The sequence below is a fragment of the Sminthopsis crassicaudata genome, chromosome 3 (assembly GCF_048593235.1).
Source record: "Sminthopsis crassicaudata isolate SCR6 chromosome 3, ASM4859323v1, whole genome shotgun sequence".
Taxonomy (NCBI): domain Eukaryota; kingdom Metazoa; phylum Chordata; class Mammalia; order Dasyuromorphia; family Dasyuridae; genus Sminthopsis; species Sminthopsis crassicaudata.
In genome coordinates this window covers 5,210,692-5,436,443 of record NC_133619.1, presented here as the reverse complement: position 1 = coordinate 5,436,443, position 225,752 = coordinate 5,210,692, and the positions used below count along the sequence as shown (strand labels likewise).

The following is a 225,752-nucleotide window of genomic DNA, read 5'->3' as shown; positions in this document are numbered from 1 at the left end:
AAGCAAACATCAACAAAAAGAGTAAGAATGCTATATTGTTATCCACACTCAATTCCCACAGTCCTCTCTCTGGGTGTAGACGGCTCTTTCCATCATAAAACAATTGGAACTGGCCTCAATCACCTTACTTTGAAAAGAGCCACGTCCATCAGAATTGATCATCATATAATATTGATGTTGCCATGTACAGTGATTTCCTGGTTATGCTCATTTCACTCAGCATCAGTTCCTGTCAGTCTCTCCAGGCTTTTATGAAATCATCCTGCTGGTCGTTTCTTACAGAACAATAATATTCCATAACATTCATGTACCATAATTTATTCATCCATTCTCCAATTGATGGGCACTCATTCAGTTTCCAGTTTCTAGCCACTACAAAAAGGGCTGCCACAAACATTTTTTGCACATGTGGGTCCCTTTCCCTCCTAAAAAACCTCTTTAGTATATAAGTCTAATAGAGATACTGCTGGATCAAAGGGTATACACAGTTTGACAGTCCTTTGGGCATAGGTCCAAATTGCCCTCCAGAATGGTTGAATCAGTTCACAAACTCCACCAACAATGTATTAGTGTCCCAGTTTTCCCACATCCCCTCCAATATTCGTCATTATCTTTTCCATCATTTTAGCCAATTTGAGAGGTGTGTAGTAGTACCTCAGAGTTGTCTTAATTTACATTTTGGAAGACTTTTCTAAACCCTCTTGATTCTCATGCCTTCTTACTTTCATGTCCTATTTCCTCTGCATGTATTTTGCTTCAGTATATTGCTTGTATGCTGTATCCCTCATTAGATGGGAAGCTCTTTGAAGGTAGAATTTGTTTTTGCCTCTTTTTATATCCCTGGCATCTTAAGAAGTACTTAACAAATATTGATTGATAGATTGATAGTGCCATCCAAAAAGTAGTTGTGATCAACAACAGAGGAAATATCTACATCTAGAGGTAGATAGTCTCTAACCTCTTGTGACAAAAATACTGCTCTCTTTAAATTCTAAAAAAAAAATATCATTTCTTATAGCCCTGCAATGTCTTAGGGAAATCTTATTGGGGTTTAATACTAATAATACTAATAATGCTGATAATGATATTCCAGAGACCAGGAATCATAAGATGTTCCTTTGTTTTCTGTTCTTTAGAAATCTTTTTATTTCTTTTGAGCCCAGTCTCCTCAAGGTTCTTTTGCTTCCAAGAAAAAGTGTGGCCTTGGCCGAGGAAGCCAATGGGATGTTTGTGGTTGTTTTGTAACCACCATTATTGCTATAACTTCTCCATAGACTTTTCTAACATTTAATAGAATCCAACTGATTGATAAAAGGGAGAAAACTGGTCAGATCTCAGGCCCTGTAATGTTAGGAACTTCATAACCCTTCTGATTTATGATTAGAATGCTGAGGAGAGTTAATAAGTGTCATCCTTTGGTGCCCACAACTGGTGAGTATGTATGCCTATTTGGGTAAGTGGTCCCAGAGATGGCAAGCTAGCTATCTACCCTCCTTTTTCCTTTCAAACTTCTCCTTCCCCTATCTTCTTTCTCTTTTCTCTTCCCTTTTCATGTCTCTTTCTCCTTCCCATTCTTCTTTCCCTTATCTTGTTCCCTCCTATTTCCCCCTCTCCCTTTTCCCTTTTTCCTTCCCCTTTTTACCCTTCCTTTACCTCTGCTTCTCTTAGAGGGTTAGGGAGGCAATATTCCACAGAAGCTGCCATCTTTGCCTCTTTATAATGTCCAATTTACCAGGAATTCGCGAGAGCTAGGGTCAAAGCTAGAGCCAGCATTTAGATCCAGATGAAATACAAGTCTTCAGGCTCTTGCTCATTTTTCTAAGAATCCAAGAAGGATACTAGGTAACTCTTCAAACTCAAAAGGACAGAATATGTCCTTAGTCCACAGCTTGGTTTTCAGTTCTTATGAACTAGAGAAGAAAAAAAGCCAGTCTACCCATAATTCTCAGTGACCTCCCTCCCTTCCTTCCTTCCTTCCTTCCTTCCTTCCTTCCTTCCTTCCTTCCTTCCTTCCTTCCTTCCTTCCTTCCTTCCTTCCTTCCTTCCTTCCTTCCTTCCTTCCTTCCTCCCTCCCTCCCTCCCTCCCTTCTTTCCTTCCTTCCTTCCTTCCTTCCTTCCTTCCTTCCTTCCTTCCTTCCTTCCTTCCTTCCTTCCTTCCTTCCTTCCTTCCTTCCTTCCTTCCTTCCTTCCTTCCTTCCTTCCTTCCTTCCTTCCTTCCTTCTCTCTCTCTTTCTCTCTCTCTCCATCCATCCATCCATCCATCCATCCATCCATCCATCTATCCATCCATTCATTTCTTCACTCAGTTACCTCAGTCATGCATTATCTCGAACATACAACAAACATGCTTTACTATCTCATTAATTCCTCACACATTTATCCAGGTATCCAGGTACCTAATTACTTTACTCATCTCCTTCACTCACACACTCAGTTAAACAAGCCCCACACCCTTCTCACTTCCTTATGGCTCCACAGTTCCTGGCCTTTATTTTTATTTTCCATAGTTTGATAGTTTGATCATTCTAGTTCTTTAATTTACTCACCAAATCACTGGCTCACACTTATCTCACTTGAATGCCCTGTGACATATTTAGTTAATTCAATTTGGTCGTCACAGTCTTGGAGCCATCCTCAACTCATCTGCAGAACTCATCTCACATATTTCATCTGCAGTCCTGCCCTGTCACTTTCACCTTCCCAACTTACCTTGCAATCAGCCCTTTCTCTCCATTTTCACTGCTACCACCCTGAGCAGAACATCATCCAGTAACATCTAGATTTATTTATAGGGGTCCTCAAACTTTTTAAATAGGGGCCAGTTCACTGTCCTTCAGACTGTGGGAGGGCCAGACTATAGTGAAAACAAAAGCTCACACTCTGCCTCCGCCCCTCAGCCCATTTGCCATAACTGGCAGGCAGCGCATCTGGCCCACAGGCCGTAGTTTGAGAACCCCTGATCTCTAGAATATTGAGAAAGTCTTACCTTTTCCATTCCTTCTTCAATCAGCTGCCCAAATACTCTTTCTACAGCTCAGATAGAACCTAACCATGTCACAGCTCTCTAGAAAGGATCCTTTTTGACTTTTCCAGTCTTCTTATACTTTCCTCTCTTCATATATTTTATGATATAACACTGTGAAACTTCTTCTGGTTCCTTACATACTTCCTTAGTTTGCCAGCTCCCTGTTTTGTTTTTCCCATGTTGCTGTTCTGGATGCCAGAAACCCTCTTTCTACTTACCCACTTGTACCCAGGGGCTCCCTTCAAATTCAAATCCCAATTTTTGCAATGCTCCCCCTCACCCCTGGCAAATTTGCTTAGAGCTAATCCTCCATCTGCATGGTATAGATTTTGTGTACACATAGTATTTTTATGTATCCCTTAGCAGACTGTGAGCTTGTTATGGGAAAGGGCTGTGTTTCTTTGTATCTTTAGTACTTAGTTCAGGGCCTAACAGTCAATTAATAAAGATTGGTTAAAAATACCATTTTATGCCAATCACTACGCTAAGTAATGAGGATTCAAAGAAAGGCAAAGGAAGGAAGGTAGGAAGAAATAGAGAGAGAAAGAGAGAAATAAGGAAAGATAGAGAGAAAAGGAAAGAAAGAGAGAGGAGAGAAAGAAAGAAAGAAAGAAAGAAAGAAAGAAAGAAAGAAAGAGAAAGAAAGAAAGAAAGAAAGAAAGAAAGAAAGAAAGAAAGAAAGAAAGAAAGAAAGAAAGAAAGAAAGGAAGGAAGGAATAAAAAAGAAAGGAAGGAAGGAAGAAGAGAAGGAAGGAGAGAAGGAAGGAGGGAGGAAGGAAGGAAGAAGGAAGGAGGGAGGAAGGAAGGAAGAAGGAAAGAGGGAAGGAAGGAAGAAGGGAGGAAGGAAGGAAGGAAGGAAGAAAGGGAAGGAGGTAGGGAGGAAGGGAGGAAGGAAGGAAGAAGGAAAGAGGGAAGGAAGGAAGAAGGAAGGAAGGAGGGAGGGAGGGAGGAAGGGAAGGAGGGAGGGAAAGAGGAAGGAAGGAAGGGAGGGAGGGAGGGAGGGAGGAATGGAGTAAAGAAGGAAGGAAGGAAAAAAGCAAGGAGGGAGGGAGGAAGGGAGGAAGGAAGGAAGGAAAGGAAGGAAGGAAAAATACTATTCCCTGGACGAATTCATCATCTGATGGAGGAGACAGCAAGTAAACCAGCATTTACAAATGAATTGTATACAGGAAAGACAGGCAATAATTCAAAGAGAGGAGGCAGTGAAGAGAGGGATTGGGAGAGACTTCTTGTGGTGTGGGATTTTCACTTGGATCTGAAAGGAGCCAGGGAAGTTAGGAGTGGAGGCCACGAGAGGAAGGAGTCTAGGTATGGGGGCATAAAGCTGGTGCTTAATAGTAAATGCTTGTTGACTGACTCTCCATCTAGTCACCTTTGGAATCTGGAGGTTCCTACCACCTTGCCCTCCTCTTCATTAAAATAAGAGCCTCCTAACATCTCCTTCTGCCTTCCATCATCTCTGCTCTCCAATCCTTGGCAGACAAATTCCCAAATAATCTTTCCAAGACCCCCATCTGACCGTGTCACTATCCCCTGCTCTAACTTTCAGTGGCTCCCACTGCTTCTAGATACCAAATCCCAGTAGACTGTGCCTGGCCCAGTGCCTGGGACGTTGTGCCTTAGGTCCGCAGCTCCTCTGTTGAGTACTTGAGGACCTCTGAAGTTTTCACCGGCCCTCCCTTGCCAGCCTCCTTTCCCATTAGTGTTCTCCCCCTCCCCCCCCAGACCGGATTGTTGTCTGCTCCCCCAGAGGCCTGCTCCTTCCAGAGGCTCAGGCCATTCTCCCTCCCCGCTGGGCTCTGCCAGGAGGTCGCTGCCCACCCAGGGGCTTCTCTCCCACGCCCAAGGTTTCTCTGCCCGGGCCTCTCCCTCGCCGTCTCCCAGGCGGCCTCGATCCCCCCCTCCCAGGCTCTGGCCATGAGCAAGCACTCCTGCCCCCCCCCCCATTTTTGGCATCCCCTTTTATTTGGCATTTCCGGCTTTGTCTCCGCGGTGCCTAGGCCAGTGCTTTGCACAGTCACCGTGGATCCGTTTAAGCCCACTGCCGGCCGAGCGCTCGTCCTGTGCAGGAAGGGCAGAGGGAGACCTCCCGGGCGGCTGCTGTGGCTGCGCGGGTGGGGGCGGCCGGGGGAGCCACGGGGATGCGGGCGGGTCCGTCCCGGGGGAGCCGGGGCCGGGAGAAGCGGCCGCCCCCGGGAGGGGGACGCGGTGCCCGCCCCCGTGCGCGGCCGGGGAGAGGAGGAGCCGTCCGGCCGCGCCGCGAGGCCAGACGCCGCTCCAGATGTTCCCCGGGGAGGCTGGGCGAAGCGGGGAGGGGCGGGGCCGAGGGGCGGAGACTGGCGAGCCGGGCGGGGCCGGGGGAGGGCAGGGGCGGGCCCGGACTGGCAGCCAGAGCTCCCACTCTCCCGGCGGGCATTCGCTGCCAGCTCCGCTTCCTCGGGCACGATCCCGGTCTCGGGCGGTCCCGGGCTGCCGCCAGGCGAGGTCCGCCCTGCCCCGCGTCCCGCTCCCGCTCCCCGCCCGGGCGGCGCGCGCCGGGAACTGGCCCACGCTTTCGGGGAGGGCCCTCCCCGGGAAATCCTCTCCGGCTGCGCCCGCTCGCGCCCGCCCGGCCGCCCGGGCTCGGGGTGGAGCAGCTGGGGCCAATCGGGCAGCGCCGGGGAGGAGCCCCGTCCCTGCGGACAGCGACAGGGAAAGTAGGGGGGAAAGTAAGTGGAAGCTCGGCGGACTGGCCGCAGCCCGGCTCCGGCACCGCGGGAGGAGGCAGCGCGGCGCAGGGGGCAGCGCCCGAGGAGGCAGCGCGGCGCAGGGGGCAGCGCAGGGGGCAGCGCCGGACGCAGCGCCGGGCAGAGCCGCCCGCAGCCCGCTCCCAGCCCGGCTCCGCCTCCCCGGCTTAAGGTGAGTGTGGGAGCTGGGAGGAAGGGGTGCAGATGCGGGCTGGAACTCTTCCTCCCCTGCAGCCCCAAAGCCCGCTCCGCGCCTGGCTGCGGCCGGGGCCACAGAGGCTCGTGGCGCGTTCCCTCGCGAGGAGCTGTCCTGCGCTGCCTGCCGGGACTGAGGGGACAGCCCGGGGGTGGGGGCACCGAGCTAGGGCTGGGGGGGAACCGCCGGCGGCGCGCGGAGCCCTCGGGAAGGCCGCTGCTCTCGGGGCTCCCGCCTCGCAAGCGCTTTTCCGCAGGGGGTACCCGTGAGGCAGGGGCTTGGCACGGCGCCCTGCGGGCGCCAGACTCGGCCGCACGAGGGATCCCGAGCGGGCTGAGGCGAACGGGCGGAGCGTGGCGCTGTGGGCACCTCGGGCTCTCCGACTGCCTGGTGGGGCCCAGGGCTCTGCCTCTCCGTGCGGGCTAGAAGGCTCGTTTGCCGGGAGCGGCTCTGACGTTCCAGCTGTGTCCTTTCCAGCCGAACTTCCGAGACTCCCACAGAAGCTGGGGATTAGAGCGCAAACAAACGCACACAAAGCCAAACTTTAGATGCCTCCCGAGCCCCGGCTCCTCTTCCACCCGACTTTTATTTTGAAAGGGTGATCCGGAGCGGGATCTTTCACCTGGGCTCGCAGCTCGGGAGTTCTAAAACGGAGCAGCCGGACTATATTTGGCCAGCAATCCGCTGCTATTTGCGCATGCTACCGGATTTAGGGGACTGTCCTCGGGCGTTGGGGGAGAGCGTTTGGGAAGGTGGCTTGGTCCCGGCACAGGCTCCAGATTCCCAGGGCTTGGGTTGCCATTGTGCCTCGCACGCCCTGAGCTGCTTAATCTCCCGGATCTCAGGTGCCTCAAGTGTAAAATAAAGGGGGGAGGTCTCGAGGGGCTCCCGGCCCCCTTTCAGCCTGAGATCTGTGATCCCATGAAAAATGGTGCGGCCTGGGAAGGCTCAGGAGAGGAGTCCAAGCCCCTGCTCTTGACATTGGCTGTGGCACAGGAGGCAGGGAACAGTGTCTCTGAACCTCGCAGTCTGCAACCGGGGAATAGGTATAAGGATATGTCCACTGCCTGCCTCCCAGCGTCCGTGAGTCTAGAACTAGAAGTGACTCCAGAGGACCTGCAACCCAGCCCCCTCATTACCCGCAGGAGGGAACGGAGGCTCCGGAACCATAAATGCATTCACTAAATGTGTCAGAGTGGGGAGCGGCAACGATGCTGTTCCCCCCCCCCCCAATCGTGTGCTCGGTGAAGAGACATGCAGGGGGAACTTCTTCTTCCCACTCAAATGAAGAGACTGGACCCACCCCTCTGCACCCTTCCGGGGGCAGCAGTGGTGACATTGGACCCGTTGTCCCTCATTTTCTGTATGTTTCATGGCCACCTGTGTGACTCGACTTGGGGGGGGGGCGGGCAAGTAATCTGGCTCAGGTCTGTTAGCTGGACCAGTTTCTCTGGATCCAATCTTGAGGAAGCAGAACAACCAGGGGAGGGAGGGAGGGAAGGAAGGAAGGAAAGAGGGAGAGAGGGAGGGAAGGGAAGGAGGGGAAGGAAGGAAAGAGGGAGGGGGAGGGAAGGAGGGAAGGAAGGAAAGAGGGAGAGAGGGAGGGAGGGAAGGAGGGAAGGAAGGAAAGAGGGAGAGAGGGAGGGAGGGAAGGAGGGAAGGAGGGAAGGAAGGAAAGAGGGAGGGGGAGGGAAGGAGGGAAGGAAGGAAAGAGGGAGAGAGGGAGGGAGGGAAGGAGGGAAGGAAGGAAAGAGGGAGGGAGGGAGGGAGGGAGGGAAAGAGAGAGAGAGAGAGAGAGAGAGAGAGAGAGAGAGAGAGAGAGAGAGAGAGAGAGAGAGAGAGAGAGAGAGAAGGGGGGGAGGAAGGAGGGTAAGGAAGGAAAAAAAAAGAAGGGAAAAAAGCCCCATTTGCTTCCTGATTGTGGGTATCCAATCCTTTAATTAAATGTTGTTGTTTGTCGAGCTCTGACAATTGATTTTATTCCCGATGACTTGCTTGCAATTATTTACTGCTGCCCCTGTAGTCAGCAGACTCCCTTAATTGAGTGAGCACCGTTTGGAGCAGCCCTGCCACATCTTTACCGCTTAGAGCATGGGTGGATTGTATTGATGGGGATCTGTGTGTGTTTGGGGCTGAGGTGGGCAGGGGAGTGAGAGGATGCAGCTGGATGGTGGGGCTGAACTCCCAGCCAGGACACGCTTGCTTTTGTGTTCAGTGGCAAAAGGCCGTCTTTGAACCTAAGATCAGGCCAAGGGCAAGGAGAGAGGTTTGAAATGTGGTTCTTGTTTTTCCTTTCCATTCCGGGAGGAATGAGCTCAAAATGGGCAGGAGAATTATGGCAAAGTACTCCTCGTGAAACTCCCAAGTGACCTCTGGTCCTGTTCGCGAGGCAGCACATTTCCCCACATTTTAGAGTGTGTCCTGGACATCCCAAGGGACAGGGAAGTGAGCTACCTGTCATCCCTTGCCCTGGTCAGACCTCACTGGCACACTGGCTTCGAGCGGTTAGGCTACATTTTGTCAAGTCCATTGAGCAGCTGGAGAGCCCTGAGAGGTCTGCCAATGGCGAAGGGACTGGAGATGTGGCATCCAGAGATTGCATGGCAGGTCTTTGCAGCTGAAAAAAGGGCAGATGTTTAGCCTGAAGAAGGAAAGACTTGAGTTTGGAGAAGAGGCTACAGCATCTGGCTTGAAGGATTTGAAGTACTATCCAGGAGAGGGGGCTGAACTCCATCCGTTTGATTCCAGAGGGCAGACATGTGGCAGTGGAGACTGACTTCATCTCAGTTTCCCACTCTGAAAAATAAGACCATTAGTGTGAATCTACTTTAAGCTTCCTTCCAGGTCCATAACGATGACCCTGTGATATCTACATTCCCACCATCTGCCATGGTGACTAGTGCATGGTGGGGCATGAACAAAGGTTTCTGAAACGACTGAGTCACATTTGTGGAACTGGGAGAATGTCTGGTTACCAGATTCCATACAATGACATGCAATTTAGAATAATTCTCAGAAGGTTGAATATTTTATTTTCTGGAGCAAATGGGGCAAGGCAGCCCAGTGAAAAAGGAGTCAGGACCCCTACATATTGAACCCCACTTCTGGCACCATTTAGTCTTTGATCCATGGGCAAATCACTTGACTTTCCTTATCTTTACCTGCGTCATCTATAAAACTGGCTGACTAACACATCAACAGGAATCTTTCTTTGATTTTAAGGGGATAAGAGCACTGAGTATCACTAAATTCTGATACTTTTAGTCCTTGTGAAGGATATTGGCCCAAATGCCCAGTGTATTGTGCCCAAATCTGGCTGGGGGCTAACAAAAGTGAAATTCTATCCAAACTGGTGAGAAAATCAAGGTTCAAGTCCATGCTTCTTAGTTGAATCTGTCTATTTTGTTCTCCCTGAGCTTCCTTGCCTTTTCTCAGATGGTGCGAAGCTACCATGGGAGTATAGGATTATGCATTTGGAACTTGAAAGACTTATGGAGATCATTTAGTCCAAGTCTCTTATTCTACAGAGAAACTGAGGCTCAGATATGCTCAGGGACTTTCTCTGCTTCTATGAAGATAGCTATTTTGAGCTAGCACTGGAAGAGCTCCCACTTTTTTTCAGAAGTGGAAATAGAATTTCATTATCAGTCTATCTACTTGTCTGCCCATCCATCCAGAAGTCTGTTGGTCGATTTATCTACCTATATATCTATCTATCCATGTATCTATCTGTCTATCTATCTATGTATCTATCTGTCTGTCTATGTATCTATCTATCCATGTATCTATCTGTCTATCCATGTATCTGTCTATCTATGTATCTATCTATCCATGTATCTGTCTATCTATGTGTCTATGTATCTATCTATCCATGTATCTATCTGTCTATCCATGTATCTGTCTATCTATGTATCTATCTATCCATGTATCTGTCTATCTATGTGTCTATGTATCTATCTATCCATGTATCTATCTGTCTATCTATGTATCTCTCTATCCATGTATCTATCTATCTATCTATGTATCTATCTGTCTGTCTATGTATCTATCTATCCATGTATCTATCTGTCTATCCATGTATCTGTCTATGTATCTATCTATCCATGTATCTATCTATCTATGTATCTATCTGTCTACCCATGTATCTATATATCTCTCTATCCATGTATCTATCTGTCTATCTATGTATCTATCCATCTATCTATCTATCTATCTATCTATCTATCTATCTATCTATGTATCTTTCTGTCTGTCTATGTATCTATCTATCCATGTATCTATCTATCTATGTATCTATCTATCCATGTATCTGTCTATCTATGTATCTATCTATCCATGTATCTGTCTATCTATGTGTCTATGTATCTATCTATCCATGTATCTATCTGTTTATCCATGTATCTGTCTATCTATGTATCTATCCATGTATCTATCTGTCTACCCATGTATTTATCTATCTATGTATCTATCCACGTACCTATCTGTCTATCTATGTATCTCTCTATCCATGTATCTATCTATCTATCTATGTATCTATCTATCTACCCACACAATCCCCTCTGGCCTCACCCTCCTAGTGACTTACCAACAGCCCACATTTGCTGGATTTGAAGATCAATGCCATGACTCTGAAACAGAGCCAAGCCATCTGACCTCCTGGCGATCAGATTCACATAGGTATGTTCCTTTTATGTGACACTGATCTCCTCTCTGCTCCATCTCTTGACTCCCAGCATTTTCTTTGGCTGTCTCCCATGGCTGGAGCCTTCCCCCTCCTCATCTCTGTCTCCTGGCTTCCTGGCTTCCTTCAAGGTCTGGCTAAAACTCCACTTTTTTTAGAAAGCTCTATCCTAACCCTCTTTTCAGGGCTATCCCTTCCTCCCTCTCTCCCCCTACACACACACACACACACACACAGTGGCTTCATGAGCTGCTCTTCTTTCCTAAGCTCTCTCTGTCTGCACAGATGTAGGAGCTGGTGAGTCATGTCTGCAGTGACCGAGCTGGGTTAAATTGCTATTAAAGAAGGCCTCCTCCTGTGCTCTCTTCTTGCTGGGAAATGATAGAAGAAGAATGGCAAACTCAGAACATTTTCTTTCTGCTCTCTTGAGATAAATCCAGGTTATAGTTTGGGGATTGTTCAAGTGCCTTTTGAGTTTCTCCCCCTCCTCCAAGCACACCAGACCAATTGCCCCCACTTTGCCAAAGAGTGGGATTTGGGGTGGGAGGAGAAGGAAGAAGCAGGGTTTGGACGAGAGTAGACCTATAGTGTTGGTCAGGAGAATGGGTTCTCTTCATTTAAGAAAAATGAAAAAGATTGGAGGCCTTAGGGATTTGCATCTGCCCTTGCCAAAGTGGGGCCAATTTAATTCACTTCAATGTCATAGACACTGACCAAATACCTCCTATGCTCCAAGCACTGTGCATGGAGTTAGAAATGGGAAAACATCAATGACCTTGTATTGTAGTGAGTCTCTGCCCTCAAGGAGCTTACATTTTATTGGCAATTCTCTTGTGATATATACTTTCCAGGAGGCTGGGAGATTTTGTGGAAAGGGGGTGCAGATCACTGCTGGAAGTCTTTCCTATATTAAAAACAAAAACTCATTGTTTGGGAGCAATGGAATAGGGATGGGAGTGACAGTTAAAGAATATATACTTGGAAAAGATTGGCTCAATGAAAAAACAAGCAAACAAACAAAAATTGTTCTTAAGGACTCAAAGGACCCGAGTTCTTTTTTTCTGACATCTACTAGCTGTATAACATTGCCTTTATCTTTTGGGAAACTCAGTCTGCTCATGTGTAAAACAGAGATAATAATAGTATCTTTCCTATATGGTCACTGTAAAGATTACAATGATAAAAGGGGGAAGGCACTTTTCAAAAATGGAAGATCAGTATATCTAGGATTATGTGGAAGGAAGGACCATGTTACTGTATGCCCCTTGGTTTCCTGCACATCACACTTCAGAAGGAGATGGGAGGAATCATTGAATCCTTTATCTTTGACATGTTTAGGCTATTCCCTTACAGATCTAAAATATCTTTGGGGAAGGGCACTAGAGATTAGGTGCAAGGGCCCCAGCAAACTCCCATCTTAACTGGATGTGGGGTGAAGAAAGGGAAGACAAAGAAATGTCTTGTGCGAGGGACTCCTAGTCACCCTTCTCAGAGCACTGAGCCTCTATGCTCTTGACTAATAACCCCTTCTCAACAAGTCAGCAATTATTATCTCTAGGAGGTTATAAAAGTTCATATTTTCCCCAAGCAGAATTAATTTTGATCCTGTTTAATTTAAAATAATAAAAATGCCAGAGAGCTTTTTTAAAGGAAGGAGTCATAAAATGAGGCCAATGGAAAATTGGATGTCAAAAGTCCTCAAGGTTGGGGAATCAGCCACAGAATGATGGGAAAATACATTTCCATCCCCATGATAAACTAGAGAGGACTAGAAATGCTTCCTGTCTCTGACTGTGGCCAACGCAAAGTGGCATTAATATTTATTGGTTGTTAAGAAGGTCTAAAGGAAAATGGAAAATGGGCAAGTGAATTACACTGGTATCTTTGGTGGCTCTGATTCTCAACAGCTCAACTTATGTCTGATTCTATAATTATTCTCCCTCTCCCCCCATAAACAGTGATTAAGAGTAATTGAGAAAAATCCTTAGGAATAAGAGGAGCTAACCTTGGACGTTTATGGTGTAGCCATGAAAAAATCGGGTCATCTGACTGAAAGCTATATGGTGTATTGTAGTGAGACAGTCTAGCTTCTGATATTTACTCCCTGTGTAACCTCAGTGAAGTTACAACCTCTCTAGGCCTCCATTTCCTCACCAATAAGTAATTTTGAAAAAGCGAACTTGATGATCTTAGAGGGCTAATCTGGTTCTAAATTTTTGTGATTCTAAGATTGATAACCTTTTGGATAAGCAGTAAAGCTTCCAGGAAATTGATGCCTTCATCTTATAACCCACATTTCTTATAAAGACATTTTCATCTGGGAGGAGAATGATCTGTTTAGATCAGACAAAAGTGGAGGGGGAAGGAACTATCTGCAAGTACTGAAATGATTGTCCTGTGGAGGGGGACTCCATTTGTTCTGTTTGGTCCCAGGGGATAGAACAAGAAGAAAACAGAGGAGAAAATTGAAAGGAAATAGGCAAAACCTACATAACTATGAGTCTGAGGAAAACATCTCAAGAAAAAAGTAACCTTAGAATCCAAATGCATAAATCTATAAGGTTGTGGAAATAAAGCTACTCAGTCTGCCAAGAACTAGATGAGCCTGATAAATTTCTGAGTTGAAGGCGGCCTCTACTATCTGATGCCCTATAAGCATATTCTGATAAGATGAACTAAAGAGAAAACATCAGGAACAAAATGGATCATTGACAACTCCTGACACCCTGAAGCTAATTCATTTTCTTGAAATTATCTAACATTCTGAGTCTCCCTAATGAGGAAAGTGGCTGCTCCAGTTTTGCCAGTTGGGCTCTTGTTGTCTCTGGTAGTGTCCCATTTAGGTAGTGCAAAACCCTACCTAAATTCAGTCTCCTTTTGTTTAGGACATTGCTATCCACTTACCACCTGTCCATTATCTGATACTAATTAAAGTTTTTGCTCTTCTGACCTTGCCTCTTGATTTATTGATGTCCAGTGAAAAGAACTAGGTGGGAGCAATTACTCTGCAAAAGGATCTATCTCAGGACTTCTGGTTGAAGAATTCCCTCGATAAATATTTAGACTTGATGTCGGGGGGAAAAAAATCCTAATAGAGATGTCCAAAAAGGAGAATGTGATGTCTAGAGAGGTGAAAGTCTTTTCAAAGGGTCGTCAAGTAAAGACAATGACTTCTTATTGATTAGAGAGGATTCTTATTCAGTTTAGGGTCAATCTGCTTTGGTCACTCCATGTGATTCCACATGGGACTATCTGAACTCACCTTCCCCCTTTAGCCAAATTTACTTACTTGATTGTTTCCTCTAAGTGATATTCCACCTTCTTTTTCCAGCTTTTGAATGGACTATCCCATTTCTACAACTCTTTCCTTCCCTTCTTTGAACCTTGAACCCCTTCAATGTTCTGTTTTTATCTACAGCTACATGAAGTCTTTTCTGATTCCCTCGCTTCTTAGATCTCTTCATGATATTAGATATAGGTATTTGAATGTGTACATGTTGTGTATGTAATGGGAAAAGAAGCTTCTCAGGGGCAGAGGTTTTTCATTTTTGTCTTTATTTACCTAACACAACGATTAGTAAATGCTTGTTGAAATTAATCAAATCAACCTAAAGTCTAGCCAAAGTTTCCAGGTTTGATTTGAGCATAGGAGTTTTAGTAGGGATCCCTCCTTTTGGAGTATGGGAGAGTAAAAGTGATGAGTGTTTTTGCAATATGATTGAAGTGCCTAACCCCCACCCCGTATCACTGAGAGTTACATAAAGTACACAGAAATCTGGGCTTGTTGATTTGGTGCTTGTTGAAGGCAGGTGTCCAACTCTTTTTTTGGGGGGAAAGATCATTGTGTGCTCATGAAAGATACCAGTTTGTTTGACCTAAATATGGGATTGTACTCTTGAAACAGCTGATAAAAACTCCTAACCAATTTCTGGAGATGATTTCTCTTTTATTTTATCAATGCAGGGTTTTTTGTTTTTGTTTTTGTTTGTTTAAGTGCCCTGGCTATAGCTGGGTGCAAAGCATGGTGAAGAGCTCTGAATTGGAATTCCAATAAAACAGGCTGAGGGTCTGGCTTATTTTCTTACTATTTACCAATGTGACTTTGGCCAAGTGGTTCAACTACTTTGATTCTGAACAACTAACTATAGGACCTATGGAGACCTATTTAAGAGTTTTGTTTGCTTGTTTGTTTGTTTTTTTATGGTTGTCTGCTCCAGAAATCATCAATGCTTTGTCCAGAGGTAGGAGGATGTAGGAATGTACAAGAACAAAATAAGACCCTCACAGTCTGCTTTGAAAAGATGCTCCATGGAAAGTGGGCTTATAGTGCTCTGTTTCCCTGCTTGAGAACATCCTAAAGGTCCCAGAATGAGTGTTACTCAAGGCCAGAGTCAATCAATCAACAGGCAATTGGTCAGCGTCATCTGTGCCGGAAGTCTGTGTTTAAATCCTGAGGCAATACAAAGACAATAATGGACTAGACCTAGGCCACAAAGACCTGACATTCTTTTGACCACATCTGCATATGGATTTATGGACCGAGGGTGGGAGATGAGCATAAAGGTCCTTTCCAGGTCTAATTTATGTTTCCCAGAAGCCATTTGGTCTAGCTTCCTTAATTTACAGATTTGTCTAAACTCATACAAGTATTTAATAGAAGAGCTAGGGTTTGAAATCTGTTTCTGTGGCTCAGAACTCAGTATACTTTGCAGTTTTACCCAGTGGGAAACTCCCATAGACTCCCCATGCTGTGGGAGATGTTGGAAGTATCCTAATTTTAATTCAAGCTGACCTTGATTAGTGGGCATATTTCAGACCACCACCACTATTGGAAAGAGACCAATATTGACCGATCCAAGAAACAAAGGATCTTTTGTGAGATAGAGCTTTTTTTTTTTTCTCCAAAATTAAGATGGGATTATATAAAACCAGACATCTTCCCTTTCCTCCTCCAAAACCATTTTATTTTAGTTGCAACTGAATTCTATAGTGAATGGAAATATATTTGTCTTTTCTCAACATGCAGCGAGTAACATTGTGCTTCTTGTATGAATGTTTAGGACCACATTGCACTAGGCAAAGTCCATTTTTTCCAGAATCGAATAGGACATTCAGGCAGTGAGAATTCAACTCTTTCTAATCACCAGAGTTCTTAACTGAAGGTGAACCCTGTCAGAAGATCTTAGCATGAATCCCCCCACGTATCTTTCTCTGAAAGGTCTGGGAATGGGCTGGATTTTGCCCTTCAGTGGAAATTCATGACTTTATATATATATGTATATATATATATATATATATATATATATATATATATATATATATATATATATATATATATAGTGTGTATATATATACATATGGATGTGTATATATATATACATATGGATGTGTATATATACATATATGTGTGTGTATATATATGTATATATATAATGTATATGAAATTATTCTTACCATGTTTATCAGAGGGGCAGCATGGTACAGCAGGCAGAGTAGTGGATTTGGATTTAAAAAGAGTCTAGTTCAGCTTCTGACTGATACTTGCTCACCGTGTGGCAAGGGGAATCAATGATCCCCTTTTGAGGTTTATTTTCTCATCTTTAAAATACCTCAGAAAAGTATTGCTTGGTTGGAATGGGAGGAAACTTTTTGCCAAGCACTGTGGAACCCTTTTTTTTGTTCTTAATCGGGGGTTTCAGTTTTATCTGCTTCTTTGGGGTTTTCTTGGCAGAGATATTGAAGTGGTTGGCCATTTCCATCTCCAGCTCATTTTACAGATGGGGAAACTGAGGCTAGCAGGGGAGTGACTTCCTTAAGGTCACTAGGAGGCTGGATTTGAACTCAGGAAGAGGAGTCTTACTGATTACAGGTCTAGTACACTGGACACCACAGTGCCACCTAGTGGTTCTTTCAAGCTTGGTTTGTTCTTTTAATTCTGTTAAAGTGACTGCAGCATGTGGGACAGAGCGTGTTTATTTTCATTTGTATGTATTTCTTGTCCAGCTCCCTGCCTCCTCCACAGCAGTTGCTTACCAAAAGCTCATTGACCTATTAATGGAAGTCCATTTCTGTGAGCATGCTCGTCCCTCTCCGGTGCAGATCAGATTTCATCCACATTCTTTCTTTCATCCTACAGGATTCTTCTTGTGGACCTCCCACAGATCATAGAGTATTCAGGCAGTATAGACCCAACTTGGTGGAGAATACCTCTGGGGCTTTTAATGGATTATGGATTTCAGATGTATTTCCAGCCTGTTTTCAGCTTATCTGTTCTCCCCCTGTTTCCTTACATTTTTCTTCCAGTTCTATTTAACTTCTTATACTGCTTCTCACACTGAAATAACAACAACAATAATAATTGTTAACAATTGTTGTATAATGCTGCATGGTATGCCAGGGACTTCAAAAAATAATAAATAGCTTGTAGATGCCATTTAAACATTTTCACAGCACTTCTTGAATGATTTCTCTTCATAATGCTACAAAAGCCTTATTTTTTTTTTTTAACTTAGAGAATATGCAATGACTGATTTAATGTATCAGATGAAAAAAAATTACTTTGGGGAATATAATGGTTAAAGTGACACCAGATGGTATCTGTTGCATTTGAACACAGGTCTTCACTTCTTAGGTTTCTTACACCAACTGATAAGAGATAGGTGCTATTATTTCCATTCCACAAATGAGGAAACTGAGGCAAACATAAATTAACTGACTTGTTCAGAGTGACACAGATTCAGGTCTGATTCAGATTCAGAATAAGAGCAACAGAAGTCAGAAAGATCCCATCTCAGAAATTTATTAGCTGTGTGACCCTGGATGAGTTTTTCTTTTAGCTATGTTCAGCCTTGATCTCCCTCCTTAGCCACCCAAAAATGAAGATGATCCCCCCAGTATTCACTTGCTGAAAAGAAATAATCAATGTAAAGTTCTACGTAAACCTTCAAATTTACAAATCCTTAAAAAAGGCTAATGATTATCGACTCACGTCTATTGCAAAAGAAACTGTAGCATGTGATCTCCTTAGATTTTTTCACTAGGTAACAATCCCAGAAAACAGGAACAGCTTGGCGACAAGGTAAAATTGATGAAGGGAAGCAGGTTCAAGACAAAGGAGTTTCTTCAAAGACTGGAAAATTCAAAGACAAACTGGGACAATTCCAGAACAACCTTTATAGTCAGAGTCATTGATAAAAAATTGGGGGAGTAACAGTTGCCAGCTGTTGATTTTTTAAATTGCAGGCAAATCTGTGGAGAACAAGAAACCGAGCCTTTCTCAGGTACTAGATGGATTAGGAAATCCATTTTTTATTTCATAAGAACTAGAGAAGTGTATACAGGTTTGAAATTCAGATTGTTTTTCCAAACTCATCTTTTGAAGGAGGATGGGTAACCTAGTTCACAGAAATATTTGAATATTGAATATTGAATACATGCTCTCATAAATATGTATATAGATATTAAAATTTTAAAAACTATATGATAAGTAATTTTATCAAGTGAAAAAGATATTCATGCATATTTTTATCTTACAAAATGTCATATATTGTTCATTTGACAAAATTATCATATAACTATAGTCATCATATAACTATATATAATAGTCATTATATAACTATAATAGTCATTAGATAACTTTAAAATTTAAATATATATTCATTTATGTGTGTATACATAAATATGTATGTATATAATACACATGTATATAAACATATATGTCTCTGTATAAATATATGTGTTTATAATTTTCATATATGTGTGTGTTTATACATATAAATATACACACAAATACACACCTCCATAGAAAAATTATGAAGACTTAAATAGGTTGGAACAGAATGTCATGGTGATAAAATAAGATTCAAAGCATCATATTACATTGTAAGGTCAATGACTTTTCTAATAAACTTGTTAAAGTAAGAATAACCCATGACTGTTTGTTGGTTTGTGGTTTTGGAAGTACCTCCTTTCCATTTTCTCTATTGAGCCTCCCAATAGCTCTGATAGAGAGGGAGCCCAAGTTTGAAACGAGGTGTCTGACCTTGATCATCACTGAGATTCTTTTAGCTATAACTTTTCCCTTCCTATGGGTCCTTCTTGTACACACTTTCAGCATCTTCCTAATATATTAGACAAAAGTCCGTTTTATGTTGCCCCCCAACATTATTATACCCTGGGGAATAGGCAGCCAGGTCCAATGGTGACCTCTACTTTCTTTATAAATTTTATAGTCCTCATCTGTCCTACCCCATCTCTACTGTATCCTATCTCCACTTATTTCTTTTCACATCTACTAATGAAGCCGCTTCAGGTCTCCCAAAGTCACCATCCATCTGGCAGCCACCAGAGCAGAAAACAGCCCTCCTTACCTCCATCTTCTTTGGGAGCCGAGAGGATGATAAGCAGTCTCTGAAAAGCCTCGCCACCTTGGTAGTTGTGGATTTCCTTGTTACTTGCAATCAAGCCAAGCCTGGATATGGCACTCAGTGAATGTTTTGAAAAAGCTTCGACAGAACTGTTGAAGAAGATTTGCTAATGCTGGCAGAAGAGCTCAAATTTGTGGATTTTAAATATGAAAAGTAGAATTTACTTGGTGAGATGTGGGAGGGTTCCATAAAGAAAGACGGGAACGATCAGATCTCAAGACAGTGATGTCTTCAGATGAGTGTCCTGGCCAAGAATGGTGAAAGATTTCCTCAATATTGTGGTTGTAATCATTTATTCATTCATTCATTTACCAGCCTTTATTTAGTTTCTAATATATATATGTATATATATAGATACACACACATATATATGTATATATATAGATACACACATATATAAGTATATGTATATATATACATATACATACATACATATATATATGAGAGAGAGAGAGAGAGAGAGACAGAGACAGAGACAGAGACAGACAGACGGAGAGAGACAGAGACAGACAGACGGAGAGAGAGAGAGAGAGAGAGAGAGAGAGAGAGAGAGAGAGAGAGAGAGAGAGAGAGAGAGAGCGCTCTATTCTAGGCTAAGCTGGAGCAGAAGCAAACTCAGAAAAAAACAAACAAACCAACAAACAAAAAAACAAAACATGAAAGCTTTGTTTGGCCAGTGGTAGAGGAAATCCTTGCCTTTAAGATCTCAGCTCTTCTATGGAAGCATTTTGGGAGAAACAACCATTACATGACTTAAAATGAAAAAAAAAAAGGCAATCTAATTTTATTGTCTGTATTTTCTATAACTCTCAATAATTTTATGAGTATTATTGACAGTAAATTTATGTAGTGGAGGTGAGGTGCCTCACCTGAACCTCAGACATGAGGTATCCCTTGGAGAGAGGCTTGGAGGCTGGAAATTAGATTTCTTGAATAAGGAGGTGAGTTTGATTGGAATAGTAATTGAGAGAAAGGGAATAATATCAAATAATGGGGAAGATAGGTGGGAGAACAGTCTGTGAAGGTCTTGAAAGGTGAGATGATGATTTTTGGGCTTTATCCTAAAAATATGTGACCATTCTCATGGTAACTAAAGAGGAATACTGCTTAGTAGTTATTAACATTCCCTTCACTAATGGCTCAGTATCATTTCTCTTTGCCACTGTAAGAGTCTCCCCTAAATTGTCTTTCTGGTCTGGATGGGATTGTCCAGATTATCTAATAATGGGGTATTTAGCTTTAAAATGGGATAATTAAATGGGGGAATTCTGAAATTCTTGTGATTATCATTCATAAACTAAAAAAAGAAATCCTATATTATAATAGCTTAGACATTGATCAGGAAGGGGTCATTTATTTCTTGGTAAAGTTTATATGCCAGAATCATATTATTTGCTAGTTCTTTGATAAGTATGCATTATAAGAGAACATAGAAAAACAAATGGGCAAAAATCCAGAGTTTTGAAGCCTTTAGGTAACTTTCTACATTTGAGAAATTAGGAACCGGAGTATAAGAAGAAAAATCACATTGGCCTAATGGGAAATCATGGATAGAGACCTGGATCTGAAGTCATTTAGCCAGGATTCTAATCCTTCTTCTAAGACCAACGAGCTGCTAATTAAGGTAGTCATTTTACCCTTCCAGGTGTGCTATCAAAGGAAAGGGTTAAGACCCATGATTCTTTGCTCTCTTCCTGTTCTCTAATTCTCTCATGCTTTGACATACAACTTTCTCATTTTCCTCGGGGACCTCAGATGGTAGGGAACATTTTATATCTCTTTTGAAATGGAGAATTGGATCCTGGCTATTCCAGATAGAAGGCTTCAGCCTGAATGTGCTCCTTTGTTTCCCCATGTGGGAATCAGGTTGCACAGTGGATAGAGTGTTGGGCTTGGAAGGAGGAAGGACTGGGTTCAAATTTGGCCACAGACACTTCTGAGTTAGGTGAGCCCAGGTAAGTCACTTCACCCTGTTTTCCTCAGTTTCCTTATTTGTAAAATTATCTGGAAAAATAAATGGCAAGTCCTCTACTATCTTAGCCAAGAAAATCCCAAGCAAGGTCACAGAGTTAGGCACCAATAATAGGCACAATTGCAACATTAAAACTGAAAGAGGACAAGCGCCAGAAGATCTGGCTTTGTTCATTTCTTTGTGGTCTCCCGTAAGACAAAATAAGTGGGAACAGCTCTGGTTCTCACAGTAACTCCCCCTGACCTTTGTGGTGTTTGGGGGCTTGCTTTGCTCAGGCTACCCTGGCTTTAGGGCCTTCCCCAGGCCTGGCTAAGCATCCATCAGCTACTCCAATGTATGAGTTTTAAGGGGATCCCTTCCTTCTCATCCTGTCTGGATTCTTAGGGAATATAAATGTATTTTAATTTTAGCCCCACACAAACTTAAGCAGGAAAGCAGATGAGGTACCAGAACCTGGGCTTTGTGGCCAGCCGGGTTACGAGGGCCAGCGGTTTTGTGGAGAGGCACGATGGGAGTGTGGAAAGAGTCAGGAGGGACCAGGAGTCTGACCGCAGCTCCAATACTTCTCTGCTTACGCGAGGCTGGCCAACTTCTATCGGTTTTCAGATTTCCTCATGCGTAAAACACTGAGGAGGCTTATTACTCTTACCTTCCCATGAGCACTGGCTAGGACTGGGATGACAAAGGCCATCCAGCCCTGCCCCCTCATTTTGTAAGTGAGAAAATTAAGGCTGGAGGTGTGTGACTGGTCCAAGATGATGCAGGAACAGTCTTAGAAACAAGGACAGATTAGAGAACCAGTACACCACACCCCCCCGGCCCCCCGCCATCGTGCTTTGTTCTCAGGTTTCTGTGGGAAAATACTTGGGAAACTTTAAAGGTCCTCTATTTCTGTTAGTATGATTGGTGGGTTTTTTGGTGGGGGGGGGGAGAGCATATAATGATTACTTAAATAACAAAGAATAAGAGCTTGAAGATTTAGAATAAAACTGATAATATCAGTAGCCTGGGCTCCTGGGAAATAAAGTGTATTAAGCTCTGTAAATTTCCTTGGGCTTTAGCCACATCAATTATGATTGTTAACTCATCTTCTCATAGTTTTTTGATGGTGATAGTCTCAAAACTAGCCCTTAGTCTACTATTATTCAATGTTTTACAGGCAGAAGGAAAAAGTGCCTTTTATTGATATTATTGTTATTGTTTTAAGAAGTACTGGGGGAGCTCTGCCTTCCCTTGGATGCACAGGCCAGAGGGTGTAGACTTTAGGTGACTTTAGGAGGCTGAGGGCTTTCCCCTGGATGCTGCTGTCTTAATTAAGAGTCCTTTGGATCAGCTGAGGAAAAGCTATGGGAGTTTAACATCAGAGCTGAAGGTGGGTGGGTGAGCTCTGGGCTTGTCTGTAAGGAGCATTCTCAGGAAGGAACTTTCCCACAAGTGGTTGGGGCAGCAAGGCTCAGTTTTCAGCAGGTGGTTGTGGTCCCCGTGGAGGGGGCCTGAGCAACAGTGAACGGGATGGCATCTTCCGAGCAAGATGGCAGAGGGGATTTAGTTGGAGAAGAAGGGCAAGGCCATGAAAGGGGCTTTGGGGACCAACCCCAAATCCATGTGGACGAACGGAACAAAAGTTGGTCCTGGTTTTTCAGACATCGTTCCTTCCCTCAGTGACCTGAGATTCTCTGTGTGTGTTTGTGTGTGATTATGTGTGAGTGGTTGTGTGTGTGTGTGTGTGTGTGTGTGTGTGTGTGTGTGGTGTGTGTGTGTGTTTGGGGGGTTGTTGGAGGAAGGGTATGTGTAGTTTTACATCTGAGGGCCCCTGATTCCATTTCTTGGTTTTTCCCTTGAACTTTCTTTTGCTTTTCTTCCTCATTCACGTACTTTAATATAGACCATATATATTTAATATAAAATCACGGTTGTTGCCCCATAATGCATGAAATGGAGCCATGAACTGGATATGCCCCTCATCTCTGACTGAAGGGAGCAGTTCACAGGTCCAGAGCCGAAGGTCATGTCGTCACGTCCTCCATCTCCGGCCTGCTCCCTCTCCCCGGGCACACGATCGGTAGCTTGCAGGGGGCTCCCTGTTGAACTGCAGAGCAGTCCTCTGCAGATCCAGCTTGGAATGGTGGACATGTACAGACGGGCATCTGACAACGTGAAATGATGGGTCCGGAAAGGACACCAGGTGCCCTCTGGGACCGAAAGCTAATGCCCTCATCTCCCAGAGGAGGCCACACAGGCGGGGGGAGAAGTGCCTTGTTTCCGCCCAACTGGCCCCCCCAGAAGGATGACTTCCTCTTTCTCTCACTGTATCTCTTTGTCGAATGTCCTTCTGTGCCCTTGTGGCCCAGGGGTGCTTCCGTGTGGCCAGCACTTCCCGTTTCCTCGCCGAACCTCCCTTTCTCGAGGGCAGAGGCAGGCCCAAGCTCCATTCTGCTGTCTGGATCTCCAAGTTCACTTAGGAACTCTGTCTGTGAAATAAAGGTTTCCCCTTGTGCCGCCAGCACAGCCAGGCTTTCCTCCCACTCCCACTCTCTGAAGACAAACAACTGTGGGATTTAAGGCTTGGGCTTGGGGTGAGGAAGGATGTCCCCCCTCCTCTGCTGGCAGGACTCTGTGTCCAAATGAAAGGCCTGTGTCCGTGCTTGGCATCTTGCCTTCAGGCCCTGCTCCCAGCTCCATTGTGTCTGTGCCCGGTGCCCGAGGAGGGCATTTACACATCCGCATCGTGTCCGGATCATTAGGTTGAGCTCCTTAGCTTTGTCAATGACGGTAATGTTACTGCCTCTGAACAGATCTCTGAGAAAAATGGCCCACCCAGGCCCCAGCCGGGAGCCGGAGCACGGAGCCTCCCAGCCAGACAGCCCTCCGCCATCGCCGCCCATGGGTGCCACGACCACTCTGATGGCTACAACCTCATCCCCATCTAAAGAAGAGCTGCTTGTGATCCCAGAGATCAAGATGACAAAGCTTCTCTCTTGTCTTTTCTTTAAAAATTGGCTTTCTCCTAATCAGAAAGCTCTGATGTTCCCAAGCAAGAATCATTTCATGTCAGGATTAAGATGGCTCCTCCGTTTGTGAAGTCGGGGAGCTCAGAAATGGTCAGAGAAGGGCCGGGCACTGACTCCTGCTGTGATGCTATAGTCTCAGAAAACAAATTAAAATCTGATAAGAGTGCCAACAATGCTGCTGCCCACTATGGGAAAATACCCTTCCTGGGGGGAAATACGATCGCCTTCTTCCCTGGGCCCCCGAGAGACTTTATCTTTCATCCCGTAAGCAACCAAGCACGATTTCATATTGTACACAGGGAGCCCTGAGCTCAGAGGTGAGAAGAGCCAGATTCAAGTCCTGCCTTTGATATACACTGACCAGCATGGTCTTGGGCAAGTCCTTTAAAATCTCCAGGTCCCAGAGATTCTCTGTAGGGAGAGAAGCTGCAAAACACATGCTGTCCTGCAGATGGAGGGGATTTCCACACTGGGAGATTCTTACACTATTGAAACCACAAGCCTGGAGTCCCTAAAAAGAAAACCCTTCTATAGGAGGCTGCATGGAATAGGAGAAAGAGAAGTGGATTTTGAGTGAAAGGTCATGAGTTCAAATTCAGAGTCTTATTATCTCTGTAGCCTCAGAGAAGTGCTTCATGCCTCCAGGCTTCCCTCCTCTTTAGGATGAGTGAGTAGAATCCATCTCTAAGATTTCCTCCAGGCTCAGAGCCCCTGATTTTCTTGGTACCCAAGGACAACTTTGCCTGTTTTGGCTGCTGGTCACGCTGGGCTAATAATCTTTAACAAGCAGGGTAGAAATTCTAGGAAAAGAGGAAATGTTCCTCCTTGATGTTCTCTCTTGACCAAATTGATTTCATTTCCCCAGTGGTTATGAAAGAATAAGATTTGTGCATCAAGCTGTTCATCCACCAGACAATTCTTCCTTAGGGTTCTGAAGCACAACTTTACCTCCATCTTCAGCTACTACCTTAGCCACCCTGACCATGCATCCATCTATCTATCCATTCATCTATCTAAATGCCTGTTTGTCTATCTATCTGTCTGTCCATCAGTTTATCTTTCTTTCTTTCTATCTATCTATCTATCTATCTATCTATCTATCTATCTATCTATCTATCTATCCATCCGTCCATATATCTAGCCATATATTCATTATTTCATCTTTCTATCATCCATCCAATAATCAATCTATCCATACATACATATATGCATATATCTATCCAGTTATCTATCTATCTATCTATCTATCTATCCATCCATCCATCCATCCATATATCTATTAATCTATTTATTCTTTCATCTTTCTATCCATCCATTCAGTAATCAATCTATCTATCCATACATACATACATGCATATATCTATCCAGTTATCTATCTGTCCATCTATCTATCCATCCATCCATCCATCCATATATCTATCCATCTATTCATTCTTTCATCTTTCTATCCATCCATTCAATAATCAATCTATCTATCCATACATACATACATGCATATATCTATCCAGTTATCTATCTGTCCATCTATCTATCCATCCATCCATCCATCCATATATATATTCATCTATTTATTCTTTCATCTTTCTATCCATCCATTCAGTAATCAATCTATCTATCCATCCATACATACATGCGTATATCTATCCAGTTATCTATTTATCCATCTATTCATTCTTCCATCCATCCACATAGCTATCCAGTTATCTATCTGTCTATCTATCCATCCATCCATCCATCCATCCATCCATATATCTATCCATCTATTCATTCTTTCATCTTTCTATCTATCCATTCAGTAATCAATCTATCTATCCATACATACATACATGCATATATCTATCCAGTTATCTATCTGTCCATCTATTCATTCTTCCATCCATCCACATATCTATCCAGTTATCTATCTATCTATCTATCTATCTATCTATCTATCTAATCTATCCATCCATCCATCCATCCATCCATCCATCCATCCATATATCTATCCATCTATTCATTCTTTCATCTTTCTATCCATCCATTCAGTAATCAATCTATCTATCCATACATACATACATATCTATCCAGTTATCTATCTGTCCATCCATCCATCCATCTATTTATCCAGTTATCTATTTATCCATCTATCCATTCTTCCATCCAACCATCCATCTATTGATTCATTGGAGAACAGAGTAGTTTGCTTGTAATGTGTTTTCCTCACATATTCTCCAGCATCAATCATCTCCTCTGAACACTGTTTAGGGAGTTATAATTTTGAATCTTCTGCTTCCTGCCTTTGCTATTCTAGGCAAGGCATTCCAGAACTTCCTGGACCTTGGTTTCCTCATCCATAAAAGGAGAGCGCTGGATTAGATAAGCTTTCATTTCTTTTCCAGCTCCAGACCTCTGAGCTGGAAGAGCTATAGATATTTCTCCATGTTTTATTCGCCCTAGATCCCTGAGGAGCCAGGAAGGGTGAGAGGATGATGCTCACAAAGGTAAAGGCAAGGCCTCACCCTTTGGGAAAGCCCAGACTGAGTCAGTAACTGTGTGCTTCTCATTGCCCATGAGGAAGAGCAGAAAGAGTTATTTTCCTGGACATGACATTCAGATTAAAGTAGCAAGAATGCAAATACCCACCGTGCAGTGAGGCAACTGGACCTGGCATGTGGGCAGAGCCAAGTTCAAAGGCAGATTGCCCAGGTGGGCAGTCAAAGGTCATTTGTGATCACTTGATTTCCTCATCGTTGAATCACGGACTGTGCAAAGTCCTCTGAGGGCGGCTAGTCCAGCCTATAACAGAACAAACATTCCCTTTCCAGTATCTACAACTAAGAGCGATTCACTGCTTGAAGCCCTCCAGTGAAAGAGACACTCGCTGCTTTCTTGGGAAGGTGCTTCTTACTTTGGGGTCACTCGAAATGGTCAGAAGTCTTCAAAACTGAAGCAACTTTTTTTTTTTGTATTTTCCACCCTTGGCTAAGAAGTGCTTAATTTATTTCCCACAGGGTACCGTGGACTCCAAATCAGAAGACCTCAGTTCAAATCCTGCCCCTGGTCTTAAAATCTTTTATGTCTTTGAAAAAAAGTCCCTTAAAGTTCCCTGGGTCTCAGTTTCTACTTCTGTAAAATAGAGGGTTGCTTTTGATGGCTAGGTCTAGAGCTTTCATATCATATCATAACAAAGATAGTCATGAGTCATTGTCCCACCTCCAGCCTTCTCTTCTCCAGGATGACTATTCCCACTTCCTTTCATGGAACCTTTTTAGACTTGATCTCCAGACTTCACCATTGGGCATTTGCTCCACTGGAGACGCTTTCAGAACTGGACCCAAGCCTCTGGTTCTGGTCAGAGCAGCACAGAACACAGAATACCCAGAGCCTCCCCTGTCCACTTCCTCATTTGTGGAGGCTCCATTCAGAGCAATGCTGGACATAGCTCTGTTTTTGTGCAATGGGCCAGGGCAGCGGTGGTGATGGGTTCCTAGGTTAGTAGCCCTGGGAAGAACTAGACCCCCAGTTCTGCCTTTGATGACTCAGTCCTGCATTCAATGAAAGGGGCTGAGGCTCAGGACAGCTGGGCCAGGCTGAAGGTCACAGGTCAGCGTGGAGCTGAGCATGGAGCCAATTCAGAGCTGTCTGCCTGTAGATCCCATGGATTTCTGCTCTCCATCAGGTGGCTGGGGTTCTTGGGTACTTCCCTTAAAAAGCATCTCTGTTTTTGTTGGACTAGAAGCGCCCCCATTAGAGACCATTTCCTTCCTGGCCAACACACCACACCCCTCACTCCTCCTCCTGTGCATTCTTTCCTACTTCCCCTCAATGAAGGTTTGTTCTGGGAAGCTCCAAGTTCCCTCTGAGGATTCATTCATTTCCAGCATCCACGTTTGCTTATGGAAAGGAAGCATGCCGAAGCACGCCAGGGAGGAGAGGAGGGGGTGGAATCATGGCAGAAGTCCCCACTCGGGGACCTGGGGTGACAAGATCCATCCATGAGAAAGCCTAGTGAGTTCAGGGCATTTGGCTTCAAGTGGAAGCAAATCCAGAAAACTGGATTTGGAATTTAAAAACTTTGGATCCTGCTACTTCTTGCTTTACTTTACCCCTCCTTAGGCTTCAGTTTCTTCATCTCTAAAATGGGCAGCATTTGTCAAATTGATCTGAATCTAGGAATTTGTGGAAGAGAAATTAAGATGATTCCTCTTGATCTTAGAAGACAGACCTGGAAACGATGGGGGTGAGGTGGGAGATGGGGAGGGATGTGTGGGAGAAAGGCAAGGGGAAGGGGGTCCAGAGAGGCAAATCTGGTCGGTCCAAAGTATAAGTTGGCTTCCTTAGGAGCTTCTGAATACCAAAGCTTCAGGACAGGACAAATAGAGGATCTTGTAGGTGAAGTCTGAATAACAAGGCCTCCAAAGCTCTGCCTAACGCTAAAAATCTTCTGGTCTGGCACCCAGCATTTGGAAAACTTTAATTGAAATCCAAATATCCATACATATATATTCATGTGTGTATGTGTATATAAAACATGTATATATAATATAGATATTATATATATAGATAGATAGATATAAATATCACACACATATATTTAAGTGTGTGTGTGTGTGTGTGTGTGTGTGTGTGTGTGTGTGTGTGTGTGTGTGTAGAGAGTCTCTGTCTCCTTGGAGAACAGCGCTTCAGCAGTTCCAGAACTGAATTCTGCCAGGCTGGTGGCCATTGCCTAGCTCGCTGTCTCCATATTGGTCCCGACATCTGGCTCCCTCCTTAGTCCTTTCAGGAGAGCTGGACAGTGAACATGGACTCCTAGAGCCGGCCATCTGGATTATGATCTAACAAGCTTCTCTCCACCTCTCCAACACCGTAGTCGGTCGTGAGAACGACCACAGCCAAATCCTTCCTTATTCCGGAGCAAACTGATGGATGATTAATCACATCATGGTCATTGATCATTAATTAATCACATCATGATCATTGCTTTGCTTGATCAGTCTGAGATGATCCCTTTTTTTTATAGATACGGTGATTTCAAGTAATCTTCCTTTTCTGGGCAATTTGTTTCATTCCTCTCTCCTTGTGTTACCTCACTCCATCAAAAGGGATTCTGGGCTCAGAGATGGCGAGCTGGAAGGGACCTTCGAGGCTATCTCATCTACTTCCCTAATATTTGAGCTCAGGAACACAAAGTGCCGCAGAGTGGGATCAGACGCCAGCACCCAGAGAAAAGCACAAAAATCATACTGGAAGTCTTTCGAGCTTGTGGTAGGATCAAGCAGCCCTTGAGCTACCCCCATTCAAGAACCTCGGGTCCCCCCATTCAAGAACCTCGGGTCCCCCCATTCTTGGATCAGCCTTTAAAGGAGAGTGGAGATCTCTCTGCACTCAAGAGGCCGGATGGCTTCTTCTCAGTCCAGTTGTTGAAGGGATTAGTGCTTTGTATAGTAGTCTGGACCCTGAACTTCAAGTCTGCGACGGCTCCATCCGTCCTGAATGACCTTAGGCAGGAATTCATCTCCTTGGGCCTCTATTTCATAATCTGCAAAATGGACAGCTTGTACTTGGTGATTTCTAATTGTTAGCTCTAAATCTAAGATTCGGTGGTTCTGGAATTTCATTCCGTAATATAATGGTGCAGTTAGAGGCTACTGAAGTGAGGAAAGCCGATGGTTCGTGTTCTAAATGTCTACGATATCAGGTTTTTTTTTTTTTTTTTTTTTTTTTTTTTTTTTTTTGAGTTCTTTCTCATTTGCTTTGTTCTGTTGCCTCTCTTGCTTTCACCTACAACTTCTTGGTTTTGCTAGTGTTGTTGACACCAAAAACCCTCCCCTTCCCTTCCTCTCTTATGAAATAAATATCCATCTTCTCATGTGCTTTGATGTGAGGAACTAGATAACGCACTGGTTAGCACAGTGCGTCACCCACCAGTAAGTGATCTCTGAAGAAATGAGAGATCAGTTTTGGAGGAGGGATCTCAAGAGTTTCCCAGCCAGAAAGCAGATGAGCTTCAGTCCAGGGCTTCTCAGCAGCCCACCTGCTCAATTTTCTGGCCCTGAGCTGCTTTCCTGTTCACTAATTTTCCAGGACGGGGGAATGTTATGGTTATTTTTCAGACCTAGGTTGTCATTGTCTTGTTTCCCTTGAGCACAGGGGAGTGTCCTCCTATTGCTGCATGAAGAAAAATGAAAGACAGACATGACTTTACTCTTTAAATGAATCATTCTTATGAATGGGAGCTCGTCCAGTTCTCTGACTCCTGGTGATAGCGTGAGGAAGGAGCGATACCGAGAATGAAGACAGACACCCTAGATCTGATCTGAACTCTGCTCTTTAGGAGCTGTGTGACATCAGGTGACTCAGCCAGCCTCCGTTTTCTCATCTGTGGGCACTGCTTCCTTATTCAGAATTTTGTGAGCAAAGGGTCTGGGGAGCCGGGGTGATCTCTGGACAGGAGCTCTTTCACATTACATTGTGACATCAGAGGTTATTGACCCGTTAGGGAAAACACCGATCTTACATTAGGCGAAGAGAAGAAACTTTTGGATTTGGGAGATTCCAGAATGACTGATGTCATCCAGAGGGACGCTGATGTTTGGCTCTCCTGCGTGAAGTTTCCTCTGCGGAAAGCCTTGCTGAGAGAGAGAGGCCTGGGAACGTGGAGCTTCACCTTCGCCGTCACACTCCGTGGATGTGTCTGTTAATTTTGCTGAGATACTTTTCCTCCCTCCATCTCTTTTACTACTCTTCTTTATTACAAGCGATGACTCTCTGGAGAGTGGAGAAAGCATGTATTTGAAAATAAAGGCATTGTACCACACACACACACACACACACACACACACACACACACACACAGACACACACACACGCATGCACACACACACACACGCACACACATGTACTTGTTTTGCCTTTGAAGACAAGAAGGAGTTCCTCAGTGAAAAGTGCGTAATGATTTTCACATTTCAAAACAAATGACTTTGGGTTATTCACTATTTAATACAGAACCATATGTCTTTGGGGAAAAAAAACAAAACTATTTTAGTCTTTGATCAACACTGTTAGTGAGCAGAAGCCCAGAGTGTCAGTGCAAGTGACTGTAGGTTTTCTTTTTTGGGGGTGTGCACAGATGACCCCTGACCATGACCTTTCAAGTAATAGTTGCCAGTCTATCTCACAAGCCTAGAAGACCTGCTCTTGACCCTCACTTTCCTGACAGGTGAATGCATCACAGGATCGACCCACTGTATTCATGGATGAAGGCAACTTCACATTCCACCCCCAGCTTCTTCTTGTTGACCACTTTTTGGACCTTCCTCCTTCCCCCTGAAATGCCATCAAATTAACCGCTGCTCCTGGGTGGGTCTAATTTACTTCCTTGTGACTCTCCTTGACTCCTTTCCCCAAAGTCACAGTCCGGCTCCCACTTCCCCATTTGTATTGCTTCCCCTTGTGAGAAAGTAAGCCCTGAAGGGGCAGGGGCAGGCTGGCGTTGGGATGCTGGGTACCGGTTGCCACCACGTTGAATTCTTCCAATTGTGTGTCAGGGAGGGAGATTTTCTGCCTTCACACTCATGGCACCATCTTTCTTTGAGACTTTTTATCCCTGTGTTTGAGGAAATAAATAGAGACCATGAATAATCTAGGGGAGGAGGGGAGCAGGAGGCACTGAAGGAAACTAGGGAGGTGGGAGACAGAGCATCCCAGCGTCATGAAATGTACAGGTGAGAAACACCTGAGGGGTACAAATGAGGAAAAACCAAACCAAACCAAAAACTAGTGTTAGTCGCTGCCTTTGAGGGGCAAGCCATAAATGAAGTTAACATGGGGATGAAGGTGACCATGCAGAGAAATGATGGCAAAGTCTGGGGGGTTAGAAGCCGAGCTGGGAGAAACAGGAAAGCTGGCTAGCCTGGGAGTTTGCCACCTTCACAGAGGAACTCAACAAGAGAAGCCCAAGGGCTGTGGGACACTCCAGGGTGAGAAAGCTGCTGGGCCAGGACGGCCAAACCAAAAGAGTCGAGGGATAGACGGTTATGGACGAGGGCTAGAAGGGAACCATTTGGTCAGGAGCACACAACATGTGAGCAGAAGTAATCGACAGGAAACACAGAGGATCTGGAGCCCGCTTGTGAAATATTGTGCCTCTTTTAGAGACGAGAGGGAATCACTGGAGCTTCCTCAGAGGCATGATGGGACCTCAGTGCAGAGCTATCTTTCTGCTGTTCCCACCCAAACCAGCTTTCCCCATCCTTTGGGATTCTTGCTTGGAGAGCTTTCACCCGGAGCTCTGGAGACATCTGTATTCTTTCTGTATTCAAGGGAACACATCCATATGTCATCCTGAAGGTTTACTCCATGGCCTCCAATCTCCTTTTCTGTTCCATCTTTTCTTGAGGAGGTTCCTTTTAGTCCTTATTCTCCTCCTACCACTTTCTACAGAACTTTCTTCTGGAATCCACAACTGATCTCAACCTGGCTCGCAGGATATTCTTTAAAATCCAGTCATTTTGAATTAGATTTGGAGATCCGAAGACACTTCCCAAAAAAGATTTCAGCTAATATTAATTAGGCTTTCCCATGGCCCTGCCTAGAAAATAGGGCCTTTTGTTCCTTGCTGCACTAATACCCCCTATTCCCTGCCACCCATTTACTTGATTTCTCTCGAAACCTGGGATGGATGTGGGAGCGTATTTTCCTCATTTCACAGTTTCGTTCTGTTTCAGGATCCCTCTTTCTCAGACTTCCCTTTGGAGTAATTTCTTGGTAACACTGTCTCTCTCTCTCTCCTTTCCCTTCATTACCTCCCATTCCTTTCTGTTCTCTGGATTCGCTCTTTGCATTTGACTTTAAGAAGAGTGGAGCCTGCAGACTTGCTTCCCAGCCCCTCACTTTCCCAGTGGGATCCAGGCAGATTGAATGATTGAAGCCTTTGGCTCCACATCAAGCAGAAATCCTAAATAAGACTCAACAGCCTCCTCAACTTTGCTTACAGGCATGTTGCGTGAGCTTTCTGGGATTCCTGACTGGGGATGGGGGAGAGGAAACGATTGCTGACCTCGAAGGGCTATTTTGATGAACTTCTCTCTTCCTTGATACAGATGCTTGCCATTCTTGGTGCTTTTGTTAACCATTTTTCATCAAAGCTCATTGGACGGTTTGCTCTCTCTTGTTTCCAGGCTGCTTATGAACATCTTTCTCTGCTCTTTTATTTTTTTTAAATTTTATTATTTTTTGCATTGTGTTTCTCCCAAGGTTATGGGCTGGGTTTCATAAGGAGGTTGGCTGTTTTTATAATACCAATTTTCATTTTATTTGATCTTATTTTTTTGCTAGCACATATTTGTAATTATAGCAGTAGCTCATCGATTTCCGCATTTATGATCCTTCAGATGAAGCCGAACTGAGACTTAGATCTCTATTCTTGGGTCACAAAGACCTCGCACCGTGCAAAAGAGGAGAGAATTGGTCTGGTAGAGTGGGTGGGAATGGCAAGTAGAGGAGGAGAACAAATGCCAGCATCACCAGCCTATGTGTGTGACTCTATTGTCCCTACCTCCTCCAGCAGGCTGAGGGCTCCATCCCACAAATCCAAGTTCAGACTCAGGCAGAAGTGTGAGACAAAGAGCTGATGGGACACTACTATGGTACATGTGTGTGTGTGAGTGTGTGTGTGTGTGTGTGTGCGTGTGTGTGTGTGTGTGTGTGTGTGTGTTAGTGGGGTGGACTGCTGTGGATTTGCAGACAGGAGACTCGGCTCTGGAGTTCATTCTCTGTGCAGATACAGAAAAGTTACCCAAGTTTTCTAGGCCATGTTTGTGTAGAAAAGGAAAGGAAGGGTCCAGCCATGTACCTTTCTCCAGCACTTGGGATAGTGCAGGCACACAGTAGGTACATAATAAATGCTTGGCGACTTGTGGACTTGCTCTCTCCTCCAGTGTAGAGACTTGGGACATGTTCTGCATGTAACTGTGCTCCTTTGAGATATAACTGACTAAAAGAGCTGCTCCTTTTAATATCGTTTTCCTGACAGGAGGGTAAGACTGAAGGCAACTAAAGGTCCAGCGGGGAGTGAATTCCCACCTTGGAACGCCAATGTCTCTTGCCCGGCCCTGGTATTGTGGAGCTGGCTTCATTATGCAGATTTGCCCGCTGGGGCTGGGAGGCTCTGGGCCTGCTGTAAATCATGGCGGGATAATTCCTAGGGCCAGTATAGTTCTATGATTATTAATCTACCAGGGTTCTATGTGCCCCCAATCAATCATTATAAATGAGGGTTTCATTGACTTATTTGAAATTCACCAGGGCACGTGGTCTTTGTGGGGGGTTGCTGTAGACAATGTGGGCCAAACCCCTGGATGCCCTTATCATTCTGGGGATTCACCCAGGCTCCCCTCTCCCCCAATGAGGGCTAAAGCTCCTGGGTGTTCTTTATCATTCACCCAGACTCCCCTCTTCTACCATGGGGAGGCCAAAGCCTCTGGGTGCTCATTATCATTCTGGGGGTTCACCCAAGCTCCCCTCTCCCCCAGTACTGAGGATCTCTTGAGTAGCAGAATGTAAAGACTTGCAAGGTACTCCCCTCTTGATTGATAGCTTCGTATGTAGACCAATGGACAGCACGACTTTCTGTCTGTCCCTCCTCTGTGACTGCCTGTTTTACCATGGAAGGCTGCCCCTAAAAGATCTGCTCCCCAACAAATCCTGTACTTGTTGCTGAGGCACTATCTCACCTTCCTCTGTTCTACCCTCTGGACTAACCTACCTTACAGTACACTTAGTGGCCCCCTCCCTCCTTCCCCTAGTGTCCCCATTTGTGTTGGGGATGGGGCAAAGAAAGGAAGTGGGAGGAAGTCAAGATAAATTGTAGTTGGCTGCATGCTGAAGATAAGGAGTAATTGGAGAAATTAAGGTCACGGGAGTCCTTAGAAGTTTATGACTAAGTTGATAATGGCTGTGTGAGATTGCTGCTCATTCTTATCTCCAGCCAGGGAGATTAAGTAGTCTTGTGTCTTTGCATTCTGTGCCAGCGGAGAAGTTCCCTGGATGGGAGATATCCCTGGGAGGCCCCTCTGTGCCATCCCGGAATTTTGCGCAGGGCACTGCCCAGAACTTGCGGCTGCCTGGTTGCTCCGACCGGGGCAGCCCAAGGATCTGGAGTGGCTAACTCCCTTGGGGTGGGACGGGGCTGCTTACATAAAGCTTTAGTCAGCAGCAGCAGCAACACAAAAGAAAGCTCTGTGGCAATAATTCATGGGGAAATTGCCCTCTTAAATACTGTGGGTGGACACAACTTTGCTTTTAACTCACATTTAACACATGAGGTCGGGCGGCCTCCTTTCTGGTAAGATGTTTCCAGTCCAGGATGGTTTGTAGGAGGGCAGCCCCTCTGGCAGTGCGCCGATTCCTATGGACCTCCTTGTGGAATTACAAGGCATAAAATACAGAGGTTATGATAGAGACTAATTATATCAAAAGCAGCTGATTTTCACTTTTTTTTCCCCTTCCTTGTGGTTTTCCCTTTTTATTCTTGAATCTTCTTTCATGACATGACTAATGTGGAAATATGTTAAACATGATTGTATGTGTGTAACCTCTCTGAGATGGCTTGCTGTCTGGGGATGGGGAGAGGGAAGGACAGGAAGGCGAGAGAAAAAACATGGAATTCAAAATCTTACAGAGATGAATCTTGAAAACTGTCTTTCCATATAACTGGAAAAAATACCATTAAGTTTAAAAAAAATCATTACAAACATATTTAAAAACTGAACAGAAGTCTCTAAATCTCCTAAAATCTATCCTGGAACCCTGGAACTCAGGCTAAGAAATTCTGCTTTAAAAGTCTGACAAAGGATGGGATTTTCATTTGGGGTATACATGGATAAAATTCATCTATGTTTTCTTCCTGTCTCTAAGCTAGCAAGGCTACTGTCCTCTGCTTTTACCTGTAAGATGAAATGAAGTTTCTTGGTGAAAGCACATCTGGAAGAAGAAGCATCAATCTTTTGAGTTGGAAGATTCCAGCTCTGACTCCTAGAGAGGGAAGGGACCTCCATGGTCACCTGATCCAAACCAGGATTTATATAGCTAGCGAGCTAGTTAGATATAGATATAAATCATTTACATCATCTCCAAGAAAAAGTCAACTGTGTTTTGTTTGAAAACTTTCAATGAGGGCTATTTTTAATGTATATCAAGCTCATATACACACACACACACACACACACACACACACACACACACACACACATACATAGAGAGAGAAAGAGACAAAGACAGAGACAGAGAAAGAAATATTTATATCAGTATCTCAAGCCTAATTTGATCTCTGTGTTTCTAGCTCTTACTTCTTAGACAAAACAAGACTTGGTTGATAAGCCCCCCTCTACAGGATATGGTCCACAGCTGTCACATACCTCCCCTCTTCTCTAGATGAAACATCCCTACTTCCTTCAACTGATTTTTTTTATGGCATGAAGTGAAATCCACGCTGCTGATCTCCTTCCCCTTGACATTACATCCTTTCTGAGCATGTTGCCCCTGATGTGGGCTGCATGGGATGAAGGGATGATCATCTTTAGAGCTAGGGACGTTCTCTCTCTCTCTCTCTCTCTCTCTCTCTCTCTCTCTCTCTCTCTCTCTCTCTCTCTCTCTCGCTGTCTCTCTCTCTCTCTCTCTCTCTCTCTCTGTCTGTCTGTCTCTCTCTCTCTGTCTCTCTCTCTCTCTGTCTCTGTCTCTGTCTCTTCATTGGCTTTCTTGGCTGCCATAGCATATGGGTGACTCCTTTTGAACTTGTTGGCCCGAAGCCCATGGATCATTTTTCAGAATAATCTATTATCTAACCATAGCCTCTCCCCCTTTATTCTTAGAAAGATGATTTTTGAAAAAAATACAATTATTCAAATGTAATAGGGATGAATATGATTTTATATTTGGCCCAATGCTTTTGGGCTCTGATGACTTTTTTGGATGCTGAATTTGTCATCTATCATGTTCATTATCCCTCCCAGATTTGAGTTATTTGCAAATTTGTTAAGTGTGTGTGTGTGTGTGTGTGTGTGTGTGTGTGTGTGTGTGTGCCCACTCCGGCATGCAAAGATTTCTGAGTCTTTCCAATAGAATAAAGCTCTTCTTGAATGCAAAGACTGTTAATGTTGTTTTACCAGTACCTAGAGCTCCTTAGGCAATGAGAATCACAACCAAGTAGATAAGAATCTCTCTTTGTAAAGTGCTTCTTATTATACACAAGCTTCTTTACTTACACATTTAATATTTATTAAAACAAAACAAAACAAAACAAAACACTTGAAGATAGGAACTGTAGCTGTTGTCCACTTAGGGGATTTAAATCCTTTTTGCAGATTACCCTCTGCAGCTGCTCTTGCTCCCTTTTATTAGAATATAAATTCCTTGAGGGCCTGTAGCTTTTGTATTTGTGTGCCTAGTTCTTGGCACACAGTAGGTCCTTCATAAATTATTTCTTTTCATGGAATCTACAGTCTTTGGGGCATTAAAACAGGCACTTGTGTAAGTTTGTTCTTTAGAAATTGAGTAGGAAGAGAGCATTAATAAACAGGGAGAACAACACTGAATCAACAAGATATTAGGTGTCTATTATGTGCCAGTCAGGGAAGATATCAAGAAAAAAATTGAAACCTTTCCCATTCTCAGGAGGGAGAAGAGGATGTAAGAGGTTTACTTTCTGTTGGGAAAGCCATCATCTAAGTGAAAAAGCACTAGATAGTAAATCTGAGGCCAATTGGTGGGAGAGGGGTTACCAGGGAAAGGAAATGGGAACCAGAAAGACTTCTTATAGGTGCCCCTCGCCCCCGAGTTAAAGCACACATGAAGCTTAAGATACTGAGAAGAGGAGCTGAGAGCTGACTTTGCAAAGGTACAGCCTGTGTTGGGATGAGGGGTGAGCTAGAAACTGGGCTTGGGAAACATTGTATAAACAAGTTTACCCGGAATGGTGACCCTGGAAAAGAGAGAAACACACTAGAGGCAGAATTTTACATCCAATAGAAGAGTTTGTCATTTATCCAAGAAAGAAGACTGACTCATTGGAGCTATTGACAGGATAGCAGCATGGTCAGGCAGGGATTTCAGGCAGAGGATATTGACATCTTGATGGAGGGGGAAATAGGAAGCAGGGGCTAGTAAAAAGGCTGCTGTTTCACTGCCAGTGAGAGATGAGAAGGACCTGAGCTTTGGTCTCCATGTGTTGAGGAAGCAGCGGATTTGACAGGAAGGAAGGGAAGATGACAGAGGTATTTTGAGGGTGGCTCTTGAATCTGGCAAGTTCTAAGTGGTGGATTCGTATGTCTGATGACTTTTAACTTCGCCCCTTGATTATTGGCTGAATTTTACTATCCTAAATTTCACAGGCATGAACTTTTTTTCTCCAAATAGATTTCAGCTCCTTGAGGGCAGAGTCAGCCTTACCTCATCATCCCTAAAGTTACTGACAGAGAGGAGATCCAAGTGGGGAGGTACTTCAGTGCCAGAGAAGGTGTAGGGCTGGGGTTCGGCAGACCTCGAGCCTCTGAGTGGCTGATGTGATTCCCGTACAACATCCCTGGAAGTCCAATTCTTGGAGGACAGAATGAAGAAATGGGATACATGATCCTAAAGGGCCCAGTCAGTCAGTTCCTTGATTCTGAGTCTAATAGACTTGCCAGTTACTTTCCCTCATGTAATTCCATCTGCAGTGATTTGTGGAGAAATCAATTAAGTCATCTTCTAGTCTGAGCACCCTGGAGAGCATCTTTCCAGGCTGGCCTAGTCCCTACCCTAGTTTTAACAAGCTCAAACTGTGAAGTGGTAACAGCTTATTCTTATAGGTGTGAAAACTGAGGCACAGAGACCTAGAGTGACTTACAGTGGAGAAGGAGGAGAGTTCCACTGAGGAGAAAAGTCTCCTCTTTTCTTCTCCTCCCCAACTGTTTTCAGGCCACTGGAGGTAGTGGGGCTTCTCTTAATTGGATATGATTTCACATCATTCTTGACTTGAAAGCTTGAAAGTGATAGCCTGTCTGTTCTGTATTAAATTCATGGATTCATTAAGCTCCAAGGGTTTTCTCCTATTTAGAATATATTTTTTTCTATCTCCCTTTATTCCCCTGGACAAACAAACCCTGTCACTATGCTCAAGCCAATCTCTTTTCTTTTTCCCTTTGTCCTATCTTCCTCCTCCTTTTGAGCCTCAAAAATTCCTATTGGTATTAAACAACAAGTATTTATTAAGCTTGGATTAGAGAATGATCATTTCACCCTTATTTTATAACTCAAATAGCTCCTTCCATCCTTTTAAGTTACTCCTCTTAGCATTCACAAATTTAATGTTCTGAAGAAAAATGGATGGGGAAAGAGATTCTATCGAATTAGAATCAATAAATATTGACAGCTCATTGGATGTGAGCAGTTAGGGAGAGAGAAGGGCTGAAGATAAATCATGATTATATGGTTGTGTTCTAAAGGGTACCATGATTTCCCCCCTCACCCTGATGATTTTATTAGAGATTCGAGGAGATGCGGCTCAGAAAGTTAAAGGTACTTGTCCAAGATTATACGCTAGGGAGGATAAATATATTTCAAATATATAATCTTCAAACAAGGGAAATTTAGATTTGGTATATAATATAAAAGGGGGGAACCTTCCCTAGAGATCAGCAGTGGATAGCTCCTGAGGAGGCAGTAGCTTCCCCTCTTTGAGATCTTGGATTAAAGCCAGCAAACTACTTCTTGGGACGGAGAGGAGAGGCCCTTGGGCTCTAAGTGATAAAAGCAGTGTCTCTGGAGTCAGAGGATGGGGGTTTCAATTTCACTTTTGCCTGCCTGCCACTTATCCTTGATAGGAATGGAATTTTCTCAACTGTGAAATAAGGAGATTACACTCAATGGCCCCAAAGATTCCTTCTAGCCCCAGAAGTTGGCTCCCTTGCTAATTCTGCTGCAGGCCAGACTGGATGGCCTTGGAGTTCCCTTTAAACTCTGAAAATCCACAAGGTACGTGAGATGGAATCCTCCAGCCTCATTTCCAATTCTGAATTCAATGGTCTTTGCTCTGCAAAAATCTGGGCCCTCCCATCATTCCTCACTCCATTTGCACACCAGCAAATTTAACCAGAATGTTCAACTGTCATCGTTGGTATTGTTATTATTATTACCACAAATATGATAACTGAGACATTCAAAGTACTTAAGGTTTCAGAATAAAATGAAGCGATGTTCTTGCTCTGGTGAGTTACTTCCTCCTGGCTTGAGGGACTAGTTCATAATGTATGTGTTCTCACTATAGCCGCTGGCAGCTTGTGGCTGTTTAAATAAATATGAAATAACTAATGGAAAATGTCTCTCAGGAAGGACAGGAGGAGGCTGTACAGAAGGAGGGTCTCAGCCTGGGTTTTGTCCAGTGATTCTACTCCAAATGGATACCTTGAAGCACAGGCAAACTGCTTGGCTGAGAATCTGGTGAGCTGTGTCCTAATTTAGCTGTTCAAGTTCAGAGAATCACAGAATCAGCAAGTTGGAAGGCACTTTAGGGAGGGGGGTTCAGCTACCCCATTTTGCAGATGAGAAAAGAGAGAATAATTGAGATGAGGCAGCATGGCTAAGTGGCCAGAACTTGGACAAAGACAAGAGACCTAGGTTCAGATTTGCTGTAGAATCATTTCATAATTGCATGATTTTGTTCACGTCATTTTCTTTCTCTTTGAGACTTAGTTTCTTTTTCTGAAAAATAGAAGTAAGTACCTCAAAGGATAACAGAATTTAAAAACTGGAAGGAACTTCAGTGCCCATCTTATCCTGAACAAGGATGTCTTTTACAGCATGATCATGATGATGATGATCATCATCATCATAATTATCATTTGTATAGTGCTTTAAGGCTTGCAGATCTTTTAGGAACATTAATTCCTATTTACTCCTATTTTGAACTCACAACAACCCTGGGAGATGGGTGCTCCGATAATCCCCATTTTCTAATTGAGGAAAATAAGACAGGTAAAGATTAAGGGGCTTGTCCAGGGTCCCTAGTAGCCCTTTGTCCAGGGTAGAGTAGGAGACTGGACTCGAACTCAGGTCATCTTGAATGCAGACTCAGTACTCTGTTGGCTGTACCACCCAGGTCCCATCTACACTTGGTTTCAAAACTGGGTAGCCCCATTCCACTATGACTAGAATGCTTCCCTTCCTCACCGGTACCTTCTAGAACCTCAGCTTCCTACCAGCTGAGGCTTTGCTACATCTTCCTCCTAAACCCTTCCATGGTTTCTAAGTTATAAGTCTTTTGTGCAGTTGTTCTGTATAGACATTTTGGATTCTTTTTGAATTGACATTTTTGTACTAAGTTAGAAAGGAAGCTCAGTTGAGGGCAGGGATGCTTTTATTTTTCGCCCCATGGGCAGTGCCTCTGTGGGGCACAGGAATGAGTAACAACAAGGCATTTCAATCTCTGCCAGGCTGATTCTGGAGAGCAATCTGGAATTATGCCCAAAAAGTTATCAAAATGTGCATACCCTTTGACCCAGCCATACTACTACTGGGCTTATACCCCAAGGAACTACTAGAGAAGGGAAAGGGTCCTGTATGTGCCAAAATGTTTGTGGCAGCCCTTTTCATAGTGGCTAGAAGCTGGAAGATGAATGGATGTCCATCAATTGGAGAATGGTTGGGTAAATTATGGTATATGAATGTTATGGAATATTATTGTTCTATAAGAAATGACCAACAGGAGAAATATAGAGAGGCTTGGAGAGACTTACATCAACTGATGCTGAGTGAAACGAGCAGAACCAGAAGATCATTATACACTTCAACAATGATACTGTACGAGGATGTATGCTGATGGAAGTGGATTTCTTCAACATAGAGAAGAGCTAATCCAATTCCAATTGATTAATGATGGAAAGAACCAGCTACATCCAGAAAAGGAACAATGGGAAATGAATGTAAACTGTTATTTTTACCTTCTGAATCCAATTCTTCCTGTGCAACAAAAAATTCGGTTCTACACACATATATTGTATCTAAATTATACTGTAATATATTTAACATATATAAGACTGCTTGCCATCTGGGGGAGGGGTTTGGGGGAGGAAGGGAAAAAATCTGAATAGAAGTAAGTGCAAGGGATAATGTTATAAAAAAATTACCCATGCATATGTATTGTCAAAAAATGTTATAATTATAAAATAAAATAAAAATAAATTAAAAAAATTAAAAAAAAAAAAAAAATCTCTGCCAGGCTGTCTATAGACTCCTTATGACACTCCTAATTCATTCTATCAGGTAGTCAGTTAATGGGCAATTATTAAACATTTAACATGTGCCCTTGTACAAAGATGTGCTTAGAGAAAATAAGTATGGCTTATAATTGTTTGAAAGAACATTGTCGGAACTTCTAGCAACATTTAGTTCCCCCACAGTAACTTGACCTCATTTGGCCTGTCCATGAAAGCCAAGACCCATCTGTTTTATCATAATTGATCCCCACAGAGGAAGTAACTGTATGTGCATGAGAGTATGTGTTTGTACATACATTACCGATCGAAAGGTTCTCCCTAGGTCCACTTTTGCTTTTTTCTTCTCCCCTCTGACATCAGTCAGTAACTCAGGAATAACAATTAAGGCTATCAATCACAGTAATGGAAATGTCTTCAGACTGTGTCCTTCAGAATTCAAAAGCACACAGTAGGTAAATTGGGAAAACGCGGAGGTGGGAGGAGCTGGCGCATGCATGCGTGTGGTCCTGTTTGCTGAGCCAAAAACAGTTTGAGGGACCAGTGTACTCTATCATGCCTCAGGCTTGGGGTTGAAAGTCAGCTGCCTGGAGTCCACAATGAAGCACAGTTATTCTGACATAAGCAGGAGATAGTGCGGCGCTTTATGAATGTGGGCAGGAGATTTCTGGGCTGCTGTGTCTCCTGAAGAGGGTTTGTGTCAATCTCAAAGCCCCCTGGGGATGCAAATTATTGCAATTATTTTTGTTTTTATCCATGACTTGGAAAGCTTTCTTTTGGACATTGAGTTATTGGGAAAACATCCAGTTGAGGGCAAAGACAAAGAAAGCCAGGATTGAATTCTGAATCTCTGTCTATGGTGCTGAACGTCCCTGGGAAGGACACCATGGGAGATAAGGATGATGAAGATGAGAACAACTTATACTCCTATTGTGGTTTAGAGTTTGCAAAACACCTCACTTTTACCATTCCATTTTTTCTTCACCATACCATGTGAAGCAGATATAATAGACATAATTACTCCCATTTAACTGACGAGGTGGGTAACTGTGGCTCAGCATGGTTAAATGGCCTCTAGAAAGGTGATACTTGAAATTCAAATGTATAATGATTATAGAGCAGAGGGATCTTTGTCTAGTTAGTAAAAAGCGGAAATACTTGGATCCTTCCAAGAACTTACCATGGTGCTGACCCTGTTTCATTATTGCATCAAATTAAAAAATAAATTTTCTCTTTATTAAGACGGGTATGTCCCTAATTCACCTTTGAAAATTAATCACCACAGAATTGCTCATTGGCTTATAGAGGCGTGATGAGGAAATTATTTTTATTCTTGCTCTTTTGTTTTGTTCTGTTTCTTTGTCTGTGATATTGGTCAATAATTTAATAGGAGGGAAACGAAAAAAGAAAGTCTTTGGAGAAAAGTGGAATTAAGAGTTGTGAGCATTTAAATATATAAAGAAAAGTAGGATCATTGCATACCTCTGATCACTAAGAGTTATTAAGTTAGTGAACATCAGGTGGTCATGTTTGCCCAGAACATCTAGGTTGTGATCTTGAAAAAAATAAAAACAAACAAGCAAACAAACAAACCCCACACAGTTGCTATAGCTGAATAACCTTAGAATAGATAAAGGAGAAGACAAGTGCAAACCCAGTCATATAAGGTATTTGTAATTTAGGCATTTATAACTTGAGGAAGACCAAACTCATTCCCCCATCCATCCCCAAAGCAATTGGGATTAAGTGACTTGCCCAGGGTCAACACAGTTAGGAAGTGCTAAGTATCTGAGGTCAGATTTGAACTCAGGTCCTCCTGACATCAGGACGGGTGCTCTATCCACTGCTCCACCTAGCTGCCCCAAAACTCATTCTTCATAAATAATCCACACTACACCTAGAAATATATCGATGAGAAAGGGAGAACAGAACAAAAAGGGTTGCAATTTTTAATTTCATTTGTTCGGTTTAGGCTTTAAGTAATGCCATTGTTCTGTATGTAATTTGAACCGAAGCATATCTAAGAGTCCATCGTATTATCTAGAGCCTTAGTAAATATACTTAAAAAGTCATCTTCCATATAAAAGAGGTGACATCTTTTTGTTCGTAATTGAATGAATTTATATTTGTTAAGAGCTTTGCTTTATAAGCAAAACACTATTCTAAGGACCAGTTTAGAAATACAAAATTATTGTAGTCATTGCTTTCATTGAGTTATATATTTTATTCTTTTTTACTTAATATTTTCTTTTTCCAATTACATGTAAAAATTAGTTTTCAATAATCATTTTTATAAGATTTTGAGAAACTTTTTTTCCTCCCCCCTTCCCAAGACAGCAAGCAATCTGATATATTATTCACATGCAATTATTTAAAATATATTTCCAGATTAGTCATGTTGAAAAAGAAAAATCAGAAAAAAAGGGGGAAACTCATCAAGGAAAAGTAACTAGAAAGGTAGTGATAATATGCTTCAATCTGCATTTGATCTCCATAGTTCTCTCTCTACAGGAAGGGGCATTTTCCATTCCAAATCCACTGAATTGTCTTGGGTAACTTCATTGCAGAGAAGGCTAAGTCTGCCTTGGTTGCCTTAGTTGTCTAAATCTGTCATAGTTGATCATCCCCTAATCTTGCTGTTTCTGTTCCAATGTTCTTCTGGTTCTGCTCCCTTCATATTGAGTTCTATTCTAATGGGGAATCCCACCCTATATGTGGAAGTGGTAGCCAGAAAAAGGAGTTAAGGTTTGGGAAATTGCATGGAATCTCTAGGAATTGCAGATTCTTTCTAGGGACAAGGACAATAGTGATTTGATTACAGTTCTCCATGAAAGAGTTGAAAAGGGTTTAAAACTGCTTTGATTTTAAGATGTCCAGATATCGACAGTTCCCCCATGATAATCAATGTGAAGGCCATATTCCTGTGAACTGTCAGTGAGCCAGGTCTGCTGTCCAGTGGTCCGTGTCCCAGATGGCCCTGGGATAGATAATATTCTGACAGGCTCCTCTAGTGACTGAGAGGCTAAAGAGAAATTAGATTCCTGTCTCACTGACATTCCTTTCTAGTGAGGAAGAAAAAAAAAAAGCCGTATTGAGCTAAAGGTTTACCCCTTCCTCCTTAATGTAAATGCTGAGTGCAGTTGGCTTCCAAAAATGTGAATTCAGGGTTTTTAGGCACTCCATTCATCACTGAAGAAAAGTCTCTGTCTCTGGACTATGGTGGCATGTGGAAAAAAGCCAGAACCAATGGAAAGAAGGGAAAAGTTCCGGTTTGGTGGTCTGAAATTGGAAGGCAAAGGGGAGGACCGATGCGGTTTAAGTAGTCGAGTTTAATGGATCTTCCTTCTCTGCTTATATTGACAGGATGGAACTGCTCTGGCTTCCTGTATTGTTCCTGCTCGTTGGCCTCCCCAAAAGCAGTGCCTCGGGTAAGTGCTTCACCTCTGTGCTTATTCACTAATGTGAGGAAGGCTAGCTGACCAGTATGAAGTCACACAGCAATGGATGGGCAGACCATCCATGACTGCAGCTTTGCTTCTTTTAGAGCATCTTGTTTTGTTGCCAATTCCATGTTAATCAGTCATTTATCAAGCCCTACTGTGTGCCAGGACTGTGTGGAACACTAATGAAACAAACTGTGATCTGGACCAGGGCCGAAGAAGAGACACAGCAAGCAGTTGCTTCTCCCTCTCAGTCCACCTTCGGTTAGTGCTCACCTGGAGCCCGGTAGGTGAACAGAGACCAGGGCAGTGCCAGATACTGAGGGCACACTAATTAATCCTCATGGTTCTCAATTGCATTTAGCACGTGTGAGTGGAATGCATGGAGCACAGATGTCTTCAGTTCTTGGTAATTCTGAAACCTCTCAGCTCCTGAGCAAGGTCTAGAATGGATCACAGCAGCCATTACTCAGTCTGCCATTGACAACTCTCCTGATGGCTACAAAGAGATCAAGACTATGTCTCAAAATAAGCATGGCCCAAATATTGGGGGTTCTCTCCTTTCCTGAGCTCTCTCCCCCACATTCTGTAGGAGAACTTGCCCATAGGCCAAAAGGCATTTGGCTTCTGGGTGAGCCGATGGGCCTAGTGTTATAATCTCCTTCCAATGGGAACAACTACCCTTGGGGCACAGCTAACACTTGTCTGGAATGCTATTAAGCTTTGTCTGAAATATGGAGTGTAGACACTAATTCACGCCTAGTCCCCTAATTAAGGTCCATAGCTCAGTCTCCTTACTCTGTATATGCATATGCCTTCTTAACCCAACCCAACCCAACCATCCTTTTTGTGATAGACCCTCTATTAATTGAAGCATATTTACTCATCTCCTCCTTACTCTTGTCTTTTATTTTTATTATCTAATCCATGACAGCCTGCTTCAGGACTCTTTGCTGATGACTCATTGGTATTCAGGCTAGCATATAAGACTATAAATTCGGCTAATTATACTTGGCTTGCCAATGACTATTAGAGTCCTTTGACCTTGCCCTCTGGGAATTTGTGAAATGATGTCGCTATTTCATTCACTCCCTTGTGATGGCCAAAACACAGATCTGAGTTGAGCATCCTTGAAGCGGATCCATCTGAGCCCATTCGCATTTGTTCTTTCTTCTACACAGAGTCTTAGGTCATCCTTTTACCCCACTTGAAACAATTTCCCAGAGGAGATTTCTTCCTTCCCTCCTACCTCATTCTCCCCATGCTCTCCAGATACATATTCTGTTGATGAAGAGCTAGTCTTTTGGCTACGGTGGATGCCCTAAGTAGCTGTACCATAAGGATGATTCCAGATTAAAAATTCCTTGGGATTCCTGGATTTTGAAAGCTTCATTATGTTGTTAGGCTGAACACTCTCTTCCCTGAATCAGGGCACAATACTTCTCCTAGTCCTCATTCTCTGCAGCCGTCGGCAATATTTTCTCATAAATCCTGTCAGGATTGCGTAGCGTGCCGAAGGCCTCCCTTCTCCTCTTGAGATCTCAGGGGTGTCATCGTAGCATTCAGGAGATGAGTTGCCTTCTGTTTTGTCTCATTTTCACTCTAGGAGAGACTCATAAAAACAACAACAACCAAAAAGTCCTCTTAATTCTATGCAGATGGAGTTTCTAGCTTTTAATGGAAGGCGAATTCATTTGATTTCCTGTCCTCCCCCCTAATTCCCTACTCCCTTTGTGAAGGTTCTTCTGTAACAGAGTTCACTGAGCCTCTGTGTCTCATATTTGGGGACCATTTATATTATTAGACACAAAAGCCATCTTGGGAATGTTTGACCCAAATATTGAGGAATTCCAAGGAGTCTACAACTGAGAATTTCAGATGTCAGTTCTTACATGTGGGAATTGGATAAATGAAGCATGAGTCTAAGTTGGGGAAGGAAACATGACTCAATAGGAAAAGCTCATGTTAATCAAAGTGAATCCAAAAGCATTAGTGAGCTTTTAGGCTATACCAAGCATGATATTAATTGCTAAGGATACAAAGAAAGGCATAAAATATATCTACTCTCACATGCTGACAGGGAAGTCAGCACATAAATAATTCCCTACATACAAAATATATACTGAGTTAGGTGGGAGGCCTAAGGGACTAGAAGTTGAGGGGTTTCCTGAAGGTGGGATTTAGATTGATTATTAAAAAATGGTAAGAAAACCAATTTAATGCAATTCAATAAACTTTGAGTATCTACAATGTGCCACGAACTGAGCTGAGCTCTGGAGATGCAAAGAAGAAGAAAATACAGTCCCTGCCCTCAAGGGGCTGACAACCTAATGGGTGAAGATGACAAACAAAGGAAGGAATACTGAAAAGGAAGTGATGGAACTGTGGGACACCCTCTTCCATGGACTAAAACCAGGAACACTTGCTTGGAAGTATGATGTTTGCCTTTTAAAAAGCAAGGCTTTGGGACTCTACTCTGTTCTGCTCCAATCAGAGGGAAGAGAAGGCTAATCAAAGTGGTATCCAGTCTTGAATTCGAAACACAGTAATGAGAATAGAAGTGAGAAATAGATTTTTTCTGTGAAAATGTAACCAAGGAGAATTGTTTATGTAAAATGGTGAAGAAGGAGGGAATTCTAGACCCATGGGACAGTCAATGGAAGGCACAGGAAAGGAGATGCTTTTCTGTGTGAGAAACAATTTGGCTGGATTGTAGAGGTAATAACGTGTAAGAATATATACAGCATGGAAAGGAAGAGAAGGATCAATAGCTTAATAAGTCAGAAAAAGGAAATTGTATATGAGTTTGGAGGTTACAGGGAGCAACTGGAGTATATGTGTGTTGGGGTGAGACCTTAACTATAGGCAAGGTGCTTTGGCAGTTGTCTGGACAATGGATTGGAGAAGGGAACCACTTGATTCAGGAGATCAATAAGGAAAATATTGTAATAGTCTAGATCAGGGGTTCTTAATCTGGTGGTCACTGACCCTTAAAGGGTTTGTGGATATATTTCATAGGGGTCTGTAAATTTAGAGAGGAAAAGTACATTTTTATTTCCATTAACCTTTAACTGAAATTTAGTATTTTGATCACTTATTTACAACCATTAGTCTGAGGAGTGTCCATAGGCTTCACCAGTTTGTCCAAGGAGGTCCATGAATATCAAACAAACAATAACCAAAAAACAAACAATAATAATAACAACAACAACAAACAGATAGTGGAGAGTTCCTGGTCTAGGAAACCTTGTGTTGAGTTCCCAGAGGCAGAGAGGTTACAGATACAGAGAAATGGTGCTTCTCTTTTACTTTGACATTTTTAAACCATACGTTTGAAATGTTATCTTCACCTGGTTGGGGCTGGGGGGGGGATAATGTATTGTGTATTACTGTAGGGATCTGGAGAGTTCAGAAGAACCTGAGCAATGCTTCAGGGACATTCCCTCTGAGCCCCAGAATGAGTTAATCTGGAAGAGATGCCATAAAGAAGATATGGTAGATGTCTTTGGTTATTTGCAACACTGTCATGTAGGGAAGGGATTTGTTTTGTTCTGCTTGGCCCTAAAGGGCAGAACTAACAACAGAGTGGAAATTGAAAAGTGACCAGTTTCAGGTCGATGGCTAAAACACATTCTCTACCATGTCCATCAGGCTAGGAGGGAGCGCTGGATTCCCCCCAGTAGATGCTTCTGTATGGAAGCTGGACAACTCCTTGCTGAATATATTATCAAAAAGAATCCTTTCTGGTATAGATTGTACTAGCTGGTCTCTGATAGCTCTTCAAATTCTGAGATCCTGTCGGTCTCTTCCTGATATCTCATGTAATTAAACTTTAACTGAGGAAATTCTGGCACCATAAAAAATAAGGTCATTTTTAGACTGCCTGGTAGAAAGGCCATCCCTTTTTGATTATTTTAATCATGAATTACGCCATGGAATAAACAGGCTTCCTCCCTAGCCACTGCATGGATTACCAGTTCTGTCACCCTCACTTGGCCCAAACCCTTTTCATGTCGCACCTCCCTCGTATCTCCAAGGCCCGAGGAGCAGGTGAGCACGACAGTTGGCCGGTGGGTGGTTATCTCCTCAGACAGCTATATTGCTGACTTAGCCTGCCCATGACATGTTTCTCCTCAGACTCTTGGCAAAGCTTAGTGAATGTGTCATGGAAATACTACGTGCTCACATCAGGAACCCACCTGTTCACTTTCTCATCACTCTCTTCTGATCCCCCTTTCTTCTCCATCTCCCCCAAAAGAAGCTCAGTGCCCTTATTCAGAGGTCAGTGAGGCTGCCAAGAAGTTGAGACAGCGGAGTCTCCCCGATGAATGCGATTACAGGGCAGTGCTGGAGAGTCGGTTTCTTAATGAACTTGCTTGTCGTTTGACTGAGGAGCCCCTCTTCCTGTTTAGCTCTGGAAAGGGCGCTTTCCACCCAAGAGCTGTGACTCATCTCTCCATCGTGGATCCTGAGCAGGGAACTTCTTGAATAAGATGAGCTCTCATACCATCCTCATTGAGTCACCCCACAAGCAGGAAATATGTGGTAATCCCCGCAGCCCATCTGGCAAGGATTCAGTTGCAATCGTTATGAAGAGGTGAATTGTGTCTGTGTCTGCACTTGGCTTCCCAACCGGGAGGAGGGGAAAAAGGGAAGCATTGTTGCTGAAAATAAAATGGAAAGGGGAACAGGGTGAATGGAGGGCTGGATTGTGGGAGACCATAACTGCCTGTCCCAGAGCATCACTAAATCTCTGTGCACAAAGGTACTTGATGTTGCTCATTACGTCGCCTTAGACAATCTTTGTGCTACTGATTCACCTCCTGAGGAAGGGACCGGCTATCAAAAGGCAAATTTCTCATAAAAGCAAAAGACCAACATAATTAGAGTTGAAAGAGATTTTACTTTGAGATCATCTAGTCAAAATCTTAGAAAACTTAGGAAATCTTAAGTTTTCTCTTACAGATGAGAAAACTGAGGCCCAGAGAAGAAAAGCACTTAACCCCAAAGTCTAGAGATGGTGAGCAGCAGCAACAGAGCTGGGAGGGGAGGGCAGGTCTTCCAACACCAAACAATGTGCTCTGTCCCATAACCAAATGACCAATAGTGATGACTGAACCTATGTAGGGGGAGTATGGAACCCAATACTTTATTTACTGTCAGTATCCAGCATTTTATCCACTCTCACAAAGTTCACAATGTTCTCAAAATGCTCATAAAAGAATAAGAGCAGGAGAATGACTTGTTTCGGACTTTTTTAGTTATCTGAACATCATTAACTTAGATGAGAAAAATGAAATAATAATGATCAGAATAAGAACAATAATGATAATCACAATATTCTTGTGGAGCTTTAAGGTCTACAGAGTGCTTTCTCTACCTTTCCCTATCACAAATCTAACCTGGCACGAACTTTGAAAGGGAGAATAATATGTCACCATCGGGTGAGTTGTTTTGTTAAAGGAATATGTCATCCAAGTGATGGGGTCTAGATCTAAAGCTGGAAGGGACTTTAGAAGCCATTTAGTGTAACCTCTCACTTTTTTTTAATCAAATAAAGAAACTGAGGAATTGAGAGATTAAGTGAATTGTCCATTGTAGTTCGTTATCAGGCAAGATTTGAACTCAAAACTAAAGCCCTCTGATTTTCCCCCTCTGTCCACTCTGCTTAATGGTTCACCCCCCCTTTAATTTATTCAGGCTGGAAAGGGTCCCGTTCTAATGTTAGAGTCCCCTGGGGGAACCTCTGGCTGGTTACAGTGAGAGTGTGCCACTGAGATGTTCTCAAGGGGGGGGGGGGATTCACCTTTTTTTTTTTTTTTTTTTTAAACACAGGAGATAGATTAGTTGAGTCTGTCTCCATTTTGCCTTCATGCCATGAGCTGGAGGTGGGATCTAACAGAGAGAAGTGGGCTGCCAGGCTTGACACAAACGGCTCCATTAAAACCAACGTTCCCAGACTCTAACACAGGGAGGATTTCATCTCCTGCAAAGACTTAGCCCCTTCTCCTTTCTTCCCTGACCTTTTCTTCTTCGGGGAAGATAGAACTATTTGCTACAACCGAAAATCGCTCTTTGCAATACCTTGCTGGACAGCAAGGGCTCTCTCTGTCTCTCTGTCTCTCTTTTACTTTCTCTCTCTCTCTGTCTCTGTGTCTTTGTATCTCTCTCTGTGTCTTGTGTGTGTGTGTGTCTCTCTCTCTCTGTCTCTCTGTGTGTGTCTCTCTCTGTCTCTGTCTCTTTCTCTGTGTGTCTTTCTATCTCTGTTTCTCTGTGTGTCTCTCTCTTTGTCTCTCTGTCTCTATCTCTGTCTTTCTCTGTCTCTGATACAACACACTCAATGGTGCAAAACATTTTTCTTCCCCTTCAGTAGGCATTTTTGTCTTCATATCTATTTTCCTTTGAGTCTGTTTCCCCAGCAGCATGTCAGGAAGTTGAAGGGTTGCTTATCAAAGTTGGTTTCCCAGCAGTGACAAATATGTGAGCTGGGCCTCTGCCATTCGAGGAGGAAACATCCCCCCCCCCCCCCGATGCGGCTCTCCTCTGGTTCTGATATAGCTCATATATCCACTGCCCGACCAGAAACACTTCCTAGAGAGCCCAACCTCCTCAGGGTGGGGGCCGCCCAGAGGGGTACCTAGGAATACTTGGGGCTGGGGCAAAGGCCATACACAAATGGAGCCCAGGCCCAGCCTCAGGAAACCTCTGTCTCAGCCCTGCTCCAACCCCTGCCTCCCACATTCCCTATTTCTTTCCTTTTTGATATTTGAGAAAAACACCAAGAAAACTGTTTTTGAGCTTTGTCTCCTGGTTCCGTGCGTCCCCAGTGTCCAGAATGGGCTCCTTCCCCCTCCCTCTCTGGCTCCCCCATTTCCTTCAAGGCTCGGCCCATTCCCTCCTATGTCTCATGCTCACCTCCCCGTATCTCATAATTATGTCATTCTAATCCTACATATTCATAATATAGTATATAGATGCATAATTATATACCCACTTAAACATGTAAATATACATATATGGACTGACTGATTTATATTTTGAAAGCACACACACACACACATATATATATATATATATATATATGAATATTCTTATGGGGCACATGGTTATATATAAACAAGCATATTACATATTTATGTACATGTATTCATATTCGTGCATGCTTATTTATTAGTGCCCATAATTAACTCCTACTATCTATCTACAGACAAGCAAGAATGGATGTACATTTACATATACATGTGCTCATGTATATATAACATACTATACAAACTATAGATTTACATATGTAATACATAAGCATATATCTACATATGTAGGTATATATAAACCTATGGTTTCTATAGTATGTATATAGCAAGCAAATGTTACATATACATATATATACATATATACATATATATATACATACATATATATATATATATATATATATATATATATATATATATATATAACTATATATGGACACACAGACCCAGGGATATGTAGACAAACCTAGAGAAATGCAATTTCTGTGTATAGTATACACATATATATTTATATTTATACGTGGTACATAAAGGATTTTGGGGGGCACATAAGAGCTGAACCTGGAAGAAAGTTAGGGAGTGTCAGAGGAAGGAAGGAGGAGAGCATACGGAACACCCCGGATGGCCCAGACAAGACAGAGGAAGACACGTTCCAAAACATTCTTTTTTTGTATTTCTCAAATATCAGAAAGGAAAGAAATAGCAAGTGTCAGAGGTGGGGGCGGGAGAGAGATTTCCTGAGATTTATCTTCTGCTCAAATTGTTCATAGCCCTTATCCCAAATGCAATAATTCTTTGTTATAGCTCTGGGCACCACCAGTGTTATGTGACTAAATTCATTTAGCAAATCAAGGTAGATAAAACAGAGACAGAAAGAGCTAGAGATAGATGTTATCTAACGTATCTGTCTATCATGAAATCATCTATCTCCATGCATCTCTGTATATTTATTTCTTTGTATTTCTCTTTCATTCTCTGTCTGTCTCTCTCTCTGTATTTGTCTGTCTGTCTTTCTCATACATACACACTCTCTCTTGTCTCTGTCTCTGTCTCTGTCTCTGTCTCTGTCTCTGTCTGTCTCTCTCCCTTTCTCTCTCCTTCCCTCCCTCACTTCCCCAACTAGATTTAGATTTTTCAGCTTTTTGAGAGTAGAGATAATTTTATTTTTTCTCTAACTTTGCAACCACCATGTCTAAGGCAGAGACTGGTGTATAATAGGGACTTAATAAATATAAGCTGATTACTTATGAAGGAATCATACAATGGAAGAGAGGTGGGAGGAGGGAACATAGCTAGCAAACTTGGAGATCCTGTGCAGAGTGCAAAGGCCTGTGATAGTTGTCAGTGGCTTGTTTTATGTTAGCCATGAATTTAGTGTTAGAAGATATGGATTCAAATCCAAGCTCTAATTATTTGTGTTCCTCATTTAATCTTTGCCTCAGTTTCCCCATCTATAAGTTAATGGATTGGACCGAGTGATCTCTAAAGTATCTTCCTTCTCAGTCTTTGACCCTAGGCCTTAGTGGTAAAAGGAAGGACAAATCTAGGTTGAAGACAGACCTGGATTTATGTCTCCCACATAAATTGGCTCTGTGACTATGGAAAAGTCATTGCTTCTTTCTGGGCCCACCATTTCCTTGCCTGAAAACATGAAGAAGCATCTCCTTGGAGATGATGTTGACAAAATTCTCCACAGATGTATTCCAGTTATTCTCCAGGGGCTAGCCTGGTGCCTTTGTCTTGTTCAGTCATTTCAGTCATGTCCCACTCTTCCTGATCCCACCTGAGCTTTTCTTGGCAGAGAACTGGACTGGTTGGCCGTTGCCTTCTCCAGCTCATTTTATAGAGGAGGAAACTGAGACTAACGGGTGACTTGCCCAGCTAGGAAGTGTGTGAGATGAGACTTGAAGTGAGAAGGGGATTTTCCAACTCCAGGCCCAGTGCTCTCTCTATTGCATGACCCGGAAGTCCACGAGCAAGGGCACACATGTGTATTGAGCCAATTCTTGCTGTTTGATTGACCTTTGCAAGGAGCTATTCTCTAAAACACCTTTCTGACTTCAGTTTCCCAATCTGTTGTTCACACGTTTCCCCCAGTCGTGGCCAGTATGCTTGTTTGTAAGGTGTCACATGCTTCAATCCGGAAGGGGCATTAACTGCCACACCTAGAGGTGCTGGTGGACCCTCTCCTAATACTTGAGTCTAATCGTTAGTGACCATCACTCTAACACTGATTGTGACCCTGCGACCATCATCATTATTTCACACACACAGATGAATGAGGAGCTCACTGCTATTGGTGATGTCTCACCCGGGAAGTATCGATAGGCTGGTTCCCACAATTCAATCCGCATTTATGATTGCCATTATGCACAAGGCACTGTGCTAGTCCCTTGGGGTAGAAAGAAAATAAGTAGTCTCTGCCAGTGTGGGATTTATTTCTTCTCGGGAGGAAACTATTTCCGAAAGGGGGAGAACCTGCTGGGAAGAGACAGGATAGGTCTGCTGCAGGATCTATCACCTGAGCTTTACTTGGAAGGGGCAGAGATAAGGGGGGAGAGCATCTCTTACATGGCTGATCACCCACATCAAAGAATAAGCTGGCAACCTATGATAACCCTCACCGGGAATCCTGAGCAGGACAGTTGGAGTGGAACGGACAGGGTATGAAAAGACCTACATTGAAGTTACACTCTACAGGGGATTTGGAAGTTTATTTTAAAGACAACTGGAGTCAAATGGAGATTTTTCGGTCAGGATGTGACAGGGTCAGAGCTGTCCTTTCAGAATATCCAATTGGCAGCTTATGGAGGAAACACTGGACAAGAGACAGAGTGAAATAGTCCAGTTCATTGTCCAAGTTAGGAAAGTAATGGTGAGATGGGAAAAGGCCGTGGTATAGCATCTGATTGAATGAGCCTTACTTCTCAAGTTAGAGAACCTGGGTTCAAATCCCACCTCAAGCTTTTGACCTGGGTCAACCCAGGCAGTCCTTCAGTTTCTTCACCTGTAAAATGAAAAGCTCAACTCCCTGGTTTCTGAGGTCCTGCCCATCCCTTGGCCCATGTTCCTTTGCTTTCTTGCTAAATAATTTTCCTTCTGGGTGACTGGTTCTCTCTTTTTTAGAATTCCTCCTTTGTTCAGCTTCTAAATGGAAATGTAATACATTTTATGGTTCATTTGGTTACTGTCTTCAGTTTTGGGGGGAGCAGGCCCATCTGGAAGCTTCCTGAGCTGCCTCAATTGATTTTAATGCTTCCTTGGGACAGCCATTCTCATCCCCTTTGCCCGTTTCTGGACATTCTGAGCACATCTACATGTTAATATAGTTTAGTCAAATGAGACTATACTGGGCACTTTGGGAAACTTGGGAGAGCACTGAGTCTTTTTCAGTCAAGGATATAAAGGGCACTGAAATGGCAGCATGCCCCATTGTCCTTTAAGTTCTGTTCTTGGTAAGGGGGAGGAAAATGACAATAACCATCTAAGCTTTTTTTGTCGCTTTTGCCCTTTTCTGGGACGCACGCTCAAGTGCCTCATGATGATGTAGATATGATCCTGTGTTTGGGAAGCTTATTCCACAATTCCCATGAGCTGGAATACCTCCACAGTGAGAGAAGGATGGACATTCTGGTGACTGGCTTTTGTCTGTCAAGCAGAATCGCTGGATGAGGAGAAAGAGGTCCATCAGCCAGAAGGCCCCATGGTGGTGACCTTTCTGGGCTCACAGACAATTTACCAGGGCATAGAAAAGTCAACATCGCTTTCACTGTTTCTAATTTTTTTTTTCTCTGTCTCTTTCTGTCTCTCTCTGCCTCTCTTTCTTTTTATCTTTCTGCGTAAGAGGAGATGGGAGGGAAGTGTCACTCACTCCAGCAGCAAGAACTCAGACACAGACTATTTCCTTCTTCTCTCTCAAATCAGTGACATTTCTTCCACTGCCAGATCCTATTGAGGTTTCTGTGGCCCAGGCCATTGAGATGGATTTCAAATGGGTAAAATCAAATCTTTTCATTCTCTTGGCTTTGAAAGTGTTGTTTTCTTTAATAATTTGTTCATATATTTGAAAAGTGTCATTAGCTCCTGGTGCCTGACTAATAGCTCTATTATAGGGGGAAAGAACTATATCTTGGTGAACATTGCTGTGTCTAATCAAACAAAACTGATGTCTTCCTGGGGAAAAAATTAGTGCATATGGTTGTGGGTGGAGAAATCTCAACTTGAGAATTTATTTTACCCTTAGTTTCACCTTCATTTCCACTTTCCCCTGAAATATTTGTTTCTTATATGATGAAGAACATTCCTAATCCCTATCTTTTGATTGGCTAGCAATCAGTGAGCCTCAGGTTCCCAGGCAGATTTTCAATCAATCTAAAGTTAATGCTTTAAAACACCATGCTTTCCCATGAGCTAAATAACTTAATAAATGAATGTGCTCCACTTCTATCCTAATGATCACAGTGCAATTCTTATTGTGATCATAAAACATAGATCTAGGTATTGCATTACAGGGGAAGAATAGGGAGAGAGGAAGCTCTCCAAAATGATTTAGAGATCCCCTTCAATACATAAATGTTCTTCCCAACTGAACCTTTACAAATACTTCCTTAAGCATTGGATTGGTCAGCATTTCCTCCCAGTCAACAGACATTTGTTTAGTAGCTGCTAAGATTCTAGTGAGAAGAAGGGAAGGGAGTTGTACAGAACCAGCCTGGGAGTCAGGAAAATGTGAATTCAGGTCCTGTCTCTAAACTTCTGGCTTTATGACTCTGGACAAGTCACTTAATCCTTGATCATCCCAAGAAATTATCTAAGATAATTGGTTACAGAGAATATTCCAACCTTTCAGAAGGATTGTCTTCATCGCAAGCTCTCTGTAAAATGTCATTACAAAAGCTATTTCCCTTCACCCTACAAAAGAAAAAAAGGGAAAAAAGAAAAGGACAGAAAAGAAAAAAACAAAAACAAAGAAACAAAGAAGAAAAATAGATTTAAAATAATGCTAGACACAAAAGATATAAGACCAAGATGGTGGTCTTTATTCTCATTGGAGCTTATATCATGCTATGCTTGTAAAAAAGGTCATTCCAATGTTAGAGGGGGTGTGACAAAATTGTGACATTAATACATTGTTGGTGGAGTTGTGAAATGATCCGGCCATTCTGGAGAGCAAATTGACCTATAAAACTATGCATGCCTTTTGATCCAACAGTGTCTCCCACTTTGTTTTGTATCCCAAAGAAATCATAAAAGAAGAAAAAGGACCCACGTGGGCAAACATGTTTATAGAAGGCTTCTTTGTAGTCACAGGGAACTGGAAATTGAGGAGATGCTCATCAGTTGAGGAATGACTGAATAAGTTGTGGTATATGAGGTAATAGAATGTTATTGTTCTATAAGAAATAAGGAGCAGGTTGATTTCAGAAAAGCCTGAAAAGACTAAATGAAGTGAGCAGAACCAAGAGAATATTGTTCATAGTAACAATAAGATTATATGATGATCAACTGCAATGGACTTAGCTCTTTTCAACAATGGGATGATTCCTGCCCGTTCCTATAGATTCGTGATGGAAAATGTCATCCACATCCAAAGGTAGAACTTGGAGACATTTGGAAAAACAAAATACAATTAACTAATACTAAAAATAAAACACCTAATAATAGTAATAATAATAATAATGATAAGGTCTCTCCAAACCTCAGTCAAAAAAAGATATCAGATAACCTTTAGAGGGAGAGGTACTAGCAGACAATAACAGGGAAGTGAGCCCACAAACAAGATAGTCCACATTAAAATTCTCTAATTGCACTCATCCCACGGAGACTTTCTTAGTTGGTATTATGAATTTGTTTGTATGCGGATGGGGCCAAGGGATTGACCTCTTTGGGAAAGGATGAGAAGAATGTAAATGTCTCTAATAGCTTTCAATTAATCTTGGATGTGTTTTCTAAAATATGTCCTATATTCAAAGGTTTGGTCAGCATTTCCTCCCAGTCAACAGGCATTTATTTAGTAGCTGCTAAGATTCTAGTGAGAAGAAGGGAAGGGAGTTGTACAGAACCAGCCTGGGAGTCAAGAAAATGTGAATTCAGGTCCTGTCTCTAAACTTCTGGCTTTACGACTCTGGACAAGTCATTTAATCCTTGATCATCCCAAGAAATTATCTAAGATAATTGGTTACAGAGAATATTCCAACCTTTCAGAAGGATTGTCTTCATCACAAGCTCTCTGTAAAATGTCATTAGAAAAACTATTTCCCTTCACCCTACAAAAGAAAAAAAGGGAAAAAAGAAAAGGACAGAAACTTGTGGATAAACCCTAAAAATGGGCCCACATCACATATTCAGAGAAAGGAAGAGGGAACAGGGAGAGAGAGACTGATTTTCTAAGTGATGGTATCTAACATCCCAATGTTATTAGCTTGAAGCTTTCCAAGATTGACTCTGTACCGCTGATAAGAAAGATGGATTCTAGGAAGTTACTAGACATGGGTTACTGGAGGAAGGCCAGCAATGAGGCTGAACTGTATCAGTCAATGTCCATCAACTGGCCCGTTCCCTAGAGGGGAGTTCCTATAATAGTGTGTCGTTCAGTAAGCCCTACTGCAGATGATCTCTAATGATTTAACAATTGGAATGAAACATTTAAGTTCTGGTTAGGTCTTGGACAACTAAAGAAAGGAAGATGGAAAAGGAGGAAATCCAAGGAGAATGAGTCTGACATGATCTTCCTCTTTATGTCCTGCTCTCACAACCAAAAGCCCCTTTTGCTGAAGCTCTCAGGGAAATCTTAAGTGGATTTATGTCCTGCTGCCAGGGCATGAGTGACCTGGCAGAAGCCTGGCGTGTTTGTTGAGCCAAGTGGATCTACAACCAGAGAAGGTTAAGAGTAATGCTTCTGAGCGAGCGAAGGGGCTCCAAGGAGGAGGGGGCATAGAGGGGCTGCCTTGGCATGGGTCATTCAAGAGAGAGCCCCCTGCACGGATTCAGCTTTCTTTAGTAGATGGTCATGTCACGCCAAGGAGTGAGCATTCTTTGCCCTTTGATATTCTTAGTCCTGGTGAAAATGGAACCATAACAGTTGTTTAGTAATGATTGACAAAGGAGACTATTGATGGATGTGCAAAGGGTTCAAATTCAGAAAAGGTGGGTGTCAGTCAGTCAGCATTCTTTATTGTTTAATAAAGAAAATAAGAACAATCAGAGGGGCCCAAACTCTTTGAGGCTCAATTTCCTAATCTTCATAATAAGAGAGTTAAATTAATGTTCTTGAAGACCCCTTTGGGTTCTCCTTCCATTCCCTTCTGATTCCATGATATTTGGTCGATGAAGCTCCTGCCTCAGACATTTAGCAGATTTGGAACTAAGGAACTAAGAAACACTTCGGAACCTCAGTTTCTTCATCAGTGAAATGGAGACATAGCTCTTCAAGATGCTTTATGGATTAAATTGGACAGCGTATGCAAATCAGCTATAATCATTATTAGTGTACCTCAGGGGATCCTTCCAGCTCAAAATTTCTGTCACTGATGAGACAAACTCTTTTTTATCCACATTCAGTAACAGAATTGCTCTATTAAATGGTACTCCACATCTATGACACAGTAATGATTATTTTTTTAATGAGGACCTCCAGGCCTTATAAAAACTGGGATTGTCTTCGGAATTATCCAAAGGAGATTAGTGTATCTCTAGCATGATTTTTGGTTTTAAATTCATTATATAGTGTTCTGCTTGTTTGGAACTTGATCATCCAAGTGAGTCCGGTCTTCATAACTCTCCATCAGCCAAGATATGGTATTCCCTGAATATGATATATCATAATAAGTTTGCTAGACATAATTAGTGATATAGACTATTAAACAATGGGAAATGCCAAATAGTGTGTTTTGTGTCATCCCTTTTCCCACAATGACTGTAGAAGTGCATTTGAAAAGAGGGCGATGAATCCGACTGTTTTCTTGGGCTCTCTGTGAAGATCTACTATTGTCACTATTGTCTGGTGACTAATGAGAGACTGGGCATACATTTTAAGTCAGTGATTTTAGTGAGGAAATGAACATAGGGAAGGATGATGAAAGATTTGTTGGGAAGAATTTAGGACTAAGAAAGTAAAGAAGACTTGGAGAAACTTAGAGCCTGCTTATTATCATTTTTGTTTGTTTGTTTGTTTTCTTTTTCTGAGGCTGGGGTTAAGTGACTTGCCCAGGGTCACACAGCTAGCAAGTGTTAAGTGTCTGAGACCAGATTTGAACTCAGGTCCTCCTGAACTTAAGGCTGGTGCTCTATCCACTGCGCCACTTAGCTGCCCCCTTATTATCATTTTTTTTTTAAATCAATTATTGGACATGGTATGAGCCAAGCTCTCAATTATATTTTAACAAATGGGAAATTATTAACCACCAATGTGGGAGTCATTCCCAAATCAGCTCTCTATGGATACTCAGATTACTTTTTTTGGTCAGAAACAAACTTGTCAGAGACAAAATTCAGGATCGATAGCAAGTTAGATATTATATTTATTACAAAACAAATTTTTGCACAATAAAGTCCAGTAAGACTTATTGAAAGAAACTCTTGACAGCTACAAATTGGAAAATGGATAAAAGAATAGACGGTAACCCAGATTTTTTTTTCTCTTTATATTTTATTTTTTAAAAATTTTAATAGGGTTTTATTTTTCAAAACCATTTTAAGCCAGTTTTCAACATTTTTGTAAAAGTGTTTTTCAGAGTCTTCTCCCTCCTTCCTTTACCTCCCCTCTCTCCAAGACAGCCAACAATCTGCTAGAGGTTAAATATGAGCAATTTTTAAACATATTTTGATATTTGTCATGTTGAGCACTTTTAAAAGGGAAATCTAATTAGTATAAATCAATCATCACAACAGGGAAGCCACCAGAGCCTAGACACCATTTGAATTTGTGGCCATTGATTTACTTGTTGACATCAAGAGAGATGGCAACCAAAGGCAACATTCATTTAGAATAGAAACTCACTATTAAAATGTGAGATTTTCATGAGTGAATGTGAATAGAATTGCTCATTAACAGTAAGAAATAACTAAGAGAGAAATCAGCTTATAGTAAGTATGGCAAGAGACTGAATTAAGACAACTGGAGGAAAGAAAAGAAACAGATGAAAATGGAAAAGACATGTAAAGTTTTATATAAACTACTATTTTTCTCCATCAGTGACAGCAGAGCCACTACATTTGGACTCAAACATCACAGTCCCTGATGTACTGCATAAGGAAATGGGAATGATACTAAATAAAACAGATGGGTAGAACAGCTGGTCTATACCAAATATGCACAGAGGACTTCTATTCTAGAAGTGACAAGATTCTGAGGTATTGGTGAACCAATGTTCAAGTTGTCTTGTTAGAAAGGAAAATACCAATATTTTTGGGGGGAAAGTTGAACTTATTATTAAATAAGACAACTAATAAAATTTGAACATTTATAAACCCAAATGCCCACATTTCACCTCTGCTTATCCTGCACAAGCATCCAGAGCATTATGGTCAAAGGGAGTAGACTGTAAGATTTTCAAAAACTGAAGTCAACAAAGGACAATTGTTTGTGGTCATTTAAACTTAACAAACATTCATTAAACCTCTACCACATGCTAAACCCTGGGGATATGCACACAGATTTAAAATTGTCCTTGTTCTCAAAGAGATTTTCTTCCAATTGAGGATAAATAATTCTAAAATTAATTAAATGTATTGCCATATGGGGAAGGAGAGATTAAGAACAAGAGGTGTCAGGGATTGCATATAGAATGAAGGAAAGTTGCCAGGAACTCTTCACAAAATGGTGTCATGGGAACAACTCACCAAGGAGAGATGGGAAGCAAATGAGAGGGGTGGTGATCTGATCCAGCAAGGGATGGAGACACCAGGTGCTGAGGAAAGTGCCAGGATGAGACAGCAGAAGAGGCAGGATTTTAAGGTTCAGAAGAGCAAGACAAGGAAGGTAATACAATAGAAAACATGTGGGGAAGGAGCATAAGGAAGAGGATGGGTTAGAAAAGGCTTCTTCTAGGAGGTCCCAAGTGAGCTATATTTTGAAGAAAGCTAGGGGTTTGTTGAGGCATTTGTGCATATATTCTTTGCTTTAAATTACATAAAAAGGTACCTTCAGTCATTCATTCATATGAGGAGAAACAAACAGTACAGAAGTTCAAGGGAAATAATTTTTAAAAGTAGGAACAAATGGAAATAGCACTTCTGGACATCGAGTTATGCTGTGGAGTGCTCGACATCAATGACTTGGGTACTCATTTAAAAAAAAAAAATTGCTGATCAACAGACCAAATGAGATAAGCAAGAGTCACTTACCAAGTGTTGGAGAAACCTCTGTATGTATATATGTGTGTATTTGTATGCATATTGTGTACACATATGTGTATGCATGTGTGTGTTGTATGCATATGCATGTGGGATGGTGAGTGTGTATGTGAGAGAGATGGAGAGAGAAAGACAGAAAAAGAGAGAGAGAGAGAAAAAGAGAAAAAGAAAGAGAGAAAGAGAAAAAGAGAGAGAGACAGAGAGAGAAAGACAGAAAAAGAGAGAGAGAAAAAGAGAAAAAGAGAGAGAGAAAGAGAGAAAAAGAGAGAGAGAAAGAGAGAAAGAGAAAAAGAGAAAAAGAGAGACACAGAGAAAGACAGAAAAAGAGAGAAAGAGAGAAAAAGAGACAGACACACACACAGATAAAGACAGACAGAAAGAGACAAAGAGAGAAAGAAAAAAAAGAGAGACAGACAGAGACAGAGACAGACAGAGACAGAGAGAAAGAAAGAAAAAGAGACAGACACACACACACACACACAGAGAAATCACTCTGAGAAGGGCTCATTATTCCATGAGATCTTCTGGGAATATTGGAAAGCAATTTGTTAGAGAAAAAAAAGTCCATGCTGATGTTTTCTGCCATACTCAATAGACTCAGCATTGTTATAAGCTGTGCATATAAAAAGATCATCCCACTAAAAATGGAAGAGAATAATATTAGCTCCTATCTAAAGAAATAGTAGAGATTACAAGCAATAAAACACATTACATTGATTACATGAAATAAAAAAGAATTATATAAAAATAAACGAGCCTAATATTAGAAACAGTCAATTGAGGGAGATAGCTTTGCATCAAATATCTCTAAAAGGGGGCATATCCAAAATTTATGCCAAAATAATGGAGATGTTTAAAATAATGACCCATTCCCCAATGGACAATCAGGCAAAAACTAAGAATGAATTGTTCTGCCAGGAAAAAATGGAAAACTCCTAAGAACCACATGAAACATTATTCTGAATTGCTAATAATATGAAAAATATAGGTCAATATAATGTCAAGGTTTTATACAAAATAACCAAAAAATGCATTTTTATATTGACCACATTTGGCCTGAATAACATATTAAAGGGATTTGCAAACTTTAAAGTGCCATAAAATGCTTACTATTATTGTTATTTTTGCTGTTATTATTTATATTATGAGCCTCAAAGAAGAATTCAGAAAATTCATTTTTCTCTCTTCATTGGAGAGGTGGCCCAAAATGAACACTTAGATTGTAATAGTGTCAATTATAAATTTACTAGAATCATTAAAGGATATGGTAATATAAATAATCATGGATACATAATGAATACTACGTAAAATAGAAATCGGGCTTTTCTCCCCATGTCCCAATGATTTTCCCCTCTCCTCCCCCCCCCAGGTACATCTTGAAAATAGGGGGGGAAAAGAAGATCTTGAGAATTTAGAAGAGCAGGAATCCCCTTCCTTCTTCTGGCTTCCCTCCTTTAAATGCCAGATGCCTCCATCAGGCTGGTGGTTCGGAGGGTGATTTCCCTAGACAAAATTTCCATTGCGTGGGGCCACTCGTCTATTTTACAACTTTTCTTCAACTACAAAATTAAATGTTTTATTTTTCACATAGTTAAATCTCCCCTAACTTTGGATGATTTCCTTGCTCTTGCTGGAGAGGGGAGTGGGGGTGGGTAATCCAAAGAACAGCCAGGATATTTCATGGCTCCTTGTGTAATACACTCATTTCTCCCCTTCTTTCACTGCATTCCTTATTCATTTGTTTTTTGGATCATTTGTGGCCCGAATGATGCTTTTCACCTTAACTTTTGCAGGTGATTGATTATCGGTAGCGCAGTGTAGCTTGGTTTAATCCATCATTCTCCTTCCATTGTCCTTTGGAACACCTGAAACTTTGATTCTTCTGCTACTATAGTGTTGTACGATTCACTATTGCCAGAGAATCACCGGAACACCTTTGCTATTGCCCAGATATACTTTAATTTCATGATATTGATTACTTTAAAAAGTTCAATATGCAAATATATTTAGAAATCAGAATTATTCTTTACTTTTTAAATGTTTTGTTGACTTTTTTTCAAATGAAACACTATTTACATATTCAAAGAAAAAATCAGTTTGTATATGTATATATTTACATATATATACATATACATATATATGTATATGTATACATATATGTGTGTATATATACACATATATGTGTGTATATACATATATATGTATATATACATATATACGTATATATATATATATATATATATATACATACATATTTCCCTTAAAGGCTTTCAGACAATGGAATGTACCCCCTTTTGTAAAATCTGAAAACCTCATCTTTGCTTCTTATTTGGACCTCACTTGTTTCCATTTCTACAGCTTTCTCTCTTCCCAATCCTTCTCATATTCTTCAAGAACCCTCTTCTCTCTCTGTTACCCCTCTCTCATTTGATTTCCAGAAAAGGATCTTGCCAACTTCCAGTTATTTAATAATTGACTCTCTCTTTCCCCCATCTACCTTTTCGCAGAGATATTGCTATCTGGACACTTTCATCTTCAGATTATAAACTCTTCCTGAGAGGAGGTTCTGGGATGTGTTTTTGTATCAGTAGCAGCAAATGCTCGACAAATATGTTCTCCCCAATCCCCCACTTTCCAATCTCCTGATAAAGGAGAGTTCGTGTGCTGAGGGATACCAGAACCTTCTCTGGAATTTAGTTTTTACTGAATTATACGGGGACATTGAGAGGTTAAGGGACTTGCCCAGATAAATGTCAGAGGAGACGAGACAATTACAAATTTCTGACCCAAATGCTGGTTCCCCCCATGATCAGATTGCATGACTTCAGATGGCATTTCTAGTTCTAGATCCATGAACTCGTGATCCACCATGCCATATCACACATATTCTTGTCCTGATCTATTCAACAATCATATACTATGCACCGACTGTGTGCCAGCCATTATGTGAAGAATTGGGATACAGGAATATAAAGATATCCTCCCTGCTCCAGGGTCTTATGTTCTATTGGGAGGTTATAGCATCTATACCCACGATTAAGTTATGAGGAGTTGCAGGGGAGGAAGCACTGAGTCCTAAGTCAAGGAGCCCAGAGTTCAAATCTGGCCTCATATTCTGGCCAAGTTTGTCTTCATTTCTTCATTTGTAAAATACAAATAAAATACAAATAATGATAGAATTGTTCTATGGATCAAATAAAAAAAATCAGTTGTTTAATGCTTAGCCTAGTGTCTGGCACATATCGAGTTTTATGCAAATATTAGCTATTATCATTAATGTCAAGAGGAAGAAAGTTCAGAAAATAGGGTGTGAAAATAGGGAGGTTCCAAGAAGGCTTCATGAAGCCAAGGTGAGCTGGGAGGGAGTCCGTCTCAGGCATGGGGAAAATGAGTAAATGAATTCTATATGTAAATAATGGAGGAAGGCAAGGATGGTGGAAGATTCAGGTCAGGTGTGTGTCCCTTCCCTGTCTCTGCCCTAATTGCTAGTCTCTCAGGGATTCTGTCATTTTTCTCTCCATTTGGCTAAGAAGCTCAAGTATGACCTCTGGAAAGAAGCAGAAAGCATGGGCCATTTGTTGGATTGCAATTGTCTAACCCTTTCCCATCCTCATCTAAATGTTGGAAGTTTTCTGCCCTGTCAGAAGCTCCCAAGTCACTCAGAGATCCGAGGTGCCCGGCCTTACAGGGCTGAAAAATATTATTAGCAGTCTCTACCCGTCTGAAAACGCAGTTATTTTTGCCCGACTTTGGCAGTGATTGGGTGTGAAAGATTTCTGAAATTTGAATGTGGTTTTACTCCAAGTTCCATTTTATTTTGGATGCTGCCAGAATGACTTCTCTCTTCCAAGGACTTTGCCACAGCTGGGGCTGTGGTGAGTTGGCTGCCTCCTCTCCCACCCCCAGAAGCCACCTGCTGGCCCAGGAGCCGGAACAGACTGAGCTGGACAAGGGTTCTTTTCCCAGGGCTCCGTGCTGAAACCTGAGCAGGGAGATGGGCTTTTATTGATTTTCACATGTGATCTTATTCCCTCAGGCAATTAACCAAGTGGAGAAAGCCCTGTAATCTGTGACTCTAGAGACCGTGGGCCAGATTCCATCTCGGCCACTTTTATTTCTGTGTGACCTGGGGTGACAATGTAACCTCAGTTTCTTCATCTGTAAAATGAGAATATTAGACGGGGGTCACTAAGGTCCCTCTGGGCTCTGACAGTTTATGATGTGGCGATCCAATTTCACAAAAAGCATTCCTCTCCTTACTCTGGGAAGCAGTGAATCAGGCGACAAGCCACAGAGAGTCCTTCGTTCGGAAAGATGAGTCTCCTGGGTGAGCCCCTCTGGGAACTCCTGTTCGTGCTGGAGAAACGGCAGACGCCAGTGCCGACCCTTACCCAGGGATCATTTTAAGGTTCATGAAATCAGGTGGCCACAGCCTCATATCAGCTCCAGGTGCCTTGGGAAGGTCGGAGGGGGAGAATGATAGAACGTCTCTGTGATAGGCTGCCTTCCAAACCTTATTCCTTTCCATCTGGGGCACTTGATTAGACTTAAAAAGGCTTTAAGAATGCCGACAAAAACCCTGGCAAAGCCTACTGAGGGAAAAGAACTTCAAGCCAGTGGCTGACACATCAGTTCAAGAAGTGGGAGGCAGAAGGCATCAGTGGGAAGCGCGCCGGAATGGCAATTTGGATCCCAAGCTTGAAAGCTCAGCTTGGCCTTTCCCCATTTGTTCCTTAAGACTTTTACCATCATGTCCCCAGGTCTAAAATGAGAGGATCGGACCAGGAGCCATCTGAGGACGAGGGCAAATGGCTGCCTTGCCTTCTCTCTAGGGAAAGAAGGTCACCAGTCCCATTTGTCACCTTTCATATTTAAGGGACTAACAGTGGAGCGGGTCGTAACATCCTGGGGAAACGATACATTTCCTAAGGACACTTGGTAAGAAGAAGCGTTGATCAGCCTATTAAGGAGACAGACCCATCCTTTTCCCTTTGGGAGGCCATATTCTTGCCTCACATTTGGAGCTAATAGTTTGCAGTGCGATGCATGTATATATTGAGGAAGACACCGAGAAAGGGAGAAATTTGGAGTTTGTTTAAAATGAATGAGTTTCCAGATGTAATCTATGAGTCTTAGGGACAGGAACTGGTTTTTTGTGTTTTTATTCTGTGTATATAGGAGGTTGATAGACTGGCTGATTGAAAGGAAGTGAGAACAGCTCCACAAACATTTCTGTCTCCTCAGCTGATAGACTTGAAACTAGAAGAATTCGGAACAGTCATCTCTTCAGTGTGTTGATAAAGGATGGCTGCTATTTGTGTTGTGCTTTAAGGTTTGCAAAGAACTGTCTACATTTGTTTGAATTTCAGCCTTTTAACAGTATAAGAAGGAGGTGCTATTTTTCTTCACATTTTATAGTTCAATCGATTGAAGCTGGGAGATGTTAAGTGACTTGCCCAATATCTCACCTCTCAAGGGACCGGGGTTAAATTGGAACTCATGCTTTCCTCCTTCCAGGTCCAGCACAATCCACTGTGTGATTTAGCTGCCTTTAGAAACCAAGAGACATGAGCTTGAGCAGAGGAATTAATCAGCACTTGAACCAGGGGCCGCCTCTAGATGTAATACTTTGTGCAGAGGTAACAAGGAGGCTTTGCTCATTCATGTGGCTTCCAATTAACTTGTTTTTTTCCCATTTCCCTAGCAATAGGAAGGAGACAGGTAACAGAATTTCCTCCTACATGGTTGCTGCTAGCAAATGGATCTGTGTTTACCAGAGTTGTTACCTTCAAATACATCTGGGTTTATGAGTTTTCTCTGGGAAAATCTCCAGAGAAAGTCTCCTTATTTGCATGGATTTCAGTCCTTCTCTGTAGGCAGACCCCTGTCAGGGCTTGCTTCCCAGATGTATTATACATTCAAGATGAAAAAGCAAAGAGAGAAATAGATTGTGTTCTGCTTTGATTTAAAGAAAACTCCCTTCCTTCTCTTTGTATTCATATGGGACCCTTTTCGCCATGTCTATCGGTGGTCATTTCTGAGTCTGTGTTCAGATTGCAGATTAGGAGCAAGGGCCAGAGTTGGGTGGGAGTATGGGAGAGCTGTGTCCTGTGGGAAGCGCGGCAGACCGGGCTTTGCCAGTCAGGGGGGCCTTTTCCATTGGATCAGTTGTTCCTTGAAGCTAATAGGTAAGATGGGTAAAATGGCTTTTCTAAAATGCAGATCTGACCCTCTTCTCCCTCCCCCCAACCACAACAATCCTCAGTGACTTCCTATGTTTCTAGGAGAAAATATCAACCCACTGCTTAGGATTTACAGTTCTTGAGACCAGTTTTTGCCCTACCCTTCCAGGTTGCTTGTCATCACCTAGCAGATATAGGGAAGCTTTTTCCTGCCAGGGGCCATTTGGATATTTATAACATCATTTATGGGTCGTACAAAACCATCACCCTAAAGAACTCAAGCAGCGGGAGCTTGGAGTCTCCCGAAGCTGCCTCAGCAAGGCCGGACCAAATGATTTCATGGGCTTTGTATGGCTCATGACCCCTGCCATAAACTGTGTCCTCCCCTCCTAATATCTCTCAGCCTCCATCTGTTTTATACATAGGTTGAATATAGGAAAAATAATCTTCCCTTTTTAGGGAAGGATGCTGACTTCTTTTCCAACTTTTTTCCTCTTTCCCTTCACCCCCTTCTCTGCATGGCAGGTAGTCCAATACATGTTAAATATATTAAAATATATGTTAAACCCAATATATGTAAACATATTTATACAATTTTCTTGCTGCACAAGAAAAGTTGGATCAAGGAGGGAAAAAAAAAAAACTAAGAAAGAAAACAAAATGCAAGCAAACAACAACAGAAAGGGTGAAAATGCTCTATTGTGGTATACACTCATTTCCCATAATCCTGTCTCTGAGTGTAACTGATTCTCTTCATGCCTGAACAATTGGAACTGGTTTGAATCATCTCATTGTTGAAGAGAGCCACAAGACATGGCCTTTTTAAGCTAAAGTCCTTAAGAGTCTTAGTTTGAGATAATCATCCATCCAATGATTTGGACTAGATAAGAAAGAAATGAGGAAACAAATGGCCTTTTTTACATATTATATTAATACATTATGATCAAAATCCACTAGAATGTGGTACCTTATTTATGCTTCAATATGATCATTAACACACCACCTATATTTAAACATCGTGCCCTTCCCTTCTTCCCAATAAAACAAACCATTATCCCTGTGGCCAAGTTCAGGGAACAACAGGCAGCCCAGTAGTGAGCACAAAAGTTGTGGAAGGGACTCACGTGGCAGCAGCTTGAAGAAGGAGACTAGAGTCCCCATGGATGGTCGTTAAATGGCAAGTCAAAGAGCTGTCATTTAACTCTAGAGTCAATAGGGAACCACTGGGATTTCTAGAGCAGCGGAGTGGATGTCAGATTTCTTTAAGGAGATTTGAGGGGGGGGGACTTTGTATGCAAGATGGAGCTAAGGCATGGAAGTCATAAACATGGAATTTGTTTTCTGTTTCTACTAAGCTCATCCTTCTTCCAAACTTTCTTGATTTTTTTTCTGGGTTAATAAATATGGTTTCTAGGTACTTCCCCATTTTGTGCTTCTGTGTAATTAAAAAGATTAGAGACTAAAAGAGAGAGAGAGCAGTTAGGATCTATTGTGATGGTCCAGATGAGAAGTGCTGAGGATCAGAGTTAAGGGTGTGGCCACAGTGTGAAGTGAGAGACAGAAATGTATAGATGCTCAAGAGCTGGGATTCTTAACCTGGTGTTTACCAACACTTTTTTTTTTTAACATTAATAATTGTCTTTCAATATAGCTGATTTATTTTGTAATATTTTTTAAGTATTTTAAAGCATGGTGAGAAAGAAAAACCAGTTTCCCCTGACTGTTAAAATGGTCTATAACACACACACACACACACACACACACACACACACTTACACACACTTACATTCACACACCGACACATACACACACAGACACATACACACATACACACTCACACACACACACACTTACATTCACACACAGACACATACACACTCACACACACACTTACATTCACACACCGACACATACACACACAGACACATACACACACACACTCACACACACACACACTTACATTCACACACAGACACATACACACACACACTCACACACACACTTACATTCACACATAGACACACACAAACACACACTTACATTCACATACAGACACATACACACACACACTTACATTCACACACAGACACATCCACACATCCACACACACACACACACACACATCCACAGTTAAGAAGTCTTTCAGTAGATGGTAACTTTTATTCTTCTGAATGGACACTGAGATAATCGAGAAAACACAAGTCCCTCCCTATGCCACATAAAGGTGGTTGTATTTTTTGGTTCTCTGACTCTGTGACTCTATTGGGGATTTTATTGGCAAAGATGCTGGAGCAGCTTGCCATTCTTCTGAATGGAAATTGAAGCTGCATGGGAGGAGTAGAGTCAAAAGCTAGGGAGAAGGAAAAATCAAGGATGATTCCAGGATTGATGACTTTGTGATTGGCAGGAACGCAGAAGGTGGAGATTAGGAGGGGCCTCAGAGACTGCCTTGCCCTGCGCAGGATTGTAAGTCCTCAGCAGAAATAAGAAAGTTGAGATGGGAGAATCAGTTTCTTTCTTTCTTTCTTTCTTTTTTTGGAGGAGGGTAGGTGTTAATAGTTCAATGTTAGCTTTCTCTAAAGAACATCTGGTATATGATGGAGGTTAGGATAATAATTTTTGATTATAAAGATTTAGGTGTCATCTACATGGAAAGAATGATTGATGGTGTGAAATATGCTGAGATAATCAAGAAAAAAATTAGAGGAGAGAAAAGCCCCCCCAAAATAGCCTTGGGGACACACTTCATGGTTGAAAGGAAGAAGATAGTCCAAATTGTTCAAATGAGTGGAAAGAGAATGAGGAGAGAGCTGAGTTGGATCCTGGGACTTGACATTTGTTTTTTTTTTTTATTAATAGAAGAAAGAACTTCTTCCAAACAGCTAGAACTATCTGAAAAAGGAATGTGACTGCAGGAGGAAATGGATTCCCCGTCTAGGAGGTCCTCAAGCAAAGGCTGCTGGACCCTTCATCTGGAATGTCATAGAGGAGATTTGTGTTCAGTTATGGCTTGCTCTGGTTGGCTCCTGGCCTTCTTTCTAAATCTGAGGCTGAGATTCTGAGATTTCTATGTTGCTAATAAATGCACTTGGCGTGGCTCCATAATGCAAATCCAGAAAGACAAGATTGATCTCAGAAATAAAATTATTATTGCTCTTATTAATTTGACAGACAGGGAAATGTAAAATTAATTCCAGAGTTGGAATCTCCATTCCGAACAAAGGAACAAATTTCATGCATGTCCCAAATGGTGTCAAGGAATCAGGGCCTGTAATACGCGTGGACAATGGGAGTGGCGATAAGAGAATTTCCTTTAGAAAAGTTCAATACACTTTTAAAAAATGTGTTTTGAAAGCCAGAGTGAAGCTGTGGTAGAAGAGTACTAACCTCAGAATCATAAAACTAGGATTTAAGAAAACAGTGGCTCCTATAGCCACTCAAAAAGCTAATGGAATCCTGGGCTGCAATGAGAGATAAGGGGTACCCAGGAGCAAGGAGATGAAAGGCCCACTGACTGCTATTAGAAAGAGTCTAAATCTGAGGGGAAGGGGAAGGCCATTGGCTGCCATGAGAAGGAGTCTAAATCTGAGGGGAGGGGGAAGGCCATTGGCTGCCATTAGAAAAAGTCTAAATCTGAGGGGAAAGGGAAGGCCATTGGCTGCCATTAGAAGGAGTCTAAATCTGAGGGGAGGAGGAAGGCCATTGGCTGCCATGAGAAGGAGTCTAAATCTGAGGGGAGGGGGAAGGCCATTGGCTGCCATTAGAAAAAGTCTAAATCTGAGGGGAAAGGGAAGGCCATTGGCTGCCACGAGAAGGAGTCTAAATCTGAGGGGAAGGGAAAGGCCCATTGGCTGCCATGAGAAGGAGTCTAAATCTGAGGGGAAGGGGAAGGCCATTGGCTGCCATGAGAAGGAGTCTAAATCTGAGGGGAAGGGGAAGGCCATTGGCTGCCATTAGAAAAAGTCTAAATCTGAGGGGAAGGGGAAGGCCATTGGCTGCCATGAGAAGGAGTTTAAATCTGAGGGGAAGGGGAAGGCCCATTGGTTACCATGAGAAGGAGTTTAAATCTGAGGGGAAGGGGAAGGCCCATTGCCTGCAATGTGAGAGAAGGGGTGTCTAAGGCAAAGAGGTAAAAATCCCATTGTACAAAGTCTGCCTTGTTCAGGCCCCCAAATAGTATGTTTGTGCTCGATACCACATTTCAGGAAAGGAGGGACCCAACCTATGATTTCATTAGGATCATTCATTCCTTGAGAGAAGACACCCTCTCTATCACTGTAGACAGATACCTCTTTGGCCAGCCTGGTCTGTCTAGACTTGCCTGCGATCACACGACGGCTATAGGTGAGAACATATAGAACAGAGTTCTCTTTGGCTCCAAGGTCAGCTCTCTATGTGTCATGCTGCTTCTTCACCATGTTCTAGGAAGGATTTTCATAAACTGGAGAGTATCAAGAGCATAGGAAGGTGAAGATCAAGAGCATTTCATTTTTTAAAAAGCTAGAAGGAAGTTGGGCTATTTAGTTTGTCAGAGGAGAAGAACTGAACTGATTCTGAGCCATCTACTACCCCGGTGACATTTCCCCATGCAGTGGGCACTAGGGGATACTAGTGGGTCAGAGTCCCAAAGGACAGAAGGAATAATCATTTATGAAGCACCTACTATGTGCTAAGCTCTGTAGTGCTTTAAAGGACTCCATTCGATCCTCACAACACCTTTGAGAGGTGGATGTTATTATACCATCACCATTTTGCAGATGAAGAAACAGACTCCCCAAATTCCATTGTTGTTCATGGAGCCAGTAAAGGTCTGAGGAAGGATTTGAATTCAGTTCTTTCTTCCTTATTTCAAGTACATGATTCTATCAATTATTTATTTAGCTGCCTACCTCAAATAATGTGGATAAGACAGAGTCATGGGACCAATACATGTCTCTGCTCCTTCCAAGAATCCTCTTTGTTGACTTCTGACCTAGTTACACTTCTTCGGTAACTTCTGTTCTGAGCAGTACTTCTGAGCAGTACTTGTCTCCCCCTCCCTTTTCTTTCTCATGTCGTCCCCTAGATAGAGCTTGTACCTCTTTTAGAGACTGCTTTGCCAGGTGAGAAGTTCCCCGGGTGTTGATGGAGCACGGATGCTGGGGAAGGCCTTGGAAAAGGACTCCAGACTTGATTTGGTAGAGATTTTTCTCCCTCTCTCTTTCTTAAAACTATTCTTCTCTTTTACCACTTGAAGAGTCCCTTTCCTCCCTTGCTTTTCAGATCTAGCTTTTCCATTTGGAGAGGCAATTCAAGACAAATAAATATAAGATGGTGGTTCTCAGTGGCCAGATTGCAGAGAGCGAAGGGGCTGGATGAAAATAAGCTTTGCAATCAAAGGCCCACCCTTGACTAAAGCAGAAAAACGAGATGAGGTGAGCATGGCGTGAACTCCCCCCAGAATGGACTTTTATGTGAAGAAGCCAAGTAATAATAGCTAACATTTATTTAGTCTTTACACTTGGCAGCCCTTTACACCTGCTTTCTCATTTGATCCTCGGCACAACCCTGCTGGGCAGCTGAGGCTTTTATGCCCCATTTAAAGATGAGGAGGGTGAGAAGGAGCCAAGTGCAGGGACAGGGCCAGAGTTGTGCAGAAAATATCTTTGTGTCCAGGAGGGGGTGGGGCGGCCTCAAACCCGGAGCTCCCGGCTCCTTCTCAGTTGCTCTTGCCCACTACGGCACGGACATCTCGTGTAGAATGAGGGAGGCTGAAGGGAGCATCCTTAAAAAGGAGGACAGAAACTTGATCTCGGCATTGGCCTTATTGGCTCTGTCCCCAGGTGGTTTTATTTTGGTTTTGCCCTGTTCTCATCTTCCTCTGTATCATCTCATCATCTCAGTTGGAGTGACTGCTCCCGGAAGCAGTGGTCCAGAGGCCTGTCAATCCCACTGATTCTCGCCACCCTCTCCCTCACCCCCAGGCTCTTCCCCTTCCTTGCCATCAGCATCAGTAGCATCTGTCAGAACCTTCACACACACACACACACACACACACACACACATGCACATACACACACACGCACATACACACACACACACACACACATGCACATACACACACACACACACATGCACATACACACACACGCACATACACACATACACACACACACACACACACACACACACACTTCACAATTTCCAGCTTCTCCATGAGCATCCCCACTGTAGCCCCAACCCCTTCCTTCCTTCTGAATCTCTCATTTTCTGTCTGTCACCACCAGCCTTCAAGAGCCGTCTGCAGTCCTGACAGATTATTAAAGTTAAATGAGCCTGCCTTAGCAATTCGCAGGAGAAGCCTCTGTTAAACCCCCTGGAAGGAAGGGCTGCGGCGGGGTTCTGGCGAGGATGCTCCCCGTCTGTCTTTCCCCAGTCCCCCCCTGCTGCCCTCTCCTTATGCTTCCCCTCACTCCCTCCTTTCCTCCAGGTCGGCTTCCCTTCCTCCCTCCCTTTTCATCTCTGTCCTTCCTTCCCTCTCCCTCTTCCTTCCTCCAAGGGGGAACCAGCCATTGCCTCCAGCTTCTCAAAATGTCCTGCCTTTGATTTTGAACTAGAATATACAATTCAGGCCAGAAACCCCACAGTCTCAAAGAGGAACTTTTGTTCAGCCCCCGGAGCCGTGCCAGTCATTAAACATTTATTAACCTAGAGCCGGGGGCCAAGCTCCGTGCTAGGCTTTGGGGGTGAAGGAAGGGGTGACCCTTATATTCTACTGTGGCGGGGAGGCAGGGAGGGCATGCAGCTCTCCCTCACCAAAAGGTGAATTCCAAGGTGGGTGGAAAGCACCCAAAGCCCTTTCATGGGAGAGAAAGCTCTCACCTCCTCCCCCGTGCGCTTTCTTTTCCTTGGGTTCTGTTTGGAAGGAAGCTAGTGACTCAAGGGGACCAAGATGGCTCAGGGAAGCATTCTAGACAGGGAGAAAACCTCTGCCCAGATGGAGAAGCTACAGATCGAAGTACCCTGAGTGAGCCAATTGGAGAGTCTAACAAGCCAGATGATTAGAAGGGCAGGTGGGAGCCAGGTAGTGGAAGACATTAATGGTAAGTTGAGTATCCTAGAGACAATAGTGAGCCATGGGAACTCAGGGGGTGGCTCTGGGCTGGGGGTTCTCAACCCTCAGGGATACCAATTTGGAAAGAAATCGGAGGTAAGGGGCCCCACAGGAGAATGGGGACCGCCTTCCTTGGCAGCCGGCCAACTGGCACTATAACCGAGAGCTGGGCTTTGAGGGAATGCTGGAGCTCCAGTGGGACGAGTTGAGTGTGAGATGCTTGGAGGACATCCAGTGAGGGCTGAAGGAAGTCCAGTATTTGGAGCTAGAGTGCGGGAGTGAGGTTCACGTGGGGAAAAAAGATCGAGAACATGGAAATGGAGATGTCTTTAAAGCCAGGGGAGCTGAAGGGCCATGAAGAAGGAATAGAAGTGGATCTGGGACAAAACCTCAAGGGAGGGAATAGGATACTGGAGGCAGAGAAGGAAGTCAGAGAGGTAACAGGAGAAGGAGGGAACAGGGCACGGAAGCCATGGGAAGGGAGTGTTGTTGCCATGTTCCATAAGACATGAACTTGGGTTAAGGCACTTTGAAATGCAGCTAGGTGGTATAATGGTTAGAGCATTAGCCCTAAAGTCAGGAGGACCTGAGTTCAAATGTGGTCTCCGACACTTAACACTTTCTGTCTGTGTGATCCTGGGCAAGTCACTTAACCCCAATTGCCTCAGAAAACAATGCAGGCCCCAAAGACTATTCCAGCCTGCTCTTGTTAACAGTGGCCACAAATGTGAGAATTACAGCTTGCTCCAGATTTGCAGAGGGGCTGATACCCGGCGCCCTGGAAGACAGGATGAGATATAGAGGGGAGGCTGGGCTTGAGGGTAAGAATCAGCTTTGCTAGGAATAGATCCATTGTTTAGAATATCCAATTGATCTCCCAGGACTTTGGGGGATTTGTTCTTGTTTTTAGTGTCAGAAAAATGAGTGTGGCCTGAATTTACTTTCCCTGGCAAGAAATACTTTCTCTCTGCTGCTGGGAGCATTCTGGGTTTCAGAAGTAAGTCTAATTTTGGATTTTCTTGAGGAAAGGCAGCCAGTAGCAGCAGCAAAACAAAACCCACAAAAACTCAGAAAACCCCGATATCCTTGGCTTGCATTTCACTCGGGGTGGATTCTGGGGTGTGAGGGAGTGGGGGAGTGAGCGTGGGAGCAGCTGGTGGAGGGAGGAGGAAGGCGAAGGTGTGGGGAGCACTTGCTTGGGAGTGAGGACTGCTCGGTCAGCTTGACCCCTGGCTGTTTCTGAGCATAAGATAAGGCACAAAGCAGCTTTCTCCTCCTGATAAACATGGAGATTTCTATCTCACTATGATCTAGCATCAACTACAGTCAATCACCAAGGCTGTTATTAAGGAGATAAACACACACTCCTAGCTTCCCCTGCCTTCAGCCCACTGAGCAGACCCTGCTCTGGAGAACTCTGGCAGCCTGGGGCCTGTTCCTGCCCTCCGCGTGCACAGACACATCTGGGCTTTGTACGTCGCATGCTCCTGTCTGGCCTGCTCCCTCCTAATGGGCTCTTGCTCCGGTTTCAGCGGCAACAACAACAAAATCAGAAGGCTGCCAGCCATCTATTACTGTCAGAAGCAATGCCATCAGCCAGAGCTACTCGTGCTGGGCTGGGGAAACCAGGGACAGAGAGAAATTGGAGAAGGGGCTTATGGAGAGGGGAAAAGAGCGGCCAGGACAGGGGAAGGAAATGCAGAGCCTCTGGCGTCGGAGTGGCCAGCTCGGCCTCCTCTTGCCCCATTCCCCAGAGGCCTTGGTCAATGAAACGTGGCACTACTGTGGTCAAGCTATTGCTAGTGTCCCTTCTATGTATCATGTATGGGGAGGGCATAATATTTATACAGCACCTACTATGTATCAGGCACTGTGCTTAGTGCTTTAACAAATGTCATCTCTTTGAACCTCACAACAACCTTCAGAGCCGCTGTTATTATCCCCATTTTATAGCTGAGGAAACTGAGGCAAAATGAGATTTGAACTCAGGACTTTCTGAATCCCAGTATGAAATTTCATCCTCTGTTGGGAAACTTGACCAAACCTGGTTTTGATTCAGGCTTCCTTGGTTATTATAATCTACTGCTTGCCAAGCTGACCAAATCCTGGTATTGAGGAGGTGGGGGGGAGGTACTGAAGCATCTCTCTCAGCCTCTTTACCTTCCTGCCCCATCTCACTTGTAGAATGGATCGAAATCCCCCCCCCCTTTTTTTTTTTTTTACAGTCAACCAAGTCTAAACTCCTTCCTTCCCCTCCTTTTCTTCTCTTGTAATAGGAAGATATTTTAGGGAAATGACTTTGGCACCTGTGTGAAAAGTGGATTCTGGTGGTAAAATTTGATATAGATTTCCCAAAATGAGATATTTGCAAAAGTCTAAGTTAATGGATCATTCAGACTTGGACTGGGTTGGTGAGTGGATAGATGTGGGGACATATTAAAAAAAAGTGGTGTAAAGATTTGGCAAAAAAAAATGGATATGTCAGGGGAGTGAAACTGAGGAGTCAAGGAGATATCTCCATTACATGGAGTGCTAGTGGTACTCATGAACTTAAAATGGAGAAGTCTGAAGTGATGTGGGTTTGGAGGGAAAGGTGATGAGTTCTGTTTCAGGACATGTAGAGTTTAAGATCCTTTGAAATATCCAGTGGAGAGCTGATGGTACAGAATAGAGAAATTGGATATTAGGAATGGATGCAGGGAGTCTCTTGTAGAGATGATCATTAAACCAGTGTGAGCTGGTGGAGTAACCTGGGAAGTGGTGAGAGAAAGAAGAGCCCATTAGGTTTGATGGTTAGAAAATTGGTGGTGACTTTGGAATTGAGTGATTTCCATTGGGTGATAAGGTCAGAAAGCAGACAGAAAGAGTTTAAAAAGATAGTGACAAGGCAATAAGAAGAGACGCTGAGAGAAGAGTATTTTTTTTCAATGAGTTTGGCTGGGAAAGAAAGAGAGGTAGAAAATGATAATCCACGGGGATTGTGGGACCTAGTGAGGGCCTTTTGATGATGGGGAATGTCTGTAGGAGATATGGAAGTATCTCATAAATAGAGAGTGAAGATGGAAGAAAAAGAGTAGGGATGGTAGTGGAGGCAATCTGGTACAGAAGATGGAATAGGAGAGGATCAAAGGTGTATGGAGGATGAGGCACTTTGCTGTAGAGAAAGGAGTAAAGTAGAAGAGAGTTGGTGATGGTTTCATGAAATGATTTCATAAGATACGATTGAGGAGATAAAAAGGAATTATTGAAAAAGAGCCTTGATAATTTTGGTAAAATATAAAGTGAAAGCTATAGTAGAAAACTATGTTGAGGATGAAAGTTGGGGGCTTCAGGAGAGAAGCAAAGTGCCTTTGAACCAGTTAAAGAGGAATTGATTGAATGATTGCCTGGCTGCAGTGAGGGCCCAGTTGAGTTCAAGTAGCATGCATTTGTAGTCGATCCCTTTGACCCAAATGCAGGACTTTGCCTAGTTCTATTCAAAATCACTGGGGTAGGATTAGAGGAAGTAACATACATTTGTAGTGGACCCAATTAGTTCAATTGCAGGATTTTTCCTAGTTCCATTCAAAATCACTGGGGTAGAATTAGAGGAAGTAACATGCATTTGTAGTGGACCCAATCAGTTCAATTGCAGGATTTTTCCTAGTTCCATTCAAAATCACTGGGGTAGAATTAGAGGAAGTAACATGCATTTGTAGTGGACCCAATTAGTTCAATTGCAGGATTTTTCCTAGTTCCATTCAAAATCACTGGGGTAGAATTAGAGGAAGTAACATGCATTTGTAGTGGACCCAATTAGTTCAATTGCAGGACATTTCCCAATACCATTCAAAACCATTGCAGTAGGATGAGAGGAAGGGGAATTTCAGTGCTAGAGTCAGAACATGAACTGAGAGGTGACTGAGGGATCAAGGATGATGGGTTGGCAAAATATCATAAAGTGAAAAGATTTCCAGTTAGATTGAAGACAAAGAGAAGTTTGTTTTAGAGATTGTGTAGAAGGCAATCGCAGCTCTTCATTCAAGAGATTGGCTCGATCAAGGGTGTGATTATCCCTATGTATGTTAAAGGAAAGATCAGAGATAGGTCACAAACTTTTTAATTAGTTGAGGAAACTAAGTAAACTGAGTACTAGGAAGAGTAGAATGTGTGAGGGAATATCAGTCTGCTTGTGGAAATCTCTCAGCATGAGAATAAAATTGGTTGGCCAGAGAAATTGTGAGCCAGGTAATGAACCCTGGCAGGAAAGTGCCGAGCCCTCTCTGGAGCCCTCTGTCTTTGTTGGAACCATCTCTCAGGGTTCCTGCTCCTTCTCTCACTTCCCTTGAAGATGCAGCCAGGAAGAGGCAGTGGTACATCCCTTGTTTCCTCATGGCCATTGTCAGAACCTCCCTCAACTACAATTAGTTAATAATCACCTCTCTTTCCTTGAACTTCGCTCCGTTTTAGCCATGTCCTTGTTGCTGTCCTCAGTAGGTGTCCAGTTCTCTCTTACTCACTATAGTTATTTCACAATCTGCTCTGTCTCCTCCATCCTACTCTCTGACTCCTTCAAATACCCTGACTGCCTTCTTTGTCCAATTCCCCAAGTTCCATGACCTCTGGCTCCGGTGTCTCAGCACTGGCCATACCTTCTGTCCTCTTCTCTCTCTTCCCCAACAACTGGAGTCCTCCCTGGTGTCAGGATGCCTACATATGGTTCATGTCTCCCTGCTGATTAAGTATGGCACCTGAAATGTGATTTCCTCTGCCTTCCTGCCCATTTTGGACGCCACATGTAGTGGTTTCGGAAAGCACCCTTCTAGTGCTAAGATGGTCCAGTTCCACGTGCTGGCTCAAAAGCCACTCTTCTTCATGAGCTTCTATGTCATTTCCTTGGAAGCCCAGCTGTTTTCACTCACCCAGTTATCCCTCCAGACTTGCCTCCACCAGGTCCTGAACCAGCATCTCCATTGATTTGAAATCAGGACCACGGTCAGAGGGAGGCTGGAGGGCTTGCTCAGCAGCATCTGATCTCTGAAGGGAAGCACCCAGGACCTCGAGGAGGGTTTTCCTGTGCCTTTCTTCCATTTCTCGAATGTCTGCCGAGAGGCTCCAATTTCGATTTCTCTGAACATTGGATTCAACCCTCACTCGTTTTGGGCTCTGAATAAATATTATGTAATAATGGACATAATGAGGGTGGAGGCTAGCTCATGATTGTGCAAGGCTAGCAATTAGATCTTTACATCTTAATCACCAGATAGACTTGACTGAATTCTTTAAACCAAAATAATCACTGCTTTCAGTTTTCCCAGCGGCCCCTCCTGCCCTTCCCAGAACCCAGTTTATTTACTGTCCCATTGACCCCATGAAGAAAATCATTACCCTCCGCAGCATGAGAACACTCATTACACGGCTTGGGGAGAAAATGATGGAGCATGGCATGGAGGAGCTCTCCCCCAATCCATTTCTGAGGCTGCTCTCCCCCACTGCCTCCTTGATTACAGACCCCAGACATCCTCTCAGTGACTAGTACTTTCTCTCTTAGGCAGGTTGGACGGCAGTCGACAACTGAGCCATCCTCGGCCATATGCTCGGATGCTTCCTGTCTTCCAGCTCCTCTGTGTCACGGGGACATCCCAGAGCAAAAACACTGATAGCAGCAACTCCATAAGTGTGACCAGTGGCTTACTACTTTGTGGAGGGACCTGAGACTCTTGTTTTCACTGAAAATAAGCCGAAAGTCCAGAGGTGGAGCTGGGTTTGCCCAAAGTTGCACAATAGGTAGATGGGGGTGCCCCGACACACACAGGTACATGGAAGTGGGAACATTCAGACGCTTTTGCTCTCCTGGGGTAGGTCAGTCATTATCCCTGAGGAGTCGGTCCATTCCAGGACGAGCAGTCTTTCCCCCGATGTGACTCCGGAAAGTTTTTTTTTTTTTTTTTTTTTTTTTTAATAGAAGCAGGGAATCAGAGTGGGAGAATTGGAGGGAACCTGCATGTTCATCAAGGCCAATGCTCTCATTTTGCCAGGGAGAAAGTAGAGGCTTGGTTGGGGCTCATAGGTATAGTGCCTGCAATCTAAGGTCTCTCCCCTGAGCTCCTGGGAACCATCACAAGCTTGAGCATGTGACACAAAGTGATGCTGTTGTAGAAAAGGGAACTCACATACGCAGTGCAGGGAAGGGCAGGGCTGGGTAGGGCTGGGCAGGGCAGGGCAGGGCTGGGCAGGGCTGTGAGGGAAGAGCAGGGCTGGGCAGGGCAGGGTAGGGCTGAATAGGGCTGAGCAGGGCAGGGCTGGGCAGGGCAGGGAAGGGCAGGGCTGGGCAGGGCAGGGTAGGGCTGAATAGGGCTGAGCAGGGCAGGCTGGGCAGGGCAGGGAAGGGCAGCAGCTGGGTAGGGAAGGGCAGGACTGGACAGGGCCCGGGATGGGCAGGGCTGGCAGGACAGGGCTAGATAGGGCTGGGCAGGGCAGGGAAGGGAAGCAGCTGAATAGAGCTGGGCAGGGCAGAGCTGGGCAGGGCAGGGAAGGGCAGGGCTGGATAGGGCTGGGCTGGATAGGGAAGAGCAGGACTGGACAGGGCAGGGCTGGGGAGGGCAGGGCAGGGAAGGGCAGGGGAGGGCAGGGAAGGGCTGAGCAGACCACACTGTCTACTTAAAGGTATTAGGGGATACTCTGGAAGGAGGAAGGGCTGAAGAATGGAGAATGGAAAAAGAATATGGAGAACTTCCAGCAGAAAGTTTTCACCACTTGCAGAGCCCTGGGTGCTGCTGTCCCAGTTGGGAAAGGTTTTTCTTAAAACTATTCTATTTTATCCAGTATATTCTACAATCTTCATTCAGCTTCCCATAATTTGCTATTTTGGACTATTTCCAAAAGCCACCGTGGTTTCTCACTTTCTTCCTTGTCCCTTCTCCAGTTCCTCTTTTACATGGCTGCCAAAATGTCTTAGAAGTCACAGCTCTAGTCATGGTGCCCCTCCTCCCCCAAATTAACAAAAAACCTGCCATAGCTCCCTATTCTCCCTACGCTAAATTTCTAATTCCTTATTCTAGTACTAAAATTCCTTTATAATGTGGTTCCCAACAATTTTTTGAGTCTCATTTCAGTTACTCCCCTTCTTATGCTCTACATTCCAGCTAAACTGTACTGCTGATTGTTCCCTAAATAGGACATCCCATTTTCCTCTGCTAGACATTCATACAAGTTGTCCCCAGTGCCTAGAATGCTCACCCTTCTCATCTCAGCTGCTCAGAATCTTCCTTCTGGGCTCAGTTCTGGGGCATATCCTCCTTCAAGATCTCTCTCTCTCTCTCTCTCTCTCTCTCTCTCTCTCTCTCTCTCTCTCTCTCTCTCTCTCTGTGTCTCTGTCTCTTTGACTCTCTCTCTCATTCTTTCTCAATCTCTCTCTCTGTCTCTCTCTGTCTCTGTCTCTGACTCTCTCTCTTTCTGTGTCTCTCTTTCTGTGTGTCTTATTCTCTGTCTCCATCTCATTCTGTCTCAGTCTCTCTCCCTCTCTTCTCTGTCTCTGTCTCTATCTCATTCTGTCTCGGTCTATCTCATTTTCTGTTTCTCACACATACATTTCTGTCTCTCTGCCTCATTCTGTCTCTCCCCCTTTTCTCTTTCTCTGTCTCTCTCTATATCTCTGTGTTTCATTCTCTGTCTCTCAGGCTCTTTTTCTTTGTCTCCTCAGTCTTTGTGTGTCTCTGATCTATATGTCCATCTATCTAAAATCTATTTCCATGTACATCATCCAAATGTATTTGAGCTACACACACACACACACATACAAACACACACACACGCAAACACACACACACACACACACACACACACACACACACAAATACTCGCTCTATGTTTCCATCCCCTTAGATTTTTCCTCTCCCTCCCTCCTATGTGCTCCCTTGGCTCTGGCTTCCTGGCTATTCCTCCCTTGGGACATTCTCTTTCCCCACTGGCCTTTCATTGTTTGACCCCATCCTGCAGTTTCCTTCCTCTTCTGCTCCACCCTCAGACTTCCCTTGACTACTTTAAGTTCTAGATGAACTCCCCTTTCTTTAAGAAACCTGTTCTGATCCTCAGAAATGCCGGGTCTCTCTTCTCTCAATTGTCTTCAGTTCATCCTATTTATGTCGTGACTTTCTATAGTTGTTTAGCTGCTGCCCCCCCTTTTTTAGCCAGTGAGCTCATTGAGAACAGGGCTCTCGCCTTTCTTGCTAGCCCCAGCCCTTCGTACAGTTTCTGACCCTGAGCAGGAGCTGCCTCTGCAGGCTACCTTCAGGTGCTTTCCTGTATTCCTCCTTCCTCTTCTCTCTCTACGTGCTTGGTGATCACATCCCCAGCCGCATGCTGAATTTCTTGGAGCAGCCTTCTCCTAAGTCTATATAACTACAAATCCCAATTCTGCCATCTAGGCCTGAATTATCAGCTGCTTACATCATCACCTGCATTTCTCCCCCTAGGAGAATTCTCAAATTCAACAAATCCAAAATCAGAACTTGCTAAATGTTCCTCAAACCATTCCCTTCTCCAGCTTTATCCCCATCTCCTGAGGGCAACGCCATCTTTCCCAGAGTATAAACCTCAAAGTTTACAGCTCTGGGATCATCATGGACTCTCCACTTTATCTCCCCTACTTTTTTATGTGTAATCAGTTCCCAAAACTTCCTGCTTCTGCCTCCACCACCCCACAACATTTCTGGCATTTGTCCCCTGCTGTCCCTCACGTGGCCATCACTCAAGTTCAGAGCTTCATCGTGTCTCGTAGTGACTTGCAATAGCTTTTGCATTGAGCTTTCTGTATTGGGTCTCTCCCAGTCTGTCCTCCAAGCTGCCAGAGAAATATCCCTCGAGAACATGACTAACTATGTCTTTCCTCATTTCAAAAACTCCCCTTTTCCTTATTTCTTCTGGAATAGCATTCAACCTTCGGGATTTGACTTTAAAATCCTTTCGCGATTTGCTTCCAATCTATTTCTCAGACGTATTTTGCCCTTCTCCATTCTGAATTCCAACCCCAGGGACCACCATGTTCTCTGTATGAGACATCGTGTCTCTGGGATCTGACTATGACTTCTCCTCTGCTCCCCCCTCCTGGATTTCCTCCCTTCTCATTTGCATCTTTTGGAATTCCCACTATCTTAATAGGATCAATGGATGGAAGATGCAAAGAAGCAAATTTCATTTGAATATTAGGAGGAACACAGACAAAACCCCTAACACTTCCTAAAATTTATGTCTTGTAAAAGTAGCACAGACTCCTTTGGGAGGTGGGCCTTTGCACCTCAGTGGGGCCGCCAAGAAGCACCTGGGTAACTTTGGTCAGATCTTTGACAGTAATGGAGGAGCAAATTGCCACTGAGGTTCCCTTCTATTGTCTAGAGTCTAAGTCTCTGGGGCACTGCCTTTTCCATGACCCTATGAATGATCTCTTTTTAATTATTTTATATTTTCATTTTATTTGATGGGCGGCTTGGTGAATAGAAGGGAAGAGGAGGGAATAAACATTTATATGGCACCTACTATATACCAGGAACAATTATCACCTAATTAAATCCTAATGACAGCCACGCAAGGTAGGTACGAGATTATTATCTCCATTTTATGGTTGAGGAAACTGAAGCAAACACATTAAATCCCTTGCTCCAGGTCAGCCAGCTAATAAGTGTGTGAACATGAATTTAGTTCTTCTTGACATCAGGCACAGCACTCACTATACTATACCACCGACTGTTCTTGGAGGGTTGCCCTTGGAATAAGGAAGTCGTAGATTCAATAGCAAGGTGGCTTCTGGCCAGTTACATATTCTTGAATGTGCTATGAGCAGCCCTCTAGGGTTCCATCCAGACCCTAGAGGGATTTTCCATAATTGAGATTTCTCTGCAAATACAAACAAATTGGGAGGGTCAAAAGCACTCTCTTCTTTCTTTTTCTTGTTCTTCTCTCTATCTCTCCCTGTACATTTCTGTCTCTCTTTATCTCTGCCTCTTTGAGGGTGTGTGTCTCTCTATGTTTCTTTGTCTCCTTCTGTCTCTCTTAGTCTTTCTGTCTTTGCCTGACTCTGTCCCTGTCTCTCTCTTCCCTAAACTTACTGTATTACTTCCTATCAACCACCTCACTCTCTTATATATGAGTATTTAATCTTCTATTATAATGTTCTTATGATGGTTTCCAGAGATCCTTGAGCGATCTACAAATAGGTTTTAGTGGATTTTTGAATCTGGATGACACAAAACAATCACAAGTTGATTTATACTAACCTGCAACTGAATTTGGATATTTTTCTCAATTATGAATATACACAACACCATGGTAGGCTGAAAAGAGATCCATAACCAGACTGCCAAAGAGTCTACAACACAAATACAGCTCCCGTCTACCCCAAGCCTTGTAGAATGGGTGCAGGAATGGGTTTGGTTTTGTCTTTGTGGCACCAAAGTCTGGCACATGGTAAGTACTTTAAAAAAAATACATGACCCATCTTTGTCCTCTGGGATCTTTTCTGGATTCATCATGATCTAGGACACTATCAGGGAATGCCCTAAGATGGAGACAGAATTCAATAATAAATATCTGCTAAGTCAGGGGGCAGCTTCTCCGTAGATTTTCTGCCACCATCAACAGTTTTATATGAGCAGTGACACTTAGCCTGAAACGTTGGCTAAAACCAAGAGCTAGCTCTTCCATAACAGGTTCAATCACACTAGAAAGAGAGTCTTGGGATAGTCCCAGAGCTTTAGCCTTTGACTATGTCTCTGGTTTAGAAAGGTTAGAAACAAAGATTCCCCTTGAGTCTTGGAGATACAGCTGTGGCTTACAAGCCACAGAATTAGAAGGTTGGAAAAGACCTGAGAGTCCTTCCAGCCCAATTTCACGTGTTTCCTCTTTAGGGCACTCTCACCATTCCTGCATGAGTTGGCAGATAGACAGCTTGGGCTCCAAGTCAGCTAGGAATACTTGGGTCTGAAATCTGCTGTATGCTGGCTTTGTGATCCCAGACAAGTTAATCTCTCTCTCTCTCTCTCTCTCTCTCTCTCTCTCTCTCTCTCTCTCTCTCTCTCTCTCTCTCTATTTCTCTCTCTCTCTCTCTCTCTCTCTCTCTCTCTCTCTCTCTCTCTCTCTCTCTCTCTCTCTCCTCTCCTCTCCTCTCCTCTCCTCTCCTCTCCTCTCCTCTTCCTCTTCTCTTCTCTTCTCTTCTCTTCTCTTCTCTTCTCTCTTCTCTTTTCTCTCTCTCTCTCTCTCTCTCTCTCTCTCTCTCTCTCTCTCTCTCTCTCTCTCTCTCTCTCTCTCTCCTCTCTCTCTTTCCAGTTTCAATTCCTTTATCTGTAAAATGACAAAGTTGGCTAAATATTCTCTGAGGTCCTGTTTAGTTCACATTCTTTTATCCATTAACCTTTCAAAACTCCCCAAAAGTCATTCATAGAAATGAAGCAAGGAATGGTAGAATCATTCCCTGAACCCTCCAACTAGTAATCAATTTTATTTTTGAGCTGAATACTTTTCCTCCCCTGGAGGATGTTTCTACCATTCATGTATGTCCCACTTGGCAATGTTTTAAAAACAAAGAAAACTCTCCATTTTGGTGACTGCAAGGTAAACCTCATTGTGCCATCCAGGGAAATTATGTTATTAGCCAATCACTATAGGCCACAAGAAGAAATGTGATCTAATTGGTCATGAAAGTGAATGAGCTAATCTTTAGCTCTTGCCCCTTTCCCTCTATGTTTTCTTCAACAAGTTGACAAATTGTGTTTGAAATATCCCTATTTAAAATCATTTCCATTTATTTATATTCATCTTTGAGTAAAATTAAAAATAAATTCAAATTCACATTTTAGACTTGGAATTTGAATTCAACTGTTTAAAGATGAATAAAGATATGCAAGATTTTGAGGGAGGGAAAAGAGACTCCAATATTAAAAAAAATTTTGTAAGGCAAACCTAACTCTGTCTTTTTCTGCATGTTTTGCAATCATCTAATGTTGAGTACATCCATTTCAATGCCAATGATAGTTTTTACAAGTGCCTGTCATATACAGTGCACTTTGCTGGGGAGGGAACAGGGACTGGATCCATGATTTAACTGGCATGATTTAAGAAAATATAAAATAATTTTTAAAAGATCATTCATAGGGTCACAAAGCTTCCTAAAGCAGCGGTAAGGGAACGCTAAAAAATCTCGCCTCCCATTTCAGGTGGTCACCTTCTTTGAAACAGATCCTATTCCCAAGTTGCCTAGATCAGCTCATTTTTTTTAGTCTCAGGACCCCTACAGACTGTGAAACAACATTGAGGACCATCACTGTCTAAGTAAATTTTGTTTACATGAGTTGTATCTATTGGGATTTAGGATATGAAAAATCAAAACAGCTTGGTATTATTGTGAAAATAGTTTAGACTTTATGTGCCACTTGAAAAGGTCTCAGGAACTCACAAGGGTCTCCAGACAATAATTTGAGAACCATTGACAAAGAGCTTCAAAAGTTTGAATCCCGAGTATATCTGTGTTAGTCAGGTAACAAGGTCCTCTTGCCTTGGAGACCATTTCTCTATCTGCCACCATGTGCTGGGGGAGAGGGAGACAAAATATGCAACAGCCTCTGTCTTCAGGGATGAGTGTGGTATAGACATATAAGTGAATATATACAAGCGGATTGGGTGAGGGAGGCAATAGCATCCCAGATAACAGAACACATCTCAAAGCTAACTGAGACAAGCAATTTTTGAGGTTTTGTCTCAGTTTGTATCCCTAACTGCTTAGCATTGATCCTGTCCCTTAGTAAGTCCTTGATAAATGATTGGTGATAGATCCAGCTGAACTTTGTGCAGAGATGAAGAGGGTTATGGGGACCAGCCTGTGGGAAGGCTCGCAGAGAGGTGCACAGAATTCCATGAGTGAGCAAAAGGATGTTCATTTGAATATTCATGATGTATCACATGAAATTCAGCATGTTTTTTTTTTAATTTAGAATTTTTTTCCACAGTATATATGCATGAGTAATTTTTTTAAATAACATTATCCCTTGTATTCATTTTTCCAAATTATCCCCCCCTCCCTCTACTCCCTCCCCCCGATGACAGACAATCCCATACATTCTATATGTGTTACAATATAACCTAGATACAATATATGTGTGTAAATACCATTTTCTTGTTGCACGGTAAGTATTAGATTCTGAAGGTATAAATAACCTGGGTAGATAGACAGTAGTGCTAACAGAAATTCAGCATGTTTATTGAGGCTATAGCTAAGATTGTTTTTTTCTTTCTTTCTTTCTTTCTGTCTCTTTTTTCCTTCCTTCCTTCCTCTCTCCTTCCTTCCCTCCTTCCTTCCTTCATCCCTTCCTTCATCCCTCCCTTCTTCCCTCCCTTTTCCCTCCCTCCCTTCCTTCCTTCCTTCCTTCCTTTCTTCCCTCCATTCTTCCCTTCCTTCCTTCCTCCCTCCCTTCTTCCCTTCCTTCCTTCCCTCCCTTCTTCCCTTCCTTCCTTCCTTCCTTCCTTCCTTCCTTCCTTCCTTCCTTCCTTCCTTCCTTCCTTCCTTCCTTCCTTCCTTCCTTCCTTCCTTCCTTCCTTCCTTTTTTCCCTTTCTTTTTCTTTGCCTTTGTATCTTCAATGAATTGTACACAATAAGAATTTAATAAATGGAGAGGAAGAGAGCCTCTGTGAGCAAGGAACTTGCATTGTGGGGGTGATGGCAGTTAACCTTGTATACAAGTACTTAAACATAAAGACAAAGTAAAACAATTCCATTGAGCCAGAGCTCTAAGAGAGAGGGGGATGCAGAAAGATTGAAACACCAGAAAGAGGCACCTGAGCTGGATGCCTCCAGTACAGAACCATCCTCTTTCTTTCTGTCTCCAAGCACTCAGTTGTCCCTCAGTTTCCCCAGTGTTGCCTTATATACTTGCTGAACCCAAATCATGGTGTGCCCTGGGAAGATGGACTCAGTGGCTGCTCCAGCCTCAGGTGTCCATGACATTGTCACCTGGATTAATTCCCCATCTTTTATCTCCTTCCTCTTCATTATCCTCCAGTGTAGTTATAGGATTTAGGACCCAAAGGCACTTTGTTCTGACAGATGTAGATGAGTGCTACCCGGATTATCGGTCCTAGAGCCAGAATTTGTATTCAGGGCCTCACTCTCACGCTCCTTTCCTTCCCCTCCCTATTTCTTTGTAATTTCCCTAAGTCACAAACTCCACAACATCGCACACACTTCTCAGAATGTTGCGGAGAGCTGTTTTGCCCTCAGTGGGAAGAGCTGACAAGTTCATTGTTGAAAAGGCCTGGCCTTGAATATCGGAGCAGCAGCACGATTGGAGGGAAAAGTCTTCCCTCTGAATTCTGCTTGCCTCTGTTGGCTTTGGGATCCGTTGCCGGGAGGGAGGGATTTTGTTCACCTCCCTGGCTCGGCTTCCATGAATGTCAAATGGCCACGGAACCCCAACAGGCTGCTGAGAGGTTCATTAGCTAAGATGTATACCATGTTATGTAAATGCTAATTGCCTTTGCCAGTGTGGGCTGGATTTATCAGGGACTTGGAGTTGAAAAGCTCTGAATGCCTCAATAAGTCTTTGTGCCAGTGAGCTTGAACTCGTGGAGCCCATTTGGCTGATGGAAACGATGGCTTCGGGTTCTTTTATGACTGGGGGCCATTTCAAGGCTGAAGCTGCCAGGCTGGTTCAGACGGGATTGGAGGAGCACATTACGGAAAACCGTGTTTCTCGGGGCCCACAAGCGAATCCGCCATGCTGTTATTATAGACAGGTCTATTTGCACAATAGCCGTCTCCCCTCCTGGCCTTCTGCTGGGCTCGGTGGTGAGTCACATCATTAATTCTGTGTTACATGACACTCCTGCCTCTTGTCATGCATCTTATTTTTATTTATTCATTGAATAATTTTAAAAGCCCTGACAGAAGAACTTCAGGTGGCTGCCGGAGAAGAAGTGCGACTCACAACACTGACTTCAAATAGACACAGGCAGCTGATGGGATGTCCACACAGTGCTCCGGCCCCTTCTTAGACTTTTGTGAATGGTAATTGGGGCTGATTTAGTCTTCTTCACTGAGAAATCTGATAGTGGTAACGAGACGGTTCCTCGTATAGGAAAAGGGGAATTATTTCACGAAGAGGCAAGAGCACTGAAGTTCGAATCAGCATCGTGTGGGCCGTGAACAAAAGCAGACATAGCCTGGGGTGTCCATAACAAACTCCATGGAGACATGGATGAAATTTGGGGCTGTTTCCTTCATGGGGAATTTGCTCTTCTTTCTGGCCACTAAGTCCCATCTGGCCACCTGAAGTCCTTGCTTAGGTGAAGCCTTCCTTGACAACTGCCACCTTTCTCCGCTGACCTCCCCCAGTCTTCAGAGGTCACTCCATTCAGTGCTCTTTTAGATGTGCTCTTGAATCCAGGTCCCCCGTCCTATAGATGCTCCTTTGGCTTCCCATTCTTCTGGCCTCCTGGCATTGCCGCTCACCTTGCTGTTGTGTGTCTTACCATCCATCTTGTAGTTGAACCCTCTATTCTTTTTGTTGTTCTTCCCATTAGGATGTGACGTCCGTAATGGGAAGAGCTGCTTGAGATTAGCAGAGCCATATTTTATATATAATATAATAATACATAATTATATAAATATAATAAATTATTTTATATATAATAATATATAATGTTATATAAAATATATAAGAATAAATATTATATTATAAATATATATAATATTATATAAATATTAAATATTTATATAATATATAATATATTTTATATATATTAAATAAATATTATAAATATTTAGAATATATTTCCATATTTCATTTTCTGTCCATCTTTCCAAATTAATTACAAGCAGCTTGAGGCAGGAATCACCCCCTCCCAAATCTAACAGAGGAACACATGAAAAATGTACCATGGTTGTGTACTGAAGAATCTTCCCGATGTACTGTCCCTAAGCACCAAAGAAAGGACAAGTCATGATTTCTCCGCCTGAGGAACTTAGGTTCTCTTGAAGACCTGTGAGTCTTGCAGGATAATCTAAGATTGTTCTGAGGTCAAGGGAGTTACTTGGACAAAGCAGTTAGAAAATATAGGAAGAAAATGGCATTCGGAGCTGGAAAGGGGAAGGGAGAGAAGGGAATGAGCATTTATTAAGCACCTGCTGTTTCCTAGGCACTGTGCTAAGCAGGTGGCAAATATTTCCTCATTTGATTCTCACAAAACCTGTGGGAGGTAAAAGATATTATTCTTAGAGTAAAAAAACTGAGGCAGACAGAGGTGCAGTCCCTTGCCCAGGGGTAGATAGATATGAAGTATCTGAGGCTCTATTTGAATTTAGGTCTTTCTGGCTGGAGAGCCAGCATTTTATCCATGGGCAGGCCTCCTACTTGCCAGATCAGTGAAGGTTTCAAGCAAGAGGATCCCTGGGGATGGGCCTCCATCACATCGCTCACAGGGTATAGCACCATGCTGGGCACACAGGCCTTCAGTAAATACTAATTGACAGATTGATTGACTCTTCTTCCTGATAGTCCAGTAGATCATTGAGAAAGCCTCCTCTCCCAGAGGGCCCTGCCAGAGAAGTCGCTGCTCCGGTCACGGGCTCCCCAGCCATAGTGATAACCACAATCGTGAGGTACATGTGGGCACAGATCTGGAGCTAGATGGTATATAGCTCTCTCTCTCTCTCTACACACACACACACACACACACACACACACACACACACACATACATTCACTATAGATTCATGTATTCACACAAATTATATGTACTTGCACACAACAACAAAAGAATATATATTAGTGTAGAGATCTGAATCTAGATAGAGATATAGCTCTCTCTATACACATATACTCACAGACACATATTCACTATACATACCAGTACATGTTCATACAAACTCTGCGCCCTTGTACATGTATGTGTATAAATAAAAATATATATATGTACATACACACTACACACAGAGACATGTCCATGCATGCATGTAGGGCAGCTGGCTGACACAGTGAATATAGAGCAGCCAGCCTGAAATCAGAAGGCTCATCCTGAGTGCAAATCTGGATGTAGACGCTGGCTTTGTGGCCCTGGGCAAGGTGCCTAATATAGTTTGCCTCAGTTTCTTCACCTGTAAAATTGTCTGGAAGAGGAGGAAGAGAAGAATGAGGAGGAAGAGGAAGAGGAGAAGGAGGAGAATGAAGAGGAGAAAAAGGAGGAGGAAAAAAAGGAGGAGAAGGAAATAAAGAAGGAGGAGGAGGAGGAGGACAGAAAGACCTCCATTTGACGGACTTTGACAGATGGTGGCTATGTCAGTCCATATCAGCATCTGTATCCTATAAGGGCAAAGTCAGTGTTAAAACCTGATCCCCAATGGACCACGGTGATGCCCATTTTTCCTAACTAGACTTTTAATTTTAGGAGCTTGGAGAGGGAAGCCAAAAAATTAGCTCACATTCTTAAAAGACATGGGTCTGGTTGCTCTGGCCACGCCGGGCCCAGAGAAGCCCTGAGCCTGTGGTCTCTTTCTGGAAACACGGCCTCTCTCCATAGCGGTCAAGCCCTCAAGCCATCAGGGAGGAGTTTTCTGCAACTGCCCAGCATGAAGAATCAACCAATGTATAAATAGACATGTTCATTAGAAAACAAATAGGAAGTTTCCCTTGCTCTTCCATGACAGAGAATGGCCTGCTCTCACCAAGCGCTACACTCTGAATTTATTTTTAAAGGTTATAGTTTGTGTCAGGAATACATTTCAGACTTTAATCTTCTGCAGACCTTATTTACTTTTTCATGAAAAATTATAGGACTCCTGCAGATTGATAGAAACGGTCTGCATGTTAGGGTTGTCTTAAAGCGGTGCCTTTCTCTTTTCAGAACGCTGTGATGACTGGGGGCTGGACACCATGCGGCAGACCCAGGTGTACGAGGGGGAGCCGGCCTACATCCAGTGCCCGCTCTTTGAGCACTTCTTGAAGTTTAACTACAGCACTGCCCACTCAGCGGGTCTGACCCTCATCTGGTATTGGATCGGGCAAGACCAGGACCTGGAAGAACCTATCAACTTCCGTCTCCCCGACAACCGGATCAGCAAGGAGAAGGACCTGGTTTGGTTCCGGCCGGCGCTGCTCAATGACACGGGCAACTACACCTGTATGCTAAGGTATGGATGCAGTGGGATGGTGCCCTCTCTGCATGAGACCCGTGGGGACCAGAGCCTTCGGGAGCCCAGGCTGTGGGGTTGGGGGCTTCTGCTGATGGCCTGCGGCTGAGAGGGGAGGAGAAGAATATCACTGCCTGCTCCCTTCCTTGTCCCCAGAGGCAGCACACACACACACACACACACACACACACACACACACACACACACACACAATGAAGATACATAATGAATAACTAAAACAACAGTACACAAAAGCCAAACTGCCCTCCCATCTTGAGAGATCATGGTCGAATTGCCTAGATGCCCATCTAAAATGGTATCTGACTCATTGCTTAGGCAAATGGTGGTTTATGCTAATAATGCAGGAAGCCAATTTTCATTTCCCTGCCTTCCTCTTCTATCCTTCCTTCCTTTTTTCCCTTATTTCTTCCCTCCCTCTCTCCCTCCCTCCTTCCTTTCTTCCTTCCTTCTTTCCTTCTTTCTTCCTTCCTTCCTTCCTTCCTTCCTTCCTTCCTTCCTTCCTTCCTTCCTTCCTTCCTTCCCTCCCTCCCTCCCTCCCTCCCTCCCTCTTTCCTTCTTCCTTCCCTCCCTCTTTCCTTCCTTCCTTCCTTCCCTCCCTCTTTCCTTCTTCCTTCTTTTTTCTTCCTTCCTTGCTTCCTTCCCAATTGCCTCCTTACCAGTGTTCCACCAAACATCAGGAGCAAATCAAGGCGCCTCATTGTAGGGAGAATACAGAACCCTAAAGGATACCCAGAGAAGCATCACTAAGTTGGTAAATGACTTGGCAGTCCAGCCACTGGAGGATCACTTGCCACAACAGCGGGTTTCATCACAGCCTCCAAAAGATGGTTTCTGTCTTTAATGACCTGAAGGACTGTCCAGTGAAATATAGAATTGATGTGTTCTGCTTGGTCCCTGAAGGTCAAACTAAGAGAAATCAGAGAGTGTTGTAAAGTGGTGGATTTATGGTTGATAGGGAAAACAACTTTCTAATAGTCTGAGCTGTCCAAATGTGCAGTGGGTTGGCCAAGGTTGGAAGGCTTCAACAAGGACTGGAGGCCCATTTTTCTTTGGGAATTGCTGTTTGTTTCCAGATTGGAGCTCTTCTGAGGGCCTTTATGTTTCAGACATTGAGTAAAGTATCTTAGTTCGGGATTCCCCTGCAGATTGCTGCTGTTTCATCTGCAAACTGACAGTATCCTTGGCCTTGGACTGAGCTCACGTTTGCTTCCTTTCTCTCTCTTTCTCTTCTTCAGAAATACCACCTACTGCAGCAAAGTCGCCTTCCCCTTGGAAGTCATTCAGAAGAACGACTGTTTCCAATCAGCAATGAAAATGCCCATGGAGTATTTGTACCTGGAGCATACCCTGCAGGTCGTAAAGTGCCCGAACATAGAGGGATTTTTCCCTGCCAGTGTGAAGCCAAAGGTCACCTGGTACATGGTAAGCAAACCGATGCTCTCTCTGCTCCTGCCTTTCCAAATAGCTCCAGAAGCTAGCAGTCTCTGGGCTAGCCTGGAAGTGTCAGACTCTAGATGCTGCCTTAGGGCCAGACCCAAGGGTTAAGTGTTTCTGGACAAGTTGAATGATGGATATAATACACTTTGCAAATTTAATGTAATCTTGATGTACATTATATATATCACAGAGGTAGTGGGAAGGGGCCAAAGTGGGAAGACCAGATTCAGTTACTGAACAGTTGTAGGACTTCTCTTTTCTCAATCTCATTTTACTCCTAGTCAAGCACCCATCTACTTCAGAGAATCGTGAGACTCAAATGAAATAAAAGCAAAATGCTTTAGTAATTTGCTAACTCTGATATGATAACATTACCAATAGTTTGTTATTGTTGTTTCCTATTGAGTGGGGAACAAAGTCAAAGTGCAATTATCATGGACAGGTGGACTCTTATCTTCTACTCAGGGAGCGCTGGGTTTATTTCATGCATTTGTGGCCACAGGAAAGTCCTTCAGCCTCTTAGAGTCTCAGGCAGTTCTCTTAATGCTATCACCTGAGCGGAGGGACATTATTAGTCTGTCTAATGTAGGGTGTTCCCAAATGACAATGCCCTAGGTTCTTGAGCAGTTGACATAAGAGATGAACCAAGATAAAACTAAAATTAAATATTGATACCTTTGTTTTCATATCACTTTCACTTATTGTAGAAAAGTTTTTTTTAACAGATAAAACTAACCATATTAAGGGAACCAAAATTAAATATTGATGCGGTTTTTTGTTTTTGTTTTTGTTTTTGTTTTTTTTGGTTTTTTTTGAGGCTGGGGTTGAGTGACTTGCCCAGGGTCACACAGCTAGGAAGTGTTAAGTGCCTGAGACCAGATTTGAACTCGGGTCCTCCTGAATTCAAGGCTGGTGCTCTCTCCACTGCACCACCTACCTGCCCTGATGCCTTTTGTTTTTATATCATTTTCACTTATTATAGAAAAGATTTTTAAAGGATAAAAGTTATTATATCAAGGAAACATTTATTAAGCACCTACTCAGTGCCAAGTATTGTGCTAAGAATTCCAACAATCATGTGTGACAGTATATACACTCTGCCATGTCACGATCATCCCATCTTCTAATAAAGAAGAAACTGATATTGCTTTTTCTTCACTCTTCTCTGGGGCAACTTGGACCATTATTTTAGTCAGGTTTCAGTTTAATGATTTAATTCTTCCTGTTTATGTTGTTGCCATTGTATATGTCTGTTTTCCTGGTTCTGCTTCCTTTAGGTTCCATCTTATCCATATGCCTTCCCAAGATTCTCTGAGTTGTTCTTATTTGGTGTTTTGTGTGTGAAACATTAATGTTCTTTTTTTGTGTGTGTCACATTTGTTAACTCTTTTGTTCTATATTTGAACAAATTGAAGGAAAGAAGGAAGGAGGAAAGGAAGAAGGGAGGGAAGGAAGAGAAAGAAAATATGCAATTATTAAATGTCTATTATGTTCCAAGAACAGTTCTAAGTGCTCGTTTGCCCCTCACAACAATCCAGGGAAAAGTGCTACTAGCGTCACTTTTTTACAGTTGTCCGAACTGAGGCAGGTTGCTTAAGACACTTGTTCAGTCAGCCACTAATAAGTATGGATAAGGCCACATTTGAACTCAGGTCTTCTTGACTTCGGGCCCAGCCCTCTTGCCAAGGTAGAGGTGGCTTCTGCACAAGCTCAGTTTACTGGAGCAGAGTGCTAGAATCATCCTCCCACAGAAGCAAGCAGATAGTTTATGTTCTTTCATTACGGCCTTCAACGTCTTCTGTTTTCAGCGTCCTCTCTGAAGTGACCCTTATATCCAATATGGTTCAGAAAAAAAAAAAAGTCAGATACTCAATAAAAATTCTTTTTATCCTCAGTGCAAACTATTTCCTGAACACACAGAGTGGGAGCCCTAAAATCCCAGTAGCTAAAAGAGTCTTTCTTTAATAGGTTTCCAATTAATGAGCGAAGCACTGCCAAATTGACCAAACTGACCAAAGCTCAGTAAAACTGAGCTCAGAATATGTCGTCTCTACTTCAGGGAATGGCGCCCAAACTCTGAGTAAGAGGGAATCTGTCATGTGTCCTGCAAGGGAAAACGAAAAAATAAAAAGAACAGAAACCCAAGGAGTTAAGGAGGATCACTTAGCTGCACAAGGAAAATTTCCACATTTGATAAGTGATCCTTTTCAAATGTGGAAATTTTCCTTGTGCCGTTGACATGGAACAATAGAGCGCCTGTTTGGAGGCTCACAATGACCTGCTATCATTCTTAGAACTGTTTCTCACTCACAAGTCCCCAAATCGGCAAATGCGATTAGGTAATTTTGCTATTTAGCAAAATCACTGGTAAAGGATCAGAAGGACTCAAGGGGAAAATGTCTTTCTATAGAGAAAAGTGCATGTATCTGGAATCAGAAGAAAAGCAGCAATAAATCAGGGCTCTGATACCTAATAATTGTAGCACCTGGGACAAGTTCCTTTTTTCCCAGCTTTAGTTTTGTCCATTGATAAAGGTGGCGATGACCTCGCTGATATACAAACTCCATTCTAGTGTAAAGTGTTCTGCTTTTATTAATTAGCCCATATAATATCCCCCTAAATTCTAATGTTCTTAAGGAAATAGAACCAAAGCAGACACACTAGGGAGAATCATGATGGATTCCCATTCTGACAAGGCATCTAACACATCTCATATCCAAAAATCTTCCTAGTTAAGGTCAGAGACCCACCTGGCCACAGGCTGAAGTAATTTTTAGACACTTTTGAGGGTAAGCTGTGTGGAAAGTGCTGGGTTTGATTTAGGAAGATCTGAGTTTGAGTTCTTAAAGACTCTTAAAACTGTAACTGCCTCAATTCCTCATCTGTAAAATGAGAATAATATTACCCACTTCCCAAGGCTATTATAGAGATGATATATGTAAAGGACTTTGGGGAAAAATTAAGCACTCTATAAATAATAAAGATTATGTTAGGTATTACTAAGGTTCATTTATTATGTTACAGAGGGATTTGTGGTCCATGTCTGTGGGGGGATTGTCCACACCGATATCATGGATCCTTGAAGGATCTACACCTATAAGTCCTATAGTGTAAGAAATGACTATTTTGAGGGGTAGCTAGGTGGTGCAGTGGATAGAGCACCAACCCTGAAGTCAGGAGGACCTGAGTTCAAATCTACTTCCTGACTGTGTGACCCTGGGCAAGTCACTTAACCCCAATTGCCTCAGGGGGAAAAAAGTCTATTTTGCTCAAAATGTCTTGGTTTTGCTTCTTGTAGCTGAGCATTTGAAATACGTAGCTGTAATCATAATTTTTGCCCCTTCCCACCCTGGTCAAAGCCTTTCTATTACCATTCAAAGAGCGACTTCTTTGGGTGACTTAAATGATATTGCAAGACCATGGCCGCTGCTGCAATGCTCTCCACAATCAATTAGAATGAAACAAAAAGCCCAATGGAAATCAATTTGCAGAAGGCAGGTCATCCTGTTGCCTGGTCTGACCATTAAAAATGGTATATTACCTCAGCCCGTAACTTGTACAGTGGAATTAATCTGCCTGGAGAGTGCAGTGTTCAGAATCTCCTCCTGGAAAATGGGGACAGCTTTGCCTTTTATGACAATCAGCAAGCCATCAGGATGGCACTTTGCTGAGAAGGCACTCGACTTTGACCCCTTTTATGGGCAGTGCATATGTTCTTGGGAAATTGGGACAATTTATTACAAGGTCTGTGGGATAGATTTTCTTTCTTTTTTAAAAAAAACTCATTTCAATTTTATTCTCTCAGCCTTGTCATTGAGATTCATTCTTTCTCTCTATATTCTCTCAATCTAGACCATTTATCCTATTCTCTGAAAGCCATGATAATAGACTTGTGAAAACCTCAGAATTCTTTTTTGGGGGGGGTCCAGTCGAGGATGAGGAAATCACTAATCAGATCAGTCAAAAGGAAGCCTGATGGGAACTTCGTGTCCTCCCTCCCTAGCTCCAGCCGGGCCCTCAGGAGGGTCAGTGTACAAGAACCTTCCTAGGGGCACAGCAGCACTTAGTGCCCGGCACTGCTGCTGAAGGAGAGGCCCTAACCTTGGACTTCATCTAAACCTGAGCATCCTCATCTTGCTTCTTCTCAGTGATGAGAAGATCGCAATCATGTGAATGAGTGTTTTTTTTTTTTGTTGTTGTTTTGTTTTTTTTTATTCTACTGACATTTAAAGAAGAAAAAACCCAGAAACACATACACAGAAATAACTGCATGGAAAGAATGTGGCTATGATAAGTAGCAATTGTGGGAATTCAGGACAAAACTGTGGATGACTTAAAGTGGTACCAAGGAGAGCAAACATATATTTATATTATATATATATATATATTAGAAATATATTTATATTATATATATTTATATTAGAAATATATTTATATAAATATAAACTATATGTTATATATATTTATATAATAAATATATTTATGTAAATAGAAAATATATTTGTTATAAATATATTTATATAAATAGAAGATATATTTATGTTATAAATATATTTATATAAATAGAAAATATATTTATATTATATATATCTATATATATAATATATATTTATATATATCTATATATACATACACACATTATATATATGTATATATGTACACATACACATACATACACACACACATATATATGTTAACTATAGAGTCATTTGTAAAGACCATAGGAAATGTGATGATGGTGGTGTTGGTGATGGTAGTGGGAATGATCATGAATTTAATAGTTAGGACATCCATAGTTAGAGAGCCCTAGAGTTGGAAGGGAAGCAGCTACGTGGTACAGGGGATGGAGCAGCAGTCCCAGAGTCAGGAAGGCTCATCTTCAAATCTAGACTCTAGACACTTGTCGGGAAGTCACCTAACACGGTGTGCCCCAGTTTTCTACCTTTAAAAGTGAGCTAGAGAAGGAAATGACTAACCACTTCAGAATCTTTGCCCCAAAAACCCCAAATGGGGTCACGGAGTTAGAAATGATTAAAAGGATTGAACAGTAGGAACACAAAGATTTGGAAGGACTTGAGCAAGAATTCCTTTCACAGGATTCCAACATGTATTCATGTATTCCCCGTCCAGCCCCATCTCCTGCAGTATTTCCACTTCTGGTCAGCTCTGATTGTCAGAAAATCTATCTTTACATTAATCCTAAACATGCCCCGATCTCTCAAATGTCACCCTTTGTTCTGCCTTTTGAAGCTAACCAGAGTGAGATTCCTCTTCCTTGTGCTACCACACTGTCAGTCTTATTTTCTCCAGGCCGAATATCCCCATTTTCTGGAATGCAACCTTTAAGGGAATGATCTTCCCTCGTCCTGACTATCATCCTTTGGACACTTTACCTTCTTAAGTTTTCCCATGAGGTGCTCCCCAAAGCCAGTCCCAAATCCCCACAATGCCCTGGTCTCCTTCCTAGCTCACTACTCAGTACCCATTATGCAGACTGTTTGCTTGCATTAGCCCTTCTGACCAACATATGATGCCCTGAATTCCCACTGAGCTTATTGTCCACTAAAACCCCCAGGTGTATTTTTTTCTGCCAAGTTGATGCATGGTCCCATTTCTGCCATCTGGTATGTGTCAAGTTGTTTTGTGGAAGCCCCGTATTTATAAGCGTTTTCCTTTATCCTTATTAAATTTCACCTTATCGCCTTCAGCCCCACAGACCAGTCTTATAAGATTATCCTTCCTTTTGGCTAACAAAGGATAAATTACAAAACTGGAGAGCCACGTAAGCTGTCAATAGCTTCGTTCTCTTAGGTAGTTTGCCTGATGTTTTCAGGGAAGGCACTTTGTAGAATGTTTGTTGGGAAGTCTGTTATGTCAGAAGAAAACATATCAAAAATTAAAAGAAAAGCTAGGTAGATCAGCAGGAAGGAAAACAGGCTTGGTCTCCAGGGGCCCGTGGCCATTCTGAGCAGCATTTGGGGGATGGTTATCATGAATCACCTTTTCCTTCCTCCTTCTTAGGGGCCGGCCCTTACTGATAAGCCGTGGCCCACTTTTCAACATCTCTCCTCAGCCCCTCTTCAGAGTCTGCTGTGTCTCATTCATTTTTTTTCCTCCTTCCATATTTCTTCTTTTTCTGAATTACAAAGTGAAGTTCTGCAATGTTTTTCCCCCTTTTCTTCTACTAGACACTGTGGTATGTTGCCATGGAAACTATTGTGCCCTAGAAAAATGAGCCGAACAACTTAAATTCCACATAGAATCTGACTTGTGGGATGAGGGGATGTCACCCCTCCTAGATCACCAGCAAACAGGTCATCTGGGTCTGGGGTGCCACATCCTTGGGCAAGTTAAAGGGCTAATGTTTGAATTATCTCTTTTGAAGCACCTTTTCATGTTTTGGCTCCCTAAGGATAATGATTTGGCTCTATTTGGAGCTTCTCGGGGATTTCAAAGTCAATAAAATATCATTTGAGAATGTGGATGAACTCTGACCATCTCTGAAGTTCTAATCAACGAATTAAAAAATGAATAACTAAAAAAATCATTTACTAAGCACTTAGAATAGTCCAAGCAGTATGCTTAGTGGTAGGGATACAAATACAAAACCAAAGTTAGTCCTTGTCCATATATTCTAATAAAGACACCGTGTTGAATATTTGGGTTCCACAGTATGAGAGGTACTATCCTGCCTATCAAGGTGCCTACATTCTAACAGGGAGACTAGTACCTATAGGAGTAAAGCTAGCTAGGTTCATATTAGTGTGAATAATGGAGCTCATGAAGGGGTGGGATGTGTGAAGGGTGCCCTATTTGCACATTTGCTCCAGCCCAGTGGAAAGATGTAGTGGGGATTCAGAGAAAGCCACTGTTTTATGGGAATCCTCATTCACACTAAGTAGGACATGGCAACCCAGGGCCTCAGCAGAGCGTGGAGTTTTGAGTGGACTCTTGAGGGATGTAGCTGCGGGCTACCCTAAGGTTTCACACACTGAGCTAGAAGGGACCTGGAAGGCCATCCATTCGAATGCCCTCCTTCCACAGATAAAGAAAGCAGTTTGAGATGGGCTGATGGCTTTGCCCCAAAATCCACAGGAGGTGGTTCTGGAGACAGATTGGAGTGGACAAGCCCTGTCCACTGCCGCGTGGCTGGGAGGGGGGGAAGTTTGCAGCCCCAGTAATGCATGAAGACGTAAATCATGGAGGAATTCCATCTGGCACTAACAGAGGCAGCTCCCGCTGTGATGAAATCACCAGTGCTTGAAGAATGGTGGCACTGGAGCTTGAAATCCACCTCATTTATTCGAAGGGATAAATTGTTGTCAGGGAGACCTTTCTTAAAAGAGAACATAGGAGCAGTGGTCACTTGCCTTCTGTGAGGTGACGGCACTGATGGCCGGCGCCTGGAGCCGAGAGCAGAGAACGAACATTGACGGGCCTGGCAGGGCCAAGGCCTCGGAGCAGAGGTGCCCACACCCCCATTATGCACTCCAATCCAACCTCCCGGCTGCCAGAGACACAAAGGGCTCAGCTACCTCCTGACTTCCTTCAGCTCCAAGCACTGAGACAGGGGCTTGGGGATACAGATGCTACTGGACCTGCCCTCAGAGGGCTCACACTCTATCGGGGTCGATAACCAAGTTAAAAGGGAAGCAAGCACAGAGACTTTGGGCACAGAGGAAGTGCGGGAACCCTTGGGGTGAGCGAATGTCCAAAGGACAGGAGTTCTCTGGGGGGAGTGTGAGATGGAGAAAGAGCCTGTGGTCATAAGGGTGCGATCTGGGCAAAGAGTGCACTCTGGGGGACGTGGAGCAATCAGGAGGCCCCTGTAGTTGGTACAGAGAGGCCAGGGAGTGTGACTGGAAAACAGGCTCCATCACAAGTCTCCCCTCCAAGCAGCATTCTAGATCCTGGGACTGAAGTCAGAGGACTTGAGTTCAAGGTCACGCTCAGGATCTTGCTGGCTTTGAGCTCCCAAACTCAGTTATCTCCTTTCTGAAGTGGGGATGATAAAAGCGCTGACTGCCAGACACTGTGAGATCCAGTGAGATCCTGTTTGTAAAGCTCCCTGCACGTTACCAGTGGGCAGCCCTTCTCCCCGGTGTCTCAGCCTCCACCTTGAGATCACCCTCTGATAGCCCTTGAGCTAGGACTTCAGCCTGGATGGAGACCAAATTTCCCATTTAACAGATGAGGAAACTGAGGTCTACAGTGATCTTGGTCTTAAAAGTGTAAATGAGAAGGGCAGGATTTGGACCACATTCCAGAGCCACATTTCTTTCATCATGCTCTCCTGGCTGCTTAGATGGGACCCTCATCAGCTCTAACCCAGACTGGTTGTCTCCTTCCATTTCTCCCCCAGGGAAACCAGAGGGAAGGTCCTCAAGCACCCAGTGAATCTCGGCCTTCTCCTTCCTTACCGACTCATTAGCCCTCAACCTCTGCTACGACTCAGAAAGAACTTCAGGGGCCTCATAGCCCGGCCCCACCTTGTCTTTCCACTGTCACCAGATGTTATCTCCTTCCTGCACTCAACAATCAAACCACATTGACCTTCCCTCTGCTCCTCACACACAGAAACTCCAGCTTCTGTTTTTGTGCCTTTCACAGGTCATCCTTCAAGACTGAGGGGTGCCCTCCCCCCCACTTCCTCCTCAGAGATTCCTTCACTTCCTTTAACACTCAGCTCCTGCCCCAACTTACTCCACACAGAGGCTTTTGTGGGTCCTGCCCAACCACTAGCCCAGTCCCTTAACTGCTCCTAAGCAATCACGTTGCTTTTTGGGGGGTACATGTGGAAACACATATGGGCGTACATATGCACACACGTGTATATCTGCACATACACACACACATATATATAGACACACAAAGGGGAGAGACAGAGACAGATACACATACAGAGACAGACAGACAAAAAAATTGTTTTTCAATAGTTGTAGGCTCTTTGAGAGTAGATTTTTTTTTCATTCCTTGTATTCTATCCCTAGCATTTAGTGGCTGGTTCTTATCAGTAGCTAAAGCATCTTTGTCCATTAATGAAATTATTCTTAATGTACCTGAAAAGGTAGGTTGCAGCTGAATTGTAAAGGGCTTTAAATGTCAAACAGAGAAGTTTGTATGCGAACGAGGTAATCGGGACCCACTGGAATCTGTTGGCTGGGAGCGACATGGTCAGATTCCTGCTTTAGAAAAGTCATGATGGCGGCTATGAGAAGGATGGGATGGAACATGGAGGGACACAGGGCTGAGAGAACGACAGATGGGTTGTTGTTCACAGGGTAGAAGATAAGGGACTGAGCTAATAATGGCCATGTGAGTGGAGAAAGGAGAATGAATACGAGGGGTATTTCAATGGTTATTAATACCATCAATGACCCCAATTTAGAGATAACATTACCCTAAGCTGGTTCTCCATCATCACCTACTACTAAGAGCTAAAGATTCAGACAGGACGAGAAGCACAATGGACAAAATTCCAGGTCTAAAGTCAGGGAGACCTGAGTTCAAATCACTTCCCAGCTTGTGACTCTGGACAGATCGCTTCACCTCACTTTGCCTCAGTTTCCTCATCTGTAAAATGAGCTAAAGAAGAAAATGACAAAGCACTCTAGTTTCTTGGCCAAGAAAACCCCAAGTGGGAGTCACAGAGAGTTGGATAGAACAAAATGACTGAAAAGAAGATAGAAAATACATTGAATCAGAATACAAATCTGGATTCCAGCTCTGGAATATGACTGGAAGAATACAAGTTCCTTAAGGGACAGGGACTGGCTCCCTTTGGTTCTTGCATCTCCTGCATTTTGTTTAGTGCTTGAAACAGGCATTTGTCGATTTAGGGACCAATTAGGTAGTGAGACCCCAGACTTTCTGATTTCTTTGAGCCTTTTTTCTGTTTAGAAAATGGGAATCACTCACGCCTTTTCTCCCTTTAGGACAGAGCTATGAGAACAAATTATGAATGTCTGAGAGGGCACCTGGAGCTCTGGGTGAGAAAGATTCTCTTTAAGTTCATTGTCCCATAGAATGTCCCAGAGAGAAGGCACCTGATAGATCTCTGAGCCTCACCCCTTCCCCTTACTAGAAAGGAAACTGAGGCTGTAAAGAAGCTTCCTGGAGTCACATGACTTGTAGCTGACAGAAGGAGATGGCCCGTGTGGGTGTAGGAGTGTATATAGTGAGGGTGTGTGTGTACGTGTTGATAGATATGCTATGGCTAGGATGTTAAACATTTTTTTGTTTTTTCCTCACTTCTAGTACTGCACAAGAGTGAACAACTTTGATAAAGTGGAAGTGAATGGCACCGAGCTCATTTTTGCCTATATCCTGACAGCCAATGCCGGAAACTACACGTGTGTTGTGACCTATCCAGAGAACGGGCGCATCTTTAACCTCACCCGAACTGTGGAGGTGAGGGTGGTAGGTAAGGAGAGGCCATAACCACTAGGACCTTGAACTCCTCTTCTCCTGTATCTTTTAGGCTTGAGTTAAGACTAAGGTAAGTGAGAAGCCACATGGGAAAGCGCTGGTTAGGAAGCCTGGGGACCAGCCTGTCCGATCTTGCTCCAGATGCTTAGAAGTGGAGACGTTCCACTGGAAAAGCCTCTGACATCACCTTGATTTTCAGAGAAGGAAACTGAAGCTCCCGAGGGGTTTCCCAGGAGCATTCAGGAAGTCCAGGGTTTGAAACTTGGGGTGTCTGACTCCAAATGCAGAGCTCTTCCTCTAAGGACCCCGAATGTCTTAGAGCTTCTGCTTCTTCAGCCACATGGTGGGGATGCTGCTGTCCATAGTACCCGACTCACAGGCGTAGAGAGGATGCTGCTGGGAAACACCAAAGCCTGCACCAACAGCCATTCTTGTGATACACTGACTGCTCGTGCACCAAACACGAGTAGACTTGGTTCTCTGGGGGCCCTCTCACTTTCTCTCTGAGGATAATGAGCGTCCTACGCCTGCCTCTCTAGATGGCACTACCGGCTCCCAATAGATGCCCACAATTAATAAAACATCAATGAGTTCTATGGAAGAAGGTTCTGTCGTATCCCCCTGGACCTTGACCCTTTCCTCAATATGATTTTGGTTAAAATCTCCATTGGAGCCCCTCCATGAAAATTTTCCCAGCATCCTCTGGAACTTTGGGAAAGGGGAATGGGCACATATGTAGGGAAAGAAAGGCAGTGAGTTAGTTCTGACTTGGGCTAGGGTGAGAAGACAATCCCAAGAAAACAAGTTAGTCTGAACAAAGCAGACAGCAACTAGGGAGAGTCCAAGTCTGGCCAGAATACCCTTCGTACCCACTGGGTCCATCTGCCTTTACTTTCAACTGGCTTTTGTATCTGAATCATTTGTAGGAGAAATTGGAATCCAGCCCTTTTGGATGGCCTTTGTTTGCCTAGCAGTGGGGTGACAGGATGCAGAGTTGGCTGATTTGATTGAATCTCAAACAGACCAAGAATAAAACCTCACTTGATTCTTTGTTTACTTTGGGGTGCATGCTCTGGCCCTCAGACTTCATTGTCATAAGGAGGAAACTCTGTCAGTAAAGGTTATAACCTTATCTCTGATATATGTATGAGCACACATAGGGATGTATATATGTGTGTATGTGTAGGTACGTATGGATATTAATAGTGTCTTAATGAGTTGCTTGGACACTGACAGATTGGCTTTACTAGTTAGTGGGTGTCACAGGCAAGATTTGAACCTGCAGCTTCCTGGCTCAGAGATTAGCGCTTCCTTTATTCCCAATTTATTCATGCTCCCAAGCCAAAATTGAAATTCTGAGTGAACCCTTCCCTTTCCTTTTACCTGAACCTGTGGTTTCAATAAATTTCAAAAGTTCATCCTGCAGATGTGGGCACTACAAATGGTGACTCTGATGTTATAGGGGTAGACTTAGGCAGTAAAAATAATTATAAATATAAATTTAATGTTTGCCAAAACATTAAAATTTTGCATATATAATTTTACTTAGTCCTTATAATAGCTTTGGACTAAGAGGAACTAGCTAAGGAAACCGAGGCCGACAGAGATTAAGTGGCTTGCTCAATGTCGCACAATTAGTAAATGTCTGAATTGGTGTGATACTCAGGATTTTCAGACTCCAAGACCAGAGCTCTAAGTCCCAGATCTGTGTCTCCCCATCCCAAAGTTTCAGGGGCAGGAGAGTGGGGAGAAGAGAGAGAGAGAGAGAGAGAGAGAGAGAGAGAGAGAGAGAGAGAGAGAGAGAGAGAGAGAGAGAGAGAGAGAGAGAGAGAGGGAGGGAGAGAGGGAGGGAGGGAGGGAGGGAGGGAGGGAGGGAGGGAGGGAGGGAGGGAGGAAGGAAGGAAGAAAGGAAGAAAGAAAGAAAGAAAGAAAGAAAGAAAGAAAGAAAGAAAGAAAGAAAGAAAGAAAGAAAGAAGGAAAGAAGGAAAGAAAGGAAAGAAAGGAAAGAAAGGAAAGAAAGAAAGGAAAGAAAAAGAGAAAAACAAACACAGAGAGAAAGAGATAGTAGGAAGAGGCAGGCAGGCAAGAAGGAAGGAGGAAAAGTATGAAACATTTCTTAAATGTCCACTCTGTGTTTGACCCTTGTGCTAGGTGTTGTGGATGCAAATTGAAAAAAAAAAAAAACTGACAAGACCTACCCTCAACAAGCTTATATTCTACAGTGGAATTCAGAATTGGACAGAACTTTAGTAAACACTTTCCTGCCCTTTTATTTGTCTGAGACCCTGGGAAGGGAAGTGATTAAATAAAGATTAATCCAGCAGAATATCAATCTGTATTTTATAGAATCACTGAAAACAAACAAACCAAAAAAGAAAAAACAAAACAAAACTGATCATCCCCTTCATCTTTGTTCTGTATAATTTTCATTTCCTCCCTTGAGTCTCTTTATTTTGGAAGCCCTCCATCCACTTACTGTGAAGATGGTGAAGAAGCAGGAAGATGACCTCATCAGAAATATATCTTAAATTGTTTTGACAATGTTACGCTCAGAGAATTTGAGGCAAAATGATGATGGTCATGGTGTTAATAAAACTTATTTTCTAAACACTCAAGAATATTTAAGGTTCCTTTTTGCAACACAAGAATTTATTTTCCATTAGATATTATCATTCTAGCTCCTAGCTGTATTTAATATTTGGTAGTTGCTTTTATTTATGTTTTTTGTCACCTCCAAGTATCTGTTGCTTAATATTAATGATCATCATCACCCATCATCAAGGTCGGCTGCAATATTGATTATATATTTGCATTATTTCTAGCAGTAACAAAAAGTGAGGAAGGCTGAGTGATCCTTACATTGTACTTGGGTAATTTAGTTACAAAATCTAATTGAATATCTCGGTTTCTCTTCTCTCCTGCAGCCTCTCCACTTCATGCAACACGTCCTGAAATTTTTTCTCCCAATGACAACATAATTTATGACAAGGAACCAGGTAATGATGCCATTCTCATTTTCTTCAGGTGATGGGGAGTTCTATTCTGAAGCTTAGTAAATGTAACCAATAGAATATTTTGGATGACCGTCTGTGACATATTCTATTTGTTCTGAGCTATTTTGTCCTCATCATGATCCCTAGAGTGGACCAAGAAGATGTTTTGTTGTTTCTTTTGTTTTATTTTTTGTGCTTTAAAATTTTCAATTTTAGAACTTAAATTTGAAGACACGGGATATATTATACCTTATTTTTTTTTCAAATAACTGAGTCTAATAATGTGTATCCTTCATGATTAAAAAACCACTCCTGCAGGCAAAAAAATGACCTTAATTATAATGTACCAGGCAAAGCAACGGCTGTGATTGGCATCATGAAAACCTTGAAAACATGATTTTGAAAACTTGTGGCTCATTCTGAGACATAGAGGGGATAAGTTCAGGGCTTTGACATTTCAGAAAAGATCCAGGTTTCTTTAAAGAGTGACTTTATCAGGAACTTTGAAATACCAAGGTTTGGGGATATCTTTCTGCTGTTCTCCTTGTTCATGGTTAAAATGCCTCTTGGTAGTGGGAGGAGGGCTTCGGCATGCTCACGTGACTCTCCCCTTCCTCTTAGTGGAATTCATGAAGGAGACAGCTAAACACAACGGACATCAGGCTAATCAAATCCAATGATAAATCAGGGATTCTTATCCTGATGTCCAGAGGGGATCCACTCAATAATTAAGATTGGAAAAAAACCATAACTTTATTTTCATTAGCTTCTCCTTGGAAGTTTAGCAGTTATGCTTCATATAGATATTTATTATGTATACATGCATGTATGTATTTATCACACCTATCTATTTATATATCTTTCTATTTACATATAATATACAGGTATATATGTATACACATGTGTAGATACACACATACATGTATGTATAAATATAGGTGGGACAGTGGATAGGAATGTTGTGTCTGGAGTCGGGAAGCCTTACCCTCCTGAGTTCCTTATACACTTATTAGCTATGTGACCCTGAGCAAATCACTTAGCCCTGTTTACCTTACTTTTCTCATCTACAAAATGGACTAGAGAGAGAAATGGTAAACCTCCCAGTATCTCTGCCAAGAAAACTCCAAATGGGGTCACAAAGGCTCTCTCATGACCGAAGAAAAACAACATATGTATATTCACAAACATATATGTGCATTCACATAAAAATCTATGTGTGTGTTCAGAGAAGGGATCCATAATTTTCCCAAGATTGTGAAAGTTTCATGCTGGTGAATGAAGAAAGACAGAAAAGGAAAGAAGGGAGGGAGGGAGGAAGAGAGAGAAAAAAGAGACAGACAGAGACAGAGAGAGAGCAATGAGAGAGTCTCCTTCTATTTCCAAGTCTTGAGACATATTCCATTATTATAATAAATTTTTATTGTAACCATGATTATCATTGCACTCTCTTCTTGTTCAGTGAAGGTCAAGTAGAAATAGTCTTTGGATAAATTACAATCATGCTTTTATTATCATTATTAGTAATTTGTAGAATATTAACAAATATGAAATATGTACTATTGATCCCATGAATATAATAACTCACTTTTGCAGATGAATAAAAGTGGTGAGCATGTAAGCTTATCTTCTGCCCTCTCCCTAACAGAACTCCAGTAGCAAAGAGGGTGTTGAGGATGACATGTGTACACTTTGTCCTCTTCCTACCCAGATTTTTCATTTCTTTGGCTAGTTGTCTGTGTTTTGGAAGATTTTTGTTTTATGGATCTTGGAGTTGTCACATTAATTATCATATGAATTGTTATCAACATCAGCATTATCATTCATTGTTTTTAATTTGAAGTGTTACCTTCTGAGAAGGATATTGATAAACTGGATCATTCAATGGCACTGATAAGGTACAAGAAAGAAATCATATATGTGTACATATACATTATATGCAATATAGATACTCTCCATATATATTTGTGTGTCTATAAATACATACACACACACACACATACACATACACCATGAATAGCAGTTGGAGACATTTATTTTGGGTAAAAATAGATAATGGGTCAAGAGTAAGGGGGAAAATATAAAAGTGGGTCCAAGAATCACAAGGGCTGTCTTATGGAGGAAGGCTCAGGTTTTGCTAAGAGACATATTGGGATGATTTCAGGGAGAACAAACCAAACCGACTTCCCAACAAATCAAACTGTTCAAAGGTTAAATGGGTCTTGTCCAGAGGTCAAATGAGCTATATCTGAGGTGGGGGCAAAAGCTGAATGGCTCCCTCTGGAGATGGCAGCTTCCTTCCTCACTGGAGATCCTCAAGCAATGCAGCATGGTCACTTGTCAGGGATGTTGTGCTGAGGATTCATTCTTTTTTTTTTTTGAGGCTGGGGTTAAGTGACTTGCCCAGGGTCACACAGCTAGGAAGTGTTAAATGTCTGAGACCAGATTTGAACTCAGGTAGGTCCTCCTGAATTCAGGGCTGGTGCTCTAGCCACTGTGCCACTTAGCTGCCCCCGGATTCATTCTTAAAAATGATGTTGACCCTAAAACACCTGAGCTCCCTTCCAGTTTCAAGACTCCATGTATCTAGAGTAGTTTTCCAATGTAGCTCTTTCTTAAAAAGTTAAGAACTTTGCCACCCCTCATCCATCATCAGTTTTTTAAGAACATAAGTAAGACTGCTGAATTGAGCTAAGAATCGTGCTCATTCTACTTATCTAATTACCCAAAGTAAAAATCCAAACATAATATGGGTTTAAAGTGTGCAAAATGGTACTTCAGCTTTACTCTATCCATTTCTTTTAGGTGAAGACCTTGACCTTCCCTGTAAAGTCAGTTTTTCCTTCTTGAAAGACTCAAAGAATGAGATTTGGTGGACCATTGATGGAAGGAAGCCTGATGATTCCATGAATATAACAATTAACCAAAGGTAACATAAGCCAGACCAGAACACCTATATGCATGAACGTCTCGCAGTCATAAAGAAGTTCTAGTCCACCTGCCATCTAGGGGAGGGGTGGGGGAAGGAGGGGAAAATTTGGAACAGAAGGTTTTATGAGGGTTAATGTTGAAAAAATTACCCATGTATATGTTTTATAAACACAAATCTATAATAAATAAAAAAAGAAGTTCAAGTCCTCATTACATTTGTATAGAATTAGGACAAATTCATAGCACTAATATTATCATGTGTGTCAATGGCTATGGCTTCACATGATTCCTAGAGTCTTTAGATGCAGTGCCTTAAAGAATATAAATGAGTGGGTCTAGATCCTATATAATGAAATCTAAAAGTTTTTAGCTCAATATGTTAATCCTTGAAAATGCTTCTCTCTTTCTGAGTATGATTCTTTTTGTTGATAGCCTTGGCTCAGTCCCTTGAATTTTTTCATATATACATAGCCTCTCTCTTAATCTGTATCATTGCCTATGTCAGTTAATCTGTTTCACCTATTCTTAAATCTTTATAATTTAATTATCAACATCTTTATCCTTCTTTTAGTCAATAAAAATGTCTTGAAGAACTAATATTCTTATTAAGCAGAGTTTGGGGTTTGAAAAGAACTTATGCATCCTATCCTTAATCTTAAAAGTTGATGAGTAGGACCAGAATAAATGATTAAACAAATAATGATAATAATAATAATAATAATAACACTAGGGTGACTTTTCCTACTCCTGTTCCATTATGATGTTACTCACCATGAGTCACCAGCTCTGAAGAGGGAAGGGGGGGAAAATTCTTAATCCAGCTCTAAATGATAGGCAATGGAGTTCAACTGTATATATTTTGAAACTAATAGTGAACTTAAATTCATTATTTGCGAAAGCTGAGCCCTTCCTCTGCCCCATGTGCCCATATTAATGATGTCAGGTAGTTCTTCAAATGTTTGCTGTAGTTGTTCAATCATTTTGGCCGTGTTTTACCTCCTCGTGATCCTATTTGAGTTTTTCTTTTGGCAAACATACTAAAGTGGTTTGTTATTTCTTTCTCAAACTGATCTTATAGATGGGAAAACTGATCACAGGGTTGAGTAATTTCCCAGGATCACACAGCTCACAAGTATCTAAAGTCATATTTGAAGTCAGGAAGATGAATCCCCCTGCCTTCAGGCCTGGCACTCTATGTGTGGACTGTGCCTTTCTTCAAATGGAATGGATTGTTTTCTGGTAGTTATGAAAAATATTGGGCAAGGTGTAGACATGGGATGCAGTAACTGTATTAACTTCTGGAGATTTGCTAATTTTCATTCATATATTTTTATGTCTATATACAAAATCCTTGCTCTAATTTAGAGTCTGAAAATTCTATTTCTCATTTTTGTCTCCAGTGAAAGAGACAAACCACGCTCTGTTTACGACAATTTGTTGTTCACAATTTTTAAAAAATTCAGAACAATTTCTTACTAATCATGCCTTCTCCATCCAATAACATGGATCATTTGTACCCAACTAAAAATGTTACATTTATCCTATTGAACTTTTGTTTGTTAGATAGAGTCCAATCTTCAAGCGGTCAAGATCTTGGGATCATAATTCAGCCATCCGCTCTTTAAGCTCTCCCTCTCAGCCTTGTGTCATCTAAAAATGTGAGAACACGGCCTTTCTGCTTTTATCCAAACCATTGACAAAACTTTTCAGCAGCATCTAACTTGAGCATTCCAACCCATTGACCTGGAACCATTATAAATAATTTCTCTTTAAGTTTGGCTACCCAACCAGCTGTGATTGTATCTCATTATCTCTTTATCTTCCCCAAAAGGATGCTTTGAGATTCTTTATCAAAAACTTTTTTCCAGCCAAGTAACTGTCTTTACAAAGAACATCTTCTCTCCTATAGCATGGGGAACATCCCCTACGACGCTGATATGAAGCTTGCCTATTACTGATTCCCTTTCTTTGATAAAGTGATCACTTCTAGAAGCTTGCACTTGTGCTTCTGTCTCTTTCCTTGGGAATCTTAATTATTGGTGAAGGTGACTTCCCCCAATGCCCCTCCCCACAAAGAAAGAATATAAATTTCTTTTGGAATTCATCTTTGTTGGATGTTTTATGAATAATAAACAATGTTGCTTCTAATCTCATGATTCACTTGAAACTGCTCTCTCCATAATTACCAAGAATTTCTTATTTGCCAGTTGCAGTAGTTTTTCTTAATTTTCCTCATTTTTAATGTCTCTGCAGCTTTTAAGTCTGCCAACCAGCTTATCCTTCGAGGCCTCATTCACTTATTTGGCTTTCATATGGCTGTCTCTTCATTTTCCTTCTACTTAACTATTCCTCAGTCTTTTTTGCTGCATCATCACAGCATTCCCAATGAATTATTGCTGTCCTCCATAGGTTTGCTTTTGAGTCTGTACCCTCTCATTTGGTAAACTTTTCAATTTCAGTGGGTTCAATTACAATTTTTAAGCAATTGCTCTCTATTCAGTCTCTTTCTTGGACACTTATTCTATATCACACCAACTGCTTGTACAACATTTTGAACAGGATATAGCATATCCATGTAAAATAGATATGTCTAAAATAGGGGTATACAATCAAAAATAAATCCCCCTCTTCTCAACTTTTCTATTACTTTTTAAAATATCATTATCTGTTCAAGCACTCAGGCCTACAACTTTGATGTTATTCTCAACTCTTCTCTTTTATTCATCCAAAATTTTCAGTTTCCAAATATTGGCATTTCTTTTTTTCTCCAACACATCTCTTAAATACATTAATATCTTTTCTTCCTAATTATAAAATTAATAAAAACATAGCTCTTCTTCCTCAACCATTACTTTTATTTTCCCATAATAAATACATTAATATCTCTTCTTCCTAATTATAAAATTAATAAAAAATATCTCTTCTTCCTCAACCATTACCTTTATTTTCCCATAATAAATACATTAATATCTCTTCTTCCTAATTATAAAATTAATAAAAAATATCTCTTCTTCCTCAGCCATTACTTTTATTTTCCCATAATTAGTATTTTATTTTTTTCCAAGTACACGTGAAATAATTTTCAACATTCAGTTTTGTAAACTTTTGAGTTCCAATTATTTCTACCTCCTTCCCTTCTATCCCTCCTGCCCAAAATACCAAGCAATCCGATATTGGTCATGCATATACAATCATGTATAATGATCTTCCCACATTAATCATGCTGTGAAAGAAGAATTAGAATAAAAAGTAAAAGCCACAAGAAAGGGAAAAAATGAAAAAATATGCTTTGATCTACATTCAGGCAACATAGTTCTTTCTCTGAATATGGATAGCATTTTCCATCATAATTCTTTTCAAATTGTTTCTGATCATTGTATTGCTGAAAGAAGCTAAGCCTATAATAGTTGATGATCACACAATATTTATGTTACTGTGTACAATGTTCTCTGTATGCTACTCACTCACTCAGCAAAATTTTATGCAGCCTTTCTAGGTTTCTCATAAATCCTCATGCTCATCATTTCTTATAGTAAAATAATATCTCATCACATTCATGTACCACAATTTCTTCAATCATTCTCCAATTGGTGGGCATCTCTTCAATTTCTAATTGTTTTCCATACACAAAGAGGGGCTACAAATATTTTTGGGCATGTTTGTACATTTTTATACTCTCTTTCAGATGTTGACATATAGTGGAATTGATGGTTTTGACTTTGGGCATAATTCCAAATTGTTCCTCAGTATGGTTGGATCAATTCACAATTTTATCAACAATACATTTGTGTCTCAATTTTCCCACGTCTCTAAAATATATTATTTTCATTTTCTAACATATCAGCCAATCTGATACATGTAAGGTGCTACCTCAGAATTGGTTTAATTTACATTTCTCTAATCAATAATGATTTTGATCATTTTTTATTATGACTACAGATAACTTTGATTTCTTTATCTTCTTATATTCTTTTAACATTTATAAATTGGAGAATGATCTGTATTCTTTCAATTTGTCTCAGTTCTCTACATATTTGAGAAATAAGGACTTCATCAAAAACACTGACTATAAAAATTGTTTTATAGCTTTCTGCTTTTCTTCTAATCTTGATTGGATTTATTTTGGTTTGCGCAAAAACTTTTAAATTTAATGTAATCAAAATTATCCATTTTGCATTTCATAATGTTCTCTATCTCTAGTTTGGTCCTAAATTATTTTCTTCTCCTTAGATCCAACAGGTAAACTATTCCTTCTTCTGCTAATTTGTATATGGTATCACCCTTTCTATTTAAAAAAAAGTACTCATTTTGACTATATATCATATACATTTTGATATATATCATTTGACTATATATCATATATTTTGACTATATATAATATATATATGTATGTATGAGATGTTCATTTCTAACATAATAGTTTCCATTTTTTCTAACAGTTTTTAATCAAATATTGACTCCTTAACTCCAAAGCTAAAGTCTTTGAGTCAAACAATAGATTACTCTAGTCATTGATGACTCTGTCTTGTGCACATAATTTATTCCACTGATCTACCATTCTATTTTATTCCAATGATCTACCATTCTATTTTTTAGCCAGTACTAAATAGTTTTGAAGATTGCTGCTTTATAATATAATTTTGGAGAGGTATGGTCAGGCCATTTTCCTTTGCTTTTTTTCCCAATTAATTCCTTTGATATTCTTGACTTTTTGTTCTTCCAGATGAAATGTTATTGTTTTTTCTAGCTCTAAATAATAATTTTTGTGATGGTTTGACTAGTGTGGCTCTGAATAGGAAAATTAATTTAGGTAGGCTTATTTTTATTATCTTTGTTAGGTCTACCCCTGAGCAATTGATATGTTTACGGTTGTTTAGATCTGATTTTATTTGTGTGAAAAACATTCTATAATTATGCTTATATAGTTCTTGGGTTTGTTCTTGGGCAGATGGATTCCCAAATACTTTATTTTGTCTTCAATTATTTTACATGGAATTTCTCTTTCTATCTCTTGCTGCTGGGGTTTATTAGAAACAGTGATAATTTATTTGAGTTTATTTTATATCCCTACAGTTCTTCTAAGGCTGCTAATTATTTCCAAGTTCCTTTGTGTAATTTTTTTTTGCATGTGATTCATTATATAGGATTTTCTAAATTTACCATCACATCATCTGCAAAGAATAATTATTTTATTCCTTCATTTCTTATCCTAATTCCTTTGATTTTTCTTCTCTTATTGTAAAGTTGATTTTTAGTGTAATATTGAATAATAGTGGTGATAATGAGCATCTTTTTTTCACCCTGATCTTATTACTAAAGTTTCTAGCTTATCTTCATTACATATATTGCTTGCCCATGATTTTAGATAGATAGAATAGAACTTATCATGTTAAGGGAAAATCATTTATATCTATGCACCCCACGGTTTTTAATAGGAATGAGTATTGCATTTTGACAAAAGCTATTTCTCATCTGTTGAGAGAATTATATAATTTCTGTTAGTTTTCTTATCAATATGGTCAGTTATGCTGATGTTTTTTCTCTAATATTGAACCAACCCTCCATTACAAATTCCATTAATGTATTATCTTCAGGATAAATCAGTGTAATCTCTTTGCTAATTTTTATTATTATTATTTTGCATCAAGATTCATTAGGGAAATTGATATGTACTTTTCTTTCTATGTTTTGGCTCTTCTTGGTTTGGGTACTAGCACCATATTTGTTTATGTCCTAATACATAATCATTTTTTTTTGTATACATACCATGTACCATTGACGAAAACAAATATTCATTTCTGGAATTCCCATTCAGTTTTCTCCATAAGTATATCATGTCTAACTTTTCTCAAATTCTTTTCACATCCTGAATTTCTTTGTTATTTATTTTGTCATTAGATTTCTCTAAATCTGAGAGAAGAAACACTGAGATCTCTCTTCAGTATAGTTTTGCTGTCTATGTCTTCCCATAATTCACTTAACTTCTCTAAGAAGCTATAGTCCAGCTTCTTAAATTGTGAGTCAAGACAGTATGTGGGGTCTCACACCTGAATGTAAGTGGGTCATAAAATTATTATTAAATGTTTGATTTGTATATCTATTTTATACACCTATATGCCTGAAGTCATGCAAAAATATCTTGGATGAAAAGAGTCATGAGTGGAAAAGGTTTATGCAACCCTGTATTACAAAATGACTAATATGTGCTACATCATTTGATGCATATGTGTTCAATATTGATGTTATTTCATTATCTAAGGTACCTTTTAGCAAAATATAGTTCCCCCCCCTTATTTCTCTTAATTAGATTTATTTATTTATTTTTTTGCTTTTGCTTTGTCTGAGATAAGAATTGGGTTACTCCTGGTTTGTTTTGTTTTGATTTTGTCTTGTTATTGATTATTTGTTTATATGATTTCATCTGCATCATGATATTTTCTGTTCCAGCTTTGTATCTTTACTCTCCATGTATCTCTTTGATTCAGATGTGTTTCTTGTAGACAACAATTCTCTTTTTTAATACACTCTGCCATCTGCTGCTTTATGGGAGAGTTCATCCCATTCACATTCACAATTATGATTATTAACTCTGTATTTCCCTCTATACTATTTGCCCCCTATTTATACATTTCTCTTTCTTTTCACTCTATACTTCCTCACTAGTGTTTTGCTTCTCACCACCACTTCCCTCAATCTTCCATCCCTTTTATGAGCCCCCCTTCTGTTTTCTTTCCTCTTTCCCCTTTTACATTTGTACCCCCCTCTGCCCTCCCTTCTATCACCCCTCCTCCTTTATCCTCTTAATTCACTATAGGTTAAAATAAATATCTATATCTAACAAAGTGTGTATGTTATTCCCTCTTGGAGCTAAATCCAATAAGAGCAAAGTTCTTTCCTTCTATTGTAATAGGTCTTTTGTGCCTTTCCTTGCAATATAATTTATGTTATTCTGCCTCCCCCATCCTCTTCTCCCATTACAATGTCTTTTTTTTTGTACCCTTTCTTTCTTATGCCATCAGATCAAAGTTAACTTATAATCACACTCTTTGTACCTCTTTTAAATCTCCTAATAGAGAAACAGATATCAAAAGTTAAAAGTACTTTCTTTTTATGTAGGGGTGTTTAAAAAAAGTTTAATCTTAGTGAATCATGTGTGTTTTTTTCTTTCCTTTTTATGTGCTTTTCTTGAATCTTAGTGAATCATGTGTGTTTTTTTCTTTCCTTTTTATGTGCTTTTCTTGAATCTTGTATTTGAAGGAGGAATTTTTCATTCTGTTGTGATCTTTTCATCAGGAAAGTTTAAAAGTACTCTATTTTATTGAATGTATATCTTTTCTTCTGAAAGATTGTTTTCACTTTTGCTGGATAGTTGATTCTTGATTGTAATTCAAACCCCTTTGCCTTACAAAATATCATAATCAAAGTCCTCCAATTCTTGAATGTAGCAGTTGATAGATCCTGTGTGATCCTCAATGTGGCTCCATGATATTTGAACTTGTTTCTTTCTTGGTGCTTATAGTACTTCCTTATTGATAAATCTGGAATCTGTTTGAAGTTTTAATTTTGGCATCTCTTTGGGGAATTCCTTCAGGTACTATTTTACTGTCTGGTTCTAGGATATCAGGTCAGTTTTCCTTGAAAAATTATTTGAAGGATAATGTCCAGGATCTTTTTTGGACATACTTTTCAGATGGTCCAATAATAATTATCATCCCCCCAGATTATATTCCAAGTCATGTTTTTTGTCCAATAAAGTATTTTACATTTTCTTCTATTTTTTCACCTGTTTGATTGTCTTTGACTTATTCTTTATGTCTCATAGGATCATCAGATTCTACTTGTCTAGTTTTTATTTTTAAGGAATTATTTTCCTTGATTACATTTTGTATCTGCTTTTTAAAAGCTTGTTTTCTTAAGTGGATTTCTTTTTCATATGGCCAATTGTGTTTTTAAGTATTTGTTTTCTTCATTTATTATTTTCTCCTTTCTTTTTAAAGCTGTTGATTCTGTCCTTTATAACTCTCATGTCTTTTCCCAATGTTTCTTTTCCCTTTCTTATTTGATTTTAAAAATAGTTTTAAAGCTTATTCAGGAAGGCTTGAGATTAATTTATATTTCCCTTTGAGGAATCACATGTGGTCATTTTGACATTGTTGTCCCCTTTTGAGTTTCTCAGTTCTTCTTCTGGAAAGAGATATCATCTTTCTTCATATGATCTTTATAGTTAATTTGTCTATTTATCATGGTCAAAATAACATATCTCTGTCATTATTAAAACATTTTTTTCTCTTACTGTAGACAATATTTTCTTGGTTCTACTTATTTTGCTCTTCATTATTTCATACGAGTCTTTCCATTTCCCCCTTTAAAATCATTGAGTTACTTATTTCTTACAGCATGGTAGTAGTGATGCCATTCTCCAGTTCATGGATATCCCTGAAATTTCTAGTTTTTTACCATCACAAAGAGAACCACTATTATATTGTAGAACTTATAGATTCTTTTTCTTTTTTCCCTCCTTAATTATCTTCAGAAATAGATCAAGCAGTGGTATTATTGGATCAAAAAGTATTGATAGTTTATTAACTCTTTGTGCATAACTCCGTATTGCTCCCCAAAATATTTAGATCAGTTCAAGTTCTCCCAATAATGAATTAGTGTCCCAAATCTCCACATCCCATGATACTTCATCTTTCATCTTTTGGCATTTCCATTGGCTATTCTTGATGCTTGGAATTATCTCTCTCCCAACTGTTAAATCTTAAAATCTGTGGCATCTTTTAAATATTCAGCTCAAATTGTATCTTTTGTAAAGGACCATTCTCATTCTCCTTCCCCTCTAAGAAAAAACAGATTGTGTTTTTTTCTCTATAAGAGTATCTATCATTTATTCTGTATATTCTAATTAATACAATTCCCATTAGAATGTAAGCTTTTGAAGGGCAGGGCCATTTTGACTTTTATTTTGTATTGCCCTTTATTAGTAAAAATCATTGTCACATAAGAGTTTAGTAGGTATTGGCTGATTTAATGAGTAAGTATTTATTGAATAAATGAATGACTGTAGGAAAGCAATGACATTTGTTTCCCAGATACATTCTGGACCAGCTGAGAGAAATGAAGCTCCATCAGTCATCACTTGTTTCCCTCTATCTTTCTTCCATATTGATTTTCAATTTGCATGTGGGCCTTTTCCCTTAGGATCACAATATCAGTCATCTGTTTTGCCTTTTCGTTTCTAGCGAGACTGTCTCAGTTATTGGAAACAAAATGATAACCAGGATATTGAGCATCAAAAAAGTGACCTCTGATGACCTGAAGCGCAACTACACTTGTCATGCAAGAAATGCCAAAGGAGAATCAGTAAAGCAAGCCATCGTCAAACAGATAGGTAAGCTCTCCTGTGGGGCCACAGAATGTGAGCTCTCCCACGGGGCCACAGAATGTGAGCTCTCCCACAGGAACAGCCTTCTTATGGTGGCTCAGAATTTGTTTGTTTTTTCCCATGTTTTTATAGTTTGTCCCTTTGAAAATATTATTGGGAGATGTCCATAGGCTTCACAAGACATGGCCAGAGGGGTCCAGGACACACACCACACACACACACAATCCTCAAACCAGAATGACCAATGACCCTAACCTATCCTACTGCAGTCATTTGTAGCTTTGAAGAAAAGGCTTAATGGGTGTTGGGTTACTGCTGTTCTCTTCACTTACAAAGAACAGGAAAGGGTAAAAGTTAAGAAGGGACGGATGTAGTTTCAGTGTCTGGAAAACCTTCCTAACACTTAAAATTGTCCCTAAATAGAATGGGATGAGTCTCTTTTTATTGTTCCATTTAATAAAGTCTCAATAGTCCCTTCTCATATATATATATGTGTGTGTATATATATATGTATATATATATATATATATATATATATATATATATATATATATATATATATATATATATATATATATATATATATATATATATATATCATAGTGGACTTCCTTTTGGGGGAAGGTTTGAAGTAAATGGTCTTCAATATCCCTTTCCAATCCTAAATTTCTGTGGTCCTTTAAACTTTCTGAGGGAAGGCAATTTACTATATTTGTCTTTCATTTTTTCCCAGTGGATAATATAGTTAGTTATATTACTAAGTAATGAATAATACATAGGAGGTCGCTAAAATGACTGTTAAATAGCTTATTTTAGTTCCCCGCCTATTACTCCCTGTCCTCTATCCAATGTCATTACCTTTCAGTACAATTTTATTTCAAGGCATCTTCCAGGATTCTGACATGTCACAGAGCGATTTCAAGCTGGAGTCAATTTGCCTCCAGGACCACATTAGCTAGTTTGTTTGGTACCACGCATAGGGCCGTGTTTGATCTGAATAATGGAGAAGTCTTTTCAGAAATAACTCTCTCTATGTTCAAAAAGTCCCAAGGATATACGGAAGCATCACAGAGGAACACTGATTTCTGATCATTAGGAAGTATCAGTGTTGATGTCACAATAACTAAGCCTTGGTGGGGAACAGCCAATGGTTTTCTTTTTCTTTCTTTCTTTCTTTTTTTTTTTTTTTAAATAAAATGACCACAGAGTACGAGCTTAAATAGGAAACCACTGAGCAAGTTGATGGGGAATTGCCCCCAGGATTCCAGGGAATGTCCACTGGTTTCTTTAATATCCTACCTTGCCTTCTCCAGTAAAACTTTCATATAATAACATAACAGATTTTAAAAGTCATGACACATCAACAGAGAACCAAAGAGAGGAGCCTTAGGAGCCCAACCACTCACTGGAAATGGGAAAGTTTGGCTTCTTAACCCCATGGCCTCCCAGTCTCAGAATGGCAACAGGATGCAGCTAGACGCAGTAATTAAAGCAAATGGCCCCTTGCCTCTGCTTCCCTTAGAACTACATGATTTGGTTCATGTGATTCATAGACAGAACCAAAACTTTGATTCTTCTTTGCTTTGAGGATAGACATTGGTGGGTGGGCATAAGGGAGGGCACATCTGAGAACGAGGGCATCTGCTTTGCCCAGTGGATGGTGTGCTGAATCTGGAGTCAGCCAGGCTCCTCTCTTCAGTTCAAAACTGATCTCGGGACCTTACTAGCTGTGTGACCTTGGGCAAGTCACCCTGTTTGCCTCAGTTTCCCCATATATAGAATGGTCTGAAGAAGGAAATGGCCAACCATTTTGGTATCTTTGCCAAGAAAATACCAAATAAAGTCATATAGAAGGAGACATGACTGAAAAATGAATGGACAACCACAGAAAAAAATCTAAGGATGACTGATGTAAAAACTGAAACAATCACTAAAAATCACTAAAAAATGAAAAGAAAATAGAAGAAAATTATATTGGCTGCTGCTTCTGTTAATGCTCTGTGTGGAGTATTGTCTGGTGTACATGTGTATACTTGTGTATATGTTGCATATGTGTTTAAGGGGATTTTTTTTCCTCAATAGTATTTTTTTCCAAATGCATGTAAAAAGTTTTTAACATTCATTTCTTTCAGAATTTATATTCCAAATTTTTTTCTCCCTCTCTCCCTCCCTTTCTCCCTTCTCCAAGACAGCAAACAATCTGACATAAGTTAAATGTACAGTCCTAAAGATATTGACACATTTGCCATGTTGTGCTAGAAAAATTAGGGAAAAAAAAGATGAGAAAGAAAAATCAACAAACAAAAAAGTGAAATTAGTATGCTTCAATCTACATTTAAAGTCTCCACAGTTCTCTCTCTGGATACAGATGACATTTTCCATCCCCACACCTATTGAAATTGTTCTAAATCATTGCATTGCTGAGAGCTGTTTACCATAATTTATCATCAATGATCTTGCTATTATTGTACGATGTTTTCTTGGTTCTGCTCACTTCACTCAGCATCACTTCATGCAAGTCTTTCCAGGCTTTTCTGAAATCAGTATGCTCATCATTTCTTATAGAAAAATAAAATTCATTGCATTCATATACCTTGTCATATACACATTACTATAATATAATATAATATCTATGTATTCATAACTTATTCAGCCATTCCCCAACAGATGGGCGTCCATTCAGTTCCAGTTCCTTGTCACCACATAAAAGGGATACTAAACATTTTTGCACACATGGGTCATTTTCCCTTTTATTATATTTTTATTATATAACAGATCTGTGTATTTTTTTTAATCTTTTTATCTGTGTACCCTTTTTTATGATCTCTTTGAGATACAGACCCAGTAGAGACACTGCTGGATCAAAAGGCAGGCACAATTTTATAGTTCTTTGGCCATAGTTTCCAATTGCTCTCCAGAATGGTTGAATCAGTTTATAACTCCAGCAACAGCATCTTATGGTCCCAGTTTTCCCATATCTCCTACAACATTTATCATTATTTTTTTCCTGTTATCTTAACCAATCTGAGATATAAAGTGATATGAGGAGGATTTTTATAAATGAAAGTTGGCAAAAGTGGAATGAGTGGCCTCTGGATTTTGTGGGCTCCTCATGTCTAGAGGTCTTCAAATAGAAGTTGGTTGATCAATTGCCAAGGTTTTTATATTGGGGATGGAGTGTGATATGGCCTGAGGTTCCTCCCAGTGCCATGCTTTTCAGATTCTGTGGTACAGCTTATGACTCATGCTTTGCTGCTTTAACCTCTGCCGATTTGGACTTTCTCTACTGATGACTGCACCTGCTGGGAATTTTTTTTGTTTTCATTTCATTTTTGACTATTTGTCGCTACCTCCCAGATTTGATCCATGACTCTATTTACTGATAAAGACAGATGGTCATAGATTTGATCCAACATCTTCATTGGACAAGTGAGAACAAACAAAATGTTTATATCCCAGTTTATGAGACATTGTTTAAATAATATGCAGACAGCGCAACTATAGGAGCCATTCCTGCTCCACTTTCATGCTGGTACCTTCTCTTTGTTGCTCTTCTCCAATTAATCCTGCTTTGTAATTTATTTGTTAGTTCTTTCCATGTTTTTTTTTTTCTCCATCAGATTATGAAGTCTTTGAGAGAAGGAACATTTTTGTGGGCTTTTTGGTTGTTGTTTGGTTTATTTGTTTGCCTTTTTTTGTATCTCTGACTCCTAGGATAGTGCCTGGCATATATTATACTTGATAAGTATGTAATGATTGAATGACTGTAGTGTCACCTGGGGCTCCAAGAAGCTGTAGCATGCCACACCTGGGTAAATTTTATTGACAGAAGCTAAACCGGTTTGAGGCTGACTGACAGGTCTCAAACCCATTGGTGAACTGGAGAGATTTCTACCCCAGGTACAGAAGAGCTTCCTCTTGAGGAGCTGGTAGATGAGAATAATTGATTGTGAGAGCCACAAAGGAGACTGAAGTAGGCACTGGGGAGTGCTTAGAGCCTGGTCACACATTGAAACATCAAATGCATTCACTGCATCCCAAACCATCCTCAGTCATCTTGAGTTTTATTTTGTCACTGAAATTCAATGACTTAGGAAAAGAGACTGACGACTTTGTGTAAGTCTACCTTATTTAAATCCAATTCAGATGCAAATCCAGACATCTCCCATCTTGCAGTTGTTCCTCTTTGAAAACGAAGGACAAACAACAGCAATAATAACAACCACAAAGCATCCCATCTCCCAACTGTGAGAATTTTCACTCTCTATCTCCCATGCTGATAATGTCTTCCCATTTAATCTCTTCCTTCTGGTTTTCAAACTTGAACTAAAATGTATGAGAATCTTTCCCAAGGCTCCTAATCTTACTTTTAGTTGTTCAGTTGTTTCTAACTTTTTTGTGACTATGGTTGGGATTTTCTTGGCAAGGAAACTGGAGAGATTTGCCACTTCCTTCTCCAGCTCATTTTATAGATGGGGAAACTGAGGCAAATAAGGTTAAGTGACTTGTCCAGGGTCCCACAGTTAGTAAGTGTCTGAGGCCGGATTTGAGTGGATGTTTCCTGACTAGTCCTGGCACTCTACCCATCAAACCGCCTAACTTCCAATAATCTTAGGGTCCTCCCTTCATTGAGAATCTCCACTTTATACTATAGAGTGCTTGTTTGTTCATGGCTGCTTTGAAATTTTCCCTCCTTAGATTATGAGCTCCTTGAGAGAGAACCAATTTTTTGAGCCTTTCTTTGTCTAACACCAAGTTGGCTCCAATCAATCTTTCCAGAATTAATCTGATCTGACAGTCAACTATGGGTCTGGGCTCCCTTCCAATTTTTTCCTCTTGATAGTCTTGATCTACAGGGCATTCCTTCTATCCCCTGCATGTAATTGTAAAGACTGCCCATCCCCATTCTTGGGAAATGAACTTTCCCTCTATGATTTTTAATTGTTTTCTAAGTTTATATGTAGGAAAGACTTATTCAGTGATTATTGAATTGAATGTAATGTGGTCTTCTAAGAAACATTGCTTTCAAAAACCTGTTTCCTTCTATTGCCTTCATCAAGGATGATCTTGATGCATTTGGAGATTATCTTCTTCACATTTATATAGAAATGAGAAAGTAACCTATGGGTCACTAATTATCGAAGGTTAGATACTTTTTTTGATGAGTAAGATCCAAGATTTCCCTCAATATTTTAGTATCCCTTGATTCTAAAACCTTAAGAATCTACTCATTCTACTATTAAAAAAAGGATTTATCAAGGACTTACTGGTTTGCTGAAGATACAGAGATTGGTAAATTTCCCAAGCTCCATCAAAATTAAAAAGAAAAACAATCTGTCCTTCACAATCTCCTATCCCAATGCTAATAAACATGTACATGACATCACATACCTATACAAATATACATATTTATGTATATAGATTCACATATGCATGTGTATAAGTGTGCCTATATACCACATAAGCATATTATATATACATATGCAGAGACTTATCCACATACAACATATATACATGTATGTATCCATAGATACAATCGATGAAATAATCTCATGGAGAATGTTTTAGCAGGAGGAGGAGATACCAGGAAAAAGCCTCTTGCAGATGAAAGGATTTAGCTGAGTCATACAGGAGGCCAGTATACTGCATAATAAAGCACGTTGAGGGTGGTGAGGAATAAGAATTCTGGAAAAGCTAGAGGGGGCCGGTCGTGAAAGCCTTTAAGAGCCAAATAAGAGAATTTATATTTGATCTTGCGAGGCATTGGGAGTCACTGATTTATTGACTAGCGAGGTAATGCGGACAGATCTGTGCTTTAGAAAAATTGCTTGGGTAGCTGAATGGATTGAAGTGGAGAGTAACTTGAGGGGAGTAGAATAATCAGAAAACTATTGCAAGAATCTCTCCCTTAACATCTTCAAAACCTTACATACTATGGATTATATTATTGGGTTATCTTATTGGGTCATTTTTCAATCATGGTTGATTCTTTGAGACCCTACTTGAGGTTTTCTTGGCAAAGATGGTGGAATGACTTGCAATTTCCTTCTTTAACTCATTTTACAGATGAGGAAACTGAGGAAAACAGGATTAAGTGATTTATTCAGGATGGCACAAATAAAAAGTATCTGAGACCAGATCAGATTTGAACTCCCTGAAATGACCCTTCCTTACCTTAGGCTGAGTGCTCTATCCACTGAGGCACTTAGCTATCTCTCTATTTGTTTTAATCCACTTTCTACTTGCAGCCCTGCCTGATTTCAACTCAGAATAAACTGCTTCTTACTGCAGAAGCATGCTACTTCTAATCTTATATCAGGATGTTACCTCAAGCCTTGATATCAACCCCCCCACCCAGTTTCTTGTCCCCTCTGATTAGAATATTAGGGAGTAGGGTCCTAAAGTCCTCCTTTTGTAGAAAACAGAGACTAGTGTCTCAGCTCATTCTCCTGTGCCTTGGTGCCATCTTAAAAACTGTCTCCCCACTGTGTATCCTCTGGGGTCCCATCCCCACCTCCCTTTTGTGACTTCTTTACTGGGTGGTCACCATCCATCAAATTGTAATCTCTTTGAAAACAGACTTTCTTTTTTTTTCTTATTTGTATTTCCAGCACTGAGCACAGAGCCTGGCACAAAGCAGACCCTTAATATTTATTGAATTGAATTGCTCTGGTCCAGCTTTCCCCCATCTTTCTTGCCTTCAACATCATTTCTACTTCCTCAAGAATCACAACTGGCATTTTGATGGCCATATTCAAACTCAGTAACTCTGTTGTCTTTGACAGAGAAGCAAGTTTTTTAATACCAATTTTGATCTAATTTTGGCCTTTTTCAGCATTATCCTTAAGTGCCCACAAGAAAATTTCCATAGTTGGCTTTCTCAGTAAATATACTTTAACTATTTTCCCCTCCAATTTTTGCTGTCTTGTGAAGAAATACATTATTATTATTATTTATGGTTATTGTGATTACTGAGCTTCCCAATGTTGTTCCAAATAAAATTGCAGTGGTCACTGATGGGTCTGATCTCATGTTGATCAACGGGGGAACATTGACATGCTCTATGTCTGACCTGGATTAGTTCACCCCTTTAGCTATCCTTGTACCTCCACATTTTGACTTACACCAATGGGGCCAGACTCAGTATGGCTGCTTGGTCAAATTAGCCCATTTCAGCTCAGAACTCCTGAGGAGATGCGATCCACTATCCTCAGCCTTCCCCAGCAGCAGATTTCACAGGAACAGGTCACCACACACACCTAAACAACCTTCTCCCACTCTTCCATTTTCTCTTCCCTAAAATTTTACAATCAAGTGTTTGTTTGTTTGTTATAATTTCTAACTAATATTGCCTTTATCAATCAAAAGACACCCTAATTTCTACATAGTTTACCAAGGACTTAATCGAAGTTTGGATGAGTTCAGTACTTTTCTCTTGTGACTTAAGATTCAGCTTTTTTAGTCCTTATCCTGCACTTAGATATCCTGCACATGGTTTCCAACCATGGGAAAACCAATCAATGACTTAGCCTCAGTTTTCTCATTTGTAAAATGAAGATATCAATTCCTACTCTGTTTTTCTCCCACTTTTATTGGGTGATTCAAATAAGGCAATGGCTTGAAAGGCCTTTGAGAATTGCTGAGGTGGAACAAACAGCCAAAAGTCATCACTCCAGCTTTTCTACCGTTCTGTCCTTGACTTTTAGTTGTACCTCCAAGATACACCGTGGAACTGGCCTGCGGATTTGCAGTGACAATTGTGCTCATCATCATTCTGATTGTGGTCTACCACGTCTACTGGCTTGAGATGGTCTTGTTCTACCGGGCTCACTTTGGGACAGATGAAACCATTTTGGGTAAGCAATTCTATAAATAGCTTTTCTTACTGTATTTAGACCATTTCAAAGAATGTTCATAAAATCGTAGAATCTTAGATTCAAACCTAGGGATGGTCGTAGAGATCATATGTTCCACTGAGCCTTTTAGGTTTTTCTCTTTTGATGACTGAATAACTTATGGATACCTTTAGATAATCATTATTCTCATGAAGCTCCTTATATTGGATCATACCAAAAACAAAGCTCCAAAGTCATTATGAGAGCGAGAATGACACAAGAATGATCTCTGACCAGCATTTGTTAAAGGGATCCTTGATAGCATAAAAATTCTTTTTTGAAATTTTTTTTTGTTTTTTGGCGATTTACTCATTTTTTTCCTCTAACTCAGTGTGAGCACAGAAACCGTGTTCCTGTTAATAGAACTTCACTCAATTCTCTTTTATATGTATATTCATTGGTTCTCTAGTATGATTAGTTTCCCTTAAATCTAGATAGAAGAAAAATATTGCAACAGCTTCTTGATGAAATGATAATAATGCTGTCAGATATATAGGTGAATCAAGTTTTGCAGAGGACAGATTTCTTGTAAATTGGAAAAATCCTGTGGGAAGTCTGGAAAAATCAGTTTCTATAGACCTTTTTCCAATTGAATTCTGAAATCCCCAAGTTTTAATGGCTTTCATCCCATAACCCCATACTAGACACAATGGAAGTTTTAATTCATTTGGAGAAAAGATACTGGGTCTAGTTTGTCCATCCTTTAATCCATAAGAATTTCTGGATTGTGGTGGAATGTTAATATATTTGGCCCTTTTCAGTGACGTCTAATATGCAAAATATATGTTGGTGTGAAATGGTAAATCCAAATATATGTTGGTGTGAAGTGGTAAATCTGGGGAACTCTCCTCAACTTCACTTTTTGTACATCACACATGCAACAGGCAATGATGGCAAATTTAGTTAGTTTCATCGATTCCTAATCACCATATGGCAGGTTCATGAATGTATAGATTTGTATATAATGTATTTCATATGTAGTAGTAACCATTTTTAGAATTAATACTGAGAAATCGGGGCAGCTAGGTGGCGCAGTGGATAGAGCACCATCCTTGAATTCAGGAGGACCTGAGTTCAAATCTGGTCTCAGACACTTAACACCTCCTAGCTGTGTGACCGTGGGCAAGTCACTTAACCTCAGCCTCAGAAAAACAAACAAACAAACACATTAAACAAATACTGAGAAATCAACCAATAAACATTTATTAAAGTACATGATATGTGCTAAGTGTTAGGGGATACAAAGAATGTCAAAAATATAGTCCCTGCTCTCCAATAGCTCTACTTTTTACAGATCAAAGGAACCTTCAAGACTGTCTAGTGCAATTCAGACCTCCAAAAAGTCACATTTTACAGTGTGTCTCATAATGGGTCCGTCTCTTTAATCTTGTCCCCATTGTGCACATTTTCACAGCCCCAACCTACTCACATTGTTTGCTATGAAATCTGGATTTCTAAGATTCACATAAAATTAAATTTTATTAGATCTATTTCTCAAACTCGCTACTTATCTTGGAGAATTGTTGCTAATTGCTTACCAGAATATGATCTGCCAAATCATGTCCAGCTCACAGAATCAAAGGCAATTCCTTTCAGATCGATGAGAGAGTTTAGTGACCACTGAGCCCGGTCCTTCATTTGACTGGTGAGAAAATTGAGGCACATAAAAGTTAGTCACAAGTGGGGACCTTGCACAGGGACACAGTGCTAAATAGCAAACAAGGAAGTGTTTCATGTAAAGGCACAAAAGGTTCCCCAAAGAGAGGAGTTTTCCTAACAGGTAATGAATATGTCTGTGTTTTTATTATTAATATTATTATTATTTTCATTATTATTATTTTTGGCTAGATGGGAAGGAGTATGATATTTATGTTTCATATGCACGGAATGCTGAAGAAGAGGAATTTGTTCTTCTGACCCTTCGTGGAGTTTTGGAAAATGAATTTGGATACAAGCTGTGCATCTTTGACAGAGATAGCCTGCCTGGAGGAAGTAGGTATTCCCATGAGCAGTGGCAACAAGAGCCAGGTTTATCCTCCCCAGCTTTACAATTCAGATCAGCCTCTCTTCTGGCTTCCATACAGCCCCTTATCTAATCATCCCACTTTATCCATCACTTACCAAGTGCCTACCTCCTGTAGTGTCCCAGTCAATCTCTTGAATGTCAGGAATTGAGACAAAAATTGGATAGGACTGGCCTCCAAAAGTGACATTTCACCTGGGTGAAACAACGCAGCCACACCTTATTTTAGTACAACCAGAATTTGTTAAATATCTTTTAAATGAGATACAATGGTAAAGCACATACCTTAGATTTCTTTACAAATACTAGCTATGATGAAGATAATAATAATAATTATTATTATTAATTGTTATCATGACTCCTTGATATTCAACAAGATTTTGTCCTAAGATATTACAAGATATTGTAATTAGCAATATAGATACAAACAAAGTTGTAGGAAAAAATACAACAAAACATGTTTTTATTTTTCTCTTAAACTCTCATCCAGTATAGTAAAAAAAAGCAGTTAAATAAAACCAAAACCAAAACCAAAAACAAAACCAAAAACAAATAAAAACTGTATAGACTTTATGCTAAACATTAGTGATCTAAGGACTGAAATAAAACAGCACCTACCCTCAAGGAACTTACATTTTCCTTAGGGGAAAATAGCATATATATTATTCGATTTGAATAAAGAAAAAATTATTGAATATACTAAGAACTACAGCTACAAACATGAGAATAGAATAGTCCCTACCTTCAGGAACTTACACACATATGACTTCTTATTTCTGACCATTGTAGGAGGTAATATCATAGAAAATGTGATCCACTTTAACAGAGCACCCACCATTTCCCTGTTCAAATACGGGTTAAGAAGTGATTCATAGAAATTAGCTCATGGAGGCCATATGGACACACAATTATAGGCAGTCCTGAGGCTATCGTGGCTCTTTTTTTTTTTTTTTTTAGAAATTTTCAGTTCCATCATTCAAAAAAAAATATTTATCAATTACCTACTACATGCCAGGCACTGTGCTAAGTATTGAGGATACAAAATGAGGCAAAAGACAGCCCCTGACCTTGAAAAGCTCAAAATCTAATGGGGAAAAAAAGCAAATAAATATTACAAACAAGCTATGTAAGGATAAAGAGGAAATAATCAATGAGGAGAAAGCACTGGAATTAAGAAGGGTTGGAAAAGGCTTCTAGTGGAAGGGGGGAATTTAAGCTAAGACTGGAAGGAAATCCTTGTAAATGCTAAGATGACTCTCATTGTATCTGGCTGGTATCAATCAATTTATTTCATCAAGCAATTATTTCAATAATTTCTCTGGGCCAGGTACTATGCTAGGCATTGAGGAAAATGGAAACTAAATGCAATCTTCCTGCAAGAAACATTACTCTGTAACTTGGACTCTTCTTGAGAAAAGCTTAGCAGATATACAAGAGAGCGTTGAGAACAGGTGACATTGTATTGTTTTGAGTCATGGACACCTTTGAACCGTCCAGGAAAGCCCATGGACCTCTTCTGAGAACTATGTTTTTAAATAGCTGAGGAGAATGTTAAATTTCAGGGAGATGAGAAAGAAAATAAAAATCACCCCATCCAAGTTCAACTGGTCCCTGAAATCTCTCTGTAGACTCCTCGGGAGATTTATAGATTCAAGATTAAGAACCCTTGTCTTAGAGATGTCCTTTTTAAATCAATTTCCAATGCCTTTTTGCTTGAATTAGAATTTATTTACTTCTTTAATTGTGTGTTAATTTAATCTGCATGTTCCCATGCAGTAAAGGGGACGATGACTTTCATACTTTCTTATATCCTTCCTCCAACTTTTCTAATGGAGTTCTCAGAAGATGATAGGGTCATAGATGGAGAGTTGCCAGGAATTTAAGAGATTATTTCATCCAGGGATGAATGCACTCTGTACATTTCATTAATTAATTAAATATAAATTTTAGTTTTATGTTTATTTTTAAATCATAATTTATAATTTACTTAAAATTTAAATTTTTAATTAATTTTTTATTTTGCTTTTTCAATTTTTTATTTTGCTTTTTTCTATGATTTCTTTGTCTTTCTCATTAGTCTACACATTCTCAGAAAATATATAAGACATTTATCCAGACTGACAGGAGGAAAGATCCCGCACTTTAATAAGTCTGTAATTCAGAATGCTTGTAAAGCAATGCAATTTTGCTCCTGAAGAGCCCATGGAGTAACGCCAAATTATGGCAAAGGAGCTGCCAATTGAAGGTCCTTGCGGACCTGCTTTCATAGGCCGTTAAGAATTAATTTTCATTACCATATCTCTCTTGAGTAGGGACTGCTCAAGTGCCTGAACTCAGCGATCTGATGTCTCCAATAGCTGATATCTCTTCCCCGCCTTCACTCTTATTAATGGCAGCTGTAGCACAGTGCCTGGCACACAGTAGGTGTTTAATGAATGACTCAGGTCCCATGTATCATCCCACCCTCAGCTCCTCTATAGGGATGTTAGAAGCAGGCCCATTTGTCATTACACTCCTGCTGGGTTCATTGTTGTAATTTTTTAAGCATCAGAAACCATGAATTCAGTCTGGGCCCAATCTTAATTTGATTCATAAAACCAAAGTGACTTTTCTGGAGGCTTTCTCCCAAAGGAAACTGTGAAGGATGATGACCATTCTGATGTTTCCATCATCATCTAAAAGCACTGCTGAGCATCCCCCGTCTGTCACACACCTATTATGGTTCGGTGAGGGGCAAGGACATTTGGGAAGGCCTGCCCTGTCCTCACAAACTTGGCAGTTTAGACCTTGAACTGGAATATCCAATCGTAGGATTCCAGATTGAGGTAGAATCTTAGCGGCTGTCCCCCCTCTCCCTTTGAAGCTCTGATGTTTACAGAAATGACTTACCTTGCATCTCTCAGCTTCCAAATGTCTTGGGTATGATTGGAACCTGGATTTGATGGGCTAGATCAGGTGTTCCAGTTGTCATCACCAATCGCAGTAAGGACTGGGGATGATTGGACTGAGGTGTCTGATTTTACATGGATCAAGGACTGTAGCTTCACTGCTTCTTTGGAAAGCCATTTGACTCCTCTGCAACTACCAAAAAATCACAGCCATCACTCTCCAGAGAGCCTTGCAGTAGGACTCTTTAGCATCTGTCCCTCCATGGCTCTTTCCAAAAGCTTTTTTTTTCCTTCTGACCTGGTTCTTGCCACTTTTACTTTCCTCTGGACCCTTTCCAGCTTCCTTTCATCTCTAAGTAGCTCTTGGCCATGCTATGAAGGGTGAATGGTCCATTTGGCCCTGGCCACTGTTCAAGGCTAACATTTCAGGAATCTCACTGTTACTGCTTTACTTTGAGGATGCTTCTGGGGCTTGTAAGAACACAGGGAACTGTCCATTAGACTTTCTCAGGCAGAGGTAAGAGTCTTTAGTTCCCTATTTTGGGAATAGGGTTACCGAGCTCTCGAGAAGCAGCCCCCAGGAGATGGATTGTTTACAAGAGTTTGGTGACAGAAAATTATCAGAAGCTTGGAAAGAGGAATCATCCCCTTCAACATTTCCTTCCCCTGCTCCTTCTCCTCTATTGTCTTTGTATTTTTCCCAGATCAAAAGGAAATATATGCTTGTCACTGAACCAGACATAAAATAGTCACTGCAGAAACTCTTGCCTCTGCATTAATGATATAAGTTTAGGGAGGGAAAATATAGGGGTTAATTTACACCATTAATCCCAGACCTCAGAACAAAAGCGGAGGTTCTTTTCTCGTGCCAAAAATCACTCACTTGGAAGACGAATGTGCTTTTCTTGTCTTCAGAAGATGCTGTCCTAGAATGAAGCCATTGTGCTAAATCAAAAGAACAGGAAGAACCAGTTGGGACTTAGGGGCTTTAGGAGAAAAAAAATGAAAGGGTCAAGCTGGGCTTCTGCCCAGTGTTACCAAAATTAACATTAATAATAACTGTCCTTTGTTTAGTACTTCAAAGTCAAGTCCTTACAGAAAGTACTTTATATGAAGGTGAAGTCTTAAAAGACCTCTAGTCCAAATCCCTAGTTTTGTAAACAAATTTTATAAAAGCTTTTTCATTTACTCATTCCTTCATCTAGTCTATCCCCTTCCTCTTATAGTCAACAGATATTTAGTAAGTGCTTTCTTCGTATCAGATACAGACACAGTCTGTAAGCATGAGAGGGTGAAATTCTGGATATTAACAGGTGCAAAAACCTGTCCCTGCCCTTGAGGAGCAGATACCAAAGGAGGGGAGAGCATGTAAACACTAGTATTTATAAGAGATCTCAGCCATGTTTGGTGAGCTTGGAGTCACTGGTAATGGGGCAACATATTCCAAGTATGGAAGGCAAAGCCATTGATTTGCCAGAGAATCACAAGGATCCTCTGACGTGACAGATACAAGGTCAAATCTATGGGTCATTGGGGATTGTTCCAATGGTCTACTTCTAGAATCGTGAAATCACAGACTTGGAGGGGAAAAGTTGCTCAAGATCACCTCATCCAACCATGTCGTAGAGGAGGAAAGGCCAGATGAGTGGCTTACCCAGAATGATGTCGGTAGAAAGTGGGAAAGCTGGTTCCAAGTCCAGCGCTCCGTCTGCTGGGTTCTCCTTGCCTCTTTTCTTCTTCAGAGAGTGTCGATGAAGGTGTCCTTCTTAGCCCCCATGATCCAAGCCTAGATCTTTTTCTAGTCCATGTGAGAACCTGGATTAGGACATGCTCCTAATTGATTTAGGACAATCTTCTTGCCTTTCTCTGGTGCCCAGAATAAGGTACTTTTTCATTATTTAAAATTGTATTTTTTATTTTCAGTTCCAAATTTTCTTTTTTCTATTTGTCCCTCTTCTATATACTGAGAAGACCTCCATTACACATATGAAGTCATGCAAAACATATTTCCACATTAGTCGTGTTTTGATTAAAAAAGAGAGAGAGAGGAAAATATGTGGAAATCTGCACTTTTGATGCATCAATTCTCTAACTGGAAATGAAGATCAGTTTTCATCATGGATTCTTTGGAGCTGCGATGGGTCATTGTATAGGATCAAAGTTACTGATTTCTTGGAAGGGATTATCCTTCCGATATTTCTGTTACTGTAAAGATTGTTCCCATGGTTCTCGTCACTTCATCTGGCATCGTCTTCTCTGACGGTCTCTTTGAAACCATCCTGCTCATCATTTCTAACAGCACAGCAGTATCCCATTACCTTCCTGTACCATAATTTGTTTAGTCATTTTCTAACTAATGGGTATCCCCTCCTTTTCCAGCACAAAAAGAACATATGTGTGCTCATACATGCATATGTACACACGTGTGCATTTTATACACACAGGTGTATATGTATTCTTCCCAAGAACACATGTTTGCACATATATGCACATGTACATGTATGTTTATACAATACACATGTGTGTATAGTCTTCTTCCCAAGAACACATGTTTGCACATATATTCACATGTACATATGTGTATTTATACAATACACATGTGTGTATAGTCTTCTTCCCAAGAACACATGTTTGTACATATATGCACATGTACATATGTGTGTATTTATACATTATACATGTGTGTGGTCTTCTTACCAAGAACACATGTGCACATATACATGCATATGTACACGTGTGTGTACTTTATGCACACACATGTGTACATCCTCTTCTTCAGAACTGGGACTGAAGACAAGAGTCCCACACGACACGCCCATTGCAGCCCAGCATCTCCTTGGGGGAAATCCTTGTTCTACTTCTCAGTACTTCACCCTGGGGTGGGTTCCACTCTTGCTCTTCAGGAGCGGAGCCCAGTGTCAGGGTCTCATCACAGCCTCGAGGGCCGGTCCCTGTCCCTAACTTCGGACACTCCCTCCTTTCCTAGGGTTGTTCCCAGTGAGTGTGACCTAGTTTCCACCCACACTAACCAGCGCGGTCTTTTCTTTCTCAGTTGTCACAGATGAGACTCTGAGCTTCATTCAGAAAAGCAGACGCCTGCTGGTTGTCCTGAGTCCCAACTACATCCTCCAGGGCACCCAGAGCCTCCTGGAGCTCAAAGCTGGCCTAGAAAGCATGGCCTCTCGGGGCAACATCCACGTCATTTTAGTGCAGTACAAAGCGGTCAAGGAGAGCAAGGTGAAGGAGCTGAAGCGGGCCCAGACGGCACTCACCGTCATTAAGTGGAAAGGAGACCAGTCCAGGTATCCCCAGGGCAGGTTCTGGAAGCAGCTGCAGATGGCCATGCCTGTGAAGAAGAGGCCGGCTCGCTCCAGCAGCCAGGAGCACGGCCTTTCCTATTCTTCCTTAAAGAACGTCTGAGCACAGAGGGCTGGGACAGTGGGATGGAGACCAGGCCTTCTGGGCGTTAGGTCAGACGGGGTTCCTTTTGTGGTGAGACTTCAAGGAGGGCGGCCCTCCTTCCCCCTCCAGCAAATAGAAGAGAAGGAACCGGGCTTCTTTAGGATGATTGGAGCAGTTGCTTTAACCTCTGGAGAGAGTGCCCGGCTTAGGATGTTTGCAAATGGCGGACACGTGTCACCCACAGGCACTGTCCAGGAAAGGTCCTTCCTGGGGGGGGGGGGGGGGGAACTTTCTGGCCTGGTTGAAAAAGCAACCAAACTAACAAAAACTCACTTGTTTGGATTCCATCTTTGCCCCCTCCCCCAATAGCAAACTCTTCCCAGCTCTCCAGGGACCCTTCTTTGAAACGAACAGTCCAAGAGATGGAGACATGGGGATGAGTTTGGTTACTTGTTTCCCCATTTTTCACTACTCATTCTTTGAGAACAGACTCCCAGGGCTTTAAAAGAGCACCATAAATCAGGCTTTTGGCTTCTGGCTTCTGCTACTGTATCCACCCCAAACCTCACTAACGTAGCATCCTTAACAAGTCTTACCTCAGAAGCCAGGGCAGCTGGGAACATCCCCCCTTCTGACCCTTCACGGGGCTGGCACACGAGTCTCTGGCTCCCTGGCAGCCACAGGTGAGGGCTCTTCTTTCAGAAAAACCGAAATCATCGTTCCCGTGACTCTTATGTCTAATGGTGCTTTCTGGTTTACAAAAGCCTTCCTTATCTTTTCTCCTTGGAGCCTCATAGCAGTGGTTAGCTGCCATTGCAGACACTATCATACCCATTTTGCAGATGGGGGAGACAGAGGTTAAGGCTAAGTGGGGTAAAATCAGGACTAGAAGTCAAGAGTCTAATCTGACGACCCCCTTCACTTACTGACTTCCTTGGGATGCACTAATAATTTTATTTTTATTATTTTTTTGTTATTAAATTTAAGGCCAGTGACTTCTGGGGACATACCACTGATCCTTTTTGTAGGATCTCCTAGATCCTACTAGAAATCTACTATGGATTCTGGGAATCCAGGATAAGAGGTTTTTAGATAAGAATACTTCTGTCTAGGAAAAAAACACACACAAAAGGCCATCTTTTCAAGGGCTTGTCTAGTTCCTCAAGAAAAGCTCCCGATTCTATACATTTTGTCCACTTAGAGGGAAGAGCCCTACTTTCCCTTGGCCAGTGCCTTCTAGCTCATCACCTCTGGGCATATCTCCACATGGGCCTCCATCATGGGAATAATAACTTTAATATGCATATACATATGTATATGAAGCTACTACACAATGTGTATGTGTATAAGGTCTTTGCTCCCATGTGGTGAGTATTTAGTACCACAAATAGGGTGATCTCTGGCAAAATAACATATCTGGCTAAGAAGCTTGGCCAAAGCCACCCGCTAGGAGGGAGCGGATCTGGGCTTCTGGTCCACGTGCTCTGTGGCCAAATTCCCTCTGCCTGCTGTCGGTGACACTCTCCAGAAGTGGCAGGGGAAGGAGCCTTCTGGCTAATTTTGGCAGAACCTGTAACTTACATTTCTATATTCCTCTTTCTCCTTGTTGATGCTTTGATGAGCGCTGCCCACCCCATCATTTAAGCCTACATCACAGTTGTGAATCCCTGGTCTCCATTGTGGAGGTAACAATGTCGACATCATTTTTGTGTCCATGTCTTGTGCCATAGAGAGGGCTCCTCCAACCGTTAGAAAGATCACATCAGCCAACCAGCCCTAGATGCAGACTAGTGCTGAATCTGTACTTGGCCCCGGTGAAAGAAATAGAAACATTCCCTGTATTCTAAGCCCAACTTCCCATCAGTCATTGGGACAGGAGTCTACGGTACATCCTTTTCTTGATCTATTGACTCTGATGAGCCCGCTAGACTTCTGTGTATAAATTAACGCCGCTCAGTTGTCCGTGAAGCAGCCTGCCCCTATATTCTAGATATCCTGACCTCCTTGGTATTATATCTCCATTAGCTGTTGTCCTGGAATTGAGTTAGTCCAAATGCAACCTCTTAAATATCGCTGCTGGTTGTGCTGCTGCTTATAAAGGAACATTGAGAGTTTGGCCTCTAATTTCTTCCCCAAAGAGGAACAGGCAGAGAGTGGGTTTGTGTGGACTTTGGTGGGGACAGGAATGGGAAGAGGGCACTTATGAACAGGAAAAGGGCTAGTTTTGCAATGACAAGGGCTTTTTGAATCCAAATGGACCCAGAGCCCTAGAAAAGATAAGTTATGATAACCGGTACTTTAGAAATGAAGCGTATTCCCTTTTGTAACTTAGCAGAAGTTGACAGAAAGCTAAATCTAATCAGAAAGATAGATTAGTCATTTGTCGCAGTTTTACTTGTTCATTGAATATTTTCTTTCTGTATGTTTTCATATTTTGAGATTTTTAAAATCTCTGTATTTTTGTATTTTTGTTTGTTTTATAAATTTGTTTATTTTTAAAATAAACCATTTATTTTCCATTTTGAATTTTAGTTTGTGCATATTTCTTTTCTTTTTTTAATGTTTTCTTTGGGGTTTCAGGTACCAGATTACAATCAACCGTTCATGAAAAAAAAGTCAAACAAAATCCCAAAAAGCATTTCACTTAAGGAAGACATTTGTACTTGGGGAGGATATGAGACCAAGGTAGGGGTTGGTCCTGCTTGAGAACAGATGTTAGCAAGTACAAAAAAGCATGGTTACCGATAGCAAAGCCCAAAGGCGAGGGCAACTTATAGATTCTTGGTCATTTCATGGACTTTTCAAAATGCCACTGTAAGATGTGTCAAATGTGACCGATTTCATATATAGCTTTCTCTCCCTCCTATAAAATTAGCCAATTAGAGAAGTAAGGAGACAGCTAGATCAAGGAATCCATCTCTTCCATACATTCAAGACGTGACTCTCAGAGGCAAGTTGTCGATGGTCACGGTGGCAGGACAGAATCTCTGGGCTTTTGATACTAACGTGAATGCTCTCTCTAGGACATTATTCATTACATACCTTTTAGAATTATCTTCCCACCCAGGACATGATCTGGCACTAGAACAGATCTTGGAAGAAAGCTATTCCAAGTCACTTATTTTCCAGATCAAAGAACAGATACTAAATCAAGACTGTCGTTTACACAGTCAATCAGGAAGCAAGTAGCCCAGATATTTGGGAATTTAAACCCAGGTCTTAAGAGAACTCGAAAAAAAATAATGGTCACTCATAAGTTGATGGGGTGCCTTCCTCCTTTGATGCAGACCCTTTATCTCCAACTATTACGTTCCTTTTTGGACATCTCTCCAAATCCTCTCCTCCACTGATGAATGTTCAGTATTCTTTGGTTTCCACTGATGAATGCTCAGTATTCTTTGGTTTCCCAGCACTCAATCTCTATGTTTGATGCTTTTTGTCCAACCCTGGAGCCCCAAAGTATTCCCAGGGATGATACAAAAGATAAAAATGATTCAGAGGTATTTTCATCTCCACCAGAAGCACATGTCCAAATAAGAAGATTTAAAGAGAAGAGCTGTCATTCTGTAACAAATCCCCACGATAAAATAGGATTTTTAAACTCTCCAGCTAAATTGTACCTTCTTCCCAGGTAAACATCCTGCCAGAGAATCCCCCCTTCTACCCCATCAGCATTCTGTTCACTCAACATTAAAATGTTAGACAGAGATTTAGGCTTGCTTTCTTTTATACAGCTTGCTTGGATGGCAACCGAGAGGATAGAACTAGAGTCATCTCCATGGTAACCTCCAGCTAGCCTAAGGATGCTAGAAAGGGACAGAACAGACAAGGAATCTACTTCCAAGCCAGATTAGGAGCTTGCAAACAGAATTCCAAAGTCTTGCTTTTCTGCTCCCCCTCTCCCAAGCACACATATGCACACACAAACCCAGGGACTTATCTTTTAAAACAGAGTATTAGCCGGATGTAATTACCCATCTCATTCAAAAGCTTTGGCTCCAGCTAACTTTCCAATTTTCTTTGAAAGTCAGAGATTCATCACTGGTGAGATTTTTGAAAGGGTCTGAGGAGCACTGCAGGCAATAGTTAAAGGGGAAATTCAAAAATTTAATTAAATTAAATTAAACATTAATTTTAAATTAAAATAGCATCTTGGAACAAATGCTTAGAGACTACTCAGAAGACAGCAACTCCTTTGGATATCTGCATCCAGGTATGTCTGTTTAGAAAATCCAGATTAGATTTCATACAAGATAAAATGTACGGAAAGTATTTTTTCTATCATGGAAACCATCACCAGACACTTTCACCAAGTGTGCTTTTAGTCAATAATGTATGTGCCTATTATGTGGAGAAACTATGCAAAGTGCGGAGAATATAAAGAAATACAATAGAGAGTCCCTGGTCTCAAGGAACTCATGGTGTGGTGGGAACATGGGAATAACAGGGGACAAAGAAGGCAGATAAAGTAGAAATCATCACCAGAGGAAGGGATGTCAGGAAGGCAAGCTAGGAGCACTCCAGGTATGGGGGAAACCAGAGAAAATGGCTCAGAATTCAGAGATGGAGGATCCTGGGAGAACAGCAAGGAGACTGGTGGCACAGAGAGCACAGGATCATGGGAAGGAGAACAAGCTGCAAAGACTAGGAAGGTTAACAGAGGAGTGCGGAGAATATAAAGAAATACAATAGAGAGTCCCTGGTCTCAAGGAACTCATGGTGTGGTGGGAACATGGGAATAACAGGGGACAAAGAAGGCAGATAAAGTAGAAATCATCACCAGAGGAAGGGATGTCAGGAAGGCAAGCTAGGAGCACTCCAGGTATGGGGGAAACCAGAGAAAATGGCTCAGAATTCAGAGATGGAGGATCCTGGGAGAACAGCAAGGAGACTGGTGGCACAGAGAGCACAGGATCATGGGAAGGAGAACAAGCTGCAAAGACTAGGAAGGTTAACAGAGGAGAACAGCAGGATGTATGGTTAGAAGAGGCTTTGAAAGCCAATCAGAGACTTGCATTTTTGCCCTCGAGGAGATCAGGGGTGGCTGGAGGTGACTGAGTAGGCAGATGCCATGAGCAGACCTGAGCTCTTTCAGCAAGATTACTTTGTGTGGACCAGATGGGAAACTGATTTCTGGCTGGTAAACCAGTCAGTAGGTTAGGGCAACGGTCCAGTGTGAGGAGATGAGGATCTGCACCAAGATGGTGGCAATGGAGGAGGAAAGAAGAGTTGGGGATGTTACCGAGAGGAAATGGGTAGCTTTGGCAGAACATTGGAAAGGGGTGAAGGGTGAGCGGGAGGAGTATGTGAGCCTCTGTTGCTAGTCCATCTAAAACAGAGGAAATGAGGGAAGTCAGCCAGAAATGTGGATTTTAGAAGCAAGAGGAATTTGAGACTGCTCTGTAGGATGTTTAAAAAAATGCTTAGTGAGCTATTATTCTTCCCCTTCCCCCCCCCCAATACACACCCCCTTTATGGTTAAAGCTGGCCAACAGGTCTTTTGCTGAGCTTGCATCTCTTTAGCTGTCATTAAAGATTCATGATCATTCCATTAATTGGAGAGAATTAATTTGATGAGCCTCCTAGCTCTATTAGATCCCCGTCAGCTTCCTTGTGGTCCAGTTATCTGCAACTTGTCGGCTTTCATTTGTGGGAATATGAAGGATGGGACTCAGTCATTCCTTTCACTGATAACTCTCAGATGGTGTCTTTGAGTTCAAAGGTACATTTGGCAGCAGAGCTTTTTAGGGTTCCATGTTTTCCTTTAAAATCTTAGTAGGGGAGGCCGGTGGATCGTCAGTGCACCAGCAGGGCCCACTCCAGAGTAGGGAGTTGTATTTGACGTGGGCCTTCCCACTCACAAGATGCTTTAGGAGCATTAGCTCAGTGCAGGACTGAGGAGGACTCAGTGGAGGAGCAGCAGCCCCGGTAACCATCAGAGGAGGCTGCCTCCTCATGGCAGGTGAGGCCCCTGAAGCCCAGGGAGAATAAGTGATGGCCGCTGGCCGCCCCGCTCCCAAGAGTCAGAGGCGAGATTTAGTCCCGAGCCTGCTCTCTGACTGCAGACCCAGCACCCATCTGCCGCAGGATAGGACTTCTCCTGAAATGCTGTCTAGTATTCTCTCTCCTCCAGAGGAAGGCAGCTTTCCTTGCCCAGATTCAACAGAGAAAATGTCTGAATTGGGGCCCGGTCCGTAGAGTTTTGACTTCTGTTCCCCAAGCCTTAATTACTGCTGAAAAGATAGTTTTAGAGAGACACGAGTCCCCTCCTTTGCGAGCATGGTGTATTGGGCCTTGTCTTTCTCTGTCTATGTGAATTAATACGTATCTATTGTTATATAGACAGAGATATATAAAGATAGAACTACATATAGACATATATGTATGTGTGTACGTACATACGTATAGATATGTATGTATATGTAAAAACAAATGCACATATTCCCTCACACCTACTTGCATCTATATTTTCCTGTAAGAGCAGTAGATATAGAATATAAGGTGAGATATATATGTGTGTGTATATTTATAGAAATATATACATATATACTATATTATTATATTTATATATCATATTGTGTTTATATTATATATAATCTTATATTATATTTATATTATATATAATATTATGTTTACATTATAGTATAATAAATAAATATATATATACACAAACATAAAAACACACACACACACATACTGTTGCTTGTCACATTACCTCCATCTCACTTCTCCCCCAGCACTCTCCAGTATCTCTCTCTTGTAACACAGAATAATAAAAAAGGAAGAAGAAAAAAATAGGGAAAATGAGCAGCCATGTGACGGTATATCCCAAACTCCATAGCTCAGTCCTCTTCCTCCGGAAAGAAGAGCCGCGTGTTCTCGACCCTCCTCCCCAGCAGAATTCTGGCCTTGTGACGGTTGTTCCTCTCTTGCTAGCTTGCTCTCTCTGTCTCTCTTTTCTGCCTTTCCCATCTAGACACCGTGGAGGCGGTTTTTGACTTCATCCAGAGAAGCCGGAGGATGATCGTGGTCCTCAGCCCCGATTACCTGACGGAGAAGAGCATCAGCCTGCTGGAGTTTAAGTTGGGCGTGCTCTGCCAGAATTCCATTGCCACCCAGCTGGTGGTGGTGGAGTACCGGCCCCTGGAGCACCCGCACCCCAGCATCCTCCAGCTGAAGGACTCGGTCTCCTTCGTGAGCTGGGAGGGTGAGAGGTCCAAAAGGCCCGGCTCCAGGTTCTGGAAGGCCTTGCGTTTGGCTCTGCCCCTGAGGAGCCTGAGTGCCGGCTCAGGCTGGAATGAGAGCTGCTCCTCCCAGTCAGATATCAGCCTTGACCACATCCAGAGGAGGAGGGGCCGTTTGAAAGTGCCCCCCGAACTCCTGGGTTCAAGGAGGGCCACAGGGGCGGCTCCAGCTCCGCCAGGGGCCTCGGGCAAGCATCAAGGCAAACCGTCCGGGGCCTGTCGCTGCTGCGTCACCTATTGCAAAGGGGAGAAGCCCCTGAGGAACAAGAACCGAGCGGAAGCTCCCAGCCGGCCCCAGTGGGAGACCCACCTTTGCAAACCTGTGCCCCAGCAGGTGGGGACACACTGGGTCCCAAACGGGAACAGACTGAGCACCCCCGCCCCCCAGATCTCGGCCCTGGCCCTTCACCATTTCACAGACCTCTCCAACAACAACGACTTCTACGTCCTCTGATGCCCAAGTGCCCCGGGGGCCGCTCGCCCTGTTTTCCCCATCTCTCAATCCATGGGAAAAGCCAGCCAGGGACCAGTCAATGGTGTCCTTTTTATCCATATGATTTCTCACTCATTCCTGACAGACAAAAGGCCCGGATCCATTCCCAACAGAACTTCCCAGCTGCCACAAGAGCTTGTTTGGAGTCTGGCCCTTTAAAGTGTGCCCTGCGACTCCAACCTAAAGCCTGAGAAAAGACTTCCAGTGGTTTTGGGGAGCACTTTGTGACATGAGGGGTCCGGTGCACTGCGGCCGGGAAGCATTCAGGGTGGGTCTGCCTGGGAAGTGCACCTATGGGAGACACCGTGCCTCCTGGGAGAAGCAAATTCATCCCATATTGATGTTAAAACAGGGGGAGGGGGAGCCCCACATCCACCTGCTCCTCTCTCCCTCCAAGCCCCAGAAGCTCAACTTACACTGAGCTCTTTCTTCCTTTGCATACTCATGTTCCCCAGACTACCCGATGATTGTGTTAATAAAGTTATATTTTTATGGCCTTTCACTTGTCCTAAACTTCCGACCTCACTCCTTCCTTCCCATTTGCAGCTGCTTAAAATTCAGACCAGAGTTCATTCCCGTCTCTTTGGAGACTGGGGAGATTTGAGTAAGTCCTGACCCAGTTCAGGACCCAGGAGAGTGGAACAATCTGATTTAAGCGTTGGTACGTTGTACATTGAGAAGTTTAGGAACCAAACACCCCTGGACAAACCAGAAAATGAAAAAAGAAAAAGGTGGGGATTGAGCTAAAAATTCCTCAGTGTCAGACCCCGGACATCAGGGGGGGCAGATCTAGTCCAATCAGGAAGAAACTACGAGCCCAGCCTAGGCCAAACGGCTATGGTGTAAGGGCCGCACATATTCCAAAGTGCCTTTTCCCATAAACCATTTGGTTTGGAATGGCTGGATTCTTAGGCAGGGCACAGCGTGTCTCTTGGTTCAGAGATTCGCACCCGGGAAATGGATGCCAGGTTTTTCTGGAGATTTGCTCATGAGGAATTATGGATGTAAGGTACTTGAGGTTGCACTTGGCTGGGAGGGATGATTTCTGGTTGATGCAATGTTGAAAAATATGTTTTGGAAAATTACCAAAAATGAGTTTTGTCATATCTATCTATCCGCTTATATATATGGATACACACACACACACACACACACACACACACACACACACACACACACCCTCACCTATAGGGTGACAGACCTATAGGAGTCAGGTGTGAGTTCTCCACCTGTGCATGACTCACAGGGACTGGAACAGCTCCCTGTAAAGCTGGGATTGCTGATCATTTGAATGCATGACTGGGAGGCTCACCCACAAAGGTAATTTATTTGCAGAAGTCATAGACATAAGAATACAACAAGTTCAAGCATCTATTAAGCACCTACTATATGTGTTAGAGGGTAAGCTTGTGAAAAACTAAAAAATAAATAAATAAAAATAAAACTAAAAGCTTCTCCCCTTAGTTAGCATGTACACATTTAAGAAAATACAGAATTATTGAAAGGAGGAAAATGAAATCAGCAGGAAGAACTGGATAGAAGAAAGCTACTCCATGCCCCAGACAAAAGGGAGGAGTAAGGTCATTCTAGCCATAAGGGCACAGAGCTAGAAATGTAATGTTACATGCTCACATCACAGGAAAAGGATTGTGGGTGAGAAGTTGGCTTTTGTAGGACTCTCGTGTCTTTGCGTGGGATGGTCAACACGGCTCCAAACTCTGAAGAGCAGATGGCAAGAAGAAAGATAATTCCCACCTCACTCTCGATTGCTCCGAATCCCGTTGGGTAAGTAGAGATCTGAAACTGGTTATTCCAGGTCTGGACAGAGTGGTTTTCCTTGATGAAAATGTAGTCATTTTTATGATTGAGCAAGCATGCAAATATTAGAAGTTACACAACTTACTGTCTTACTAATGAAAACAGCTGCAAACGAGAGAGAGAGAGACCCACAAAAACAGAGGCATTCTGAAAAGAGAGAGACACAAAGAAAGAGAGAGAGATACAAATGTACACACAGAGACAAAGAGAGAAAGGGGGAAATAGGAACTAAGTTACTGTTGGCTTATGGGATATGAAGGGAAGTCCCAGAACCCTTTCCAAGGAACTGAATGAAAAAGCTTCAGAAGGCCAGGATAGTCTCTGAGAAATTGCTCTCTAAACAAGATTGTTTGGAAATACAAAGGCATCCCAAGGATCTGGCTGACCTGTCAGGGCCCAAAGTTTCAACTGATTACCCGAATTTGCCTCTTTCCCTCCCTATGTTCAGATGCTTATCATCCGAACTGAGCTTGATACCTAACTCCTGTACTAGTGACTTAGAGAGTAAGCACCCAATAAATTCTCCTTGATTGACCCATGGACTAGATAGACCTGTGACGACAACAGACATTCAAGTAGGCAAGTGCAGCTCTTTCTGCCTCTCTCTTTTTAATTACAAATTGTCCTTTTTCAAATAAGTGTCTTCTATTTGTAAAGCACTTTGAAGGTCCTAATTATATTGTTGCATTTCATTTTCCTAACTACCATGTGAAGCTGACATCCCAGGGATCAGTTTCCCTATTGTACAGTTTCAAAAGTCAAGTTTGAAGCTTAAAGGGTCCTAGACTCTTAGCTACCCAGTGTCATGGGTGGCTTCTTTGCTTTGTCCCTGCTAGCTCTAAATCTAGAAGACTCCCGACTCCCGACTCCCGACTGCCTCCCGACTCTGTCTTGACTCTATCCCCTTCCTTCCCCTTTTCAAGACTCGCCAGCTGTGGTGCTCTCAGTTAAAAGACTGAATCCAGGATCACAAATGAGGAAGATTGGGTGGCTTAGGACAGCAAAATGGTGGTATGTGAAGGGCAGCAGAGCTGAGGCAAGCAGAAGTCTAGGGTCACAGCGTCGAGAACTTTTCATGCCATCAGTGGATTTTTCATTTCAGCTTAGAGGTGAAGATGGGTGTGTGGAAAGGTAAAGTGACATGGCCATGGCCACACAGCAGGTAGGATTCGAACACTGTTCTCTCCTCGTCCCTTGTTCTGTGCTCTTTTCATTGCATAACTGTGACTCAAAGGAAAGAGAGACTGAAATAGAGAGAGAGAGACAATATGAGAGAAAGAGAGGAAGATGGGAAAGACATGTATATACATAAAAAGAGAGAGACAGAGAGAAACAGACACAGAAACAGAGAGATAGAGACAGAGACAAAGAGACACAAAGACAGAGAGAGACAGACAGAGACACAGGCACAGACACAGAGAGGCAGAGGCAGGAGAAACAGAGACACAGAAACACAAAGAGAGACACAGAGACAGAGAGGGAGAGAGGCAGAAGCAGAGAGAAAGAAAGAAATGCGAACTAAGTGGCTGTTGGCTTATGGGAGTACGGAGGGAAATCCCAGGGTCCTCCCCAAGGAAATGGCTGGAAAACTTCAGAAGGCTTTCTTCGGCTGCAGTGAGGGAAGGCTACATTTGAAGAGGGAAGTCCATTAGCAGACACAGCAGGATGGAGTTCACTCCAAGCTTCGAGGCCAGTCTGATTAAAATAATGTAGACAGGAAATGGAGGAATGAGAACAAAAACTGCTGAGAAGGCCATCATGGAAGACAGTATTTGAATAGGAAAAAAAGGACAGAAGTTGGGATGGAAGTTGCTGCTGGATCCAGTAGAGCCTTGAATGATGGGATGAAGAGTTTACAATCTCATCAATTAGCTACAACTGTGGGTAAATTAGTTAGGTTGGAGCAGAGTAGGGCCAGAAAAGAAAAGATCATTCCTAGGCCCTTAGGTGTTGAGAAGGGCTGGAGCAGGAAGGGTCAGGGAGATTGTGATGATAAGAGTCTGGACAAGAAGGCACAAGGATGGGCGCTCATTATGGAATTGGAACGGGACAAGGAAAAAGAAAGAAATGTTGTCCATGCAGCAGTGGCAAACCTTGGTAACTGAGTGTGAATGGTGAGAGGGGTCAAGGGAAAAGCCAAATGTGTCTCCAAGCTCCCAACTTTCAACGACTTAGAGGGCTGAGAAGAAATAGAGGTTCCAGAGGGCAGACATTTTGCAGAGTGAAGGCCTGTCCAGTGTTGGCCATAATTAGTTTTGAGAGGGTGACAGGACAAAGGAAAGAAGACAGAGGACCAGAGGAACCCGAATTCTGGCCAGCAGTTTGGAGTCAATCTGGAGAGCGCCTGCAGGATGGGACCAGGGGGGCCAAGAATTGGGATGAGGTCTCCAAAGAGAAGGAAACATAAAGAGGTACAAAGCCCATGGAGAACCACCAAGACAAAGGGCAAAGAGTTCTGAGAGGGAACAAGGGAGGAACCCAAGGGGAAAAGTTCTCAGAAGCCAGCAAAGGACAGTGACAGAGAATATTGAGAGTCAGCTGGGTCCAGTCCTGTGGGAGAATCCCCAGAGGCCATTGGTAAAGTGATTGGCACAGGAATGGAGATCAATTCACTCTGTGAGTGATCCAGAATAGAGGGAGGAATGGAGGAGGGGAAAGAGAGACAAGTATGACCTTCATAAAACTTTCTTGCTTCCTTTGAAGTCCTGATTTTTCAAAGTTCTTTTAATGTGTTTTTCTAAATTACATGGCAGAGGGGCAGCCAGGTATCACAGTGGATAGAGCACTGGCCCTGGACTTAAGAGGACCTGACTTAAAATCTGGCTTCAGACACTCGTGACCCTAGGCAAGTCATTTAACCCCAATTATTTTGCCAAAAGAAAGCAAAAAACAACAATAACAAAGAAGAGAAGAGAACTAAATAGAAAGAAACAACCATTTATTAAAGCCACTATGCTCTAGGCACTGAGCTAAGTAGTTTAAATAACTCTCTCATTTGATCTTGACAAAAGACATAGGAAGTAGGTGCTATTATTATTTCCATTTTACAATGGATTATCTGTAGAAGTAAAGTGACTTATCCAGGCTAACACAGCTAGTAAGTGTGTAAGGCTGGATTTGAACTTGGGTCTTCCTGATTCCAGACCATCTATTCTATTTTCTGATCTTCCCAGAGGCATCTGAGCAGAGCACAGAATTGCCAATATATTGACTTTCCAGACTTGGGTTTGAACCCTGTCTCTGTCATTACCTGTCAGCTTAGTCAAGACTTTTAATTTCCTTGGGCCTCAGTATCTTTAACTGTAAAATGGAAGGAGGGTTAGATGTCATCTGAAATCTTTTCCAGTGCTCCAGTGATCTTCTCCTGAGTTCTATCTTTTCTCTACTTGCCTCCATCAACAACTTGTATGTATTGTTGGCTTCCAATCAAAACTGGCCTTTCCCTTGCTTTTAGCAAGGGGTCTGTCCCTTGCTTTTGAGGCTTCAGGAAGCAGCAGAGAGGTGTGGTTAGCTCTGGACCTGCTTTAAGGAGCACAAGGCAGCTTAATCTCTATGACAACTCAGATTTGGGCATTAAAAGCATCACGGGTCTTTAACATAAAACATTACCCACTACCAACCTAGATGTCAACTTACATATCTACAATTTCTACAAGAAAAAAATACAGCCAGATGACAAATTATATAAAGCACTAGATCTGGGGTCAGAAAGAACAGAGTTGAAATTTTGCTTCAAACACATATTAGTTGTATGACCCTAGACAGGTTAATTAAAATTTGTCTCAGTTTCCTCATCTATAAAATGGACACAATAACAACTCCCACATCCCTGAGTCATTGTGAGGATAAATTGAGATCATATTTGCATATTGTTATATAATTATATTATTTACATGTTTGGTGATTTTTGATTTCATAATCCCATTTGGGGTTTTCTTGGCAAAGAGTTTGAAGTGGTTCATTTCCTTCTCCAGCTCTTTTTACAGATGAGGAAATGTAGACAAATAAGGTTAAGTGATGCATCCAGGAGCATACAATTAAGAGGATCTGAACTCATGAAGATGAGTCTTCCTGATTGCTAGCTCAGCACTATCCACTGTGCCTCCTAGCCACCATTTGTAATGCAAAATGAGATAAAAGTAAAACTTTTGCAATCTTTAGAGTCCTATATAAATGCTATTTTTATTTTTTTACATAGGATACTCAATGGGAATAGGGAGGCTTTCACTTGTATTATCCAAATTATCCTTTTTATTTCCTATGCTTATTGTCTTTTAAAAAATTTCTATGCTGTCTAGTTTTTTTTTTTTAATTAGGGAAGGGTATTTTTTTAATGCTTTGTCTGCATCTATTGAGATAATTATAATATATACATATTTTTTTATTGAGATGATCAATTATGCTACTGGTCTTCCTGATATTGCAATGCCCCTGCATTGCTGTCATAATTCCCATTTGTCAGAGTGTACTATCCTGGCTATAAGTTGCTGCAATTTTTTTGCTAATATTTTGCATCAATATTCATTAAGGAAATTGGTCCATACTTTTCTTTCTCTTTTGCCCTTCCTGGGTTAGGTAACAGTACCATAGCTATGTCATAAAAGGAATTTGGTAGAACTTTTTCTTCATTTGTTTTTCCAAATCATTTATATAGTATTGGAATGAGTTGCTCTTGAAATTGTTGGTAAAATTCACTTATAAAGCCATCTGGCCCTAGAGATTTTTTTTAACTTGGGAGTTCATTGATGGCTTAACATCCCATATTTAAATGAAAGATGTAGAGAACCCACCAAACTCATTGCTTGTCAATTCTTAAAACACACATTTGATTAAGAGAAAATGATTGTCCCTTAAAACTTTCCTCTAACATAATATCTTCCCTTATATGCAGCAAAATTATCCAATATTATTTTTAATTTAACAAAAGAGATAACTTTGTTTGAATATAGGTCATATCTAGAGAGGTTTAAACAGAAACAGATTTATTCATCAAAGGTAATTACCAGCTCCGGAGTCAAAATACCCAGGTTCAGGTCCTATTCCTGTGAAAATTTGGACAAATCACTCAATATCTCAGGGCCTCCATTTCTTCATGAACTGAATAAAAAATCAAAACAAAAAGAAAAAATTATGAGAAAGAAAAAAAGTGAAAATACTATGCTTCAATCCACATTCAATGTCTATAGTTCTCTCTTTGGGTGCAGATTTTCCATCTCAAGTCTCTTGAAATTGTCTCGGTCACCATATTGCTGAGAGCAGTTAGTCTTGATGATATCACACAATCTTGCTATTTCTGTCTACAATATTCTTCTTTTTCTGCTCGATTCACTCAGCATCAGGTCATGTAAAGTCTTTTCAGGCTTTTCTGAAATCTGCCTGCTCATCATTTCTTATAGAACAATGGCACTCCATTACATTCAAATATTATAACTTATCGAGCCATTCTCCAATTGATGAGCATCAATTCAACTTCCAATCCTTGACACCTGAGAAAAGGCTGCTAAAACATTTTTGCTCATGTGGGCCATTTTCCTTCTTTTATGATCTTTTTGGGGTAAAGACCTGGTAGAGAGACACTGCTGGATCAAAGGTTATGCACGGTTCACAACTCCACCAAGAATGCATTAGATTCTTTGACTGATTTTTTTTTCAACTCTGTTTTTGATCTTATGAAAGATCCAGTAGATATCCAAGAGGGATTCCCTGTGTATTGCAAAGTTCTACAGATGTCATTGGGCACAGATTCCATGGTTCTGGTCCCATGAAGCCCTAAATCATCACAAACCTCAGAAAGTATTCACAACAAATCAAAAGATTTGAATGTAATCATCTACGTATGAAAGATTAAGTGGATGACAAATGTCTTTTGACTAAGAGGTATGGTTAGATAGACATAGATAGAGATATAGTTAGATAGATATTCATGTCATATGTATATGTTTTATATATATATATAATTACATATATACAAGTATGTATATATATGTGTGTATACATATACACACATATATACATACTATATACATATATATATAAACATATCTACATACATACACAAAACGCATACACATGCACATATACCAATGCTTTCTGTGTGTGGACAATCAGATGTCCTTGAATTAAATAAGAGAAAAATTCAGGCCCCTTTAATAACTTGAAATTCTCCTTAAAGTTCCATCTTTTTCATACTGATATTTCAACATCCTACAAGTCTTACATAAATGTTAACCACAGACCAATACAATTTTCAGAGATAAAAACAAAAAAAAATCATTCAAGACGATATAGAGCTACATTGTGGGTATAAGTAGTTTTTGACACATAAATAAACATGTACAAAGATAAATCATTTCATCAGAAAAAGATATTATGAAAAATGAAAACAGACTGACTAGGTGGTAATGACAGTTACTGATGGATGGTCTGTGTGCTTCATTTATATGTTGTTTATATTGAAACAAAACAAGAAATACTCTGCCAAATTTATGTCATGTTATGGGAGCCACCCACTAGTGGCTGCTGGGGATTTAATTCTGACCAGCAGAATGGATCCCTTCATGTGAGAGGGTGATCATGATACAAGGAGACTGAGAGACCATTGCATCTCCTTTTCCTTGTTGCCTCCAATTTATTTCATTCCCAATCTACAAGCAACACCTGTCCATAAAGGCTGATTTGCAATTCCTTTGGGAGTGTTGTGACTCAGCTGTGAGGGTTTTCAGAGAACTGACCTGCCCTTTCACACTTAGGCTTGGTCCTTAACAATAGCAGAATGGCCTAAAATTTGTATGATTGAAGGGATTTGCAGATGAATGAGATGTTTTGGATGGATAGTAAGTGTTTTTATACTATTTTCAGTCTTCAAATCACCTTCTTCACAACAACCATGAAGAATATAGAATACAGGTATTATTTAATTTATAATTTATATGTGTATAATTTAATATAATGTATATTAAATATAATTAATTTTAAAAAATGAGTCTCAGGGAGGATACACAGTTTGCCCAAGATTACATTGCTTCTCAGTAACAAATATCCCTTTACCAAAGCTCCCCAGATGGCCAAGAAGCATTCAGGGTCTGGAATTCTCAACAGACATTATTTTTAAGCAGAGAAGTCTGGGCAAGCTGATTTAGGCAAAAACCTTTCAGACATAGGATGCAAATGAATGTTTTATCCCATTATAGACAAAGGATGGCCTGGGAAGATGTCCCTTAGGAAACTCCAAGAGAACATCATCTCTAATAGCTTGGAAGAAGAGATATTTTGAAATTAGTTATCAATGCTTCGGTCCAAAATAAATATCTCCCTAAAATAAGATGCAGTAAATGTGTATGATGATAATAACTCTCCTTCTAAAAGGAAGCAGATGTAGAAATCAGAGCATTATTGCACGTCAGGATCTCCTAGAATTATAGAAACTCAGAATAGCAAACTCATTGGCCAGCTGGCCTAACTCACTCTGAACAAAAATGCTGGCCCTCAATAAAATGCTTGACAAGTGGACATCCAGGCTCTTGAAGACTTTTAGTGAAGGAGAAGCGGCTGTTTCTTGAGGAAGGTCCTTCCACTTTGGGAAAACTCAAATGTTTCAGAATTTGTTTTTCTTGAGTTTAGCCTAAACCTGCCTGTCTGCAACCAAATCAGTTCAAATTATCCCTCTTAAGAAAGAGATGCTCACATTACCTGCCAATGAGCCATTCACTGCCTCTGCCAGTCAGCCTTGGAAGAACCGAGGGCATTTAGAACCTAACCATGAGTGCAACATTATCATCAAGAGGTATCGCTTCAGCCGTTTCCCCCCAAAGCTAAATAAGAAATTCACACAGAACATCATTAGTAGTCCAATGACAGTGGATTCTGACGCTATATATAGTTTTTGAAAGCCTCATCCCATTGATGCTCTGAGAGCTGGAGTCTCTTATTGTATTAATCAGTTGATTACTTGCTTATGATGCTATTTCAATGCCGTGAAGTCTCACTGACTTTGCTAAGAGAAAACTATACCTGGGTCAAGGAAGAGCTATATTTGCTTATCCTCTTGTATGCTTATGAGACTCACTAGACACAGAATACTGAACACTGTAGCACCCAAGATTGTGTTCTTGAGATGGGGATGAGAAGTTAAAACACCCAACATCCTTGCCTACACACACACTTTATATTCTACTAAGGAACTGAGAAGAAGGCATTGGAGATATAACACAAACAAGGCTAGTTAAAGGTAGGAAATAATGTGAGTAAAACATTTAAGGAGATTTTTAGCTTGAGAACTCAGGAAGAGCTTTCAAGATGAAGGACCATCTGAGTCTTAAAGGAAGAGAATCATAAAAAGATCTCAGCTTTTCTGCCATTGGTAAAAAAATATTTCATTTATAAGTACCCCCAGTTTTTCACCCTGACTTTTTGGGACCTGTAAATGTGGATAGAAAAAAATACATTCCATTTTTATTTTCACTGTTTTGTTTCCTTTGTGTAATGCAATGTATTTTTCATGCATGTAAATACATTATTCTGAGAAAGGGTCTATGGGCTTCACTAGACTTCCATAGGAATCAATGAAAAAAAAAAAAGAAAAAAAAAGTTAAGAACTCTTGTCTAGAAGCTGGTGATACATACAAGCTCCATTTTAGTCTCTCTATGTACAATATATCTTTGTATTGTTGTATTCTGTTTTGTTGTTTGTGATGTCTATATAATCTATTTCTTTAGCTATATCTACCCATTTATCTATGTGTTTATCTTCCCATCTATCCATCTACCCATCCATCCATCTGTCCATCTTTATCCAAGTTTTTCTGTCTCTTAGACTTAGGTTTTCTCTCTCTCTCTGTCTCTCTCTGTCTCTCTCTCTCTCTGCCTCTCTGTCTCTCTTTTTCTCTGTCTTTGTCTTTGTCTCTCTCTCTCTCTGTCTCTCTCTGTCTCTCTGTCTCTGTGTGTCTCTCTCTCTGTCTCTCTCTTGCTCTTTCTCTTTCTCTCTGTCTCCCTCTCTCTTTCTCTCTCTCTCTTTCTCTCACTGTCTCTTTCACATACAGACACACACATACATGCACAATTTATATGTATATATATATATATATATATACACACACATACACACAAATATCTATACACACATACACACATATGTATATATATCTATATATATCTACATATACACATATGTATGATTATCTGGATTTGTTAGGTTTATTTCTGAGTGGAGTTCTCAAGAAGTATGCTATTTACCAAGGCAGAACTATATCTGTTCTGTCCCTTATAGATTTAGAGAACTATCTGGAGAACCAAGGGTTAATAATCACTAGCCCAAACTAAAAATAAAACAATCAAAAATCCTTTAAATCTCTACCTACAATGGGACAGGAATCCAGAACTTGTGACTCTAAGACCAAATTTCTATCCATTTTACCTTTTTGCATATACATTTATATACATATATATGTATATATATATATATACATAATTGTAATTATTTTTTGTTATTCAGTAGTTCAGTCATGTCCAACTCTTCACATCCCCATAGACTATAGAATGTCAAGCCCTTTTGTCCTCCATTATTTCCTGAAGTCGGTCTAAGCTCATGTTCATTGTTTCCGTGACACTATCTATCCATCTCATCTATTGCCATCCACTTTCTTTGGCTTTCAATTGTTCCCAACGTCAGGATTTTTTCCTATGAATCCTGATGTCTCATTATATGGTCAAAGTATTTAAGCTTCAACTTTAGTGTTTGACCTTGCAGTGAATAGTCTGATTTAATTTCTTTAAGTGATGACTGACTTGATCTTCTTGCTGTGCAAAGGAGTCTCAAAAGTCTTCTCTAGCAGCACAATTTGAAAATGTCAGGTCTGTGGCTCTCAGCTTTCCTTATATTCCAACTCTAACCGTCATCGGCTACTACTGGGAGAATGATAGCTTTCATTACATGGAGCTTTATTGGCAAGGTGATGTGTCTGCTTTTAGCACTCTGTCCAGATTTGCCATAACTTTGCTGCCAAAGAACAAGTGTCTTTTAATTTCATGGCTGTAGCTTTTGTCCACAGGGATCTTTGAGTCCAAGAATATAAAATCTGACATTGCTTCCATTTCTTCTTCTATTTGCCAAGAATTGAGGGGACCAGTTGCCAAGATATTAGTATTCTTTTTTCTCCTTTCTAATGTTAAGCTTCAAAGTAGATTTTATACTCTTCTCTTTCACCTACATCAAGAGGCTTCTTAATTCTTCTTCATTTCCTGTGGCATTTGTTTGTATAGATACGATTGCTGATATTTCTCCCTTCAACCTAAATTCTGATTTTTGATCCAGGCAGTCTGGCACTTGACATATACTACACATGTGATTAAATAAATGAGGGGACAATGTACAGCCTTGTCCTATTCCTTTCCCACTTTTAAACCAATCAATTGTTCCATGTTCCATCTTAACTGCCTTGCCATATTCCTTTCCCAGTCTTAAACCAATCAATTGTTTCATGATCAATCTTAACTGATACTTCTTGGATTACATACAACTCCCTCTAGAGACAAGCAAGACCATAAGATAAGTCCTTTTTTTGCTGAGGACTTGCCAAACTTTGTTGTGCTCCACACAAAGGCTTTAGTGTAGTCAATAAAACAGAAATAGATGATTTTGTTTGTTTGTTTTTCTGGGATATCCTTGCTTTCTTTGTAATCAAGTGAATATTGGCAATTTGGATTCTCTGCTTCTTTGGAAACCATTCTGTTCTTCTAGTAATTCTCAGGTCACATATTGTTGAAGCCTTGCTTGTAAAATTTTCATCATGACCTTGGTGTTGTGGGAAATAAGTGTAATTGCTTAGTAATTTAAACATTCTTTGGCATTTTTGTTTTTTTTTAGGATCGAGCCGTGAACTAATCGCCTCCAATGCAATGGTCACTCTTCCAATTTCCAAATTTGCTGGCAAATCAAATGCAATGCTCTGCCAGCATCATCTTTTAGGATTTTAAATAGTTCAGTAGGAATTCTATCACCTCCCCTAATATTATTGCTAGCAATGCATTCTAAGGCTCACTTAGCTTCATCTTTCAGGATGTGGAGCTCTAGGTCACTAACCACATCATTATGCTTATCAGTGATAAGATCTTTCTTATATAGATTTTGTGTATGTTCTTGCCACTTCATCTTAATCTCTTCTACTTCCGTCAAGACTTTGCCCTTTTGGTCTTTTATTATACCTCTTTCAGCATGAAACATTTTCTTAATATTTCTAATTTTCTTGTCTAGATCTCTTGGCTTTCCCTTTATGTTGAGTTTTTTCCTCCTACTTCTTTGCATTTCTCATGTACAATAACCTTATGTCTACTTGTTAGTGTCTAGGATTCTGCATTCAGTTGGCTATATCTTTCCCTTTATGTTTTACCTTTCACTTTCTTTTTTCTTCAGTATTATATTAACATACATAATATTATATCAGCATATTACATGGTCACACTATATATCATGTGAAATCATTCTATGAAATGTTTTAGTCATTGATGATACAAACGGAAAGAATAAAGTCACCCTTATCAAGAAGGAGTTTATATTTTAATGGAAGTGAAAACAAATGCATGAAAACACGTGACAGACATATAAAGTGAACAGAAACAAATATATGCAAATTAATTAAATACAAGGTGGCTTTAGAGGTAGAATACAAACAGTGGGAGGAGATCATGAAAAGTTTCATGTAGAAAATGGTAGTTGGCAGGGAGAGAATGAGAGAGAGAGAGAGAGAGAGAGAGAGAAAGAGAGAGAGAGAGAGAGAGAGAGAGAGAGAAGGAGAGAGACAGAGACAGAGAGAGAAGGAGAGAGACAGAGACAGAGACACACAGAGACACAGAGCGAAAGAGAGAGACACAGAGAGAGACACAGAGAGAAAGAGTGAGAGACAGAGACAGAGACAGAGAGAGAGAGAGAGAGAGAGAGAGAGACAGAGACACACACACACACACAGAGAGAGAGAGAGAGAGAGAGAGAGAGAGAGAGAGAGAGAGAGAGAGAGAGAGAGTGAGTCTGTGAGTGATGGAGATGGAAACAGAGAGAGGTGAGGATAGAGTTTTGGTGAGGGATGGCAGGGAGGAAATGCTTTGCAGCCATGAGAAATAGCCAATGCAAAGGCAAGATGAAACACACACACATTATTGCATCGTGGTACCTGCCTGTGGGATTTCTGGATGGTTGGGCTCAGGCTAGAGATTGGCCCATTTGCTTTTGGCCCCATCTTGATATTGCAGCTCGTTATACACCATGGCCTGAGAAGTCTTTGCTGCCTCTGAACTCTCGTGGATTGTGTCTTTTGGAGGCTCTCAAGGAGCTCAGAATTGAGACATTCCTACATCAATGAGCCCCTCATGTGTCAATGACAATGATGGTATTGATGGTGAAGCAAGAAGTGCCAGAAAATAAGCTCAGGCCCTCAGGAAGCTGCTTGTCTGCTGGGCTTTACTCCCTCAGAGGTTTCTCCAGAGGCTTACAAAAAGACATTCTCTTTATTATTAAATCTGCTGTTAGGATCTCTTAGTCAACCAAAACATTTAATAAGTGCTTACTGCATACTAAAATATTAAGTGTTGAAAATGGAAAAAAAAATAAAAGAAATAATGGAAAAAAGGAAGGAAGGAAGAAAGGAAGGAAAGAAGGAAGGAAGGAAGGAAGGAAGGAAGGAAGGAAGGAAGGAAGGAAGGAAGGAAGGAAGGAAGGAAGGAAGGAAGGAAGGAAGGAAGGGAGGGAGGGAGGGAGGGAGGGAGGGAGGGAGGAAGGAAGGAAAGAAGGAAGGAAGGAAGGAAGGAAAGAAGGAATACAAACAACATTTAATAAATGCTTACTGATTGACTGACCAAAGGAATAACCAAAGGAATGGACTTAAAAGGAAGATGTTGATGCTTTCTGAGCATTCTGATCTGGTAATTAATTCCATGAAGTTGCGATCCATTAGGAAAATGGGACATGTTCCCCTGGGCATAGCCTCGCTCTGTATTAATGTAGTCTTCTAAGATGTGGGTTTTACCAAAATGAAAAGTTAAATCATTTTTCCCCTGGGACCTTTGTTTCCAGGACTTACAGAGCTCCTCACAGGCTGCTCTCACCTACAGAACTGATGGAGGATGGCTCTTGCTATTCATTTCCCTGCCCTTATCTAGCTTCTGTCATTTGCCCTGGGCCAGTGATTCTAGGAAGATGCATTAAGTCCATTCTGAGCCTGGTGCTCTTCTCAGTTCAACTCCAGCGCCTCCAATTTCTCTAAGCTCATTTTAATCTCCAGGTCCAAGGTCACTATTTGATAAAAACTACTTTGGGAAGGTGCTGTCTGTCTTCTCAGCAGCTTGATGCATTCTCTATTGCTCTTATAAACCCCAAACAGCCTTAAGGGGATGATGTATGTTTGCATTGTAGATAAAAAGTATAAGATGTAATCGCAAGTAAAGAATGTGATGTATTCTGGGAAGAATCGCAAATCTTAAGTTATTGCAAGTGACTTGTGGGTAGAACTCAGAAACATTGTTTTAAGAGCCTACAACAGCCCCATATCAATTCCAGGTCCATTCCAAACCATGCTGAGGAGACGGGTGAGCTTCCCTTCTGCTTCTCACACCTAAACTCTCTTCTGCTCCTAGTGACTTGGGTTCCGAAAGATTTATTTTTCACATACTTTGAACCAGACCATCTTGCCCCTTCCCAACCATTTTCATACCATAATCTTCCCTCAATTCCATTATTTCCAGTTTCAGCTCTTTTTATGTATTGTTTTCCCCTTTTCCAACAGTTTTAAAATTATGGTCTTGGAATCCCAAGATGTCCCCATGACTTTCTTAAGGAGTCCCCGAGGCAGTTTTCTCTCCAATAGTACTGTTTTCATATATATATATGTGTATATATGTAGAGACACACAAAATAATAAATATACCTACATTCATACACACATATTTGCACATGTGTACATATAAACATGTGTCTACAAATATATTTGTCTATATCGATATCTATTCAACATAAACCAAAGGTCTTTGTGATTTCGTCACTTTAAGGATATAAAGGACGTTCCCAAAGTTTGATAATAATTACCCTATTAGGATGAAAGCTTCTTTAAGGTATTCACAGTCTTGCTTTCTTGTATTTCTATTTCCAGCACTTCAACAGTACATATTGAGTACATAATAAATGGATTTTTAATTTAGTCATAAAATTGCAGTACAAATGAGAACAAGAAAAGCAATAATAGCAATTTATTATGCTGATGATGAGGGGTATTCCCATAGTGCTTTACTATTTCCATAGTATTTTCTCTCCTTTGAGCCTCACAATAACCCTTGTGGGTCGCTACCCCATTTTGGACATGAGAAATATGAGCCAGTTATTGACAGTTACATCCCATGGTTTCCCAACTCTTGGCACCGTAATTCAAAGAATGGGTACTATTCTACACTGGCAGAAGGAGCTTCTGCCAATAAAATCACAGGTTTAGATATTTTCAGATTGTAAAATGATCATACAGTTGTTTGGTTCTTGTCCTTTCATTCTTGAAGAGGACCAAAATGGCATCATTATGTCAAGACAAATTACAGTGTGTCCAACTGTGTCTGATCAGACCAATATGAGCTTGGAGTTCTCTGCCACAAATAATCCATATGAACGTATATGAGTCCTTTCTTGGGAAATGAACTGTCCAAGGTGACTCACATAGTAAATGACTCACACAGGTTTCAGACCCAGATTCTGGCCTATCAAAGCTGATGCTGTTTTCCCAATTCTGGAATAACCACATTTGAGACTCCTAGTCTTCCCCCATGTCACACCCCCAATATTCCCCTTAACTCTGAGTTCCCATTGACAACAGTGGGGTAGTCTTATCCCTCCTCTGAATTTCCCCATATGTTATAGAGATTATCCATAAACATCTACATACTCTTTTATTCATGCAGATCCTTTTGTCATGTGATACTTTGGGATTCCAAGCTATTTTATTAGCCACTTGATCAGTGAGGGTTAGAAACTATCATAATTAGAGAGTTACACACTCAGATAGATGAAAGGCAAAAATATTAGAGAGATGCAAAGGACACAGATCTTTACTTATTTTTTTTCTGGGAATAAAACCCCACTTCTGCCCACATCATCAGTGAATGGTAAAAAGGATGCTGTCTGAATAGTGTCCTGTTGTCTCTCAATTGTAATCCTTCTCTGGGAGGAGATTTCTTTTCTGTAAATCCTTTTCTCTGTGAGCAGGTTTCTTGGAAGGCTTCTGGAGCCTCCAGCCAGAGCGAAGGTAGAATCTTGAATCCTCTCCTTCCTGAATCCTGGCTCTGAATCTCCTCGAGCTTCCCTGAAGTTCTCCTGGGAAGTCTTATCCTTATCCCAATCCAGACTCACCCTCCAAACTCAGTGTTGCCTCTTTTTATCCTCCCAGAGAATGGGCTTATGGGTACTTCTAGGGGCTTGTGGGAACTCCTGCAACCAATGAACTTGCTCCTTTTAAGGGTGTAAACTAAAGGTGTGAACCCTGAGCTGGAGAATTGTTTAGTACTGACTTAGCACCTAGGAAGAATCTAACATCCTTAGTAAGAACCTAACATGTCTGTACAAGGATAACTTGTTGACTTTGTATGAAATTTTCTTTCCCAAGCTTTGACCTTCCAAGGAATCACACGCTCTCTCTCTAAGTTTTCTGTCACTGTCCGATCCTCTGCTTCCATAAAAGTTATGGGGTATCACTTGCATTGGTTCCGCAGGTAGGTCATCAGCATGCTCTCCACTGTGTGGAACCTCTATGTGAGTATATATTAATTTCTTCCCTTAAAGGGATGGAAACAAGGTAGATGGATGGCTGCCATCCCGTTGGAGTGACTCACAGGACTGGAGGCAGAGCTATCCCCAAGGTGCTGGAAATAGGCAGATTGCCTGGGGCTGTGCTTTAAGGGGCTTTGGGATGCTTCAGGGAACAGGAAGTGGTTGCTGTGCAGTGATTCACGGAGGGAGCTGTGGGAAGAACCAATGAGGATGGAGTAAATGGAGTTGCTAGATGATGCTAAGGGGCTCTACTGCACATCTGCAGTCATGGTCAAGATTGGGACTAGTTCCATGGCATTGATGTCTCTCTTTGCTCATTCATTCATTTCTTCATTCAGTCCCAAAGGATATTTAAAGTACTTATTATTGATCTGGCCCAAAGAGAAAAATAAAAAGCTTCCCTTTTCAAGAAGGTGACATTTTATGCATTTCTCAATCTCAGCTGCCCTCTGGTGACCTCTTTACTCCTGTTCTCACAGCCCTTTGGGGATAACCTTTATATTTGTTCTTAAAACCATTTTACTTGAATAGAAATATTTTGAGGAGGTCATTTATCCTAGTCCCTCTGTGCCCTGTGCACCTCCATGGCTAGAGTCTCTGATAATAATGAGCATCATTCGGTGCTTTACATCAGCTTTCTGCAATGTGTGGTACAATTGCCATGGGAATCATCTTCAAAACAGAAGTTTCTGGCTGGTGTTCACATAGCTGGCAGGAGTTAGAGCTTGGGCCTGGGTCTTTGGACTCCAAGATTAATGCTTATTCTATGATCCACTCTGGGCCATACATATAAGAAAGCTCTGTTTGACTAATCCCCCTCTTCCAATGCTCAGAGAACCTCGGTATTAATAGTGTCTTGGAAATAACTTGTTGACTTGGAGTATCTCCCAACAAGTTAGCCTCCTGAGGGTCTCCCTTTAGCCAGAGCTGTCCTAGCCAGCCTCCTTTCCCCTAAGGGGTAGCTACCATCAAAGGCTGCTGGTCAGAGGGGCTGAAATCTGTCTCATCAGAGAATTACCTATGGCAACTATCCCAAGATAGCCTCCAGTTCTAGCTCCCCTGCTCAGGGGGAAGAAGTCAAGTATCACTGGAAAATGAAAGCAGCCTTCCAGGTTTGCCCAAGGAAGTGAAGCTCCTTGGGAAGACACAGCATCCCTCTCCCAGGACTATCTGAGGGCTGGATATCTTTTGTTTCTTCTTTTGTGTTGAGACAAATAGTACATTTACAAACATGTTTCTGCTCAAATCCCCCTTTCCCTTTTTTCCCTTCCCCTTTCTCCCTCTCCCTTCCCTTCCTTCTTCTCCTCTCCTCTCCTTTCTAACACTAGCTGACATTTATATAACACTTAAGTACCAGGAACTGTGTTAAATATGTTAAAGTCATCATTTCATTTTGTTCAGGTATTAGTATTAGGAAACAGGTATTATTATTAATAGTTTGAAGAGAAGGAAACTGAGGCAGGCATTGTGACTGAGCTAGTGAGTGACTGTGGCTAGATTTGAATGCAGGTCTTCTGAACTCCAGGCCTGACACTCCTGCTGGTCCTGCAGTCTTCAAGAGGATCAATGACACCATGAGGATAGTGTCTTGACTTGCCCACTGAGCAAAGCAGTCAACCTCACTCTCCCATCAAAGCCCAATGGCAAGACAAAGTCAGGACTTCTAGCAATAGCAGTGGGTGATCTTGACCTTCCTAAATAGAGGTTCTTCCTGGTTCTTTCCCTTATTCATTTGTTCATCTAGCAAGTCATTCATTAAGTTCATTCACTTATTCACTCATCTATGTCTTCATTAATTCCTTCATTCTCTCAACAAATACTCAGTGGGGACATTGTATTTGTCATTGGGAATACACAGATGAATAAAGCAGTTAACTTTGTCCCCCCAGATATCACAGTCTTGCTGTTGTTTAGTTGTTCAGTTGTGTCTCTCTCTTGATGATCTCATGGACCATTCTATCCATGGGATTTTCTCGGCAAAGAGACCGGCGTGGTTCTCATGACCTCCTTCAGTGGATTAACGCAGACAGAGTTTAAGTGACTTGGCAGGTCACACAGCCGGGAGTAGAAAAGAAGTGGGAAAAAAAGAACAGCAGACCTGAAAGTGCAGGTTCTTTTGACTCAGCACAACATGGCGCACGATGGGAGCCCCAGTCTGCCCCGCTCTGGGAACTCTGGTGGCTCGGAGGGGCAGGGCTGAGTGGGGCAGGGGGCAGGGGCACACGGGGGAGTCCAGCCACATGACCAGCTGAATGCATCAGAACAGGTAGCTGAGTCAGGGCTGTCCTTTCAAACATCAGGAGTATTAATTATTTGTGTAGCTGCTTCCTTCCCCCTTACAGAGCAAACCTTTATCTCTCGATTTAATTAATCCCTTTGAGGAAAAGCAGAAGCATCCTTGGCACTAGAACCATTTCTCTGGCGTCCAGCTCAGTTGAACAGAGGCTCTATGAACACTAGATGATGCGGTCCTGAGTCTCCTCTTACCCCCTGAATTGCCCACCATTCATCATCCCTCATTCCCTCCCCCCCCACCTCACCCCTACCAAAAATCTGGACAATCCACTGGAAGCAGTCCTTTGCTCCTGAGCCCTGGAAAAAGGGGCTCACCCATCTCCCTTGGTGCAGGTTGCCCAATTTCTCATTCAGCAGGGAGGTCAATGGTCGGTCACCAGAGAGAAACCTATTGATGATGTTAAAGAAGAACACACAAGTCTATTGGACGCTCGTTGGGTTTTATGTATTGGTAACAAGCCAAGTTTGGACAATTTGACCTCTCTAGCCTTTCTCACCTGCGTCCCATTTTATCTGTTCCCTTGATACTAATGCCCTATTTCAAGCTGTCATTACCTCTTACCCCAACCAGGAAAAAAACCTCTTAATTGGTCTCTTTGCCTCCAGGCTGCACTCTCCAGTCCATCCGCAACAAAGCTGGAAAATGCTTTTTTCCAGACCCCATATCTTTGTTATTGTTGTTCTATCATTTCAGCCCTATGTGATTCTCCATGACCTCATTTGAGGTTTTCTTAGCAAAGATATTGAAATAGTTTGTCGTTGCCTTCTCCAGCTCATTTTACAGCTGGGGAAACTGAGGCAAACAGGACTAAGTGGTTTGCCCAGTATCACAAAGCTAGCGAGCCTGAGGCCAGATTTGAATTCAGGTCTTCTTGAAACAGCCTCAGCGCTCTAGCCACTGGGCCACCCAGCTATCCTACATTTGATTTTATCACATGGCAAATTAAAATGGTTCCTGATTGTCTGTAAGATAATATATAAACACCTTTCTCTAGCATTCAAAACCCTTCCCAGTCTGGTGATAAATTGCATTTGCCATTATCCCTCTATGGTCTTGCCAAACTAGCATTTTTTCTTCTTTCTCATACGTCACTCTCAATTTCCTGTCTCTGACCCTCCTGCCAATGATGCCTTCCAACTCATCCCTTCTGCCTCAGTGAATACCTAGTTCCTTAAAAGCTGAACTCTTATCTCACACACAGACACTTCCTTTTTCCCCTCCTACTTGTTAGTAAGGGAGGATTCCTGGGTGACTTCCTGAGGGGCTTATGGGAAGGAGAATGGAGGTCTTGGGCCTCCCACTGCCCTTTCACTTTGGCTTCCTCAAACTCACTGGGCAACAGTCCTTAGTTACAAATATGATATATTCAGAATATACAATGAGAAAAAATAAAAGCACCTTGAGGCTAGTAAAGCCCTTCACATATACACACATGTGCACATACATGCAATCTATATATTAATGGGCATTTACACACGTGTGCTTGCTACACACACAAAAAAAAACATGTTATAGGTTCTACCAATTTTATATAGCCTGATATATCAACATCATTTACCAGCCCTAGGTTATGCAAGGGATCTGGAGTGAAGTCTCTCCTTCTGTGTATATGATGCCGAACAAGTGTTTTAACTTAAAGGATGGAGGAATCAGCCAACAATTCTTTCATGTGCAAAATGGGAAACATAATATTTTGCAGCATCAGAGAGTAATTGTGGAGATTGAATAAGGGAATTATATTTTTTAAAAATGTTTTTAAGTATACAGTGCTTTCTCGATGGAATGTTTTAATTTCTATTTTTAAAATGGAACAATCATAATGGATTCTGGAACTAAAACATTCACCATTACCATTTTGTCTATGGGTGTGTGTGTATATATGTGAGTGAGAGAGAAAAGACAGAGGAGAGAGAAAGAGAGAGACAGAGAGAGAAAGAGAAAGAGTCAGAGACAGAGAGATCTAGAAAGAGACAGAGACAGAAAGATCTAGAAAGAGACAGAGACAGAGAGATCTAGAAAGAGACAGAGACAGAAGCAGAGAGAGGAGGTGGGGGAAGGAAGAGCAGGTAAGGGTAAGTAAGAGGAATGAGGTTCCTGGCCCACCATCTTTCTTCCCTACAGATCTCAACACTTCAGGAGTTCTTTCCTGGATGCCAAAGGAGTTGCCAGCAGGTGAGCCTTTGATCTCAGATCTCCAGCTTACTTTTCTGAGTCACCAAGTGTTTTTCTCTAAAATCCCGAGTGTTTTTTAGGAATTCTTCCACAGTCCAATTTATTCTCTCAAATGATGTTTTGCTATAATATTTCACTTCTTGTGGATATTCAGCATGAAAATAACCAAGGAGCATATCCACAATCTGCTGTATTTGAAGGACTATTCATTTATCCTTTTCAATGGCATCTAATTAAATACCCATTTTGATTTATTTCAAAATTAAATGACATCATAAAGCAAGCTTCTGCCAATTTCAAGCAAAGAATGGAACAAACAGTCATTGGCTGGCCAGAGGTCATCACTTCAGCGATGGAGAATGTCCACTCCCAACACCGAATGTCAAAATTCCATATAGATGGAAAAATTCCCAGATGCTCATGTATGCCTTGGAGACTGTGGTGACAAATCAAATCTAAGAGCACTGGAGAACTTTCTAAATGGATCTGGTAGAGCTCTAAAGACAAGATAAGGCACCGACAGCATGTGCAAACTTTAAAGGGTTGTATAAACGTCAGCTGCTGTTACTGATGGCGATGTTATCTTGGCTATTTCCAACAATTCACACAAAGAAGTCACATGGATGAAGTTCCTAACAGATGCGTTCGATGTCCAGCTCAATACCTCAGTAAATGGACGATGAGCTGAGCTCAGAAGTAAATGGTCAAAGTTGCTCTTTGGAAAATCCCCAGATCATTCAAGGATTCTGAGCTGCCTCTGATGAAACGTATTGTTTGTTTAGCCCCAATAATTAGCAGCTTGCGTCATAGTGATGGAAATCATGGGACATCACAATTTTTGAAGGTTCAAAAAGTTTTGGGAGCCAAAGGGCAATGGTAAGACACATGGTGCTTTGCGGCATGTCAGTTATAAAGTATACTATACATTCAAGAAGATATTGTTTTAAAAAATGAACCAGGAAATATATGATTGGAAACAGAGGTGGTCGTATGATACAGTGAGATTAAAATATAGTGTATATTAAGATATTCTAAGGGCTGAATTGCTGCCTGAACCTGAATTGATTCTTTATGGATGGCTTCCAGTTTACAGCATGGAGAATTTATGGGAGGAAAGTGACAAGGAGTACACAAAATGGAAAGGAGTAGATGGATTGCAATCTGCACCTTTTTTGTAATGCTCAAATGGGGAAGATCGTGTAACCACTGAAGAATAAAAATAGAGATTAGGATTTTTTTTTCTTCTTTTGAAAGTCACTCCAAGTATACAATAGTCATTCTAATTTTTACAGGGGTCAAATTCAGCAGAGGTCACATACTACTGAGATGACATATACCCTTTAAATATCAGAGGAAAGTTAAAATAAAATTATTTCAATTGTTACACATTTAACACATTACAGTATTATTCTTCTAAAGAGACTTTAATCCACCAAATTTAGGAATTTCAAATGCTGTAAAAATACTTTTTTTTCAAATCCTTTTCTTTCATGAACATCCAAATTAACATGATATTGGCCATAGGTTGAACCTAAAAGTGGGTCCCACATAAAAGATGGAGATTCCAAAGTAAATGGAAATCTCACTGAAATGCAAGGTGTCCTTATTTCGTGACTTTAGGCTATGTTTATTCTATCAAGGATGTGAAACAATGAATCTCAGTCAGAAGATCTGTAAAAAAAAAAAAAAAAAAAAAAAAAGTTCTTCAATGTGATGACCCCTGGAAGGTCCCTTCTGGCTCCAGGACCCAAGCCTATGATCCTATGGGTCATCCCATCTTGCTGCAGGCTCCCTTTTTAATAGCCCCACACTCTAATGTATGTGGGTATACATTTTGGAAAGTGCCCACATATATTTTTTTTTTAACAGAAGCTACTTAGCCACTCAGTGTTTCTTTTTCCTGGGCTTTTATACCTTGGCTCTGAATTTGATCTATTAAGAATGTAGAATGAATTCACCATTTATCTTCCACAAATCATAAAACAGATCTCTTTTGGAATACCAGATTTCTGGGTTTAAAAGTCTCCTACAAGTCAAGTCCTTTGCCTTTTCCCACATCCCTCCCATATCCCCAACGTATTTGCTTCCCCTCCCCAAATACACACACACACACACACACACACACACAAGCACATATGTAGCTTCATTTCACATATGTAGGTCTCATTTTCTTCATGTTTAACATAAAAGAGCTGGATTCAATGGCCTTTGTGGTCCTTTCCAGATCCTAATGCATTGCCTTATGGGTAATATGCAGTTTGTACAGTAAGCCAACAGCAAAAAGGTCCAGAGCTCCCACCAAAGCTCAAGATTCTGTTCGCTCCTGGATGTGGCCGTGTCTCAGGACACCAGCATTCTGACGCTCTCTCCTGGGAGCCCTGGGGTTTTTGCTGCCAGTCTGGGAAGGGAGAGAAGTTAAGGATGGATGCCATTTGGGGACCTTCTGCTCCTCCCCATCCCTGCCAGTCTCCACAGCTCCCATGGTTCCCACACCATCCAGAATGAAATACAACTGCTAAAAGTATGTGCCCTAAAGCTGTACTTGTCATCTGCCTGGAGCTAAGGTTTTCAGAGCCACAGCTTCAGAGTCAGAAATTCAGTGTTTGAAGATGGAGTCGTCATTAATCTGCTCCTTCTGTTGTCCAGTCACTGAGGGCTTCCCATGTGTCTTTGGGGAGCCTCACTGTGAGCTGACCTTCAGGCTGGGGACTTCGGCCTTAATCCCCTTTTCTTTAGTGATATTTTCAGGAAGCTGTGATTTCTTCCATGCACTGAGAATCTTTACTCCCAGGTTCTGCCTCAGGGGTAGTGGACCCCAGGCCATACCTAGGGCGTGGCCTTTGGGACTTGGGCCAGTTTTAGAGGGCAGGGACAGAATGTGCCCCTTCCTTGACTGACTCCCCAGGGTAGATGGTCTTGGGTGTGTTGGTCACCTTGGTTCAAGATGACCAATAAAGCAGCTCAGGTCATTGGAGCTCTCTCTGGGCAGTGCCTGGGCCCAGTTAGGGGCTGGTTAGTCCAAAATAGATTGAATTCAGAATCTTTTGTATAGAGCTTCCTTACTAGTCATTCTAGTCTTTCTTGGTGTGCCTTTTGTCCCATTCCCATGTGTTTTCAGACTTGGGGCATTGACCTCCTTGCTGCTTGTTCTACAGCAAGATTCCACCTTCTGGCTCTGGAAATGTTTTCTGATTGTTCTCCCTATTTAGAAATCTCTCTGTCCTCTTCTCTTCCTGGCCTTCCTGGGTGCCTTTAAGTCTCAGCTAAAATCCCAACATCAACAGGGGAACATTCCTGATATCTTTTATTTCTAGTGCCTGCCTTCTGTTGCTTATCTCCAATTCTATCTCCATTGATAGCATCTATGCAAAGCTCTGCAAAACCCCAAAGGCTATTTATGTTCTATTTTTATTTTTATTGGTCTCAGGTTCCCATCCATCTCTCTAAGAGGGGTACTTCTTAAGCTCCTTCAAGCACTCTTCCCAATGTGGGCAAGAGATGGTTTGCGTGGTTTCCAAAGACCATTTAGTGGGATTGGATCCGTCCTTCATTGCCCAACAGTGACGGACTCCAGAGACAATGAATAAATAATGAACCAAAGAATTCTGTGGCTCTCTGCTGAAAGAAGGGACTGAAAATTAGACGCATTTCCTTCTGTACAAATGACTTTGCAGGCCTTCTCTCTACAGGAAACCCAAGGAAAGCTGACTGAGCCGTTCTTCTCAGGACAAGGATAAGTAAGATAGATAGATACTCTCTGCCCGTGCATATGAATAGATCATCAGTGTTTACCCATCAACCTACCCAGGGAAGGCACGTGCTGGGGAGGGAAATGTCCTTCACCCAATTTTCCCACTCAGCAGAATCTGCAGCTTCATCCTACATCATTTCAATCCCGCTGGCTTAGACTTTCACCAGCCTCCCCCACCTCAATCCTGTTGAAGCATCTTGGCCCAAATGCAACCTATCTCTGCTTTCTGAATCACGCTCCCCCCCTTGGTCTCACATCTGGGTTTTTATTTCTGGATTCTCTTTGGGATTTTTTACATAGAAAGGAGACTTCGTGAGCCTCATCGTTGACCCTGTTTCATCCATTTTCACCAACACTGCCCATGGCTCTTGGAGCGGCTGAGCTCCTGGGATGTTTTCTTTCATTGGTAAATGCTCATGAGGAACTCCTCAGAAAACTCCCACCCTCCTGGAGCCTTTGAACCCAAGGACTTTAGAACATTTCCCAATCTCTCCTCTTCCCAGATGCCAGTGGTAGCCACAGAGATCGCATTGGTAAAATGAAAAGGGGCCCTTAAAAATTTCATAAGATCACACACTTGGAAGTGATCTTAGAAGTCTCCAAGTTCAAATCTTTCATTTTACAGATGAAGAAATTGAGACAAAGGAAATTTGTGGCTTTTTCAGATACATATGGCGTGTAAGTATCTGAAGGCCCATTCGGTCCATTGCAAGGCCCTACCTCTAGCTTATTCAGGTTTCTGACCTATCTAGAGGAGTAAGAGTTTGTACTGTCTATGAAATGAGATAAAATTGGTTGGAAATCTAATTCCTCCAGTCCCTCATTTCCAAGATCTTGTCTAGACCCTGTAGATAGACAATAAAGCAGGTCCCAGCTTGGCTGGCAATAGGAAGGCACGTGGAAGGGCTGCTGGGAAATTGTAAAATGCTTTCAGGGGCCTCATATTATACCTTGATACATAACCTACTTTTGTTTTTTTTTTTCATCCCCGTTGTTTTCTGAGTGATAAGTGCTTTATGGTATGAATAGTTTATCTCTGCCAGAAGACACACAAGGGACGGTGACCTCCAGGGCAATGGAGAGTTTGAAGAGGTGAGGAGGGGACATGGGTCTCAGGACCACAGAAATGAGATCTCTTATCATACAGAAGAATAATAACATAATAGGGAGCATTTCTATTGAGCTTTAAAATTTACAAAGCGCTTTGTAAACATTAGTTTGCTTTATTTTCACAATAACTTTGGGAGGCTGCTTCTGCTACATTTCACATTTAGGATAGTTTTCCTAGGTTCATATAGCTAGGAAGTATCTGGGGCTGGATTTGAATTCAGATTTTCTTGATTCCACATCTAGTGATCAGTCTACTATGCTATGAGCTGCCATCTTGACTATCCACTGAAAACAGAATAGATAAAAACAAGATCCATGTTGTTAGGTTATGATATCAGTTGGATAGTAATCTGATAGATTTAATCCATTAGTATGAATGTCAGGGCAGAGGGACCATGATCTAGACCAGGATTGGATAGGCAGAAGAGAAAGAGATGGATTATATTTTTTTAATTTCATGGTATACTCAATGAGCTCCATCTTTCCCCTTGAACAAAAGGCCACTTTTGGGAGCCTTTGTTTTCCTGATGGACACGTGACAACATTTGGTCCATCTGTGATCTCATCCGAGAGGATTCTTCCTGGTACTCAGCTCACAATGATCCCTACTATTCTGTGATATTCTGGCCCTTTGTTTTCCCCTCCAGAAGTCAAGTTCTTCTGTTGTATAGATCTAAGTCTCCAACATCATCACCCCTGAAACATGAAATTATAAGCCATCCAAAGGGACAATGGAGAGATGCTTGGTGAATAGATGGCACATGTGGCACATTTTCCATTCAGAACATTCATTGTTGTGAATTAGAAGGGAGTTTAAAAATTAAGGAAAAGAAGAGAGATTGATTATATAACAAGAGTCAAAGATAAGACTGCATTATCTGAGTGCTGCAGTTACTATGGTTGTAGCTCTGGGCCTTGAATCATTAAGATTTAATGCAGATAATATCATAGAGTGTTTTGTAAACTACAGAAAGACCAGCTATGATTTCATTACTCTTGTATGTGATTTGTATCATTACTCATTTTAGTAATAATTTTACTCATTTGGGTGGTTCTGTATTGTTGCACAATCTGAGACACTGCCTATGCAAGTTGTAAATTCAAATTCTGTCTCAGACACCCACTAGCTGTGTCTACCTTGGCAAGTCACTTAATTACTCATTGCCTGGTTCTTTCCATTGTAAATGGCGGTAATGATAGGAACTAACTCCCACAGGTTTTTGTGTGGATTAAATAAGACAATATTGTGAAGCACTTAGCATTATACATATATTGTTGTTCATTCAGTTCAGTAGTGACCAATTCCTTGTAACTCCATTTGTGCTTTTTGTGACAAAAATATGGGAGTGATTTTTTTTCCCTCCAATTCATTTTACAGATGAGGAAACTGAGGCAAACAGGGTTAAGAGATTTGCTTAAGGCCATACATGTCTGAAATCAGATTTGGATTAAGGAAGATAAATTTTACAGAATTCAGATCCAACTCAGTTGCCTACATTGCACACAATAGGTGCTCATTAAATGTTTCCTTTATTCCTAATATTAAGAGACGCAGAGGAAGATTCCTAGTATGTTGTATGCCAGCTCTGAGGGTTTTATGCAGAAGCATGATGAAAAGAGATGAATGAATTGTGATCCCTGGAACCGGTTGTGTCATGAGAAAGAGGGTGCATTCTCCATCATGGGAGTTCTTTAAGCAAAGGTGACATGGATGCTTCTCTTAGATCACTTGCTTGTTCTTCATTCTGAGTCCTACGAGGCTTCGTACTACTGGTCTCCATTCATATAATCGCTTAGGATCTCAGAGGTCATCTGGTCCAATCGCTTTGTAGACAAGAAAACTGAGATTTACTTTGAGAGGTGAACTGACTCTGCCAAAGTCACATGGCTAGTGAGTAGCAAAAGGGAAAACAAAACCTATTTCCTCTGACTTTGGATCCAGAATTCTTTGGAGTCTGCCATTGTGCCTTGATGAGAAATTCTGCTAGCAGTAGGGTATCCCACTGGAACCAGAATTTCTACCTGGAACTGACTTCACAGGAGTCTTTAAAATTATCTTAAATATCTTAAATTATCTTTAAAAAGATAATTGATTAAGTGACTTTGTATCACAAAACGAGTAAGTGTCTGAGGCTGGATTTGAACTCAGTTCCTCCTGACTCTAGGACCATTGCTTTATCCACTGTCTGATAGGTCCATAGATAGTAGCTGGATGATGCTGGCAGTCATTTAACCTCTCTCTAAGTCTGTTTCCTCATGTTTAAATTAAGGACTTCTCAGCATTATTGTGACAAATGAGGTAATTTTTGTAAAGAGCTTTGTAAACCTAAAAGTGCTCCATAGATGCCACTATTGTTATCATTAAGTTATTGAATCATCCGGGAGTTTTGAAGGGAGAAATAGAGGGAGGGACAAGCATGGTGCTTTCCAAAAGTCCCCAGAAATCAATCCCTGTGATTGCTTCTTTCCTTCCAAATGATGGAATTAGCCACCTTCTCTCACCTGTTTCTAATGCTAAGTTCTTCTTCCTCTCTACCACTCTGGGGTTCTAGATGACTCCATCAGAACACTGAGGACAAAGTAATGGTGGCAAGTAATCCAATGTCACCTGTGTCCTTTCTTATGGGAGAGTGCAGAAGAGAACTTGGGAAACAGGCACCTCTCCCGCCATTTTGTGGTGATTGGTTGAAAAGGGCTCATCTGGTGCACTGGTCACCTCTCACTTTATTATTATTGAGTCATTCCTGCACCAAGCAACTCTACAAGTCACCTCCCAGCTGCTTTTGGGACCATCCTGTTCTCACAAAGAAACAGACCAAACATGAAGTTCAGTGACCCAGCCCGGGGCTTCTTGTCATGATGATCTTTTTTTTTTTTTTTTTTTAATAAATAAATTAATTAATTATTTTATAATATTAGCCCTTGTATTCATTTTTCCAAATTATCCCCTCCCTCCCTCCACTTCCTCCCCCCGATGACAGGTAATCCCATACATCTTACATGTGTTACAGTATAACCTAGATACAATATATGTGTGTAAATACCATTTTCTTGTTGCACATTAAGTATTCGATTCCGAAGGTATAAGTAACCTGGGCAGACAGACAGTAGTGCTAACAATTTACATTCACTTCCCAATGTTCCTTCTCTGGGAGTAGTTATTTCTGTCCATTTTTGATCAACTGGAAGTGAGTTGGTTTTTCTTTATGTTGAAGATTTCCACTTCCATCAGAATACGTCCTCATACAGTATTGTTGTTGAAGTGTATAGTGATCTTCTGGTTCTATTCATTTCACTCAGCATCAGTCGAAGTAAGTCTCTCCAAGCCTCTCTGTATTCCTTCTGCTGGTCATTTCTTACAGAGCAATAATATTCCATAACCTTCATATACCATAATTTACCCAACCATTCTCCAATGGATGGGCATCCATTCATCTTCCAGTTTCTAGCTACAACAAAAAGAGCTGCCACAAACATTTTGGCACATACAGGTCCCTTTCCACTCTTTAGTATTTCTTTGGGATATAAGCCCAATAACAGCAATGCTGGGTCAAAGGGGATGCACAGTTTGATAACTTTTTGGGCATAGTTCCAAATTGTTCTCCAGAATGGCTGGATTCTTTCACAACTCCACCAACAATGTATCAGTGTCCCAGTTTTCCCACATCCCCTCCAACATTCACATGATGATCTTTTTCTGGCAGAAATCCGTAGGACATCCCAGGACTGTAATACAAAAGACATTGGGAAAACACTGGAGAACCCAGAGCTGTAATACAAAAGACATTGGGAAAGCACTGGAGAACCCAGAGCTGTAATACAAAAGATATTGGGAAAACACTGGAGAAGAGGGTGTGAAGGCATCGGAATCTCACAGAGAGGAGGAGTTTCCATGAAAAACAACTAAACACATATCTGTTCCTTTATCTGAAACTCTCTAGACTTGAATTGTAAGGTCCTTGAGGACAGAACCCAAGACTTCTGGATCCCTTACATCATTTCACACATGTCAGAACTCAAGAAAGGCTTCCTATGTCATGCAATTTGTAAGCCAAAAAGGACCCTCAGGCTATTCCTCTGCCTTCCAGTATCAAAAAGGAAATCTGAGGACCAAAGAGACCGAAAAGATCCTGAGGTACAAACAACGGGAAGAATAATAATACCTACTTCCCAGTTCTGTTGCAATCAAATGATATAATCTATGGAAAGGGCTTTTTAAACTTTAAAACACTCTATAAATGCCATTATTATTATTGTTGAATTATTGAATCTTAGAAAACATTGAAGGGAAAAAAAGACCCAGTGTAAACCATTGGCCTCCCTTAACTTCATCATAGGAATTCCCATTTTCATAAGGGATGAGGGCAAAGGAAAATGTTAAAGGATAATTAACCTGGCGCCTGCCCCCATAAGCCAACTTGTAAGAGTGAGAAAGTCTGTTCCAGCATTTAGGAGATTTACATTTAGGTCGGATCATTCAACCGATTCCAAATTCCTGCTAACAACCTGATCCTCTCCCCTTCCAGCTCTCTCCACTTGAGCCATAAGCTTGCACAGTGTGGGAGACACTTTTAAATGCTTGAGTGAAATCTAATTATGAAATGAGGACAAGATTCCCCTGGTTTACCAGTCTAGTTACCTTGTCAAACAGGAAATAAGGCACATCTGGCGTGATTCATTCTTGATGAAGCCATGCTGATTGAGTGAGCCAGGCTTGGTTTCCTAAGTGTGCAAATCCCTTAATAATGTATTCTCAAATTTTGCCAGGAAGAGATAATAAGCTCTTTGACTTATCCTTTCGAATTCCATGTTTTCCTCCTTTTGAAAATTAAGTCCACATGTGCCCTCTTCCTTCCTGCTCGGCTTCCTTCATTCACCTGTTCCTCTAAAGATACTTAGCACAGAACTCCTATCCATCATTTCTGCTTTGGCAGAGAGAGTTTATTGGAATGCATGGGTAGGTTAGGTAAGTATCTCCTATGTACATCCTAATTTACCTTGGATTTTCACTCCCTGACAACCATTTTGTGTTTTATTCAGTCAAGAATAAAGACAACTCTTGTTGGAAAAGAAGACAGATGCAAAATCATTGGTCAGCCTCACTATGACCAATCAGTCTCAGCAGCCCCTCTGCCCCAAGAGATGCTCAGATCACTTTGAAAAATATTTTTTCCTGACACTAAGACATTAAAATATAAAACTCCAAAACAAATAACAAAATCCTTCGGGTCTTTAGCTTTGATTCTTTGATTGCCAACTGTGACTCATTCTGCATTTGATTTTTCTGGCACAATTTTAATGAGTTATGCTTCTCTTTTGGGGCATCCCCACTTACTTATCGTAGTTCTGTTCTGTGCACTCAGATAAGTGCCAGTACTGGCAAGGAGAGAGTTTGCCAGCTATTGCACTCTTTCCTCTCTCAGATCATTATGTTCTCTTCTCTTCCTTCTTTGTCCCCAGTAATTTAGTCACCCAGAAACCAGAACTTTTTTTTCTTCCTTCCTTCCTTCCTTCCTTCCTTCCTTCCTTCCTTCCTTCCTTCCTTCCTTCCTTCCTTCCTTCCTTCCTTCCTTCCTTCCTTCCTTCCTTCCTTCCTCTTCCTTCCTTCCTTCCTTCCTTGGCACAAAAATAGCACTAGTATTGGAAAGGAAGGGACTTCAAACAGGAAGATGCAATGAGGAGGGTGCACCTGGTCATTTCAGTCTGAGCTTTATGACTTGGGAGATCTGTGTGGGGCCTATAGTCCCTTCAGTGCTTCTCTTTGTCTGCTACAGCTCAGCCTTCTTTTCTTTTCTTTTTTAATCCCTCCTTTCACAACTTGCTCCTGCGTTGCTGCTCATTTTTTCCATCTTACCTCATTATATCCTGAGAAGGGCTGAGAACAAAGTCTCTTCAGTGGGGCTGCTGTTTAAGTTCTTTAAATTCTCAGTCCATGTCTCCTAGACCAAAACTTCTTAAACTGTGGATTCACAACTTCTTATGAGTCACCTAACTGAATGTAGGATCATGAAATTATGATTTACTATCAGTAGATGTTTGATTTATTTGACATACCTGAGAATGAGTAAAAAAGATGTTGTAAGCAGAAAAAGTTTAAGAAGCCATATCTTAGACTACATGAATGTTCCTTTAAGAAATCCTAGAAGAACTCATGTGCCTCACAACAAACACTCTTTCTTTGTGCAAACCCTTTGACCCAGCCTTACTACAGGGAAGAGCGTCTTCTTGACTTTTGGCTTACCAGTAGAGTCCTGTGACTGGGGGAGAGATTGAAGCTGAGAATTCTGCCGTCCTCTGACTTAAATCCACTTCATGATAAAGAAAAGGCAACACCCTTGTGGTGTAATTGGTCCTTTTCAAGAATTAAGGACAAGACTTGGCCCTTTTCAACAATACCATGATTCAAAGCAATTCCAATAGACTTGGAATGGAAAATACCAATCACATCCAAGCAGAGAGCTATGGAGATTGAATGTAGATCAGACCATAGTATTTTTACATTTTTTTTTCTTTCTTATGTTTTCCCTCTTTTGATCTGATTTTTCCTGTACAACATGATAAATATGAATATATCTTTAAAAATTATTGTATATATGTAATCTATATCAGATTCCCTGTTGTCTTGGGAAGGAGGGGAGAGGTAAAGGAAGGAAAAAGAAAAAGTGTAGACTATAAAGTTTTGTAGAATACAAATAAAATTATCTTTACATGTATTTGGAAAAACATAAAATACTATTTAAAATAATTAAAATCAAACAGCAATAATAATAAGAAAAGATTCTTCATGAGAACTTTACAAAGAGAGCAGGAGTTCCGGAGGAGGTCTTATGAGTTAAACCTTATGAGTTAAATAAGATTTCTTATATGAGTGACTCACTATTATTTTAATCTAAATTTTAGCTTATTCCTCGCAAGAATGTTGCAATTATCTATGGGAAGAAGTCAATCATCTTTTTTAGAAGTTTTTGTTTACTATGTTATCTGTGAGTAGTAGTAACTTTTTTTTTTCCCTCCTCCTCTTCCTCTTTCTCCTCATCCTCATTCTCTTTTTCCTTTCCTAGCCTCATGAGGTCCTTGTTTTCACTTGGGAACTTTACCCTTATGTATCCATGTTTTGTCCACAGGACTATGACTTTTGGCCACTTTTATTTTCTAAAATATTTGGTAATTAAGGGATAGATTTTTAAAAATATATATATATTCATTTAAATGTTTTGTTTTACAATTTCTTGAAATATATCTCTGAAATATACAGGCTTTAAAAAATTGTGATTGAAATGGATCTATCAGACCACTCTTTAAGCCCAAATTTTTCTGGCTTCCATTGATTGGTAAATAATAGCTGAGCTCAATGAGTGTAAGATAATTGTTTTCCTGTTCTGGCCAGAAACTTTGCAAATCTTCCCTTCCAATGATAAACTAAGTTATAATGTATCTGAATTCTTAATGATTGTTCATTTCCCAGGAAAATTGAAACCTGAGAAAGAACTTAATTTACAAAGCCATGGGCATTCACTACATTTTAAGCTAATCACAGTCATCTTGATTTGGGTCTTGCCACTTTATACTGATGACTCTAGAGGAAAGGAAGAGGCCAGTGATCTTGCACAATTTTGTCTCACTTAAATTCAATGCATGTAGGAGTCAAGATATCACCCTCATGATGTCATTGGTTCTCATAAAAACAAAGGTAAACCACAACAAGTACTAGGTCACAAGCTAAAGAGATCAAAGAAAAAATAAAAAGAACTTTTAGGAAGAAAATATTTACAGTAGCTCTTTTTGCGTCGATGAAGAATTAGAAATTAAAGACAAACCTATTCATGAGGGAATGACTGAACAAGTTTTGGTATGTGATTATGATGGGATACTACTTTGCCATAAAAAAATGATGAGCATGATGCTTTCAGAAAAAAACTGAGATCTATATGAATTGATGCAAAGTTAAGTGAGCAGAACCAGAAGAGCAATTATTTATACAACAACAATATTGTAAAAATAATTAACTTGGGAAAACTTAAGGTCTTTGATTAACAAAATGATAAACCTCATTTCCAGAGGACTCATAATACTCCTTTCCAAATGGAAAAATGTTGGATTCAGAGTAGAGACTGAGGTGCTTCTCTTCTCTTCTTTTTATTCTCTTCTTTTCTTTCTTCTCTTCTCTCCTTTCCTTTTTCCTTTTTCTTTCATTTTCTTTTCTTTCTTTTCCTTCCTTTTTATTCTCTTTATTTCCTCTTTGTTTTTTTTTTTTTGCTTCTCTTTCTTTCCTTCCTTTCATCTTTCTTTTTTCCTCTGTCTATCTATCTCTTTCTCTAGCTTGACAAAGCTAAAAACATGGCTAAAGGAATTAGGAAGATTATACATATTTATAATGGATTTTTTTCTTTTTCTTTACCAATGGATAGAGCAGGGGAAAATAAAGGTAGAGAATTAAGAAAAAAATAAAAGAAATTGGAATTTAAAAAAATCTGAATATGATTCATCTACCTTTAAAATCAAAGATCTCACTAATCCTAAATCAATTTTAGGAATAAGTCAAAATTTTTATCCTCCTAAATTGCAACTCCCATGATTTCAATCATTTATTAAACCCTTGTTTCATGCCTCATTAAAAAACACAAGTTTATGAATGTTTTCCTATATATCTATTTTAATTTGTCCAGGGAAGTCCACAGTATTTTTCCTAATGGAGGAATGCAAGGGCTTCTGGGAAGAACCACCTCAGCCAATGAGCCTGCTCCTTCCATCAAGTCAACCTGAGTTCTCACCTTGTAATTGTCCAACCTGAATTCTCACCTTGTCACTATCCAGACAACCCGAGTTCTCACTTAGTAATCCTAACATCTCCCCCTTTCTTTTGATTTAGAACATAGGACAGTCATGACCTTGAAACATAAATCCATCAATATGGGAAGTATTACAGATAATTACATAAATGACCTTGAAACATAAATCCATCAATATGGGAAGTATTACAGATAATTACATAAATTACATAAGCACATAGTAACATAGTAACGTAACACATGCTAGAAGTATATAACATAATCATAAATTGAAAATTTATAAATGTCCATAAGTCCATTGTCCATTAGTCTCATCTTGTGTGAGGAAGTCCAATGATTCCTGCTGGTTTTTAAAGTTCTTTAACAGTCTTCTTATTATCCATGCTCTTTCAGTGTCAGGTGTTTCTTAGATCTTCTCCTTTATTTTGAGGTCTTTCTCTTTTTCTGTCTCTCTCTGGTGGACAAGGCGAATATGACTCGTTGGCACCCATCTGATTCCTTCTCCTGCTGAAGAAATACAAGCAAACCCTCTCCCCCAGGCAGTTAACCTATCTGGTCCCTTCCATTCACCACTTTCTGGATCTCTCCACATCACCTGGCGATTATCTAAGGACAGTGGAGATGCTCTCACTGGACACTGCCCTTCTGGTGGGTTATAAAACCTGTCTGCTGGAGCCAGTGCATCTTTGTCAAAAATTAGAAAATTAATGGTATAGAGAACTAAATTTAGAAGTTCCCTAGGGCTACCTGTGGCTCCCCCTTTCTTTTGTTTTTGGAGGAGTGTCTTAATATCTCTGTTTCTTCTCTCTACTATTGCCTGCCCTTGAGGATTAAAGGGTATGCCCGTGGTATGTAAAATCTTATACTGTGCACAAAAGTGTGTAAAATGTTTGGACGTATATGCAGGTCCATTGTCTGTTTTTATTGCTTGTGGCACACCCATAATTGCAAAAGCTTGTATAAGGAATTCAGTGACCACTCGGGCTGTCTCTTTTGCTGCTGGCATTGCAAATGTGAATCCTGAAAAGGTGTCTACCACGACATGAATAAAAGATAGACGACCAAAAGATTTATAATGGGTCACCTCCATTTGCCAGATTTCATTGGGTCTCAAACCACGAGGATTCTTCCCTGGAGGGAGTGTAGGAAAAGGAGACTCAAAAGTGCCAATTCCCTTAGCCTGAAGTCCTAGCAACGTTCTTTTAATATGGGCAGAATAAATAATAAATTAACCCCTGAAAAGTGGAGGAGGGGAAGTGGGATAATGCAAGGGCTTCTGGGAAGAACCACCTCAGCCAATGAGCCTGCTCCTTCCATCAAGTCAACCTGAGTTCTCACCTTGTAATTGTCCAACCTGAATTCTCACCTTGTCACTATCCAGACAACCCGAGTTCTCACTTAGTAATCCTAACAGAGGAATGTCTTCATGTGTCTTGAGAACTTTACTTTGGAAAGCTCCTCTTTGGTCCTCATTTTCTCTGCAAAGTACTAAGCCCCAGAATCATCCTCATTTGAATTTGACAGGCTTTCTTTTCTATGGTAACAAACTTGATGCTGGTCACTTGCTTCCAAAATCCTTGGTCTTTCTACTCCAGCTGTCGGCACCCTCTTGATAGTGAGAATTAGATCCTTTTCTACTTCCTCTGTAAATTGAAGGGGAAAAAATGATCATAAAAAGGATGTTATCAATTTATCTGCTGCTTTCTCTATCATTTATATATGAATTTGTTTATAGTGCCTCAACCTTTCTTTTCCTGTCCTTCCTATTCCTATTTATTCTCTCACTTTCTCTTCAGAACAGAAGTTGAGGACATAATGTGGGGAGGGATTCTTTTACTTGACATTGCCTCCTGGTGGACAAGTAAATTCTGCTTCTTATTTAGCTTAACAATAATAGCAACAGGAATAATAGTTAATATTTGTATAGTGCAGGAACTGTGCTAAACACTTTAAATTTAAAAAAAAAAACACCCTTATTTTCTTTAATTATTTCCCAAATTATTTTCCCCAATTCCCCAAATTTATTTTTATTTTTATTGTGTTTTATTTTAATTTTGATTTCATTAATTCCCAAATTATTTCCACAATTACCTAAATTTACCTTTATTTTTTGTTGTTATTGTTTTTTTTTTTTTAATTTTGATTTCAGATTCTCTTCCATCATCCCTCACTTCCTCCATCATTAAGAAGGTAAACAATCTGGTAAAATTAATATATCTATAATTATACAAAATAAGTCATGTTGAAAAGAAAACACATAAAAATAAGTCATGTTGAAAAGAAAACACACAAAAACCCCCAAGAAAAACAAAATAAAAACATTGCTTTCATCTGCATTCGGATTTCATCAGTTCTTGCTCTGGAGGGGAGTAGCATTTTTCATCATAGCTTCTTCAGGTCTTGGATCTTTATATTGCTGGGAATAGCTAAGTCATTCACAGTAAATCACCAAATAATATTGATGTTATTATATGCAATATTCTCTTGCTCCTTCCTACTTCATTATGCAGCAGTTCGTGTGATTCTTCTGAGATTTTATAGTGAAACTGTTCTGCTCATCATTTTTATAACACAATAGTATTCCATTTTAATCATGTAACACAGCTTTTTCAGCCATTCCCCTATTGATGGGTACTCCTCAATTTCTATTTTTTACCATTAAAAGAGCTATTTCTTAACAGCTTTTTCTTTTTTTCCATTTTTGGGATACAGATTTTATTAGTCATATTTCTGGGTCAAAGAAAATGCCCAATTTGATAGCCACTTTTGGCATAGTTCCAAATGGATCTCCAGAATGATTGTGGCAGTTCATGGCTCTACCAACAGTACATTAGTGTCCCAGTTTTCCCACTTCCCCTGAAATATATGTCATAAGCCTTTTCTGTCATATTACTGTGCTAATAAAGTGATTAGCTAATAAAGCTAATAAAGTTATTATCTCATTTGATCTTCAGAATAACTCTGGGAGGAAAATGTTATTTTCCCCATTTTACAGATGAGGAAATTGAAACAAAGAGCACTGAAGTGACTTGTCCAGAGTTACAGCTAATAAGGATCTGAGATTAGATTCAAACTCAGATCTTCTGAATTTCAGGCTGAAGCTTTCTATTCATTATGCTATCTAGTTGTCCTCTAAGGATGTCCTAACTCCTTAGTTACTCAAAAGACTTGTCTCCAAGATAGGAAGCAGTGGATAAAGTAATGTGTCTGGAGACCTGAGTTCAGCTCTTCAGACACTAACTCTGGAGATTTCACTGCCTCCTTTTCTATTGTCCAAAAGGAGAATGACAGAATCTACCTCACAGGGTGCTTGTGAGGATCAAATGATGTGTTTTTAAAAAAAGTTTTTTAAAGTTTAAAAAATTCTATATATCTGGTACATAGTGGACATGCTATAATTGCATTCTCCCTTTCTTTTCCTTCCTTTTCTCTAGAATCTCAAAAAGGACTCCTTTCCAGAGTCTCAATCCCAAAGTTTCACCCTGATAAGATAGAGTGTCCAGGGGAAATCATCTAAGTCAAGAAAAGATCTCTACTCCAGGTATCTGGAAAAATACTTGGAGAAATAAGGAATATTTAGCTTGAAGAAGATCTGATTTAGGAACAATATCACAGCTGACTCCAAGAATTTGCAGAACTCTCATGAATAAGAGGGGGATGGTTTGCCTGATTGGTCCCAAAGGACACAACTTGATGAAAGTTGCAAAGAGGCACAATTTAAGAAAGATGTAAGACAACTTTATCCCTCTTTGGAGCTGGCCAAAGATCGAGCAGACTGCCTGAAAGCTGAAGAGCCTGCTATTGGAGATTTTCAAATCTAGGCTCAATGATTGCTTTCCAGGATTTGTGTAGAGTATCTTCTGATTTAGTTAGGAACTAGACCCTATTGGCTCTGCAGTGGCTCCCACCTTTGGAACTGTCAGTGTCTTAGAGGTCAGATGTCATTTCACTGGGATCAGACCAACCCGACAGTGGAATCTTTGGAGACAGAGCCCTGGACTGTGAAACTGAGAGAAACTCAAAGTCAGAAATATTCCAAACTATATGAAGAATGTTTTCTGAATATTTTTAGTAACAATTCAATCTTTTTCTTTAATATAGAATATTGCATTTTATTTCAAAGACTAAAGAAGTCAACTATCCTATATTAAAGTCTGATTTCTTCTCTATATATTACTTTCCTTCCTTAATTTTTTTTCATTTTTTTATGAAGGCAAATCCTCTCTTTTTTATTTTATTGAACTGAGCTTGTTTATTTCTCTCTTGGTACTTCAAAAATATTCACTTTTTCTATCTTTTAACCTCCCCCATTGATTTTCATACAATCTTTTCTCTTAGATGAAACTTAGCAAGTCTGACCTGAAATCTCCCAACTAAGGAATCTTCCAACAGATCCTCCATTGAGTTGTTTTCCCTTATGAATTGACAAAGAGCGCCCCTCCAATGACATATTTACAGAAAGGAATGTAGACATTACTATTTTTGCCTTGATTTTCTAGGAAATTTCCAAAAGTGGCCTGGAATGGCCTCTTGTCTTGTTCTGGCACATATGCTAGCTCAAAATAGGATCTGTTCTAGGAAGGTCTTTACTTTCTCATTACATAAGGCCTTCCTTCTCTGCTAAATGAGTTCACAAGAAGGCACAGCTACTGTTCCCCCATTTCCTGAAAGATCAGAGAATCATGCTGTCTAAAATGGCTTGGCTATGGCCTGTCACAGCTCTCTAGTTCTCTATCTCTCAGGCCACCACAGCTAATGCCCTCAATCATTGTGCCCCATGCTTGTTCCCTCTCCATAACGGCCACTGGAGGGCATTGATAGTCAACAGTGCCAGAAGAATTGGCATTGGGACAAGCTGATCTAATTTAGGCAAGATCAGATAAAAAGCTCAGCTCTAAAAGGAGAGTCAGGTAGGATCTGCAAAAACCTATGGGAGTCTGAAGAAATTGAATGTGTTGGGCAAGAAATTTGTTCGACTTCAGTGAAAGTCACATAAGGATTAAAAAATGAGTGCCCTCTACCTCAGAGCTGGTATGCATTTGATTTATATTATTTTTGCCCTGAGATTATAGAAAACCTATGTTGTAGTCCTGCTCTTGCTTTTTACTAGTTGTATGACAAGAGAAAACTTTCTTAGGCTCTTTCCATACTGGTATGTTTTTTTTTTTTTTCCCTCATTCTATCTCACTAGGTTCTTAAAAAGTTCAAACAAGATAATTCATAAAAATGGATTTTCAAATGTACCCAAAATGCAGAATGAAGCATCTATTTTTTTTTTGTAATGGCCAAGGTGAGACTATTTTATTTGATTGTGCATAGTTGTAACAAAGCTTTTTCTTTTCTTTTTTCCTCAACAAAGGGTTGATATAAAATGATTGTTAATTAAAAACATTATTAAATGATGAGTGACACCCATGAAAATAGGTCTATCTTGACTTAATCAATAAATGTATTCCTAAAAAGTGATGCATAAGTTTGAAATTTTCAGCAGCTCTTATTGTAAGTGCATTAAAAGAGTTTACAAGTCAGAGACACCCTGGGAAAGTTCTTTCCAACTGAAGGGTCTTATTGTGAGGGAATCATCTGCTTAATTTATCTTTTGTATAAATCTGGCCTTTCTTGGAAATCTTGGAGCTGGAGGAGATTTGAAGATCATCTTGTCTGTGAATTTTATTTAACAGAAAAAAGAATTCAGTAAAATTAGCTGGCCCAAGACTCCACAGTGTGTCATTGGTGAGATAGCATCTTTAGTAGTACTTTCTGATTAGCTTATGCTGCTTGTTCAGACTGGTCTGGGTGGACTTGTGTGCCACTTAAGGCTGACTTAGTTGATCTATATGTAATCTCAGAGGTATTAAGGGGAAACTCTCTCTGTCCTTTTGCAACATAGGGTTAAATCATATCTCTAAATTTGTGCATGTATGCTTTATCTGTCCTGTGCCGTCTGCAGGATTTGCCATTCCGGGAGGTCTCTGCTGTTTTCCTAGAAATATTGATTGGAATGAAAGATTGTGTCTAAATTAGAATCTATGAATTTTCCCTGATCCCACACATGCCATAGGATCAGTTCCTACACTGTCATTCTAGTTTTTGGAAGGTTTAAATGACTGGGATTGGATGGAGGTGTCATATAAACTAACCAGAATTTAGCTGAAGGGAATGGCAAAGAATGAATGTAAATGGAAGGAGATGGAATGGGACACCTGTATCTATTTATCAGTCACGTCTAAACTATGCTAATCTTTTCTTCGCCAATTCTCTTCTCTATTTTTAAATTAACTCATTAGCAACAGATATTATCTTGCTTGCTTGTGTTTAACTCCTTGTCTGGCACAATAACTGATTTTACATTTCATTCATAGTTTCATTGATTCCTTGATTCATTGATCTATTTCTTCCTTTCTTCATTCAATGGGAGGAACATCGATTTGCAAAGAAGCAAATTGAGATTTGGTCTAATAAAAAAGTTTCCTAGCAATCTGAACCGTCCAGAAATGTATTGGATCATTTTCAGCAGTGATGAGCTCCTTTTTGTTGGACATCTGCAAACAAAGGATAGATGAGAATTTTCTGGAAGTGTGGTAAAAGTGGCTCCTTCTCCAGAATTGGATAGACAAGATGGAACTTCTATGCTCTTGTCCACTTTATTATGATCTCCCACTTTAAGCTTCACAAAAAAACTTTCTTCTGAGTTAATACTCTTTGTGACATTGCCATGACTTATTCTTTTCATTTCAAGTCTTTATATAAATATACATACATATATACATGTATACACACACACATATATATACATACATATGTATGTATGTATATATCTTTCTGGCTGTTACCAAACTTAGTTTTAGGGAGTCAGGTGGAACTGTCTCAACATTTCTTCAATGATATTCCATAATGAACAATGTTCTACCAAAACCAAAATCTTGCTTCCCATATTTTTCTAGAACAATCTACCTGAAACACAGAATCGGGGATGTAACCTGGTATACCTCCTCACCTAAGTATCCACTTTAATAATCCCCCATCAATATTGATTGATTTTCTTTTATAGTTTAGAACTGAAAGGATCTTTAGAGACCATACAGTCTAATCCTCTCATTTCTAGAAGAGGAAACTGAGTCCTAGAAAATCAAGACAATGCGTGGGTCTAAGATTCAGAAAAAAAGAATCACTTCCTCAAAACTACATGAACAATGAGTATCAGAGTTCCATTTCAGCCTGAACTTGTGGAATCTAAATGCCAAACTCTTTGCTCTAGAATGCAATCTTCTGGATGTCATCACTTCCACAGTTTTCTTAAAACACCTGTTATAGGCTAAGGCACTAGAGATGATGCCATGATAAAGAAGGTCCAGATTAAGGAAAGATTAATTATAAGGTTCTTTGGAGGGGGTACAGGGTGGATATTTGTGACTATCAGATCACTTTCAATTGACGAATGGAAGTTGGGGGGGGTCAGTAAGATGAACTGTCATTGAGACTATCTTTCTATCATCAGTAATCAAGCAAGAGAGCATGAGTAGGCTGATGATTTATGGGCTCAGCTGATCATGTATTTATGATAATGTTGTGGTTTTATTTTCCATCAGAGCAATCTCCAGCTGGGAAGGCATTGGAATTACCTGACCTTCTTGAGTGGCCATTTATTTTATTCCATTTTATGCCTTGAGGGCTATTGATTAAAATGGTGCATTCATATTTTTGTAGCTTCATTCTCACAGACTTCAAGTGATGGCTGGATATGGATGTCAATCCTGTCTCATATGGGTGGCTGGGGGGGCTAGGTGGCCCTTGAAGTATTTTTTCCAATGCTAAGATTATGCAATATTGTATTTTTGACTCATAGTGAGCCATGAGACCTTCTCCTTGGATGGTTGGGTCAATATTCAGCTTAAACTTTCATACACACTATGTCCACTGGTAACCCAGACTTTGGGGATTTTGTGGTGAGTGCTCTAAAATTCTTTTGGCAACTGAGATATGGGAGGAAAACAAAAGTCACTAAATGCAATACATGTCAATATCAACTGCCTGAGTTTCTCTGAAAAAGCACTGATCTAGGGCAGGGTGGTCGGATATTCCGGTATTTTGTGGGCATAAAGTCATGGCTTCCTTAGCTGTAGTGCCATCTTATAGCATTCTCTGGGGAGCATGACCTTCCTAAGTCACCAGGATTTCATTCCTGAAACTGATATTCAGTCAAGCCGACATAGAAATAAGCACCCTTCGCCAGGAAGATGAAAGTCAGAAGCAGATGAGCTGGAGCCAAATGGCTCTCCCCCAAATAGATTAAGAAAGAGGCAAATAACAAAGCAGACCACACTGGGGTTCAGCTTTGGCAAACCAAATTAGGCAACCGGTTGTCAAGCATCAGGGACTGGCTTGATTGTGTCTAGTGCAAACAGACACAATTTAGGCAGCGGCAAGAGTCTCCGGGTTGCATTGCCCCATGTCCATAGTCAGATCTCATCCTTGGTGTTGCTTGGAAATGAAGTCTATGTTGCCCTGGAAACCTGGTTCTGTGTCGAAGAGCACACACTCCCAAGATTTGGGAACAGAAGATTCACCGAGAAGGATACCGGACTTACTGTGGATGAGCATTCCAGAAATTCTGTCCTTTGAGATCCTGCTCCACAGAGATCTTGAGTAATTCTGGCTTCAGTGACCTTTCACTCTTTCTTAATCCTGTCATAGGATCTTGATGGGAAGTATACAGGAGTGAATGCCAACTATTATTTCAACAGGTACTCAGTTTTCTGCCAGTGGTTTCTTTGCCAAATGCCCCGTCCTTGTGATCCTGGTGACTTACCAACGGCTGTCCGTAGCATCTGGTCATGGAACCCTTAGAAGCTCAAGCTGAACCTCTTCTCTGTCATGTATAATTACAAGCCCCATGATGGATGGGACTGCCTCTTATAAGTATGACATGATTGTATATATGGGTAAAAAAGAAACTGATCATAAACAGTAATTTGAAAAAAAAATCTGAGTGCTTAATCACCAAGCACTTTACAGATTTTTTCTTGATCTAAATGACTTTTCAGAGATCATCTCCCTGCTGCCTCAGATCTGTGCCATAGGACGAGTGCTTTGGGATTTCTCTTTTAGGTTGGGTCTCTGATTTTAAAGATGTAGTGAGCTCTCCATGCAGACCCCTCTCAATGCAGACTGGCTTCTGCTCTGTCATGGCCAGTCTTGGGGAGGCACCTGGAAGTACTGAGAGGCTGAGGGCAGCCCAGGATCATCAAGTCTGCATGTGTCAGACAATATTTCTGTTTCTCTACCCACTAGGTAGCACTGCCACTCACTACAGATATGACCATTCTTGTCTTATACATGAGAAATTGAGAGAGATGAAGTGATTTGTTCAGGGTCATTCAGAGATGATCATTTGAAGGCAGGATTGAACCCTGTCTATTCTGCCTCCGGTTTTATCCCAAGCAAATGCAGGCTGAATTGGGAGGGCCCTGTCTTTCTGGAATAAGGGAATGCATCATCCCTGCTCAGCCTCATTGCACCTCACCCCAAGCTTGTGGGCGGTGTCAAGTGATGCAGCTCAGGAAGCCTCTGAGAAGTGAGAAAGCATCTTAAGGAGAAGCATCTGAATGGTCTTCGGATGAGAGAACCAGAAGGGTCCCTAAGAGTCATCTTGTGCAAATCCTGCATTTTGCAAATAAGGAAACTAAGGCAGAGCCTAATTGATTTTAACATTGTTGCACAAGTGCTAAGAGGTAGAACAAAGGTCCCAAGACTGCAAAGTCAGGCAGCCTTCTTTCCCCCATTTCACACTCCTCCTTTAGGGAATTCAAATCTATTCTATGAATGGATTTGTCCAAGAACATAAGGTTTGGGGACCTGGAGAAGAGCACCCCAGAAAGTCAAAGGCACTAGGAAGCACTAGAGGGAGGTTTCATTGAGCTTGCATTAGGCTTGACTCCAGGAAAAGCTTCCTCCTACAAGAATAATTGGCTGCCAGAGAGCCTGGCTTCTTAAGTGGAGGCCTTCAAGTAAAGGCCTGGTGGTAGGATGGGAGTGGGGGGAGAGAAGAATCAGTATGGCTGCCGAAGGCTCCAGAAATTCTCTGCCTGCTGAGTCTGGGGGAACAAGTCCTGTGGAGATGGAGGAAGAGAAAATTGGGCTAGATTGCTTCTGGGAAACTGAACAGTTCTTTTAAATGCCTAAAGCCAACGGATCAATCCTCAAGCCTTCCTTAAGCATCTATTATGTGCAAGCACTGGGGATCTAATCCAATTAATCAAAAAGCTGTTATTGATCACCTATTGTGTTCAAGGAACTGTTCATGGTGCTGAAACCAAGCAACTCCTTAGAATAGGTGCGTAAAGGGTAACTAGGAAAGAAAAAAAAAAGATAAAAAGATGGACTGACCATGAAGGGGCAGGCAGTGGACCTTCTGGTGAGCAGACAACTTGTGTGATCCAACGTGTCCCCCCTACCCCCCCATTGGGGAGTAGAGCAAATGCCTGTGATCTTGGTTTTATTTTGCTTTGTTTTTTTGTTTGTTTAATCTTGATCATTTTATTTCCAATTGATTTTTTGTAATCCTATGAATTTTATTTTGTGCATTTAAAAACATGAATCTGAGAAGGGGTCCTTGGGGATCACTAGACCTCCAGAACGGTCCAAGACACAAACATGGTGATGAACTCTGGCTTTAAAAAAGGGTTCTGGGTATTCATTAGATCCCAGCCCTATTCTCACCATTGATAGGGGACCCCACAGGAATTTGTAGGAAAGCCAAGATAGGCTTGACACAAGATCAACCAATGTGGATGTGCTGAGATCCCCAGATTAAAAAAAAAAAAGGAGAGCTAAGCTCCCAGAGAGTAGGGAACAGATGGAATTATGTGAGAATATAAAAACCACATGCATTTCTCTTTTTCTCTCCTCTCTTTCTTTGTCCTGTCTCTGTATGTCTCTGTCTCTGAGTTTGTGTATATATATGTCTCTGTCTCTCTAACTCTCTCTCCTTTTTTCTCCTTTCTTTCTCTGTCTCTGAGTTTGTGTGTCTCTGTCTCTGTCTCTCTAACTCTCTCTCTTTTTCTCTCCTCTCTTTCTTTGTCTCTGAATCTGCCTGTCTCTGTTTCTGTTTCTGTCTCTCTCTGTGTCTGTCTCCATCTCTGTCTTTCTGTCTCTCTCTCTATCTGTATATCTTTCTCTGTCTCTCTAAACTCTCTCTTTTTTCTCTCCTCTTTCTGTCTCTAAATGTTTGTCTATCACTGTCTCTCTGTCTTTATCTCTGACTCTCTCTTTTTCTCACTTACTCTTTCTGTCTCTCTTTCTGTCTCTCTTTCTGTCTCTCTCTTTCTGTCTCTCTGTCTCTTTCTGTCTCTCTCTCTCTCTCTCTCTCTCTCTTTCTCTCTCTCTCTCTCTCTCTCCCCACACCCCTCTTTTTTGCGACTTGTTTGTTCTTTCTTCCCCCCTCAGCCCAGAACAATGTCAAGCTGGTTTGGAAGGCTCCACGCCTTCTTTGTGCTTCAGTGCATTCCTGATTTTGAAACATGAAATGATAAATGTTTAAACAGCTGCAATTAGAAAGTTAACCCACACCACACGCCCTCCAACACACATACACACACACTCACACACGCACCCAATTTTCTTCTTTCAGGCCCACAGTTGGCATCAGGCCACAGGTAAGAGGGTGACATGGGACCTTTCCATTCATTTTCTTCAACCCCCAGCATGGCGTAACCCTCTCTATGGGAGATTTGTTTCAAGAGGCAAAAGAAAAGAAGAAATGTGGAAGAACAAGCTTCCTTGATTTATTGTCATGAAAAGACTCCTGGCACATTGTTCTCTTTCAGGTAAAAGCTAAATATTTTTTTCCAACAATGGAAGTTGGTCAGGAGGGCGGTGGAGAGGGAAGGGGCCAAGGGCTGAGATCTGGCTGTCTCTCCTTCACCAGTGAACAAATCTTTAATCTGCCCCTCATCTTGGAGACACAAATGGCATGAATGGGAGCACCGATTGTACCTGGGGCTTAATTGCTTTGTAAAGTACACATCCAGGACAATGACATTCACCCACTTCTCCAAACTGTGGCTTGTCAGCTTGGCTGGTGGCCTCCTGAGGGCATTTGGCCTTTTGGGGAAATCGCAGAGCTAGGAGTGTTCTGGGAAGTCTTGGGACTGCCAGTGGGGCTGCCTTGTGCCTCCTGAGTGTTGGAAAAGGACAACCCTTCCTGAATCTCCTCCTTTCCTCCTGGGATGTGCTTAGTTAGGGATTAGGCTATAATCACCTCTGCACAGTGTCAGGTTTATGCCAACTGGTTATGGCCAATTTAAAGTTCAACTCAATCGGGCCAGCTGGGTGGTGCAGTGGATAGAGCACCTGCCTGATATTGGGAGGACCTGAGTTCGAATCTGACCTCAGACACTTAACACTTAATAACTATGTGACTAATGGCCTCAGTAAAATAATAATAATAATAAAAACTTAACTCAGTTCAATTCCATATATGTAACATAACCTGGATTGACTTCTGAGTAAAGCTATGAGAAAGGCAAAATTCGGAATGGGAGGCCCTTCATTCCAATGCCCCACTATGTGTAGCTGCCCGGTGCACTCACAAATCACCATGTGTGCATGGATGTTGGAGACCCACGTCTACATGTATGCAAGCCCTGCCCTATATGCTTACAAATATGTACCACATGAAGGTCCCGGTATACATGTGTGCACACACAGACACACGGCTGCACACGTGCATGAGTCCAGACGGTCTCCCTGACCCCAGTTCTCACCCGGCTTCTCCTCTCCAAACAGAGCTGAGGCTGGCATCCAGAGCTGCCAGGGATAATGATCTCTTTTCCACAGCACAGTCAGGCCTGCCATGTCAGCGCAGGATTAAGTGTTCCCTTTGCTGTCTCACCTGAGCCCTCCAAGAGAGGCCCTCACACCTCCCCTCCCTTGGGGGGGGGCTGATCACTCAGCTCCAGAATGAATGAAGGACATTGAAGGACAATGAACTGGAAATGGTTCTGAGGAGCAGAGGCCCCGGGAAGCAGAGAGGAAGAGCTCAGGCCCCCAGAGACTCCAGTGCTACGACCCTGGGCCCAGACTCACAGGGAAACCCAAGCTTCTTCCGAAAACATGAATGAACTGCTTTGCCCCCAGAAGGGTGTGAAGGAAGATACCAAAGAGTGTGATGGTCTTGTTAAAAATCTTTTAAGACTGGATTTCTGTAGAGATGCATGATGGGGGAAAAGGGGCGGCTGGCAGAAATAAACCCAATCCAGATGTGAAGGCACCGAAAGCATGCTTGTTACCCAGAGCCGCTGGAGCCTTTCTCCCCAAATCCTCTTATTCTGTCTTCAAGTCCAATCTTGCCTCATTGCTCCCTTGCTTATGAAGCTTCAGTAATGGAACAGCTAAGTGGTGCAATGGATAGAGCACCAGCCCTGAGTTCAAATCTGGTCACAGACAATTTAATACTTCCTGGCTGTGTGACCCTGGACAAGTCACTTAATCCTAACTGCCTGGGGGGGAAAAAAAAAAGCTTCAATAGCTTCCTATTGTTTCTAAGATCAACCTGAACCTGAAACTTGTCTATGTTGCCTTTAAATGGCATTTTCATGTAATATTTCCAGGGTGATTTGTTATGACCCCCTCCTTGCTCACCTTCTATCCCAGCCAGGCTGAACCCCATGGTATCGCCTAGAGGGGCTGCTTCAGTTCTTGGGGCTTTTGGCCCCCACCCCTGGAAGTTCTACTTCCTCTCCTCAGCATCAAGGAACCCTTAGCTCCTCCCTTGTCTTGTTGAGGGGCGCCTCCTGAACAAGGGTCTTCCTGGTGCCCATCAGCTCATATCCACTTATTAAAGCTTTTCCTCACCCCCCAAAGTGAGACAGACAGTCTTGCTGAATGTTACTGAGTCTTTACAATTGACACTGAAGGGAGAAGAAGTAGAGACTGAAATCAAGGCCTGGCCTAGCCCCATACAATGCCCAGAGGGTGATTCCCAAGGCCTCAATGTCCTTTGGAATGTCTGCTCAGTGATCTGGCTGTGAGACAGGAGGACCCTGCTAGTGAGGGGCTCCAAGTCCCCCACGTGGAGCCAGATCCCCGGCACAGCTGAGATCCAGGACAGAGGTGGCTGACCCTGGAAGAGAATCTCTCCCTCTGACCAGAGTGGATCACTCCTGCTGTTATAGACAAAGCTGCCCAGGGCCACAGATCACCCATAAAAGGGGAGCCCGGCCAGGGAGGCAGGAACTCTAGCTGCAGTCTCAGAAACGCTCCCTTTCCTCTGCCACAGTCAACACTTCACCAACTGACTCTTGAACTGGAGGAACATAATTTGCTCCCATTTGTAAGAAACGTGCAGCTACTTTAAATGAATGAGTCAGTGGACTCCACTCGGAGCTGGCTGTTAGCATGCAGAGGAGACTCAAGAGAGCCTTTCCAAATGAAAATCTCTCATTAGGCTGTGGCTTTGTGGCACTTCACTGGGGTACAAATCTAACTCCACAAATCAGACAGCAGCCAGAGCCTGCCCCCCCCACTGACCTGCCTATACCAAGTTCTTGGACACTCCCAGCAGCCAGAACCTTCTCCATTCATGGAATTAGGCCGGGGGTCCAGGATTTTGGAGGACATCATCGTCCTGTCCCAATCCCCTAAATGATGAGGAACTAATCCCAAGGAACCCGGCAGGTCACTGATGCTTAAAGATAAAGTTGTTCTTTTTATGCATCCATTTAGTGATCTCTGGACTTGGAGTCAGGAAATCGGATTCAAATCCTGTTTCAGAAAATTACTTGCTCTGTGATTCTAGGCAGGTCATTTTGTTCCTCTGTCTGCCTTAGTTTGTTTATGTAAAATGGAGGGACTGATAATAGTAGGGGCCTCATAGGGTGGTCCTAAGGATCAAAGGTAATATATCCTGTAAACCGTACAGTACTCTAACACTCTGGACGTCATGATTCATTCTTTCCCTCATTCACACTATGGAGAATATCCCTTCTGGAGAGCTCACCTCTGATTCTATTAGGCAGCTATTTACCAACCAATCACGCAAGAGCTAAGGCAGAGATCTCCATCTGTAGATCCCAGAGACATATGGCAAAACGCTGATGTCTATGGATCCCATTCCAGGGGAAAAAAATCAATATGATACAAATACAAAACCAATCATATTGAAATGCAATTGTTCAAATATTAAACAGCAACAGCCACCAGCACAAACATGGCACCAATTTGAGGAGCTCTGCCCTGAGAACTTCCTGGGTCACTGAAAGGGGAAAAGAATTTGGGAAGCCAACAAAGTCATACATGTTAGAGAAGAACATGCAACCCACATCTTCCTGACTCTGAAGTCTGCCCTCCATTCAGCACAACAGTGCTCTTTCTTTCTCAATAGTATTTTTAATTTTTTTTCCCCAAATGTATATAAAGATAGTTTTTAACATTATTTTTTGTAAAAAATTGTGTTCTGAATTTTTCTTTCTCTCTCCTTTATTTCCCCTCTCCCCAAGACAACATGCAATCTGATATAGGTTACACATCCTTTTAACTATAACTCCATATTAGTCATGCTGGACAAGAAAAATCAGAGCAAAAGGAAAAAAAAAACACCTGAGAAAGAAAAAGCAAAATTACAAAAAGGTGAAGATGCCATGTTTCAATCCATATTGGGTCTCTGTAGTTCTCCCATCTAGATGTAGATGATATATTTTCCTTTCCATGTCTACTAGAATTACCTTGAATCACAGCACTCACTCGGTGTCAGTTCCAGTAAGGCCTTTCTGAAATCATCCTGCTAGTCATTTCTTACAGAACAATAATATTCCATCCATTCATGTACAATAACTTATCCAGCCATTCCCCAGCTGATGGGCCTCCACTCAGTTCCCAGTTCTTTCCCATTACAAAAATGTTGCTGCAAATACTTTTACATATGTGGGTCATTTCCCTCCTTTAAAATCTCTTTGGAATACAGCCCCAGTAGTGACACTGCTGGGTCAAAGAGTACGCACCATTTTATTGCCCTTTGGGCATAGTTTCAGATTGCTCTCCAGAATGATTGAATCATTTCACAACTTCATCAAAGATGCATTCGAGTCCCAGTTTTTCCACATCTCCCCCAACATTTATCATTACTTTTATTTTTCTGTTACCTTAGATAATCTCATAAGTAGAACCTCAAAGTTGTTGATTTTCATTTATCTAATCAATAGTGATTTACAACATTTCCCCCGTACAGAAAGATGCCTTTCAAATACAAACACAAAGATGCTCTAGATGCTCACAAATGTTGCTAAAGGGCAACTTCCAAAGAGTGGCCCAGAAGTCTTCAAGGATGAAATGTCAATAGAAACAAAACTTTGATGTAAGCTAGAGTCTATGAGGTGAGGAGGGACAGTATATTCGACAAAGGGAAAGCCCTTGTCCAAGAATGAAGCTGGAAGATGGACTGTCATGTACAGGGAAAGCAAATAGATCAGACCGGCTGGAATATAAAGGAAGGGAAGAAGAACGATACATAACAAGCCAGTGAGGAAGACTAGAGCCAAATCTTCATGCTGTTGGAAGCCAGATGCAAAGCCACAAAGAGCCATTGGGGATTTTTGAGCAGGGTAGAGACATTGATAATCCTGTACTTCAGAGATATCAATGAAGGAGCTACGTAAAAGGTTTTGAAAAGGAAGGTCTGGAGGCAGAGAGATTACTTAGAAACAATAGCTCAGGTGAAAAGATGGTCAATCTAGACTGTTGGGTCAAATCTAATAAAGTGAAATTAAATCAAGGAAAATGTATCAAACAAAAGTTTATATTAAATAAAGTTAAAATATTTTACTAATATTATTAAAAATTTTCAAAACAAAATATTAAACTAATAAAATAGTTACAGATTTTTAATATGAATCCCTATAAATATTAAGAGTTATATGAGGTCTTGTGTTATACTAATCTTTACAAACTATCTCAGAAAATATTTGTAATTATTTTATATTTAGAATTTTTTTTAATTTTATAGTTTTTATAATTAGATTTGAAATGGAAATTTTATAATGATATAACATAAACTTTAATTTAAAGGTTTTTTGGCAAAAATTTTCATTGCAGTTATTGGAAACAATGAATAAATCTAAAAGAAGATTATGATTGACCTATAAAATTGCCCTGGGGTAATTTTTACTGTTCCTGTTAAAAGGGATTGGGAGCAAAAGAAAAGAAAAAGTTGGCAACCAAGCATTTAGTGTTGTAATGAAACTTTGAATTCAAAAGAGCAAAATTCCCTAGTTTTTCCTTTCAGACTCATAGAGATATATCTGAAGGAGAAAGAGGTTCTCTTTTTACTGCTATAGATTTCTGCACCTGAACCCAAATGGAATAGATCACCTTGAGAGTATTAGTGTTATCCCCAGTTCTGTCAAGGTCATGAAGCAGAGACCAGATATCATTTTGCAGTTAGACTTTGGATATTATAATTATAAAATGTCATTCTAATCTAATTAAAAACTTTGCATATAAAATTATAAAACCATAATTATAAAATGATTAGAAATATTTTTGGAAGATATTCTATAGAGATAACAAGGGATAATCCAGCAAGACCTCATATGACCACGATGATTTATAAGAATTCATAGTAAATTTCTTTTTTTAACAAACTTTGTTGAACTTAAATTACATGTTTAAAGAAATAAGTAATAATTTAGAAAATGTTAAATATAATATAGACATATATAAACTAAATATTGGGCTTTTTAATTTGGACAAGAGTTTGAAATTTTAGTTCAGCATTACTCGCAAGTCATAAATATGATTTTTCATTGAGTCTATTTCTGTGTTTTGATTTAAAAGCAAAATAAAGTGAAAATGCTTGCTTATGCAAATATGTGATAGGAAATGCCAGGGTAATTTTACAGAATCTTTAGAAGAAAGATAGAGATCCATTTAAAAATTAGATATATAACTCATCAATAAAAGTGAATAACTAGTTATGATATGAAATATTTTTCTACTGGCTTATGACAAGTGCTGTATTAATTCATTAAGGCTACCACAGCATCTCCTTGGAGGGAATTTTTTTTTCTATCACAGTTATACTGACCACACTCTCAGAAAAAAAATCAACCTACTGAATGACTGCTTTTTGTTTTGTTTTGTTTTGTTTTGTTTTCTTTTTCTTTTTATTAATTTTATAATTATGAAATTTTTTTGACAGTACATATGCATGAGTAATTTTTTACAACATTATCCCTTGCACTTAGTTCTATTCAGATTTTTCCCTTCCTCCCCCAACCCCTTCCCCCAGATGGCAGGCAGTCTTATACATGTTAAATATATTACAGTATATTCTAGATACAATATATGTGTGTAGAACCGAATTTCTTGTTGTACAGGAAGAATTGGATTCAGAAGGTAAAAATAACAGTTTACACTCATTTCCCAGTGTTCCTTTTCTGGATGTAGCTGATTCTGTCCATCATTGATCAATTGGAATTGGATTAGCTCTTCTCTATGTTGAAGATATCCACTTCCATCAGCATACATCCTCGTACAGTATCATTGTTGAAGTGTATAATGATATCCTGGTTCTGCTCGTTTCACTCAGCATCAGTTGATTTAAGTCTCTCCAGGCCTCTCTGTATTCCTCCTGCTGGTCATTTCTTACAGAACAATAATATTCCATAACATTCATATACCATAATTTACCCAACCATTCTCCAATTGATGGACATCCATTCATCTTCCAGCTTCTAGCCACTATGAAAAGGGCTGCCACAAACATTTTGGCACATACAGGTCCCTTGAATGACTGCTTTTTGTTACAAACAACTTCATTTGAAAATCTGCTAAAGAGAAGGAAAAAAAACAGAAATGAAGGATAACTTGAAATCAGAAAACAGTATTACAACTCTAGTGAATGGCTAAGGAGAGAAAAGGAAATGGAATGCAAGATTTGTTTCTGCAGAACATTTGTTATGATCTACAATGGTTTCCAGATGGTTTGTATTGCTCATGTCCAGAGCTCGTGCTCCCAGGACCCAAATGTTCACAATCTCTTGATGTGATGATGTATCATCCATTAGAGGGAAAGAAGGACATGAAGGAATAACTCTGGTGCAATGAACAGGGAGAAAACAATGAGGGTTGCTTTGTGAACCTGACCAGTTGTGGGAATTATTTTATGCTCAAACATCAAAACCTTGTGGAAGTTTGGAAGTATTTTGAAGACAGATCAAGAAACTCTAAGAATATACCGCTCTTAGAAGCAGACCAAGGTTGAAAGGCTCACAATACAAAACACCAAAATGATTATGCACATGTTTATGAGCATTTCAAATCAGCACAGAAACAAACCTGCAATATTTCAGACAGACATATACTTATTGTCACAGAGGGAAAAGTACACTCATAACATAATTGGGCAATTATTTACTTCTTGAGAAGCCATTAAATAAATTTTTAGCCCAGTTCCCTAGGGCCATCTAAATAGGAACTATGGCAGGGGATAAATGTCAATTATTATGATTTTGATTATTATTAGGCCCATTGCCAAATTGGTTGACCTCCTGTGGATAATTTCTAACTAAACTGATTCATTCACAAAATGTTTAGCTCCAAAGTGAACATAAAGCTCCAAGTCTGAAGACAATGGAACTGTCCCATGCTTAGACCTAACCCTCCTGCTTCTCTTAAGGCAGTTGAAGGTGGAATATTCTTGTTTTACAATGGGGTCACACTGTTGGGTTCATAAAGATTTTCTCCATTGAGGCTCAGGTCTCTCCCTACTCACCTGTGATTGCTCTCAGAATGAATCTTAGGAAGAATATATAAAGAATCCCTGCCAATGAAACCCTTTCTATGCCTGCGGATAATTTCATTCTCTGGTGTTAATTGTGAGCATGATAATTTTAAGTCCTTTATCTCTCACAGAATTAACTCAAATGTTTAGAGTGAACCCTTCACCTTGAGAAAAAAGATTTTGTGGAATCTAGTTCATCAACTTTATAATGTCAATGATAATCTGTCTCTGTCTCTCTGTCTCTCTTCCCTAAAATACAGAATTTGCATTAATGTCAGGATACAATTTGTACAATCATATGATCCTTGTTCCTTACAAATAGAGTTTTTATAGATCTACTCCATCTTCTCTAAGATGATTTTTGAAAACCGGCCAGGTAAAACCAATCCATTTTTTAGTAAATCAATGTAAGATACTGAAGACTAAAGACTACATATCATTTATCTTTGTGACCCCCAACAACTTTATTCTGATTTGTGAGAGTGAATTTGTACAATAGAAAGTGGATAAATATTTAACAAATGGGAGGTGGGACAAAGATGATGGAGTAAAGGCAGGGACCTGCCAGAGCTCTCCCCCAAACCTCTCTATATTCTTTTAAGTAATGGCTCTAAACAATTTTAGAATGTCAAAAACCAGAAAAAGATAGAGTGGAACAATTTTTCCAGCCAAAGACAACTTAGAAGGTCAGCAGGAAAGGTCGGTTGTACCAGGATGAGACTAGAGGTTCAACCTGGGCCCCAACAAGGAAGCAGCAGGCCATGGGATTTCTGAACCAGGCAGTTTCCAGACTTCTCAACCCAGAGACATCAGAGATGACTTGGAAGGTTGGTAGGAAAATTTTGTCTCACTAGGGTGAGTGGGCTTTGGGAAACCGGCACACGAGGAGCAGGCCTTGGAAACCACTGGATCAGCAGAGACAATGGTCATGGCAGCTTCCAAAGGTCTCAGACCATAGATGGTACTGGGGTTAAACTGGTCAGAAGGAGGTCTTCTTACTAGCACTGAGGAAGAATTCTGTGGCTTTAGCACATTAGAACTTAGAACCACAGTGGAGCAAAAACCCTCCTCCCAGTTCCAGGGCATAAGAGAGGGTTTTTGGTCACTCGAACACTCTTCTCCTTGATTACAACATCTTGGAAGAACTGAGAACTAATAGGTCCCTAGAAGGATCTTTGAGAATGGCTACACAAAAGCCCCTGATGCTTAAAATAAAACACCCTCCATCCCAGAAATACATTTCTATTTTAAGTTAAAAACCAAGAAATAGGCTAAGAAAATTAAAAAAAAATTCTGACTATAGAAAGTTATTATGATGAGAAGAAAGATCAAAATACACACAGAAAAAAAAATTACAAAGTCAAAGCTACATAAAACACCTTCAAGAAAAAAAAAAAAGGATTGGCCTCAGGCTATAGAAGAGCTCAAAAGACATTTTGAAAATGTATTAAGAGTGGCAGAGCAAAATTGGAAAGAGAAATTAGAGTGATATAGAAGAAAGTACAAAAAGAAACTAATGAGAAGAATATTTTAAAAAGCAAAATCAGCCAAATGGGGAAGGAGGTACAAAAGCTCATAAAGAAAAATAATTCCTTGAAAATTATAATTGGGAAAATGGAATTTAATGACTTTATGGGGAATCAAGAAAATGAAACAAAACCATATGAATAAAAATTAAGAAATGATATGAATTATCTCCTCGGGGAAAACAAAACTGAGCAAGAAAAGAGTTCCAGGAGAGATAATTTAAAAATTAATGGATTACTTGAAAGTTATGATTAAACAAAAAGGACCTTAGACATCAACTTTCAACAAATTATCACAGAAAATTGTCCTGATATTCTAGAACCAGAGGGTTAATTAGAAATTGAAAGAATCTACCAATCACATCCCCCAAAAGATCCCAGGATGAAAACTCCCAGGAAGATTACAGCAAAATTCTGAAACTTCCAAGTCTAGGAGTAAGTATTGTAAGTATCCAGAAACAATTATACAGTTAGGATAACACAAGATTTAGCAGTTTCTGCATTAAAGGATTGGGAGACTTGGAATATGGTGTTACAGAGAGGAATGGAGCTAGGATTGCAACCAAGAATCACCTATCGAGCAAAACTGAATATAATTCTTCAAAAGAAATGTTAACATTAAAAAAAATAGAAATGTTTCAAGCATTCATGATGAAAAGACCAGAGCTGAATAGCAAATTTGATTTTCAAATTTAGGACTAAGGAGAAGCATAAGGAGGTAATCAGGAAAGGGAAATTATAAGGCCTTTAATATAGGTTAATCTGTTTACATTCCTACATGGAAGAATGATGCTTGTAACTCAAAAGAACCTTCTCATTATTATGGCAGTTAGAGGGAATATATTTAGACAAAGGACACAGGTGTGAGTTGAATATGAAGGGATAATATCTACAAAAAAATAAAATTAAGGGGTGAAAGAGGAATATAGTGGGAGAAAAAGAAAAACAGAACTGGAATGGCATAAATTATCTGCCACAAAAAAAGGCAAGAAAAAGCTTTTACAGTGGAAGGGAGAGGAGAGAGAGGGAGTCAACCTTATTCTCATCAGAACTGACTAAAAGAGGAAATATGATACTCACTCAATAAAAGTAGAAGACTCTTTTACCCTGTACTAAAGTTAGAGGGAAAGGGAATAAGTGAAGTGGGGAGAGTGATAGAAGAGAGAGCATATTGGGAACTATGGGGGTCAGAAGCAAAACACTATGTTTGCTTTCATATGACTCATATGGAAATGCTTTGCATAACTTCATATGTGTCTTTCAATGGGGGAGAAAGAGAAAATCTGGAATTCAAAGTTTTAAAAACAAATGGAAAAAAGAATGTTTGCCGTGTAACTGGGGAAAATAAAAATAGCAAATTAAAAAAAAATGAATGAATAATGCCATTGACAAAATGAACCAAGCTAATTCCTGTGGTGATTGGGTAATGGGTAATGTTTCTAGGTTTTAAAAGTTAGAACTCCTACTAAAGGCTGGAGGTTTGTGCTAATATGAAACGCTTTGCTTTCTCTACCTGTGCAATACAGGAGATGGGCACATTAGGACAGATTTATTTTTTCTTGCATTTGTGCAAGCCTTTGCAGTCCATCTAGGAGTTTAATGGAGTCGACATGTACTAAATGTCTACACTAAAATTCTAAAAATACTTCAGAGAACTTCAGAAAATATTACTGGCTTATTTAAAATAAAATGTAAAGGTTGAACTAGTGTCCCAAAGTTGAGCTATTTTAAAAAAATAAGTTTTTATTAATATGTTTTGTTCCTTACGTGCCCACAGTATTCCAAGGATTCCTCCCTCTCCCTGTCTCCAAGATCCATCTTCTATGACAGATTGTATTTTTTAGAGAGGAAATAAAGTCATTGAACCGAATGACATTAAGATAGAGGTCCTGGGTCGAGGAAGTTGGTTTAGAAAAGAAAGCTTTTTAGGGCATCTATTAAACTTGGGGAGACATAGAATAGTTGGGAGGGCAATTTCCTCTGCCACTCATATCTTTCTTTAATGCTTCCAGGAATTTTTATTGAACTGGGATCTAATTAGTATTTTAATTTGAAGATTTGTTTGTAGCTGTTTGCACATTGCTATCTTTTTTGCAGTTAATGTCTTGGTTTTCCCTGCCACCATATTAGATTTTGGTGGTCAGTGTGTTGTTGTTGTTTTTTGCTCATTTTTCAATCCTATTCCTTTGTTGCACCACAGTTCCCTTTTAATATCCTGACCCAGTTTCCCAAATTGTCCTTCCTCAATTAGTCTGCTTCAGGCTATAATCATTCCCTCCCCTCTTAATCATTAGAATGTTTGATAGAATAAGGGTCTTATATCTTAAACATATTAGAATATCTGGAGCCTCTCCCTATCTCTGGTACCTCCCTCCATTATGTCATCCTAGGTGCCTCCCTCCATTATGTCATCCCCATCCCAGGCACGTCCCCCCATTAAGTCATCCCAATCCCAGGTGCCTCCCCCATTAGGTCATCAGTCTTGTTACCTTATAAAAGAATCTTTGTATCTGACATTCGCTGCTAGATTCTTGGTGACAATAGTCTCATTCAGCCCTGGGACCAAACCATGGATTCATTTGGTCCCAGTAAATCTCTCCCTTTCAAATAAAATATTATAACTCTCTAATATCTATCCTGCCTCAGTTTCTCTGCCATTACACTTTGACTTTGAATTTTATGTTTAATTGGATTCTGCTCACTTCAGGGTGGGAAAGCACTCTCCCAAACTTCAAGTCTTTGCAAGCTGTTCTTTTCAGAGCTAGTTATGAGGATCTGAAGGTTTTGGGTGTTTCCAATATGGTATGAGCTGAAAAAAGCTGAAATTCCTAGTCTTTGCTCTGATCTTTATACAGGTAAGATCCTCACTCTACTGCTCCCATAACCACTAGCACTCTTCAGGACCCTCAAATTGTGACCAAATTTCTAGCCCTCCTTTAGTCACAAGTATTTATATTCCTTTCCATTTTGAAACACTGATCCAGAAGTGCTTATGGGCAATAATGCTGTCAATCAGCATCAGCAATGGATCCCTGTTATCTTTTTTTCTGACCAGTTGCTCCTTTATCATCTCTTATATAAGAAGTCCCCAAACTGCTGCTGCTATTATCTCTAGTGTTGTGGCTACTACTAAGCTTCATGGTCGGGCTCCATATGGGCTCTGGGCTGGCCCCTACCCCATTGTCATAGACTTCTCCTACCAACATCCTAAGTTTTCTAAGTCTTGGAAAAATGTCTCACATTTGCTGGCCTTCCAAAATTTGATTTGAGGACTTATTTTAAAGTTGTTTAGAGGGGAATGTTGGCAGAGTGCAGCTGGTTTGCTGCCTGTACTCCACCATCTTGGCTCAGCCTTCTGTTTAGTTGTTTTTAAAGAACTAGACTGGACTGCTTCCCCACTGTGTTGGCAGGCAAGGCAGAAACAGCAATCATTTGCAGTTTCTGAAAACGGCATTATGGTCTATTGGGATCAGGCACAATCTTAGAAGCTGACATTTAGAGCTCTTTGAGAGATCAAGCTCTTTTAACCCAATAATCTTATTTAATGATGAGGAATATGAGACCCAGAGAAATTAAAGGACTTGCCCTGGATGAAATCATTGTTATGGAGACAGAGAGTACTCAGGCTGACTTCTGACTTCTGGACTTAACTTGACTGCTTTCAAGCAGTGAACGAATGCGTGAAAAAGGAAATTTGTTAGTCAGACCTGATCAGTTCCTTCTGATTAGAGCAGAAATGATATTAATCCCATTGGGAGAGTGGTCCTGAAGGCAGGAAAGTGAATTTTAAAAAGGAAACAAGTAATTTAATGTCAGTCATTCACAGATTCCTTCAGAAGAAAACTCTGTACAGATATTAGGTTTCTATCACCATGCTTCTGAAACATCTTCTTACCACAGTCAATCAATCAATCACTCAAACAACAAACTTTAATTAAGCATCTATTATTTTCTAGGCATTGTGACAAGCACTGAGGCAAAAAAAAAGAAAAAGAAAAAAGAAAAGGCTGTCCCTGACTTCAAGGAGTTCATAATCTAATGAAGAGATAATATTCAAACAAATATGTAGAAATCAAGCTTGATTTAGGAGAACTAGAAAGCAATTAACAAAGGGAAAGCACTGGAACTAAGAAGAGTTGAGAAAGATTTCCAGTAAAAGAAAGAATTTAAGAATTTAATTAAAATTGGCCAGGAAGTAATCTTAGCAGAATAGCATTCTAGACATAGAAAATAAAATGCCAAAACTATGAATGTGAATAAAAAGTCTGTGTCTTATTCAATGGATAGCTAGGAGACCAGTGTCATTGGATTAAAAAGTAAGTGAGGGAGTAAGGTGTGAAAAGACTGGAGAGATAGAAGAAGAATTGGTTATAAAGAGTTTTGAATATCAAATAGAGCATTTTGTATTTGCTGGTGGAGGCAATGGTGAGGTCGAGAAAGGTTTCCTGTTAAAGAAAGAATTTCAGAATTTAATTTAAAATTAGTCAGGGATGTCAGTAATCTTAGCAGAATCACATACTAGGGAACATCCAGAGAAAATAAAATGCCCAAACTATGAATGTGAATAAAATGCCAGTGTTTTATTTATTGGACAACTAGGAGGCTAGTGTTATTGGATTGAAAAGTACAAGTTAGAGAGTAAAGTATAAAAAGACTAGAGAGGTAGAAGGAAAAAAAGCCTATAAAGGGTCTTGAATACCAAATAGAACAATTTGTATTTGCTTGTGGAGGCATTAGTGAGCCACTGGAGTTTATTAAATAAAAGGGGAAATGATTGGACCTGCATTTTAGGAAAATCACTTTATTGGCTGAATGGAGAATCAATTGGAGTGAGGAGAGACTGAGGGAAGGCAGACCCTCAGCCACTACTGCAATCAACAGTCTAGAGCCTGCTCTTGATTGTTAGTAGAATCAGAGAAAAAAAGAGCAATATTCAGTAGATGTCAAGAAGGTAAAATCAACAAACCTTGCTGTCATCTTGCATATGGGAGCAGGGTGAAAGAGAGTAAATGGTCTAGGGTGACTGCTAGGCTGTGAGTTTGAGGGGCTGGGACTCTGGTATTGCCCTCTAATGGAATAGGAAAGGTGGGAAGAGAGGAGATTTTAGGGGGACAAACAATGAATCCTGATTTGGTTATAATGAGATTAAGATGTCTCCTAGACTCCCAGTTTGAGATATCTGAATGGCAGGTGGATATGCGAGATGGGAGATCAGCAGAGAATCGATGGCCATCTTGGATATCCCTGCAATTCAAAATCCACAAATCAGAACTTTATGCACCTTCCCTCCTGAGTCACTTACTTCCCCTCCCTACCTCCATGAAGCAAGCCAGAAGCAACAGATTTCAATTCCAAAAAAAATTAGGGCAAATAATACACAAGAACTGGGCAATGTAAATGATATTAATTAAAGAAAAGATGCTTGCCAATTTCCTTCTGGGATGACTTCGGAGGGAGCAGCTGATACCTGGCTTCTCCAGCAATTTTACTGGAGCCAAGAAAGGTGTTTTAAGAGGATTAGAAAGCACTAAATGGTACTGTTTACCAGCAGTGCTTTCAGTGGAGGATTGGGGGAAGGGAGGGCATTTTCATAGATCTTAGACACTGCAGAGACATGAATTTTAATGAAAACTTCATCAGGAGCTACTGAAATCATTTGTCATTTTAAAAATCACTCCCTCGTGACGAGAGAATCCTTGATGTGAACGCAGACAACTTGGGAACACATACTTGCTCTTCTTGGGAGAAAGAACATTCAGGAAAAACCATTTAATTTCTCTGGGCCTTGGTTTTCTACTAGATATTTGATCATCAGGTGAAACTTATGGCCATTATCCTGATCTTGTCCCAAACTGTCCTTGTAATTTATAGATGTATGGCTGGAGGCTAAAGTGATTGACTGAATGAAAAGGCTTTTATCTGGTGTCTACTATGTGCTAGACACTCTTCATGCAGTAAAAATAAAATACAAGTAATGAGGAAAGTTTCCATTTCAAGGAGTTTTTTATTCAATGCATAAAGAGTGAGAAAGTGGGCAGCTGGGGAATACAGAGTCTGCAGCCTGGTTTGGTACAAATGAGGTGGAATCCTGGTTCCAGACAGATTAAGACCAAAGCTCCCCTCACAAACTCCATGGTTCCAGAGGCCAATTCCAGGTTCCAGGGAGAAGAGAAGAGGATGACTTGAACGGTGGAAAATGGCCAGAAAACCTTTCTATGATTCTCAGTGATCACTTTTTTTATTCCTCAGTTCTATTCTTCTCTCTGGAGTGAGTAGTTTTTTAAATCACCCAATAAACATTAGCGTCGAAGTCCCTACCTCTTGGTGGAAGCTTCCCTCCTTTATCTGAATATTTAACCTTTCAGTTTTACTAGTCTTATGACATTGACCTTGTTGCAAAGCAGTCACACGAGTCTGGGTACTGCTTAGACATGATTTGACTCAGCATTGAGTCTTTAAGCAAATAGACAACACTCAGGAACAAGAAAACCATAGTGCTTCATCCCAAAACATTGAGCAAATGCTTTTATGACTACTCTATCCTCATCTCCAGACAGGAGATGGAATTGCACCAAGGGGTCCATGCACAGGTTGAGTCATCTCAACAAGCTCAGGAGTACAATGACACACTTCTCAGAAGAGGCTTGTTTCACACGCCCGACAGTACTGGTCCTCTGATGCTGATGTAAGAACTCAGAGGAGTGAGGCTCAAAGCATGAGACACAGACTGGAGAGCCAAGTGACTCAACGTGTTGGCTCAACCTAGGGCTTGCAACTCAACTCAGTTTACATATGCATTTATAGTATATTATGCATACGCACACTCATACACACATATAATGCTTATGTATACACAAATATGTAGGTGAGGATAGACAAATGGATGGAGAAATAGACAGACAGACAGGCAGATCAGCAGAGAGATAGATTTTAGATGAATGATGGATAGATTGATAAGCAGATAGTAGAGAAATTGATAAATCCATGATAGATGGATGATGTATAGATACATAGGTAGGTAGATGATAGGTTGATGATGGATAGATCGATAGGTAGATAGATAGATAAAAAGATATAGAGACAGATAGATCCTCTGAGTTCACTTCTATTGCTTAATCTTTGTTCTATTAAGTTGTTAATTTCTTTCTCTGGGGATCAGCTTCCCCATGTGTCAAATGCTGGTGAAGGGAAGGGGAAGTTTATTTGATCTCTGTGATCTTTTCCAGTTTCAAGTCTATGATACTTAGATCTTTAGTCAGTAAGAGTCAGCAAATGCCTACTATGTGTTTTGTGTTAAGCACCAGAGATACAGGAAAGTGCAAAGACAATATGTAGGTGAGGATAGATAAATGGATGGATGGATGGATGGATGGAGAAATAGACAGACAGACAGTCAGATCAGCAGAGAGATAGATGATAGATGAATGATGGATAGATTGATAAGCAGATAGTAGAGAAATTGATAAATCCATGACAGATGGATGATGTATAGATACATAGGTAGGTAGATGATAGGTTGATGATGGATAGATCGATAGGTAGATAGATAGATAAAAAGATATAGAGATAGATAGATCCTCTGAGTTCACTTCTATTGCTTAATCTTTGTTCTATTAAGTTGTTAATTTCTTTCTCTGGGGATCAGCTTCCCCATGTGTCAGATGCTGGTGAAGGGAAGGGGAAGTTTATTTGATCTCTGTGATCTTTTCCAGTTTCAAGTCTGTGATACTTAGATCTTTAGTCACTAAGAGTCAGCAAATGCCTAGTATGTGTTTTGTGTCAAGCACCAGAGATACAGGAAAGTGCAAAGACAATCCTATTGTCAAGGAACTCACGGTTTAATGAAGGAGATAATATGGAAACATGTCTGTTTAAAAAAAAACACGAGGGATAAATTGAAGATAATCAATTGAAGAGAAAGTGCCAGCATTAAGGATTCTGAACATTTACTTCCTGGTCAGAAAGGTGCTAGTTTGGAGACCATGGAGAGCTGGGTTTGAATCTTCTCTCTTGTACATATTCAATGGATGTTTGAAAACATTGATTCATCATAATGGAGCCCTTGTTTCCTTATCTTTAAAATAAGGACAATAATGTTTGCATTGAAAATCTTACGTCGTTGTGGTAAAAGCTTTTTGTAAACCTTAAAAATCAGGAGAGTTCAGCTTATTAGTATGATGTATTATGTGCTCAGTCCTGTGAGGAGTAAAGGGGGGGAAAAGAAGAAGAAAAAATGTCTTGTTCTCTCCCACCCTTAATTATAATTTAAGTGAAGAGGTGAGATTAATGCACATGAAACAATACCTATCAAAAAAAGAGCATAGAATAAATGCTAAACTGGAAGGGATAGATGCTTAATAATGATAATCAAAACAATTATGAACAATAGATAATGATGAATCTTATATTTTGCTGGAGCAGTAAAAAAATGCTTTTGTCCTCTTTTAACAAACACACAAAAGACTCATGGGGGATGTTAATTGTGTATCATATTAAAATAATTCTGTTCACTATATTGGAGAGGAAGAAGAGTATGTTTACTAGAATTCTGCCACTTTCTGTGCTGGAATGCCTAATCTGAGACTGGCTTGGGCTATGACCTCAGGCAAACAATTTTCTTATTCTAAGCCTCAGTTTTCTCATGTTTAATTTAGACATAATAACTTCAGAAATCAAATTAGACAATATCTGTAAAAGGCTTATAAGTTTTAAAACTATGGAAACGTCAGTGAGCATGATTATTGTTCTTCAGCATGAAACGCTAGATGACAAAAAGACCAAAGCATGATTTGAAATGCTTTCCATAATTATATTTATGCATTTTTGCACATGATGTATGCATATGATATATGTTATATGTGTATAACATTTGTGTGCACACTCTCTCCTCTCTCTCTCTCTCTCTCTCTCTCTCTCCTCTCTCTTCTGTCTGTCTCTGTCTCTGTCTCTGTCTCTGTCTCTGTCTCTCTCTCTCTCTCTCTCTCTGTCTCTCTGTCTCTCTCTCTCTCTCTGTCTCTGCCTTTGCTTCTGCTTGTCTCTGTCTTTGTCTGTCTATCTGTCTGTCTTTCTTTCTCTCTCTCTCTCTGTATCACTCTCTGCTTCTGCTTCTGTCTCTGTCTTTCTCTCTGTCTATGTCTGTCTCTTTCTCTGTCTCTGTAGGCTTACAATATAATAAGAGTCTCCCTCCTTCCCTCCACTATCTCCCCTTTACAAGGATGGAGTGTTGGATTTATTAAATCCCACTCACTTAAATAAGTGATAAGACTTGCAGATAAATATATCCTAGACTAAGTGGGGAAAGGTCTTCAAATTGTATTTGGACAGGTAAGAAACTAGACTATGCTTTAGGAAGAGCCTGTGAATTATCATGCAAGTTGAGAAGGGATTAAATTTAGAAATTGGAGAGAGCATAGCATTCCAATTAATCCACTGAGAAAGAACTTCCTCAGGTAAAAGGAGTTTGTTTTGGATCTCTCTCTCTCTCTCTCTCTCTCTCACTCTCTCTCTCTCTCTCTCTCTCTCTCTCTCTCTCTCTCTCTCTCTCTCTCTGTCTCTCTCTCTCTCTCTGTCTCTCTCTGTCTCTTTCTCTCTCTCTTTCTCTCTCTCTCCTTTCTCTCTCTCTCTTTCTCTCTCTCTCTCTGTCTCTCTCTCTCTCTCTCTTTCTCTCTCTCTCTCTCTCTCTCTCTCTCTCTGTCTCTGTCTTTCTCTCTCTCTCTTTCTCTCTCGCTCTCGCTCTCTCTGTCTCTCTGTCTCTCTCTGTCTCTCTCTATCTCTCTGTCTTTCTCTCTCTTTCTCTCTCGCTCTCGCTCTCTCTGTCTCTCTTTCTCTCTCGCTCTTGCTTTCTCTGTCTCTGTCTCTCTCTCTCTCTGCCTTTGTCTCTGTCTTTGTCAGTCTGTTTTTCTTTCTCTCTCTCTGTCTCATCCTGCCTATGCTTCTGTCTCTGTCTTTCTCTTTATCTCTGTCTTTCTCTTTGTCTCTCTCTCTCTCTCTCTCTCTCTCTCTCTCTCTCTCTCTCTCTCTCTCTCTCTCTCACACACACACACACACACACACACACACACACACACACATCCCCTTTGGCTTAAGTAGGACTTTGCAAATCCCACAGAGTCCAGAGGTTTTTTTTTTTTTTTTTTTCCCATTTTGCCATCATCATTCTCATACTGTCTCTCCCAGCCTGGGTCTGCTCACAGCAGTGCCATCATTAGAAACCATGGAAAAATTATATTTGTCAGGAGGAGAACTCACATAATTATCATCACAGTTTAATGGATAACCACATCAGAACTCTGAGTGATGGTGAATTGTTGAGACATTTAAAGAGTAAAGAAACATGGCTCCTACTTCTTGATCATGGGCTGGAGATATACAATAAACCCTTATTTTTCAGACATGCTAGCATATTGATTTTTTAGACTATGTATATGTATATACATGCATACATTGTAAGGGAAGGCTTCTTCTATTGGGGAAGAAGAGAAGATGAATGAGTAATGGTAGAGATGCAAAATAATTTTTCAAAGCACCTAAAACAAAATATTTTTAAAGACATTGAGAAAGGGATGCTAAGAGAACAATTTTGTCACTGCATTAATATATTTAAAATCTAGTTAACTGCACTCAGCATCAATACACATGTAATCCTCATATTTTTTCTGTTTTTCTTTTTCATTGAAATACTTATGGTTTCCTGATAATTTTAAACAGAGAATAATAAAGCAAAATAAGGTCTTAGGTGAATATGAATAAATGTTTATGTTTTAAGCAGAAGGAGCTGCTCTCACAATACTGACTCAGTTTGCCAAATATAGGTTTTTCAGGGAAATAGGGTTCTAGTTGTAACGAGCTGTCGTCTCCAGAAGCTGCTGGATCGCTCTCTGGGAAGAGATCTGCTGTGTCTTCTACTCAAATCTCTCCGACAGATTCTTCTTCCTGTAATGAACCGTTGTCTCCAGGCAGTTGCTGTTAACTCTTGTCCAAAGAAGTGACTTCCCTTCCTGCAGAGAGCCCCGTCAAGCCTGATGCAATTCAGAGTCCTCTTCTTTCTCTGAGAGTCCTCTCTTTTATTCTCCCAGAGAATGGGCGTGGGATAATGCAAGGGCTTCTGGGAAGAACCACCCCAGCCAATGAGCTTGCCCCCTCTATCAAGTCAACCTGAGTTCTCACCTTGTAATTGTCCAGAAAACCTCAGTTCTCACTTAGTAATCCTAACATCTAGTAGTTGATCTTTGCTCCAGAAACATGGAAGCAATTTTAGTCTTTCAACAACATAGGAAAATAATTAAACTTAGTACTTATTGAACTTAGCAAGTGTGCTTAATTAAAAATTGAAGATTCCAGATGGCATAATTTCGCTGTGCAATCGCCTCATCCAGTATGATCCTTTGCCAACGATTCCACAGTGGCCAGAACTATTGGGCCCTGGGGGAGAAGAGCTAGAAGGAGAGATTTTGACTACTCTGTTGGAGCTTCATTCTCTCTCCACTTAAATTGAATTTGCATTTAAAAAAAAAAGTTGATCTCAAGATACATTTCATCCTCCCACTCCAGGTGCAAAAAGTATTTCTTCTAGTTTGAGAGAGAAGTACCATGTGTATTCTTTATTGAAGAAGAACTAGAAGATGGGGTGGAAGTCACTGCTTGTGTTTGCCTCCCAATGTTTATAGAACGTATCTTGGCTTCTGTTTTTGTTTTTGTTTTTGTTTTTTTTTTTTGTTTTGTTTTGTTTTGTTTTTTGTTTTGTTTTGTTTTTCATCATCTGTATCACATTGGTATTATTGGGAGGAAATAAGAGAGAAAGGAAAGATTTAGGGTGGATAGAGAGACAGAGACATATAGATAGTGAGAGAGAGAAAGATAAAGAGAGACAGAGACAGAGATAGATGGAGAGAGACAGAGAAACAGAGACAGAAAAGAGAGAGAGAGACAGAGACAGGGACACATAGATAGAGAGAAAGATAAAGATAAAGAGAGACAGAGAGAAAGACAGACAGAGACAGAGAGAGATGGTGACAGATAGATGGAGAGAGATAGAGAAACAGAAAGAGAAAGAGACAGAGACAGTGTTTCTCAGAAAGAGATTGAGAGACAGAGACAGAGATAGATGGAGAGAGACAGAGAAACAGAGACAGAAAAAGAGAGAGAGACAGAGACAGAGACACATAGATAGTGAGAGAAAGACAAAGAGAGAAAGAGAGAAAGACAGACAGAGACAGAGATAAATGGTGACAGATAGATGGAGAGAGATAGAGAAACAGAGACAGAAAAAGAGAGAGAGAGACAGAGACAGAGACACATAGATAGTGAGAGAAAGACAAAGAGAGAAAGAGAGAAAGACAGACAGAGACAGAGATAAATGGTGACAGATAGATGGAGAGAGATAAACAGAAAGAGAAAGAGACAGAGACAGAAACAGATTCAGAAAGAGATTGAGAGACAGAGACAGAGATAGATGGAGAGAGACAGAGAAACAGAGACAGAAAAAGAGAGAGACAGAGACAGGGATACATAGATAGTGAGAGAGAGAAAGATAAAGAGAGACCGAGAGAAAGACAGAGACAGAGAGAGATGGAGAGAGATAGAGAAACAGAGACAGAAAAAGAGAGAGACAGAGACAGGGATACATAGATAGTGAGAGAGAGAAAGATAGAGACAGAAAGACAGAGACAGAGATAGATGGTGACAATTGGAGAGAGATAGAGAAACAGAAAGAGAAATAGACAGAGACAGAAACAGATTCAGAAAGAGATTGAGAGACAGAGACAGATAGAGAGGGAAATAGACACAGAGACATAGAGAAAAATAAACAAAGAGAGAGACTGAGACAGAGAGAACAGAAAGAAGAGCAACAGAGGGGGGGGGAAGCTAAAAAGGCTTTCTCGCTTCTTTGAATTATGAAACTGGTCCACATTGCAATTTAGAGACTTGCTCTTATCTGCTGTATAATCTATCCTTGTATTTCCCTTGTGCATTTTACATTACTGTGTTTGTTTATGTGAATTTATAAACTCTTCTGTTTCACTTAAAAGGCAGACAACTCAGCTTTCTCTATAACACTACAGAGGATATTCAAATAGATGAAAAATCCTATTCCCATAATTCTTTTCTGTGACATTCTGATTCTTATAATTCTAAACCCTCTTCACTATCTCCTATCATCTAAGTTTCTGGGCTCAGACTATCCCAGGGTCTTCATTATCATTGAACTTTCTTAGCCCGACATGTTCTTGCCTCTGTTTCATTAAGTTCTGTGTCAGCTAGAGAGCCTTCAATTCAATTCCTCCCTGCCTCACTTAAATCTAATTCACTTGCAATTCATGACATCACCTTCCCTGTGTCATGGACCTTTTTAGAACAGAGGACAAAGAACAGCCCTTTGGGCCAGACTCCACTGTGCTCCAATCCCAATAACTTTTGCCCCTTGCCTCATCCTACATTTATAAGCTTTGTTGGTATTATTCTCTATCATTAAATTGCAATATCTTTGAAGAAAAGTGTATTTCTTTTCTTATTTGTATCCGCAGTGCTTATCACAGTGCTTGGCACATAGTAAGTGCTTAATTAATGTGTATTTAATTTGGAGTGATGGTGAAAGCCAATGTTTGACCATTCCTATGTGAGGGAGTAGATCATTGAATTTAAGCAGATGAAGGAATCGTGAATTCAAATACTTAAGGGAACATTACTGTAGGTAACAAAATTCTCTAGGATAAAAGTAGGAGTTGGTGATAAGAAAAAGATGGTAAGCATTAAGATCTGGAAGCAATGCGGGTGGGCAGTACTCAGACTCCATCTTGAAAAAGGAAAGAGAATGATATTGTCCTGCCCACTTTCGGTGCCCTTTGTCTTTCTAAAATTCCCTTAGAATTAACTCCTCCACATTTATTTATATGTGCTCTCTTGATATTTATTCTATATTTATATCTATGTAAAAAGTTGTATTATTGAATTATTGGTTTTCTATCCGAAGCGCATAGTACAATGATGTCACATAGTAGGTGCTTAATCAATATCCACTGATATATCGATTAATGGATAGGCTCGCACAAATCGGGTCCGGTCTTGGAAAAGGCGCAGGATTTTTGTAAATAACTCTTTGGCTTGTGCCAGAACTCTTCTGATGAACACTGGAATTTCATTTCTTTTGCCAGCAACGACGAGTGCTCTTAGAAACATCAGACTTTGGATTATAGCTCTCTCAAGAATCAGCTCTCTTTTAAATACCCAGACTGACAAAATATCAAATATATGACAGATTTTATTTAATTCAACCACCAATACCTACACAAACTCAAGATAACGTGTTACTTTTTGGGGGGTCCCCAAGGACCTCTTTAGTCTTCTAGATACTGCCCCGGATGTCCCCTGTCAACTATACATGTGGGAAAATCATATTTCTTACAAAGTCAAGAATCTCTCCTCTTCTAATGAATATAATGTTTCAGCAAAATCTACACAGTCCTTAAGGCTCAGTGCAGGTAGAGCTATAACCTGCTGCTCTAAGCTGTGGTTTTCTCTCTGTGGGGCAATTTTTCTTTTTACCATTCATCACGTACATGGATCTATGTCATATTAGTTCCTCTTTACTTGGGGAGCCTCTGGAGGTGCTAAGACGTTATCTCTTCAGGTATTATCTATGTCTGTGTCTCTTGTGCAGTCTCCTCTCTGTTAAATTCCCTTCAATTCCCTTCAGGCAGTAAAAGAGACAAGATCTCAGAACTCAGAACCAAGGACATCAACCCCTTGCCAAGTGGAATAGTCTCAGTCTCCAACACACGTCCAATAAGCAAAGGCAAGGACAAAACATTATCTTCCCTCTTCTACCAGAAGAACCTTCATGTTTTCAGGTATGTAAAAAAGAAAGACAAGGAAATTTCGGGAAATGGGGGAGCATTAAGATCTGGAGGCAATCCAAGTGGACAGTACTCAGACTCCATCTTGAGAGAAGATCAAGTTTCTGAAAGGCAGATTTGAGGAGAGAAAACACTCAGTCCCAGAAAATGGCTTGTGGGAATGCACAGTAATGAGACAGAATATTCAGGGCCCAATATCAGGCAGACCCAGGAGTGGGCGGGTTACAGTCCAATCAAGCAGTTTCCCATGGGCCTGTTGGGAGTCAGGCACCATGATCAATGCCTTCAAAAAGCTGGTGATGTAATGAGAGGAAAAATCACGTCAACAACTTTGTATCAGTAAAGTAAAGGCAGGAGAAATTGGAAATAGCCTCATGGGAATATCCCTAATGTTTACATGAATGATAACAAGGAAAGGCTTCATGCAGAGGGAAGTATGTCTGAGACTTGAAGAAAGCCAGGAAGTTGGGGGGAGAAAGGAGGGCCAGAAAGAATTTGGATAATAGGGAGGGGAATAGGGAGCCATTGAGAATTTTGGAGCAAGACAGTATATTAGGAGCCAAGCCATGTAATACCATTTTTTCACACACTTTATAGGATAACAGAACTGGTGCAGAATATTAAAACTAATGATTTCATTTGGAGCACGTTAGGTTCTTACTAAGTGCAAATGAGATAATGAGATGATAGGTTCTTACTAAGTGTTAAGTCGGTACTTAACAATTCTCTACTTCACACCTTTTGGTTCCTGCCTTTACAGGCAGTTTTACCCCTTTGAACTTCTGGGGAGGAACTTACCTGTTTAAGAGGAGCAAGTTCATTGTTGGAAGTATTTTTTCCCACAAGCCCCTGAGTTATTCCACGCCCATTCTCTGGGAGGATAAAAGAAGCAACATTGAGCAAGAGAGAGGAGTTGAGTCTGGGCCAGAGTTGGGACTGCGGCCTAGAGGAGCAGTTCTGGATTGGGTCAAGGAGAAGACGTCCTGTGGATTCGCAAGTCCAGCAATCCCATACTTTTGGAGGGGAAGAAGAGGACAGAGAAAAAGATTCACAGAGAAAAGAAACCTCCTCCCAGAGAAGGATTACAACTGAGAGACGATCAGAACTTTACAGGAGCAGAAATTATGAAATTTAGAATAATGATATATATATATATATTTATAGCAAATGAGTAAGTTGAGGCCTAGAGAAATGGATGCATTCCCCCAGATCACAGCCTCCTAACAGCAGAGTCAGAAGAGTCAGAAACTGGTTTTTCCAATTCCCAATGCTGGTTTCTCTAATGTCTGTTACTCGCCTGCCATCCCACTTACCTCCTCCTTCTGCTGATTGTTTCAGGAGTGCCCTCGCCCACAAGGGCCCTCAAAGTAAGAACCTCTCTCTCCTCGAGTGCAAAGGGAATCACAGCCAGTCTGCCTCATCATTCCAACCCCCTGACCTTTAAATTTTATGTTCCAGTAATTGCCTGGAAATGGATCTGTTGCCCTTCTCCCCTCCGCCTTTTGTCTGGTTCTGATTTCTAAATTCATGATAGTTTATAAGCATAATCATCCCTAGAGATGTCACAGACTAGCCTGGGCAGGGGAGAAGGGCAGAGACTTTCTGGGTCAATCTGTTCTTTCAAAGGTGGGGGGATGTCTCAAAGCTGAGAAATTAGACATAAGAGCTAAGAAAACCAACAGGTTTATTCCCTTATGGAGGCAAGGTTGTTTCATTTATACACAATATTAGGTCAAGCTACTCTGGAGATTTTCTACTGATGTATGCTTCCCATGGCACCAAAAACCTGAAGCCTTAAGAATGACCTAATTTATTAGTAAAAAGAAAATTACAAAAGACTGCATTCACTTTATACCACTCTAAAAATATGTGCCTTTTGGGTCCCTGCATGAGATGGAGCCTGTCGCTGTGCAAGCTCCTCATTGCCTATCTCTGGGTCTCAGTTTCATTGGCTTGAAAATGGGAGAAGGGGGCTGGATTTTATGATCTTAATGGATCCTTCCACCTCTGATCTTCTGGGAGAAACTTCTGTGCTCTTTTCAGAATAAAATATTTTTTGGCAGAAACAGAGAGAAAGTGTATTTGTCTTTCCCAGGTCTCATTCTCTCTCTTCTTTATTTTCTTCCCCCATTATCATAAAAATTCCCCAGTGGTAGGGGCTGCTTTTTTGCTAATATTTTTATTTTCAGTGTTTAACATAGTGTCCAGAACACAGTAAACAATGCTTTATTATAATAACTTCCCCCTTTCTCTCTCTGTCTCTGTCTGTCTCTGTCTCTGTCTCTCATTCTCTCTGTCTCTCTCTGTCTCTCTCTCCTTTCTCTCTCTCTCTGTCTCTCTCTCTCTCTCCTCTCTCTCTCTCTCTCTCTCTCTCTCTCTCTCTCTCTCTCTCTCTCTCTGTCTCTGTCTCTGTCTCTTTCTCTGTCTGTCTGTCTCTCTGTCTCTGTCTCTGTCTCTGTCTCTCTCTCTCTCTCTCTCTCTCTCTCTCTCTCTCTCTCTCTCTCTCTCTCTCTCTCTCTCTCCCCTCTCTGTCTTTCTCTCTTGCTCTCCCTCTCTCTATCACATTTATCTAGCTGTTCTTTCAGCTCTTTATCTTTCTATTTTTTCTTCCTTCCTTATTCTTTCTTTTTTTCTAAGTATGCTAAACCTAATTCTGGGCTGAGTACATCATAAATGTAGTTTAGGACGCAAAAATAAAGTCTTGACAGAGAAATTATTGGAGCAAATCTCTAAGATATAATTCATTAGGATTGCATATAAAGTTTTAAAATTGGGTTCAAAATTCATTTATGTAATGGATGGAGGAAATATGATTAATCTGCAGTTTATATGGAAAAACTATTTGGGCATTTTAACAGGATGTAAGCTTAATGATAATGTAAGCTAAATATGTCCTTTATGATAATCAAGAAAGTTAATTCAAACTTAGGGCATGTGAAAAGAGACACGGTGACTTGGGCTGGAGAACCGGGAGTCTTGCTCCAGTCCGCCCTGAGTGACCAAAATTCAGAGTCCTACATTCAGGGTGATGGATGATATTTTAGAAAAATCACTAGTAAGCTTCTAAGCAGTTAGGGCACTGACACAAGCCTTGAGATCACATCTTATGAAGGTAAATTCAAAGAACTCAGGGTGTTTAATTCGGAAAAACGCTGACTTCAGGTAGATGTAATAACTGTCTTTAATGCTTTGAATGGCTGCTGGGAAAAATCAGGATTAGGCTGATTTTGCTTGGCTGCCAGGGGAGGATCAGGAACCTGGGCAGAGGGGGAGCTGCAATGCAGAACATGTAGGAAGATGGAAGAGAAGCTCCCCTAGCGACGAGGGCCCTCCAAACATGGGCTGGGCCACCTGAGGAAGTGCTCTGCTCCCTGCCTAGTGGTCTCCAAGCACAGGCCCAATGCCCCCTCACAGTGCAGATTAGCATTTAGCCCATGGAGAGCCTAGATTGCCACTGAGATTACCTCCTGCTATAAGAGTCTGTGTGTCTCTTCAGTGGCCAGTAATTGTGGATATCAGTGTCAAACATCCCCCAAATGTTCTTTCTGTTGGAGGTTTCAAAATGATGGGTGTTGAGTTGATTTCTGTGTGAGAGAGAAAAAAAAAAATGTGTAAACCATTTAGGGCAGCCAACCAGAACACAAATAGGAGTGGGTTGGTAGCTATTTACATTAGACTTAGCATTCATTTTTCTTCATGAGGAACTGAAGTTAGCTCAATTTCCAAAAACCGATAATTTACTGGCAAATGACCATATGTGTCGGCCTAGCAATGAGCTTGGCTGTGCACAGAACCAGAACTGGACAAAGAGAAATGAAGAAACGATTCCACGGCAGCTCCAGCTAGAGCTGATTGGGTGCAGACATCTTAGACTCCCTCCCCTACAGAGAAAGGGGAAAGGGCTGAGCTGGGAAGGCAACTGTGTTGTTGTCTTAGAGGATTTACTTCAATTCAAGCCCAGGAATGAGTGAACAGTGGCTTAGCCAGGTCTGAAAAAAGGTCAAAGTGCACTTGGCAAAGTCAGTGTGGGCCCAGAGACTGGACCCAAACTTGGGGCATCAAGGAAATTAGAATATTCTTTCTTATTTATTATATTACAATATAACAAAATAGATTTTATTTATATGTTATTGGAGAGTCATCCAAATTGTTAAACCTCTCTCTACCTCAACTATACTATTGAGATAATAATGGCACCTACAAAACAGGATTGATGTGAAGATCAAATAGATAAAATTTGTAAAGCACTTATTACAGTGCCTGGTACCTAATAGGTGCTTAAAAATATTTCTCTTTTCTTCCTTCCCTCCCTCCTTTCCTTCCTTCCTTCCTTCCTTCTTTCCTTCTTTCTTTCCTTCCCTCTCTCCTTTCCTTCCTTCCTCCCTCCTTTCCTTCCTTCTTTCTTTCCTTCCTTCTTTCCTTCCTTCCTTCCTTCTTTCCTTCCTTCCTTCCTTCCTTCCTTCCTTCCTTCCTTCCTTCCTTCCTTCCTTCCTTCCTTCCTTCCTTCCTTCCTTCCTTCCTTCTTTCCTTCTTTCTTTCCTTCCCTCTCTCCTTTCCTTCCTTCCTCCCTCCTTTCCTTCCTTCTTTCTTTCCTTCCTTCTTTCCTTCCTTCCTTCCTTCCTTCCTTCCTTTCTTCTTTTCTCCATCCCTCTCTTTTTCTTTCTTCATGAGGAACTGGTTAGCTCAATTTCCAAAAATCAATAATCCTTCCTTTTTCTTTCTTTCTTTCTTTCTTTCTTTCTTTCTTTCTTTCTTTCTTTCTTTCTTTCTTTCTTTCTTTCTTTCTTTCTTTCTTTCTTTCTTTCTTTCTTTCTTTCTTTCTTTCTTTTTCTTTCCTCCCTTTCTCTTTTTCTTTCTTTCTTTCTCTTTCCCTCCATCCCTCTCTCTTTTTTCCTTTTTTCACTTTTTTCTTCCTCCTTTCCTTTATCCCTCTTTTTCTTTGTTTCTCCCTCTTTCTGTTGCTCTCTCTTTTTCTTTCTTCCTTTCTTTTTTCTTTCCTTCTTCCCTTGGAACTCTGCTGTTCTTCATACACTCAATCCCATATCCTATTTACATAACTTGGAACAAGTTGTTAATGCAGCTCTAGATTTCTCTCCTTCCTCAACTCCAACTATAGGAACTCAAAGCTGTCTTCAAAGCTTAATCCCAGCCTCACTTCCTACATTACAATCCCCTCGATCTCCCTCTCCACTATGATCTCCAAGAAATTACTTTGTAATTACCTTGTCTGTACTTTAGGTTGACTTATGGATGCTTGTATTGTTTGCCCATGATACAAAATCCCTGAAGGCTTAGCTGTTTGATTTTCAAATAGCTCTCAGAATACAGTTGATGTTTAATAAATGCTTATTGATTGATGGTTCACAGGAGAAACTTCTGTTACTATAATGCATTATACAAATGAAATGCCAGCTTACTTTGAATTGTGTAATGCAAAAATAACATGGTTATTTAGATGAATAATGATTATATTAAAAATGGAAATAAATCATTAAAATGAGTTTAGATGACAGGAAGCATCCCTAGGAACTCAAAGAAACAGCCCTCAAAGAACAGTAATATCCCTGACCAGAGACAGTGCAGGGGGAATTCTTTATCCTTGCTACTGATCAGTAAATCTTATGAGAAGATCCTCTTCCAACAGCTTAAAAAATGTGATTTCCTATTGTGTGAATGATAATCAGTTGCATTCTTAAGAAAAAGAGACACTTAAAGTCTGTCCTCCTTGCAGTTCACTACTGTGTGAGCAGCTGGCTTGAATTCTAATGATCAATTTTGCTTGAATGAAGCACCTCTTTATAACAGAGGTGGTGGGAGGCTCCTAACTCACTAGAATCGAAGATATGGAGAAAGATAACAAAGGAATCCAATCCAATTGGGATTTGAGCCAAATGGCAAATGACTATAATGATGGATCAGAAATAAAAAGCAGACTGATGTCTTGCTCCTTGTTCTGCCCTGGCTTGGAGAGATCCAACAAGGTCAAACGTATAGATGGCATGAACCATCCTTAAGACAGTTTTATAATTTTTTTCAAATATTACAACATCTGGAATAGCCAATTTTTAAAATTAACATGGAAAAGGCTGGTTCAGATGATGGTAAGAAAATAAACAAGCAAACCATGATGATGAAAAAAAATGATTTTTGATGGACAGAATCAGCTACACCCAGAGAAGGAACACTGGGAAATGAGTGTAAACTGTTGGCATTTTTGTTTTTCTTCCCAGTTTATTTTTACCTTCTGAATCCAATTCTTCCTGTGCAACAAGAGATTTGTTTCTGCACACATATAATGTCTCTAGGATATACTCTATTATATTTAACATGTATGGGACTGCCTGCCATCTAGGGGAGGGGGTGGAGGGAAGAAGGGGAAAATTTGGAACAGAAGGGACTGCAAGGGATAATGTTGTAAAAAATTACTTATGCATGTGTACTGTCAAAAAAAAGGAGTTATAATTATAAAATTAATTTAAAAAATAAAGTGAAAAAAAAGAAAAAAAAATGATTTTTTTTTCCAGTGACATTTGTGCCATTTTCTAACAACCCCTTTGAAAGAAAATGATGTATAATGTGATGTATCCTCATTCAAGCTTTTTCTACAAAGCAGAGGCTGAGGAAATTATCTCGAATTCAGAGTTAGAGGCCCTGGCTTGAACTTCAGCTCCATCATGAACTGGCTGGGTCTCCTTCTGATCCTCAGCTACTTTTTTTCTATAAAATTATAAGATTTGAATGGATGATACCATCATCCCTTCTACTCCTCTCCTCCAAGAAGATGTCAGTATAGGAACATACATACCCCTTTTCTTTGCTTCTATCAACAAAGAAGATGTTTTCTGGAGAACCAGAAGAAAAAAGTAGAAGAGCTTATTTGGGGAGGCCGAATGGCATTGTTGTTTATCCTTCATTTTTGAAGATGTCAAGGAGGGGATGCCATGATGCAAGGGAGGTGGATTTGAGTGAGGGAGGGCTGCACAAGGTCACCTGCCTCATTTTCCCCTCCAGAGCCATCTGGCCCCAGTGGCAAAATATAGATCAGGATGACTGGAAATGGCTGAATGACATTTAGCCATTAATTCATGTCCTGAGGAATTATGTTCCAGTCCTTCCTCTAACATGTTCTACCTCATTGGGCTCCTCTTGGCACTAAGTTTCCCCATCTATCATTTGAAGGGGTTTTACTCAAAGACTTCTAAGGTGTTTTCCAACTTTAAATCTAAGATGCAATTTTACATTAACTTAAATCTTATAAGCTTATAATTTGTAATTGTATAACTGATATATTCATTACATTTATGTTTTTAAAAATCTTGTTTTATGGAATATAAATTTTTTTTAAAAAATTAATTTTGTTGGGTAAGAAGTTTATATGTGAAAAAGGCTTAAAACTACTTTCCATGACTTCCATTCTAGAGTCAGAAATTATCTGAATAATAAGCTTCTTTTTTTTTTTTTTCCCTGAGGCTGGGGTTAAGTGACTTGCCCAGGGTCACACAGCTAGGAAGTGTTAAGTGTCTGAGGTGAGATTTGAACTCTGGTCCTCCTGAATTCAGGGCTGGTGCTCTATCCACTGCACCACCTAGCTGCCCCCAATAAGCTTCTGATGGCAGCTCCATTCATTCACCACATTGGCCTGAAGATAAATCCTAATACAATGTAGGTCTCCTTCCTTAATCTTCTACATTTTGAAACCTACTATCTTTTTTTCCTCACTGTCTTAAAATTGTTAGTGACTCCATTTCTATTATCTTGGGTCTCCAGGCAATCTTGGGGGTCTTTTGAAGAACAGTCCTGTGATATAATAGGAAAAAGTCACAAAGATATGTGACTTTGGATTTTCATGGAAATTGAGAATAGGGAGATAGAGAGAGAGATGAAAAAAGAAAACAATGTAAAATATGAAGTTTATGGAATTCCTTGGATTTGCTTACATGTGGGGAAAATGGCAACCCAGGATGTCCCATTTTTCACACCATTTGCTTTCCTAGGGACAGATAAGTAAAGATTTTATGGGTAAACTTATTCTCCTTAGTTGAGCTGAGGTTTTTAACTCTCTTCCAAATCATAGAGCCTTCCGACTCATGTGGAGTCTATCATTTAATCCAATCTATATCGCTTTCTTGAGTACTATTTTCCCCCTTGCTTTGATCAATATGTTTGTTTGCTATCTCAAATTGTCCTTAGTGTAATAAGCATAGGAAGTTGCTAATCTGCCCAAAA

The 225,752-nt window shown here is 41.0% G+C and overlaps 1 protein-coding gene and 1 long non-coding RNA gene across 3 annotated transcripts; both read left to right on the top strand.

Moving 5' to 3' along the window:
• The first annotated feature begins 5,421 nt into the window (after window positions 1-5,421).
• IL1RAP (interleukin 1 receptor accessory protein) lies at window positions 5,422-146,095 on the top strand. Of its 2 annotated transcripts, none has more exons than XM_074297870.1 (11): window positions 5,422-5,923; window positions 45,625-45,689; window positions 94,223-94,508; window positions 95,765-95,951; window positions 106,224-106,389; window positions 109,319-109,390; window positions 112,190-112,313; window positions 121,558-121,706; window positions 129,407-129,556; window positions 131,444-131,587; window positions 144,885-146,095. In XM_074297870.1, the coding sequence occupies exons 2-11, from the start codon at window positions 45,626-45,628 to the stop codon at window positions 145,604-145,606; spliced, it is 2,064 nt and encodes a 687-aa protein (XP_074153971.1). In that variant the 5' UTR covers window positions 5,422-5,923; window position 45,625; the 3' UTR covers window positions 145,607-146,095. The 2 variants fall into 2 exon arrangements, with proteins under 2 accessions (XP_074153971.1, XP_074153970.1); XM_074297869.1 differs by lacking the exon at window positions 144,885-146,095 and adding an exon at window positions 137,559-140,434.
• A 1,135-nt stretch (window positions 146,096-147,230) lies between these two features.
• LOC141564782 (uncharacterized) lies at window positions 147,231-185,498 on the top strand. The gene is made up of 3 exons (XR_012488715.1): window positions 147,231-147,430; window positions 183,521-183,561; window positions 184,806-185,498. It is a non-coding gene; the product is annotated as an uncharacterized LOC141564782 (long non-coding RNA).
• The last annotated feature ends 40,254 nt before the right edge of the window (window positions 185,499-225,752 follow it).

Excerpts from the sequence above, each read along its gene's own strand:
- IL1RAP (XM_074297870.1), top strand. The coding sequence starts at position 45,626 with ATGGAACTGCTCTGGCTTCCTGTATTGTTCCTGCTCGTTGGCCTCCCC. Across the intron at positions 121,707-129,406 it reads AGCCATCGTCAAACAGATAG|TTGTACCTCCAAGATACACC; the intron begins GTAAGCTCTCCT and ends CTTGACTTTTAG. Across the intron at positions 131,588-144,884 it reads AGATAGCCTGCCTGGAGGAA|ACACCGTGGAGGCGGTTTTT; the intron begins GTAGGTATTCCC and ends TTTCCCATCTAG.